This window comes from Delphinus delphis, chromosome X (assembly GCF_949987515.2).
Source record: "Delphinus delphis chromosome X, mDelDel1.2, whole genome shotgun sequence".
Classification (NCBI taxonomy): Eukaryota; Metazoa; Chordata; class Mammalia; order Artiodactyla; family Delphinidae; genus Delphinus; species Delphinus delphis.
Genome location: NC_082704.1, coordinates 78,828,296 through 79,116,653, shown reverse-complemented (window position 1 = coordinate 79,116,653; position 288,358 = coordinate 78,828,296). Strand labels below are relative to the sequence as shown.

The following is a 288,358-nucleotide window of genomic DNA, read 5'->3' as shown; positions in this document are numbered from 1 at the left end:
CCCATGTTGGGGGCGCCTCCGGGTTGGGCCAGCCACTTCTGGCTGCACTGTTGGGCCAGCCCGAGGTGGTGGCCTCAAGCCGAAGCTCCGGGCCTTGAAAGGGAAGCGGAGTCCTACAACAAAGTGACTTGCAAGCCAGCGAGGTTTTCGCCACCAGTAAGGTGGCTGCCACCTGGTCCAGGAGAAATCCTGTGATTTAGACACTCAGGCAATGTCACCCAGCCAGGTCGCTCGGTGTATCCTTTGCCTTTTACTTCTCCCAAGAGCAGGAGTCAAGAAAAAGGGGGTTGGAGGAAAGGAAGTGGAAAGGACTGCAGGGGGTCCAGCCTCGTGGCCAGTGGTCCTTTCGTCCTGTGCATTTGGTGGTCCGCGTGAGTGCCGGTGGGTGGTTGCTTTCTTTCCTTTTCTCTCCTCCTTCGTGGCACTGTCTGTGTTGGTTTGGTTTTGCTTTTGGTTTTACATTAGAAGGGGAGGAGAACCCAGGCCTGATGATGTAGTGGGGGCAGGGTTAGGCGCTTAGTTGGCCTTGATGGAGCTATACTGCCACCAAGCGGAGATGGTTTCGCTCAAAGCCAGTTACCAGGTCTCAAGGGATGGAGACAGCCACAGGGCTGGAAGCAACTGGCCCAGTGGGGACGGCGCGGCGTGGGGCTGGGGTGGGTGTGTTGTCCTGAGGGTGCACATGGGCAATGGGCTCCGGGCCGTGCCTTCATGTGTGCTCTCGGCGGGGGACTGGACCCTGGTTGTGCAGCTGGGCAAGGCCCTCAGAAACCCCAGGGGCAGCACGAGATGGCCGCCCCTGGGAGTGCCCGGTGCAAATGGCCCCGGCTCCAGGACCTCTAAGACCCTCAGCTTCCGGTGAGGAAGGGGGCCACGTGAGCCCAGTGCGGCCGCAGGCAGGGCACCCCGGCACTCCCCAGCAGGGACACCGGAGGAAAAGTTGCAGAGTTGCTCTGGGCCCACCCCCAAAATGGCTGACGGGGGAAGCTCCGCTCCCTGGGCTGGACAGTCCGGGAACTGCCTGCTGTGTCCGGGGCCCCGAGGGCTCATGATTTTCCACACAGGGTCGCTCTGGTGCGCACGGCGCCCTCACAGGCCTCTGAAACCCCGTGGAGGAGACCTCCCGCGCCTTGGGCAGAACCCATTCTGCCCAGCACAGCCTCGCGGTTCCCTGCGCAGGGCAGAAGACACAGCTCGGCTGCCTGGGCTTTTCACATAACGCATTCCGCTGGATGGCACTGTGGCTCCAGAAATGGCAGTCTCCCCTTTCCCTACCCCCACCGAGCCTTCCGCGCCTGCCTTTAACTTCCAAACAGTGGACGGTGTGTAGTGGTGGCTGTGAAACTGTTAGATCACCTTCCTCGTCCTCGTCCTCGTCCTCGTCCTGGTCCTCGTCCTGGTCCTCGTCCTCCTCCACCTCCTCTTCCTTCTCCCCATCATCATCATCATCATCATTATCATCATCATCGACAGCAGCAGCAGCAGCAGCCACAGAGGCACCAATATCCCATTATCCTCATCCCCATCCATAGTCCAGCTCACCGACCACCCATGTCACCTTCAGCTGGGCTCTTCACCAACTTGGCCACTTTCCACCAAACCCGCAAGTGTAGCTAGGCAGTTCTTGATTCCCTTGATGCCCTGGTTCACAGTGAACGCCGCTGTCGACGACACTGCAGAGATCCCACCAGTGAGCTTGCAGTTTCTTCTTTGTATGTTCTGACTCCTGTCCTGTGGCTTGTCTGCACCGCATCACTTCCTAGGGAGCAACCTCTGTTCTGCTCAAGTTGAGTGCTTCACTGGGACAAAGATCCTGTGGGTCAGTGGCAGACACATCCCGGGAAGGTTCCGAAGGTTGTGAACCCTTCTTTACTTGAGTCACAAGGGTCCGGAGGTGACCACCGCGCTGCATCCCTGCGTGGAAACCCCGAGCATCCTTTGTGCGCAGGGGTGGGACTTTTGGGGATGGCATGGGTCGCACCGGTGGGCCTACTTGGGGAAGGCCACTTGGCCTCGACTACATTTGTCCACAAGTTCGCTACCACCGGGGTCTTTCTTCCCGCAGGCCTCGCTAGCCAGGCTCTCAGGCTTCAGTTCTGCGCCAGAAGCCCGTCCACATGTCATGCTCAATTCTTTCCAGGTGCCCCTGTGAATTTTTATCCTTTGGGAGAAGTGGGATACAGGGCGGAGGGGGAGGGGAAGTGGGTCTTGGGGTTTGGAGGGTCATGTGGAAGAAGGGAGCTTTTTGGCTTGCTTTGGCATGGAGATCACTCTGTTTCTCAACCTAACCTCTGACACTGGCCTAGTGTTCTCACTGGAAGACCCGTGAGATCTTGCAGGGGAAATTATGGATCCCCGGGAAACACGCGCGCGCACACACACACACACACAGTCACACACATACACACACTCACACACGGACACGCGCATGCACACATCTCGGAAACCACTTCTGAAGAACCACTCAACACCTTACCCGAAGGCTTACCCTAACCCGTACCCTAATCCTAACCCGTACACTAACACTAACCCGTACCCTAACACTTACGCTAACCTTAAACCGTTGTCGTACCGTAACCTGTACCCTAAACCCCTTCCCTAACCCTAACACTAACCCTAACCCTAACCCTAACCCTTACCCGAAGCCTTACCCTAAACCGTACCCTCATCCTAACCCGTACACTAACACTAACCCGTACCCTAACACTTACGCTAACCCTAAACCGTTGTCGTACACTAACCTGTACCCTAAACCGTACCCGTTCCCTAACCCTAACTCTAATCCTAACCGTCACCCGTACGCGTTCCCTAACCCTAACCCGTACCCTAACAACTACCCTAACCGTACCCTAACACGTACGCTAACCCTAAACCGTTGTCATACCCTAACCTGTACCCTAAACCGTACCCGTTCCCTAACCCTAACCTTAAACGTAACCCTAAACCTTACCTGAAGCCTTACCCTAACCCGTACCCTAATTCTAACCCGTACACTAATACTAACCCGTACTCTAACACGTACGCTAACCCTAACCCGTTGTCGTACACTAACCTGCACCCTAAACCGTACCCGTTCCCTAACCCTAACCCTAACATTAACACTAACGCTTACCCTAATCCTTACCCTAACCCGTACCATAATCCTAATCCGTACAGTAACACTAACCCGTATCCTAACACGTACGCTAACCCTAAACCGTTGTCGTACCCTAACCTGTACCATAAACCGTACCCGTTCCCTAACGCTAACCCTAACCATAACCATAACCATAACCCTAACCCTAACACTAACCCTAACCCAAACCCTAACACTAACCCTAACCCTAACCCCTAACCACAACCACAACCCCAACCGTAACCCTAACCCTAACCCTAACTAAAACCCTAACCCTACCTCTAACCCTAACCCTAAACCTAACCCCTAACCACAACACCAACACCAACCCTAACCCTAACCCTAACCCTAACCCTAACCCTAACCCTAACCCTAACCCTATGATGCATTTCCAGGCAGAGCCTCAAAACGAGGGATCAGGGCCTTTATCCAGAGCCGACTGGGACGTGTAGAGAGCAGAAAAAGGTCCAACGTAAACGCTGAGAGGAACCTTTTATTCGGGGATCTTACTGAGGACTACAGACACGGCGACAGCCACTCACAAAGTGCTATGGAAAGGTTTTGAATTAGTACGGGAGGAAGGAGCCAGGCTATGTAGGAGTTTTCGTTGAATAAAAGAGGAAAAAATAGAAACATGTCGGGGAATACCAAAAGATTGCTGCTAATCACAAAGACAAAAAACAAAACAATGAAATAAACACAGCACCAGCACCACCACGAACAACAACAACAGCAACACCTCACCCAGAACATCTCAAGTCAGAGATTTGAGCGCTTTTCTAATCATGGGAAGACACAAGAGTCTTGGTCCATTGAAATCATTCCTAGGTGTGCATCTGAACTTTCCAGGACTACTATCCTGCTTTTCTCCATCTTGAATTGCCCTCGGGGGCCACCCTTGGGGGCAGAGGCAGTGTGTGAGTGCCGATGGCAGGGCCACAACCTTTGTTTACTGAAGAGGCTGGTGACATTTTGTGTCCGCAGATGCAAAGCAAAGCAGGCGGTCACCGTGGCGTGAGTGTTTAAGGATGTCATGCCCATATGCCACCCAGAGCCTGGCGCGAGACCAATGTGGAAGGTGATCGTGAGGCTCCTTACAGTTTCCTCAACGTTTCCTTTCTTTGCTCCTCTAAAGTCTTCCTAGGTGTGCAGAGCGAGCAGGAGGGAGCTCCAAGGGAAAGCACATCCACGTCCCAGGGATTTCGCACACGCTGAAGTATCTGAAGGACTCTTAGAATTGAGGAGTGGAGTGTCTGTTTGGGACATTCTTGTAGGCCAAGCTGTCCCAGGAAGTAGGCCCACCTTTGAAATTGGTGAGAAAAAACAAACACACGAAAACATCCCGCGACCACAAAAGTCACCACCTTCCTGTCGGGTAGGGCCTAAGGGGGATCTTTCCCAGGCATGAAACATCAGGGCACATCGGACACTGATTTGGGGGAAATGCAGGGAGGAAGGAGGGCAGGGATTGGGAGCAGCACGTGGTGGAACCCCTCCTCTCAGCATCGCTTCACACCCTTGCCTGTGTTCGCCAGGGCTTAATGTTACTGAAATCACTCGGGCTCGCGCACGCACGCCCCCACCACCCCGCACATGGTCACATTCAGGGCAGCACGCCTGCGCAGGCCCCCGCACTGGTACCCACTCTGCCCGTCTCCGTGGACCCGACGGTTGCCCTACCTTCCTTGTTCCCTGTTCTTCCTCCTTGCCCTTTTCTGTTGCTATTTCCACTTCCCAGTTGGGCACTACAGCATCGCCAAACAGGCCTCTCCCTGGACACGCTTCTGCCCCTTGCCTGAGTGGCTGAGACTTAGCCTTGGCTGACGGCTCTTCCCTCAGGAAGCCCCAGGAGGCTTCGGCCGGTTCCATCTGCCAACTTGGGACACAGTGTGCCCTGGGGATCGCCTTCATGCTTCACCTCCATTATGGTTCTTTCTTTTGATTTCTGTTTGCTCTCCGCTTTCGGCTCCTGCCTTCCACTCAATGCCTTACTTTCAGTTCTTCCCTCTGGACAAAAGGCACGGTTGGGAGCGTGCCTGGGAAGCTCAACGTGGCCAATACATGTACTTTCCCTGTGCAAGGGAAAATGCCCCCGTGGACTAGGAGAGTAAGGGGCATTCCCTCACAGCCATCCCTTAATTGCCATCGGGGATTACCTCACCCCTCTCGTGTCCCTTACCTCCCCTTAGTAACCTAGATTTCCCAGGGTTCTACCTAACCTTTCCTGAGTGCCCTGAGTGCATCCCGAGGCTCTTTGGCCCTTTGCAGTGTACCCATGACATACTCAGGGTGTCAGAGGTGGCTCTACCTCTCCTTTTGCCTTCTGTAGGCCCGGCGGGCCCACTGCTGAGTCGGAGCCCTTGATGGCACTCAGGAGGGACCCCCACGCCGCCCCCGCCGCCATGCCCAGGTCAAGGGGCTGCCTGGTGGCCTGTCCTTTCGTCTGCCGGCAGCTTGTGTCTCCCTGTCACTCCCTGTGCATGTTGCAAAAGATACACAGTGAAGCGCCCCTGCACTGGATCCACGGCAACGCTCGTGGTTGTCGTGGCGACGGTGGTGGAGGTGGTGGTGATGGTGACGGTGGTGGTGGTGGTGGTGGTCAGTTACTGCTTCCCTCTATTCCTTTCACTGTCTATTCTGAGCTGGCCTAGTGTCCTCAGCGTCCTCCTCGCACGTCTGCTCTTTGGTTAAGGGGGAGGCACGAGTGTAGGAGAAGGCAGTCGTGTGGTTCACTTCGGACTCTTCCCCTTCCTCCTCGACATCTTTTCCCTTCTCCAGCGGTGGAGGGCATTGTCACCCTCCGGGAAAACCCAGAAAACTAAACACCAACAAAACCAAACAAGATCTAGGAGTTACTTCGCAGTGAAACAGCATGACGGACTCGAGGCTTGCAAAATTATCTCTTGACTTTCCATTCGGTGCAGTTGTTCTCCTTATGGAAGCCCTTCAAGTCCAAACGTGAGCCAGCAGGGGCCCCCTCAAGTTGCACCCTGCTTGCCGTTGGTTCCCAATCCAATGGCGTGATCCGAACAGTGTACATTTCACTGTATTACTTACGAGCGGTCGCCTCCCTGTCCACAAGCCCAGGCAGGTTGGTGCTGGCCGCCGCTCAGAAGACCAGGCAATCAAGCACCCACAGCCGGATACCCACGGCAACACATGCCCACGGGCAGGCAAGCACCTTAGACAGGTGTGAGAGCATGGGCTCGAGTACACACACACACACAGACAAACACACACACACGCGCACACACACACACACACCCCCTATCTTCCTACCCCGCCACACACAGCACACCCTCACACAACCACAAACATACTGACACACGCTGTCACCTGTGCTTTCCTCTATACCCTCGCACCTGTCTCCCCCCACCCCACCCCCACCCCACCCCCTGACCGCAGCAAGTACTCTGAGAATGGCTGAAACACGCATTCCCAGAGGGGCTCTCAAAAAGGGACACGCAGCCACTCTGTGTTCCAGGTGATAGTCGTCGGTCAGCAGGTGGACCCAAGCTGCCAGTGTAAACCTGAAACGTCCCTTGTTTAGCCAGATGAATGGGGTCTCCAAGTGGGAGCAGAGTCTGTGCCCATCCTCAAGAGAAGCAAGGTCCTGTGTGGGGCTCTGTGACTGGCGATGTTTGTTAGCCTTGCAAGGTTCCTGTGTGAGGGCAAGGCCAGCCCGCCCAGAGCCAGTCCTTGGCGCCCCATGTTGGGGGCGCCTCCGGGTTGGGCCAGCCACTTCTGGCTGCACTGTTGGGCCAGCCCGAGGTGGTGGCCTCAAGCCGAAGCTCCGGGCCTTGAAAGGGAAGCGGAGTCCTGCAACAAAGTGACTTGCAAGCCAGCGAGGTTTTCGCCACCAGTAAGGTGGCTGCCACCTGGTCCAGGAGAAATCCTGTGATTTAGACACTCAGGCAATGTCACCCAGCCAGGTCGCTCGGTGTATCCTTTGCCTTTTACTTCTCCCAAGAGCAGGAGTCAAGAAAAAGGGGGTTGGAGGAAAGGAAGTGGAAAGGACTGCAGGGGGTCCAGCCTCGTGGCCAGTGGTCCTTTCGTCCTGTGCATTTGGTGGTCCGCGTGGGTGCCGGTGGGTGGTTGCTTTCTTTCCTTTTCTCTCCTCCTTCGTGGCACTGTCTGTGTTGGTTTGGTTTTGCTTTTGGTTTTACATTAGAAGGGGAGGAGAACCCAGGCCTGATGATGTAGTGGGGGCAGGGTTAGGCGCTTAGTTGGCCTTGATGGAGCTATACTGCCACCAAGCGGAGATGGTTTCGCTCAAAGCCAGTTACCAGGTCTCAAGGGATGGAGACAGCCACAGGGCTGGAAGCAACTGGCCCAGTGGGGACGGCGCGGCGTGGGGCTGGGGTGGGTGTGCTGTCCTGAGGGTGCACATGGGCAATGGGCTCCGGGCCGTGCCTTCATGTGTGCTCTCGGCGGGGGACTGGACCCTGGTTGTGCAGCTGGGCAAGGCCCTCAGAAACCCCAGGGGCAGCACGAGATGGCCGCCCCTGGGAGTGCCCGGTGCAAATGGCCCCGGCTCCAGGACCTCTAAGACCCTCAGCTTCCGGTGAGGAAGGGGGCCACGTGAGCCCAGTGCGGCCGCAGGCAGGGCACCCCGGCACTCCCCAGCAGGGACACCGGAGGAAAAGTTGCAGAGTTGCTCTGGGCCCACCCCCAAAATGGCTGACGGGGGAAGCTCCGCTCCCTGGGCTGGACAGTCCGGGAACTGCCTGCTGTGTCCGGGGCCCCGAGGGCTCATGATTTTCCACACAGGGTCGCACTGGCGCGCACGGCGCCCTCACAGGCCTCTGAAACCCCGTGGAGGAGACCTCCCGCGCCTTGGGCAGAACCCATTCTGCCCAGCACAGCCTCGCGGTTCCCTGCGCAGGGCAGAAGACACAGCTCGGCTGCCTGGGCTTTTCACATAACGCATTCCGCTGGATGGCACTGTGGCTCCAGAAATGGCAGTCTCCCCTTTCCCTACCCCCACCGAGCCTTCCGCGCCTGCCTTTAACTTCCAAACAGTGGACGGTGTGTAGTGGTGGCTGTGAAACTGTTAGATCACCTTCCTCGTCCTCGTCCTCGTCCTGGTCCTCGTCCTGGTCCTCGTCCTCCTCCACCTCCTCCTCCTTCTCCCCATCATCATCATCATCATCATTATCATCATCATCGACAGCAGCAGCAGCAGCAGCCACAGAGGCACCAATATCCCATTATCCTCATCCCCATCCATAGTCCAGCTCACCGACCACCCATGTCACCTTCAGCTGGGCTCTTCACCAACTTGGCCACTTTCCACCAAACCCGCAAGTGTAGCTAGGCAGTTCTTGATTCCCTTGATGCCCTGGTTCACAGTGAACGCCGCTGTCGACGACACTGCAGAGATCCCACCAGTGAGCTTGCAGTTTCTTCTTTGTATGTTCTGACTCCTGTCCTGTGGCTTGTCTGCACCGCATCACTTCCTAGGGAGCAACCTCTGTTCTGCTCAAGTTGAGTGCTTCACTGGGACAAAGATCCTGTGGGTCAGTGGCAGACACATCCCGGGAAGGTTCCGAAGGTTGTGAACCCTTCTTTACTTGAGTCACAAGGGTCCGGAGGTGACCACCGCGCTGCATCCCTGCGTGGAAACCCCGAGCATCCTTTGTGCGCAGGGGTGGGACTTTTGGGGATGGCATGGGTCGCACCGGTGGGCCTACTTGGGGAAGGCCACTTGGCCTCGACTACATTTGTCCACAAGTTCGCTACCACCGGGGTCTTTCTTCCCGCAGGCCTCGCTAGCCAGGCTCTCAGGCTTCAGTTCTGCGCCAGAAGCCCGTCCACATGTCATGCTCAATTCTTTCCAGGTGCCCCTGTGAATTTTTATCCTTTGGGAGAAGTGGGATACAGGGCGGAGGGGGAGGGGAAGTGGGTCTTGGGGTTTGGAGGGTCATGTGGAAGAAGGGAGCTTTTTGGCTTGCTTTGGCATGGAGATCACTCTGTTTCTCAACCTAACCTCTGACACTGGCCTAGTGTTCTCACTGGAAGACCCGTGAGATCTTGCAGGGGAAATTATGGATCCCCGGGAAACACGCGCGCGCACACACACACACACACAGTCACACACATACACACACTCACACACGGACACGCGCATGCACACATCTCGGAAACCACTTCTGAAGAACCACTCAACACCTTACCCGAAGGCTTACCCTAACCCGTACCCTAATCCTAACCCGTACACTAACACTAACCCGTACCCTAACACTTACGCTAACCTTAAACCCTTGTCGTACCGTAACCTGTACCCTAAACCCCTTGCCTAACCCTAACACTAACCCTAACCCTAACCCTAACCCTTACCCGAAGCCTTACCCTAAACCGTACCCTCATCCTAACCCGTACACTAACACTAACCCGTACCCTAACACTTACGCTAACCCTAAACCGTTGTCGTACACTAACCTGTACCCTAAACCGTACCCGTTCCCTAACCCTAACTCTAATCCTAACCGTCACCCGTACGCGTTCCCTAACCCTAACCCGTACCCGTACCCTAACAACTACCCTAACCGTACCCTAACACGTACGCTAACCCTAAACCGTTGTCATACCCTAACCTGTACCCTAAACCGTACCCGTTCCCTAACCCTAACCTTAAACGTAACCCTAAACCTTACCTGAAGCCTTACCCTAACCCGTACCCTAATTCTAACCCGTACACTAATACTAACCCGTACTCTAACACGTACGCTAACCCTAACCCGTTGTCGTACACTAACCTGCACCCTAAACCGTACCCGTTCCCTAACCCTAACCCTAACATTAACACTAACGCTTACCCTAATCCTTACCCTAACCCGTACCATAATCCTAATCCGTACAGTAACACTAACCCGTATCCTAACACGTACGCTAACCCTAAACCGTTGTCGTACCCTAACCTGTACCATAAACCGTACCCGTTCCCTAACGCTAACCCTAACCATAACCATAACCATAACCCTAACCCTAACACTAACCCTAACCCAAACCCTAACACTAACCCTAACCCTAACCCCTAACCACAACCACAACCCCAACCGTAACCCTAACCCTAACCCTAACTAAAACCCTAACCCTACCTCTAACCCTAACCCTAAACCTAACCCCTAACCACAACACCAACACCAACCCTAACCCTAACCCTAACCCTAACCCTAACCCTAACCCTAACCCTATGATGCATTTCCAGGCAGAGCCTCAAAACGAGGGATCAGGGCCTTTATCCAGAGCCGACTGGGATGTGTAGAGAGCAGAAAAAGGTCCAACGTAAACGCTGAGAGGAACCTTTTATTCGGGGATCTTACTGAGGACTACAGACACGGCGACAGCCACTCACAAAGTGCTATGGAAAGGTTTTGAATTAGTACGGGAGGAAGGAGCCAGGCTATGTAGGAGTTTTCGTTGAATAAAAGAGGAAAAAATAGAAACATGTCGGGGAATACCAAAAGATTGCTGCTAATCACAAAGACAAAAAACAAAACAATGAAATAAACACAGCACCAGCACCACCACGAACAACAACAACAGCAACAACAACAACAGCAACACCTCACCCAGAACATCTCAAGTCAGAGATTTGAGCGCTTTTCTAATCATGGGAAGACACAAGAGTCTTGGTCCATTGAAATCATTCCTAGGTGTGCATCTGAACTTTCCAGGACTACTATCCTGCTTTTCTCCATCTTGAATTGCCCTCGGGGGCCACCCTTGGGGGCAGAGGCAGTGTGTGAGTGCCGATGGCAGGGCCACAACCTTTGTTTACTGAAGAGGCTGGTGACATTTTGTGTCCGCAGATGCAAAGCAAAGCAGGCGGTCACCGTGGCGTGAGTGTTTAAGGATGTCATGCCCATATGCCACCCAGAGCCTGGCGCGAGACCAATGTGGAAGGTGATCGTGAGGCTCCTTACAGTTTCCTCAACGTTTCCTTTCTTTGCTCCTCTAAAGTCTTCCTAGGTGTGCAGAGCGAGCAGGAGGGAGCTCCAAGGGAAAGCACATCCACGTCCCAGGGATTTCGCACACGCTGAAGTATCTGAAGGACTCTTAGAATTGAGGAGTGGAGTGTCTGTTTGGGACATTCTTGTAGGCCAAGCTGTCCCAGGATGTAGGCCCACCTTTGAAATTGGTGAGAAAAAACAAACACACGAAAACATCCCGCGACCACAAAAGTCACCACCTTCCTGTCGGGTAGGGCCTAAGGGGGATCTTTCCCAGGCATGAAACATCAGGGCACATCGGACACTGATTTGGGGGAAATGCAGGGAGGAAGGAGGGCAGGGATTGGGAGCAGCACGTGGTGGAACCCCTCCTCTCAGCATCGCTTCACACCCTTGCCTGTGTTCGCCAGGGCTTAATGTTACTGAAATCACTCGGGCTCGCGCACGCACGCCCCCACCACCCCGCACATGGTCACATTCAGGGCAGCACGCCTGCGCAGGCCCCCGCACTGGTACCCACTCTGCCCGTCTCCGTGGACCCGACGGTTGCCCTACCTTCCTTGTTCCCTGTTCTTCCTCCTTGCCCTTTTCTGTTGCTATTTCCACTTCCCAGTTGGGCACTACAGCATCGCCAAACAGGCCTCTCCCTGGACACGCTTCTGCCCCTTGCCTGAGTGGCTGAGACTTAGCCTTGGCTGACGGCTCTTCCCTCAGGAAGCCCCAGGAGGCTTCGGCCGGTTCCATCTGCCAACTTGGGACACAGTGTGCCCTGGGGATCGCCTTCATGCTTCACCTCCATTATGGTTCTTTCTTTTGATTTCTGTTTGCTCTCCGCTTTCGGCTCCTGCCTTCCACTCAATGCCTTACTTTCAGTTCTTCCCTCTGGACAAAAGGCACGGTTGGGAGCGTGCCTGGGAAGCTCAACGTGGCCAATACATGTACTTTCCCTGTGCAAGGGAAAATGCCCCCGTGGACTAGGAGAGTAAGGGGCATTCCCTCACAGCCATCCCTTAATTGCCATCGGGGATTACCTCACCCCTCTCGTGTCCCTTACCTCCCCTTAGTAACCTAGATTTCCCAGGGTTCTACCTAACCTTTCCTGAGTGCCCTGAGTGCATCCCGAGGCTCTTTGGCCCTTTGCAGTGTACCCATGACATACTCAGGGTGTCAGAGGTGGCTCTACCTCTCCTTTTGCCTTCTGTAGGCCCGGCGGGCCCACTGCTGAGTCGGAGCCCTTGATGGCACTCAGGAGGGACCCCCACGCCGCCCCCGCCGCCATGCCCAGGTCAAGGGGCTGCCTGGTGGCCTGTCCTTTCGTCTGCCGGCAGCTTGTGTCTCCCTGTCACTCCCTGTGCATGTTGCAAAAGATACACAGTGAAGCGCCCCTGCACTGGATCCACGGCAACGCTCGTGGTTGTCGTGGCGACGGTGGTGGAGGTGGTGGTGATGGTGACGGTGGTGGTGGTGGTGGTGGTCAGTTACTGCTTCCCTCTATTCCTTTCACTGTCTATTCTGAGCTGGCCTAGTGTCCTCAGCGTCCTCCTCGCACGTCTGCTCTTTGGTTAAGGGGGAGGCACGAGTGTAGGAGAAGGCAGTCGTGTGGTTCACTTCGGACTCTTCCCCTTCCTCCTCGACATCTTTTCCCTTCTCCAGCGGTGGAGGGCATTGTCACCCTCCGGGAAAACCCAGAAAACTAAACACCAACAAAACCAAACAAGATCTAGGAGTTACTTCGCAGTGAAACAGCATGACGGACTCGAGGCTTGCAAAATTATCTCTTGACTTTCCATTCGGTGCAGTTGTTCTCCTTATGGAAGCCCTTCAAGTCCAAACGTGAGCCAGCAGGGGCCCCCTCAAGTTGCACCCTGCTTGCCGTTGGTTCCCAATCCAATGGCGTGATCCGAACAGTGTACATTTCACTGTATTACTTACGAGCGGTCGCCTCCCTGTCCACAAGCCCAGGCAGGTTGGTGCTGGCCGCCGCTCAGAAGACCAGGCAATCAAGCACCCACAGCCGGATACCCACGGCAACACATGCCCACGGGCAGGCAAGCACCTTAGACAGGTGTGAGAGCATGGGCTCGAGTACACACACACACACAGACAAACACACACACACGCGCACACACACACACACACCCCCTATCTTCCTACCCCGCCACACACAGCACACCCTCACACAACCACAAACATACTGACACACGCTGTCACCTGTGCTTTCCTCTATACCCTCGCACCTGTCTCCCCCCACCCCACCCCCACCCCACCCCCTGACCGCAGCAAGTACTCTGAGAATGGCTGAAACACGCATTCCCAGAGGGGCTCTCAAAAAGGGACACGCAGCCACTCTGTGTTCCAGGTGATAGTCGTCGGTCAGCAGGTGGACCCAAGCTGCCAGTGTAAACCTGAAACGTCCCTTGTTTAGCCAGATGAATGGGGTCTCCAAGTGGGAGCAGAGTCTGTGCCCATCCTCAAGAGAAGCAAGGTCCTGTGTGGGGCTCTGTGACTGGCGATGTTTGTTAGCCTTGCAAGGTTCCTGTGTGAGGGCAAGGCCAGCCCGCCCAGAGCCAGTCCTTGGCGCCCCATGTTGGGGGCGCCTCCGGGTTGGGCCAGCCACTTCTGGCTGCACTGTTGGGCCAGCCCGAGGTGGTGGCCTCAAGCCGAAGCTCCGGGCCTTGAAAGGGAAGCGGAGTCCTGCAACAAAGTGACTTGCAAGCCAGCGAGGTTTTCGCCACCAGTAAGGTGGCTGCCACCTGGTCCAGGAGAAATCCTGTGATTTAGACACTCAGGCAATGTCACCCAGCCAGGTCGCTCGGTGTATCCTTTGCCTTTTACTTCTCCCAAGAGCAGGAGTCAAGAAAAAGGGGGTTGGAGGAAAGGAAGTGGAAAGGACTGCAGGGGGTCCAGCCTCGTGGCCAGTGGTCCTTTCGTCCTGTGCATTTGGTGGTCCGCGTGGGTGCCGGTGGGTGGTTGCTTTCTTTCCTTTTCTCTCCTCCTTCGTGGCACTGTCTGTGTTGGTTTGGTTTTGCTTTTGGTTTTACATTAGAAGGGGAGGAGAACCCAGGCCTGATGATGTAGTGGGGGCAGGGTTAGGCGCTTAGTTGGCCTTGATGGAGCTATACTGCCACCAAGCGGAGATGGTTTCGCTCAAAGCCAGTTACCAGGTCTCAAGGGATGGAGACAGCCACAGGGCTGGAAGCAACTGGCCCAGTGGGGACGGCGCGGCGTGGGGCTGGGGTGGGTGTGCTGTCCTGAGGGTGCACATGGGCAATGGGCTCCGGGCCGTGCCTTCATGTGTGCTCTCGGCGGGGGACTGGACCCTGGTTGTGCAGCTGGGCAAGGCCCTCAGAAACCCCAGGGGCAGCACGAGATGGCCGCCCCTGGGAGTGCCCGGTGCAAATGGCCCCGGCTCCAGGACCTCTAAGACCCTCAGCTTCCGGTGAGGAAGGGGGCCACGTGAGCCCAGTGCGGCCGCAGGCAGGGCACCCCGGCACTCCCCAGCAGGGACACCGGAGGAAAAGTTGCAGAGTTGCTCTGGGCCCACCCCCAAAATGGCTGACGGGGGAAGCTCCGCTCCCTGGGCTGGACAGTCCGGGAACTGCCTGCTGTGTCCGGGGCCCCGAGGGCTCATGATTTTCCACACAGGGTCGCACTGGCGCGCACGGCGCCCTCACAGGCCTCTGAAACCCCGTGGAGGAGACCTCCCGCGCCTTGGGCAGAACCCATTCTGCCCAGCACAGCCTCGCGGTTCCCTGCGCAGGGCAGAAGACACAGCTCGGCTGCCTGGGCTTTTCACATAACGCATTCCGCTGGATGGCACTGTGGCTCCAGAAATGGCAGTCTCCCCTTTCCCTACCCCCACCGAGCCTTCCGCGCCTGCCTTTAACTTCCAAACAGTGGACGGTGTGTAGTGGTGGCTGTGAAACTGTTAGATCACCTTCCTCGTCCTCGTCCTCGTCCTGGTCCTCGTCCTGGTCCTCGTCCTCCTCCACCTCCTCCTCCTTCTCCCCATCATCATCATCATCATCATTATCATCATCATCGACAGCAGCAGCAGCAGCAGCCACAGAGGCACCAATATCCCATTATCCTCATCCCCATCCATAGTCCAGCTCACCGACCACCCATGTCACCTTCAGCTGGGCTCTTCACCAACTTGGCCACTTTCCACCAAACCCGCAAGTGTAGCTAGGCAGTTCTTGATTCCCTTGATGCCCTGGTTCACAGTGAACGCCGCTGTCGACGACACTGCAGAGATCCCACCAGTGAGCTTGCAGTTTCTTCTTTGTATGTTCTGACTCCTGTCCTGTGGCTTGTCTGCACCGCATCACTTCCTAGGGAGCAACCTCTGTTCTGCTCAAGTTGAGTGCTTCACTGGGACAAAGATCCTGTGGGTCAGTGGCAGACACATCCCGGGAAGGTTCCGAAGGTTGTGAACCCTTCTTTACTTGAGTCACAAGGGTCCGGAGGTGACCACCGCGCTGCATCCCTGCGTGGAAACCCCGAGCATCCTTTGTGCGCAGGGGTGGGACTTTTGGGGATGGCATGGGTCGCACCGGTGGGCCTACTTGGGGAAGGCCACTTGGCCTCGACTACATTTGTCCACAAGTTCGCTACCACCGGGGTCTTTCTTCCCGCAGGCCTCGCTAGCCAGGCTCTCAGGCTTCAGTTCTGCGCCAGAAGCCCGTCCACATGTCATGCTCAATTCTTTCCAGGTGCCCCTGTGAATTTTTATCCTTTGGGAGAAGTGGGATACAGGGCGGAGGGGGAGGGGAAGTGGGTCTTGGGGTTTGGAGGGTCATGTGGAAGAAGGGAGCTTTTTGGCTTGCTTTGGCATGGAGATCACTCTGTTTCTCAACCTAACCTCTGACACTGGCCTAGTGTTCTCACTGGAAGACCCGTGAGATCTTGCAGGGGAAATTATGGATCCCCGGGAAACACGCGCGCGCACACACACACACACACAGTCACACACATACACACACTCACACACGGACACGCGCATGCACACATCTCGGAAACCACTTCTGAAGAACCACTCAACACCTTACCCGAAGGCTTACCCTAACCCGTACCCTAATCCTAACCCGTACACTAACACTAACCCGTACCCTAACACTTACGCTAACCTTAAACCCTTGTCGTACCGTAACCTGTACCCTAAACCCCTTGCCTAACCCTAACACTAACCCTAACCCTAACCCTAACCCTTACCCGAAGCCTTACCCTAAACCGTACCCTCATCCTAACCCGTACACTAACACTAACCCGTACCCTAACACTTACGCTAACCCTAAACCGTTGTCGTACACTAACCTGTACCCTAAACCGTACCCGTTCCCTAACCCTAACTCTAATCCTAACCGTCACCCGTACGCGTTCCCTAACCCTAACCCGTACCCGTACCCTAACAACTACCCTAACCGTACCCTAACACGTACGCTAACCCTAAACCGTTGTCATACCCTAACCTGTACCCTAAACCGTACCCGTTCCCTAACCCTAACCTTAAACGTAACCCTAAACCTTACCTGAAGCCTTACCCTAACCCGTACCCTAATTCTAACCCGTACAATAATACTAACCCGTACTCTAACACGTACGCTAACCCTAACCCGTTGTCGTACACTAACCTGCACCCTAAACCGTACCCGTTCCCTAACCCTAACCCTAACATTAACACTAACGCTTACCCTAATCCTTACCCTAACCCGTACCATAATCCTAATCCGTACAGTAACACTAACCCGTATCCTAACACGTACGCTAACCCTAAACCGTTGTCGTACCCTAACCTGTACCATAAACCGTACCCGTTCCCTAACGCTAACCCTAACCATAACCATAACCATAACCCTAACCCTAACACTAACCCTAACCCAAACCCTAACACTAACCCTAACCCTAACCCCTAACCACAACCACAACCCCAACCGTAACCCTAACCCTAACCCTAACTAAAACCCTAACCCTACCTCTAACCCTAACCCTAAACCTAACCCCTAACCACAACACCAACACCAACCCTAACCCTAACCCTAACCCTAACCCTAACCCTAACCCTAACCCTATGATGCATTTCCAGGCAGAGCCTCAAAACGAGGGATCAGGGCCTTTATCCAGAGCCGACTGGGATGTGTAGAGAGCAGAAAAAGGTCCAACGTAAACGCTGAGAGGAACCTTTTATTCGGGGATCTTACTGAGGACTACAGACACGGCGACAGCCACTCACAAAGTGCTATGGAAAGGTTTTGAATTAGTACGGGAGGAAGGAGCCAGGCTATGTAGGAGTTTTCGTTGAATAAAAGAGGAAAAAATAGAAACATGTCGGGGAATACCAAAAGATTGCTGCTAATCACAAAGACAAAAAACAAAACAATGAAATAAACACAGCACCAGCACCACCACGAACAACAACAACAGCAACAACAACAACAGCAACACCTCACCCAGAACATCTCAAGTCAGAGATTTGAGCGCTTTTCTAATCATGGGAAGACACAAGAGTCTTGGTCCATTGAAATCATTCCTAGGTGTGCATCTGAACTTTCCAGGACTACTATCCTGCTTTTCTCCATCTTGAATTGCCCTCGGGGGCCACCCTTGGGGGCAGAGGCAGTGTGTGAGTGCCGATGGCAGGGCCACAACCTTTGTTTACTGAAGAGGCTGGTGACATTTTGTGTCCGCAGATGCAAAGCAAAGCAGGCGGTCACCGTGGCGTGAGTGTTTAAGGATGTCATGCCCATATGCCACCCAGAGCCTGGCGCGAGACCAATGTGGAAGGTGATCGTGAGGCTCCTTACAGTTTCCTCAACGTTTCCTTTCTTTGCTCCTCTAAAGTCTTCCTAGGTGTGCAGAGCGAGCAGGAGGGAGCTCCAAGGGAAAGCACATCCACGTCCCAGGGATTTCGCACACGCTGAAGTATCTGAAGGACTCTTAGAATTGAGGAGTGGAGTGTCTGTTTGGGACATTCTTGTAGGCCAAGCTGTCCCAGGATGTAGGCCCACCTTTGAAATTGGTGAGAAAAAACAAACACACGAAAACATCCCGCGACCACAAAAGTCACCACCTTCCTGTCGGGTAGGGCCTAAGGGGGATCTTTCCCAGGCATGAAACATCAGGGCACATCGGACACTGATTTGGGGGAAATGCAGGGAGGAAGGAGGGCAGGGATTGGGAGCAGCACGTGGTGGAACCCCTCCTCTCAGCATCGCTTCACACCCTTGCCTGTGTTCGCCAGGGCTTAATGTTACTGAAATCACTCGGGCTCGCGCACGCACGCCCCCACCACCCCGCACATGGTCACATTCAGGGCAGCACGCCTGCGCAGGCCCCCGCACTGGTACCCACTCTGCCCGTCTCCGTGGACCCGACGGTTGCCCTACCTTCCTTGTTCCCTGTTCTTCCTCCTTGCCCTTTTCTGTTGCTATTTCCACTTCCCAGTTGGGCACTACAGCATCGCCAAACAGGCCTCTCCCTGGACACGCTTCTGCCCCTTGCCTGAGTGGCTGAGACTTAGCCTTGGCTGACGGCTCTTCCCTCAGGAAGCCCCAGGAGGCTTCGGCCGGTTCCATCTGCCAACTTGGGACACAGTGTGCCCTGGGGATCGCCTTCATGCTTCACCTCCATTATGGTTCTTTCTTTTGATTTCTGTTTGCTCTCCGCTTTCGGCTCCTGCCTTCCACTCAATGCCTTACTTTCAGTTCTTCCCTCTGGACAAAAGGCACGGTTGGGAGCGTGCCTGGGAAGCTCAACGTGGCCAATACATGTACTTTCCCTGTGCAAGGGAAAATGCCCCCGTGGACTAGGAGAGTAAGGGGCATTCCCTCACAGCCATCCCTTAATTGCCATCGGGGATTACCTCACCCCTCTCGTGTCCCTTACCTCCCCTTAGTAACCTAGATTTCCCAGGGTTCTACCTAACCTTTCCTGAGTGCCCTGAGTGCATCCCGAGGCTCTTTGGCCCTTTGCAGTGTACCCATGACATACTCAGGGTGTCAGAGGTGGCTCTACCTCTCCTTTTGCCTTCTGTAGGCCCGGCGGGCCCACTGCTGAGTCGGAGCCCTTGATGGCACTCAGGAGGGACCCCCACGCCGCCCCCGCCGCCATGCCCAGGTCAAGGGGCTGCCTGGTGGCCTGTCCTTTGGTCTGCCGGCAGCTTGTGTCTCCCTGTCACTCCCTGTGCATGTTGCAAAAGATACACAGTGAAGCGCCCCTGCACTGGATCCACGGCAACGCTCGTGGTTGTCGTGGCGACGGTGGTGGAGGTGGTGGTGATGGTGACGGTGGTGGTGGTGGTGGTGGTCAGTTACTGCTTCCCTCTATTCCTTTCACTGTCTATTCTGAGCTGGCCTAGTGTCCTCAGCGTCCTCCTCGCACGTCTGCTCTTTGGTTAAGGGGGAGGCACGAGTGTAGGAGAAGGCAGTCGTGTGGTTCACTTCGGACTCTTCCCCTTCCTCCTCGACATCTTTTCCCTTCTCCAGCGGTGGAGGGCATTGTCACCCTCCGGGAAAACCCAGAAAACTAAACACCAACAAAACCAAACAAGATCTAGGAGTTACTTCGCAGTGAAACAGCATGACGAACTCAAGGCTTGCAAAATTATCTCTTGACTTTCCATTCGGTGCAGTTGTTCTCCTTATGGAAGCCCTTCAAGTCCAAACGTGAGCCAGCAGGGGCCCCCTCAAGTTGCACCCTGCTTGCCGTTGGTTCCCAATCCAATGGCGTGATCCGAACAGTGTACATTTCACTGTATTACTTACGAGCGGTCGCCTCCCTGTCCACAAGCCCAGGCAGGTTGGTGCTGGCCGCCGCTCAGAAGACCAGGCAATCAAGCACCCACAGCCGGATACCCACGGCAACACATGCCCACGGGCAGGCAAGCACCTTAGACAGGTGTGAGAGCATGGGCTCGAGTACACACACACACACAGACAAACACACACACACGCGCACACACACACACACACCCCCTATCTTCCTACCCCGCCACACACAGCACACCCTCACACAACCACAAACATACTGACACACGCTGTCACCTGTGCTTTCCTCTATACCCTCGCACCTGTCTCCCCCCACCCCACCCCCACCCCACCCCCTGACCGCAGCAAGTACTCTGAGAATGGCTGAAACACGCATTCCCAGAGGGGCTCTCAAAAAGGGACACGCAGCCACTCTGTGTTCCAGGTGATAGTCGTCGGTCAGCAGGTGGACCCAAGCTGCCAGTGTAAACCTGAAACGTCCCTTGTTTAGCCAGATGAATGGGGTCTCCAAGTGGGAGCAGAGTCTGTGCCCATCCTCAAGAGAAGCAAGGTCCTGTGTGGGGCTCTGTGACTGGCGATGTTTGTTAGCCTTGCAAGGTTCCTGTGTGAGGGCAAGGCCAGCCCGCCCAGAGCCAGTCCTTGGCGCCCCATGTTGGGGGCGCCTCCGGGTTGGGCCAGCCACTTCTGGCTGCACTGTTGGGCCAGCCCGAGGTGGTGGCCTCAAGCCGAAGCTCCGGGCCTTGAAAGGGAAGCGGAGTCCTGCAACAAAGTGACTTGCAAGCCAGCGAGGTTTTCGCCACCAGTAAGGTGGCTGCCACCTGGTCCAGGAGAAATCCTGTGATTTAGACACTCAGGCAATGTCACCCAGCCAGGTCGCTCGGTGTATCCTTTGCCTTTTACTTCTCCCAAGAGCAGGAGTCAAGAAAAAGGGGGTTGGAGGAAAGGAAGTGGAAAGGACTGCAGGGGGTCCAGCCTCGTGGCCAGTGGTCCTTTCGTCCTGTGCATTTGGTGGTCCGCGTGGGTGCCGGTGGGTGGTTGCTTTCTTTCCTTTTCTCTCCTCCTTCGTGGCACTGTCTGTGTTGGTTTGGTTTTGCTTTTGGTTTTACATTAGAAGGGGAGGAGAACCCAGGCCTGATGATGTAGTGGGGGCAGGGTTAGGCGCTTAGTTGGCCTTGATGGAGCTATACTGCCACCAAGCGGAGATGGTTTCGCTCAAAGCCAGTTACCAGGTCTCAAGGGATGGAGACAGCCACAGGGCTGGAAGCAACTGGCCCAGTGGGGACGGCGCGGCGTGGGGCTGGGGTGGGTGTGTTGTCCTGAGGGTGCACATGGGCAATGGGCTCCGGGCCGTGCCTTCATGTGTGCTCTCGGCGGGGGACTGGACCCTGGTTGTGCAGCTGGGCAAGGCCCTCAGAAACCCCAGGGGCAGCACGAGATGGCCGCCCCTGGGAGTGCCCGGTGCAAATGGCCCCGGCTCCAGGACCTCTAAGACCCTCAGCTTCCGGTGAGGAAGGGGGCCACGTGAGCCCACTGCGGCCGCAGGCAGGGCACCCCGGCACTCCCCAGCAGGGACACCGGAGGAAAAGTTGCAGAGTTGCTCTGGGCCCACCCCCAAAATGGCTGACGGGGGAAGCTCCGCTCCCTGGGCTGGACAGTCCGGGAACTGCCTGCTGTGTCCGGGGCCCCGAGGGCTCATGATTTTCCACACAGGGTCGCTCTGGTGCGCACGGCGCCCTCACAGGCCTCTGAAACCCCGTGGAGGAGACCTCCCGCGCCTTGGGCAGAACCCATTCTGCCCAGCACAGCCTCGCGGTTCCCTGCGCAGGGCAGAAGACACAGCTCGGCTGCCTGGGCTTTTCACATAACGCATTCCGCTGGATGGCACTGTGGCTCCAGAAATGGCAGTCTCCCCTTTCCCTACCCCCACCGAGCCTTCCGCGCCTGCCTTTAACTTCCAAACAGTGGACGGTGTGTAGTGGTGGCTGTGAAACTGTTAGATCACCTTCCTCGTCCTCGTCCTGGTCCTCGTCCTGGTCCTCGTCCTGGTCCTCGTCCTCCTCCACCTCCTCTTCCTTCTCCCCATCATCATCATCATCATCATTATCATCATCATCGACAGCAGCAGCAGCAGCAGCCACAGAGGCACCAATATCCCATTATCCTCATCCCCATCCATAGTCCAGCTCACCGACCACCCATGTCACCTTCAGCTGGGCTCTTCACCAACTTGGCCACTTTCCACCAAACCCGCAAGTGTAGCTAGGCAGTTCTTGATTCCCTTGATGCCCTGGTTCACAGTGAACGCCGCTGTCGACGACACTGCAGAGATCCCACCAGTGAGCTTGCAGTTTCTTCTTTGTATGTTCTGACTCCTGTCCTGTGGCTTGTCTGCACCGCATCACTTCCTAGGGAGCAACCTCTGTTCTGCTCAAGTTGAGTGCTTCACTGGGACAAAGATCCTGTGGGTCAGTGGCAGACACATCCCGGGAAGGTTCCGAAGGTTGTGAACCCTTCTTTACTTGAGTCACAAGGGTCCGGAGGTGACCACCGCGCTGCATCCCTGCGTGGAAACCCCGAGCATCCTTTGTGCGCAGGGGTGGGACTTTTGGGGATGGCATGGGTCGCACCGGTGGGCCTACTTGGGGAAGGCCACTTGGCCTCGACTACATTTGTCCACAAGTTCGCTACCACCGGGGTCTTTCTTCCCGCAGGCCTCGCTAGCCAGGCTCTCAGGCTTCAGTTCTGCGCCAGAAGCCCGTCCACATGTCATGCTCAATTCTTTCCAGGTGCCCCTGTGAATTTTTATCCTTTGGGAGAAGTGGGATACAGGGCGGAGGGGGAGGGGAAGTGGGTCTTGGGGTTTGGAGGGTCATGTGGAAGAAGGGAGCTTTTTGGCTTGCTTTGGCATGGAGATCACTCTGTTTCTCAACCTAACCTCTGACACTGGCCTAGTGTTCTCACTGGAAGACCCGTGAGATCTTGCAGGGGAAATTATGGATCCCCGGGAAACACGCGCGCGCACACACACACACACACAGTCACACACATACACACACTCACACACGGACACGCGCATGCACACATCTCGGAAACCACTTCTGAAGAACCACTCAACACCTTACCCGAAGGCTTACCCTAACCCGTACCCTAATCCTAACCCGTACACTAACACTAACCCGTACCCTAACACTTACGCTAACCTTAAACCCTTGTCGTACCGTAACCTGTACCCTAAACCCCTTGCCTAACCCTAACACTAACCCTAACCCTAACCCTAACCCTTACCCGAAGCCTTACCCTAAACCGTACCCTCATCCTAACCCGTACACTAACACTAACCCGTACCCTAACACTTACGCTAACCCTAAACCGTTGTCGTACACTAACCTGTACCCTAAACCGTACCCGTTCCCTAACCCTAACTCTAATCCTAACCGTCACCCGTACGCGTTCCCTAACCCTAACCCGTACCCGTACCCTAACAACTACCCTAACCGTACCCTAACACGTACGCTAACCCTAAACCGTTGTCATACCCTAACCTGTACCCTAAACCGTACCCGTTCCCTAACCCTAACCTTAAACGTAACCCTAAACCTTACCTGAAGCCTTACCCTAACCCGTACCCTAATTCTAACCCGTACAATAATACTAACCCGTACTCTAACACGTACGCTAACCCTAACCCGTTGTCGTACACTAACCTGCACCCTAAACCGTACCCGTTCCCTAACCCTAACCCTAACATTAACACTAACGCTTACCCTAATCCTTACCCTAACCCGTACCATAATCCTAATCCGTACAGTAACACTAACCCGTATCCTAACACGTACGCTAACCCTAAACCGTTGTCGTACCCTAACCTGTACCATAAACCGTACCCGTTCCCTAACGCTAACCCTAACCATAACCATAACCATAACCCTAACCCTAACACTAACCCTAACCCAAACCCTAACACTAACCCTAACCCTAACCCCTAACCACAACCACAACCCCAACCGTAACCCTAACCCTAACCCTAACTAAAACCCTAACCCTACCTCTAACCCTAACCCTAAACCTAACCCCTAACCACAACACCAACACCAACCCTAACCCTAACCCTAACCCTAACCCTAACCCTAACCCTAACCCTATGATGCATTTCCAGGCAGAGCCTCAAAACGAGGGATCAGGGCCTTTATCCAGAGCCGACTGGGATGTGTAGAGAGCAGAAAAAGGTCCAACGTAAACGCTGAGAGGAACCTTTTATTCGGGGATCTTACTGAGGACTACAGACACGGCGACAGCCACTCACAAAGTGCTATGGAAAGGTTTTGAATTAGTACGGGAGGAAGGAGCCAGGCTATGTAGGAGTTTTCGTTGAATAAAAGAGGAAAAAATAGAAACATGTCGGGGAATACCAAAAGATTGCTGCTAATCACAAAGACAAAAAACAAAACAATGAAATAAACACAGCACCAGCACCACCACGAACAACAACAACAGCAACAACAACAACAGCAACACCTCACCCAGAACATCTCAAGTCAGAGATTTGAGCGCTTTTCTAATCATGGGAAGACACAAGAGTCTTGGTCCATTGAAATCATTCCTAGGTGTGCATCTGAACTTTCCAGGACTACTATCCTGCTTTTCTCCATCTTGAATTGCCCTCGGGGGCCACCCTTGGGGGCAGAGGCAGTGTGTGAGTGCCGATGGCAGGGCCACAACCTTTGTTTACTGAAGAGGCTGGTGACATTTTGTGTCCGCAGATGCAAAGCAAAGCAGGCGGTCACCGTGGCGTGAGTGTTTAAGGATGTCATGCCCATATGCCACCCAGAGCCTGGCGCGAGACCAATGTGGAAGGTGATCGTGAGGCTCCTTACAGTTTCCTCAACGTTTCCTTTCTTTGCTCCTCTAAAGTCTTCCTAGGTGTGCAGAGCGAGCAGGAGGGAGCTCCAAGGGAAAGCACATCCACGTCCCAGGGATTTCGCACACGCTGAAGTATCTGAAGGACTCTTAGAATTGAGGAGTGGAGTGTCTGTTTGGGACATTCTTGTAGGCCAAGCTGTCCCAGGATGTAGGCCCACCTTTGAAATTGGTGAGAAAAAACAAACACACGAAAACATCCCGCGACCACAAAAGTCACCACCTTCCTGTCGGGTAGGGCCTAAGGGGGATCTTTCCCAGGCATGAAACATCAGGGCACATCGGACACTGATTTGGGGGAAATGCAGGGAGGAAGGAGGGCAGGGATTGGGAGCAGCACGTGGTGGAACCCCTCCTCTCAGCATCGCTTCACACCCTTGCCTGTGTTCGCCAGGGCTTAATGTTACTGAAATCACTCGGGCTCGCGCACGCACGCCCCCACCACCCCGCACATGGTCACATTCAGGGCAGCACGCCTGCGCAGGCCCCCGCACTGGTACCCACTCTGCCCGTCTCCGTGGACCCGACGGTTGCCCTACCTTCCTTGTTCCCTGTTCTTCCTCCTTGCCCTTTTCTGTTGCTATTTCCACTTCCCAGTTGGGCACTACAGCATCGCCAAACAGGCCTCTCCCTGGACACGCTTCTGCCCCTTGCCTGAGTGGCTGAGACTTAGCCTTGGCTGACGGCTCTTCCCTCAGGAAGCCCCAGGAGGCTTCGGCCGGTTCCATCTGCCAACTTGGGACACAGTGTGCCCTGGGGATCGCCTTCATGCTTCACCTCCATTATGGTTCTTTCTTTTGATTTCTGTTTGCTCTCCGCTTTCGGCTCCTGCCTTCCACTCAATGCCTTACTTTCAGTTCTTCCCTCTGGACAAAAGGCACGGTTGGGAGCGTGCCTGGGAAGCTCAACGTGGCCAATACATGTACTTTCCCTGTGCAAGGGAAAATGCCCCCGTGGACTAGGAGAGTAAGGGGCATTCCCTCACAGCCATCCCTTAATTGCCATCGGGGATTACCTCACCCCTCTCGTGTCCCTTACCTCCCCTTAGTAACCTAGATTTCCCAGGGTTCTACCTAACCTTTCCTGAGTGCCCTGAGTGCATCCCGAGGCTCTTTGGCCCTTTGCAGTGTACCCATGACATACTCAGGGTGTCAGAGGTGGCTCTACCTCTCCTTTTGCCTTCTGTAGGCCCGGCGGGCCCACTGCTGAGTCGGAGCCCTTGATGGCACTCAGGAGGGACCCCCACGCCGCCCCCGCCGCCATGCCCAGGTCAAGGGGCTGCCTGGTGGCCTGTCCTTTCGTCTGCCGGCAGCTTGTGTCTCCCTGTCACTCCCTGTGCATGTTGCAAAAGATACACAGTGAAGCGCCCCTGCACTGGATCCACGGCAACGCTCGTGGTTGTCGTGGCGACGGTGGTGGAGGTGGTGGTGATGGTGACGGTGGTGGTGGTGGTGGTGGTCAGTTACTGCTTCCCTCTATTCCTTTCACTGTCTATTCTGAGCTGGCCTAGTGTCCTCAGCGTCCTCCTCGCACGTCTGCTCTTTGGTTAAGGGGGAGGCACGAGTGTAGGAGAAGGCAGTCGTGTGGTTCACTTCGGACTCTTCCCCTTCCTCCTCGACATCTTTTCCCTTCTCCAGCGGTGGAGGGCATTGTCACCCTCCGGGAAAACCCAGAAAACTAAACACCAACAAAACCAAACAAGATCTAGGAGTTACTTCGCAGTGAAACAGCATGACGAACTCAAGGCTTGCAAAATTATCTCTTGACTTTCCATTCGGTGCAGTTGTTCTCCTTATGGAAGCCCTTCAAGTCCAAACGTGAGCCAGCAGGGGCCCCCTCAAGTTGCACCCTGCTTGCCGTTGGTTCCCAATCCAATGGCGTGATCCGAACAGTGTACATTTCACTGTATTACTTACGAGCGGTCGCCTCCCTGTCCACAAGCCCAGGCAGGTTGGTGCTGGCCGCCGCTCAGAAGACCAGGCAATCAAGCACCCACAGCCGGATACCCACGGCAACACATGCCCACGGGCAGGCAAGCACCTTAGACAGGTGTGAGAGCATGGGCTCGAGTACACACACACACACAGACAAACACACACACACGCGCACACACACACACACACCCCCTATCTTCCTACCCCGCCACACACAGCACACCCTCACACAACCACAAACATACTGACACACGCTGTCACCTGTGCTTTCCTCTATACCCTCGCACCTGTCTCCCCCCACCCCACCCCCACCCCACCCCCTGACCGCAGCAAGTACTCTGAGAATGGCTGAAACACGCATTCCCAGAGGGGCTCTCAAAAAGGGACACGCAGCCACTCTGTGTTCCAGGTGATAGTCGTCGGTCAGCAGGTGGACCCAAGCTGCCAGTGTAAACCTGAAACGTCCCTTGTTTAGCCAGATGAATGGGGTCTCCAAGTGGGAGCAGAGTCTGTGCCCATCCTCAAGAGAAGCAAGGTCCTGTGTGGGGCTCTGTGACTGGCGATGTTTGTTAGCCTTGCAAGGTTCCTGTGTGAGGGCAAGGCCAGCCCGCCCAGAGCCAGTCCTTGGCGCCCCATGTTGGGGGCGCCTCCGGGTTGGGCCAGCCACTTCTGGCTGCACTGTTGGGCCAGCCCGAGGTGGTGGCCTCAAGCCGAAGCTCCGGGCCTTGAAAGGGAAGCGGAGTCCTGCAACAAAGTGACTTGCAAGCCAGCGAGGTTTTCGCCACCAGTAAGGTGGCTGCCACCTGGTCCAGGAGAAATCCTGTGATTTAGACACTCAGGCAATGTCACCCAGCCAGGTCGCTCGGTGTATCCTTTGCCTTTTACTTCTCCCAAGAGCAGGAGTCAAGAAAAAGGGGGTTGGAGGAAAGGAAGTGGAAAGGACTGCAGGGGGTCCAGCCTCGTGGCCAGTGGTCCTTTCGTCCTGTGCATTTGGTGGTCCGCGTGGGTGCCGGTGGGTGGTTGCTTTCTTTCCTTTTCTCTCCTCCTTCGTGGCACTGTCTGTGTTGGTTTGGTTTTGCTTTTGGTTTTACATTAGAAGGGGAGGAGAACCCAGGCCTGATGATGTAGTGGGGGCAGGGTTAGGCGCTTAGTTGGCCTTGATGGAGCTATACTGCCACCAAGCGGAGATGGTTTCGCTCAAAGCCAGTTACCAGGTCTCAAGGGATGGAGACAGCCACAGGGCTGGAAGCAACTGGCCCAGTGGGGACGGCGCGGCGTGGGGCTGGGGTGGGTGTGTTGTCCTGAGGGTGCACATGGGCAATGGGCTCCGGGCCGTGCCTTCATGTGTGCTCTCGGCGGGGGACTGGACCCTGGTTGTGCAGCTGGGCAAGGCCCTCAGAAACCCCAGGGGCAGCACGAGATGGCCGCCCCTGGGAGTGCCCGGTGCAAATGGCCCCGGCTCCAGGACCTCTAAGACCCTCAGCTTCCGGTGAGGAAGGGGGCCACGTGAGCCCACTGCGGCCGCAGGCAGGGCACCCCGGCACTCCCCAGCAGGGACACCGGAGGAAAAGTTGCAGAGTTGCTCTGGGCCCACCCCCAAAATGGCTGACGGGGGAAGCTCCGCTCCCTGGGCTGGACAGTCCGGGAACTGCCTGCTGTGTCCGGGGCCCCGAGGGCTCATGATTTTCCACACAGGGTCGCTCTGGTGCGCACGGCGCCCTCACAGGCCTCTGAAACCCCGTGGAGGAGACCTCCCGCGCCTTGGGCAGAACCCATTCTGCCCAGCACAGCCTCGCGGTTCCCTGCGCAGGGCAGAAGACACAGCTCGGCTGCCTGGGCTTTTCACATAACGCATTCCGCTGGATGGCACTGTGGCTCCAGAAATGGCAGTCTCCCCTTTCCCTACCCCCACCGAGCCTTCCGCGCCTGCCTTTAACTTCCAAACAGTGGACGGTGTGTAGTGGTGGCTGTGAAACTGTTAGATCACCTTCCTCGTCCTCGTCCTGGTCCTCGTCCTGGTCCTCGTCCTGGTCCTCGTCCTCCTCCACCTCCTCTTCCTTCTCCCCATCATCATCATCATCATCATTATCATCATCATCGACAGCAGCAGCAGCAGCAGCCACAGAGGCACCAATATCCCATTATCCTCATCCCCATCCATAGTCCAGCTCACCGACCACCCATGTCACCTTCAGCTGGGCTCTTCACCAACTTGGCCACTTTCCACCAAACCCGCAAGTGTAGCTAGGCAGTTCTTGATTCCCTTGATGCCCTGGTTCACAGTGAACGCCGCTGTCGACGACACTGCAGAGATCCCACCAGTGAGCTTGCAGTTTCTTCTTTGTATGTTCTGACTCCTGTCCTGTGGCTTGTCTGCACCGCATCACTTCCTAGGGAGCAACCTCTGTTCTGCTCAAGTTGAGTGCTTCACTGGGACAAAGATCCTGTGGGTCAGTGGCAGACACATCCCGGGAAGGTTCCGAAGGTTGTGAACCCTTCTTTACTTGAGTCACAAGGGTCCGGAGGTGACCACCGCGCTGCATCCCTGCGTGGAAACCCCGAGCATCCTTTGTGCGCAGGGGTGGGACTTTTGGGGATGGCATGGGTCGCACCGGTGGGCCTACTTGGGGAAGGCCACTTGGCCTCGACTACATTTGTCCACAAGTTCGCTACCACCGGGGTCTTTCTTCCCGCAGGCCTCGCTAGCCAGGCTCTCAGGCTTCAGTTCTGCGCCAGAAGCCCGTCCACATGTCATGCTCAATTCTTTCCAGGTGCCCCTGTGAATTTTTATCCTTTGGGAGAAGTGGGATACAGGGCGGAGGGGGAGGGGAAGTGGGTCTTGGGGTTTGGAGGGTCATGTGGAAGAAGGGAGCTTTTTGGCTTGCTTTGGCATGGAGATCACTCTGTTTCTCAACCTAACCTCTGACACTGGCCTAGTGTTCTCACTGGAAGACCCGTGAGATCTTGCAGGGGAAATTATGGATCCCCGGGAAACACGCGCGCGCACACACACACACACACAGTCACACACATACACACACTCACACACGGACACGCGCATGCACACATCTCGGAAACCACTTCTGAAGAACCACTCAACACCTTACCCGAAGGCTTACCCTAACCCGTACCCTAATCCTAACCCGTACACTAACACTAACCCGTACCCTAACACTTACGCTAACCTTAAACCCTTGTCGTACCGTAACCTGTACCCTAAACCCCTTGCCTAACCCTAACACTAACCCTAACCCTAACCCTAACCCTTACCCGAAGCCTTACCCTAAACCGTACCCTCATCCTAACCCGTACACTAACACTAACCCGTACCCTAACACTTACGCTAACCCTAAACCGTTGTCGTACCCTAACCTGTACCATAAACCGTACCCGTTCCCTAACGCTAACCCTAACCATAACCATAACCATAACCCTAACCCTAACACTAACCCTAACCCAAACCCTAACACTAACCCTAACCCTAACCCCTAACCACAACCACAACCCCAACCGTAACCCTAACCCTAACCCTAACTAAAACCCTAACCCTACCTCTAACCCTAACCCTAAACCTAACCCCTAACCACAACACCAACACCAACCCTAACCCTAACCCTAACCCTAACCCTAACCCTAACCCTAACCCTATGATGCATTTCCAGGCAGAGCCTCAAAACGAGGGATCAGGGCCTTTATCCAGAGCCGACTGGGATGTGTAGAGAGCAGAAAAAGGTCCAACGTAAACGCTGAGAGGAACCTTTTATTCGGGGATCTTACTGAGGACTACAGACACGGCGACAGCCACTCACAAAGTGCTATGGAAAGGTTTTGAATTAGTACGGGAGGAAGGAGCCAGGCTATGTAGGAGTTTTCGTTGAATAAAAGAGGAAAAAATAGAAACATGTCGGGGAATACCAAAAGATTGCTGCTAATCACAAAGACAAAAAACAAAACAATGAAATAAACACAGCACCAGCACCACCACGAACAACAACAACAGCAACAACAACAACAGCAACACCTCACCCAGAACATCTCAAGTCAGAGATTTGAGCGCTTTTCTAATCATGGGAAGACACAAGAGTCTTGGTCCATTGAAATCATTCCTAGGTGTGCATCTGAACTTTCCAGGACTACTATCCTGCTTTTCTCCATCTTGAATTGCCCTCGGGGGCCACCCTTGGGGGCAGAGGCAGTGTGTGAGTGCCGATGGCAGGGCCACAACCTTTGTTTACTGAAGAGGCTGGTGACATTTTGTGTCCGCAGATGCAAAGCAAAGCAGGCGGTCACCGTGGCGTGAGTGTTTAAGGATGTCATGCCCATATGCCACCCAGAGCCTGGCGCGAGACCAATGTGGAAGGTGATCGTGAGGCTCCTTACAGTTTCCTCAACGTTTCCTTTCTTTGCTCCTCTAAAGTCTTCCTAGGTGTGCAGAGCGAGCAGGAGGGAGCTCCAAGGGAAAGCACATCCACGTCCCAGGGATTTCGCACACGCTGAAGTATCTGAAGGACTCTTAGAATTGAGGAGTGGAGTGTCTGTTTGGGACATTCTTGTAGGCCAAGCTGTCCCAGGAAGTAGGCCCACCTTTGAAATTGGTGAGAAAAAACAAACACACGAAAACATCCCGCGACCACAAAAGTCACCACCTTCCTGTCGGGTAGGGCCTAAGGGGGATCTTTCCCAGGCATGAAACATCAGGGCACATCGGACACTGATTTGGGGGAAATGCAGGGAGGAAGGAGGGCAGGGATTGGGAGCAGCACGTGGTGGAACCCCTCCTCTCAGCATCGCTTCACACCCTTGCCTGTGTTCGCCAGGGCTTAATGTTACTGAAATCACTCGGGCTCGCGCACGCACGCCCCCACCACCCCGCACATGGTCACATTCAGGGCAGCACGCCTGCGCAGGCCCCCGCACTGGTACCCACTCTGCCCGTCTCCGTGGACCCGACGGTTGCCCTACCTTCCTTGTTCCCTGTTCTTCCTCCTTGCCCTTTTCTGTTGCTATTTCCACTTCCCAGTTGGGCACTACAGCATCGCCAAACAGGCCTCTCCCTGGACACGCTTCTGCCCCTTGCCTGAGTGGCTGAGACTTAGCCTTGGCTGACGGCTCTTCCCTCAGGAAGCCCCAGGAGGCTTCGGCCGGTTCCATCTGCCAACTTGGGACACAGTGTGCCCTGGGGATCGCCTTCATGCTTCACCTCCATTATGGTTCTTTCTTTTGATTTCTGTTTGCTCTCCGCTTTCGGCTCCTGCCTTCCACTCAGTGCCTTACTTTCAGTTCTTCCCTCTGGACAAAAGGCACGGTTGGGAGCGTGCCTGGGAAGCTCAACGTGGCCAATACATGTACTTTCCCTGTGCAAGGGAAAATGCCCCCGTGGACTAGGAGAGTAAGGGGCATTCCCTCACAGCCATCCCTTAATTGCCATCGGGGATTACCTCACCCCTCTCGTGTCCCTTACCTCCCCTTAGTAACCTAGATTTCCCAGGGTTCTACCTAACCTTTCCTGAGTGCCCTGAGTGCATCCCGAGGCTCTTTGGCCCTTTGCAGTGTACCCATGACATACTCAGGGTGTCAGAGGTGGCTCTACCTCTCCTTTTGCCTTCTGTAGGCCCGGCGGGCCCACTGCTGAGTCGGAGCCCTTGATGGCACTCAGGAGGGACCCCCACGCCGCCCCCGCCGCCATGCCCAGGTCAAGGGGCTGCCTGGTGGCCTGTCCTTTCGTCTGCCGGCAGCTTGTGTCTCCCTGTCACTCCCTGTGCATGTTGCAAAAGATACACAGTGAAGCGCCCCTGCACTGGATCCACGGCAACGCTCGTGGTTGTCGTGGCGACGGTGGTGGAGGTGGTGGTGATGGTGACGGTGGTGGTGGTGGTGGTGGTCAGTTACTGCTTCCCTCTATTCCTTTCACTGTCTATTCTGAGCTGGCCTAGTGTCCTCAGCGTCCTCCTCGCACGTCTGCTCTTTGGTTAAGGGGGAGGCACGAGTGTAGGAGAAGGCAGTCGTGTGGTTCACTTCGGACTCTTCCCCTTCCTCCTCGACATCTTTTCCCTTCTCCAGCGGTGGAGGGCATTGTCACCCTCCGGGAAAACCCAGAAAACTAAACACCAACAAAACCAAACAAGATCTAGGAGTTACTTCGCAGTGAAACAGCATGACGGACTCGAGGCTTGCAAAATTATCTCTTGACTTTCCATTCGGTGCAGTTGTTCTCCTTATGGAAGCCCTTCAAGTCCAAACGTGAGCCAGCAGGGGCCCCCTCAAGTTGCACCCTGCTTGCCGTTGGTTCCCAATCCAATGGCGTGATCCGAACAGTGTACATTTCACTGTATTACTTACGAGCGGTCGCCTCCCTGTCCACAAGCCCAGGCAGGTTGGTGCTGGCCGCCGCTCAGAAGACCAGGCAATCAAGCACCCACAGCCGGATACCCACGGCAACACATGCCCACGGGCAGGCAAGCACCTTAGACAGGTGTGAGAGCATGGGCTCGAGTACACACACACACACAGACAAACACACACACACGCGCACACACACACACACACCCCCTATCTTCCTACCCCGCCACACACAGCACACCCTCACACAACCACAAACATACTGACACACGCTGTCACCTGTGCTTTCCTCTATACCCTCGCACCTGTCTCCCCCCACCCCACCCCCACCCCACCCCCTGACCGCAGCAAGTACTCTGAGAATGGCTGAAACACGCATTCCCAGAGGGGCTCTCAAAAAGGGACACGCAGCCACTCTGTGTTCCAGGTGATAGTCGTCGGTCAGCAGGTGGACCCAAGCTGCCAGTGTAAACCTGAAACGTCCCTTGTTTAGCCAGATAAATGGGGTCTCCAAGTGGGAGCAGAGTCTGTGCCCATCCTCAAGAGAAGCAAGGTCCTGTGTGGGGCTCTGTGACTGGCGATGTTTGTTAGCCTTGCAAGGTTCCTGTGTGAGGGCAAGGCCAGCCCGCCCAGAGCCAGTCCTTGGCGCCCCATGTTGGGGGCGCCTCCGGGTTGGGCCAGCCACTTCTGGCTGCACTGTTGGGCCAGCCCGAGGTGGTGGCCTCAAGCCGAAGCTCCGGGCCTTGAAAGGGAAGCGGAGTCCTGCAACAAAGTGACTTGCAAGCCAGCGAGGTTTTCGCCACCAGTAAGGTGGCTGCCACCTGGTCCAGGAGAAATCCTGTGATTTAGACACTCAGGCAATGTCACCCAGCCAGGTCGCTCGGTGTATCCTTTGCCTTTTACTTCTCCCAAGAGCAGGAGTCAAGAAAAAGGGGGTTGGAGGAAAGGAAGTGGAAAGGACTGCAGGGGGTCCAGCCTCGTGGCCAGTGGTCCTTTCGTCCTGTGCATTTGGTGGTCCGCGTGGGTGCCGGTGGGTGTTTGCTTTCTTTCCTTTTCTCTCCTCCTTCGTGGCACTGTCTGTGTTGGTTTGGTTTTGCTTTTGGTTTTACATTAGAAGGGGAGGAGAACCCAGGCCTGATGATGTAGTGGGGGCAGGGTTAGGCGCTTAGTTGGCCTTGATGGAGCTATACTGCCACCAAGCGGAGATGGTTTCGCTCAAAGCCAGTTACCAGGTCTCAAGGGATGGAGACAGCCACAGGGCTGGAAGCAACTGGCCCAGTGGGGACGGCGCGGCGTGGGGCTGGGGTGGGTGTGTTGTCCTGAGGGTGCACATGGGCAATGGGCTCCGGGCCGTGCCTTCATGTGTGCTCTCGGCGGGGGACTGGACCCTGGTTGTGCAGCTGGGCAAGGCCCTCAGAAACCCCAGGGGCAGCACGAGATGGCCGCCCCTGGGAGTGCCCGGTGCAAATGGCCCCGGCTCCAGGACCTCTAAGACCCTCAGCTTCCGGTGAGGAAGGGGGCCACGTGAGCCCAGTGCGGCCGCAGGCAGGGCACCCCGGCACTCCCCAGCAGGGACACCGGAGGAAAATTTGCAGAGTTGCTCTGGGCCCACCCCCAAAATGGCTGACGGGGGAAGCTCCGCTCCCTGGGCTGGACAGTCCGGGAACTGCCTGCTGTGTCCGGGGCCCCGAGGGCTCATGATTTTCCACACAGGGTCGCTCTGGTGCGCACGGCGCCCTCACAGGCCTCTGAAACCCCGTGGAGGAGACCTCCCGCGCCTTGGGCAGAACCCATTCTGCCCAGCACAGCCTCGCGGTTCCCTGCGCAGGGCAGAAGACACAGCTCGGCTGCCTGGGCTTTTCACATAACGCATTCCGCTGGATGGCACTGTGGCTCCAGAAATGGCAGTCTCCCCTTTCCCTACCCCCACCGAGCCTTCCGCGCCTGCCTTTAACTTCCAAACAGTGGACGGTGTGTAGTGGTGGCTGTGAAACTGTTAGATCACCTTCCTCGTCCTCGTCCTCGTCCTGGTCCTCGTCCTGGTCCTCGTCCTCCTCCACCTCCTCCTCCTTCTCCCCATCATCATCATCATCATCATTATCATCATCATCGACAGCAGCAGCAGCAGCAGCCACAGAGGCACCAATATCCCATTATCCTCATCCCCATCCATAGTCCAGCTCACCGACCACCCATGTCACCTTCAGCTGGGCTCTTCACCAACTTGGCCACTTTCCACCAAACCCGCAAGTGTAGCTAGGCAGTTCTTGATTCCCTTGATGCCCTGGTTCACAGTGAACGCCGCTGTCGACGACACTGCAGAGATCCCACCAGTGAGCTTGCAGTTTCTTCTTTGTATGTTCTGACTCCTGTCCTGTGGCTTGTCTGCACCGCATCACTTCCTAGGGAGCAACCTCTGTTCTGCTCAAGTTGAGTGCTTCACTGGGACAAAGATCCTGTGGGTCAGTGGCAGACACATCCCGGGAAGGTTCCGAAGGTTGTGAACCCTTCTTTACTTGAGTCACAAGGGTCCGGAGGTGACCACCGCGCTGCATCCCTGCGTGGAAACCCCGAGCATCCTTTGTGCGCAGGGGTGGGACTTTTGGGGATGGCATGGGTCGCACCGGTGGGCCTACTTGGGGAAGGCCACTTGGCCTCGACTACATTTGTCCACAAGTTCGCTACCACCGGGGTCTTTCTTCCCGCAGGCCTCGCTAGCCAGGCTCTCAGGCTTCAGTTCTGCGCCAGAAGCCCGTCCACATGTCATGCTCAATTCTTTCCAGGTGCCCCTGTGAATTTTTATCCTTTGGGAGAAGTGGGATACAGGGCGGAGGGGGAGGGGAAGTGGGTCTTGGGGTTTGGAGGGTCATGTGGAAGAAGGGAGCTTTTTGGCTTGCTTTGGCATGGAGATCACTCTGTTTCTCAACCTAACCTCTGACACTGGCCTAGTGTTCTCACTGGAAGACCCGTGAGATCTTGCAGGGGAAATTATGGATCCCCGGGAAACACGCGCGCGCACACACACACACACACAGTCACACACATACACACACTCACACACGGACACGCGCATGCACACATCTCGGAAACCACTTCTGAAGAACCACTCAACACCTTACCCGAAGGCTTACCCTAACCCGTACCCTAATCCTAACCCGTACACTAACACTAACCCGTACCCTAACACTTACGCTAACCTTAAACCCTTGTCGTACCGTAACCTGTACCCTAAACCCCTTGCCTAACCCTAACACTAACCCTAACCCTAACCCTAACCCTTACCCGAAGCCTTACCCTAAACCGTACCCTCATCCTAACCCGTACACTAACACTAACCCGTACCCTAACACTTACGCTAACCCTAAACCGTTGTCGTACACTAACCTGTACCCTAAACCGTACCCGTTCCCTAACCCTAACTCTAATCCTAACCGTCACCCGTACGCGTTCCCTAACCCTAACCCGTACCCGTACCCTAACAACTACCCTAACCGTACCCTAACACGTACGCTAACCCTAAACCGTTGTCATACCCTAACCTGTACCCTAAACCGTACCCGTTCCCTAACCCTAACCTTAAACGTAACCCTAAACCTTACCTGAAGCCTTACCCTAACCCGTACCCTAATTCTAACCCGTACAATAATACTAACCCGTACTCTAACACGTACGCTAACCCTAACCCGTTGTCGTACACTAACCTGCACCCTAAACCGTACCCGTTCCCTAACCCTAACCCTAACATTAACACTAACGCTTACCCTAATCCTTACCCTAACCCGTACCATAATCCTAATCCGTACAGTAACACTAACCCGTATCCTAACACGTACGCTAACCCTAAACCGTTGTCGTACCCTAACCTGTACCATAAACCGTACCCGTTCCCTAACGCTAACCCTAACCATAACCATAACCATAACCCTAACCCTAACACTAACCCTAACCCAAACCCTAACACTAACCCTAACCCTAACCCCTAACCACAACCACAACCCCAACCGTAACCCTAACCCTAACCCTAACTAAAACCCTAACCCTACCTCTAACCCTAACCCTAAACCTAACCCCTAACCACAACACCAACACCAACCCTAACCCTAACCCTAACCCTAACCCTAACCCTAACCCTAACCCTATGATGCATTTCCAGGCAGAGCCTCAAAACGAGGGATCAGGGCCTTTATCCAGAGCCGACTGGGATGTGTAGAGAGCAGAAAAAGGTCCAACGTAAACGCTGAGAGGAACCTTTTATTCGGGGATCTTACTGAGGACTACAGACACGGCGACAGCCACTCACAAAGTGCTATGGAAAGGTTTTGAATTAGTACGGGAGGAAGGAGCCAGGCTATGTAGGAGTTTTCGTTGAATAAAAGAGGAAAAAATAGAAACATGTCGGGGAATACCAAAAGATTGCTGCTAATCACAAAGACAAAAAACAAAACAATGAAATAAACACAGCACCAGCACCACCACGAACAACAACAACAGCAACAACAACAACAGCAACACCTCACCCAGAACATCTCAAGTCAGAGATTTGAGCGCTTTTCTAATCATGGGAAGACACAAGAGTCTTGGTCCATTGAAATCATTCCTAGGTGTGCATCTGAACTTTCCAGGACTACTATCCTGCTTTTCTCCATCTTGAATTGCCCTCGGGGGCCACCCTTGGGGGCAGAGGCAGTGTGTGAGTGCCGATGGCAGGGCCACAACCTTTGTTTACTGAAGAGGCTGGTGACATTTTGTGTCCGCAGATGCAAAGCAAAGCAGGCGGTCACCGTGGCGTGAGTGTTTAAGGATGTCATGCCCATATGCCACCCAGAGCCTGGCGCGAGACCAATGTGGAAGGTGATCGTGAGGCTCCTTACAGTTTCCTCAACGTTTCCTTTCTTTGCTCCTCTAAAGTCTTCCTAGGTGTGCAGAGCGAGCAGGAGGGAGCTCCAAGGGAAAGCACATCCACGTCCCAGGGATTTCGCACACGCTGAAGTATCTGAAGGACTCTTAGAATTGAGGAGTGGAGTGTCTGTTTGGGACATTCTTGTAGGCCAAGCTGTCCCAGGATGTAGGCCCACCTTTGAAATTGGTGAGAAAAAACAAACACACGAAAACATCCCGCGACCACAAAAGTCACCACCTTCCTGTCGGGTAGGGCCTAAGGGGGATCTTTCCCAGGCATGAAACATCAGGGCACATCGGACACTGATTTGGGGGAAATGCAGGGAGGAAGGAGGGCAGGGATTGGGAGCAGCACGTGGTGGAACCCCTCCTCTCAGCATCGCTTCACACCCTTGCCTGTGTTCGCCAGGGCTTAATGTTACTGAAATCACTCGGGCTCGCGCACGCACGCCCCCACCACCCCGCACATGGTCACATTCAGGGCAGCACGCCTGCGCAGGCCCCCGCACTGGTACCCACTCTGCCCGTCTCCGTGGACCCGACGGTTGCCCTACCTTCCTTGTTCCCTGTTCTTCCTCCTTGCCCTTTTCTGTTGCTATTTCCACTTCCCAGTTGGGCACTACAGCATCGCCAAACAGGCCTCTCCCTGGACACGCTTCTGCCCCTTGCCTGAGTGGCTGAGACTTAGCCTTGGCTGACGGCTCTTCCCTCAGGAAGCCCCAGGAGGCTTCGGCCGGTTCCATCTGCCAACTTGGGACACAGTGTGCCCTGGGGATCGCCTTCATGCTTCACCTCCATTATGGTTCTTTCTTTTGATTTCTGTTTGCTCTCCGCTTTCGGCTCCTGCCTTCCACTCAATGCCTTACTTTCAGTTCTTCCCTCTGGACAAAAGGCACGGTTGGGAGCGTGCCTGGGAAGCTCAACGTGGCCAATACATGTACTTTCCCTGTGCAAGGGAAAATGCCCCCGTGGACTAGGAGAGTAAGGGGCATTCCCTCACAGCCATCCCTTAATTGCCATCGGGGATTACCTCACCCCTCTCGTGTCCCTTACCTCCCCTTAGTAACCTAGATTTCCCAGGGTTCTACCTAACCTTTCCTGAGTGCCCTGAGTGCATCCCGAGGCTCTTTGGCCCTTTGCAGTGTACCCATGACATACTCAGGGTGTCAGAGGTGGCTCTACCTCTCCTTTTGCCTTCTGTAGGCCCGGCGGGCCCACTGCTGAGTCGGAGCCCTTGATGGCACTCAGGAGGGACCCCCACGCCGCCCCCGCCGCCATGCCCAGGTCAAGGGGCTGCCTGGTGGCCTGTCCTTTCGTCTGCCGGCAGCTTGTGTCTCCCTGTCACTCCCTGTGCATGTTGCAAAAGATACACAGTGAAGCGCCCCTGCACTGGATCCACGGCAACGCTCGTGGTTGTCGTGGCGACGGTGGTGGAGGTGGTGGTGATGGTGACGGTGGTGGTGGTGGTGGTGGTCAGTTACTGCTTCCCTCTATTCCTTTCACTGTCTATTCTGAGCTGGCCTAGTGTCCTCAGCGTCCTCCTCGCACGTCTGCTCTTTGGTTAAGGGGGAGGCACGAGTGTAGGAGAAGGCAGTCGTGTGGTTCACTTCGGACTCTTCCCCTTCCTCCTCGACATCTTTTCCCTTCTCCAGCGGTGGAGGGCATTGTCACCCTCCGGGAAAACCCAGAAAACTAAACACCAACAAAACCAAACAAGATCTAGGAGTTACTTCGCAGTGAAACAGCATGACGAACTCAAGGCTTGCAAAATTATCTCTTGACTTTCCATTCGGTGCAGTTGTTCTCCTTATGGAAGCCCTTCAAGTCCAAACGTGAGCCAGCAGGGGCCCCCTCAAGTTGCACCCTGCTTGCCGTTGGTTCCCAATCCAATGGCGTGATCCGAACAGTGTACATTTCACTGTATTACTTACGAGCGGTCGCCTCCCTGTCCACAAGCCCAGGCAGGTTGGTGCTGGCCGCCGCTCAGAAGACCAGGCAATCAAGCACCCACAGCCGGATACCCACGGCAACACATGCCCACGGGCAGGCAAGCACCTTAGACAGGTGTGAGAGCATGGGCTCGAGTACACACACACACACAGACAAACACACACACACGCGCACACACACACACACACCCCCTATCTTCCTACCCCGCCACACACAGCACACCCTCACACAACCACAAACATACTGACACACGCTGTCACCTGTGCTTTCCTCTATACCCTCGCACCTGTCTCCCCCCACCCCACCCCCACCCCACCCCCTGACCGCAGCAAGTACTCTGAGAATGGCTGAAACACGCATTCCCAGAGGGGCTCTCAAAAAGGGACACGCAGCCACTCTGTGTTCCAGGTGATAGTCGTCGGTCAGCAGGTGGACCCAAGCTGCCAGTGTAAACCTGAAACGTCCCTTGTTTAGCCAGATGAATGGGGTCTCCAAGTGGGAGCAGAGTCTGTGCCCATCCTCAAGAGAAGCAAGGTCCTGTGTGGGGCTCTGTGACTGGCGATGTTTGTTAGCCTTGCAAGGTTCCTGTGTGAGGGCAAGGCCAGCCCGCCCAGAGCCAGTCCTTGGCGCCCCATGTTGGGGGCGCCTCCGGGTTGGGCCAGCCACTTCTGGCTGCACTGTTGGGCCAGCCCGAGGTGGTGGCCTCAAGCCGAAGCTCCGGGCCTTGAAAGGGAAGCGGAGTCCTGCAACAAAGTGACTTGCAAGCCAGCGAGGTTTTCGCCACCAGTAAGGTGGCTGCCACCTGGTCCAGGAGAAATCCTGTGATTTAGACACTCAGGCAATGTCACCCAGCCAGGTCGCTCGGTGTATCCTTTGCCTTTTACTTCTCCCAAGAGCAGGAGTCAAGAAAAAGGGGGTTGGAGGAAAGGAAGTGGAAAGGACTGCAGGGGGTCCAGCCTCGTGGCCAGTGGTCCTTTCGTCCTGTGCATTTGGTGGTCCGCGTGGGTGCCGGTGGGTGGTTGCTTTCTTTCCTTTTCTCTCCTCCTTCGTGGCACTGTCTGTGTTGGTTTGGTTTTGCTTTTGGTTTTACATTAGAAGGGGAGGAGAACCCAGGCCTGATGATGTAGTGGGGGCAGGGTTAGGCGCTTAGTTGGCCTTGATGGAGCTATACTGCCACCAAGCGGAGATGGTTTCGCTCAAAGCCAGTTACCAGGTCTCAAGGGATGGAGACAGCCACAGGGCTGGAAGCAACTGGCCCAGTGGGGACGGCGCGGCGTGGGGCTGGGGTGGGTGTGTTGTCCTGAGGGTGCACATGGGCAATGGGCTCCGGGCCGTGCCTTCATGTGTGCTCTCGGCGGGGGACTGGACCCTGGTTGTGCAGCTGGGCAAGGCCCTCAGAAACCCCAGGGGCAGCACGAGATGGCCGCCCCTGGGAGTGCCCGGTGCAAATGGCCCCGGCTCCAGGACCTCTAAGACCCTCAGCTTCCGGTGAGGAAGGGGGCCACGTGAGCCCACTGCGGCCGCAGGCAGGGCACCCCGGCACTCCCCAGCAGGGACACCGGAGGAAAAGTTGCAGAGTTGCTCTGGGCCCACCCCCAAAATGGCTGACGGGGGAAGCTCCGCTCCCTGGGCTGGACAGTCCGGGAACTGCCTGCTGTGTCCGGGGCCCCGAGGGCTCATGATTTTCCACACAGGGTCGCTCTGGTGCGCACGGCGCCCTCACAGGCCTCTGAAACCCCGTGGAGGAGACCTCCCGCGCCTTGGGCAGAACCCATTCTGCCCAGCACAGCCTCGCGGTTCCCTGCGCAGGGCAGAAGACACAGCTCGGCTGCCTGGGCTTTTCACATAACGCATTCCGCTGGATGGCACTGTGGCTCCAGAAATGGCAGTCTCCCCTTTCCCTACCCCCACCGAGCCTTCCGCGCCTGCCTTTAACTTCCAAACAGTGGACGGTGTGTAGTGGTGGCTGTGAAACTGTTAGATCACCTTCCTCGTCCTCGTCCTGGTCCTCGTCCTGGTCCTCGTCCTGGTCCTCGTCCTCCTCCACCTCCTCTTCCTTCTCCCCATCATCATCATCATCATCATTATCATCATCATCGACAGCAGCAGCAGCAGCAGCCACAGAGGCACCAATATCCCATTATCCTCATCCCCATCCATAGTCCAGCTCACCGACCACCCATGTCACCTTCAGCTGGGCTCTTCACCAACTTGGCCACTTTCCACCAAACCCGCAAGTGTAGCTAGGCAGTTCTTGATTCCCTTGATGCCCTGGTTCACAGTGAACGCCGCTGTCGACGACACTGCAGAGATCCCACCAGTGAGCTTGCAGTTTCTTCTTTGTATGTTCTGACTCCTGTCCTGTGGCTTGTCTGCACCGCATCACTTCCTAGGGAGCAACCTCTGTTCTGCTCAAGTTGAGTGCTTCACTGGGACAAAGATCCTGTGGGTCAGTGGCAGACACATCCCGGGAAGGTTCCGAAGGTTGTGAACCCTTCTTTACTTGAGTCACAAGGGTCCGGAGGTGACCACCGCGCTGCATCCCTGCGTGGAAACCCCGAGCATCCTTTGTGCGCAGGGGTGGGACTTTTGGGGATGGCATGGGTCGCACCGGTGGGCCTACTTGGGGAAGGCCACTTGGCCTCGACTACATTTGTCCACAAGTTCGCTACCACCGGGGTCTTTCTTCCCGCAGGCCTCGCTAGCCAGGCTCTCAGGCTTCAGTTCTGCGCCAGAAGCCCGTCCACATGTCATGCTCAATTCTTTCCAGGTGCCCCTGTGAATTTTTATCCTTTGGGAGAAGTGGGATACAGGGCGGAGGGGGAGGGGAAGTGGGTCTTGGGGTTTGGAGGGTCATGTGGAAGAAGGGAGCTTTTTGGCTTGCTTTGGCATGGAGATCACTCTGTTTCTCAACCTAACCTCTGACACTGGCCTAGTGTTCTCACTGGAAGACCCGTGAGATCTTGCAGGGGAAATTATGGATCCCCGGGAAACACGCGCGCGCACACACACACACACACAGTCACACACATACACACACTCACACACGGACACGCGCATGCACACATCTCGGAAACCACTTCTGAAGAACCACTCAACACCTTACCCGAAGGCTTACCCTAACCCGTACCCTAATCCTAACCCGTACACTAACACTAACCCGTACCCTAACACTTACGCTAACCTTAAACCCTTGTCGTACCGTAACCTGTACCCTAAACCCCTTGCCTAACCCTAACACTAACCCTAACCCTAACCCTAACCCTTACCCGAAGCCTTACCCTAAACCGTACCCTCATCCTAACCCGTACACTAACACTAACCCGTACCCTAACACTTACGCTAACCCTAAACCGTTGTCGTACCCTAACCTGTACCATAAACCGTACCCGTTCCCTAACGCTAACCCTAACCATAACCATAACCATAACCCTAACCCTAACACTAACCCTAACCCAAACCCTAACACTAACCCTAACCCTAACCCCTAACCACAACCACAACCCCAACCGTAACCCTAACCCTAACCCTAACTAAAACCCTAACCCTACCTCTAACCCTAACCCTAAACCTAACCCCTAACCACAACACCAACACCAACCCTAACCCTAACCCTAACCCTAACCCTAACCCTAACCCTAACCCTATGATGCATTTCCAGGCAGAGCCTCAAAACGAGGGATCAGGGCCTTTATCCAGAGCCGACTGGGATGTGTAGAGAGCAGAAAAAGGTCCAACGTAAACGCTGAGAGGAACCTTTTATTCGGGGATCTTACTGAGGACTACAGACACGGCGACAGCCACTCACAAAGTGCTATGGAAAGGTTTTGAATTAGTACGGGAGGAAGGAGCCAGGCTATGTAGGAGTTTTCGTTGAATAAAAGAGGAAAAAATAGAAACATGTCGGGGAATACCAAAAGATTGCTGCTAATCACAAAGACAAAAAACAAAACAATGAAATAAACACAGCACCAGCACCACCACGAACAACAACAACAGCAACAACAACAACAGCAACACCTCACCCAGAACATCTCAAGTCAGAGATTTGAGCGCTTTTCTAATCATGGGAAGACACAAGAGTCTTGGTCCATTGAAATCATTCCTAGGTGTGCATCTGAACTTTCCAGGACTACTATCCTGCTTTTCTCCATCTTGAATTGCCCTCGGGGGCCACCCTTGGGGGCAGAGGCAGTGTGTGAGTGCCGATGGCAGGGCCACAACCTTTGTTTACTGAAGAGGCTGGTGACATTTTGTGTCCGCAGATGCAAAGCAAAGCAGGCGGTCACCGTGGCGTGAGTGTTTAAGGATGTCATGCCCATATGCCACCCAGAGCCTGGCGCGAGACCAATGTGGAAGGTGATCGTGAGGCTCCTTACAGTTTCCTCAACGTTTCCTTTCTTTGCTCCTCTAAAGTCTTCCTAGGTGTGCAGAGCGAGCAGGAGGGAGCTCCAAGGGAAAGCACATCCACGTCCCAGGGATTTCGCACACGCTGAAGTATCTGAAGGACTCTTAGAATTGAGGAGTGGAGTGTCTGTTTGGGACATTCTTGTAGGCCAAGCTGTCCCAGGATGTAGGCCCACCTTTGAAATTGGTGAGAAAAAACAAACACACGAAAACATCCCGCGACCACAAAAGTCACCACCTTCCTGTCGGGTAGGGCCTAAGGGGGATCTTTCCCAGGCATGAAACATCAGGGCACATCGGACACTGATTTGGGGGAAATGCAGGGAGGAAGGAGGGCAGGGATTGGGAGCAGCACGTGGTGGAACCCCTCCTCTCAGCATCGCTTCACACCCTTGCCTGTGTTCGCCAGGGCTTAATGTTACTGAAATCACTCGGGCTCGCGCACGCACGCCCCCACCACCCCGCACATGGTCACATTCAGGGCAGCACGCCTGCGCAGGCCCCCGCACTGGTACCCACTCTGCCCGTCTCCGTGGACCCGACGGTTGCCCTACCTTCCTTGTTCCCTGTTCTTCCTCCTTGCCCTTTTCTGTTGCTATTTCCACTTCCCAGTTGGGCACTACAGCATCGCCAAACAGGCCTCTCCCTGGACACGCTTCTGCCCCTTGCCTGAGTGGCTGAGACTTAGCCTTGGCTGACGGCTCTTCCCTCAGGAAGCCCCAGGAGGCTTCGGCCGGTTCCATCTGCCAACTTGGGACACAGTGTGCCCTGGGGATCGCCTTCATGCTTCACCTCCATTATGGTTCTTTCTTTTGATTTCTGTTTGCTCTCCGCTTTCGGCTCCTGCCTTCCACTCAATGCCTTACTTTCAGTTCTTCCCTCTGGACAAAAGGCACGGTTGGGAGCGTGCCTGGGAAGCTCAACGTGGCCAATACATGTACTTTCCCTGTGCAAGGGAAAATGCCCCCGTGGACTAGGAGAGTAAGGGGCATTCCCTCACAGCCATCCCTTAATTGCCATCGGGGATTACCTCACCCCTCTCGTGTCCCTTACCTCCCCTTAGTAACCTAGATTTCCCAGGGTTCTACCTAACCTTTCCTGAGTGCCCTGAGTGCATCCCGAGGCTCTTTGGCCCTTTGCAGTGTACCCATGACATACTCAGGGTGTCAGAGGTGGCTCTACCTCTCCTTTTGCCTTCTGTAGGCCCGGCGGGCCCACTGCTGAGTCGGAGCCCTTGATGGCACTCAGGAGGGACCCCCACGCCGCCCCCGCCGCCATGCCCAGGTCAAGGGGCTGCCTGGTGGCCTGTCCTTTGGTCTGCCGGCAGCTTGTGTCTCCCTGTCACTCCCTGTGCATGTTGCAAAAGATACACAGTGAAGCGCCCCTGCACTGGATCCACGGCAACGCTCGTGGTTGTCGTGGCGACGGTGGTGGAGGTGGTGGTGATGGTGACGGTGGTGGTGGTGGTGGTGGTCAGTTACTGCTTCCCTCTATTCCTTTCACTGTCTATTCTGAGCTGGCCTAGTGTCCTCAGCGTCCTCCTCGCACGTCTGCTCTTTGGTTAAGGGGGAGGCACGAGTGTAGGAGAAGGCAGTCGTGTGGTTCACTTCGGACTCTTCCCCTTCCTCCTCGACATCTTTTCCCTTCTCCAGCGGTGGAGGGCATTGTCACCCTCCGGGAAAACCCAGAAAACTAAACACCAACAAAACCAAACAAGATCTAGGAGTTACTTCGCAGTGAAACAGCATGACGGACTCGAGGCTTGCAAAATTATCTCTTGACTTTCCATTCGGTGCAGTTGTTCTCCTTATGGAAGCCCTTCAAGTCCAAACGTGAGCCAGCAGGGGCCCCCTCAAGTTGCACCCTGCTTGCCGTTGGTTCCCAATCCAATGGCGTGATCCGAACAGTGTACATTTCACTGTATTACTTACGAGCGGTCGCCTCCCTGTCCACAAGCCCAGGCAGGTTGGTGCTGGCCGCTGCTCAGAAGACCAGGCAATCAAGCACCCACAGCCGGATACCCACGGCAACACATGCCCACGGGCAGGCAAGCACCTTAGACAGGTGTGAGAGCATGGGCTCGAGTACACACACACACACAGACAAACACACACACACGCGCACACACACACACACACCCCCTATCTTCCTACCCCGCCACACACAGCACACCCTCACACAACCACAAACATACTGACACACGCTGTCACCTGTGCTTTCCTCTATACCCTCGCACCTGTCTCCCCCCACCCCACCCCCACCCCACCCCCTGACCGCAGCAAGTACTCTGAGAATGGCTGAAACACGCATTCCCAGAGGGGCTCTCAAAAAGGGACACGCAGCCACTCTGTGTTCCAGGTGATAGTCGTCGGTCAGCAGGTGGACCCAAGCTGCCAGTGTAAACCTGAAACGTCCCTTGTTTAGCCAGATAAATGGGGTCTCCAAGTGGGAGCAGAGTCTGTGCCCATCCTCAAGAGAAGCAAGGTCCTGTGTGGGGCTCTGTGACTGGCGATGTTTGTTAGCCTTGCAAGGTTCCTGTGTGAGGGCAAGGCCAGCCCGCCCAGAGCCAGTCCTTGGCGCCCCATGTTGGGGGCGCCTCCGGGTTGAGCCAGCCACTTCTGGCTGCACTGTTGGGCCAGCCCGAGGTGGTGGCCTCAAGCCGAAGCTCCGGGCCTTGAAAGGGAAGCGGAGTCCTGCAACAAAGTGACTTGCAAGCCAGCGAGGTTTTCGCCACCAGTAAGGTGGCTGCCACCTGGTCCAGGAGAAATCCTGTGATTTAGACACTCAGGCAATGTCACCCAGCCAGGTCGCTCGGTGTATCCTTTGCCTTTTACTTCTCCCAAGAGCAGGAGTCAAGAAAAAGGGGGTTGGAGGAAAGGAAGTGGAAAGGACTGCAGGGGGTCCAGCCTCGTGGCCAGTGGTCCTTTCGTCCTGTGCATTTGGTGGTCCGCGTGGGTGCCGGTGGGTGGTTGCTTTCTTTCCTTTTCTCTCCTCCTTCGTGGCACTGTCTGTGTTGGTTTGGTTTTGCTTTTGGTTTTACATTAGAAGGGGAGGAGAACCCAGGCCTGATGATGTAGTGGGGGCAGGGTTAGGCGCTTAGTTGGCCTTGATGGAGCTATACTGCCACCAAGCGGAGATGGTTTCGCTCAAAGCCAGTTACCAGGTCTCAAGGGATGGAGACAGCCACAGGGCTGGAAGCAACTGGCCCAGTGGGGACGGCGCGGCGTGGGGCTGGGGTGGGTGTGCTGTCCTGAGGGTGCACATGGGCAATGGGCTCCGGGCCGTGCCTTCATGTGTGCTCTCGGCGGGGGACTGGACCCTGGTTGTGCAGCTGGGCAAGGCCCTCAGAAACCCCAGGGGCAGCACGAGATGGCCGCCCCTGGGAGTGCCCGGTGCAAATGGCCCCGGCTCCAGGACCTCTAAGACCCTCAGCTTCCGGTGAGGAAGGGGGCCACGTGAGCCCAGTGCGGCCGCAGGCAGGGCACCCCGGCACTCCCCAGCAGGGACACCGGAGGAAAAGTTGCAGAGTTGCTCTGGGCCCACCCCCAAAATGGCTGACGGGGGAAGCTCCGCTCCCTGGGCTGGACAGTCCGGGAACTGCCTGCTGTGTCCGGGGCCCCGAGGGCTCATGATTTTCCACACAGGGTCGCTCTGGTGCGCACGGCGCCCTCACAGGCCTCTGAAACCCCGTGGAGGAGACCTCCCGCGCCTTGGGCAGAACCCATTCTGCCCAGCACAGCCTCGCGGTTCCCTGCGCGGGGCAGAAGACACAGCTCGGCTGCCTGGGCTTTTCACATAACGCATTCCGCTGGATGGCACTGTGGCTCCAGAAATGGCAGTCTCCCCTTTCCCTACCCCCACCGAGCCTTCCGCGCCTGCCTTTAACTTCCAAACAGTGGACGGTGTGTAGTGGTGGCTGTGAAACTGTTAGATCACCTTCCTCGTCCTCGTCCTCGTCCTGGTCCTCGTCCTGGTCCTCGTCCTCCTCCACCTCCTCCTCCTTCTCCCCATCATCATCATCATCATCATTATCATCATCATCGACAGCAGCAGCAGCAGCAGCCACAGAGGCACCAATATCCCATTATCCTCATCCCCATCCATAGTCCAGCTCACCGACCACCCATGTCACCTTCAGCTGGGCTCTTCACCAACTTGGCCACTTTCCACCAAACCCGCAAGTGTAGCTAGGCAGTTCTTGATTCCCTTGATGCCCTGGTTCACAGTGAACGCCGCTGTCGACGACACTGCAGAGATCCCACCAGTGAGCTTGCAGTTTCTTCTTTGTATGTTCTGACTCCTGTCCTGTGGCTTGTCTGCACCGCATCACTTCCTAGGGAGCAACCTCTGTTCTGCTCAAGTTGAGTGCTTCACTGGGACAAAGATCCTGTGGGTCAGTGGCAGACACATCCCGGGAAGGTTCCGAAGGTTGTGAACCCTTCTTTACTTGAGTCACAAGGGTCCGGAGGTGACCACCGCGCTGCATCCCTGCGTGGAAACCCCGAGCATCCTTTGTGCGCAGGGGTGGGACTTTTGGGGATGGCATGGGTCGCACCGGTGGGCCTACTTGGGGAAGGCCACTTGGCCTCGACTACATTTGTCCACAAGTTCGCTACCACCGGGGTCTTTCTTCCCGCAGGCCTCGCTAGCCAGGCTCTCAGGCTTCAGTTCTGCGCCAGAAGCCCGTCCACATGTCATGCTCAATTCTTTCCAGGTGCCCCTGTGAATTTTTATCCTTTGGGAGAAGTGGGATACAGGGCGGAGGGGGAGGGGAAGTGGGTCTTGGGGTTTGGAGGGTCATGTGGAAGAAGGGAGCTTTTTGGCTTGCTTTGGCATGGAGATCACTCTGTTTTTCAACCTAACCTCTGACACTGGCCTAGTGTTCTCACTGGAAGACCCGTGAGATCTTGCAGGGGAAATTATGGATCCCCGGGAAACACGCGCGCGCACACACACACACACAGTCACACACATACACACACTCACACACGGACACGCGCATGCACACATCTCGGAAACCACTTCTGAAGAACCACTCAACACCTTACCCGAAGGCTTACCCTAACCCGTACCCTAATCCTAACCCGTACACTAACACTAACCCTTACCCTAACACTTACGCTAACCTTAAACCCTTGTCGTACCGTAACCTGTACCCTAAACCCCTTGCCTAACCCTAACACTAACCCTAACCCTAACCCTAACCCTTACCCGAAGCCTTACCCTAAACCGTACCCTCATCCTAACCCGTACACTAACACTAACCCGTACCCTAACACTTACGCTAACCCTAAACCGTTGTCGTACACTAACCTGTACCCTAAACCGTACCCGTTCCCTAACCCTAACTCTAATCCTAACCGTCACCCGTACGCGTTCCCTAACCCTAACCCGTACCCGTACCCTAACAACTACCCTAACCGTACCCTAACACGTACGCTAACCCTAAACCGTTGTCATACCCTAACCTGTACCCTAAACCGTACCCGTTCCCTAACCCTAACCTTAAACGTAACCCTAAACCTTACCTGAAGCCTTACCCTAACCCGTACCCTAATTCTAACCCGTACACTAATACTAACCCGTACTCTAACACGTACGCTAACCCTAACCCGTTGTCGTACACTAACCTGCACCCTAAACCGTACCCGTTCCCTAACCCTAACCCTAACATTAACACTAACGCTTACCCTAATCCTTACCCTAACCCGTACCATAATCCTAATCCGTACAGTAACACTAACCCGTATCCTAACACGTACGCTAACCCTAAACCGTTGTCGTACCCTAACCTCTACCATAAACCGTACCCGTTCCCTAACGCTAACCCTAACCATAACCATAACCATAACCCTAACCCTAACACTAACCCTAACCCAAACCCTAACACTAACCCTAACCCTAACCCCTAACCACAACCACAACCCCAACCGTAACCCTAACCCTAACCCTAACTAAAACCCTAACCCTACCTCTAACCCTAACCCTAAACCTAACCCCTAACCACAACACCAACACCAACCCTAACCCTAACCCTAACCCTAACCCTAACCCTAACCCTAACCCTATGATGCATTTCCAGGCAGAGCCTCAAAACGAGGGATCAGGGCCTTTATCCAGAGCCGACTGGGATGTGTAGAGAGCAGAAAAAGGTCCAACGTAAACGCTGAGAGGAACCTTTTATTCGGGGATCTTACTGAGGACTACAGACACGGCGACAGCCACTCACAAAGTGCTATGGAAAGGTTTTGAATTAGTACGGGAGGAAGGAGCCAGGCTATGTAGGAGTTTTCGTTGAATAAAAGAGGAAAAAATAGAAACATGTCGGGGAATACCAAAAGATTGCTGCTAATCACAAAGACAAAAAACAAAACAATGAAATAAACACAGCACCAGCACCACCACGAACAACAACAACAGCAACAACAACAACAGCAACACCTCACCCAGAACATCTCAAGTCAGAGATTTGAGCGCTTTTCTAATCATGGGAAGACACAAGAGTCTTGGTCCATTGAAATCATTCCTAGGTGTGCATCTGAACTTTCCAGGACTACTATCCTGCTTTTCTCCATCTTGAATTGCCCTCGGGGGCCACCCTTGGGGGCAGAGGCAGTGTGTGAGTGCCGATGGCAGGGCCACAACCTTTGTTTACTGAAGAGGCTGGTGACATTTTGTGTCCGCAGATGCAAAGCAAAGCAGGCGGTCACCGTGGCGTGAGTGTTTAAGGATGTCATGCCCATATGCCACCCAGAGCCTGGCGCGAGACCAATGTGGAAGGTGATCGTGAGGCTCCTTACAGTTTCCTCAACGTTTCCTTTCTTTGCTCCTCTAAAGTCTTCCTAGGTGTGCAGAGCGAGCAGGAGGGAGCTCCAAGGGAAAGCACATCCACGTCCCAGGGATTTCGCACACGCTGAAGTATCTGAAGGACTCTTAGAATTGAGGAGTGGAGTGTCTGTTTGGGACATTCTTGTAGGCCAAGCTGTCCCAGGAAGTAGGCCCACCTTTGAAATTGGTGAGAAAAAACAAACACACGAAAACATCCCGCGACCACAAAAGTCACCACCTTCCTGTCGGGTAGGGCCTAAGGGGGATCTTTCCCAGGCATGAAACATCAGGACACATCGGACACTGATTTGGGGGAAATGCAGGGAGGAAGGAGGGCAGGGATTGGGAGCAGCACGTGGTGGAACCCCTACTCTCAGCATCGCTTCACACCCTTGCCTGTGTTCGCCAGGGCTTAACGTTACTGAAATCACTCGGGCTCGCGCACGCACGCCCCCACCACCCCGCACATGGTCACATTCAGGGCAGCACGCCTGCACAGGCCCCCGCACTGGTACCCACTCTGCCCGTCTCCGTGGACCCGACGGTTGCCCTACCTTCCTTGTTCCCTGTTCTTCCTCCTTGCCCTTTTCTGTTGCTATTTCCACTTCCCAGTTGGGCACTACAGCATCGCCAAACAGGCCTCTCCCTGGACACGCTTCTGCCCCTTGCCTGAGTGGCTGAGACTTAGCCTTGGCTGAAGGCTCTTCCCTCAGGAAGCCCCAGGAGGCTTCGGCCGGTTCCATCTGCCAACTTGGGACACAGTGTGCCCTGGGGATCGCCTTCATGCTTCACCTCCATTATGGTTCTTTCTTTTGATTTCTGTTTGCTCTCCGCTTTCGGCTCCTGCCTTCCACTCAATGCCTTACTTTCAGTTCTTCCCTCTGGACAAAAGGCACGGTTGGGAGCGTGCCTGGGAAGCTCAACGTGGCCAATACATGTACTTTCCCTGTGCAAGGGAAAATGCCCCCGTGGACTAGGAGAGTAAGGGGCATTCCCTCACAGCCATCCCTTAATTGCCATCGGGGATTACCTCACCCCTCTCGTGTCCCTTACCTCCCCTTAGTAACCTAGATTTCCCAGGGTTCTACCTAACCTTTCCTGAGTGCCCTGAGTGCATCCCGAGGCTCTTTGGCCCTTTGCAGTGTACCCATGACATACTCAGGGTGTCAGAGGTGGCTCTACCTCTCCTTTTGCCTTCTGTAGGCCCGGCGGGCCCACTGCTGAGTCGGAGCCCTTGATGGCACTCAGGAGGGACCCCCACGCCGCCCCCGCCGCCATGCCCAGGTCAAGGGGCTGCCTGGTGGCCTGTCCTTTCGTCTGCCGGCAGCTTGTGTCTCCCTGTCACTCCCTGTGCATGTTGCAAAAGATACACAGTGAAGCGCCCCTGCACTGGATCCACGGCAACGCTCGTGGTTGTCGTGGCGACGGTGGTGGAGGTGGTGGTGATGGTGACGGTGGTGGTGGTGGTGGTGGTCAGTTACTGCTTCCCTCTATTCCTTTCACTGTCTATTCTGAGCTGGCCTAGTGTCCTCAGCGTCCTCCTCGCACGTCTGCTCTTTGGTTAAGGGGGAGGCACGAGTGTAGGAGAAGGCAGTCGTGTGGTTCACTTCGGACTCTTCCCCTTCCTCCTCGACATCTTTTCCCTTCTCCAGCGGTGGAGGGCATTGTCACCCTCCGGGAAAACCCAGAAAACTAAACACCAACAAAACCAAACAAGATCTAGGAGTTACTTCGCAGTGAAACAGCATGACGGACTCGAGGCTTGCAAAATTATCTCTTGACTTTCCATTCGGTGCAGTTGTTCTCCTTATGGAAGCCCTTCAAGTCCAAACGTGAGCCAGCAGGGGCCCCCTCAAGTTGCACCCTGCTTGCCGTTGGTTCCCAATCCAATGGCGTGATCCGAACAGTGTACATTTCACTGTATTACTTACGAGCGGTCGCCTCCCTGTCCACAAGCCCAGGCAGGTTGGTGCTGGCCGCTGCTCAGAAGACCAGGCAATCAAGCACCCACAGCCGGATACCCACGGCAACACATGCCCACGGGCAGGCAAGCACCTTAGACAGGTGTGAGAGCATGGGCTCGAGTACACACACACACACAGACAAACACACACACACGCGCACACACACACACACACACCCTATCTTCCTACCCCGCCACACACAGCACACCCTCACACAACCACAAACATACTGACACACGCTGTCACCTGTGCTTTCCTCTATACCCTCGCACCTGTCTCCCCCCACCCCACCCCCACCCCACCCCCTGACCGCAGCAAGTACTCTGAGAATGGCTGAAACACGCATTCCCAGAGGGGCTCTCAAAAAGGGACACGCAGCCACTCTGTGTTCCAGGTGATAGTCGTCGGTCAGCAGGTGGACCCAAGCTGCCAGTGTAAACCTGAAACGTCCCTTGTTTAGCCAGATAAATGGGGTCTCCAAGTGGGAGCAGAGTCTGTGCCCATCCTCAAGAGAAGCAAGGTCCTGTGTGGGGCTCTGTGACTGGCGATGTTTGTTAGCCTTGCAAGGTTCCTGTGTGAGGGCAAGGCCAGCCCGCCCAGAGCCAGTCCTTGGCGCCCCATGTTGGGGGCGCCTCCGGGTTGAGCCAGCCACTTCTGGCTGCACTGTTGGGCCAGCCCGAGGTGGTGGCCTCAAGCCGAAGCTCCGGGCCTTGAAAGGGAAGCGGAGTCCTGCAACAAAGTGACTTGCAAGCCAGCGAGGTTTTCGCCACCAGTAAGGTGGCTGCCACCTGGTCCAGGAGAAATCCTGTGATTTAGACACTCAGGCAATGTCACCCAGCCAGGTCGCTCGGTGTATCCTTTGCCTTTTACTTCTCCCAAGAGCAGGAGTCAAGAAAAAGGGGGTTGGAGGAAAGGAAGTGGAAAGGACTGCAGGGGGTCCAGCCTCGTGGCCAGTGGTCCTTTCGTCCTGTGCATTTGGTGGTCCGCGTGGGTGCCGGTGGGTGGTTGCTTTCTTTCCTTTTCTCTCCTCCTTCGTGGCACTGTCTGTGTTGGTTTGGTTTTGCTTTTGGTTTTACATTAGAAGGGGAGGAGAACCCAGGCCTGATGATGTAGTGGGGGCAGGGTTAGGCGCTTAGTTGGCCTTGATGGAGCTATACTGCCACCAAGCGGAGATGGTTTCGCTCAAAGCCAGTTACCAGGTCTCAAGGGATGGAGACAGCCACAGGGCTGGAAGCAACTGGCCCAGTGGGGACGGCGCGGCGTGGGGCTGGGGTGGGTGTGCTGTCCTGAGGGTGCACATGGGCAATGGGCTCCGGGCCGTGCCTTCATGTGTGCTCTCGGCGGGGGACTGGACCCTGGTTGTGCAGCTGGGCAAGGCCCTCAGAAACCCCAGGGGCAGCACGAGATGGCCGCCCCTGGGAGTGCCCGGTGCAAATGGCCCCGGCTCCAGGACCTCTAAGACCCTCAGCTTCCGGTGAGGAAGGGGGCCACGTGAGCCCAGTGCGGCCGCAGGCAGGGCACCCCGGCACTCCCCAGCAGGGACACCGGAGGAAAAGTTGCAGAGTTGCTCTGGGCCCACCCCCAAAATGGCTGACGGGGGAAGCTCCGCTCCCTGGGCTGGACAGTCCGGGAACTGCCTGCTGTGTCCGGGGCCCCGAGGGCTCATGATTTTCCACACAGGGTCGCACTGGCGCGCACGGCGCCCTCACAGGCCTCTGAAACCCCGTGGAGGAGACCTCCCGCGCCTTGGGCAGAACCCATTCTGCCCAGCACAGCCTCGCGGTTCCCTGCGCGGGGCAGAAGACACAGCTCGGCTGCCTGGGCTTTTCACATAACGCATTCCGCTGGATGGCACTGTGGCTCCAGAAATGGCAGTCTCCCCTTTCCCTACCCCCACCGAGCCTTCCGCGCCTGCCTTTAACTTCCAAACAGTGGACGGTGTGTAGTGGTGGCTGTGAAACTGTTAGATCACCTTCCTCGTCCTCGTCCTCGTCCTGGTCCTCGTCCTGGTCCTCGTCCTCCTCCACCTCCTCCTCCTTCTCCCCATCATCATCATCATCATCATTATCATCATCATCGACAGCAGCAGCAGCAGCAGCCACAGAGGCACCAATATCCCATTATCCTCATCCCCATCCATAGTCCAGCTCACCGACCACCCATGTCACCTTCAGCTGGGCTCTTCACCAACTTGGCCACTTTCCACCAAACCCGCAAGTGTAGCTAGGCAGTTCTTGATTCCCTTGATGCCCTGGTTCACAGTGAACGCCGCTGTCGACGACACTGCAGAGATCCCACCAGTGAGCTTGCAGTTTCTTCTTTGTATGTTCTGACTCCTGTCCTGTGGCTTGTCTGCACCGCATCACTTCCTAGGGAGCAACCTCTGTTCTGCTCAAGTTGAGTGCTTCACTGGGACAAAGATCCTGTGGGTCAGTGGCAGACACATCCCGGGAAGGTTCCGAAGGTTGTGAACCCTTCTTTACTTGAGTCACAAGGGTCCGGAGGTGACCACCGCGCTGCATCCCTGCGTGGAAACCCCGAGCATCCTTTGTGCGCAGGGGTGGGACTTTTGGGGATGGCATGGGTCGCACCGGTGGGCCTACTTGGGGAAGGCCACTTGGCCTCGACTACATTTGTCCACAAGTTCGCTACCACCGGGGTCTTTCTTCCCGCAGGCCTCGCTAGCCAGGCTCTCAGGCTTCAGTTCTGCGCCAGAAGCCCGTCCACATGTCATGCTCAATTCTTTCCAGGTGCCCCTGTGAATTTTTATCCTTTGGGAGAAGTGGGATACAGGGCGGAGGGGGAGGGGAAGTGGGTCTTGGGGTTTGGAGGGTCATGTGGAAGAAGGGAGCTTTTTGGCTTGCTTTGGCATGGAGATCACTCTGTTTTTCAACCTAACCTCTGACACTGGCCTAGTGTTCTCACTGGAAGACCCGTGAGATCTTGCAGGGGAAATTATGGATCCCCGGGAAACACGCGCGCGCACACACACACACACAGTCACACACATACACACACTCACACACGGACACGCGCATGCACACATCTCGGAAACCACTTCTGAAGAACCACTCAACACCTTACCCGAAGGCTTACCCTAACCCGTACCCTAATCCTAACCCGTACACTAACACTAACCCGTACCCTAACACTTACGCTAACCTTAAACCCTTGTCGTACCGTAACCTGTACCCTAAACCCCTTGCCTAACCCTAACACTAACCCTAACCCTAACCCTAACCCTTACCCGAAGCCTTACCCTAAACCGTACCCTCATCCTAACCCGTACACTAACACTAACCCGTACCCTAACACTTACGCTAACCCTAAACCGTTGTCGTACACTAACCTGTACCCTAAACCGTACCCGTTCCCTAACCCTAACTCTAATCCTAACCGTCACCCGTACGCGTTCCCTAACCCTAACCCGTACCCGTACCCTAACAACTACCCTAACCGTACCCTAACACGTACGCTAACCCTAAACCGTTGTCATACCCTAACCTGTACCCTAAACCGTACCCGTTCCCTAACCCTAACCTTAAACGTAACCCTAAACCTTACCTGAAGCCTTACCCTAACCCGTACCCTAATTCTAACCCGTACACTAATACTAACCCGTACTCTAACACGTACGCTAACCCTAACCCGTTGTCGTACACTAACCTGCACCCTAAACCGTACCCGTTCCCTAACCCTAACCCTAACATTAACACTAACGCTTACCCTAATCCTTACCCTAACCCGTACCATAATCCTAATCCGTACAGTAACACTAACCCGTATCCTAACACGTACGCTAACCCTAAACCGTTGTCGTACCCTAACCTGTACCATAAACCGTACCCGTTCCCTAACGCTAACCCTAACCATAACCATAACCATAACCCTAACCCTAACACTAACCCTAACCCAAACCCTAACACTAACCCTAACCCTAACCCCTAACCACAACCACAACCCCAACCGTAACCCTAACCCTAACCCTAACTAAAACCCTAACCCTACCTCTAACCCTAACCCTAAACCTAACCCCTAACCACAACACCAACACCAACCCTAACCCTAACCCTAACCCTAACCCTAACCCTAACCCTAACCCTATGATGCATTTCCAGGCAGAGCCTCAAAACGAGGGATCAGGGCCTTTATCCAGAGCCGACTGGGATGTGTAGAGAGCAGAAAAAGGTCCAACGTAAACGCTGAGAGGAACCTTTTATTCGGGGATCTTACTGAGGACTACAGACACGGCGACAGCCACTCACAAAGTGCTATGGAAAGGTTTTGAATTAGTACGGGAGGAAGGAGCCAGGCTATGTAGGAGTTTTCGTTGAATAAAAGAGGAAAAAATAGAAACATGTCGGGGAATACCAAAAGATTGCTGCTAATCACAAAGACAAAAAACAAAACAATGAAATAAACACAGCACCAGCACCACCACGAACAACAACAACAGCAACAACAACAACAGCAACACCTCACCCAGAACATCTCAAGTCAGAGATTTGAGCGCTTTTCTAATCATGGGAAGACACAAGAGTCTTGGTCCATTGAAATCATTCCTAGGTGTGCATCTGAACTTTCCAGGACTACTATCCTGCTTTTCTCCATCTTGAATTGCCCTCGGGGGCCACCCTTGGGGGCAGAGGCAGTGTGTGAGTGCCGATGGCAGGGCCACAACCCTTGTTTACTGAAGAGGCTGGTGACATTTTGTGTCCGCAGATGCAAAGCAAAGCAGGCGGTCACCGTGGCGTGAGTGTTTAAGGATGTCATGCCCATATGCCACCCAGAGCCTGGCGCGAGACCAATGTGGAAGGTGATCGTGAGGCTCCTTACAGTTTCCTCAACGTTTCCTTTCTTTGCTCCTCTAAAGTCTTCCTAGGTGTGCAGAGCGAGCAGGAGGGAGCTCCAAGGGAAAGCACATCCACGTCCCAGGGATTTCGCACACGCTGAAGTATCTGAAGGACTCTTAGAATTGAGGAGTGGAGTGTCTGTTTGGGACATTCTTGTAGGCCAAGCTGTCCCAGGAAGTAGGCCCACCTTTGAAATTGGTGAGAAAAAACAAACACACGAAAACATCCCGCGACCACAAAAGTCACCACCTTCCTGTCGGGTAGGGCCTAAGGGGGATCTTTCCCAGGCATGAAACATCAGGGCACATCGGACACTGATTTGGGGGAAATGCAGGGAGGAAGGAGGGCAGGGATTGGGAGCAGCACGTGGTGGAACCCCTCCTCTCAGCATCGCTTCACACCCTTGCCTGTGTTCGCCAGGGCTTAATGTTACTGAAATCACTCGGGCTCGCGCACGCACGCCCCCACCACCCCGCACATGGTCACATTCAGGGCAGCACGCCTGCGCAGGCCCCCGCACTGGTACCCACTCTGCCCGTCTCCGTGGACCCGACGGTTGCCCTACCTTCCTTGTTCCCTGTTCTTCCTCCTTGTCCTTTTCTGTTGCTATTTCCACTTCCCAGTTGGGCACTACAGCATCGCCAAACAGGCCTCTCCCTGGACACGCTTCTGCCCCTTGCCTGAGTGGCTGAGACTTAGCCTTGGCTGACGGCTCTTCCCTCAGGAAGCCCCAGGAGGCTTCGGCCGGTTCCATCTGCCAACTTGGGACACAGTGTGCCCTGGGGATCGCCTTCATGCTTCACCTCCATTATGGTTCTTTCTTTTGATTTCTGTTTGCTCTCCGCTTTCGGCTCCTGCCTTCCACTCAATGCCTTACTTTCAGTTCTTCCCTCTGGACAAAAGGCACGGTTGGGAGCGTGCCTGGGAAGCTCAACGTGGCCAATACATGTACTTTCCCTGTGCAAGGGAAAATGCCCCCGTGGACTAGGAGAGTAAGGGGCATTCCCTCACAGACATACCTTAATTGCCATCGGGGATTACCTCACCCCTCTCGTGTCCCTTACCTCCCCTTAGTAACCTAGATTTCCCAGGGTTCTACCTAACCTTTCCTGAGTGCCCTGAGTGCATCCCGAGGCTCTTTGGCCCTTTGCAGTGTACCCATGACATACTCAGGGTGTCAGAGGTGGCTCTACCTCTCCTTTTGCCTTCTGTAGGCCCGGCGGGCCCACTGCTGAGTCGGAGCCCTTGATGGCACTCAGGAGGGACCCCCACGCCGCCCCCGCCGCCATGCCCAGGTCAAGGGGCTGCCTGGTGGCCTGTCCTTTCGTCTGCCGGCAGCTTGTGTCTCCCTGTCACTCCCTGTGCATGTTGCAAAAGATACACAGTGAAGCGCCCCTGCACTGGATCCACGGCAACGCTCGTGGTTGTCGTGGCGACGGTGGTGGAGGTGGTGGTGATGGTGACGGTGGTGGTGGTGGTGGTGGTCAGTTACTGCTTCCCTCTATTCCTTTCACTGTCTATTCTGAGCTGGCCTAGTGTCCTCAGCGTCCTCCTCGCACGTCTGCTCTTTGGTTAAGGGGGAGGCACGAGTGTAGGAGAAGGCAGTCGTGTGGTTCACTTCGGACTCTTCCCCTTCCTCCTCGACATCTTTTCCCTTCTCCAGCGGTGGAGGGCATTGTCACCCTCCGGGAAAACCCAGAAAACTAAACACCAACAAAACCAAACAAGATCTAGGAGTTACTTCGCAGTGAAACAGCATGACGGACTCGAGGCTTGCAAAATTATCTCTTGACTTTCCATTCGGTGCAGTTGTTCTCCTTATGGAAGCCCTTCAAGTCCAAACGTGAGCCAGCAGGGGCCCCCTCAAGTTGCACCCTGCTTGCCGTTGGTTCCCAATCCAATGGCGTGATCCGAACAGTGTACATTTCACTGTATTACTTACGAGCGGTCGCCTCCCTGTCCACAAGCCCAGGCAGGTTGGTGCTGGCCGCCGCTCAGAAGACCAGGCAATCAAGCACCCACAGCCGGATACCCACGGCAACACATGCCCACGGGCAGGCAAGCACCTTAGACAGGTGTGAGAGCATGGGCTCGAGTACACACACACACACAGACAAACACACACACACGCGCACACACACACACACACCCCCTATCTTCCTACCCCGCCACACACAGCACACCCTCACACAACCACAAACATACTGACACACGCTGTCACCTGTGCTTTCCTCTATACCCTCGCACCTGTCTCCCCCCACCCCACCCCCACCCCACCCCCTGACCGCAGCAAGTACTCTGAGAATGGCTGAAACACGCATTCCCAGAGGGGCTCTCAAAAAGGGACACGCAGCCACTCTGTGTTCCAGGTGATAGTCGTCGGTCAGCAGGTGGACCCAAGCTGCCAGTGTAAACCTGAAACGTCCCTTGTTTAGCCAGATAAATGGGGTCTCCAAGTGGGAGCAGAGTCTGTGCCCATCCTCAAGAGAAGCAAGGTCCTGTGTGGGGCTCTGTGACTGGCGATGTTTGTTAGCCTTGCAAGGTTCCTGTGTGAGGGCAAGGCCAGCCCGCCCAGAGCCAGTCCTTGGCGCCCCATGTTGGGGGCGCCTCCGGGTTGAGCCAGCCACTTCTGGCTGCACTGTTGGGCCAGCCCGAGGTGGTGGCCTCAAGCCGAAGCTCCGGGCCTTGAAAGGGAAGCGGAGTCCTGCAACAAAGTGACTTGCAAGCCAGCGAGGTTTTCGCCACCAGTAAGGTGGCTGCCACCTGGTCCAGGAGAAATCCTGTGATTTAGACACTCAGGCAATGTCACCCAGCCAGGTCGCTCGGTGTATCCTTTGCCTTTTACTTCTCTCAAGAGCAGGAGTCAAGAAAAAGGGGGTTGGAGGAAAGGAAGTGGAAAGGACTGCAGGGGGTCCAGCCTCGTGGCCAGTGGTCCTTTCGTCCTGTGCATTTGGTGGTCCGCGTGGGTGCCGGTGGGTGGTTGCTTTCTTTCCTTTTCTCTCCTCCTTCGTGGCACTGTCTGTGTTGGTTTGGTTTTGCTTTTGGTTTTACATTAGAAGGGGAGGAGAACCCAGGCCTGATGATGTAGTGGGGGCAGGGTTAGGCGCTTAGTTGGCCTTGATGGAGCTATACTGCCACCAAGCGGAGATGGTTTCGCTCAAAGCCAGTTACCAGGTCTCAAGGGATGGAGACAGCCACAGGGCTGGAAGCAACTGGCCCAGTGGGGACGGCGCGGCGTGGGGCTGGGGTGGGTGTGTTGTCCTGAGGGTGCACACGGGCAATGGGCTCCGGGCCGTGCCTTCATGTGTGCTCTCGGCGGGGGACTGGACCCTGGTTGTGCAGCTGGGCAAGGCCCTCAGAAACCCCAGGGGCAGCACGAGATGGCCGCCCCTGGGAGTGCCCGGTGCAAATGGCCCCGGCTCCAGGACCTCTAAGACCCTCAGCTTCCGGTGAGGAAGGGGGCCACGTGAGCCCAGTGCGGCCGCAGGCAGGGCACCCCGGCACTCCCCAGCAGGGACACCGGAGGAAAAGTTGCAGAGTTGCTCTGGGCCCACCCCCAAAATGGCTGACGGGGGAAGCTCCGCTCCCTGGGCTGGACAGTCCGGGAACTGCCTGCTGTGTCCGGGGCCCCGAGGGCTCATGATTTTCCACACAGGGTCGCACTGGCGCGCACGGCGCCCTCACAGGCCTCTGAAACCCCGTGGAGGAGACCTCCCGCGCCTTGGGCAGAACCCATTCTGCCCAGCACAGCCTCGCGGTTCCCTGCGCAGGGCAGAAGACACAGCTCGGCTGCCTGGGCTTTTCACATAACGCATTCCGCTGGATGGCACTGTGGCTCCAGAAATGGCAGTCTCCCCTTTCCCTACCCCCACCGAGCCTTCCGCGCCTGCCTTTAACTTCCAAACAGTGGACGGTGTGTAGTGGTGGCTGTGAAACTGTTAGATCACCTTCCTCGTCCTCGTCCTCGTCCTGGTCCTCGTCCTGGTCCTCGTCCTCCTCCACCTCCTCCTCCTTCTCCCCATCATCATCATCATCATCATTATCATCATCATCGACAGCAGCAGCAGCAGCAGCCACAGAGGCACCAATATCCCATTATCCTCATCCCCATCCATAGTCCAGCTCACCGACCACCCATGTCACCTTCAGCTGGGCTCTTCACCAACTTGGCCACTTTCCACCAAACCCGCAAGTGTAGCTAGGCAGTTCTTGATTCCCTTGATGCCCTGGTTCACAGTGAACGCCGCTGTCGACGACACTGCAGAGATCCCACCAGTGAGCTTGCAGTTTCTTCTTTGTATGTTCTGACTCCTGTCCTGTGGCTTGTCTGCACCGCATCACTTCCTAGGGAGCAACCTCTGTTCTGCTCAAGTTGAGTGCTTCACTGGGACAAAGATCCTGTGGGTCAGTGGCAGACACATCCCGGGAAGGTTCCGAAGGTTGTGAACCCTTCTTTACTTGAGTCACAAGGGTCCGGAGGTGACCACCGCGCTGCATCCCTGCGTGGAAACCCCGAGCATCCTTTGTGCGCAGGGGTGGGACTTTTGGGGATGGCATGGGTCGCACCGGTGGGCCTACTTGGGGAAGGCCACTTGGCCTCGACTACATTTGTCCACAAGTTCGCTACCACCGGGATCTTTCTTCCCGCAGGCCTCGCTAGCCAGGCTCTCAGGCTTCAGTTCTGCGCCAGAAGCCCGTCCACATGTCATGCTCAATTCTTTCCAGGTGCCCCTGTGAATTTTTATCCTTTGGGAGAAGTGGGATACAGGGCGGAGGGGGAGGGGAAGTGGGTCTTGGGGTTTGGAGGGTCATGTGGAAGAAGGGAGCTTTTTGGCTTGCTTTGGCATGGAGATCACTCTGTTTCTCAACCTAACCTCTGACACTGGCCTAGTGTTCTCACTGGAAGACCCGTGAGATCTTGCAGGGGAAATTATGGATCCCCGGGAAACACGCGCGCGCACACACACACACACAGTCACACACATACACACACTCACACACGGACACGCGCATGCACACATCTCGGAAACCACTTCTGAAGAACCACTCAACACCTTACCCGAAGGCTTACCCTAACCCGTACCCTAATCCTAACCCGTACACTAACACTAACCCGTACCCTAACACTTACGCTAACCTTAAACCCTTGTCGTACCGTAACCTGTACCCTAAACCCCTTGCCTAACCCTAACACTAACCCTAACCCTAACCCTAACCCTTACCCGAAGCCTTACCCTAAACCGTACCCTCATCCTAACCCGTACACTAACACTAACCCGTACCCTAACACTTACGCTAACCCTAAACCGTTGTCGTACACTAACCTGTACCCTAAACTGTACCCGTTCCCTAACCCTAACTCTAATCCTAACCGTCACCCGTACGCGTTCCCTAACCCTAACCCGTACCCGTACCCTAACAACTACCCTAACCGTACCCTAACACGTACGCTAACCCTAAACCGTTGTCATACCCTAACCTGTACCCTAAACCGTACCCGTTCCCTAACCCTAACCTTAAACGTAACCCTAAACCTTACCTGAAGCCTTACCCTAACCCGTACCCTAATTCTAACCCGTACACTAATACTAACCCGTACTCTAACACGTACGCTAACCCTAACCCGTTGTCGTACACTAACCTGCACCCTAAACCGTACCCGTTCCCTAACCCTAACCCTAACATTAACACTAACGCTTACCCTAATCCTTACCCTAACCCGTACCATAATCCTAATCCGTACAGTAACACTAACCCGTATCCTAACACGTACGCTAACCCTAAACCGTTGTCGTACCCTAACCTCTACCATAAACCGTACCCGTTCCCTAACGCTAACCCTAACCATAACCATAACCATAACCCTAACCCTAACACTAACCCTAACCCAAACCCTAACACTAACCCTAACCCTAACCCCTAACCACAACCACAACCCCAACCGTAACCCTAAGCCTAACCCTAACTAAAACCCTAACCCTACCTCTAACCCTAACCCTAAACCTAACCCCTAACCACAACACCAACACCAACCCTAACCCTAACCCTAACCCTAACCCTAACCCTAACCCTAACCCTATGATGCATTTCCAGGCAGAGCCTCAAAACGAGGGATCAGGGCCTTTATCCAGAGCCGACTGGGATGTGTAGAGAGCAGAAAAAGGTCCAACGTAAACGCTGAGAGGAACCTTTTATTCGGGGATCTTACTGAGGACTACAGACACGGCGACAGCCACTCACAAAGTGCTATGGAAAGGTTTTGAATTAGTACGGGAGGAAGGAGCCAGGCTATGTAGGAGTTTTCGTTGAATAAAAGAGGAAAAAATAGAAACATGTCGGGGAATACCAAAAGATTGCTGCTAATCACAAAGACAAAAAACAAAACAATGAAATAAACACAGCACCAGCACCACCACGAACAACAACAACAGCAACAACAACAACAGCAACACCTCACCCAGAACATCTCAAGTCAGAGATTTGAGCGCTTTTCTAATCATGGGAAGACACAAGAGTCTTGGTCCATTGAAATCATTCCTAGGTGTGCATCTGAACTTTCCAGGACTACTATCCTGCTTTTCTCCATCTTGAATTGCCCTCGGGGGCCACCCTTGGGGGCAGAGGCAGTGTGTGAGTGCCGATGGCAGGGCCACAACCTTTGTTTACTGAAGAGGCTGGTGACATTTTGTGTCCGCAGATGCAAAGCAAAGCAGGCGGTCACCGTGGCGTGAGTGTTTAAGGATGTCATGCCCATATGCCACCCAGAGCCTGGCGCGAGACCAATGTGGAAGGTGATCGTGAGGCTCCTTACAGTTTCCTCAACGTTTCCTTTCTTTGCTCCTCTAAAGTCTTCCTAGGTGTGCAGAGCGAGCAGGAGGGAGCTCCAAGGGAAAGCACATCCACGTCCCAGGGATTTCGCACACGCTGAAGTATCTGAAGGACTCTTAGAATTGAGGAGTGGAGTGTCTGTTTGGGACATTCTTGTAGGCCAAGCTGTCCCAGGATGTAGGCCCACCTTTGAAATTGGTGAGAAAAAACAAACACACGAAAACATCCCGCGACCACAAAAGTCACCACCTTCCTGTCGGGTAGGGCCTAAGGGGGATCTTTCCCAGGCATGAAACATCAGGGCACATCGGACACTGATTTGGGGGAAATGCAGGGAGGAAGGAGGGCAGGGATTGGGAGCAGCACGTGGTGGAACCCCTCCTCTCAGCATCGCTTCACACCCTTGCCTGTGTTCGCCAGGGCTTAATGTTACTGAAATCACTCGGGCTCGCGCACGCACGCCCCCACCACCCCGCACATGGTCACATTCAGGGCAGCACGCCTGCGCAGGCCCCCGCACTGGTACCCACTCTGCCCGTCTCCGTGGACCCGACGGTTGCCCTACCTTCCTTGCTCCCTGTTCTTCCTCCTTGTCCTTTTCTGTTGCTATTTCCACTTCCCAGTTGGGCACTACAGCATCGCCAAACAGGCCTCTCCCTGGACACGCTTCTGCCCCTTGCCTGAGTGGCTGAGACTTAGCCTTGGCTGACGGCTCTTCCCTCAGGAAGCCCCAGGAGGCTTCGGCCGGTTCCATCTGCCAACTTGGGACACAGTGTGCCCTGGGGATCGCCTTCATGCTTCACCTCCATTATGGTTCTTTCTTTTGATTTCTGTTTGCTCTCCGCTTTCGGCTCCTGCCTTCCACTCAATGCCTTACTTTCAGTTCTTCCCTCTGGACAAAAGGCACGGTTGGGAGCGTGCCTGGGAAGCTCAACGTGGCCAATACATGTACTTTCCCTGTGCAAGGGAAAATGCCCCCGTGGACTAGGAGAGTAAGGGGCATTCCCTCACAGCCATCCCTTAATTGCCATCGGGGATTACCTCACCCCTCTCGTGTCCCTTACCTCCCCTTAGTAACCTAGATTTCCCAGGGTTCTACCTAACCTTTCCTGAGTGCCCTGAGTGCATCCCGAGGCTCTTTGGCCCTTTGCAGTGTACCCATGACATACTCAGGGTGTCAGAGGTGGCTCTACCTCTCCTTTTGCCTTCTGTAGGCCCGGCGGGCCCACTGCTGAGTCGGAGCCCTTGATGGCACTCAGGAGGGACCCCCACGCCGCCCCCGCCGCCATGCCCAGGTCAAGGGGCTGCCTGGTGGCCTGTCCTTTCGTCTGCCGGCAGCTTGTGTCTCCCTGTCACTCCCTGTGCATGTTGCAAAAGATACACAGTGAAGCGCCCCTGCACTGGATCCACGGCAACGCTCGTGGTTGTCGTGGCGACGGTGGTGGAGGTGGTGGTGATGGTGACGGTGGTGGTGGTGGTGGTGGTCAGTTACTGCTTCCCTCTATTCCTTTCACTGTCTATTCTGAGCTGGCCTAGTGTCCTCAGCGTCCTCCTCGCACGTCTGCTCTTTGGTTAAGGGGGAGGCACGAGTGTAGGAGAAGGCAGTCGTGTGGTTCACTTCGGACTCTTCCCCTTCCTCCTCGACATCTTTTCCCTTCTCCAGCGGTGGAGGGCATTGTCACCCTCCGGGAAAACCCAGAAAACTAAACACCAACAAAACCAAACAAGATCTAGGAGTTACTTCGCAGTGAAACAGCATGACGGACTCGAGGCTTGCAAAATTATCTCTTGACTTTCCATTCGGTGCAGTTGTTCTCCTTATGGAAGCCCTTCAAGTCCAAACATGAGCCAGCAGGGGCCCCCTCAAGTTGCACCCTGCTTGCCGTTGGTTCCCAATCCAATGGCGTGATCCGAACAGTGTACATTTCACTGTATTACTTACGAGCGGTCGCCTCCCTGTCCACAAGCCCAGGCAGGTTGGTGCTGGCCGCCGCTCAGAAGACCAGGCAATCAAGCACCCACAGCCGGATACCCACGGCAACACATGCCCACGGGCAGGCAAGCACCTTAGACAGGTGTGAGAGCATGGGCTCGAGTACACACACACACACACAGACAAACACACACACACGCGCACACACACACACACCCCCCCTATCTTCCTACCCCGCCACACACAGCACACCCTCACACAACCACAAACATACTGACACACGCTGTCACCTGTGCTTTCCTCTATACCCTCGCACCTGTCTCCCCCCACCCCACCCCCACCCCACCCCCTGACCGCAGCAAGTACTCTGAGAATGGCTGAAACACGCATTCCCAGAGGGGCTCTCAAAAAGGGACACGCAGCCACTCTGTGTTCCAGGTGATAGTCGTCGGTCAGCAGGTGGACCCAAGCTGCCAGTGTAAACCTGAAACGTCCCTTGTTTAGCCAGATGAATGGGGTCTCCAAGTGGGAGCAGAGTCTGTGCCCATCCTCAAGAGAAGCAAGGTCCTGTGTGGGGCTCTGTGACTGGCGATGTTTGTTAGCCTTGCAAGGTTCCTGTGTGAGGGCAAGGCCAGCCCGCCCAGAGCCAGTCCTTGGCGCCCCATGTTGGGGGCGCCTCCGGGTTGGGCCAGCCACTTCTGGCTGCACTGTTGGGCCAGCCCGAGGCTGTTGGGCCAGCCCGAGGTGGTGGCCTCAAGCCGAAGCTCCGGGCCTTGAAAGGGAAGCGGAGTCCTGCAACAAAGTGACTTGCAAGCCAGCGAGGTTTTCGCCACCAGTAAGGTGGCTGCCACCTGGTCCAGGAGAAATCCTGTGATTTAGACACTCAGGCAATGTCACCCAGCCAGGTCGCTCGGTGTATCCTTTGCCTTTTACTTCTCCCAAGAGCAGGAGTCAAGAAAAAGGGGGTTGGAGGAAAGGAAGTGGAAAGGACTGCAGGGGGTCCAGCCTCGTGGCCAGTGGTCCTTTCGTCCTGTGCATTTGGTGGTCCGCGTGGGTGCCGGTGGGTGGTTGCTTTCTTTCCTTTTCTCTCCTCCTTCGTGGCACTGTCTGTGTTGGTTTGGTTTTGCTTTTGGTTTTACATTAGAAGGGGAGGAGAACCCAGGCCTGATGATGTAGTGGGGGCAGGGTTAGGCGCTTAGTTGGCCTTGATGGAGCTATACTGCCACCAAGCGGAGATGGTTTCGCTCAAAGCCAGTTACCAGGTCTCAAGGGATGGAGACAGCCACAGGGCTGGAAGCAACTGGCCCAGTGGGGACGGCGCGGCGTGGGGCTGGGGTGGGTGTGCTGTCCTGAGGGTGCACATGGGCAATGGGCTCCGGGCCGTGCCTTCATGTGTGCTCTCGGCGGGGGACTGGACCCTGGTTGTGCAGCTGGGCAAGGCCCTCAGAAACCCCAGGGGCAGCACGAGATGGCCGCCCCTGGGAGTGCCCGGTGCAAATGGCCCCGGCTCCAGGACCTCTAAGACCCTCAGCTTCCGGTGAGGAAGGGGGCCACGTGAGCCCAGTGCGGCCGCAGGCAGGGCACCCCGGCACTCCCCAGCAGGGACACCGGAGGAAAAGTTGCAGAGTTGCTCTGGGCCCACCCCCAAAATGGCTGACGGGGGAAGCTCCGCTCCCTGGGCTGGACAGTCCGGGAACTGCCTGCTGTGTCCGGGGCCCCGAGGGCTCATGATTTTCCACACAGGGTCGCACTGGCGCGCACGGCGCCCTCACAGGCCTCTGAAACCCCGTGGAGGAGACCTCCCGCGCCTTGGGCAGAACCCATTCTGCCCAGCACAGCCTCGCGGTTCCCTGCGCAGGGCAGAAGACACAGCTCGGCTGCCTGGGCTTTTCACATAACGCATTCCGCTGGATGGCACTGTGGCTCCAGAAATGGCAGTCTCCCCTTTCCCTACCCCCACCGAGCCTTCCGCGCCTGCCTTTAACTTCCAAACAGTGGACGGTGTGTAGTGGTGGCTGTGAAACTGTTAGATCACCTTCCTCGTCCTCGTCCTCGTCCTGGTCCTCGTCCTGGTCCTCGTCCTCCTCCACCTCCTCCTCCTTCTCCCCATCATCATCATCATCATCATTATCATCATCATCGACAGCAGCAGCAGCAGCAGCCACAGAGGCACCAATATCCCATTATCCTCATCCCCATCCATAGTCCAGCTCACCGACCACCCATGTCACCTTCAGCTGGGCTCTTCACCAACTTGGCCACTTTCCACCAAACCCGCAAGTGTAGCTAGGCAGTTCTTGATTCCCTTGATGCCCTGGTTCACAGTGAACGCCGCTGTCGACGACACTGCAGAGATCCCACCAGTGAGCTTGCAGTTTCTTCTTTGTATGTTCTGACTCCTGTCCTGTGGCTTGTCTGCACCGCATCACTTCCTAGGGAGCAACCTCTGTTCTGCTCAAGTTGAGTGCTTCACTGGGACAAAGATCCTGTGGGTCAGTGGCAGACACATCCCGGGAAGGTTCCGAAGGTTGTGAACCCTTCTTTACTTGAGTCACAAGGGTCCGGAGGTGACCACCGCGCTGCATCCCTGCGTGGAAACCCCGAGCATCCTTTGTGCGCAGGGGTGGGACTTTTGGGGATGGCATGGGTCGCACCGGTGGGCCTACTTGGGGAAGGCCACTTGGCCTCGACTACATTTGTCCACAAGTTCGCTACCACCGGGGTCTTTCTTCCCGCAGGCCTCGCTAGCCAGGCTCTCAGGCTTCAGTTCTGCGCCAGAAGCCCGTCCACATGTCATGCTCAATTCTTTCCAGGTGCCCCTGTGAATTTTTATCCTTTGGGAGAAGTGGGATACAGGGCGGAGGGGGAGGGGAAGTGGGTCTTGGGGTTTGGAGGGTCATGTGGAAGAAGGGAGCTTTTTGGCTTGCTTTGGCATGGAGATCACTCTGTTTCTCAACCTAACCTCTGACACTGGCCTAGTGTTCTCACTGGAAGACCCGTGAGATCTTGCAGGGGAAATTATGGATCCCCGGGAAACACGCGCGCGCACACACACACACACAGTCACACACATACACACACTCACACACGGACACGCGCATGCACACATCTCGGAAACCACTTCTGAAGAACCACTCAACACCTTACCCGAAGGCTTACCCTAACCCGTACCCTAATCCTAACCCGTACACTAACACTAACCCGTACCCTAACACTTACGCTAACCTTAAACCGTTGTCGTACCGTAACCTGTACCCTAAACCCCTTCCCTAACCCTAACACTAACCCTAACCCTAACCCTAACCCTTACCCGAAGCCTTACCCTAAACCGTACCCTCATCCTAACCCGTACACTAACACTAACCCGTACCCTAACACTTACGCTAACCCTAAACCGTTGTCGTACACTAACCTGTACCCTAAACCGTACCCGTTCCCTAACCCTAACTCTAATCCTAACCGTCACCCGTACGCGTTCCCTAACCCTAACCCGTACCCTAACAACTACCCTAACCGTACCCTAACACGTACGCTAACCCTAAACCGTTGTCATACCCTAACCTGTACCCTAAACCGTACCCGTTCCCTAACCCTAACCTTAAACGTAACCCTAAACCTTACCTGAAGCCTTACCCTAAACCGTACCCTAATTCTAACCCGTACACTAATACTAACCCGTACTCTAACACGTACGCTAACCCTAACCCGTTGTCGTACACTAACCTGCACCCTAAACCGTACCCGTTCCCTAACCCTAACCCTAACATTAACACTAACGCTTACCCTATCCTTACCCTAACCCGTACCATAATCCTAATCCGTACAGTAACACTAACCCGTATCCTAACACGTACGCTAACCCTAAACCGTTGTCGTACCCTAACCTGTACCATAAACCGTACCCGTTCCCTAACGCTAACCCTAACCATAACCATAACCATAACCCTAACCCTAACACTAACCCTAACCCAAACCCTAACACTAACCCTAACCCTAACCCCTAACCACAACCACAACCCCAACCGTAACCCTAACCCTAACCCTAACTAAAACCCTAACCCTACCTCTAACCCTAACCCTAAACCTAACCCCTAACCACAACACCAACACCAACCCTAACCCTAACCCTAACCCTAACCCTAACCCTAACCCTAACCCTATGATGCATTTCCAGGCAGAGCCTCAAAACGAGGGATCAGGGCCTTTATCCAGAGCCGACTGGGATGTGTAGAGAGCAGAAAAAGGTCCAACGTAAACGCTGAGAGGAACCTTTTATTCGGGGATCTTACTGAGGACTACAGACACGGCGACAGCCACTCACAAAGTGCTATGGAAAGGTTTTGAATTAGTACGGGAGGAAGGAGCCAGGCTATGTAGGAGTTTTCGTTGAATAAAAGAGGAAAAAATAGAAACATGTCGGGGAATACCAAAAGATTGCTGCTAATCACAAAGACAAAAAACAAAACAATGAAATAAACACAGCACCAGCACCACCACGAACAACAACAACAGCAACAACAACAACAGCAACACCTCACCCAGAACATCTCAAGTCAGAGATTTGAGCGCTTTTCTAATCATGGGAAGACACAAGAGTCTTGGTCCATTGAAATCATTCCTAGGTGTGCATCTGAACTTTCCAGGACTACTATCCTGCTTTTCTCCATCTTGAATTGCCCTCGGGGGCCACCCTTGGGGGCAGAGGCAGTGTGTGAGTGCCGATGGCAGGGCCACAACCTTTGTTTACTGAAGAGGCTGGTGACATTTTGTGTCCGCAGATGCAAAGCAAAGCAGGCGGTCACCGTGGCGTGAGTGTTTAAGGATGTCATGCCCATATGCCACCCAGAGCCTGGCGCGAGACCAATGTGGAAGGTGATCGTGAGGCTCCTTACAGTTTCCTCAACGTTTCCTTTCTTTGCTCCTCTAAAGTCTTCCTAGGTGTGCAGAGCGAGCAGGAGGGAGCTCCAAGGGAAAGCACATCCACGTCCCAGGGATTTCGCACACGCTGAAGTATCTGAAGGACTCTTAGAATTGAGGAGTGGAGTGTCTGTTTGGGACATTCTTGTAGGCCAAGCTGTCCCAGGATGTAGGCCCACCTTTGAAATTGGTGAGAAAAAACAAACACACGAAAACATCCCGCGACCACAAAAGTCACCACCTTCCTGTCGGGTAGGGCCTAAGGGGGATCTTTCCCAGGCATGAAACATCAGGGCACATCGGACACTGATTTGGGGGAAATGCAGGGAGGAAGGAGGGCAGGGATTGGGAGCAGCACGTGGTGGAACCCCTCCTCTCAGCATCGCTTCACACCCTTGCCTGTGTTCGCCAGGGCTTAATGTTACTGAAATCACTCGGGCTCGCGCACGCACGCCCCCACCACCCCGCACATGGTCACATTCAGGGCAGCACGCCTGCGCAGGCCCCCGCACTGGTACCCACTCTGCCCGTCTCCGTGGACCCGACGGTTGCCCTACCTTCCTTGTTCCCTGTTCTTCCTCCTTGCCCTTTTCTGTTGCTATTTCCACTTCCCAGTTGGGCACTACAGCATCGCCAAACAGGCCTCTCCCTGGACACGCTTCTGCCCCTTGCCTGAGTGGCTGAGACTTAGCCTTGGCTGACGGCTCTTCCCTCAGGAAGCCCCAGGAGGCTTCGGCCGGTTCCATCTGCCAACTTGGGACACAGTGTGCCCTGGGGATCGCCTTCATGCTTCACCTCCATTATGGTTCTTTCTTTTGATTTCTGTTTGCTCTCCGCTTTCGGCTCCTGCCTTCCACTCAATGCCTTACTTTCAGTTCTTCCCTCTGGACAAAAGGCACGGTTGGGAGCGTGCCTGGGAAGCTCAACGTGGCCAATACATGTACTTTCCCTGTGCAAGGGAAAATGCCCCCGTGGACTAGGAGAGTAAGGGGCATTCCCTCACAGCCATCCCTTAATTGCCATCGGGGATTACCTCACCCCTCTCGTGTCCCTTACCTCCCCTTAGTAACCTAGATTTCCCAGGGTTCTACCTGACCTTTCCTGAGTGCCCTGAGTGCATCCCGAGGCTCTTTGGCCCTTTGCAGTGTACCCATGACATACTCAGGGTGTCAGAGGTGGCTCTACCTCTCCTTTTGCCTTCTGTAGGCCCGGCGGGCCCACTGCTGAGTCGGAGCCCTTGATGGCACTCAGGAGGGACCCCCACGCCGCCCCCGCCGCCATGCCCAGGTCAAGGGGCTGCCTGGTGGCCTGTCCTTTCGTCTGCCGGCAGCTTGTGTCTCCCTGTCACTCCCTGTGCATGTTGCAAAAGATACACAGTGAAGCGCCCCTGCACTGGATCCACGGCAACGCTCGTGGTTGTCGTGGCGACGGTGGTGGAGGTGGTGGTGATGGTGATGGTGGTGGTGGTGGTGGTGGTCAGTTACTGCTTCCCTCTATTCCTTTCACTGTCTATTCTGAGCTGGCCTAGTGTCCTCAGCGTCCTCCTCGCACGTCTGCTCTTTGGTTAAGGGGGAGGCACGAGTGTAGGAGAAGGCAGTCGTGTGGTTCACTTCGGACTCTTCCCCTTCCTCCTCGACATCTTTTCCCTTCTCCAGCGGTGGAGGGCATTGTCACCCTCCGGGAAAACCCAGAAAACTAAACACCAACAAAACCAAACAAGATCTAGGAGTTACTTCGCAGTGAAACAGCATGACGGACTCGAGGCTTGCAAAATTATCTCTTGACTTTCCATTCGGTGCAGTTGTTCTCCTTATGGAAGCCCTTCAAGTCCAAACGTGAGCCAGCAGGGGCCCCCTCAAGTTGCACCCTGCTTGCCGTTGGTTCCCAATCCAATGGCGTGATCCGAACAGTGTACATTTCACTGTATTACTTACGAGCGGTCGCCTCCCTGTCCACAAGCCCAGGCAGGTTGGTGCTGGCCGCCGCTCAGAAGACCAGGCAATCAAGCACCCACAGCCGGATACCCACGGCAACACATGCCCACGGGCAGGCAAGCACCTTAGACAGGTGTGAGAGCATGGGCTCGAGTACACACACACACACAGACAAACACACACACACGCGCACACACACACACACACCCCCTATCTTCCTACCCCGCCACACACAGCACACCCTCACACAACCACAAACATACTGACACACGCTGTCACCTGTGCTTTCCTCTATACCCTCGCACCTGTCTCCCCCCACCCCACCCCCACCCCACCCCCTGACCGCAGCAAGTACTCTGAGAATGGCTGAAACACGCATTCCCAGAGGGGCTCTCAAAAAGGGACACGCAGCCACTCTGTGTTCCAGGTGATAGTCGTCGGTCAGCAGGTGGACCCAAGCTGCCAGTGTAAACCTGAAACGTCCCTTGTTTAGCCAGATGAATGGGGTCTCCAAGTGGGAGCAGAGTCTGTGCCCATCCTCAAGAGAAGCAAGGTCCTGTGTGGGGCTCTGTGACTGGCGATGTTTGTTAGCCTTGCAAGGTTCCTGTGTGAGGGCAAGGCCAGCCCGCCCAGAGCCAGTCCTTGGCGCCCCATGTTGGGGGCGCCTCCGGGTTGGGCCAGCCACTTCTGGCTGCACTGTTGGGCCAGCCCGAGGCTGTTGGGCCAGCCCGAGGTGGTGGCCTCAAGCCGAAGCTCCGGGCCTTGAAAGGGAAGCGGAGTCCTGCAACAAAGTGACTTGCAAGCCAGCGAGGTTTTCGCCACCAGTAAGGTGGCTGCCACCTGGTCCAGGAGAAATCCTGTGATTTAGACACTCAGGCAATGTCACCCAGCCAGGTCGCTCGGTGTATCCTTTGCCTTTTACTTCTCCCAAGAGCAGGAGTCAAGAAAAAGGGGGTTGGAGGAAAGGAAGTGGAAAGGACTGCAGGGGGTCCAGCCTCGTGGCCAGTGGTCCTTTCGTCCTGTGCATTTGGTGGTCCGCGTGGGTGCCGGTGGGTGGTTGCTTTCTTTCCTTTTCTCTCCTCCTTCGTGGCACTGTCTGTGTTGGTTTGGTTTTGCTTTTGGTTTTACATTAGAAGGGGAGGAGAACCCAGGCCTGATGATGTAGTGGGGGCAGGGTTAGGCGCTTAGTTGGCCTTGATGGAGCTATACTGCCACCAAGCGGAGATGGTTTCGCTCAAAGCCAGTTACCAGGTCTCAAGGGATGGAGACAGCCACAGGGCTGGAAGCAACTGGCCCAGTGGGGACGGCGCGGCGTGGGGCTGGGGTGGGTGTGCTGTCCTGAGGGTGCACATGGGCAATGGGCTCCGGGCCGTGCCTTCATGTGTGCTCTCGGCGGGGGACTGGACCCTGGTTGTGCAGCTGGGCAAGGCCCTCAGAAACCCCAGGGGCAGCACGAGATGGCCGCCCCTGGGAGTGCCCGGTGCAAATGGCCCCGGCTCCAGGACCTCTAAGACCCTCAGCTTCCGGTGAGGAAGGGGGCCACGTGAGCCCAGTGCGGCCGCAGGCAGGGCACCCCGGCACTCCCCAGCAGGGACACCGGAGGAAAAGTTGCAGAGTTGCTCTGGGCCCACCCCCAAAATGGCTGACGGGGGAAGCTCCGCTCCCTGGGCTGGACAGTCCGGGAACTGCCTGCTGTGTCCGGGGCCCCGAGGGCTCATGATTTTCCACACAGGGTCGCACTGGCGCGCACGGCGCCCTCACAGGCCTCTGAAACCCCGTGGAGGAGACCTCCCGCGCCTTGGGCAGAACCCATTCTGCCCAGCACAGCCTCGCGGTTCCCTGCGCAGGGCAGAAGACACAGCTCGGCTGCCTGGGCTTTTCACATAACGCATTCCGCTGGATGGCACTGTGGCTCCAGAAATGGCAGTCTCCCCTTTCCCTACCCCCACCGAGCCTTCCGCGCCTGCCTTTAACTTCCAAACAGTGGACGGTGTGTAGTGGTGGCTGTGAAACTGTTAGATCACCTTCCTCGTCCTCGTCCTCGTCCTGGTCCTCGTCCTGGTCCTCGTCCTCCTCCACCTCCTCCTCCTTCTCCCCATCATCATCATCATCATCATTATCATCATCATCGACAGCAGCAGCAGCAGCAGCCACAGAGGCACCAATATCCCATTATCCTCATCCCCATCCATAGTCCAGCTCACCGACCACCCATGTCACCTTCAGCTGGGCTCTTCACCAACTTGGCCACTTTCCACCAAACCCGCAAGTGTAGCTAGGCAGTTCTTGATTCCCTTGATGCCCTGGTTCACAGTGAACGCCGCTGTCGACGACACTGCAGAGATCCCACCAGTGAGCTTGCAGTTTCTTCTTTGTATGTTCTGACTCCTGTCCTGTGGCTTGTCTGCACCGCATCACTTCCTAGGGAGCAACCTCTGTTCTGCTCAAGTTGAGTGCTTCACTGGGACAAAGATCCTGTGGGTCAGTGGCAGACACATCCCGGGAAGGTTCCGAAGGTTGTGAACCCTTCTTTACTTGAGTCACAAGGGTCCGGAGGTGACCACCGCGCTGCATCCCTGCGTGGAAACCCCGAGCATCCTTTGTGCGCAGGGGTGGGACTTTTGGGGATGGCATGGGTCGCACCGGTGGGCCTACTTGGGGAAGGCCACTTGGCCTCGACTACATTTGTCCACAAGTTCGCTACCACCGGGGTCTTTCTTCCCGCAGGCCTCGCTAGCCAGGCTCTCAGGCTTCAGTTCTGCGCCAGAAGCCCGTCCACATGTCATGCTCAATTCTTTCCAGGTGCCCCTGTGAATTTTTATCCTTTGGGAGAAGTGGGATACAGGGCGGAGGGGGAGGGGAAGTGGGTCTTGGGGTTTGGAGGGTCATGTGGAAGAAGGGAGTTTTTTGGCTTGCTTTGGCATGGAGATCACTCTGTTTCTCAACCTAACCTCTGACACTGGCCTAGTGTTCTCACTGGAAGACCCGTGAGATCTTGCAGGGGAAATTATGGATCCCCGGGAAACACGCGCGCGCACACACACACACACAGTCACACACATACACACACTCACACACGGACACGCGCATGCACACATCTCGGAAACCACTTCTGAAGAACCACTCAACACCTTACCCGAAGGCTTACCCTAACCCGTACCCTAATCCTAACCCGTACACTAACACTAACCCGTACCCTAACACTTACGCTAACCTTAAACCCTTGTCGTACCGTAACCTGTACCCTAAACCCCTTGCCTAACCCTAACACTAACCCTAACCCTAACCCTAACCCTTACCCGAAGCCTTACCCTAAACCGTACCCTCATCCTAACCCGTACACTAACACTAACCCGTACCCTAACACTTACGCTAACCCTAAACCGTTGTCGTACACTAACCTGTACCCTAAACTGTACCCGTTCCCTAACCCTAACTCTAATCCTAACCGTCACCCGTACGCGTTCCCTAACCCTAACCCGTACCCGTACCCTAACAACTACCCTAACCGTACCCTAACACGTACGCTAACCCTAAACCGTTGTCATACCCTAACCTGTACCCTAAACCGTACCCGTTCCCTAACCCTAACCTTAAACGTAACCCTAAACCTTACCTGAAGCCTTACCCTAACCCGTACCCTAATTCTAACCCGTACACTAATACTAACCCGTACTCTAACACGTACGCTAACCCTAACCCGTTGTCGTACACTAACCTGCACCCTAAACCGTACCCGTTCCCTAACCCTAACCCTAACATTAACACTAACGCTTACCCTAATCCTTACCCTAACCCGTACCATAATCCTAATCCGTACAGTAACACTAACCCGTATCCTAACACGTACGCTAACCCTAAACCGTTGTCGTACCCTAACCTGTACCATAAACCGTACCCGTTCCCTAACGCTAACCCTAACCATAACCATAACCATAACCCTAACCCTAACACTAACCCTAACCCAAACCCTAACACTAACCCTAACCCTAACCCCTAACCACAACCACAACCCCAACCGTAACCCTAACCCTAACCCTAACTAAAACCCTAACCCTACCTCTAACCCTAACCCTAAACCTAACCCCTAACCACAACACCAACACCAACCCTAACCCTAACCCTAACCCTAACCCTAACCCTAACCCTAACCCTATGATGCATTTCCAGGCAGAGCCTCAAAACGAGGGATCAGGGCCTTTATCCAGAGCCGACTGGGATGTGTAGAGAGCAGAAAAAGGTCCAACGTAAACGCTGAGAGGAACCTTTTATTCGGGGATCTTACTGAGGACTACAGACACGGCGACAGCCACTCACAAAGTGCTATGGAAAGGTTTTGAATTAGTACGGGAGGAAGGAGCCAGGCTATGTAGGAGTTTTCGTTGAATAAAAGAGGAAAAAATAGAAACATGTCGGGGAATACCAAAAGATTGCTGCTAATCACAAAGACAAAAAACAAAACAATGAAATAAACACAGCACCAGCACCACCACGAACAACAACAACAGCAACAACAACAACAGCAACACCTCACCCAGAACATCTCAAGTCAGAGATTTGAGCGCTTTTCTAATCATGGGAAGACACAAGAGTCTTGGTCCATTGAAATCATTCCTAGGTGTGCATCTGAACTTTCCAGGACTACTATCCTGCTTTTCTCCATCTTGAATTGCCCTCGGGGGCCACCCTTGGGGGCAGAGGCAGTGTGTGAGTGCCGATGGCAGGGCCACAACCTTTGTTTACTGAAGAGGCTGGTGACATTTTGTGTCCGCAGATGCAAAGCAAAGCAGGCGGTCACCGTGGCGTGAGTGTTTAAGGATGTCATGCCCATATGCCACCCAGAGCCTGGCGCGAGACCAATGTGGAAGGTGATCGTGAGGCTCCTTACAGTTTCCTCAACGTTTCCTTTCTTTGCTCCTCTAAAGTCTTCCTAGGTGTGCAGAGCGAGCAGGAGGGAGCTCCAAGGGAAAGCACATCCACGTCCCAGGGATTTCGCACACGCTGAAGTATCTGAAGGACTCTTAGAATTGAGGAGTGGAGTGTCTGTTTGGGACATTCTTGTAGGCCAAGCTGTCCCAGGATGTAGGCCCACCTTTGAAATTGGTGAGAAAAAACAAACACACGAAAACATCCCGCGACCACAAAAGTCACCACCTTCCTGTCGGGTAGGGCCTAAGGGGGATCTTTCCCAGGCATGAAACATCAGGGCACATCGGACACTGATTTGGGGGAAATGCAGGGAGGAAGGAGGGCAGGGATTGGGAGCAGCACGTGGTGGAACCCCTCCTCTCAGCATCGCTTCACACCCTTGCCTGTGTTCGCCAGGGCTTAATGTTACTGAAATCACTCGGGCTCGCGCACGCATGCCCCCACCACCCCGCACATGGTCACATTCAGGGCAGCACGCCTGCGCAGGCCCCCGCACTGGTACCCACTCTGCCCGTCTCCGTGGACCCGACGGTTGCCCTACCTTCCTTGCTCCCTGTTCTTCCTCCTTGTCCTTTTCTGTTGCTATTTCCACTTCCCAGTTGGGCACTACAGCATCGCCAAACAGGCCTCTCCCTGGACACGCTTCTGCCCCTTGCCTGAGTGGCTGAGACTTAGCCTTGGCTGACGGCTCTTCCCTCAGGAAGCCCCAGGAGGCTTCGGCCGGTTCCATCTGCCAACTTGGGACACAGTGTGCCCTGGGGATCGCCTTCATGCTTCACCTCCATTATGGTTCTTTCTTTTGATTTCTGTTTGCTCTCCGCTTTCGGCTCCTGCCTTCCACTCAATGCCTTACTTTCAGTTCTTCCCTCTGGACAAAAGGCACGGTTGGGAGCGTGCCTGGGAAGCTCAACGTGGCCAATACATGTACTTTCCCTGTGCAAGGGAAAATGCCCCCGTGGACTAGGAGAGTAAGGGGCATTCCCTCACAGCCATCCCTTAATTGCCATCGGGGATTACCTCACCCCTCTCGTGTCCCTTACCTCCCCTTAGTAACCTAGATTTCCCAGGGTTCTACCTAACCTTTCCTGAGTGCCCTGAGTGCATCCCGAGGCTCTTTGGCCCTTTGCAGTGTACCCATGACATACTCAGGGTGTCAGAGGTGGCTCTACCTCTCCTTTTGCCTTCTGTAGGCCCGGCGGGCCCACTGCTGAGTCGGAGCCCTTGATGGCACTCAGGAGGGACCCCCACGCCGCCCCCGCCGCCATGCCCAGGTCAAGGGGCTGCCTGGTGGCCTGTCCTTTCGTCTGCCGGCAGCTTGTGTCTCCCTGTCACTCCCTGTGCATGTTGCAAAAGATACACAGTGAAGCGCCCCTGCACTGGATCCACGGCAACGCTCGTGGTTGTCGTGGCGACGGTGGTGGAGGTGGTGGTGATGGTGACGGTGGTGGTGGTGGTGGTGGTCAGTTACTGCTTCCCTCTATTCCTTTCACTGTCTATTCTGAGCTGGCCTAGTGTCCTCAGCGTCCTCCTCGCACGTCTGCTCTTTGGTTAAGGGGGAGGCACGAGTGTAGGAGAAGGCAGTCGTGTGGTTCACTTCGGACTCTTCCCCTTCCTCCTCGACATCTTTTCCCTTCTCCAGCGGTGGAGGGCATTGTCACCCTCCGGGAAAACCCAGAAAACTAAACACCAACAAAACCAAACAAGATCTAGGAGTTACTTCGCAGTGAAACAGCATGACGGACTCGAGGCTTGCAAAATTATCTCTTGACTTTCCATTCGGTGCAGTTGTTCTCCTTATGGAAGCCCTTCAAGTCCAAACATGAGCCAGCAGGGGCCCCCTCAAGTTGCACCCTGCTTGCCGTTGGTTCCCAATCCAATGGCGTGATCCGAACAGTGTACATTTCACTGTATTACTTACGAGCGGTCGCCTCCCTGTCCACAAGCCCAGGCAGGTTGGTGCTGGCCGCCGCTCAGAAGACCAGGCAATCAAGCACCCACAGCCGGATACCCACGGCAACACATGCCCACGGGCAGGCAAGCACCTTAGACAGGTGTGAGAGCATGGGCTCGAGTACACACACACACACACAGACAAACACACACACACGCGCACACACACACACACCCCCCCTATCTTCCTACCCCGCCACACACAGCACACCCTCACACAACCACAAACATACTGACACACGCTGTCACCTGTGCTTTCCTCTATACCCTCGCACCTGTCTCCCCCCACCCCACCCCCACCCCACCCCCTGACCGCAGCAAGTACTCTGAGAATGGCTGAAACACGCATTCCCAGAGGGGCTCTCAAAAAGGGACACGCAGCCACTCTGTGTTCCAGGTGATAGTCGTCGGTCAGCAGGTGGACCCAAGCTGCCAGTGTAAACCTGAAACGTCCCTTGTTTAGCCAGATGAATGGGGTCTCCAAGTGGGAGCAGAGTCTGTGCCCATCCTCAAGAGAAGCAAGGTCCTGTGTGGGGCTCTGTGACTGGCGATGTTTGTTAGCCTTGCAAGGTTCCTGTGTGAGGGCAAGGCCAGCCCGCCCAGAGCCAGTCCTTGGCGCCCCATGTTGGGGGCGCCTCCGGGTTGGGCCAGCCACTTCTGGCTGCACTGTTGGGCCAGCCCGAGGCTGTTGGGCCAGCCCGAGGTGGTGGCCTCAAGCCGAAGCTCCGGGCCTTGAAAGGGAAGCGGAGTCCTGCAACAAAGTGACTTGCAAGCCAGCGAGGTTTTCGCCACCAGTAAGGTGGCTGCCACCTGGTCCAGGAGAAATCCTGTGATTTAGACACTCAGGCAATGTCACCCAGCCAGGTCGCTCGGTGTATCCTTTGCCTTTTACTTCTCCCAAGAGCAGGAGTCAAGAAAAAGGGGGTTGGAGGAAAGGAAGTGGAAAGGACTGCAGGGGGTCCAGCCTCGTGGCCAGTGGTCCTTTCGTCCTGTGCATTTGGTGGTCCGCGTGGGTGCCGGTGGGTGGTTGCTTTCTTTCCTTTTCTCTCCTCCTTCGTGGCACTGTCTGTGTTGGTTTGGTTTTGCTTTTGGTTTTACATTAGAAGGGGAGGAGAACCCAGGCCTGATGATGTAGTGGGGGCAGGGTTAGGCGCTTAGTTGGCCTTGATGGAGCTATACTGCCACCAAGCGGAGATGGTTTCGCTCAAAGCCAGTTACCAGGTCTCAAGGGATGGAGACAGCCACAGGGCTGGAAGCAACTGGCCCAGTGGGGACGGCGCGGCGTGGGGCTGGGGTGGGTGTGCTGTCCTGAGGGTGCACATGGGCAATGGGCTCCGGGCCGTGCCTTCATGTGTGCTCTCGGCGGGGGACTGGACCCTGGTTGTGCAGCTGGGCAAGGCCCTCAGAAACCCCAGGGGCAGCACGAGATGGCCGCCCCTGGGAGTGCCCGGTGCAAATGGCCCCGGCTCCAGGACCTCTAAGACCCTCAGCTTCCGGTGAGGAAGGGGGCCACGTGAGCCCAGTGCGGCCGCAGGCAGGGCACCCCGGCACTCCCCAGCAGGGACACCGGAGGAAAAGTTGCAGAGTTGCTCTGGGCCCACCCCCAAAATGGCTGACGGGGGAAGCTCCGCTCCCTGGGCTGGACAGTCCGGGAACTGCCTGCTGTGTCCGGGGCCCCGAGGGCTCATGATTTTCCACACAGGGTCGCACTGGCGCGCACGGCGCCCTCACAGGCCTCTGAAACCCCGTGGAGGAGACCTCCCGCGCCTTGGGCAGAACCCATTCTGCCCAGCACAGCCTCGCGGTTCCCTGCGCAGGGCAGAAGACACAGCTCGGCTGCCTGGGCTTTTCACATAACGCATTCCGCTGGATGGCACTGTGGCTCCAGAAATGGCAGTCTCCCCTTTCCCTACCCCCACCGAGCCTTCCGCGCCTGCCTTTAACTTCCAAACAGTGGACGGTGTGTAGTGGTGGCTGTGAAACTGTTAGATCACCTTCCTCGTCCTCGTCCTCGTCCTGGTCCTCGTCCTGGTCCTCGTCCTCCTCCACCTCCTCCTCCTTCTCCCCATCATCATCATCATCATCATTATCATCATCATCGACAGCAGCAGCAGCAGCAGCCACAGAGGCACCAATATCCCATTATCCTCATCCCCATCCATAGTCCAGCTCACCGACCACCCATGTCACCTTCAGCTGGGCTCTTCACCAACTTGGCCACTTTCCACCAAACCCGCAAGTGTAGCTAGGCAGTTCTTGATTCCCTTGATGCCCTGGTTCACAGTGAACGCCGCTGTCGACGACACTGCAGAGATCCCACCAGTGAGCTTGCAGTTTCTTCTTTGTATGTTCTGACTCCTGTCCTGTGGCTTGTCTGCACCGCATCACTTCCTAGGGAGCAACCTCTGTTCTGCTCAAGTTGAGTGCTTCACTGGGACAAAGATCCTGTGGGTCAGTGGCAGACACATCCCGGGAAGGTTCCGAAGGTTGTGAACCCTTCTTTACTTGAGTCACAAGGGTCCGGAGGTGACCACCGCGCTGCATCCCTGCGTGGAAACCCCGAGCATCCTTTGTGCGCAGGGGTGGGACTTTTGGGGATGGCATGGGTCGCACCGGTGGGCCTACTTGGGGAAGGCCACTTGGCCTCGACTACATTTGTCCACAAGTTCGCTACCACCGGGGTCTTTCTTCCCGCAGGCCTCGCTAGCCAGGCTCTCAGGCTTCAGTTCTGCGCCAGAAGCCCGTCCACATGTCATGCTCAATTCTTTCCAGGTGCCCCTGTGAATTTTTATCCTTTGGGAGAAGTGGGATACAGGGCGGAGGGGGAGGGGAAGTGGGTCTTGGGGTTTGGAGGGTCATGTGGAAGAAGGGAGTTTTTTGGCTTGCTTTGGCATGGAGATCACTCTGTTTCTCAACCTAACCTCTGACACTGGCCTAGTGTTCTCACTGGAAGACCCGTGAGATCTTGCAGGGGAAATTATGGATCCCCGGGAAACACGCGCGCGCACACACACACACACAGTCACACACATACACACACTCACACACGGACACGCGCATGCACACATCTCGGAAACCACTTCTGAAGAACCACTCAACACCTTACCCGAAGGCTTACCCTAACCCGTACCCTAATCCTAACCCGTACACTAACACTAACCCGTACCCTAACACTTACGCTAACCTTAAACCCTTGTCGTACCGTAACCTGTACCCTAAACCCCTTGCCTAACCCTAACACTAACCCTAACCCTAACCCTAACCCTTACCCGAAGCCTTACCCTAAACCGTACCCTCATCCTAACCCGTACACTAACACTAACCCGTACCCTAACACTTACGCTAACCCTAAACCGTTGTCGTACACTAACCTGTACCCTAAACTGTACCCGTTCCCTAACCCTAACTCTAATCCTAACCGTCACCCGTACGCGTTCCCTAACCCTAACCCGTACCCGTACCCTAACAACTACCCTAACCGTACCCTAACACGTACGCTAACCCTAAACCGTTGTCATACCCTAACCTGTACCCTAAACCGTACCCGTTCCCTAACCCTAACCTTAAACGTAACCCTAAACCTTACCTGAAGCCTTACCCTAACCCGTACCCTAATTCTAACCCGTACACTAATACTAACCCGTACTCTAACACGTACGCTAACCCTAACCCGTTGTCGTACACTAACCTGCACCCTAAACCGTACCCGTTCCCTAACCCTAACCCTAACATTAACACTAACGCTTACCCTAATCCTTACCCTAACCCGTACCATAATCCTAATCCGTACAGTAACACTAACCCGTATCCTAACACGTACGCTAACCCTAAACCGTTGTCGTACCCTAACCTGTACCATAAACCGTACCCGTTCCCTAACGCTAACCCTAACCATAACCATAACCATAACCCTAACCCTAACACTAACCCTAACCCAAACCCTAACACTAACCCTAACCCTAACCCCTAACCACAACCACAACCCCAACCGTAACCCTAACCCTAACCCTAACTAAAACCCTAACCCTACCTCTAACCCTAACCCTAAACCTAACCCCTAACCACAACACCAACACCAACCCTAACCCTAACCCTAACCCTAACCCTAACCCTAACCCTAACCCTATGATGCATTTCCAGGCAGAGCCTCAAAACGAGGGATCAGGGCCTTTATCCAGAGCCGACTGGGATGTGTAGAGAGCAGAAAAAGGTCCAACGTAAACGCTGAGAGGAACCTTTTATTCGGGGATCTTACTGAGGACTACAGACACGGCGACAGCCACTCACAAAGTGCTATGGAAAGGTTTTGAATTAGTACGGGAGGAAGGAGCCAGGCTATGTAGGAGTTTTCGTTGAATAAAAGAGGAAAAAATAGAAACATGTCGGGGAATACCAAAAGATTGCTGCTAATCACAAAGACAAAAAACAAAACAATGAAATAAACACAGCACCAGCACCACCACGAACAACAACAACAGCAACAACAACAACAGCAACACCTCACCCAGAACATCTCAAGTCAGAGATTTGAGCGCTTTTCTAATCATGGGAAGACACAAGAGTCTTGGTCCATTGAAATCATTCCTAGGTGTGCATCTGAACTTTCCAGGACTACTATCCTGCTTTTCTCCATCTTGAATTGCCCTCGGGGGCCACCCTTGGGGGCAGAGGCAGTGTGTGAGTGCCGATGGCAGGGCCACAACCTTTGTTTACTGAAGAGGCTGGTGACATTTTGTGTCCGCAGATGCAAAGCAAAGCAGGCGGTCACCGTGGCGTGAGTGTTTAAGGATGTCATGCCCATATGCCACCCAGAGCCTGGCGCGAGACCAATGTGGAAGGTGATCGTGAGGCTCCTTACAGTTTCCTCAACGTTTCCTTTCTTTGCTCCTCTAAAGTCTTCCTAGGTGTGCAGAGCGAGCAGGAGGGAGCTCCAAGGGAAAGCACATCCACGTCCCAGGGATTTCGCACACGCTGAAGTATCTGAAGGACTCTTAGAATTGAGGAGTGGAGTGTCTGTTTGGGACATTCTTGTAGGCCAAGCTGTCCCAGGATGTAGGCCCACCTTTGAAATTGGTGAGAAAAAACAAACACACGAAAACATCCCGCGACCACAAAAGTCACCACCTTCCTGTCGGGTAGGGCCTAAGGGGGATCTTTCCCAGGCATGAAACATCAGGGCACATCGGACACTGATTTGGGGGAAATGCAGGGAGGAAGGAGGGCAGGGATTGGGAGCAGCACGTGGTGGAACCCCTCCTCTCAGCATCGCTTCACACCCTTGCCTGTGTTCGCCAGGGCTTAATGTTACTGAAATCACTCGGGCTCGCGCACGCACGCCCCCACCACCCCGCACATGGTCACATTCAGGGCAGCACGCCTGCGCAGGCCCCCGCACTGGTACCCACTCTGCCCGTCTCCGTGGACCCGACGGTTGCCCTACCTTCCTTGTTCCCTGTTCTTCCTCCTTGCCCTTTTCTGTTGCTATTTCCACTTCCCAGTTGGGCACTACAGCATCGCCAAACAGGCCTCTCCCTGGACACGCTTCTGCCCCTTGCCTGAGTGGCTGAGACTTAGCCTTGGCTGACGGCTCTTCCCTCAGGAAGCCCCAGGAGGCTTCGGCCGGTTCCATCTGCCAACTTGGGACACAGTGTGCCCTGGGGATCGCCTTCATGCTTCACCTCCATTATGGTTCTTTCTTTTGATTTCTGTTTGCTCTCCGCTTTCGGCTCCTGCCTTCCACTCAATGCCTTACTTTCAGTTCTTCCCTCTGGACAAAAGGCACGGTTGGGAGCGTGCCTGGGAAGCTCAACGTGGCCAATACATGTACTTTCCCTGTGCAAGGGAAAATGCCCCCGTGGACTAGGAGAGTAAGGGGCATTCCCTCACAGCCATCCCTTAATTGCCATCGGGGATTACCTCACCCCTCTCGTGTCCCTTACCTCCCCTTAGTAACCTAGATTTCCCAGGGTTCTACCTGACCTTTCCTGAGTGCCCTGAGTGCATCCCGAGGCTCTTTGGCCCTTTGCAGTGTACCCATGACATACTCAGGGTGTCAGAGGTGGCTCTACCTCTCCTTTTGCCTTCTGTAGGCCCGGCGGGCCCACTGCTGAGTCGGAGCCCTTGATGGCACTCAGGAGGGACCCCCACGCCGCCCCCGCCGCCATGCCCAGGTCAAGGGGCTGCCTGGTGGCCTGTCCTTTCGTCTGCCGGCAGCTTGTGTCTCCCTGTCACTCCCTGTGCATGTTGCAAAAGATACACAGTGAAGCGCCCCTGCACTGGATCCACGGCAACGCTCGTGGTTGTCGTGGCGACGGTGGTGGAGGTGGTGGTGATGGTGATGGTGGTGGTGGTGGTGGTGGTCAGTTACTGCTTCCCTCTATTCCTTTCACTGTCTATTCTGAGCTGGCCTAGTGTCCTCAGCGTCCTCCTCGCACGTCTGCTCTTTGGTTAAGGGGGAGGCACGAGTGTAGGAGAAGGCAGTCGTGTGGTTCACTTCGGACTCTTCCCCTTCCTCCTCGACATCTTTTCCCTTCTCCAGCGGTGGAGGGCATTGTCACCCTCCGGGAAAACCCAGAAAACTAAACACCAACAAAACCAAACAAGATCTAGGAGTTACTTCGCAGTGAAACAGCATGACGGACTCGAGGCTTGCAAAATTATCTCTTGACTTTCCATTCGGTGCAGTTGTTCTCCTTATGGAAGCCCTTCAAGTCCAAACGTGAGCCAGCAGGGGCCCCCTCAAGTTGCACCCTGCTTGCCGTTGGTTCCCAATCCAATGGCGTGATCCGAACAGTGTACATTTCACTGTATTACTTACGAGCGGTCGCCTCCCTGTCCACAAGCCCAGGCAGGTTGGTGCTGGCCGCCGCTCAGAAGACCAGGCAATCAAGCACCCACAGCCGGATACCCACGGCAACACATGCCCACGGGCAGGCAAGCACCTTAGACAGGTGTGAGAGCATGGGCTCGAGTACACACACACACACAGACAAACACACACACACGCGCACACACACACACACACCCCCTATCTTCCTACCCCGCCACACACAGCACACCCTCACACAACCACAAACATACTGACACACGCTGTCACCTGTGCTTTCCTCTATACCCTCGCACCTGTCTCCCCCCACCCCACCCCCACCCCACCCCCTGACCGCAGCAAGTACTCTGAGAATGGCTGAAACACGCATTCCCAGAGGGGCTCTCAAAAAGGGACACGCAGCCACTCTGTGTTCCAGGTGATAGTCGTCGGTCAGCAGGTGGACCCAAGCTGCCAGTGTAAACCTGAAACGTCCCTTGTTTAGCCAGATGAATGGGGTCTCCAAGTGGGAGCAGAGTCTGTGCCCATCCTCAAGAGAAGCAAGGTCCTGTGTGGGGCTCTGTGACTGGCGATGTTTGTTAGCCTTGCAAGGTTCCTGTGTGAGGGCAAGGCCAGCCCGCCCAGAGCCAGTCCTTGGCGCCCCATGTTGGGGGCGCCTCCGGGTTGGGCCAGCCACTTCTGGCTGCACTGTTGGGCCAGCCCGAGGCTGTTGGGCCAGCCCGAGGTGGTGGCCTCAAGCCGAAGCTCCGGGCCTTGAAAGGGAAGCGGAGTCCTGCAACAAAGTGACTTGCAAGCCAGCGAGGTTTTCGCCACCAGTAAGGTGGCTGCCACCTGGTCCAGGAGAAATCCTGTGATTTAGACACTCAGGCAATGTCACCCAGCCAGGTCGCTCGGTGTATCCTTTGCCTTTTACTTCTCCCAAGAGCAGGAGTCAAGAAAAAGGGGGTTGGAGGAAAGGAAGTGGAAAGGACTGCAGGGGGTCCAGCCTCGTGGCCAGTGGTCCTTTCGTCCTGTGCATTTGGTGGTCCGCGTGGGTGCCGGTGGGTGGTTGCTTTCTTTCCTTTTCTCTCCTCCTTCGTGGCACTGTCTGTGTTGGTTTGGTTTTGCTTTTGGTTTTACATTAGAAGGGGAGGAGAACCCAGGCCTGATGATGTAGTGGGGGCAGGGTTAGGCGCTTAGTTGGCCTTGATGGAGCTATACTGCCACCAAGCGGAGATGGTTTCGCTCAAAGCCAGTTACCAGGTCTCAAGGGATGGAGACAGCCACAGGGCTGGAAGCAACTGGCCCAGTGGGGACGGCGCGGCGTGGGGCTGGGGTGGGTGTGCTGTCCTGAGGGTGCACATGGGCAATGGGCTCCGGGCCGTGCCTTCATGTGTGCTCTCGGCGGGGGACTGGACCCTGGTTGTGCAGCTGGGCAAGGCCCTCAGAAACCCCAGGGGCAGCACGAGATGGCCGCCCCTGGGAGTGCCCGGTGCAAATGGCCCCGGCTCCAGGACCTCTAAGACCCTCAGCTTCCGGTGAGGAAGGGGGCCACGTGAGCCCAGTGCGGCCGCAGGCAGGGCACCCCGGCACTCCCCAGCAGGGACACCGGAGGAAAAGTTGCAGAGTTGCTCTGGGCCCACCCCCAAAATGGCTGACGGGGGAAGCTCCGCTCCCTGGGCTGGACAGTCCGGGAACTGCCTGCTGTGTCCGGGGCCCCGAGGGCTCATGATTTTCCACACAGGGTCGCACTGGCGCGCACGGCGCCCTCACAGGCCTCTGAAACCCCGTGGAGGAGACCTCCCGCGCCTTGGGCAGAACCCATTCTGCCCAGCACAGCCTCGCGGTTCCCTGCGCAGGGCAGAAGACACAGCTCGGCTGCCTGGGCTTTTCACATAACGCATTCCGCTGGATGGCACTGTGGCTCCAGAAATGGCAGTCTCCCCTTTCCCTACCCCCACCGAGCCTTCCGCGCCTGCCTTTAACTTCCAAACAGTGGACGGTGTGTAGTGGTGGCTGTGAAACTGTTAGATCACCTTCCTCGTCCTCGTCCTCGTCCTGGTCCTCGTCCTGGTCCTCGTCCTCCTCCACCTCCTCCTCCTTCTCCCCATCATCATCATCATCATCATTATCATCATCATCGACAGCAGCAGCAGCAGCAGCCACAGAGGCACCAATATCCCATTATCCTCATCCCCATCCATAGTCCAGCTCACCGACCACCCATGTCACCTTCAGCTGGGCTCTTCACCAACTTGGCCACTTTCCACCAAACCCGCAAGTGTAGCTAGGCAGTTCTTGATTCCCTTGATGCCCTGGTTCACAGTGAACGCCGCTGTCGACGACACTGCAGAGATCCCACCAGTGAGCTTGCAGTTTCTTCTTTGTATGTTCTGACTCCTGTCCTGTGGCTTGTCTGCACCGCATCACTTCCTAGGGAGCAACCTCTGTTCTGCTCAAGTTGAGTGCTTCACTGGGACAAAGATCCTGTGGGTCAGTGGCAGACACATCCCGGGAAGGTTCCGAAGGTTGTGAACCCTTCTTTACTTGAGTCACAAGGGTCCGGAGGTGACCACCGCGCTGCATCCCTGCGTGGAAACCCCGAGCATCCTTTGTGCGCAGGGGTGGGACTTTTGGGGATGGCATGGGTCGCACCGGTGGGCCTACTTGGGGAAGGCCACTTGGCCTCGACTACATTTGTCCACAAGTTCGCTACCACCGGGGTCTTTCTTCCCGCAGGCCTCGCTAGCCAGGCTCTCAGGCTTCAGTTCTGCGCCAGAAGCCCGTCCACATGTCATGCTCAATTCTTTCCAGGTGCCCCTGTGAATTTTTATCCTTTGGGAGAAGTGGGATACAGGGCGGAGGGGGAGGGGAAGTGGGTCTTGGGGTTTGGAGGGTCATGTGGAAGAAGGGAGTTTTTTGGCTTGCTTTGGCATGGAGATCACTCTGTTTCTCAACCTAACCTCTGACACTGGCCTAGTGTTCTCACTGGAAGACCCGTGAGATCTTGCAGGGGAAATTATGGATCCCCGGGAAACACGCGCGCGCACACACACACACACAGTCACACACATACACACACTCACACACGGACACGCGCATGCACACATCTCGGAAACCACTTCTGAAGAACCACTCAACACCTTACCCGAAGGCTTACCCTAACCCGTACCCTAATCCTAACCCGTACACTAACACTAACCCGTACCCTAACACTTACGCTAACCTTAAACCCTTGTCGTACCGTAACCTGTACCCTAAACCCCTTGCCTAACCCTAACACTAACCCTAACCCTAACCCTAACCCTTACCCGAAGCCTTACCCTAAACCGTACCCTCATCCTAACCCGTACACTAACACTAACCCGTACCCTAACACTTACGCTAACCCTAAACCGTTGTCGTACACTAACCTGTACCCTAAACTGTACCCGTTCCCTAACCCTAACTCTAATCCTAACCGTCACCCGTACGCGTTCCCTAACCCTAACCCGTACCCGTACCCTAACAACTACCCTAACCGTACCCTAACACGTACGCTAACCCTAAACCGTTGTCATACCCTAACCTGTACCCTAAACCGTACCCGTTCCCTAACCCTAACCTTAAACGTAACCCTAAACCTTACCTGAAGCCTTACCCTAACCCGTACCCTAATTCTAACCCGTACACTAATACTAACCCGTACTCTAACACGTACGCTAACCCTAACCCGTTGTCGTACACTAACCTGCACCCTAAACCGTACCCGTTCCCTAACCCTAACCCTAACATTAACACTAACGCTTACCCTAATCCTTACCCTAACCCGTACCATAATCCTAATCCGTACAGTAACACTAACCCGTATCCTAACACGTACGCTAACCCTAAACCGTTGTCGTACCCTAACCTGTACCATAAACCGTACCCGTTCCCTAACGCTAACCCTAACCATAACCATAACCCTAACCCTAACACTAACCCTAACCCAAACCCTAACACTAACCCTAACCCTAACCCCTAACCACAACCACAACCCCAACCGTAACCCTAACCCTAACCCTAACTAAAACCCTAACCCTACCTCTAACCCTAACCCTAAACCTAACCCCTAACCACAACACCAACACCAACCCTAACCCTAACCCTAACCCTAACCCTAACCCTAACCCTAACCCTATGATGCATTTCCAGGCAGAGCCTCAAAACGAGGGATCAGGGCCTTTATCCAGAGCCGACTGGGATGTGTAGAGAGCAGAAAAAGGTCCAACGTAAACGCTGAGAGGAACCTTTTATTCGGGGATCTTACTGAGGACTACAGACACGGCGACAGCCACTCACAAAGTGCTATGGAAAGGTTTTGAATTAGTACGGGAGGAAGGAGCCAGGCTATGTAGGAGTTTTCGTTGAATAAAAGAGGAAAAAATAGAAACATGTCGGGGAATACCAAAAGATTGCTGCTAATCACAAAGACAAAAAACAAAACAATGAAATAAACACAGCACCAGCACCACCACGAACAACAACAACAGCAACAACAACAACAGCAACACCTCACCCAGAACATCTCAAGTCAGAGATTTGAGCGCTTTTCTAATCATGGGAAGACACAAGAGTCTTGGTCCATTGAAATCATTCCTAGGTGTGCATCTGAACTTTCCAGGACTACTATCCTGCTTTTCTCCATCTTGAATTGCCCTCGGGGGCCACCCTTGGGGGCAGAGGCAGTGTGTGAGTGCCGATGGCAGGGCCACAACCTTTGTTTACTGAAGAGGCTGGTGACATTTTGTGTCCGCAGATGCAAAGCAAAGCAGGCGGTCACCGTGGCGTGAGTGTTTAAGGATGTCATGCCCATATGCCACCCAGAGCCTGGCGCGAGACCAATGTGGAAGGTGATCGTGAGGCTCCTTACAGTTTCCTCAACGTTTCCTTTCTTTGCTCCTCTAAAGTCTTCCTAGGTGTGCAGAGCGAGCAGGAGGGAGCTCCAAGGGAAAGCACATCCACGTCCCAGGGATTTCGCACACGCTGAAGTATCTGAAGGACTCTTAGAATTGAGGAGTGGAGTGTCTGTTTGGGACATTCTTGTAGGCCAAGCTGTCCCAGGATGTAGGCCCACCTTTGAAATTGGTGAGAAAAAACAAACACACGAAAACATCCCGCGACCACAAAAGTCACCACCTTCCTGTCGGGTAGGGCCTAAGGGGGATCTTTCCCAGGCATGAAACATCAGGGCACATCGGACACTGATTTGGGGGAAATGCAGGGAGGAAGGAGGGCAGGGATTGGGAGCAGCACGTGGTGGAACCCCTCCTCTCAGCATCGCTTCACACCCTTGCCTGTGTTCGCCAGGGCTTAATGTTACTGAAATCACTCGGGCTCGCGCACGCACGCCCCCACCACCCCGCACATGGTCACATTCAGGGCAGCACGCCTGCGCAGGCCCCCGCACTGGTACCCACTCTGCCCGTCTCCGTGGACCCGACGGTTGCCCTACCTTCCTTGTTCCCTGTTCTTCCTCCTTGCCCTTTTCTGTTGCTATTTCCACTTCCCAGTTGGGCACTACAGCATCGCCAAACAGGCCTCTCCCTGGACACGCTTCTGCCCCTTGCCTGAGTGGCTGAGACTTAGCCTTGGCTGACGGCTCTTCCCTCAGGAAGCCCCAGGAGGCTTCGGCCGGTTCCATCTGCCAACTTGGGACACAGTGTGCCCTGGGGATCGCCTTCATGCTTCACCTCCATTATGGTTCTTTCTTTTGATTTCTGTTTGCTCTCCGCTTTCGGCTCCTGCCTTCCACTCAATGCCTTACTTTCAGTTCTTCCCTCTGGACAAAAGGCACGGTTGGGAGCGTGCCTGGGAAGCTCAACGTGGCCAATACATGTACTTTCCCTGTGCAAGGGAAAATGCCCCCGTGGACTAGGAGAGTAAGGGGCATTCCCTCACAGCCATCCCTTAATTGCCATCGGGGATTACCTCACCCCTCTCGTGTCCCTTACCTCCCCTTAGTAACCTAGATTTCCCAGGGTTCTACCTAACCTTTCCTGAGTGCCCTGAGTGCATCCCGAGGCTCTTTGGCCCTTTGCAGTGTACCCATGACATACTCAGGGTGTCAGAGGTGGCTCTACCTCTCCTTTTGCCTTCTGTAGGCCCGGCGGGCCCACTGCTGAGTCGGAGCCCTTGATGGCACTCAGGAGGGACCCCCACGCCGCCCCCGCCGCCATGCCCAGGTCAAGGGGCTGCCTGGTGGCCTGTCCTTTCGTCTGCCGGCAGCTTGTGTCTCCCTGTCACTCCCTGTGCATGTTGCAAAAGATACACAGTGAAGCGCCCCTGCACTGGATCCACGGCAACGCTCGTGGTTGTCGTGGCGACGGTGGTGGAGGTGGTGGTGATGGTGACGGTGGTGGTGGTGGTGGTGGTCAGTTACTGCTTCCCTCTATTCCTTTCACTGTCTATTCTGAGCTGGCCTAGTGTCCTCAGCGTCCTCCTCGCACGTCTGCTCTTTGGTTAAGGGGGAGGCACGAGTGTAGGAGAAGGCAGTCGTGTGGTTCACTTCGGACTCTTCCCCTTCCTCCTCGACATCTTTTCCCTTCTCCAGCGGTGGAGGGCATTGTCACCCTCCGGGAAAACCCAGAAAACTAAACACCAACAAAACCAAACAAGATCTAGGAGTTACTTCGCAGTGAAACAGCATGACGGACTCGAGGCTTGCAAAATTCTCTCTTGACTTTCCATTCGGTGCAGTTGTTCTCCTTATGGAAGCCCTTCAAGTCCAAACGTGAGCCAGCAGGGGCCCCCTCAAGTTGCACCCTGCTTGCCGTTGGTTCCCAATCCAATGGCGTGATCCGAACAGTGTACATTTCACTGTATTACTTACGAGCGGTCGCCTCCCTGTCCACAAGCCCAGGCAGGTTGGTGCTGGCCGCCGCTCAGAAGACCAGGCAATCAAGCACCCACAGCCGGATACCCACGGCAACACATGCCCACGGGCAGGCAAGCACCTTAGACAGGTGTGAGAGCATGGGCTCGAGTACACACACACACACAGACAAACACACACACACGCGCACACACACACACACACCCCCTATCTTCCTACCCCGCCACACACAGCACACCCTCACACAACCACAAACATACTGACACACGCCGTCACCTGTGCTTTCCTCTATACCCTCGCACCTGTCTCCCCCCACCCCACCCCCACCCCACCCCCTGACCGCAGCAAGTACTCTGAGAATGGCTGAAACACGCATTCCCAGAGGGGCTCTCAAAAAGGGACACGCAGCCACTCTGTGTTCCAGGTGATAGTCGTCGGTCAGCAGGTGGACCCAAGCTGCCAGTGTAAACCTGAAACGTCCCTTGTTTAGCCAGATAAATGGGGTCTCCAAGTGGGAGCAGAGTCTGTGCCCATCCTCAAGAGAAGCAAGGTCCTGTGTGGGGCTCTGTGACTGGCGATGTTTGTTAGCCTTGCAAGGTTCCTGTGTGAGGGCAAGGCCAGCCCGCCCAGAGCCAGTCCTTGGCGCCCCATGTTGGGGGCGCCTCCGGGTTGAGCCAGCCACTTCTGGCTGCACTGTTGGGCCAGCCCGAGGTGGTGGCCTCAAGCCGAAGCTCCGGGCCTTGAAAGGGAAGCGGAGTCCTGCAACAAAGTGACTTGCAAGCCAGCGAGGTTTTCGCCACCAGTAAGGTGGCTGCCACCTGGTCCAGGAGAAATCCTGTGATTTAGACACTCAGGCAATGTCACCCAGCCAGGTCGCTCGGTGTATCCTTTGCCTTTTACTTCTCTCAAGAGCAGGAGTCAAGAAAAAGGGGGTTGGAGGAAAGGAAGTGGAAAGGACTGCAGGGGGTCCAGCCTCGTGGCCAGTGGTCCTTTCGTCCTGTGCATTTGGTGGTCCGCGTGGGTGCCGGTGGGTGGTTGCTTTCTTTCCTTTTCTCTCCTCCTTCGTGGCACTGTCTGTGTTGGTTTGGTTTTGCTTTTGGTTTTACATTAGAAGGGGAGGAGAACCCAGGCCTGATGATGTAGTGGGGGCAGGGTTAGGCGCTTAGTTGGCCTTGATGGAGCTATACTGCCACCAAGCGGAGATGGTTTCGCTCAAAGCCAGTTACCAGGTCTCAAGGGATGGAGACAGCCACAGGGCTGGAAGCAACTGGCCCAGTGGGGACGGCGCGGCGTGGGGCTGGGGTGGGTGTGTTGTCCTGAGGGTGCACACGGGCAATGGGCTCCGGGCCGTGCCTTCATGTGTGCTCTCGGCGGGGGACTGGACCCTGGTTGTGCAGCTGGGCAAGGCCCTCAGAAACCCCAGGGGCAGCACGAGATGGCCGCCCCTGGGAGTGCCCGGTGCAAATGGCCCCGGCTCCAGGACCTCTAAGACCCTCAGCTTCCGGTGAGGAAGGGGGCCACGTGAGCCCAGTGCGGCCGCAGGCAGGGCACCCCGGCACTCCCCAGCAGGGACACCGGAGGAAAAGTTGCAGAGTTGCTCTGGGCCCACCCCCAAAATGGCTGACGGGGGAAGCTCCGCTCCCTGGGCTGGACAGTCCGGGAACTGCCTGCTGTGTCCGGGGCCCCGAGGGCTCATGATTTTCCACACAGGGTCGCACTGGCGCGCACGGCGCCCTCACAGGCCTCTGAAACCCCGTGGAGGAGACCTCCCGCGCCTTGGGCAGAACCCATTCTGCCCAGCACAGCCTCGCGGTTCCCTGCGCAGGGCAGAAGACACAGCTCGGCTGCCTGGGCTTTTCACATAACGCATTCCGCTGGATGGCACTGTGGCTCCAGAAATGGCAGTCTCCCCTTTCCCTACCCCCACCGAGCCTTCCGCGCCTGCCTTTAACTTCCAAACAGTGGACGGTGTGTAGTGGTGGCTGTGAAACTGTTAGATCACCTTCCTCGTCCTCGTCCTCGTCCTGGTCCTCGTCCTGGTCCTCGTCCTCCTCCACCTCCTCCTCCTTCTCCCCATCATCATCATCATCATCATTATCATCATCATCGACAGCAGCAGCAGCAGCAGCCACAGAGGCACCAATATCCCATTATCCTCATCCCCATCCATAGTCCAGCTCACCGACCACCCATGTCACCTTCAGCTGGGCTCTTCACCAACTTGGCCACTTTCCACCAAACCCGCAAGTGTAGCTAGGCAGTTCTTGATTCCCTTGATGCCCTGGTTCACAGTGAACGCCGCTGTCGACGACACTGCAGAGATCCCACCAGTGAGCTTGCAGTTTCTTCTTTGTATCTTCTGACTCCTGTCCTGTGGCTTGTCTGCACCGCATCACTTCCTAGGGAGCAACCTCTGTTCTGCTCAAGTTGAGTGCTTCACTGGGACAAAGATCCTGTGGGTCAGTGGCAGACACATCCCGGGAAGGTTCCGAAGGTTGTGAACCCTTCTTTACTTGAGTCACAAGGGTCCGGAGGTGACCACCGCGCTGCATCCCTGCGTGGAAACCCCGAGCATCCTTTGTGCGCAGGGGTGGGACTTTTGGGGATGGCATGGGTCGCACCGGTGGGCCTACTTGGGGAAGGCCACTTGGCCTCGACTACATTTGTCCACAAGTTCGCTACCACCGGGGTCTTTCTTCCCGCAGGCCTCGCTAGCCAGGCTCTCAGGCTTCAGTTCTGCGCCAGAAGCCCGTCCACATGTCATGCTCAATTCTTTCCAGGTGCCCCTGTGAATTTTTATCCTTTGGGAGAAGTGGGATACAGGGCGGAGGGGGAGGGGAAGTGGGTCTTGGGGTTTGGAGGGTCATGTGGAAGAAGGGAGTTTTTTGGCTTGCTTTGGCATGGAGATCACTCTGTTTCTCAACCTAACCTCTGACACTGGCCTAGTGTTCTCACTGGAAGACCCGTGAGATCTTGCAGGGGAAATTATGGATCCCCGGGAAACACGCACGCGCACACACACACACACAGTCACACACATACACACACTCACACACGGACACGCGCATGCACACATCTCGGAAACCACTTCTGAAGAACCACTCAACACCTTACCCGAAGGCTTACCCTAACCCGTACCCTAATCCTAACCCGTACACTAACACTAACCCGTACCCTAACACTTACGCTAACCTTAAACCCTTGTCGTACCGTAACCTGTACCCTAAACCCCTTGCCTAACCCTAACACTAACCCTAACCCTAACCCTAACCCTTACCCGAAGCCTTACCCTAAACCGTACCCTCATCCTAACCCGTACACTAACACTAACCCGTACCCTAACACTTACGCTAACCCTAAACCGTTGTCGTACACTAACCTGTACCCTAAACTGTACCCGTTCCCTAACCCTAACTCTAATCCTAACCGTCACCCGTACGCGTTCCCTAACCCTAACCCGTACCCGTACCCTAACAACTACCCTAACCGTACCCTAACACGTACGCTAACCCTAAACCGTTGTCATACCCTAACCTGTACCCTAAACCGTACCCGTTCCCTAACCCTAACCTTAAACGTAACCCTAAACCTTACCTGAAGCCTTACCCTAACCCGTACCCTAATTCTAACCCGTACACTAATACTAACCCGTACTCTAACACGTACGCTAACCCTAACCCGTTGTCGTACACTAACCTGCACCCTAAACCGTACCCGTTCCCTAACCCTAACCCTAACATTAACACTAACGCTTACCCTAATCCTTACCCTAACCCGTACCATAATCCTAATCCGTACAGTAACACTAACCCGTATCCTAACACGTACGCTAACCCTAAACCGTTGTCGTACCCTAACCTGTACCATAAACCGTACCCGTTCCCTAACGCTAACCCTAACCATAACCATAACCATAACCCTAACCCTAACCCTAACCCTAACCCAAACCCTAACACTAACCCTAACCCTAACCCCTAACCACAACCACAACCCCAACCGTAACCCTAACCCTAACCCTAACTAAAACCCTAACCCTACCTCTAACCCTAACCCTAAACCTAACCCCTAACCACAACACCAACACCAACCCTAACCCTAACCCTAACCCTAACCCTAACCCTAACCCTAACCCTATGATGCATTTCCAGGCAGAGCCTCAAAACGAGGGATCAGGGCCTTTATCCAGAGCCGACTGGGATGTGTAGAGAGCAGAAAAAGGTCCAACGTAAACGCTGAGAGGAACCTTTTATTCGGGGATCTTACTGAGGACTACAGACACGGCGACAGCCACTCACAAAGTGCTATGGAAAGGTTTTGAATTAGTACGGGAGGAAGGAGCCAGGCTATGTAGGAGTTTTCGTTGAATAAAAGAGGAAAAAATAGAAACATGTCGGGGAATACCAAAAGATTGCTGCTAATCACAAAGACAAAAAACAAAACAATGAAATAAACACAGCACCAGCACCACCACGAACAACAACAACAGCAACAACAACAACAGCAACACCTCACCCAGAACATCTCAAGTCAGAGATTTGAGCGCTTTTCTAATCATGGGAAGACACAAGAGTCTTGGTCCATTGAAATCATTCCTAGGTGTGCATCTGAACTTTCCAGGACTACTATCCTGCTTTTCTCCATCTTGAATTGCCCTCGGGGTCCACCCTTGGGGGCAGAGGCAGTGTGTGAGTGCCGATGGCAGGGCCACAACCTTTGTTTACTGAAGAGGCTGGTGACATTTTGTGTCCGCAGATGCAAAGCAAAGCAGGCGGTCACCGTGGCGTGAGTGTTTAAGGATGTCATGCCCATATGCCACCCAGAGCCTGGCGCGAGACCAATGTGGAAGGTGATCGTGAGGCTCCTTACAGTTTCCTCAACGTTTCCTTTCTTTGCTCCTCTAAAGTCTTCCTAGGTGTGCAGAGCGAGCAGGAGGGAGCTCCAAGGGAAAGCACATCCACGTCCCAGGGATTTCGCACACGCTGAAGTATCTGAAGGACTCTTAGAATTGAGGAGTGGAGTGTCTGTTTGGGACATTCTTGTAGGCCAAGCTGTCCCAGGATGTAGGCCCACCTTTGAAATTGGTGAGAAAAAACAAACACACGAAAACATCCCGCGACCACAAAAGTCACCACCTTCCTGTCGGGTAGGGCCTAAGGGGGATCTTTCCCAGGCATGAAACATCAGGGCACATCGGACACTGATTTGGGGGAAATGCAGGGAGGAAGGAGGGCAGGGATTGGGAGCAGCACGTGGTGGAACCCCTCCTCTCAGCATCGCTTCACACCCTTGCCTGTGTTCGCCAGGGCTTAATGTTACTGAAATCACTCGGGCTCGCGCACGCACGCCCCCACCACCCCGCACATGGTCACATTCAGGGCAGCACGCCTGCGCAGGCCCCCGCACTGGTACCCACTCTGCCCGTCTCCGTGGACCCGACGGTTGCCCTACCTTCCTTGTTCCCTGTTCTTCCTCCTTGCCCTTTTCTGTTGCTATTTCCACTTCCCAGTTGGGCACTACAGCATCGCCAAACAGGCCTCTCCCTGGACACGCTTCTGCCCCTTGCCTGAGTGGCTGAGACTTAGCCTTGGCTGACGGCTCTTCCCTCAGGAAGCCCCAGGAGGCTTCGGCCGGTTCCATCTGCCAACTTGGGACACAGTGTGCCCTGGGGATCGCCTTCATGCTTCACCTCCATTATGGTTCTTTCTTTTGATTTCTGTTTGCTCTCCGCTTTCGGCTCCTGCCTTCCACTCAATGCCTTACTTTCAGTTCTTCCCTCTGGACAAAAGGCACGGTTGGGAGCGTGCCTGGGAAGCTCAACGTGGCCAATACATGTACTTTCCCTGTGCAAGGGAAAATGCCCCCGTGGACTAGGAGAGTAAGGGGCATTCCCTCACAGCCATCCCTTAATTGCCATCGGGGATTACCTCACCCCTCTCGTGTCCCTTACCTCCCCTTAGTAACCTAGATTTCCCAGGGTTCTACCTGACCTTTCCTGAGTGCCCTGAGTGCATCCCGAGGCTCTTTGGCCCTTTGCAGTGTACCCATGACATACTCAGGGTGTCAGAGGTGGCTCTACCTCTCCTTTTGCCTTCTGTAGGCCCGGCGGGCCCACTGCTGAGTCGGAGCCCTTGATGGCACTCAGGAGGGACCCCCACGCCGCCCCCGCCGCCATGCCCAGGTCAAGGGGCTGCCTGGTGGCCTGTCCTTTCGTCTGCCGGCAGCTTGTGTCTCCCTGTCACTCCCTGTGCATGTTGCAAAAGATACACAGTGAAGCGCCCCTGCACTGGATCCACGGCAACGCTCGTGGTTGTCGTGGCGACGGTGGTGGAGGTGGTGGTGATGGTGACGGTGGTGGTGGTGGTGGTGGTCAGTTACTGCTTCCCTCTATTCCTTTCACTGTCTATTCTGAGCTGGCCTAGTGTCCTCAGCGTCCTCCTCGCACGTCTGCTCTTTGGTTAAGGGGGAGGCACGAGTGTAGGAGAAGGCAGTCGTGTGGTTCACTTCGGACTCTTCCCCTTCCTCCTCGACATCTTTTCCCTTCTCCAGCGGTGGAGGGCATTGTCACCCTCCGGGAAAACCCAGAAAACTAAACACCAACAAAACGAAACAAGATCTAGGAGTTACTTCGCAGTGAAACAGCATGACGGACTCGAGGCTTGCAAAATTCTCTCTTGACTTTCCATTCGGTGCAGTTGTTCTCCTTATGGAAGCCCTTCAAGTCCAAACGTGAGCCAGCAGGGGCCCCCTCAAGTTGCACCCTGCTTGCCGTTGGTTCCCAATCCAATGGCGTGATCCGAACAGTGTACATTTCACTGTATTACTTACGAGCGGTCGCCTCCCTGTCCACAAGCCCAGGCAGGTTGGTGCTGGCCGCCGCTCAGAAGACCAGGCAATCAAGCACCCACAGCCGGATACCCACGGCAACACATGCCCACGGGCAGGCAAGCACCTTAGACAGGTGTGAGAGCATGGGCTCGAGTACACACACACACACAGACAAACACACACACACGCGCACACACACACACACACCCCCTATCTTCCTACCCCGCCACACACAGCACACCCTCACACAACCACAAACATACTGACACACGCTGTCACCTGTGCTTTCCTCTATACCCTCGCACCTGTCTCCCCCCACCCCACCCCCACCCCACCCCCTGACCGCAGCAAGTACTCTGAGAATGGCTGAAACACGCATTCCCAGAGGGGCTCTCAAAAAGGGACACGCAGCCACTCTGTGTTCCAGGTGATAGTCGTCGGTCAGCAGGTGGACCCAAGCTGCCAGTGTAAACCTGAAACGTCCCTTGTTTAGCCAGATAAATGGGGTCTCCAAGTGGGAGCAGAGTCTGTGCCCATCCTCAAGAGAAGCAAGGTCCTGTGTGGGGCTCTGTGACTGGCGATGTTTGTTAGCCTTGCAAGGTTCCTGTGTGAGGGCAAGGCCAGCCCGCCCAGAGCCAGTCCTTGGCGCCCCATGTTGGGGGCGCCTCCGGGTTGAGCCAGCCACTTCTGGCTGCACTGTTGGGCCAGCCCGAGGTGGTGGCCTCAAGCCGAAGCTCCGGGCCTTGAAAGGGAAGCGGAGTCCTGCAACAAAGTGACTTGCAAGCCAGCGAGGTTTTCGCCACCAGTAAGGTGGCTGCCACCTGGTCCAGGAGAAATCCTGTGATTTAGACACTCAGGCAATGTCACCCAGCCAGGTCGCTCGGTGTATCCTTTGCCTTTTACTTCTCCCAAGAGCAGGAGTCAAGAAAAAGGGGGTTGGAGGAAAGGAAGTGGAAAGGACTGCAGGGGGTCCAGCCTCGTGGCCAGTGGTCCTTTCGTCCTGTGCATTTGGTGGTCCGCGTGGGTGCCGGTGGGTGGTTGCTTTCTTTCCTTTTCTCTCCTCCTTCGTGGCACTGTCTGTGTTGGTTTGGTTTTGCTTTTGGTTTTACATTAGAAGGGGAGGAGAACCCAGGCCTGATGATGTAGTGGGGGCAGGGTTAGGCGCTTAGTTGGCCTTGATGGAGCTATACTGCCACCAAGCGGAGATGGTTTCGCTCAAAGCCAGTTACCAGGTCTCAAGGGATGGAGACAGCCACAGGGCTGGAAGCAACTGGCCCAGTGGGGACGGCGCGGCGTGGGGCTGGGGTGGGTGTGCTGTCCTGAGGGTGCACATGGGCAATGGGCTCCGGGCCGTGCCTTCATGTGTGCTCTCGGCGGGGGACTGGACCCTGGTTGTGCAGCTGGGCAAGGCCCTCAGAAACCCCAGGGGCAGCACGAGATGGCCGCCCCTGGGAGTGCCCGGTGCAAATGGCCCAGGCTCCAGGACCTCTAAGACCCTCAGCTTCCGGTGAGGAAGGGGGCCACGTGAGCCCAGTGCGGCCGCAGGCAGGGCACCCCGGCACTCCCCAGCAGGGACACCGGAGGAAAAGTTGCAGAGTTGCTCTGGGCCCACCCCCAAAATGGCTGACGGGGGAAGCTCCGCTCCCTGGGCTGGACAGTCCGGGAACTGCCTGCTGTGTCCGGGGCCCCGAGGGCTCATGATTTTCCACACAGGGTCGCACTGGCGCGCACGGCGCCCTCACAGGCCTCTGAAACCCCGTGGAGGAGACCTCCCGCGCCTTGGGCAGAACCCATTCTGCCCAGCACAGCCTCGCGGTTCCCTGCGCAGGGCAGAAGACACAGCTCGGCTGCCTGGGCTTTTCACATAACGCATTCCGCTGGATGGCACTGTGGCTCCAGAAATGGCAGTCTCCCCTTTCCCTACCCCCACCGAGCCTTCCGCGCCTGCCTTTAACTTCCAAACAGTGGACGGTGTGTAGTGGTGGCTGTGAAACTGTTAGATCACCTTCCTCGTCCTCGTCCTCGTCCTGGTCCTCGTCCTGGTCCTCGTCCTCCTCCACCTCCTCCTCCTTCTCCCCATCATCATCATCATCATCATTATCATCATCATCGACAGCAGCAGCAGCAGCAGCCACAGAGGCACCAATATCCCATTATCCTCATCCCCATCCATAGTCCAGCTCACCGACCACCCATGTCACCTTCAGCTGGGCTCTTCACCAACTTGGCCACTTTCCACCAAACCCGCAAGTGTAGCTAGGCAGTTCTTGATTCCCTTGATGCCCTGGTTCACAGTGAACGCCGCTGTCGACGACACTGCAGAGATCCCACCAGTGAGCTTGCAGTTTCTTCTTTGTATGTTCTGACTCCTGTCCTGTGGCTTGTCTGCACCGCATCACTTCCTAGGGAGCAACCTCTGTTCTGCTCAAGTTGAGTGCTTCACTGGGACAAAGATCCTGTGGGTCAGTGGCAGACACATCCCGGGAAGGTTCCGAAGGTTGTGAACCCTTCTTTACTTGAGTCACAAGGGTCCGGAGGTGACCACCGCGCTGCATCCCTGCGTGGAAACCCCGAGCATCCTTTGTGCGCAGGGGTGGGACTTTTGGGGATGGCATGGGTCGCACCGGTGGGCCTACTTGGGGAAGGCCACTTGGCCTCGACTACATTTGTCCACAAGTTCGCTACCACCGGGGTCTTTCTTCCCGCAGGCCTCGCTAGCCAGGCTCTCAGGCTTCAGTTCTGCGCCAGAAGCCCGTCCACATGTCATGCTCAATTCTTTCCAGGTGCCCCTGTGAATTTTTATCCTTTGGGAGAAGTGGGATACAGGGCGGAGGGGGAGGGGAAGTGGGTCTTGGGGTTTGGAGGGTCATGTGGAAGAAGGGAGCTTTTTGGCTTGCTTTGGCATGGAGATCACTCTGTTTCTCAACCTAACCTCTGACACTGGCCTAGTGTTCTCACTGGAAGACCCGTGAGATCTTGCAGGGGAAATTATGGATCCCCGGGAAACACGCGCGCGCACACACACACACACAGTCACACACATACACACACTCACACACGGACACGCGCATGCACACATCTCGGAAACCACTTCTGAAGAACCACTCAACACCTTACCCGAAGGCTTACCCTAACCCGTACCCTAATCCTAACCCGTACACTAACACTAACCCGTACCCTAACACTTACGCTAACCTTAAACCGTTGTCGTACCGTAACCTGTACCCTAAACCCCTTCCCTAACCCTAACACTAACCCTAACCCTAACCCTAACCCTTACCCGAAGCCTTACCCTAAACCGTACCCTCATCCTAACCCGTACACTAACACTAACCCGTACCCTAACACTTACGCTAACCCTAAACCGTTGTCGTACACTAACCTGTACCCTAAACCGTACCCGTTCCCTAACCCTAACTCTAATCCTAACCGTCACCCGTACGCGTTCCCTAACCCTAACCCGTACCCTAACAACTACCCTAACCGTACCCTAACACGTACGCTAACCCTAAACCGTTGTCATACCCTAACCTGTACCCTAAACCGTACCCGTTCCCTAACCCTAACCTTAAACGTAACCCTAAACCTTACCTGAAGCCTTACCCTAAACCGTACCCTAATTCTAACCCGTACACTAATACTAACCCGTACTCTAACACGTACGCTAACCCTAACCCGTTGTCGTACACTAACCTGCACCCTAAACCGTACCCGTTCCCTAACCCTAACCCTAACATTAACACTAACGCTTACCCTATCCTTACCCTAACCCGTACCATAATCCTAATCCGTACAGTAACACTAACCCGTATCCTAACACGTACGCTAACCCTAAACCGTTGTCGTACCCTAACCTGTACCATAAACCGTACCCGTTCCCTAACGCTAACCCTAACCATAACCATAACCATAACCCTAACCCTAACACTAACCCTAACCCAAACCCTAACACTAACCCTAACCCTAACCCCTAACCACAACCACAACCCCAACCGTAACCCTAACCCTAACCCTAACTAAAACCCTAACCCTACCTCTAACCCTAACCCTAAACCTAACCCCTAACCACAACACCAACACCAACCCTAACCCTAACCCTAACCCTAACCCTAACCCTAACCCTATGATGCATTTCCAGGCAGAGCCTCAAAACGAGGGATCAGGGCCTTTATCCAGAGCCGACTGGGATGTGTAGAGAGCAGAAAAAGGTCCAACGTAAACGCTGAGAGGAACCTTTTATTCGGGGATCTTACTGAGGACTACAGACACGGCGACAGCCACTCACAAAGTGCTATGGAAAGGTTTTGAATTAGTACGGGAGGAAGGAGCCAGGCTATGTAGGAGTTTTCGTTGAATAAAAGAGGAAAAAATAGAAACATGTCGGGGAATACCAAAAGATTGCTGCTAATCACAAAGACAAAAAACAAAACAATGAAATAAACACAGCACCAGCACCACCACGAACAACAACAACAGCAACAACAACAACAGCAACACCTCACCCAGAACATCTCAAGTCAGAGATTTGAGCGCTTTTCTAATCATGGGAAGACACAAGAGTCTTGGTCCATTGAAATCATTCCTAGGTGTGCATCTGAACTTTCCAGGACTACTATCCTGCTTTTCTCCATCTTGAATTGCCCTCGGGGGCCACCCTTGGGGGCAGAGGCAGTGTGTGAGTGCCGATGGCAGGGCCACAACCTTTGTTTACTGAAGAGGCTGGTGACATTTTGTGTCCGCAGATGCAAAGCAAAGCAGGCGGTCACCGTGGCGTGAGTGTTTAAGGATGTCATGCCCATATGCCACCCAGAGCCTGGCGCGAGACCAATGTGGAAGGTGATCGTGAGGCTCCTTACAGTTTCCTCAACGTTTCCTTTCTTTGCTCCTCTAAAGTCTTCCTAGGTGTGCAGAGCGAGCAGGAGGGAGCTCCAAGGGAAAGCACATCCACGTCCCAGGGATTTCGCACACGCTGAAGTATCTGAAGGACTCTTAGAATTGAGGAGTGGAGTGTCTGTTTGGGACATTCTTGTAGGCCAAGCTGTCCCAGGATGTAGGCCCACCTTTGAAATTGGTGAGAAAAAACAAACACACGAAAACATCCCGCGACCACAAAAGTCACCACCTTCCTGTCGGGTAGGGCCTAAGGGGGATCTTTCCCAGGCATGAAACATCAGGGCACATCGGACACTGATTTGGGGGAAATGCAGGGAGGAAGGAGGGCAGGGATTGGGAGCAGCACGTGGTGGAACCCCTCCTCTCAGCATCGCTTCACACCCTTGCCTGTGTTCGCCAGGGCTTAATGTTACTGAAATCACTCGGGCTCGCGCACGCACGCCCCCACCACCCCGCACATGGTCACATTCAGGGCAGCACGCCTGCGCAGGCCCCCGCACTGGTACCCACTCTGCCCGTCTCCGTGGACCCGACGGTTGCCCTACCTTCCTTGTTCCCTGTTCTTCCTCCTTGCCCTTTTCTGTTGCTATTTCCACTTCCCAGTTGGGCACTACAGCATCGCCAAACAGGCCTCTCCCTGGACACGCTTCTGCCCCTTGCCTGAGTGGCTGAGACTTAGCCTTGGCTGACGGCTCTTCCCTCAGGAAGCCCCAGGAGGCTTCGGCCGGTTCCATCTGCCAACTTGGGACACAGTGTGCCCTGGGGATCGCCTTCATGCTTCACCTCCATTATGGTTCTTTCTTTTGATTTCTGTTTGCTCTCCGCTTTCGGCTCCTGCCTTCCACTCAATGCCTTACTTTCAGTTCTTCCCTCTGGACAAAAGGCACGGTTGGGAGCGTGCCTGGGAAGCTCAACGTGGCCAATACATGTACTTTCCCTGTGCAAGGGAAAATGCCCCCGTGGACTAGGAGAGTAAGGGGCATTCCCTCACAGCCATCCCTTAATTGCCATCGGGGATTACCTCACCCCTCTCGTGTCCCTTACCTCCCCTTAGTAACCTAGATTTCCCAGGGTTCTACCTGACCTTTCCTGAGTGCCCTGAGTGCATCCCGAGGCTCTTTGGCCCTTTGCAGTGTACCCATGACATACTCAGGGTGTCAGAGGTGGCTCTACCTCTCCTTTTGCCTTCTGTAGGCCCGGCGGGCCCACTGCTGAGTCGGAGCCCTTGATGGCACTCAGGAGGGACCCCCACGCCGCCCCCGCCGCCATGCCCAGGTCAAGGGGCTGCCTGGTGGCCTGTCCTTTCGTCTGCCGGCAGCTTGTGTCTCCCTGTCACTCCCTGTGCATGTTGCAAAAGATACACAGTGAAGCGCCCCTGCACTGGATCCACGGCAACGCTCGTGGTTGTCGTGGCGACGGTGGTGGAGGTGGTGGTGATGGTGACGGTGGTGGTGGTGGTGGTGGTCAGTTACTGCTTCCCTCTATTCCTTTCACTGTCTATTCTGAGCTGGCCTAGTGTCCTCAGCGTCCTCCTCGCACGTCTGCTCTTTGGTTAAGGGGGAGGCACGAGTGTAGGAGAAGGCAGTCGTGTGGTTCACTTCGGACTCTTCCCCTTCCTCCTCGACATCTTTTCCCTTCTCCAGCGGTGGAGGGCATTGTCACCCTCCGGGAAAACCCAGAAAACTAAACACCAACAAAACGAAACAAGATCTAGGAGTTACTTCGCAGTGAAACAGCATGACGGACTCGAGGCTTGCAAAATTCTCTCTTGACTTTCCATTCGGTGCAGTTGTTCTCCTTATGGAAGCCCTTCAAGTCCAAACGTGAGCCAGCAGGGGCCCCCTCAAGTTGCACCCTGCTTGCCGTTGGTTCCCAATCCAATGGCGTGATCCGAACAGTGTACATTTCACTGTATTACTTACGAGCGGTCGCCTCCCTGTCCACAAGCCCAGGCAGGTTGGTGCTGGCCGCCGCTCAGAAGACCAGGCAATCAAGCACCCACAGCCGGATACCCACGGCAACACATGCCCACGGGCAGGCAAGCACCTTAGACAGGTGTGAGAGCATGGGCTCGAGTACACACACACACACAGACAAACACACACACACGCGCACACACACACACACACCCCCTATCTTCCTACCCCGCCACACACAGCACACCCTCACACAACCACAAACATACTGACACACGCTGTCACCTGTGCTTTCCTCTATACCCTCGCACCTGTCTCCCCCCACCCCACCCCCACCCCACCCCCTGACCGCAGCAAGTACTCTGAGAATGGCTGAAACACGCATTCCCAGAGGGGCTCTCAAAAAGGGACACGCAGCCACTCTGTGTTCCAGGTGATAGTCGTCGGTCAGCAGGTGGACCCAAGCTGCCAGTGTAAACCTGAAACGTCCCTTGTTTAGCCAGATAAATGGGGTCTCCAAGTGGGAGCAGAGTCTGTGCCCATCCTCAAGAGAAGCAAGGTCCTGTGTGGGGCTCTGTGACTGGCGATGTTTGTTAGCCTTGCAAGGTTCCTGTGTGAGGGCAAGGCCAGCCCGCCCAGAGCCAGTCCTTGGCGCCCCATGTTGGGGGCGCCTCCGGGTTGAGCCAGCCACTTCTGGCTGCACTGTTGGGCCAGCCCGAGGTGGTGGCCTCAAGCCGAAGCTCCGGGCCTTGAAAGGGAAGCGGAGTCCTGCAACAAAGTGACTTGCAAGCCAGCAAGGTTTTCGCCACCAGTAAGGTGGCTGCCACCTGGTCCAGGAGAAATCCTGTGATTTAGACACTCAGGCAATGTCACCCAGCCAGGTCGCTCGGTGTATCCTTTGCCTTTTACTTCTCCCAAGAGCAGGAGTCAAGAAAAAGGGGGTTGGAGGAAAGGAAGTGGAAAGGACTGCAGGGGGTCCAGCCTCGTGGCCAGTGGTCCTTTCGTCCTGTGCATTTGGTGGTCCGCGTGGGTGCCGGTGGGTGGTTGCTTTCTTTCCTTTTCTCTCCTCCTTCGTGGCACTGTCTGTGTTGGTTTGGTTTTGCTTTTGGTTTTACATTAGAAGGGGAGGAGAACCCAGGCCTGATGATGTAGTGGGGGCAGGGTTAGGCGCTTAGTTGGCCTTGATGGAGCTATACTGCCACCAAGCGGAGATGGTTTCGCTCAAAGCCAGTTACCAGGTCTCAAGGGATGGAGACAGCCACAGGGCTGGAAGCAACTGGCCCAGTGGGGACGGCGCGGCGTGGGGCTGGGGTGGGTGTGCTGTCCTGAGGGTGCACATGGGCAATGGGCTCCGGGCCGTGCCTTCATGTGTGCTCTCGGCGGGGGACTGGACCCTGGTTGTGCAGCTGGGCAAGGCCCTCAGAAACCCCAGGGGCAGCACGAGATGGCCGCCCCTGGGAGTGCCCGGTGCAAATGGCCCCGGCTCCAGGACCTCTAAGACCCTCAGCTTCCGGTGAGGAAGGGGGCCACGTGAGCCCAGTGCGGCCGCAGGCAGGGCACCCCGGCACTCCCCAGCAGGGACACCGGAGGAAAAGTTGCAGAGTTGCTCTGGGCCCACCCCCAAAATGGCTGACGGGGGAAGCTCCGCTCCCTGGGCTGGACAGTCCGGGAACTGCCTGCTGTGTCCGGGGCCCCGAGGGCTCATGATTTTCCACACAGGGTCGCACTGGCGCGCACGGCGCCCTCACAGGCCTCTGAAACCCCGTGGAGGAGACCTCCCGCGCCTTGGGCAGAACCCATTCTGCCCAGCACAGCCTCGCGGTTCCCTGCGCAGGGCAGAAGACACAGCTCGGCTGCCTGGGCTTTTCACATAACGCATTCCGCTGGATGGCACTGTGGCTCCAGAAATGGCAGTCTCCCCTTTCCCTACCCCCACCGAGCCTTCCGCGCCTGCCTTTAACTTCCAAACAGTGGACGGTGTGTAGTGGTGGCTGTGAAACTGTTAGATCACCTTCCTCGTCCTCGTCCTCGTCCTGGTCCTCGTCCTGGTCCTCGTCCTCCTCCACCTCCTCCTCCTTCTCCCCATCATCATCATCATCATCATTATCATCATCATCGACAGCAGCAGCAGCAGCAGCCACAGAGGCACCAATATCCCATTATCCTCATCCCCATCCATAGTCCAGCTCACCGACCACCCATGTCACCTTCAGCTGGGCTCTTCACCAACTTGGCCACTTTCCACCAAACCCGCAAGTGTAGCTAGGCAGTTCTTGATTCCCTTGATGCCCTGGTTCACAGTGAACGCCGCTGTCGACGACACTGCAGAGATCCCACCAGTGAGCTTGCAGTTTCTTCTTTGTATGTTCTGACTCCTGTCCTGTGGCTTGTCTGCACCGCATCACTTCCTAGGGAGCAACCTCTGTTCTGCTCAAGTTGAGTGCTTCACTGGGACAAAGATCCTGTGGGTCAGTGGCAGACACATCCCGGGAAGGTTCCGAAGGTTGTGAACCCTTCTTTACTTGAGTCACAAGGGTCCGGAGGTGACCACCGCGCTGCATCCCTGCGTGGAAACCCCGAGCATCCTTTGTGCGCAGGGGTGGGACTTTTGGGGATGGCATGGGTCGCACCGGTGGGCCTACTTGGGGAAGGCCACTTGGCCTCGACTACATTTGTCCACAAGTTCGCTACCACCGGGGTCTTTCTTCCCGCAGGCCTCGCTAGCCAGGCTCTCAGGCTTCAGTTCTGCGCCAGAAGCCCGTCCACATGTCATGCTCAATTCTTTCCAGGTGCCCCTGTGAATTTTTATCCTTTGGGAGAAGTGGGATACAGGGCGGAGGGGGAGGGGAAGTGGGTCTTGGGGTTTGGAGGGTCATGTGGAAGAAGGGAGCTTTTTGGCTTGCTTTGGCATGGAGATCACTCTGTTTCTCAACCTAACCTCTGACACTGGCCTAGTGTTCTCACTGGAAGACCCGTGAGATCTTGCAGGGGAAATTATGGATCCCCGGGAAACACGCGCGCGCACACACACACACACAGTCACACACATACACACACTCACACACGGACACGCGCATGCACACATCTCGGAAACCACTTCTGAAGAACCACTCAACACCTTACCCGAAGGCTTACCCTAACCCGTACCCTAATCCTAACCCGTACACTAACACTAACCCGTACCCTAACACTTACGCTAACCTTAAACCGTTGTCGTACCGTAACCTGTACCCTAAACCCCTTCCCTAACCCTAACACTAACCCTAACCCTAACCCTAACCCTTACCCGAAGCCTTACCCTAAACCGTACCCTCATCCTAACCCGTACACTAACACTAACCCGTACCCTAACACTTACGCTAACCCTAAACCGTTGTCGTACACTAACCTGTACCCTAAACCGTACCCGTTCCCTAACCCTAACTCTAATCCTAACCGTCACCCGTACGCGTTCCCTAACCCTAACCCGTACCCTAACAACTACCCTAACCGTACCCTAACACGTACGCTAACCCTAAACCGTTGTCATACCCTAACCTGTACCCTAAACCGTACCCGTTCCCTAACCCTAACCTTAAACGTAACCCTAAACCTTACCTGAAGCCTTACCCTAAACCGTACCCTAATTCTAACCCGTACACTAATACTAACCCGTACTCTAACACGTACGCTAACCCTAACCCGTTGTCGTACACTAACCTGCACCCTAAACCGTACCCGTTCCCTAACCCTAACCCTAACATTAACACTAACGCTTACCCTATCCTTACCCTAACCCGTACCATAATCCTAATCCGTACAGTAACACTAACCCGTATCCTAACACGTACGCTAACCCTAAACCGTTGTCGTACCCTAACCTGTACCATAAACCGTACCCGTTCCCTAACGCTAACCCTAACCATAACCATAACCATAACCCTAACCCTAACACTAACCCTAACCCAAACCCTAACACTAACCCTAACCCTAACCCCTAACCACAACCACAACCCCAACCGTAACCCTAACCCTAACCCTAACTAAAACCCTAACCCTACCTCTAACCCTAACCCTAAACCTAACCCCTAACCACAACACCAACACCAACCCTAACCCTAACCCTAACCCTAACCCTAACCCTAACCCTATGATGCATTTCCAGGCAGAGCCTCAAAACGAGGGATCAGGGCCTTTATCCAGAGCCGACTGGGATGTGTAGAGAGCAGAAAAAGGTCCAACGTAAACGCTGAGAGGAACCTTTTATTCGGGGATCTTACTGAGGACTACAGACACGGCGACAGCCACTCACAAAGTGCTATGGAAAGGTTTTGAATTAGTACGGGAGGAAGGAGCCAGGCTATGTAGGAGTTTTCGTTGAATAAAAGAGGAAAAAATAGAAACATGTCGGGGAATACCAAAAGATTGCTGCTAATCACAAAGACAAAAAACAAAACAATGAAATAAACACAGCACCAGCACCACCACGAACAACAACAACAGCAACAACAACAACAGCAACACCTCACCCAGAACATCTCAAGTCAGAGATTTGAGCGCTTTTCTAATCATGGGAAGACACAAGAGTCTTGGTCCATTGAAATCATTCCTAGGTGTGCATCTGAACTTTCCAGGACTACTATCCTGCTTTTCTCCATCTTGAATTGCCCTCGGGGGCCACCCTTGGGGGCAGAGGCAGTGTGTGAGTGCCGATGGCAGGGCCACAACCTTTGTTTACTGAAGAGGCTGGTGACATTTTGTGTCCGCAGATGCAAAGCAAAGCAGGCGGTCACCGTGGCGTGAGTGTTTAAGGATGTCATGCCCATATGCCACCCAGAGCCTGGCGCGAGACCAATGTGGAAGGTGATCGTGAGGCTCCTTACAGTTTCCTCAACGTTTCCTTTCTTTGCTCCTCTAAAGTCTTCCTAGGTGTGCAGAGCGAGCAGGAGGGAGCTCCAAGGGAAAGCACATCCACGTCCCAGGGATTTCGCACACGCTGAAGTATCTGAAGGACTCTTAGAATTGAGGAGTGGAGTGTCTGTTTGGGACATTCTTGTAGGCCAAGCTGTCCCAGGATGTAGGCCCACCTTTGAAATTGGTGAGAAAAAACAAACACACGAAAACATCCCGCGACCACAAAAGTCACCACCTTCCTGTCGGGTAGGGCCTAAGGGGGATCTTTCCCAGGCATGAAACATCAGGGCACATCGGACACTGATTTGGGGGAAATGCAGGGAGGAAGGAGGGCAGGGATTGGGAGCAGCACGTGGTGGAACCCCTCCTCTCAGCATCGCTTCACACCCTTGCCTGTGTTCGCCAGGGCTTAATGTTACTGAAATCACTCGGGCTCGCGCACGCACGCCCCCACCACCCCGCACATGGTCACATTCAGGGCAGCACGCCTGCGCAGGCCCCCGCACTGGTACCCACTCTGCCCGTCTCCGTGGACCCGACGGTTGCCCTACCTTCCTTGTTCCCTGTTCTTCCTCCTTGCCCTTTTCTGTTGCTATTTCCACTTCCCAGTTGGGCACTACAGCATCGCCAAACAGGCCTCTCCCTGGACACGCTTCTGCCCCTTGCCTGAGTGGCTGAGACTTAGCCTTGGCTGACGGCTCTTCCCTCAGGAAGCCCCAGGAGGCTTCGGCCGGTTCCATCTGCCAACTTGGGACACAGTGTGCCCTGGGGATCGCCTTCATGCTTCACCTCCATTATGGTTCTTTCTTTTGATTTCTGTTTGCTCTCCGCTTTCGGCTCCTGCCTTCCACTCAATGCCTTACTTTCAGTTCTTCCCTCTGGACAAAAGGCACGGTTGGGAGCGTGCCTGGGAAGCTCAACGTGGCCAATACATGTACTTTCCCTGTGCAAGGGAAAATGCCCCCGTGGACTAGGAGAGTAAGGGGCATTCCCTCACAGCCATCCCTTAATTGCCATCGGGGATTACCTCACCCCTCTCGTGTCCCTTACCTCCCCTTAGTAACCTAGATTTCCCAGGGTTCTACCTGACCTTTCCTGAGTGCCCTGAGTGCATCCCGAGGCTCTTTGGCCCTTTGCAGTGTACCCATGACATACTCAGGGTGTCAGAGGTGGCTCTACCTCTCCTTTTGCCTTCTGTAGGCCCGGCGGGCCCACTGCTGAGTCGGAGCCCTTGATGGCACTCAGGAGGGACCCCCACGCCGCCCCCGCCGCCATGCCCAGGTCAAGGGGCTGCCTGGTGGCCTGTCCTTTCGTCTGCCGGCAGCTTGTGTCTCCCTGTCACTCCCTGTGCATGTTGCAAAAGATACACAGTGAAGCGCCCCTGCACTGGATCCACGGCAACGCTCGTGGTTGTCGTGGCGACGGTGGTGGAGGTGGTGGTGATGGTGACGGTGGTGGTGGTGGTGGTGGTCAGTTACTGCTTCCCTCTATTCCTTTCACTGTCTATTCTGAGCTGGCCTAGTGTCCTCAGCGTCCTCCTCGCACGTCTGCTCTTTGGTTAAGGGGGAGGCACGAGTGTAGGAGAAGGCAGTCGTGTGGTTCACTTCGGACTCTTCCCCTTCCTCCTCGACATCTTTTCCCTTCTCCAGCGGTGGAGGGCATTGTCACCCTCCGGGAAAACCCAGAAAACTAAACACCAACAAAACCAAACAAGATCTAGGAGTTACTTCGCAGTGAAACAGCATGACGGACTCGAGGCTTGCAAAATTCTCTCTTGACTTTCCATTCGGTGCAGTTGTTCTCCTTATGGAAGCCCTTCAAGTCCAAACGTGAGCCAGCAGGGGCCCCCTCAAGTTGCACCCTGCTTGCCGTTGGTTCCCAATCCAATGGCGTGATCCGAACAGTGTACATTTCACTGTATTACTTACGAGCGGTCGCCTCCCTGTCCACAAGCCCAGGCAGGTTGGTGCTGGCCGCCGCTCAGAAGACCAGGCAATCAAGCACCCACAGCCGGATACCCACGGCAACACATGCCCACGGGCAGGCAAGCACCTTAGACAGGTGTGAGAGCATGGGCTCGAGTACACACACACACACAGACAAACACACACACACGCGCACACACACACACACACCCCCTATCTTCCTACCCCGCCACACACAGCACACCCTCACACAACCACAAACATACTGACACACGCTGTCACCTGTGCTTTCCTCTATACCCTCGCACCTGTCTCCCCCCACCCCACCCCCACCCCACCCCCTGACCGCAGCAAGTACTCTGAGAATGGCTGAAACACGCATTCCCAGAGGGGCTCTCAAAAAGGGACACGCAGCCACTCTGTGTTCCAGGTGATAGTCGTCGGTCAGCAGGTGGACCCAAGCTGCCAGTGTAAACCTGAAACGTCCCTTGTTTAGCCAGATAAATGGGGTCTCCAAGTGGGAGCAGAGTCTGTGCCCATCCTCAAGAGAAGCAAGGTCCTGTGTGGGGCTCTGTGACTGGCGATGTTTGTTAGCCTTGCAAGGTTCCTGTGTGAGGGCAAGGCCAGCCCGCCCAGAGCCAGTCCTTGGCGCCCCATGTTGGGGGCGCCTCCGGGTTGAGCCAGCCACTTCTGGCTGCACTGTTGGGCCAGCCCGAGGTGGTGGCCTCAAGCCGAAGCTCCGGGCCTTGAAAGGGAAGCGGAGTCCTGCAACAAAGTGACTTGCAAGCCAGCGAGGTTTTCGCCACCAGTAAGGTGGCTGCCACCTGGTCCAGGAGAAATCCTGTGATTTAGACACTCAGGCAATGTCACCCAGCCAGGTCGCTCGGTGTATCCTTTGCCTTTTACTTCTCCCAAGAGCAGGAGTCAAGAAAAAGGGGGTTGGAGGAAAGGAAGTGGAAAGGACTGCAGGGGGTCCAGCCTCGTGGCCAGTGGTCCTTTCGTCCTGTGCATTTGGTGGTCCGCGTGGGTGCCGGTGGGTGGTTGCTTTCTTTCCTTTTCTCTCCTCCTTCGTGGCACTGTCTGTGTTGGTTTGGTTTTGCTTTTGGTTTTACATTAGAAGGGGAGGAGAACCCAGGCCTGATGATGTAGTGGGGGCAGGGTTAGGCGCTTAGTTGGCCTTGATGGAGCTATACTGCCACCAAGCGGAGATGGTTTCGCTCAAAGCCAGTTACCAGGTCTCAAGGGATGGAGACAGCCACAGGGCTGGAAGCAACTGGCCCAGTGGGGACGGCGCGGCGTGGGGCTGGGGTGGGTGTGCTGTCCTGAGGGTGCACATGGGCAATGGGCTCCGGGCCGTGCCTTCATGTGTGCTCTCGGCGGGGGACTGGACCCTGGTTGTGCAGCTGGGCAAGGCCCTCAGAAACCCCAGGGGCAGCACGAGATGGCCGCCCCTGGGAGTGCCCGGTGCAAATGGCCCCGGCTCCAGGACCTCTAAGACCCTCAGCTTCCGGTGAGGAAGGGGGCCACGTGAGCCCAGTGCGGCCGCAGGCAGGGCACCCCGGCACTCCCCAGCAGGGACACCGGAGGAAAAGTTGCAGAGTTGCTCTGGGCCCACCCCCAAAATGGCTGACGGGGGAAGCTCCGCTCCCTGGGCTGGACAGTCCGGGAACTGCCTGCTGTGTCCGGGGCCCCGAGGGCTCATGATTTTCCACACAGGGTCGCACTGGCGCGCACGGCGCCCTCACAGGCCTCTGAAACCCCGTGGAGGAGACCTCCCGCGCCTTGGGCAGAACCCATTCTGCCCAGCACAGCCTCGCGGTTCCCTGCGCAGGGCAGAAGACACAGCTCGGCTGCCTGGGCTTTTCACATAACGCATTCCGCTGGATGGCACTGTGGCTCCAGAAATGGCAGTCTCCCCTTTCCCTACCCCCACCGAGCCTTCCGCGCCTGCCTTTAACTTCCAAACAGTGGACGGTGTGTAGTGGTGGCTGTGAAACTGTTAGATCACCTTCCTCGTCCTCGTCCTCGTCCTGGTCCTCGTCCTGGTCCTCGTCCTCCTCCACCTCCTCCTCCTTCTCCCCATCATCATCATCATCATCATTATCATCATCATCGACAGCAGCAGCAGCAGCAGCCACAGAGGCACCAATATCCCATTATCCTCATCCCCATCCATAGTCCAGCTCACCGACCACCCATGTCACCTTCAGCTGGGCTCTTCACCAACTTGGCCACTTTCCACCAAACCCGCAAGTGTAGCTAGGCAGTTCTTGATTCCCTTGATGCCCTGGTTCACAGTGAACGCCGCTGTCGACGACACTGCAGAGATCCCACCAGTGAGCTTGCAGTTTCTTCTTTGTATGTTCTGACTCCTGTCCTGTGGCTTGTCTGCACCGCATCACTTCCTAGGGAGCAACCTCTGTTCTGCTCAAGTTGAGTGCTTCACTGGGACAAAGATCCTGTGGGTCAGTGGCAGACACATCCCGGGAAGGTTCCGAAGGTTGTGAACCCTTCTTTACTTGAGTCACAAGGGTCCGGAGGTGACCACCGCGCTGCATCCCTGCGTGGAAACCCCGAGCATCCTTTGTGCGCAGGGGTGGGACTTTTGGGGATGGCATGGGTCGCACCGGTGGGCCTACTTGGGGAAGGCCACTTGGCCTCGACTACATTTGTCCACAAGTTCGCTACCACCGGGGTCTTTCTTCCCGCAGGCCTCGCTAGCCAGGCTCTCAGGCTTCAGTTCTGCGCCAGAAGCCCGTCCACATGTCATGCTCAATTCTTTCCAGGTGCCCCTGTGAATTTTTATCCTTTGGGAGAAGTGGGATACAGGGCGGAGGGGGAGGGGAAGTGGGTCTTGGGGTTTGGAGGGTCATGTGGAAGAAGGGAGCTTTTTGGCTTGCTTTGGCATGGAGATCACTCTGTTTCTCAACCTAACCTCTGACACTGGCCTAGTGTTCTCACTGGAAGACCCGTGAGATCTTGCAGGGGAAATTATGGATCCCCGGGAAACACGCGCGCGCACACACACACACACAGTCACACACATACACACACTCACACACGGACACGCGCATGCACACATCTCGGAAACCACTTCTGAAGAACCACTCAACACCTTACCCGAAGGCTTACCCTAACCCGTACCCTAATCCTAACCCGTACACTAACACTAACCCGTACCCTAACACTTACGCTAACCTTAAACCGTTGTCGTACCGTAACCTGTACCCTAAACCCCTTCCCTAACCCTAACACTAACCCTAACCCTAACCCTAACCCTTACCCGAAGCCTTACCCTAAACCGTACCCTCATCCTAACCCGTACACTAACACTAACCCGTACCCTAACACTTACGCTAACCCTAAACCGTTGTCGTACACTAACCTGTACCCTAAACCGTACCCGTTCCCTAACCCTAACTCTAATCCTAACCGTCACCCGTACGCGTTCCCTAACCCTAACCCGTACCCTAACAACTACCCTAACCGTACCCTAACACGTACGCTAACCCTAAACCGTTGTCATACCCTAACCTGTACCCTAAACCGTACCCGTTCCCTAACCCTAACCTTAAACGTAACCCTAAACCTTACCTGAAGCCTTACCCTAAACCGTACCCTAATTCTAACCCGTACACTAATACTAACCCGTACTCTAACACGTACGCTAACCCTAACCCGTTGTCGTACACTAACCTGCACCCTAAACCGTACCCGTTCCCTAACCCTAACCCTAACATTAACACTAACGCTTACCCTATCCTTACCCTAACCCGTACCATAATCCTAATCCGTACAGTAACACTAACCCGTATCCTAACACGTACGCTAACCCTAAACCGTTGTCGTACCCTAACCTGTACCATAAACCGTACCCGTTCCCTAACGCTAACCCTAACCATAACCATAACCATAACCCTAACCCTAACACTAACCCTAACCCAAACCCTAACACTAACCCTAACCCTAACCCCTAACCACAACCACAACCCCAACCGTAACCCTAACCCTAACCCTAACTAAAACCCTAACCCTACCTCTAACCCTAACCCTAAACCTAACCCCTAACCACAACACCAACACCAACCCTAACCCTAACCCTAACCCTAACCCTAACCCTAACCCTATGATGCATTTCCAGGCAGAGCCTCAAAACGAGGGATCAGGGCCTTTATCCAGAGCCGACTGGGATGTGTAGAGAGCAGAAAAAGGTCCAACGTAAACGCTGAGAGGAACCTTTTATTCGGGGATCTTACTGAGGACTACAGACACGGCGACAGCCACTCACAAAGTGCTATGGAAAGGTTTTGAATTAGTACGGGAGGAAGGAGCCAGGCTATGTAGGAGTTTTCGTTGAATAAAAGAGGAAAAAATAGAAACATGTCGGGGAATACCAAAAGATTGCTGCTAATCACAAAGACAAAAAACAAAACAATGAAATAAACACAGCACCAGCACCACCACGAACAACAACAACAGCAACAACAACAACAGCAACACCTCACCCAGAACATCTCAAGTCAGAGATTTGAGCGCTTTTCTAATCATGGGAAGACACAAGAGTCTTGGTCCATTGAAATCATTCCTAGGTGTGCATCTGAACTTTCCAGGACTACTATCCTGCTTTTCTCCATCTTGAATTGCCCTCGGGGGCCACCCTTGGGGGCAGAGGCAGTGTGTGAGTGCCGATGGCAGGGCCACAACCTTTGTTTACTGAAGAGGCTGGTGACATTTTGTGTCCGCAGATGCAAAGCAAAGCAGGCGGTCACCGTGGCGTGAGTGTTTAAGGATGTCATGCCCATATGCCACCCAGAGCCTGGCGCGAGACCAATGTGGAAGGTGATCGTGAGGCTCCTTACAGTTTCCTCAACGTTTCCTTTCTTTGCTCCTCTAAAGTCTTCCTAGGTGTGCAGAGCGAGCAGGAGGGAGCTCCAAGGGAAAGCACATCCACGTCCCAGGGATTTCGCACACGCTGAAGTATCTGAAGGACTCTTAGAATTGAGGAGTGGAGTGTCTGTTTGGGACATTCTTGTAGGCCAAGCTGTCCCAGGATGTAGGCCCACCTTTGAAATTGGTGAGAAAAAACAAACACACGAAAACATCCCGCGACCACAAAAGTCACCACCTTCCTGTCGGGTAGGGCCTAAGGGGGATCTTTCCCAGGCATGAAACATCAGGGCACATCGGACACTGATTTGGGGGAAATGCAGGGAGGAAGGAGGGCAGGGATTGGGAGCAGCACGTGGTGGAACCCCTCCTCTCAGCATCGCTTCACACCCTTGCCTGTGTTCGCCAGGGCTTAATGTTACTGAAATCACTCGGGCTCGCGCACGCACGCCCCCACCACCCCGCACATGGTCACATTCAGGGCAGCACGCCTGCGCAGGCCCCCGCACTGGTACCCACTCTGCCCGTCTCCGTGGACCCGACGGTTGCCCTACCTTCCTTGTTCCCTGTTCTTCCTCCTTGCCCTTTTCTGTTGCTATTTCCACTTCCCAGTTGGGCACTACAGCATCGCCAAACAGGCCTCTCCCTGGACACGCTTCTGCCCCTTGCCTGAGTGGCTGAGACTTAGCCTTGGCTGACGGCTCTTCCCTCAGGAAGCCCCAGGAGGCTTCGGCCGGTTCCATCTGCCAACTTGGGACACAGTGTGCCCTGGGGATCGCCTTCATGCTTCACCTCCATTATGGTTCTTTCTTTTGATTTCTGTTTGCTCTCCGCTTTCGGCTCCTGCCTTCCACTCAATGCCTTACTTTCAGTTCTTCCCTCTGGACAAAAGGCACGGTTGGGAGCGTGCCTGGGAAGCTCAACGTGGCCAATACATGTACTTTCCCTGTGCAAGGGAAAATGCCCCCGTGGACTAGGAGAGTAAGGGGCATTCCCTCACAGCCATCCCTTAATTGCCATCGGGGATTACCTCACCCCTCTCGTGTCCCTTACCTCCCCTTAGTAACCTAGATTTCCCAGGGTTCTACCTGACCTTTCCTGAGTGCCCTGAGTGCATCCCGAGGCTCTTTGGCCCTTTGCAGTGTACCCATGACATACTCAGGGTGTCAGAGGTGGCTCTACCTCTCCTTTTGCCTTCTGTAGGCCCGGCGGGCCCACTGCTGAGTCGGAGCCCTTGATGGCACTCAGGAGGGACCCCCACGCCGCCCCCGCCGCCATGCCCAGGTCAAGGGGCTGCCTGGTGGCCTGTCCTTTCGTCTGCCGGCAGCTTGTGTCTCCCTGTCACTCCCTGTGCATGTTGCAAAAGATACACAGTGAAGCGCCCCTGCACTGGATCCACGGCAACGCTCGTGGTTGTCGTGGCGACGGTGGTGGAGGTGGTGGTGATGGTGACGGTGGTGGTGGTGGTGGTGGTCAGTTACTGCTTCCCTCTATTCCTTTCACTGTCTATTCTGAGCTGGCCTAGTGTCCTCAGCGTCCTCGCACGTCTGCTCTTTGGTTAAGGGGGAGGCACGAGTGTAGGAGAAGGCAGTCGTGTGGTTCACTTCGGACTCTTCCCCTTCCTCCTCGACATCTTTTCCCTTCTCCAGCGGTGGAGGGCATTGTCACCCTCCGGGAAAACCCAGAAAACTAAACACCAACAAAACCAAACAAGATCTAGGAGTTACTTCGCAGTGAAACAGCATGACGGACTCGAGGCTTGCAAAATTATCTCTTGACTTTCCATTCGGTGCAGTTGTTCTCCTTATGGAAGCCCTTCAAGTCCAAACGTGAGCCAGCAGGGGCCCCCTCAAGTTGCACCCTGCTTGCCGTTGGTTCCCAATCCAATGGCGTGATCCGAACAGTGTACATTTCACTGTATTACTTACGAGCGGTCGCCTCCCTGTCCACAAGCCCAGGCAGGTTGGTGCTGGCCGCCGCTCAGAAGACCAGGCAATCAAGCACCCACAGCCGGATACCCACGGCAACACATGCCCACGGGCAGGCAAGCACCTTAGACAGGTGTGAGAGCATGGGCTCGAGTACACACACACACACAGACAAACACACACACACGCGCACACACACACACACACCCCCTATCTTCCTACCCCGCCACACACAGCACACCCTCACACAACCACAAACATACTGACACACGCTGTCACCTGTGCTTTCCTCTATACCCTCGCACCTGTCTCCCCCCACCCCACCCCCACCCCACCCCCTGACCGCAGCAAGTACTCTGAGAATGGCTGAAACACGCATTCCCAGAGGGGCTCTCAAAAAGGGACACGCAGCCACTCTGTGTTCCAGGTGATAGTCGTCGGTCAGCAGGTGGACCCAAGCTGCCAGTGTAAACCTGAAACGTCCCTTGTTTAGCCAGATAAATGGGGTCTCCAAGTGGGAGCAGAGTCTGTGCCCATCCTCAAGAGAAGCAAGGTCCTGTGTGGGGCTCTGTGACTGGCGATGTTTGTTAGCCTTGCAAGGTTCCTGTGTGAGGGCAAGGCCAGCCCGCCCAGAGCCAGTCCTTGGCGCCCCATGTTGGGGGCGCCTCCGGGTTGAGCCAGCCACTTCTGGCTGCACTGTTGGGCCAGCCCGAGGTGGTGGCCTCAAGCCGAAGCTCCGGGCCTTGAAAGGGAAGCGGAGTCCTGCAACAAAGTGACTTGCAAGCCAGCGAGGTTTTCGCCACCAGTAAGGTGGCTGCCACCTGGTCCAGGAGAAATCCTGTGATTTAGACACTCAGGCAATGTCACCCAGCCAGGTCGCTCGGTGTATCCTTTGCCTTTTACTTCTCCCAAGAGCAGGAGTCAAGAAAAAGGGGGTTGGAGGAAAGGAAGTGGAAAGGACTGCAGGGGGTCCAGCCTCGTGGCCAGTGGTCCTTTCGTCCTGTGCATTTGGTGGTCCGCGTGGGTGCCGGTGGGTGGTTGCTTTCTTTCCTTTTCTCTCCTCCTTCGTGGCACTGTCTGTGTTGGTTTGGTTTTGCTTTTGGTTTTACATTAGAAGGGGAGGAGAACCCAGGCCTGATGATGTAGTGGGGGCAGGGTTAGGCGCTTAGTTGGCCTTGATGGAGCTATACTGCCACCAAGCGGAGATGGTTTCGCTCAAAGCCAGTTACCAGGTCTCAAGGGATGGAGACAGCCACAGGGCTGGAAGCAACTGGCCCAGTGGGGACGGCGCGGCGTGGGGCTGGGGTGGGTGTGCTGTCCTGAGGGTGCACATGGGCAATGGGCTCCGGGCCGTGCCTTCATGTGTGCTCTCGGCGGGGGACTGGACCCTGGTTGTGCAGCTGGGCAAGGCCCTCAGAAACCCCAGGGGCAGCACGAGATGGCCGCCCCTGGGAGTGCCCGGTGCAAATGGCCCCGGCTCCAGGACCTCTAAGACCCTCAGCTTCCGGTGAGGAAGGGGGCCACGTGAGCCCAGTGCGGCCGCAGGCAGGGCACCCCGGCACTCCCCAGCAGGGACACCGGAGGAAAAGTTGCAGAGTTGCTCTGGGCCCACCCCCAAAATGGCTGACGGGGGAAGCTCCGCTCCCTGGGCTGGACAGTCCGGGAACTGCCTGCTGTGTCCGGGGCCCCGAGGGCTCATGATTTTCCACACAGGGTCGCACTGGCGCGCACGGCGCCCTCACAGGCCTCTGAAACCCCGTGGAGGAGACCTCCCGCGCCTTGGGCAGAACCCATTCTGCCCAGCACAGCCTCGCGGTTCCCTGCGCAGGGCAGAAGACACAGCTCGGCTGCCTGGGCTTTTCACATAACGCATTCCGCTGGATGGCACTGTGGCTCCAGAAATGGCAGTCTCCCCTTTCCCTACCCCCACCGAGCCTTCCGCGCCTGCCTTTAACTTCCAAACAGTGGACGGTGTGTAGTGGTGGCTGTGAAACTGTTAGATCACCTTCCTCGTCCTCGTCCTCGTCCTGGTCCTCGTCCTGGTCCTCGTCCTCCTCCACCTCCTCCTCCTTCTCCCCATCATCATCATCATCATCATTATCATCATCATCGACAGCAGCAGCAGCAGCAGCCACAGAGGCACCAATATCCCATTATCCTCATCCCCATCCATAGTCCAGCTCACCGACCACCCATGTCACCTTCAGCTGGGCTCTTCACCAACTTGGCCACTTTCCACCAAACCCGCAAGTGTAGCTAGGCAGTTCTTGATTCCCTTGATGCCCTGGTTCACAGTGAACGCCGCTGTCGACGACACTGCAGAGATCCCACCAGTGAGCTTGCAGTTTCTTCTTTGTATGTTCTGACTCCTGTCCTGTGGCTTGTCTGCACCGCATCACTTCCTAGGGAGCAACCTCTGTTCTGCTCAAGTTGAGTGCTTCACTGGGACAAAGATCCTGTGGGTCAGTGGCAGACACATCCCGGGAAGGTTCCGAAGGTTGTGAACCCTTCTTTACTTGAGTCACAAGGGTCCGGAGGTGACCACCGCGCTGCATCCCTGCGTGGAAACCCCGAGCATCCTTTGTGCGCAGGGGTGGGACTTTTGGGGATGGCATGGGTCGCACCGGTGGGCCTACTTGGGGAAGGCCACTTGGCCTCGACTACATTTGTCCACAAGTTCGCTACCACCGGGGTCTTTCTTCCCGCAGGCCTCGCTAGCCAGGCTCTCAGGCTTCAGTTCTGCGCCAGAAGCCCGTCCACATGTCATGCTCAATTCTTTCCAGGTGCCCCTGTGAATTTTTATCCTTTGGGAGAAGTGGGATACAGGGCGGAGGGGGAGGGGAAGTGGGTCTTGGGGTTTGGAGGGTCATGTGGAAGAAGGGAGCTTTTTGGCTTGCTTTGGCATGGAGATCACTCTGTTTCTCAACCTAACCTCTGACACTGGCCTAGTGTTCTCACTGGAAGACCCGTGAGATCTTGCAGGGGAAATTATGGATCCCCGGGAAACACGCGCGCGCACACACACACACACAGTCACACACATACACACACTCACACACGGACACGCGCATGCACACATCTCGGAAACCACTTCTGAAGAACCACTCAACACCTTACCCGAAGGCTTACCCTAACCCGTACCCTAATCCTAACCCGTACACTAACACTAACCCGTACCCTAACACTTACGCTAACCTTAAACCCTTGTCGTACCGTAACCTGTACCCTAAACCCCTTGCCTAACCCTAACACTAACCCTAACCCTAACCCTAACCCTTACCCGAAGCCTTACCCTAAACCGTACCCTCATCCTAACCCGTACACTAACACTAACCCGTACCCTAACACTTACGCTAACCCTAAACCGTTGTCGTACACTAACCTGTACCCTAAACCGTACCCGTTCCCTAACCCTAACTCTAATCCTAACCGTCACCCGTACGCGTTCCCTAACCCTAACCCGTACCCGTACCCTAACAACTACCCTAACCGTACCCTAACACGTACGCTAACCCTAAACCGTTGTCATACCCTAACCTGTACCCTAAACCGTACCCGTTCCCTAACCCTAACCTTAAACGTAACCCTAAACCTTACCTGAAGCCTTACCCTAACCCGTACCCTAATTCTAACCCGTACACTAATACTAACCCGTACTCTAACACGTACGCTAACCCTAACCCGTTGTCGTACACTAACCTGCACCCTAAACCGTACCCGTTCCCTAACCCTAACCCTAACATTAACACTAACGCTTACCCTCATCCTTACCCTAACCCGTACCATAATCCTAATCCGTACAGTAACACTAACCCGTATCCTAACACGTACGCTAACCCTAAACCGTTGTCGTACCCTAACCTGTACCATAAACCGTACCCGTTCCCTAACGCTAACCCTAACCATAACCATAACCATAACCCTAACCCTAACACTAACCCTAACCCAAACCCTAACACTAACCCTAACCCTAACCCCTAACCACAACCACAACCCCAACCGTAACCCTAACCCTAACCCTAACTAAAACCCTAACCCTACCTCTAACCCTAACCCTAAACCTAACCCCTAACCACAACACCAACACCAACCCTAACCCTAACCCTAACCCTAACCCTAACCCTAACCCTAACCCTATGATGCATTTCCAGGCAGAGCCTCAAAACGAGGGATCAGGGCCTTTATCCAGAGCCGACTGGGATGTGTAGAGAGCAGAAAAAGGTCCAACGTAAACGCTGAGAGGAACCTTTTATTCGGGGATCTTACTGAGGACTACAGACACGGCGACAGCCACTCACAAAGTGCTATGGAAAGGTTTTGAATTAGTACGGGAGGAAGGAGCCAGGCTATGTAGGAGTTTTCGTTGAATAAAAGAGGAAAAAATAGAAACATGTCGGGGAATACCAAAAGATTGCTGCTAATCACAAAGACAAAAAACAAAACAATGAAATAAACACAGCACCAGCACCACCACGAACAACAACAACAGCAACAACAACAACAGCAACACCTCACCCAGAACATCTCAAGTCAGAGATTTGAGCGCTTTTCTAATCATGGGAAGACACAAGAGTCTTGGTCCATTGAAATCATTCCTAGGTGTGCATCTGAACTTTCCAGGACTACTATCCTGCTTTTCTCCATCTTGAATTGCCCTCGGGGGCCACCCTTGGGGGCAGAGGCAGTGTGTGAGTGCCGATGGCAGGGCCACAACCTTTGTTTACTGAAGAGGCTGGTGACATTTTGTGTCCGCAGATGCAAAGCAAAGCAGGCGGTCACCGTGGCGTGAGTGTTTAAGGATGTCATGCCCATATGCCACCCAGAGCCTGGCGCGAGACCAATGTGGAAGGTGATCGTGAGGCTCCTTACAGTTTCCTCAACGTTTCCTTTCTTTGCTCCTCTAAAGTCTTCCTAGGTGTGCAGAGCGAGCAGGAGGGAGCTCCAAGGGAAAGCACATCCACGTCCCAGGGATTTCGCACACGCTGAAGTATCTGAAGGACTCTTAGAATTGAGGAGTGGAGTGTCTGTTTGGGACATTCTTGTAGGCCAAGCTGTCCCAGGATGTAGGCCCACCTTTGAAATTGGTGAGAAAAAACAAACACACGAAAACATCCCGCGACCACAAAAGTCACCACCTTCCTGTCGGGTAGGGCCTAAGGGGGATCTTTCCCAGGCATGAAACATCAGGGCACATCGGACACTGATTTGGGGGAAATGCAGGGAGGAAGGAGGGCAGGGATTGGGAGCAGCACGTGGTGGAACCCCTCCTCTCAGCATCGCTTCACACCCTTGCCTGTGTTCGCCAGGGCTTAATGTTACTGAAATCACTCGGGCTCGCGCACGCACGCCCCCACCACCCCGCACATGGTCACATTCAGGGCAGCACGCCTGCGCAGGCCCCCGCACTGGTACCCACTCTGCCCGTCTCCGTGGACCCGACGGTTGCCCTACCTTCCTTGTTCCCTGTTCTTCCTCCTTGCCCTTTTCTGTTGCTATTTCCACTTCCCAGTTGGGCACTACAGCATCGCCAAACAGGCCTCTCCCTGGACACGCTTCTGCCCCTTGCCTGAGTGGCTGAGACTTAGCCTTGGCTGACGGCTCTTCCCTCAGGAAGCCCCAGGAGGCTTCGGCCGGTTCCATCTGCCAACTTGGGACACAGTGTGCCCTGGGGATCGCCTTCATGCTTCACCTCCATTATGGTTCTTTCTTTTGATTTCTGTTTGCTCTCCGCTTTCGGCTCCTGCCTTCCACTCAATGCCTTACTTTCAGTTCTTCCCTCTGGACAAAAGGCACGGTTGGGAGCGTGCCTGGGAAGCTCAACGTGGCCAATACATGTACTTTCCCTGTGCAAGGGAAAATGCCCCCGTGGACTAGGAGAGTAAGGGGCATTCCCTCACAGCCATCCCTTAATTGCCATCGGGGATTACCTCACCCCTCTCGTGTCCCTTACCTCCCCTTAGTAACCTAGATTTCCCAGGGTTCTACCTGACCTTTCCTGAGTGCCCTGAGTGCATCCCGAGGCTCTTTGGCCCTTTGCAGTGTACCCATGACATACTCAGGGTGTCAGAGGTGGCTCTACCTCTCCTTTTGCCTTCTGTAGGCCCGGCGGGCCCACTGCTGAGTCGGAGCCCTTGATGGCACTCAGGAGGGACCCCCACGCCGCCCCCGCCGCCATGCCCAGGTCAAGGGGCTGCCTGGTGGCCTGTCCTTTGGTCTGCCGGCAGCTTGTGTCTCCCTGTCACTCCCTGTGCATGTTGCAAAAGATACACAGTGAAGCGCCCCTGCACTGGATCCACGGCAACGCTCGTGGTTGTCGTGGCGACGGTGGTGGAGGTGGTGGTGATGGTGACGGTGGTGGTGGTGGTGGTGGTCAGTTACTGCTTCCCTCTATTCCTTTCACTGTCTATTCTGAGCTGGCCTAGTGTCCTCAGCGTCCTCCTCGCACGTCTGCTCTTTGGTTAAGGGGGAGGCACGAGTGTAGGAGAAGGCAGTCGTGTGGTTCACTTCGGACTCTTCCCCTTCCTCCTCGACATCTTTTCCCTTCTCCAGCGGTGGAGGGCATTGTCACCCTCCGGGAAAACCCAGAAAACTAAACACCAACAAAACCAAACAAGATCTAGGAGTTACTTCGCAGTGAAACAGCATGACGGACTCGAGGCTTGCAAAATTCTCTCTTGACTTTCCATTCGGTGCAGTTGTTCTCCTTATGGAAGCCCTTCAAGTCCAAACGTGAGCCAGCAGGGGCCCCCTCAAGTTGCACCCTGCTTGCCGTTGGTTCCCAATCCAATGGCGTGATCCGAACAGTGTACATTTCACTGTATTACTTACGAGCGGTCGCCTCCCTGTCCACAAGCCCAGGCAGGTTGGTGCTGGCCGCCGCTCAGAAGACCAGGCAATCAAGCACCCACAGCCGGATACCCACGGCAACACATGCCCACGGGCAGGCAAGCACCTTAGACAGGTGTGAGAGCATGGGCTCGAGTACACACACACACACAGACAAACACACACACACGCGCACACACACACACACACCCCCTATCTTCCTACCCCGCCACACACAGCACACCCTCACACAACCACAAACATACTGACACACGCCGTCACCTGTGCTTTCCTCTATACCCTCGCACCTGTCTCCCCCCACCCCACCCCCACCCCACCCCCTGACCGCAGCAAGTACTCTGAGAATGGCTGAAACACGCATTCCCAGAGGGGCTCTCAAAAAGGGACACGCAGCCACTCTGTGTTCCAGGTGATAGTCGTCGGTCAGCAGGTGGACCCAAGCTGCCAGTGTAAACCTGAAACGTCCCTTGTTTAGCCAGATAAATGGGGTCTCCAAGTGGGAGCAGAGTCTGTGCCCATCCTCAAGAGAAGCAAGGTCCTGTGTGGGGCTCTGTGACTGGCGATGTTTGTTAGCCTTGCAAGGTTCCTGTGTGAGGGCAAGGCCAGCCCGCCCAGAGCCAGTCCTTGGCGCCCCATGTTGGGGGCGCCTCCGGGTTGAGCCAGCCACTTCTGGCTGCACTGTTGGGCCAGCCCGAGGTGGTGGCCTCAAGCCGAAGCTCCGGGCCTTGAAAGGGAAGCGGAGTCCTGCAACAAAGTGACTTGCAAGCCAGCGAGGTTTTCGCCACCAGTAAGGTGGCTGCCACCTGGTCCAGGAGAAATCCTGTGATTTAGACACTCAGGCAATGTCACCCAGCCAGGTCGCTCGGTGTATCCTTTGCCTTTTACTTCTCTCAAGAGCAGGAGTCAAGAAAAAGGGGGTTGGAGGAAAGGAAGTGGAAAGGACTGCAGGGGGTCCAGCCTCGTGGCCAGTGGTCCTTTCGTCCTGTGCATTTGGTGGTCCGCGTGGGTGCCGGTGGGTGGTTGCTTTCTTTCCTTTTCTCTCCTCCTTCGTGGCACTGTCTGTGTTGGTTTGGTTTTGCTTTTGGTTTTACATTAGAAGGGGAGGAGAACCCAGGCCTGATGATGTAGTGGGGGCAGGGTTAGGCGCTTAGTTGGCCTTGATGGAGCTATACTGCCACCAAGCGGAGATGGTTTCGCTCAAAGCCAGTTACCAGGTCTCAAGGGATGGAGACAGCCACAGGGCTGGAAGCAACTGGCCCAGTGGGGACGGCGCGGCGTGGGGCTGGGGTGGGTGTGTTGTCCTGAGGGTGCACACGGGCAATGGGCTCCGGGCCGTGCCTTCATGTGTGCTCTCGGCGGGGGACTGGACCCTGGTTGTGCAGCTGGGCAAGGCCCTCAGAAACCCCAGGGGCAGCACGAGATGGCCGCCCCTGGGAGTGCCCGGTGCAAATGGCCCCGGCTCCAGGACCTCTAAGACCCTCAGCTTCCGGTGAGGAAGGGGGCCACGTGAGCCCAGTGCGGCCGCAGGCAGGGCACCCCGGCACTCCCCAGCAGGGACACCGGAGGAAAAGTTGCAGAGTTGCTCTGGGCCCACCCCCAAAATGGCTGACGGGGGAAGCTCCGCTCCCTGGGCTGGACAGTCCGGGAACTGCCTGCTGTGTCCGGGGCCCCGAGGGCTCATGATTTTCCACACAGGGTCGCACTGGCGCGCACGGCGCCCTCACAGGCCTCTGAAACCCCGTGGAGGAGACCTCCCGCGCCTTGGGCAGAACCCATTCTGCCCAGCACAGCCTCGCGGTTCCCTGCGCAGGGCAGAAGACACAGCTCGGCTGCCTGGGCTTTTCACATAACGCATTCCGCTGGATGGCACTGTGGCTCCAGAAATGGCAGTCTCCCCTTTCCCTACCCCCACCGAGCCTTCCGCGCCTGCCTTTAACTTCCAAACAGTGGACGGTGTGTAGTGGTGGCTGTGAAACTGTTAGATCACCTTCCTCGTCCTCGTCCTCGTCCTGGTCCTCGTCCTGGTCCTCGTCCTCCTCCACCTCCTCCTCCTTCTCCCCATCATCATCATCATCATCATTATCATCATCATCGACAGCAGCAGCAGCAGCAGCCACAGAGGCACCAATATCCCATTATCCTCATCCCCATCCATAGTCCAGCTCACCGACCACCCATGTCACCTTCAGCTGGGCTCTTCACCAACTTGGCCACTTTCCACCAAACCCGCAAGTGTAGCTAGGCAGTTCTTGATTCCCTTGATGCCCTGGTTCACAGTGAACGCCGCTGTCGACGACACTGCAGAGATCCCACCAGTGAGCTTGCAGTTTCTTCTTTGTATGTTCTGACTCCTGTCCTGTGGCTTGTCTGCACCGCATCACTTCCTAGGGAGCAACCTCTGTTCTGCTCAAGTTGAGTGCTTCACTGGGACAAAGATCCTGTGGGTCAGTGGCAGACACATCCCGGGAAGGTTCCGAAGGTTGTGAACCCTTCTTTACTTGAGTCACAAGGGTCCGGAGGTGACCACCGCGCTGCATCCCTGCGTGGAAACCCCGAGCATCCTTTGTGCGCAGGGGTGGGACTTTTGGGGATGGCATGGGTCGCACCGGTGGGCCTACTTGGGGAAGGCCACTTGGCCTCGACTACATTTGTCCACAAGTTCGCTACCACCGGGGTCTTTCTTCCCGCAGGCCTCGCTAGCCAGGCTCTCAGGCTTCAGTTCTGCGCCAGAAGCCCGTCCACATGTCATGCTCAATTCTTTCCAGGTGCCCCTGTGAATTTTTATCCTTTGGGAGAAGTGGGATACAGGGCGGAGGGGGAGGGGAAGTGGGTCTTGGGGTTTGGAGGGTCATGTGGAAGAAGGGAGCTTTTTGGCTTGCTTTGGCATGGAGATCACTCTGTTTCTCAACCTAACCTCTGACACTGGCCTAGTGTTCTCACTGGAAGACCCGTGAGATCTTGCAGGGGAAATTATGGATCCCCGGGAAACACGCGCGCGCACACACACACACACACAGTCACACACATACACACACTCACACACGGACACGCGCATGCACACATCTCGGAAACCACTTCTGAAGAACCACTCAACACCTTACCCGAAGGCTTACCCTAACCCGTACCCTAATCCTAACCCGTACACTAACACTAACCCGTACCCTAACACTTACGCTAACCTTAAACCCTTGTCGTACCGTAACCTGTACCCTAAACCCCTTGCCTAACCCTAACACTAACCCTAACCCTAACCCTAACCCTTACCCGAAGCCTTACCCTAAACCGTACCCTCATCCTAACCCGTACACTAACACTAACCCGTACCCTAACACTTACGCTAACCCTAAACCGTTGTCGTACACTAACCTGTACCCTAAACCGTACCCGTTCCCTAACCCTAACTCTAATCCTAACCGTCACCCGTACGCGTTCCCTAACCCTAACCCGTACCCGTACCCTAACAACTACCCTAACCGTACCCTAACACGTACGCTAACCCTAAACCGTTGTCATACCCTAACCTGTACCCTAAACCGTACCCGTTCCCTAACCCTAACCTTAAACGTAACCCTAAACCTTACCTGAAGCCTTACCCTAACCCGTACCCTAATTCTAACCCGTACACTAATACTAACCCGTACTCTAACACGTACGCTAACCCTAACCCGTTGTCGTACACTAACCTGCACCCTAAACCGTACCCGTTCCCTAACCCTAACCCTAACATTAACACTAACGCTTACCCTCATCCTTACCCTAACCCGTACCATAATCCTAATCCGTACAGTAACACTAACCCGTATCCTAACACGTACGCTAACCCTAAACCGTTGTCGTACCCTAACCTGTACCATAAACCGTACCCGTTCCCTAACGCTAACCCTAACCATAACCATAACCATAACCCTAACCCTAACACTAACCCTAACCCAAACCCTAACACTAACCCTAACCCTAACCCCTAACCACAACCACAACCCCAACCGTAACCCTAAGCCTAACCCTAACTAAAACCCTAACCCTACCTCTAACCCTAACCCTAAACCTAACCCCTAACCACAACACCAACACCAACCCTAACCCTAACCCTAACCCTAACCCTAACCCTAACCCTAACCCTATGATGCATTTCCAGGCAGAGCCTCAAAACGAGGGATCAGGGCCTTTATCCAGAGCCGACTGGGATGTGTAGAGAGCAGAAAAAGGTCCAACGTAAACGCTGAGAGGAACCTTTTATTCGGGGATCTTACTGAGGACTACAGACACGGCGACAGCCACTCACAAAGTGCTATGGAAAGGTTTTGAATTAGTACGGGAGGAAGGAGCCAGGCTATGTAGGAGTTTTCGTTGAATAAAAGAGGAAAAAATAGAAACATGTCGGGGAATACCAAAAGATTGCTGCTAATCACAAAGACAAAAAACAAAACAATGAAATAAACACAGCACCAGCACCACCACGAACAACAACAACAGCAACAACAACAACAGCAACACCTCACCCAGAACATCTCAAGTCAGAGATTTGAGCGCTTTTCTAATCATGGGAAGACACAAGAGTCTTGGTCCATTGAAATCATTCCTAGGTGTGCATCTGAACTTTCCAGGACTACTATCCTGCTTTTCTCCATCTTGAATTGCCCTCGGGGGCCACCCTTGGGGGCAGAGGCAGTGTGTGAGTGCCGATGGCAGGGCCACAACCTTTGTTTACTGAAGAGGCTGGTGACATTTTGTGTCCGCAGATGCAAAGCAAAGCAGGCGGTCACCGTGGCGTGAGTGTTTAAGGATGTCATGCCCATATGCCACCCAGAGCCTGGCGCGAGACCAATGTGGAAGGTGATCGTGAGGCTCCTTACAGTTTCCTCAACGTTTCCTTTCTTTGCTCCTCTAAAGTCTTCCTAGGTGTGCAGAGCGAGCAGGAGGGAGCTCCAAGGGAAAGCACATCCACGTCCCAGGGATTTCGCACACGCTGAAGTATCTGAAGGACTCTTAGAATTGAGGAGTGGAGTGTCTGTTTGGGACATTCTTGTAGGCCAAGCTGTCCCAGGATGTAGGCCCACCTTTGAAATTGGTGAGAAAAAACAAACACACGAAAACATCCCGCGACCACAAAAGTCACCACCTTCCTGTCGGGTAGGGCCTAAGGGGGATCTTTCCCAGGCATGAAACATCAGGGCACATCGGACACTGATTTGGGGGAAATGCAGGGAGGAAGGAGGGCAGGGATTGGGAGCAGCACGTGGTGGAACCCCTCCTCTCAGCATCGCTTCACACCCTTGCCTGTGTTCGCCAGGGCTTAATGTTACTGAAATCACTCGGGCTCGCGCACGCACGCCCCCACCACCCCGCACATGGTCACATTCAGGGCAGCACGCCTGCGCAGGCCCCCGCACTGGTACCCACTCTGCCCGTCTCCGTGGACCCGACGGTTGCCCTACCTTCCTTGTTCCCTGTTCTTCCTCCTTGCCCTTTTCTGTTGCTATTTCCACTTCCCAGTTGGGCACTACAGCATCGCCAAACAGGCCTCTCCCTGGACACGCTTCTGCCCCTTGCCTGAGTGGCTGAGACTTAGCCTTGGCTGACGGCTCTTCCCTCAGGAAGCCCCAGGAGGCTTCGGCCGGTTCCATCTGCCAACTTGGGACACAGTGTGCCCTGGGGATCGCCTTCATGCTTCACCTCCATTATGGTTCTTTCTTTTGATTTCTGTTTGCTCTCCGCTTTCGGCTCCTGCCATCCACTCAATGCCTTACTTTCAGTTCTTCCCTCTGGACAAAAGGCACGGTTGGGAGCGTGCCTGGGAAGCTCAACGTGGCCAATACATGTACTTTCCCTGTGCAAGGGAAAATGCCCCCGTGGACTAGGAGAGTAAGGGGCATTCCCTCACAGCCATCCCTTAATTGCCATCGGGGATTACCTCACCCCTCTCGTGTCCCTTACCTCCCCTTAGTAACCTAGATTTCCCAGGGTTCTACCTGACCTTTCCTGAGTGCCCTGAGTGCATCCCGAGGCTCTTTGGCCCTTTGCAGTGTACCCATGACATACTCAGGGTGTCAGAGGTGGCTCTACCTCTCCTTTTGCCTTCTGTAGGCCCGGCGGGCCCACTGCTGAGTCGGAGCCCTTGATGGCACTCAGGAGGGACCCCCACGCCGCCCCCGCCGCCATGCCCAGGTCAAGGGGCTGCCTGGTGGCCTGTCCTTTCGTCTGCCGGCAGCTTGTGTCTCCCTGTCACTCCCTGTGCATGTTGCAAAAGATACACAGTGAAGCGCCCCTGCACTGGATCCACGGCAACGCTCGTGGTTGTCGTGGCGACGGTGGTGGAGGTGGTGGTGATGGTGACGGTGGTGGTGGTGGTGGTGGTCAGTTACTGCTTCCCTCTATTCCTTTCACTGTCTATTCTGAGCTGGCCTAGTGTCCTCAGCGTCCTCCTCGCACGTCTGCTCTTTGGTTAAGGGGGAGGCACGAGTGTAGGAGAAGGCAGTCGTGTGGTTCACTTCGGACTCTTCCCCTTCCTCCTCGACATCTTTTCCCTTCTCCAGCGGTGGAGGGCATTGTCACCCTCCGGGAAAACCCAGAAAACTAAACACCAACAAAACCAAACAAGATCTAGGAGTTACTTCGCAGTGAAACAGCATGACGGACTCGAGGCTTGCAAAATTCTCTCTTGACTTTCCATTCGGTGCAGTTGTTCTCCTTATGGAAGCCCTTCAAGTCCAAACGTGAGCCAGCAGGGGCCCCCTCAAGTTGCACCCTGCTTGCCGTTGGTTCCCAATCCAATGGCGTGATCCGAACAGTGTACATTTCACTGTATTACTTACGAGCGGTCGCCTCCCTGTCCACAAGCCCAGGCAGGTTGGTGCTGGCCGCCGCTCAGAAGACCAGGCAATCAAGCACCCACAGCCGGATACCCACGGCAACACATGCCCACGGGCAGGCAAGCACCTTAGACAGGTGTGAGAGCATGGGCTCGAGTACACACACACACACAGACAAACACACACACACGCGCACACACACACACACACCCCCTATCTTCCTACCCCGCCACACACAGCACACCCTCACACAACCACAAACATACTGACACACGCCGTCACCTGTGCTTTCCTCTATACCCTCGCACCTGTCTCCCCCCACCCCACCCCCACCCCACCCCCTGACCGCAGCAAGTACTCTGAGAATGGCTGAAACACGCATTCCCAGAGGGGCTCTCAAAAAGGGACACGCAGCCACTCTGTGTTCCAGGTGATAGTCGTCGGTCAGCAGGTGGACCCAAGCTGCCAGTGTAAACCTGAAACGTCCCTTGTTTAGCCAGATAAATGGGGTCTCCAAGTGGGAGCAGAGTCTGTGCCCATCCTCAAGAGAAGCAAGGTCCTGTGTGGGGCTCTGTGACTGGCGATGTTTGTTAGCCTTGCAAGGTTCCTGTGTGAGGGCAAGGCCAGCCCGCCCAGAGCCAGTCCTTGGCGCCCCATGTTGGGGGCGCCTCCGGGTTGAGCCAGCCACTTCTGGCTGCACTGTTGGGCCAGCCCGAGGTGGTGGCCTCAAGCCGAAGCTCCGGGCCTTGAAAGGGAAGCGGAGTCCTGCAACAAAGTGACTTGCAAGCCAGCGAGGTTTTCGCCACCAGTAAGGTGGCTGCCACCTGGTCCAGGAGAAATCCTGTGATTTAGACACTCAGGCAATGTCACCCAGCCAGGTCGCTCGGTGTATCCTTTGCCTTTTACTTCTCCCAAGAGCAGGAGTCAAGAAAAAGGGGGTTGGAGGAAAGGAAGTGGAAAGGACTGCAGGGGGTCCAGCCTCGTGGCCAGTGGTCCTTTCGTCCTGTGCATTTGGTGGTCCGCGTGGGTGCCGGTGGGTGGTTGCTTTCTTTCCTTTTCTCTCCTCCTTCGTGGCACTGTCTGTGTTGGTTTGGTTTTGCTTTTGGTTTTACATTAGAAGGGGAGGAGAACCCAGGCCTGATGATGTAGTGGGGGCAGGGTTAGGCGCTTAGTTGGCCTTGATGGAGCTATACTGCCACCAAGCGGAGATGGTTTCGCTCAAAGCCAGTTACCAGGTCTCAAGGGATGGAGACAGCCACAGGGCTGGAAGCAACTGGCCCAGTGGGGACGGCGCGGCGTGGGGCTGGGGTGGGTGTGTTGTCCTGAGGGTGCACACGGGCAATGGGCTCCGGGCCGTGCCTTCATGTGTGCTCTCGGCGGGGGACTGGACCCTGGTTGTGCAGCTGGGCAAGGCCCTCAGAAACCCCAGGGGCAGCACGAGATGGCCGCCCCTGGGAGTGCCCGGTGCAAATGGCCCCGGCTCCAGGACCTCTAAGACCCTCAGCTTCCGGTGAGGAAGGGGGCCACGTGAGCCCAGTGCGGCCGCAGGCAGGGCACCCCGGCACTCCCCAGCAGGGACACCGGAGGAAAAGTTGCAGAGTTGCTCTGGGCCCACCCCCAAAATGGCTGACGGGGGAAGCTCCGCTCCCTGGGCTGGACAGTCCGGGAACTGCCTGCTGTGTCCGGGGCCCCGAGGGCTCATGATTTTCCACACAGGGTCGCACTGGAGCGCACGGCGCCCTCACAGGCCTCTGAAACCCCGTGGAGGAGACCTCCCGCGCCTTGGGCAGAACCCATTCTGCCCAGCACAGCCTCGCGGTTCCCTGCGCAGGGCAGAAGACACAGCTCGGCTGCCTGGGCTTTTCACATAACGCATTCCGCTGGATGGCACTGTGGCTCCAGAAATGGCAGTCTCCCCTTTCCCTACCCCCACCGAGCCTTCCGCGCCTGCCTTTAACTTCCAAACAGTGGACGGTGTGTAGTGGTGGCTGTGAAACTGTTAGATCACCTTCCTCGTCCTCGTCCTCGTCCTGGTCCTCGTCCTGGTCCTCGTCCTCCTCCACCTCCTCCTCCTTCTCCCCATCATCATCATCATCATCATTATCATCATCATCGACAGCAGCAGCAGCAGCAGCCACAGAGGCACCAATATCCCATTATCCTCATCCCCATCCATAGTCCAGCTCACCGACCACCCATGTCACCTTCAGCTGGGCTCTTCACCAACTTGGCCACTTTCCACCAAACCCGCAAGTGTAGCTAGGCAGTTCTTGATTCCCTTGATGCCCTGGTTCACAGTGAACGCCGCTGTCGACGACACTGCAGAGATCCCACCAGTGAGCTTGCAGTTTCTTCTTTGTATGTTCTGACTCCTGTCCTGTGGCTTGTCTGCACCGCATCACTTCCTAGGGAGCAACCTCTGTTCTGCTCAAGTTGAGTGCTTCACTGGGACAAAGATCCTGTGGGTCAGTGGCAGACACATCCCGGGAAGGTTCCGAAGGTTGTGAACCCTTCTTTACTTGAGTCACAAGGGTCCGGAGGTGACCACCGCGCTGCATCCCTGCGTGGAAACCCCGAGCATCCTTTGTGCGCAGGGGTGGGACTTTTGGGGATGGCATGGGTCGCACCGGTGGGCCTACTTGGGGAAGGCCACTTGGCCTCGACTACATTTGTCCACAAGTTCGCTACCACCGGGGTCTTTCTTCCCGCAGGCCTCGCTAGCCAGGCTCTCAGGCTTCAGTTCTGCGCCAGAAGCCCGTCCACATGTCATGCTCAATTCTTTCCAGGTGCCCCTGTGAATTTTTATCCTTTGGGAGAAGTGGGATACAGGGCGGAGGGGGAGGGGAAGTGGGTCTTGGGGTTTGGAGGGTCATGTGGAAGAAGGGAGCTTTTTGGCTTGCTTTGGCATGGAGATCACTCTGTTTCTCAACCTAACCTCTGACACTGGCCTAGTGTTCTCACTGGAAGACCCGTGAGATCTTGCAGGGGAAATTATGGATCCCCGGGAAACACGCGCGCGCACACACACACACACACAGTCACACACATACACACACTCACACACGGACACGCGCATGCACACATCTCGGAAACCACTTCTGAAGAACCACTCAACACCTTACCCGAAGGCTTACCCTAACCCGTACCCTAATCCTAACCCGTACACTAACACTAACCCGTACCCTAACACTTACGCTAACCTTAAACCCTTGTCGTACCGTAACCTGTACCCTAAACCCCTTGCCTAACCCTAACACTAACCCTAACCCTAACCCTAACCCTTACCCGAAGCCTTACCCTAAACCGTACCCTCATCCTAACCCGTACACTAACACTAACCCGTACCCTAACACTTACGCTAACCCTAAACCGTTGTCGTACACTAACCTGTACCCTAAACCGTACCCGTTCCCTAACCCTAACTCTAATCCTAACCGTCACCCGTACGCGTTCCCTAACCCTAACCCGTACCCGTACCCTAACAACTACCCTAACCGTACCCTAACACGTACGCTAACCCTAAACCGTTGTCATACCCTAACCTGTACCCTAAACCGTACCCGTTCCCTAACCCTAACCTTAAACGTAACCCTAAACCTTACCTGAAGCCTTACCCTAACCCGTACCCTAATTCTAACCCGTACACTAATACTAACCCGTACTCTAACACGTACGCTAACCCTAACCCGTTGTCGTACACTAACCTGCACCCTAAACCGTACCCGTTCCCTAACCCTAACCCTAACATTAACACTAACGCTTACCCTAATCCTTACCCTAACCCGTACCATAATCCTAATCCGTACAGTAACACTAACCCGTATCCTAACACGTACGCTAACCCTAAACCGTTGTCGTACCCTAACCTGTACCATAAACCGTACCCGTTCCCTAACGCTAACCCTAACCATAACCATAACCATAACCCTAACCCTAACACTAACCCTAACCCAAACCCTAACACTAACCCTAACCCTAACCCCTAACCACAACCACAACCCCAACCGTAACCCTAAGCCTAACCCTAACTAAAACCCTAACCCTACCTCTAACCCTAACCCTAAACCTAACCCCTAACCACAACACCAACACCAACCCTAACCCTAACCCTAACCCTAACCCTAACCCTAACCCTAACCCTATGATGCATTTCCAGGCAGAGCCTCAAAACGAGGGATCAGGGCCTTTATCCAGAGCCGACTGGGATGTGTAGAGAGCAGAAAAAGGTCCAACGTAAACGCTGAGAGGAACCTTTTATTCGGGGATCTTACTGAGGACTACAGACACGGCGACAGCCACTCACAAAGTGCTATGGAAAGGTTTTGAATTAGTACGGGAGGAAGGAGCCAGGCTATGTAGGAGTTTTCGTTGAATAAAAGAGGAAAAAATAGAAACATGTCGGGGAATACCAAAAGATTGCTGCTAATCACAAAGACAAAAAACAAAACAATGAAATAAACACAGCACCAGCACCACCACGAACAACAACAACAGCAACAACAACAACAGCAACACCTCACCCAGAACATCTCAAGTCAGAGATTTGAGCGCTTTTCTAATCATGGGAAGACACAAGAGTCTTGGTCCATTGAAATCATTCCTAGGTGTGCATCTGAACTTTCCAGGACTACTATCCTGCTTTTCTCCATCTTGAATTGCCCTCGGGGGCCACCCTTGGGGGCAGAGGCAGTGTGTGAGTGCCGATGGCAGGGCCACAACCTTTGTTTACTGAAGAGGCTGGTGACATTTTGTGTCCGCAGATGCAAAGCAAAGCAGGCGGTCACCGTGGCGTGAGTGTTTAAGGATGTCATGCCCATATGCCACCCAGAGCCTGGCGCGAGACCAATGTGGAAGGTGATCGTGAGGCTCCTTACAGTTTCCTCAACGTTTCCTTTCTTTGCTCCTCTAAAGTCTTCCTAGGTGTGCAGAGCGAGCAGGAGGGAGCTCCAAGGGAAAGCACATCCACGTCCCAGGGATTTCGCACACGCTGAAGTATCTGAAGGACTCTTAGAATTGAGGAGTGGAGTGTCTGTTTGGGACATTCTTGTAGGCCAAGCTGTCCCAGGAAGTAGGCCCACCTTTGAAATTGGTGAGAAAAAACAAACACACGAAAACATCCCGCGACCACAAAAGTCACCACCTTCCTGTCGGGTAGGGCCTAAGGGGGATCTTTCCCAGGCATGAAACATCAGGGCACATCGGACACTGATTTGGGGGAAATGCAGGGAGGAAGGAGGGCAGGGATTGGGAGCAGCACGTGGTGGAACCCCTCCTCTCAGCATCGCTTCACACCCTTGCCTGTGTTCGCCAGGGCTTAATGTTACTGAAATCACTCGGGCTCGCGCACGCACGCCCCCACCACCCCGCACATGGTCACATTCAGGGCAGCACGCCTGCGCAGGCCCCCGCACTGGTACCCACTCTGCCCGTCTCCGTGGACCCGACGGTTGCCCTACCTTCCTTGTTCCCTGTTCTTCCTCCTTGCCCTTTTCTGTTGCTATTTCCACTTCCCAGTTGGGCACTACAGCATCGCCAAACAGGCCTCTCCCTGGACACGCTTCTGCCCCTTGCCTGAGTGGCTGAGACTTAGCCTTGGCTGACGGCTCTTCCCTCAGGAAGCCCCAGGAGGCTTCGGCCGGTTCCATCTGCCAACTTGGGACACAGTGTGCCCTGGGGATCGCCTTCATGCTTCACCTCCATTATGGTTCTTTCTTTTGATTTCTGTTTGCTCTCCGCTTTCGGCTCCTGCCTTCCACTCAATGCCTTACTTTCAGTTCTTCCCTCTGGACAAAAGGCACGGTTGGGAGCGTGCCTGGGAAGCTCAACGTGGCCAATACATGTACTTTCCCTGTGCAAGGGAAAATGCCCCCGTGGACTAGGAGAGTAAGGGGCATTCCCTCACAGCCATCCCTTAATTGCCATCGGGGATTACCTCACCCCTCTCGTGTCCCTTACCTCCCCTTAGTAACCTAGATTTCCCAGGGTTCTACCTAACCTTTCCTGAGTGCCCTGAGTGCATCCCGAGGCTCTTTGGCCCTTTGCAGTGTACCCATGACATACTCAGGGTGTCAGAGGTGGCTCTACCTCTCCTTTTGCCTTCTGTAGGCCCGGCGGGCCCACTGCTGAGTCGAAGCCCTTGATGGCACTCAGGAGGGACCCCCACGCCGCCCCCGCCGCCATGCCCAGGTCAAGGGGCTGCCTGGTGGCCTGTCCTTTGGTCTGCCGGCAGCTTGTGTCTCCCTGTCACTCCCTGTGCATGTTGCAAAAGATACACAGTGAAGCGCCCCTGCACTGGATCCACGGCAACGCTCGTGGTTGTCGTGGCGACGGTGGTGGAGGTGGTGGTGATGGTGACGGTGGTGGTGGTGGTGGTGGTCAGTTACTGCTTCCCTCTATTCCTTTCACTGTCTATTCTGAGCTGGCCTAGTGTCCTCAGCGTCCTCGCACGTCTGCTCTTTGGTTAAGGGGGAGGCACGAGTGTAGGAGAAGGCAGTCGTGTGGTTCACTTCGGACTCTTCCCCTTCCTCCTCGACATCTTTTCCCTTCTCCAGCGGTGGAGGGCATTGTCACCCTCCGGGAAAACCCAGAAAACTAAACACCAACAAAACCAAACAAGATCTAGGAGTTACTTCGCAGTGAAACAGCATGACGGACTCGAGGCTTGCAAAATTATCTCTTGACTTTCCATTCGGTGCAGTTGTTCTCCTTATGGAAGCCCTTCAAGTCCAAACGTGAGCCAGCAGGGGCCCCCTCAAGTTGCACCCTGCTTGCCGTTGGTTCCCAATCCAATGGCGTGATCCGAACAGTGTACATTTCACTGTATTACTTACGAGCGGTCGCCTCCCTGTCCACAAGCCCAGGCAGGTTGGTGCTGGCCGCCGCTCAGAAGACCAGGCAATCAAGCACCCACAGCCGGATACCCACGGCAACACATGCCCACGGGCAGGCAAGCACCTTAGACAGGTGTGAGAGCATGGGCTCGAGTACACACACACACACAGACAAACACACACACACGCGCACACACACACACACACCCCCTATCTTCCTACCCCGCCACACACAGCACACCCTCACACAACCACAAACATACTGACACACGCTGTCACCTGTGCTTTCCTCTATACCCTCGCACCTGTCTCCCCCCACCCCACCCCCACCCCACCCCCTGACCGCAGCAAGTACTCTGAGAATGGCTGAAACACGCATTCCCAGAGGGGCTCTCAAAAAGGGACACGCAGCCACTCTGTGTTCCAGGTGATAGTCGTCGGTCAGCAGGTGGACCCAAGCTGCCAGTGTAAACCTGAAACGTCCCTTGTTTAGCCAGATAAATGGGGTCTCCAAGTGGGAGCAGAGTCTGTGCCCATCCTCAAGAGAAGCAAGGTCCTGTGTGGGGCTCTGTGACTGGCGATGTTTGTTAGCCTTGCAAGGTTCCTGTGTGAGGGCAAGGCCAGCCCGCCCAGAGCCAGTCCTTGGCGCCCCATGTTGGGGGCGCCTCCGGGTTGAGCCAGCCACTTCTGGCTGCACTGTTGGGCCAGCCCGAGGTGGTGGCCTCAAGCCGAAGCTCCGGGCCTTGAAAGGGAAGCGGAGTCCTGCAACAAAGTGACTTGCAAGCCAGCGAGGTTTTCGCCACCAGTAAGGTGGCTGCCACCTGGTCCAGGAGAAATCCTGTGATTTAGACACTCAGGCAATGTCACCCAGCCAGGTCGCTCGGTGTATCCTTTGCCTTTTACTTCTCCCAAGAGCAGGAGTCAAGAAAAAGGGGGTTGGAGGAAAGGAAGTGGAAAGGACTGCAGGGGGTCCAGCCTCGTGGCCAGTGGTCCTTTCGTCCTGTGCATTTGGTGGTCCGCGTGGGTGCCGGTGGGTGGTTGCTTTCTTTCCTTTTCTCTCCTCCTTCGTGGCACTGTCTGTGTTGGTTTGGTTTTGCTTTTGGTTTTACATTAGAAGGGGAGGAGAACCCAGGCCTGATGATGTAGTGGGGGCAGGGTTAGGCGCTTAGTTGGCCTTGATGGAGCTATACTGCCACCAAGCGGAGATGGTTTCGCTCAAAGCCAGTTACCAGGTCTCAAGGGATGGAGACAGCCACAGGGCTGGAAGCAACTGGCCCAGTGGGGACGGCGCGGCGTGGGGCTGGGGTGGGTGTGCTGTCCTGAGGGTGCACATGGGCAATGGGCTCCGGGCCGTGCCTTCATGTGTGCTCTCGGCGGGGGACTGGACCCTGGTTGTGCAGCTGGGCAAGGCCCTCAGAAACCCCAGGGGCAGCACGAGATGGCCGCCCCTGGGAGTGCCCGGTGCAAATGGCCCCGGCTCCAGGACCTCTAAGACCCTCAGCTTCCGGTGAGGAAGGGGGCCACGTGAGCCCAGTGCGGCCGCAGGCAGGGCACCCCGGCACTCCCCAGCAGGGACACCGGAGGAAAAGTTGCAGAGTTGCTCTGGGCCCACCCCCAAAATGGCTGACGGGGGAAGCTCCGCTCCCTGGGCTGGACAGTCCGGGAACTGCCTGCTGTGTCCGGGGCCCCGAGGGCTCATGATTTTCCACACAGGGTCGCACTGGCGCGCACGGCGCCCTCACAGGCCTCTGAAACCCCGTGGAGGAGACCTCCCGCGCCTTGGGCAGAACCCATTCTGCCCAGCACAGCCTCGCGGTTCCCTGCGCAGGGCAGAAGACACAGCTCGGCTGCCTGGGCTTTTCACATAACGCATTCCGCTGGATGGCACTGTGGCTCCAGAAATGGCAGTCTCCCCTTTCCCTACCCCCACCGAGCCTTCCGCGCCTGCCTTTAACTTCCAAACAGTGGACGGTGTGTAGTGGTGGCTGTGAAACTGTTAGATCACCTTCCTCGTCCTCGTCCTCGTCCTGGTCCTCGTCCTGGTCCTCGTCCTCCTCCACCTCCTCTTCCTTCTCCCCATCATCATCATCATCATCATTATCATCATCATCGACAGCAGCAGCAGCAGCAGCCACAGAGGCACCAATATCCCATTATCCTCATCCCCATCCATAGTCCAGCTCACCGACCACCCATGTCACCTTCAGCTGGGCTCTTCACCAACTTGGCCACTTTCCACCAAACCCGCAAGTGTAGCTAGGCAGTTCTTGATTCCCTTGATGCCCTGGTTCACAGTGAACGCCGCTGTCGACGACACTGCAGAGATCCCACCAGTGAGCTTGCAGTTTCTTCTTTGTATGTTCTGACTCCTGTCCTGTGGCTTGTCTGCACCGCATCACTTCCTAGGGAGCAACCTCTGTTCTGCTCAAGTTGAGTGCTTCACTGGGACAAAGATCCTGTGGGTCAGTGGCAGACACATCCCGGGAAGGTTCCGAAGGTTGTGAACCCTTCTTTACTTGAGTCACAAGGGTCCGGAGGTGACCACCGCGCTGCATCCCTGCGTGGAAACCCCGAGCATCCTTTGTGCGCAGGGGTGGGACTTTTGGGGATGGCATGGGTCGCACCGGTGGGCCTACTTGGGGAAGGCCACTTGGCCTCGACTACATTTGTCCACAAGTTCGCTACCACCGGGGTCTTTCTTCCCGCAGGCCTCGCTAGCCAGGCTCTCAGGCTTCAGTTCTGCGCCAGAAGCCCGTCCACATGTCATGCTCAATTCTTTCCAGGTGCCCCTGTGAATTTTTATCCTTTGGGAGAAGTGGGATACAGGGCGGAGGGGGAGGGGAAGTGGGTCTTGGGGTTTGGAGGGTCATGTGGAAGAAGGGAGCTTTTTGGCTTGCTTTGGCATGGAGATCACTCTGTTTCTCAACCTAACCTCTGACACTGGCCTAGTGTTCTCACTGGAAGACCCGTGAGATCTTGCAGGGGAAATTATGGATCCCCGGGAAACACGCGCGCGCACACACACACACACACAGTCACACACATACACACACTCACACACGGACACGCGCATGCACACATCTCGGAAACCACTTCTGAAGAACCACTCAACACCTTACCCGAAGGCTTACCCTAACCCGTACCCTAATCCTAACCCGTACACTAACACTAACCCGTACCCTAACACTTACGCTAACCTTAAACCCTTGTCGTACCGTAACCTGTACCCTAAACCCCTTGCCTAACCCTAACACTAACCCTAACCCTAACCCTAACCCTTACCCGAAGCCTTACCCTAAACCGTACCCTCATCCTAACCCGTACACTAACACTAACCCGTACCCTAACACTTACGCTAACCCTAAACCGTTGTCGTACACTAACCTGTACCCTAAACCGTACCCGTTCCCTAACCCTAACTCTAATCCTAACCGTCACCCGTACGCGTTCCCTAACCCTAACCCGTACCCGTACCCTAACAACTACCCTAACCGTACCCTAACACGTACGCTAACCCTAAACCGTTGTCATACCCTAACCTGTACCCTAAACCGTACCCGTTCCCTAACCCTAACCTTAAACGTAACCCTAAACCTTACCTGAAGCCTTACCCTAACCCGTACCCTAATTCTAACCCGTACACTAATACTAACCCGTACTCTAACACGTACGCTAACCCTAACCCGTTGTCGTACACTAACCTGCACCCTAAACCGTACCCGTTCCCTAACCCTAACCCTAACATTAACACTAACGCTTACCCTAATCCTTACCCTAACCCGTACCATAATCCTAATCCGTACAGTAACACTAACCCGTATCCTAACACGTACGCTAACCCTAAACCGTTGTCGTACCCTAACCTGTACCATAAACCGTACCCGTTCCCTAACGCTAACCCTAACCATAACCATAACCATAACCCTAACCCTAACACTAACCCTAACCCAAACCCTAACACTAACCCTAACCCTAACCCCTAACCACAACCACAACCCCAACCGTAACCCTAAGCCTAACCCTAACTAAAACCCTAACCCTACCTCTAACCCTAACCCTAAACCTAACCCCTAACCACAACACCAACACCAACCCTAACCCTAACCCTAACCCTAACCCTAACCCTAACCCTAACCCTATGATGCATTTCCAGGCAGAGCCTCAAAACGAGGGATCAGGGCCTTTATCCAGAGCCGACTGGGATGTGTAGAGAGCAGAAAAAGGTCCAACGTAAACGCTGAGAGGAACCTTTTATTCGGGGATCTTACTGAGGACTACAGACACGGCGACAGCCACTCACAAAGTGCTATGGAAAGGTTTTGAATTAGTACGGGAGGAAGGAGCCAGGCTATGTAGGAGTTTTCGTTGAATAAAAGAGGAAAAAATAGAAACATGTCGGGGAATACCAAAAGATTGCTGCTAATCACAAAGACAAAAAACAAAACAATGAAATAAACACAGCACCAGCACCACCACGAACAACAACAACAGCAACAACAACAACAGCAACACCTCACCCAGAACATCTCAAGTCAGAGATTTGAGCGCTTTTCTAATCATGGGAAGACACAAGAGTCTTGGTCCATTGAAATCATTCCTAGGTGTGCATCTGAACTTTCCAGGACTACTATCCTGCTTTTCTCCATCTTGAATTGCCCTCGGGGGCCACCCTTGGGGGCAGAGGCAGTGTGTGAGTGCCGATGGCAGGGCCACAACCCTTGTTTACTGAAGAGGCTGGTGACATTTTGTGTCCGCAGATGCAAAGCAAAGCAGGCGGTCACCGTGGCGTGAGTGTTTAAGGATGTCATGCCCATATGCCACCCAGAGCCTGGCGCGAGACCAATGTGGAAGGTGATCGTGAGGCTCCTTACAGTTTCCTCAACGTTTCCTTTCTTTGCTCCTCTAAAGTCTTCCTAGGTGTGCAGAGCGAGCAGGAGGGAGCTCCAAGGGAAAGCACATCCACGTCCCAGGGATTTCGCACACGCTGAAGTATCTGAAGGACTCTTAGAATTGAGGAGTGGAGTGTCTGTTTGGGACATTCTTGTAGGCCAAGCTGTCCCAGGAAGTAGGCCCACCTTTGAAATTGGTGAGAAAAAACAAACACACGAAAACATCCCGCGACCACAAAAGTCACCACCTTCCTGTCGGGTAGGGCCTAAGGGGGATCTTTCCCAGGCATGAAACATCAGGGCACATCGGACACTGATTTGGGGGAAATGCAGGGAGGAAGGAGGGCAGGGATTGGGAGCAGCACGTGGTGGAACCCCTCCTCTCAGCATCGCTTCACACCCTTGCCTGTGTTCGCCAGGGCTTAATGTTACTGAAATCACTCGGGCTCGCGCACGCACGCCCCCACCACCCCGCACATGGTCACATTCAGGGCAGCACGCCTGCGCAGGCCCCCGCACTGGTACCCACTCTGCCCGTCTCCGTGGACCCGACGGTTGCCCTACCTTCCTTGTTCCCTGTTCTTCCTCCTTGCCCTTTTCTGTTGCTATTTCCACTTCCCAGTTGGGCACTACAGCATCGCCAAACAGGCCTCTCCCTGGACACGCTTCTGCCCCTTGCCTGAGTGGCTGAGACTTAGCCTTGGCTGACGGCTCTTCCCTCAGGAAGCCCCAGGAGGCTTCGGCCGGTTCCATCTGCCAACTTGGGACACAGTGTGCCCTGGGGATCGCCTTCATGCTTCACCTCCATTATGGTTCTTTCTTTTGATTTCTGTTTGCTCTCCGCTTTCGGCTCCTGCCTTCCACTCAATGCCTTACTTTCAGTTCTTCCCTCTGGACAAAAGGCACGGTTGGGAGCGTGCCTGGGAAGCTCAACGTGGCCAATACATGTACTTTCCCTGTGCAAGGGAAAATGCCCCCGTGGACTAGGAGAGTAAGGGGCATTCCCTCACAGCCATCCCTTAATTGCCATCGGGGATTACCTCACCCCTCTCGTGTCCCTTACCTCCCCTTAGTAACCTAGATTTCCCAGGGTTCTACCTAACCTTTCCTGAGTGCCCTGAGTGCATCCCGAGGCTCTTTGGCCCTTTGCAGTGTACCCATGACATACTCAGGGTGTCAGAGGTGGCTCTACCTCTCCTTTTGCCTTCTGTAGGCCCGGCGGGCCCACTGCTGAGTCGGAGCCCTTGATGGCACTCAGGAGGGACCCCCACGCCGCCCCCGCCGCCATGCCCAGGTCAAGGGGCTGCCTGGTGGCCTGTCCTTTGGTCTGCCGGCAGCTTGTGTCTCCCTGTCACTCCCTGTGCATGTTGCAAAAGATACACAGTGAAGCGCCCCTGCACTGGATCCACGGCAACGCTCGTGGTTGTCGTGGCGACGGTGGTGGAGGTGGTGGTGATGGTGACGGTGGTGGTGGTGGTGGTGGTCAGTTACTGCTTCCCTCTATTCCTTTCACTGTCTATTCTGAGCTGGCCTAGTGTCCTCAGCGTCCTCGCACGTCTGCTCTTTGGTTAAGGGGGAGGCACGAGTGTAGGAGAAGGCAGTCGTGTGGTTCACTTCGGACTCTTCCCCTTCCTCCTCGACATCTTTTCCCTTCTCCAGCGGTGGAGGGCATTGTCACCCTCCGGGAAAACCCAGAAAACTAAACACCAACAAAACGAAACAAGATCTAGGAGTTACTTCGCAGTGAAACAGCATGACGGACTCGAGGCTTGCAAAATTCTCTCTTGACTTTCCATTCGGTGCAGTTGTTCTCCTTATGGAAGCCCTTCAAGTCCAAACGTGAGCCAGCAGGGGCCCCCTCAAGTTGCACCCTGCTTGCCGTTGGTTCCCAATCCAATGGCGTGATCCGAACAGTGGACATTTCACTGTATTACTTACGAGCGGTCGCCTCCCTGTCCACAAGCCCAGGCAGGTTGGTGCTGGCCGCCGCTCAGAAGACCAGGCAATCAAGCACCCACAGCCGGATACCCACGGCAACACATGCCCACGGGCAGGCAAGCACCTTAGACAGGTGTGAGAGCATGGGCTCGAGTACACACACACACACAGACAAACACACACACACGCACACACACACACACACACCCCCTATCTTCCTACCCCGCCACACACAGCACACCCTCACACAACCACAAACATACTGACACACGCTGTCACCTGTGCTTTCCTCTATACCCTCGCACCTGTCTCCCCCCACCCCACCCCCACCCCACCCCCTGACCGCAGCAAGTACTCTGAGAATGGCTGAAACACGCATTCCCAGAGGGGCTCTCAAAAAGGGACACGCAGCCACTCTGTGTTCCAGGTGATAGTCGTCGGTCAGCAGGTGGACCCAAGCTGCCAGTGTAAACCTGAAACGTCCGTTGCTTAGCCAGATAAATGGGGTCTCCAAGTGGGAGCAGAGTCTGTGCCCATCCTCAAGAGAAGCAAGGCCCTGTGTGGGGCTCTGTGACTGGCGATGTTTGTTAGCCTTGCAAGGTTCCTGTGTGAGGGCAAGGCCAGCCCGCCCAGAGCCAGTCCTTGGCGCCCCATGTTGGGGGCGCCTCCGGGTTGGGCCAGCCACTTCTGGCTGCACTGTTGGGCCAGCCCGAGGTGGTGGCCTCAAGCCGAAGCTCCGGGCCTTGAAAGGGAAGCGGAGTCCTGCAACAAAGTGACTTGCAAGCCAGCGAGGTTTTCGCCACCAGTAAGGTGGCTGCCACCTGGTCCAGGAGAAATCCTGTGATTTAGACACTCAGGCAATGTCACCCAGCCAGGTCGCTCGGTGTATCCTTTGCCTTTTACTTCTCCCAAGAGCAGGAGTCAAGAAAAAGGGGGTTGGAGGAAAGGAAGTGGAAAGGACTGCAGGGGGTCCAGCCTCGTGGCCAGTGGTCCTTTCGTCCTGTGCATTTGGTGGTCCGCGTGGGTGCCGGTGGGTGGTTGCTTTCTTTCCTTTTCTCTCCTCCTTCGTGGCACTGTCTGTGTTGGTTTGGTTTTGCTTTTGGTTTTACATTAGAAGGGGAGGAGAACCCAGGCCTGATGATGTAGTGGGGGCAGGGTTAGGCGCTTAGTTGGCCTTGATGGAGCTATACTGCCACCAAGCGGAGATGGTTTCGCTCAAAGCCAGTTACCAGGTCTCAAGGGATGGAGACAGCCACAGGGCTGGAAGCAACTGGCCCAGTGGGGACGGCGCGGCGTGGGGCTGGGGTGGGTGTGCTGTCCTGAGGGTGCACATGGGCAATGGGCTCCGGGCCGTGCCTTCATGTGTGCTCTCGGCGGGGGACTGGACCCTGGTTGTGCAGCTGGGCAAGGCCCTCAGAAACCCCAGGGGCAGCACGAGATGGCCGCCCCTGGGAGTGCCCGGTGCAAATGGCCCCGGCTCCAGGACCTCTAAGACCCTCAGCTTCCGGTGAGGAAGGGGGCCACGTGAGCCCAGTGCGGCCGCAGGCAGGGCACCCCGGCACTCCCCAGCAGGGACACCGGAGGAAAAGTTGCAGAGTTGCTCTGGGCCCACCCCCAAAATGGCTGACGGGGGAAGCTCCGCTCCCTGGGCTGGACAGTCCGGGAACTGCCTGCTGTGTCCGGGGCCCCGAGGGCTCATGATTTTCCACACAGGGTCGCTCTGGTGCGCACGGCGCCCTCACAGGCCTCTGAAACCCCGTGGAGGAGACCTCCCGCGCCTTGGGCAGAACCCATTCTGCCCAGCACAGCCTCGCGGTTCCCTGCGCAGGGCAGAAGACACAGCTCGGCTGCCTGGGCTTTTCACATAACGCATTCCGCTGGATGGCACTGTGGCTCCAGAAATGGCAGTCTCCCCTTTCCCTACCCCCACCGAGCCTTCCGCGCCTGCCTTTAACTTCCAAACAGTGGACGGTGTGTAGTGGTGGCTGTGAAACTGTTAGATCACCTTCCTCGTCCTCGTCCTCGTCCTGGTCCTCGTCCTGGTCCTCGTCCTCCTCCACCTCCTCCTCCTTCTCCCCATCATCATCATCATCATCATTATCATCATCATCGACAGCAGCAGCAGCAGCAGCCACAGAGGCACCAATATCCCATTATCCTCATCCCCATCCATAGTCCAGCTCACCGACCACCCATGTCACCTTCAGCTGGGCTCTTCACCAACTTGGCCACTTTCCACCAAACCCGCAAGTGTAGCTAGGCAGTTCTTGATTCCCTTGATGCCCTGGTTCACAGTGAACGCCGCTGTCGACGACACTGCAGAGATCCCACCAGTGAGCCTGCAGTTTCTTCTTTGTATCTTCTGACTCCTGTCCTGTGGCTTGTCTGCACCGCATCACTTCCTAGGGAGCAACCTCTGTTCTGCTCAAGTTGAGTGCTTCACTGGGACAAAGATCCTGTGGGTCAGTGGCAGACACATCCCGGGAAGGTTCCGAAGGTTGTGAACCCTTCTTCACTTGAGTCACAAGGGTCCGGAGGTGACCACCGCGCTGCATCCCTGCGTGGAAACCCCGAGCATCCTTTGTGCGCAGGGGTGGGACTTTTGGGGATGGCATGGGTCGCACCGGTGGGCCTACTTGGGGAAGGCCACTTGGCCTCGACTACATTTGTCCACAAGTTCGCTACCACCGGGGTCTTTCTTCCCGCAGGCCTCGCTAGCCAGGCTCTCAGGCTTCAGTTCTGCGCCAGAAGCCCGTCCACATGTCATGCTCAATTCTTTCCAGGTGCCCCTGTGAATTTTTATCCTTTGGGAGAAGTGGGATACAGGGCGGAGGGGGAGGGGAAGTGGGTCTTGGGGTTTGGAGGGTCATGTGGAAGAAGGGAGCTTTTTGGCTTGCTTTGGCATGGAGATCACTCTGTTTCTCAACCTAACCTCTGACACTGGCCTAGTGTTCTCACTGGAAGACCCGTGAGATCTTGCAGGGGAAATTATGGATCCCCGGGAAACACGCGCGCGCACACACACACACACAGTCACACACATACACACACTCACACACGGACACGCGCATGCACACATCTCGGAAACCACTTCTGAAGAACCACTCAACACCTTACCCGAAGGCTTACCCTAACCCGTACCCTAATCCTAACCCGTACACTAACACTAACCCGTACCCTAACACTTACGCTAACCTTAAACCCTTGTCGTACCGTAACCTGTACCCTAAACCCCTTGCCTAACCCTAACACTAACCCTAACCCTAACCCTAACCCTTACCCGAAGCCTTACCCTAAACCGTACCCTCATCCTAACCCGTACACTAACACTAACCCGTACCCTAACACTTACGCTAACCCTAAACCGTTGTCGTACACTAACCTGTACCCTAAACCGTACCCGTTCCCTAACCCTAACTCTAATCCTAACCGTCACCCGTACGCGTTCCCTAACCCTAACCCGTACCCGTACCCTAACAACTACCCTAACCGTACCCTAACACGTACGCTAACCCTAAACCGTTGTCATACCCTAACCTGTACCCTAAACCGTACCCGTTCCCTAACCCTAACCTTAAACGTAACCCTAAACCTTACCTGAAGCCTTACCCTAACCCGTACCCTAATTCTAACCCGTACACTAATACTAACCCGTACTCTAACACGTACGCTAACCCTAACCCGTTGTCGTACACTAACCTGCACCCTAAACCGTACCCGTTCCCTAACCCTAACCCTAACATTAACACTAACGCTTACCCTAATCCTTACCCTAACCCGTACCATAATCCTAATCCGTACAGTAACACTAACCCGTATCCTAACACGTACGCTAACCCTAAACCGTTGTCGTACCCTAACCTGTACCATAAACCGTACCCGTTCCCTAACGCTAACCCTAACCATAACCATAACCATAACCCTAACCCTAACACTAACCCTAACCCAAACCCTAACACTAACCCTAACCCTAACCCCTAACCACAACACCAACACCAACCCTAACCCTAACCCTAACCCTAACCCTAACCCTAACCCTAACCCTATGATGCATTTCCAGGCAGAGCCTCAAAACGAGGGATCAGGGCCTTTATCCAGAGCCAACTGGGATGTGTAGAGAGCAGAAAAAGGTCCAACGTAAACGCTGAGAGGAACCTTTTATTCGGGGATCTTACTGAGGACTACAGACACGGCGACAGCCACTCACAAAGTGCTATGGAAAGGTTTTGAATTAGTACGGGAGGAAGGAGCCAGGCTATGTAGGAGTTTTCGTTGAATAAAAGAGGAAAAAATAGAAACATGTCGGGGAATACCAAAAGATTGCTGCTAATCACAAAGACAAAAAACAAAACAATGAAATAAACACAGCACCAGCACCACCACGAACAACAACAACAGCAACAACAACAACAGCAACACCTCACCCAGAACATCTCAAGTCAGAGATTTGAGCGCTTTTCTAATCATGGGAAGACACAAGAGTCTTGGTCCATTGAAATCATTCCTAGGTGTGCATCTGAACTTTCCAGGACTACTATCCTGCTTTTCTCCATCTTGAATTGCCCTCGGGGGCCACCCTTGGGGGCAGAGGCAGTGTGTGAGTGCCGATGGCAGGGCCACAACCTTTGTTTACTGAAGAGGCTGGTGACATTTTGTGTCCGCAGATGCAAAGCAAAGCAGGCGGTCACCGTGGCGTGAGTGTTTAAGGATGTCATGCCCATATGCCACCCAGAGCCTGGCGCGAGACCAATGTGGAAGGTGATCGTGAGGCTCCTTACAGTTTCCTCAACGTTTCCTTTCTTTGCTCCTCTAAAGTCTTCCTAGGTGTGCAGAGCGAGCAGGAGGGAGCTCCAAGGGAAAGCACATCCACGTCCCAGGGATTTCGCACACGCTGAAGTATCTGAAGGACTCTTAGAATTGAGGAGTGGAGTGTCTGTTTGGGACATTCTTGTAGGCCAAGCTGTCCCAGGAAGTAGGCCCACCTTTGAAATTGGTGAGAAAAAACAAACACACGAAAACATCCCGCGACCACAAAAGTCACCACCTTCCTGTCGGGTAGGGCCTAAGGGGGATCTTTCCCAGGCATGAAACATCAGGGCACATCGGACACTGATTTGGGGGAAATGCAGGGAGGAAGGAGGGCAGGGATTGGGAGCAGCACGTGGTGGAACCCCTCCTCTCAGCATCGCTTCACACCCTTGCCTGTGTTCGCCAGGGCTTAATGTTACTGAAATCACTCGGGCTCGCGCACGCACGCCCCCACCACCCCGCACATGGTCACATTCAGGGCAGCACGCCTGCGCAGGCCCCCGCACTGGTACCCACTCTGCCCGTCTCCGTGGACCCGACGGTTGCCCTACCTTCCTTGTTCCCTGTTCTTCCTCCTTGCCCTTTTCTGTTGCTATTTCCACTTCCCAGTTGGGCACTACAGCATCGCCAAACAGGCCTCTCCCTGGACACGCTTCTGCCCCTTGCCTGAGTGGCTGAGACTTAGCCTTGGCTGACGGCTCTTCCCTCAGGAAGCCCCAGGAGGCTTCGGCCGGTTCCATCTGCCAACTTGGGACACAGTGTGCCCTGGGGATCGCCTTCATGCTTCACCTCCATTATGGTTCTTTCTTTTGATTTCTGTTTGCTCTCCGCTTTCGGCTCCTGCCTTCCACTCAATGCCTTACTTTCAGTTCTTCCCTCTGGACAAAAGGCACGGTTGGGAGCGTGCCTGGGAAGCTCAACGTGGCCAATACATGTACTTTCCCTGTGCAAGGGAAAATGCCCCCGTGGACTAGGAGAGTAAGGGGCATTCCCTCACAGCCATCCCTTAATTGCCATCGGGGATTACCTCACCCCTCTCGTGTCCCTTACCTCCCCTTAGTAACCTAGATTTCCCAGGGTTCTACCTAACCTTTCCTGAGTGCCCTGAGTGCATCCCGAGGCTCTTTGGCCCTTTGCAGTGTACCCATGACATACTCAGGGTGTCAGAGGTGGCTCTACCTCTCCTTTTGCCTTCTGTAGGCCCGGCGGGCCCACTGCTGAGTCGGAGCCCTTGATGGCACTCAGGAGGGACCCCCACGCCGCCCCCGCCGCCATGCCCAGGTCAAGGGGCTGCCTGGTGGCCTGTCCTTTCGTCTGCCGGCAGCTTGTGTCTCCCTGTCACTCCCTGTGCATGTTGCAAAAGATACACAGTGAAGCGCCCCTGCACTGGATCCACGGCAACGCTCGTGGTTGTCGTGGCGACGGTGGTGGAGGTGGTGGTGATGGTGACGGTGGTGGTGGTGGTGGTGGTCAGTTACTGCTTCCCTCTATTCCTTTCACTGTCTATTCTGAGCTGGCCTAGTGTCCTCAGCGTCCTCGCACGTCTGCTCTTTGGTTAAGGGGGAGGCACGAGTGTAGGAGAAGGCAGTCGTGTGGTTCACTTCGGACTCTTCCCCTTCCTCCTCGACATCTTTTCCCTTCTCCAGCGGTGGAGGGCATTGTCACCCTCCGGGAAAACCCAGAAAACTAAACACCAACAAAACCAAACAAGATCTAGGAGTTACTTCGCAGTGAAACAGCATGACGGACTCGAGGCTTGCAAAATTCTCTCTTGACTTTCCATTCGGTGCAGTTGTTCTCCTTATGGAAGCCCTTCAAGTCCAAACGTGAGCCAGCAGGGGCCCCCTCAAGTTGCACCCTGCTTGCCGTTGGTTCCCAATCCAATGGCGTGATCCGAACAGTGTACATTTCACTGTATTACTTACGAGCGGTCGCCTCCCTGTCCACAAGCCCAGGCAGGTTGGTGCTGGCCGCCGCTCAGAAGACCAGGCAATCAAGCACCCACAGCCGGATACCCACGGCAACACATGCCCACGGGCAGGCAAGCACCTTAGACAGGTGTGAGAGCATGGGCTCGAGTACACACACACACACAGACAAACACACACACACACGCACACACACACACACACCCCCTATCTTCCTACCCCGCCACACACAGCACACCCTCACACAACCACAAACATACTGACACACGCTGTCACCTGTGCTTTCCTCTATACCCTCGCACCTGTCTCCCCCCACCCCACCCCCACCCCACCCCCTGACCGCAGCAAGTACTCTGAGAATGGCTGAAACACGCATTCCCAGAGGGGCTCTCAAAAAGGGACACGCAGCCACTCTGTGTTCCAGGTGATAGTCGTCGGTCAGCAGGTGGACCCAAGCTGCCAGTGTAAACCTGAAACGTCCCTTGTTTAGCCAGATGAATGGGGTCTCCAAGTGGGAGTAGAGTCTGTGCCCATCCTCAAGAGAAGCAAGGTCCTGTGTGGGGCTCTGTGACTGGCGATGTTTGTTAGCCTTGCAAGGTTCCTGTGTGAGGGCAAGGCCAGCCCGCCCAGAGCCAGTCCTTGGCGCCCCATGTTGGGGGCGCCTCCGGGTTGGGCCAGCCACTTCTGGCTGCACTGTTGGGCCAGCCCGAGGTGGTGGCCTCAAGCCGAAGCTCCGGGCCTTGAAAGGGAAGCGGAGTCCTGCAACAAAGTGACTTGCAAGCCAGCGAGGTTTTCGCCACCAGTAAGGTGGCTGCCACCTGGTCCAGGAGAAATCCTGTGATTTAGACACTCAGGCAATGTCACCCAGCCAGGTCGCTCGGTGTATCCTTTGCCTTTTACTTCTCCCAAGAGCAGGAGTCAAGAAAAAGGGGGTTGGAGGAAAGGAAGTGGAAAGGACTGCAGGGGGTCCAGCCTCGTGGCCAGTGGTCCTTTCGTCCTGTGCATTTGGTGGTCCGCGTGGGTGCCGGTGGGTGGTTGCTTTCTTTCCTTTTCTCTCCTCCTTCGTGGCACTGTCTGTGTTGGTTTGGTTTTGCTTTTGGTTTTACATTAGAAGGGGAGGAGAACCCAGGCCTGATGATGTAGTGGGGGCAGGGTTAGGCGCTTAGTTGGCCTTGATGGAGCTATACTGCCACCAAGCGGAGATGGTTTCGCTCAAAGCCAGTTACCAGGTCTCAAGGGATGGAGACAGCCACAGGGCTGGAAGCAACTGGCCCAGTGGGGACGGCGCGGCGTGGGGCTGGGGTGGGTGTGCTGTCCTGAGGGTGCACATGGGCAATGGGCTCCGGGCCGTGCCTTCATGTGTGCTCTCGGCGGGGGACTGGACCCTGGTTGTGCAGCTGGGCAAGGCCCTCAGAAACCCCAGGGGCAGCACGAGATGGCCGCCCCTGGGAGTGCCCGGTGCAAATGGCCCCGGCTCCAGGACCTCTAAGACCCTCAGCTTCCGGTGAGGAAGGGGGCCACGTGAGCCCAGTGCGGCCGCAGGCAGGGCACCCCGGCACTCCCCAGCAGGGACACCGGAGGAAAAGTTGCAGAGTTGCTCTGGGCCCACCCCCAAAATGGCTGACGGGGGAAGCTCCGCTCCCTGGGCTGGACAGTCCGGGAACTGCCTGCTGTGTCCGGGGCCCCGAGGGCTCATGATTTTCCACACAGGGTCGCTCTGGTGCGCACGGCGCCCTCACAGGCCTCTGAAACCCCGTGGAGGAGACCTCCCGCGCCTTGGGCAGAACCCATTCTGCCCAGCACAGCCTCGCGGTTCCCTGCGCAGGGCAGAAGACACAGCTCGGCTGCCTGGGCTTTTCACATAACGCATTCCGCTGGATGGCACTGTGGCTCCAGAAATGGCAGTCTCCCCTTTCCCTACCCCCACCGAGCCTTCCGCGCCTGCCTTTAACTTCCAAACAGTGGACGGTGTGTAGTGGTGGCTGTGAAACTGTTAGATCACCTTCCTCGTCCTCGTCCTCGTCCTGGTCCTCGTCCTGGTCCTCGTCCTCCTCCACCTCCTCCTCCTTCTCCCCATCATCATCATCATCATCATTATCATCATCATCGACAGCAGCAGCAGCAGCAGCCACAGAGGCACCAATATCCCATTATCCTCATCCCCATCCATAGTCCAGCTCACCGACCACCCATGTCACCTTCAGCTGGGCTCTTCACCAACTTGGCCACTTTCCACCAAACCCGCAAGTGTAGCTAGGCAGTTCTTGATTCCCTTGATGCCCTGGTTCACAGTGAACGCCGCTGTCGACGACACTGCAGAGATCCCACCAGTGAGCCTGCAGTTTCTTCTTTGTATCTTCTGACTCCTGTCCTGTGGCTTGTCTGCACCGCATCACTTCCTAGGGAGCAACCTCTGTTCTGCTCAAGTTGAGTGCTTCACTGGGACAAAGATCCTGTGGGTCAGTGGCAGACACATCCCGGGAAGGTTCCGAAGGTTGTGAACCCTTCTTCACTTGAGTCACAAGGGTCCGGAGGTGACCACCGCGCTGCATCCCTGCGTGGAAACCCCGAGCATCCTTTGTGCGCAGGGGTGGGACTTTTGGGGATGGCATGGGTCGCACCGGTGGGCCTACTTGGGGAAGGCCACTTGGCCTCGACTACATTTGTCCACAAGTTCGCTACCACCGGGGTCTTTCTTCCCGCAGGCCTCGCTAGCCAGGCTCTCAGGCTTCAGTTCTGCGCCAGAAGCCCGTCCACATGTCATGCTCAATTCTTTCCAGGTGCCCCTGTGAATTTTTATCCTTTGGGAGAAGTGGGATACAGGGCGGAGGGGGAGGGGAAGTGGGTCTTGGGGTTTGGAGGGTCATGTGGAAGAAGGGAGCTTTTTGGCTTGCTTTGGCATGGAGATCACTCTGTTTCTCAACCTAACCTCTGACACTGGCCTAGTGTTCTCACTGGAAGACCCGTGAGATCTTGCAGGGGAAATTATGGATCCCCGGGAAACACGCGCGCGCACACACACACACACAGTCACACACATACACACACTCACACACGGACACGCGCATGCACACATCTCGGAAACCACTTCTGAAGAACCACTCAACACCTTACCCGAAGGCTTACCCTAACCCGTACCCTAATCCTAACCCGTACACTAACACTAACCCGTACCCTAACACTTACGCTAACCTTAAACCCTTGTCGTACCGTAACCTGTACCCTAAACCCCTTGCCTAACCCTAACACTAACCCTAACCCTAACCCTAACCCTTACCCGAAGCCTTACCCTAAACCGTACCCTCATCCTAACCCGTACACTAACACTAACCCGTACCCTAACACTTACGCTAACCCTAAACCGTTGTCGTACACTAACCTGTACCCTAAACCGTACCCGTTCCCTAACCCTAACTCTAATCCTAACCGTCACCCGTACGCGTTCCCTAACCCTAACCCGTACCCGTACCCTAACAACTACCCTAACCGTACCCTAACACGTACGCTAACCCTAAACCGTTGTCATACCCTAACCTGTACCCTAAACCGTACCCGTTCCCTAACCCTAACCTTAAACGTAACCCTAAACCTTACCTGAAGCCTTACCCTAACCCGTACCCTAATTCTAACCCGTACACTAATACTAACCCGTACTCTAACACGTACGCTAACCCTAACCCGTTGTCGTACACTAACCTGCACCCTAAACCGTACCCGTTCCCTAACCCTAACCCTAACATTAACACTAACGCTTACCCTAATCCTTACCCTAACCCGTACCATAATCCTAATCCGTACAGTAACACTAACCCGTATCCTAACACGTACGCTAACCCTAAACCGTTGTCGTACCCTAACCTGTACCATAAACCGTACCCGTTCCCTAACGCTAACCCTAACCATAACCATAACCATAACCCTAACCCTAACACTAACCCTAACCCAAACCCTAACACTAACCCTAACCCTAACCCCTAACCACAACACCAACACCAACCCTAACCCTAACCCTAACCCTAACCCTAACCCTAACCCTAACCCTATGATGCATTTCCAGGCAGAGCCTCAAAACGAGGGATCAGGGCCTTTATCCAGAGCCAACTGGGATGTGTAGAGAGCAGAAAAAGGTCCAACGTAAACGCTGAGAGGAACCTTTTATTCGGGGATCTTACTGAGGACTACAGACACGGCGACAGCCACTCACAAAGTGCTATGGAAAGGTTTTGAATTAGTACGGGAGGAAGGAGCCAGGCTATGTAGGAGTTTTCGTTGAATAAAAGAGGAAAAAATAGAAACATGTCGGGGAATACCAAAAGATTGCTGCTAATCACAAAGACAAAAAACAAAACAATGAAATAAACACAGCACCAGCACCACCACGAACAACAACAACAGCAACAACAACAACAGCAACACCTCACCCAGAACATCTCAAGTCAGAGATTTGAGCGCTTTTCTAATCATGGGAAGACACAAGAGTCTTGGTCCATTGAAATCATTCCTAGGTGTGCATCTGAACTTTCCAGGACTACTATCCTGCTTTTCTCCATCTTGAATTGCCCTCGGGGGCCACCCTTGGGGGCAGAGGCAGTGTGTGAGTGCCGATGGCAGGGCCACAACCTTTGTTTACTGAAGAGGCTGGTGACATTTTGTGTCCGCAGATGCAAAGCAAAGCAGGCGGTCACCGTGGCGTGAGTGTTTAAGGATGTCATGCCCATATGCCACCCAGAGCCTGGCGCGAGACCAATGTGGAAGGTGATCGTGAGGCTCCTTACAGTTTCCTCAACGTTTCCTTTCTTTGCTCCTCTAAAGTCTTCCTAGGTGTGCAGAGCGAGCAGGAGGGAGCTCCAAGGGAAAGCACATCCACGTCCCAGGGATTTCGCACACGCTGAAGTATCTGAAGGACTCTTAGAATTGAGGAGTGGAGTGTCTGTTTGGGACATTCTTGTAGGCCAAGCTGTCCCAGGAAGTAGGCCCACCTTTGAAATTGGTGAGAAAAAACAAACACACGAAAACATCCCGCGACCACAAAAGTCACCACCTTCCTGTCGGGTAGGGCCTAAGGGGGATCTTTCCCAGGCATGAAACATCAGGGCACATCGGACACTGATTTGGGGGAAATGCAGGGAGGAAGGAGGGCAGGGATTGGGAGCAGCACGTGGTGGAACCCCTCCTCTCAGCATCGCTTCACACCCTTGCCTGTGTTCGCCAGGGCTTAATGTTACTGAAATCACTCGGGCTCGCGCACGCACGCCCCCACCACCCCGCACATGGTCACATTCAGGGCAGCACGCCTGCGCAGGCCCCCGCACTGGTACCCACTCTGCCCGTCTCCGTGGACCCGACGGTTGCCCTACCTTCCTTGTTCCCTGTTCTTCCTCCTTGCCCTTTTCTGTTGCTATTTCCACTTCCCAGTTGGGCACTACAGCATCGCCAAACAGGCCTCTCCCTGGACACGCTTCTGCCCCTTGCCTGAGTGGCTGAGACTTAGCCTTGGCTGACGGCTCTTCCCTCAGGAAGCCCCAGGAGGCTTCGGCCGGTTCCATCTGCCAACTTGGGACACAGTGTGCCCTGGGGATCGCCTTCATGCTTCACCTCCATTATGGTTCTTTCTTTTGATTTCTGTTTGCTCTCCGCTTTCGGCTCCTGCCTTCCACTCAATGCCTTACTTTCAGTTCTTCCCTCTGGACAAAAGGCACGGTTGGGAGCGTGCCTGGGAAGCTCAACGTGGCCAATACATGTACTTTCCCTGTGCAAGGGAAAATGCCCCCGTGGACTAGGAGAGTAAGGGGCATTCCCTCACAGCCATCCCTTAATTGCCATCGGGGATTACCTCACCCCTCTCGTGTCCCTTACCTCCCCTTAGTAACCTAGATTTCCCAGGGTTCTACCTAACCTTTCCTGAGTGCCCTGAGTGCATCCCGAGGCTCTTTGGCCCTTTGCAGTGTACCCATGACATACTCAGGGTGTCAGAGGTGGCTCTACCTCTCCTTTTGCCTTCTGTAGGCCCGGCGGGCCCACTGCTGAGTCGGAGCCCTTGATGGCACTCAGGAGGGACCCCCACGCCGCCCCCGCCGCCATGCCCAGGTCAAGGGGCTGCCTGGTGGCCTGTCCTTTCGTCTGCCGGCAGCTTGTGTCTCCCTGTCACTCCCTGTGCATGTTGCAAAAGATACACAGTGAAGCGCCCCTGCACTGGATCCACGGCAACGCTCGTGGTTGTCGTGGCGACGGTGGTGGAGGTGGTGGTGATGGTGACGGTGGTGGTGGTGGTGGTGGTCAGTTACTGCTTCCCTCTATTCCTTTCACTGTCTATTCTGAGCTGGCCTAGTGTCCTCAGCGTCCTCGCACGTCTGCTCTTTGGTTAAGGGGGAGGCACGAGTGTAGGAGAAGGCAGTCGTGTGGTTCACTTCGGACTCTTCCCCTTCCTCCTCGACATCTTTTCCCTTCTCCAGCGGTGGAGGGCATTGTCACCCTCCGGGAAAACCCAGAAAACTAAACACCAACAAAACCAAACAAGATCTAGGAGTTACTTCGCAGTGAAACAGCATGACGGACTCGAGGCTTGCAAAATTCTCTCTTGACTTTCCATTCGGTGCAGTTGTTCTCCTTATGGAAGCCCTTCAAGTCCAAACGTGAGCCAGCAGGGGCCCCCTCAAGTTGCACCCTGCTTGCCGTTGGTTCCCAATCCAATGGCGTGATCCGAACAGTGTACATTTCACTGTATTACTTACGAGCGGTCGCCTCCCTGTCCACAAGCCCAGGCAGGTTGGTGCTGGCCGCCGCTCAGAAGACCAGGCAATCAAGCACCCACAGCCGGATACCCACGGCAACACATGCCCACGGGCAGGCAAGCACCTTAGACAGGTGTGAGAGCATGGGCTCGAGTACACACACACACACAGACAAACACACACACACACGCACACACACACACACACCCCCTATCTTCCTACCCCGCCACACACAGCACACCCTCACACAACCACAAACATACTGACACACGCTGTCACCTGTGCTTTCCTCTATACCCTCGCACCTGTCTCCCCCCACCCCACCCCCACCCCACCCCCTGACCGCAGCAAGTACTCTGAGAATGGCTGAAACACGCATTCCCAGAGGGGCTCTCAAAAAGGGACACGCAGCCACTCTGTGTTCCAGGTGATAGTCGTCGGTCAGCAGGTGGACCCAAGCTGCCAGTGTAAACCTGAAACGTCCCTTGTTTAGCCAGATGAATGGGGTCTCCAAGTGGGAGTAGAGTCTGTGCCCATCCTCAAGAGAAGCAAGGTCCTGTGTGGGGCTCTGTGACTGGCGATGTTTGTTAGCCTTGCAAGGTTCCTGTGTGAGGGCAAGGCCAGCCCGCCCAGAGCCAGTCCTTGGCGCCCCATGTTGGGGGCGCCTCCGGGTTGGGCCAGCCACTTCTGGCTGCACTGTTGGGCCAGCCCGAGGTGGTGGCCTCAAGCCGAAGCTCCGGGCCTTGAAAGGGAAGCGGAGTCCTGCAACAAAGTGACTTGCAAGCCAGCGAGGTTTTCGCCACCAGTAAGGTGGCTGCCACCTGGTCCAGGAGAAATCCTGTGATTTAGACACTCAGGCAATGTCACCCAGCCAGGTCGCTCGGTGTATCCTTTGCCTTTTACTTCTCCCAAGAGCAGGAGTCAAGAAAAAGGGGGTTGGAGGAAAGGAAGTGGAAAGGACTGCAGGGGGTCCAGCCTCGTGGCCAGTGGTCCTTTCGTCCTGTGCATTTGGTGGTCCGCGTGGGTGCCGGTGGGTGGTTGCTTTCTTTCCTTTTCTCTCCTCCTTCGTGGCACTGTCTGTGTTGGTTTGGTTTTGCTTTTGGTTTTACATTAGAAGGGGAGGAGAACCCAGGCCTGATGATGTAGTGGGGGCAGGGTTAGGCGCTTAGTTGGCCTTGATGGAGCTATACTGCCACCAAGCGGAGATGGTTTCGCTCAAAGCCAGTTACCAGGTCTCAAGGGATGGAGACAGCCACAGGGCTGGAAGCAACTGGCCCAGTGGGGACGGCGCGGCGTGGGGCTGGGGTGGGTGTGCTGTCCTGAGGGTGCACATGGGCAATGGGCTCCGGGCCGTGCCTTCATGTGTGCTCTCGGCGGGGGACTGGACCCTGGTTGTGCAGCTGGGCAAGGCCCTCAGAAACCCCAGGGGCAGCACGAGATGGCCGCCCCTGGGAGTGCCCGGTGCAAATGGCCCCGGCTCCAGGACCTCTAAGACCCTCAGCTTCCGGTGAGGAAGGGGGCCACGTGAGCCCAGTGCGGCCGCAGGCAGGGCACCCCGGCACTCCCCAGCAGGGACACCGGAGGAAAAGTTGCAGAGTTGCTCTGGGCCCACCCCCAAAATGGCTGACGGGGGAAGCTCCGCTCCCTGGGCTGGACAGTCCGGGAACTGCCTGCTGTGTCCGGGGCCCCGAGGGCTCATGATTTTCCACACAGGGTCGCACTGGCGCGCACGGCGCCCTCACAGGCCTCTGAAACCCCGTGGAGGAGACCTCCCGCGCCTTGGGCAGAACCCATTCTGCCCAGCACAGCCTCGCGGTTCCCTGCGCAGGGCAGAAGACACAGCTCGGCTGCCTGGGCTTTTCACATAACGCATTCCGCTGGATGGCACTGTGGCTCCAGAAATGGCAGTCTCCCCTTTCCCTACCCCCACCGAGCCTTCCGCGCCTGCCTTTAACTTCCAAACAGTGGACGGTGTGTAGTGGTGGCTGTGAAACTGTTAGATCACCTTCCTCGTCCTCGTCCTCGTCCTGGTCCTCGTCCTGGTCCTCGTCCTCCTCCACCTCCTCCTCCTTCTCCCCATCATCATCATCATCATCATTATCATCATCATCGACAGCAGCAGCAGCAGCAGCCACAGAGGCACCAATATCCCATTATCCTCATCCCCATCCATAGTCCAGCTCACCGACCACCCATGTCACCTTCAGCTGGGCTCTTCACCAACTTGGCCACTTTCCACCAAACCCGCAAGTGTAGCTAGGCAGTTCTTGATTCCCTTGATGCCCTGGTTCACAGTGAACGCCGCTGTCGACGACACTGCAGAGATCCCACCAGTGAGCTTGCAGTTTCTTCTTTGTATGTTCTGACTCCTGTCCTGTGGCTTGTCTGCACCGCATCACTTCCTAGGGAGCAACCTCTGTTCTGCTCAAGTTGAGTGCTTCACTGGGACAAAGATCCTGTGGGTCAGTGGCAGACACATCCCGGGAAGGTTCCGAAGGTTGTGAACCCTTCTTTACTTGAGTCACAAGGGTCCGGAGGTGACCACCGCGCTGCATCCCTGCGTGGAAACCCCGAGCATCCTTTGTGCGCAGGGGTGGGACTTTTGGGGATGGCATGGGTCGCACCGGTGGGCCTACTTGGGGAAGGCCACTTGGCCTCGACTACATTTGTCCACAAGTTCGCTACCACCGGGGTCTTTCTTCCCGCAGGCCTCGCTAGCCAGGCTCTCAGGCTTCAGTTCTGCGCCAGAAGCCCGTCCACATGTCATGCTCAATTCTTTCCAGGTGCCCCTGTGAATTTTTATCCTTTGGGAGAAGTGGGATACAGGGCGGAGGGGGAGGGGAAGTGGGTCTTGGGGTTTGGAGGGTCATGTGGAAGAAGGGAGCTTTTTGGCTTGCTTTGGCATGGAGATCACTCTGTTTCTCAACCTAACCTCTGACACTGGCCTAGTGTTCTCACTGGAAGACCCGTGAGATCTTGCAGGGGAAATTATGGATCCCCGGGAAACACGCGCGCGCACACACACACACACACAGTCACACACATACACACACTCACACACGGACACGCGCATGCACACATCTCGGAAACCACTTCTGAAGAACCACTCAACACCTTACCCGAAGGCTTACCCTAACCCGTACCCTAATCCTAACCCGTACACTAACACTAACCCGTACCCTAACACTTACGCTAACCTTAAACCGTTGTCGTACCGTAACCTGTACCCTAAACCCCTTGCCTAACCCTAACACTAACCCTAACCCTAACCCTAACCCTTACCCGAAGCCTTACCCTAAACCGTACCCTCATCCTAAACCGTACACTAACACTAACCCGTACCCTAACACTTACGCTAACCCTAAACCGTTGTCGTACACTAACCTGTACCCTAAACCGTACCCGTTCCCTAACCCTAACTCTAATCCTAACCGTCACCCGTACGCGTTCCCTAACCCTAACCCGTACCCGTAGCCTAACAACTACCCTAACCGTACCCTAACACGTACGCTAACCCTAAACCGTTGTCATACCCTAACCTGTACCCTAAACCGTACCCGTTCCCTAACCCTAACCTTAAACGTAACCCTAAACCTTACCTGAAGCCTTACCCTAACCCGTACCCTAATTCTAACCCGTACACTAATACTAACCCGTACTCTAACACGTACGCTAACCCTAACCCGTTGTCGTACACTAACCTGCACCCTAAACCGTACCCGTTCCCTAACCCTAACCCTAACATTAACACTAACGCTTACCCTAATCCTTACCCTAACCCGTACCATAATCCTAATCCGTACAGTAACACTAACCCGTATCCTAACACGTACGCTAACCCTAAACCGTTGTCGTACCCTAACCTCTACCATAAACCGTACCCGTTCCCTAACGCTAACCCTAACCATAACCATAACCATAACCCTAACCCTAACACTAACCCTAACCCAAACCCTAACACTAACCCTAACCCTAACCCCTAACCACAACCACAACCCCAACCGTAACCCTAAGCCTAACCCTAACTAAAACCCTAACCCTACCTCTAACCCTAACCCTAAACCTAACCCCTAACCACAACACCAACACCAACCCTAACCCTAACCCTAACCCTAACCCTAACCCTAACCCTAACCCTATGATGCATTTCCAGGCAGAGCCTCAAAACGAGGGATCAGGGCCTTTATCCAGAGCCGACTGGGATGTGTAGAGAGCAGAAAAAGGTCCAACGTAAACGCTGAGAGGAACCTTTTATTCGGGGATCTTACTGAGGACTACAGACACGGTGACAGCCACTCACAAAGTGCTATGGAAAGGTTTTGAATTAGTACGGGAGGAAGGAGCCAGGCTATGTAGGAGTTTTCGTTGAATAAAAGAGGAAAAAATAGAAACATGTCGGGGAATACCAAAAGATTGCTGCTAATCACAAAGACAAAAAACAAAACAATGAAATAAACACAGCACCAGCACCACCACGAACAACAACAACAGCAACAACAACAACAGCAACACCTCACCCAGAACATCTCAAGTCAGAGATTTGAGCGCTTTTCTAATCATGGGAAGACACAAGAGTCTTGGTCCATTGAAATCATTCCTAGGTGTGCATCTGAACTTTCCAGGACTACTATCCTGCTTTTCTCCATCTTGAATTGCCCTCGGGGGCCACCCTTGGGGGCAGAGGCAGTGTGTGAGTGCCGATGGCAGGGCCACAACCTTTGTTTACTGAAGAGGCTGGTGACATTTTGTGTCCGCAGATGCAAAGCAAAGCAGGCGGTCACCGTGGCGTGAGTGTTTAAGGATGTCATGCCCATATGCCACCCAGAGCCTGGCGCGAGACCAATGTGGAAGGTGATCGTGAGGCTCCTTACAGTTTCCTCAACGTTTCCTTTCTTTGCTCCTCTAAAGTCTTCCTAGGTGTGCAGAGCGAGCAGGAGGGAGCTCCAAGGGAAAGCACATCCACGTCCCAGGGATTTCGCACACGCTGAAGTATCTGAAGGACTCTTAGAATTGAGGAGTGGAGTGTCTGTTTGGGACATTCTTGTAGGCCAAGCTGTCCCAGGAAGTAGGCCCACCTTTGAAATTGGTGAGAAAAAACAAACACACGAAAACATCCCGCGACCACAAAAGTCACCACCTTCCTGTCGGGTAGGGCCTAAGGGGGATCTTTCCCAGGCATGAAACATCAGGGCACATCGGACACTGATTTGGGGGAAATGCAGGGAGGAAGGAGGGCAGGGATTGGGAGCAGCACGTGGTGGAACCCCTCCTCTCAGCATCGCTTCACACCCTTGCCTGTGTTCGCCAGGGCTTAATGTTACTGAAATCACTCGGGCTCGCGCACGCACGCCCCCACCACCCCGCACATGGTCACATTCAGGGCAGCACGCCTGCGCAGGCCCCCGCACTGGTACCCACTCTGCCCGTCTCCGTGGACCCGACGGTTGCCCTACCTTCCTTGTTCCCTGTTCTTCCTCCTTGCCCTTTTCTGTTGCTATTTCCACTTCCCAGTTGGGCACTACAGCATCGCCAAACAGGCCTCTCCCTGGACACGCTTCTGCCCCTTGCCTGAGTGGCTGAGACTTAGCCTTGGCTGACGGCTCTTCCCTCAGGAAGCCCCAGGAGGCTTCGGCCGGTTCCATCTGCCAACTTGGGACACAGTGTGCCCTGGGGATCGCCTTCATGCTTCACCTCCATTATGGTTCTTTCTTTTGATTTCTGTTTGCTCTCCGCTTTCGGCTCCTGCCTTCCACTCAATGCCTTACTTTCAGTTCTTCCCTCTGGACAAAAGGCACGGTTGGGAGCGTGCCTGGGAAGCTCAACGTGGCCAATACATGTACTTTCCCTGTGCAAGGGAAAATGCCCCCGTGGACTAGGAGAGTAAGGGGCATTCCCTCACAGCCATCCCTTAATTGCCATCGGGGATTACCTCACCCCTCTCGTGTCCCTTACCTCCCCTTAGTAACCTAGATTTCCCAGGGTTCTACCTGACCTTTCCTGAGTGCCCTGAGTGCATCCCGAGGCTCTTTGGCCCTTTGCAGTGTACCCATGACATACTCAGGGTGTCAGAGGTGGCTCTACCTCTCCTTTTGCCTTCTGTAGGCCCGGCGGGCCCACTGCTGAGTCGGAGCCCTTGATAGCACTCAGGAGGGACCCCCACGCCGCCCCCGCCGCCATGCCCAGGTCAAGGGGCTGCCTGGTGGCCTGTCCTTTGGTCTGCCGGCAGCTTGTGTCTCCCTGTCACTCCCTGTGCATGTTGCAAAAGATACACAGTGAAGCGCCCCTGCACTGGATCCACGGCAACGCTCGTGGTTGTCGTGGCGACGGTGGTGGAGGTGGTGGTGATGGTGACGGTGGTGGTGGTGGTGGTGGTCAGTTACTGCTTCCCTCTATTCCTTTCACTGTCTATTCTGAGCTGGCCTAGTGTCCTCAGCGTCCTCCTCGCACGTCTGCTCTTTGGTTAAGGGGGAGGCACGAGTGTAGGAGACGGCAGTCGTGTGGTTCACTTCGGACTCTTCCCCTTCCTCCTCGACATCTTTTCCCTTCTCCAGCGGTGGAGGGCATTGTCACCCTCCGGGAAAACCCAGAAAACTAAACACCAACAAAACCAAACAAGATCTAGGAGTTACTTCGCAGTGAAACAGCATGACGGACTCGAGGCTTGCAAAATTCTCTCTTGACTTTCCATTCGGTGCAGTTGTTCTCCTTATGGAAGCCCTTCAAGTCCAAACGTGAGCCAGCAGGGGCCCCCTCAAGTTGCACCCTGCTTGCCGTTGGTTCCCAATCCAATGGCGTGATCCGAACAGTGTACATTTCACTGTATTACTTACGAGCGGTCGCCTCCCTGTCCACAAGCCCAGGCAGGTTGGTGCTGGCCGCCGCTCAGAAGACCAGGCAATCAAGCACCCACAGCCGGATACCCACGGCAACACATGCCCACGGGCAGGCAAGCACCTTAGACAGGTGTGAGAGCATGGGCTCGAGTACACACACACACACAGACAAACACACACACACGCGCACACACACACACACACCCCCTATCTTCCTACCCCGCCACACACAGCACACCCTCACACAACCACAAACATACTGACACACGCTGTCACCTGTGCTTTCCTCTATACCCTCGCACCTGTCTCCCCCCACCCCACCCCCACCCCACCCCCTGACCGCAGCAAGTACTCTGAGAATGGCTGAAACACGCATTCCCAGAGGGGCTCTCAAAAAGGGACACGCAGCCACTCTGTGTTCCAGGTGATAGTCGTCGGTCAGCAGGTGGACCCAAGCTGCCAGTGTAAACCTGAAACGTCCCTTGTTTAGCCAGATGAATGGGGTCTCCAAGTGGGAGTAGAGTCTGTGCCCATCCTCAAGAGAAGCAAGGTCCTGTGTGGGGCTCTGTGACTGGCGATGTTTGTTAGCCTTGCAAGGTTCCTGTGTGAGGGCAAGGCCAGCCCGCCCAGAGCCAGTCCTTGGCGCCCCATGTTGGGGGCGCCTCCGGGTTGGGCCAGCCACTTCTGGCTGCACTGTTGGGCCAGCCCGAGGTGGTGGCCTCAAGCCGAAGCTCCGGGCCTTGAAAGGGAAGCGGAGTCCTGCAACAAAGTGACTTGCAAGCCAGCGAGGTTTTCGCCACCAGTAAGGTGGCTGCCACCTGGTCCAGGAGAAATCCTGTGATTTAGACACTCAGGCAATGTCACCCAGCCAGGTCGCTCGGTGTATCCTTTGCCTTTTACTTCTCCCAAGAGCAGGAGTCAAGAAAAAGGGGGTTGGAGGAAAGGAAGTGGAAAGGACTGCAGGGGGTCCAGCCTCGTGGCCAGTGGTCCTTTCGTCCTGTGCATTTGGTGGTCCGCGTGGGTGCCGGTGGGTGGTTGCTTTCTTTCCTTTTCTCTCCTCCTTCGTGGCACTGTCTGTGTTGGTTTGGTTTTGCTTTTGGTTTTACATTAGAAGGGGAGGAGAACCCAGGCCTGATGATGTAGTGGGGGCAGGGTTAGGCGCTTAGTTGGCCTTGATGGAGCTATACTGCCACCAAGCGGAGATGGTTTCGCTCAAAGCCAGTTACCAGGTCTCAAGGGATGGAGACAGCCACAGGGCTGGAAGCAACTGGCCCAGTGGGGACGGCGCGGCGTGGGGCTGGGGTGGGTGTGTTGTCCTGAGGGTGCACATGGGCAATGGGCTCCGGGCCGTGCCTTCATGTGTGCTCTCGGCGGGGGACTGGACCCTGGTTGTGCAGCTGGGCAAGGCCCTCAGAAACCCCAGGGGCAGCACGAGATGGCCGCCCCTGGGAGTGCCCGGTGCAAATGGCCCCGGCTCCAGGACCTCTAAGACCCTCAGCTTCCGGTGAGGAAGGGGGCCACGTGAGCCCAGTGCGGCCGCAGGCAGGGCACCCCGGCACTCCCCAGCAGGGACACCGGAGGAAAAGTTGCAGAGTTGCTCTGGGCCCACCCCCAAAATGGCTGACGGGGGAAGCTCCGCTCCCTGGGCTGGACAGTCCGGGAACTGCCTGCTGTGTCCGGGGCCCCGAGGGCTCATGATTTTCCACACAGGGTCGCTCTGGTGCGCACGGCGCCCTCACAGGCCTCTGAAACCCCGTGGAGGAGACCTCCCGCGCCTTGGGCAGAACCCATTCTGCCCAGCACAGCCTCGCGGTTCCCTGCGCAGGGCAGAAGACACAGCTCGGCTGCCTGGGCTTTTCACATAACGCATTCCGCTGGATGGCACTGTGGCTCCAGAAATGGCAGTCTCCCCTTTCCCTACCCCCACCGAGCCTTCCGCGCCTGCCTTTAACTTCCAAACAGTGGACGGTGTGTAGTGGTGGCTGTGAAACTGTTAGATCACCTTCCTCGTCCTCGTCCTCGTCCTGGTCCTCGTCCTGGTCCTCGTCCTCCTCCACCTCCTCCTCCTTCTCCCCATCATCATCATCATCATCATTATCATCATCATCGACAGCAGCAGCAGCAGCAGCCACAGAGGCACCAATATCCCATTATCCTCATCCCCATCCATAGTCCAGCTCACCGACCACCCATGTCACCTTCAGCTGGGCTCTTCACTAACTTGGCCACTTTCCACCAAACCCGCAAGTGTAGCTAGGCAGTTCTTGATTCCCTTGATGCCCTGGTTCACAGTGAACGCCGCTGTCGACGACACTGCAGAGATCCCACCAGTGAGCTTGCAGTTTCTTCTTTGTATGTTCTGACTCCTGTCCTGTGGCTTGTCTGCACCGCATCACTTCCTAGGGAGCAACCTCTGTTCTGCTCAAGTTGAGTGCTTCACTGGGACAAAGATCCTGTGGGTCAGTGGCAGACACATCCCGGGAAGGTTCCGAAGGTTGTGAACCCTTCTTTACTTGAGTCACAAGGGTCCGGAGGTGACCACCGCGTTGCATCCCTGCGTGGAAACCCCGAGCATCCTTTGTGCGCAGGGGTGGGACTTTTGGGGATGGCATGGGTCGCACCAGTGGGCCTACTTGGGGCAGGCCACTTGGCGTTGACTACTTTTGTCCACAAGTTCCCTACCACCGTGGTCTTTCTTCTCGCAGGCCTTGCTAGTCAGGGTCTCAGTCTTCAGTTCTGCACCAAAAGCCCGTCCACACGTCATGCTCAATAATTTCCAGATGTCCCTGTGAACTTTTATCCTTTGGGAGAAGGTGGAATACAGGGCGGAGGGGGAGGGGAAGTGGGTCTTGGGGTTTGGAGGGTCATGTGGAAGAAGTGCTCTTTTTGGGTTTGTTTGGCATGGAGATCTCTCTGCTTCTCAGACTAACCCCTGACACTAGCCTAGTGTTCTCCCCGGATGACCCGTGAGATCATGCAGGGGAAATTATGGATCTCGGTAAACACACACACACACACAGTCACCCACACACTCACACAGGGACATGCACACATCTCAGAAACCACTTCTGAAGAACCACTCAACACCTTACCCGAAGGCTTACCCTCACCCGTACCCTATTCCTACCCCGTACACTAACACTAACCCGTACTCTAACACTTACGTTAACCGTAAACCGTTGTCGTACCCTAACCTGTACAGTAAACGGTACCCGTACCCTAACTCTAACCCTATCCCCTATCCTACCCGTACCCATTCACCTATGCTAAACCTAAACCATTGTCGTTCCCTAACTCGTACCCTAAACCATACCCATTCCCGAACGCTAACTCTAACCGTAACCCTAACCGTAACCCTTACCTGAAGCCTTACCCTAACCGGTACCCTAATCCTAACCCGTACACTAACACTAACCGGTACGCTAACATGTACGCTAACCCTAAACCGTTGTCGTACACTAACCTGTACCCTAAACCTTTACTGCTCCCTAAACCTACCCCTAACCCTAACCCTTACCTGAAGCCTTACCCTAATCGGTACCCTTACCCTAACCCTAACCCTAAACCTTACTCGAAGCCTTACCCTAACTCGTACCCTAATCCTAACCCGTACACTAACACTAACCCTTACCCTAACACGTTCGCTAACCATAAACTGTTGTCATACTCTAACCTGTACCCTAAACCTACCCATTCGTTAACCATAACCCTAACCCTAACCGTAACCCTAACCCTAAACCTTACCCGAAGCCTTACAGTAACCCGTACCATAATCCTAACTCGTACACTAATACTAACCCTTACCGTAACATGTACGCTAACCCTAAACCGTTGTTGTACCCTAACCTGTATCCTAAACTGTACCTGTTCCCTAACCCTAACCCTAACCGTTTGATGCATTTCCAGGCAGAGCCTCAAAACGAGGGATCAGGGCCATTATGCAGAGCCGCCTGGGATGTGTAGAGAGAAGAAAATGGTACAACGTAAAAGTTGAGAGGAACCTTTTATTTGGGGATCTTACTGAGGACTACAGACACGGTGACAGCCACTCACAGACTAGTATGGAAAGCTTCTGAATTAGTACGGGAGGAAGGAGTCAGGCTATGTAGGAGTTTTCGTTGAATAAAAGAGGAAAAAATAGAAACATGTTGGGTAATACCAAAAGACTGCTGCTAATCACAAAGAGAAAACGCAAAACGATGAAATCAGCAGAGCACGAGCACCACCAGCACCAGCGCCACCACCACCACCACCACCAACAACAACAAAACCTCACCCAGACATCTCAAGTCAGAGATTTGAGCGCTTTTCTAATTATGGGAAGATTCAAGAGTCTTGGTCCATTGAAAACATTTCTAGGTATGCATGTGAACTTTCTAGCGCTCGTATCCTGCTTTTCTCCATGCTGAATTGCCCTCGAGGGCCACACTTGGGGACAGCTGCAGTGTCTGAGGGCTGATGGCAGGGCCACAACCTTTGTTTACTGAAGAGGCTGGTGACGTTTTTTGTCCGCAGATGCAAAGCAAAGCAGGCGGTCACCGTGGCCTGAGTGTTTAAGGATGTCATGCCCATGCCACCCAGAGCCTGGCGCGAGACCAATGTGGAAGGTGATCGTGAGGCTCCTTACAGCTTCCCCAATGTTTCCTTTCTTTGCTCCTCTAAAGTCTTCCCAGGTGTGTAGAGCGAGCATGAGGGAGCTCCAAGGGAAAGCACATCCACGTCCCAGGGATTTCGCACACGCTGAAGTATCTGAAGGACTCTTAGAATTGAGGAGTGGAGTGTCTGTTTGGGACATTCTTGTAGGCCAAGCTGTCCCAGGAAGTAGGCCCACCTTTGAAACTGCTGAGAAAAACAAACACACGGAAAACATCCCGCGACCACAAAAGTCACCACCGTCCTGTCGGGTAGGGCCTAAGGGGGATCTTTCCCAGGCATGAAACATCAGGGCACATCAGACACTGATTTGGGGAAAATGCAGGGAGGAAGGAGGGCAGGATTGGGAGCAGTAAGTGGTGGAATCCCTACTCTCAGCATCGCTGCACACCTTTGTCTGTGTTTGCCAGGGCTTAATGTTACTGATATCACTCGGGCTCGCACACACACGCCCCCACCATCGCGCACATGGTCACATTCAGGGCAGCACGCCTGCGCAGGCCCCCGCACTGGTACCCACTCTGCCCGTCTCCGTGGACCCGACGGTTGCCCTACCTTCCTTGTTCCCTGTTCTTCCTCCTTGCCCTTTTCTGTTGCTATTTCCACTTCCCAGTTGGGCACTACAGCATCGCCAAACAGGCCTCTCCCTGGACATGCTTCTGCCCCTTGCCTGAGTGGCTGAGACTTAGCCTTGGCTGACGGCTCTTCCCTCAGGAAGCCCCAGGAGGCTTTGGTCGGTTCCATCTGCCAACTTGGGACACAGTGCCCTGGGGATTGCCTTCATGCTTCACCTCCATTATGGTTCTTTCTTTTGATTTCAGTATGCTCTCCACTTTTGGCTCGTGCCTTCCAGTCAATGCCTTACTTTCAGTTCTTCTCTCTGGACAAAAGGCACAGTTGGGTGCGTGCCTGGGAAGCTCAAGGTGTCCAATACATATATTTTCCCTGTGGAACGGAAAATGACCCCGTGGACTCGGTGGGCAAGGTGCATTCCCTCACAGCCATCCTTTATTTGCCATCGGAGATTACCACACCCCTCTCGTGTCCCTTACCTCCCCCTATTAACCTAGAGTTCCCAGTGTTCTACCTAATCTTTCCGTGTCGTGAGTGCATCCCGGGGCTCTTTGGCCCTTTGCAGTGTACCCATGACATACTCAGGGCGTCAGAAGGTGGCTCTGCCTCTCCTTTTGCCTTCTGTATGCCTTGCATGCCTACTTCTGAGTCGGAGCCTTTGATGGCACTCAGGAGGGACCAGCCCCCTCCACCCTGCCCAGGTCAAGGTGTTGCCTGGTGTTGTGTCCTTTGGTCTCCCGGTATCTTGTGTTTCCCTCTCCCTCCCTGTTCATGTTGCGAAAGATACACAGTGAATTGCCCCTTCACTGGTTCCACGGCAACGATGGTGGTGTTCGTGGCGATGGTGCTGGAGGTGGTGGTGATGGTGATGGTAGTGGTGGTGGTGGTCAGTTTCTGCTCCCCTCTATTCCTTTCACTGTCTATTCTGTGCTGGCCTAGTGTTCTCAGTGTCCTCCTCACACGTCTGCTGTTTGTTTAAGGGGGAGGCACAAGTGTAGGAGAAGGCAGTTGGGTGGTTCAGTTTGGACTCCCCTTCCTCCTCTACATCTTTTCCCTTATCCAGTGGTAGAGGTCATTGTCATCCTGCAGACAAACCCAGAAAACTGAACATCAACAAAACCAAAGAAGATCCAGGAGTTATTTTACAATGATACAGCATGATGAACTCAAGTCTTGTAAAATTATCTCTTGACTTTCCATTCCGTGCAGTTGTTCTCCTTATGGAAGCCCTTTAAGTTCAAACGTGAGCCAGCAGGGGCCTCCTGAAGTTGCTCCTGCTTGCAGTTGTTTCCCAATCCAATGGCGTGATCCGAACAGTGTACATTTCACTGTATTACTTACGGGCGGTCGCCTCCCTGTCCACAAGCCCAGGCAGGTTGGTGCTGGCCGCCGCTCAGAAGACCAGGCAATCAGGCTCCCACAGCCGGATACACACAGGAACGCATGCCCACGGGCAGGCAATCACCTTTGACAGGTGTGAGAGCATGTGCTCGAGCTCTCACGCAGACAGACACACACACACACACACACACACACAGAGTCACACACACACACACCCTCTCTTCCTACGCCAGCTCACAGAGCACAACCTCACACAACGACAAACATACTGACACATGCTGTCACCTGTGCTTTCCTATATACCCTCGCACCAGTCTCCCCGACCCCACCCCCACCCTTTGCCTGCAGCAAGTACTCTGAGAATGGCTGAAACATGCATTCCCTTAGGGCTCTCAAAAAGGGACACGCAGCCATTCTGTGTTCCACGAAATAGTCGTCTGTCAGCTGGTGGGCCCAATCTGCCAGTGTAAACCTGAATCTTCCCTTGTTTAGCCAGATAAATGGGTTCTGCAAGTGGGTGCATGGTCTGTGCCCATCCTCCAGAGCATCACGGCCTTGTGTGGGGCCCTGTGACTAGGCGATGTTTGTTGGCCTTCCAAGTTTCCTGTGTTAGGGCAAGTCTAGCCTGCCCAGCGTCAGTCTTTGCCACTGCCTTTTGGGGGAACGTCCAGGATGGACATCCACTTCTGCCTGCTGTGTTGGGCGAGACCAAGTTGGTGGCCTCAAGCTGAAGCTCCAGGCCTTGAAAGGGAAGCGGAGTTCTGCAACAAAGTGACTTGCAAGACAGTGTGGTTTTTGCCACAAGCATGGTGGCCGCCACCTGTTCTAGGAGAAATCCTGTGATTTAAACCCTTAGGCAAAGTCAGCCAGCCAGGTCGCTTGGTATAACGTTCGCCTTTAGTTCTCCCAAGAGCAGGAGTAAAAAAAGGGGGGTTGGAGGAAAGGAAGTGGAAAGGACTGCATGGTATCCAGCCTCGTGGCCAGTGGTCCTTTCGTCCTGTGCATTTGGTGCTCCATGTGGGTGCCGGTGGGTGGCTGCTTTCTTTCCTTTTCTCTCCTCCTTCAAGGGACTGTCTGTGTTGGTTTGCTTTTGCTTTTGATTTTACCTATGAAGGGGAGGATGTCGAAGTCCTGATGGTGTTGTGGTGGCAGGGTTAGGCGCTTAGTTGGCATTGATGATTCCATACTGCCACCAAGGGGAGATGGTTTTAGTCACAGTCAGTTACCAAGTCTCAGGGGATGGAGACAGCCACAGAGCTGGAAGGAACTTGCCCAGTGGGGACGTCGGGGGATGGTGGTTCTGTCGTGTGCTGTCCTATGGTGCACGTGGCCAGTGGTTTCCTGGCCTTTCCTTCTTCTGTGTTCTCTGCGGGAGACCTGACCCTGGATCCACAGCTTGGGAAGCCGCTCAGAAATCCCAGGGCCAGCCCGAGATATCTGACCCTGGCAGTGCCAAGTGCAACTGGACCCGACCTCAGAACCTCTAAGCCCCTCAGCTCCCTGTGAGGAAAGGGACCACTTGATACCTGTGCAGCTGCAGACAGGGCACCCCGGCACTCTCCAGCAGTAACGGCGGAGGAAAATTTGCAGAATTCCTCTGGACCCACCCCCAAAATTGGTGACAGGGTAAGCTGTGCTCCCTGGGCAGATCTCTCCGTTAGCTGCCTGCTGTGTCTGGGGCTCCCAGAGCTTCTTCTTTTCCTCCAGGGTCCCACTGGCAGGCACTGGGCCTTCTAAGCCCTCTGCAATCCCATGGTGGTGACTTCCTACACATTGGACATAGCACAGGAGATGCAGCACAGCCCCGCTGATCCCTACAGAGGGCAGAAGATAGGTCTCTGCTGCCTGGGCTTTTCACATAACACATTCCGCGGGATGGTACTGTGGCTCCAGAAATGGCAGTCACCCCTTTCCCTGCCCCTAACAATCCTTCCTGGGCTACCTTTAGCTTCCAGACAGTGGACGGCGTGGAGTGGAGGTGGGGAAACAATCAAATCACTTTCCTCCTCCTACTTCTTCTCCCCATCATAATCATCATCAACATCATCATCAACAGCTGCAGGACCAGCAGTAGCAACAGCAACAGCAGCAGCCACAGACGAACCAGTATCCCAATATCCTCATCACCAACAATAATCCAGCTCACAGAACACCCATCTCAACTTCAGCTGCGCCCCTCACCAACTTTAACTCTTTGGGCCAAACCCGCAAGTGTAGCTAGGCAGTTCTTGACTCTCTAGTTGCTTTGGTTCACTGTGAATTCTTACAACGACCCTGCAGAAATCCAAGGAGTGGGCTTGCAATTTCTTCTTTGCATCTTCAGACTCCTCCTGGCTTGTTGCTTGTCTGCACCGCATCTCTTCCTACAGAGCAACGTCTGTTCTTTTGAAATTGAATGCTTCACTGGGACAAAGATCCAGTGGTTCAGTGTCAGGCATATCTCGGGGAGGTCCCGAAGGTTGTGAACCATTCTGTACAGGAGTCACAAGTGTTCGGAACAGGCCACCAGGCTGCCTCCCTCCGTGGAACTCCTGATTACTCCTTTGTGCCCTGGGGTGGGACTTTTGGGGATGGGATGTGTCGCACCGGTGGGCCTACTTCGGGAAGGCCACTTGGCCTCCCATACATTTGTCCGCCGGTTCGCCACCACCGGTTTATTTTTGCCCGAAAGCCTCACTAGCCATGCTCTCAGTCTTCAATTATGCACCAGGAGCCCGTCCACATGTCGTGCTCAATTTTTCCAGGTGCTCCCGTGAATTTTTGTCCTTGGGGAGAGGGTGGAGTTTAGGGAGGAGGGGTAAGGGTGCTGAGGCTTGGGGTTTGTAGGGTCATGTGTCAGACGGGAGCTTGGTCGGTTGGTTTGGCATGGCGATCTCTCTGCTTCTCACCCTAACCCTTGACAGTAGCCTAGTGTTCACCCTGGAAGACCCGTGAGATCTTGCAGGAGAAATTATGGATCCCCCTTAAACACACACACACACACACTCACGCAGTCACACGGACACGCACACACACACATGCACATATCTCACAAACCACTTCTGCAGAACGACTGAACACCTTAAGGGAATGATGCCTTTCCAGGCAGATGCTCGAAACGAGGGATCAGGGCCTTTATCCAGAGAAGCCTGGGATACGTGGAGGGAAGAAAAAGGCACATTGTAAAAGCTGAGAGGTACCTTTTACTCGGGGCCTTAGTGAGGACTACAGCCAGGGCCACAGCCACTCAGATAGCTCAGAAGTAAGGTTCTGAAGAAGTAAGAGTAGAAGGAGCCAGGCCATTTAGGAGCTTTTGTTGAAAAATGGAGGAAAAAATAGAAACATGTCGGGGAATATCAAAAGATTGCTGCTAGTCACAAAAACAAAACAATGAAACAAACACACCACTACCACCACCACCAACTACAACAACAAAACCACACCCAGACATCTCAAGTCAGAGATTTGATCACTTTTCTAAGTATGGAAGATGGACTAATCTGGGCCCATTGAAATCATTCCTAGATATGCATCTGAACTGTCCAGTGCCAGTATCCTGCTTTTCTCCTTCTTTATGGCCCTTGGGGGCCACCTTTGGGGCAGCTGCAGTGTCTGAGGGTTGATGTCAGGGCGACAACCTTTGTTTACTGAAAAGGCCGGTGACATTTTTTGTCCGAAGATGCAAAGGAATGCAGGTGGTCACCGTGGCGGAGTGTTTAAGGATGTCATGCCCTTGCCACTCAGAGCCTGGAGCAAAACCAATGTGGAAGGTGATCTTGAGGCTCTTTACAGTTTCCTCAACATTTCCTTTCTTTGCTCCTCTAAAGTCTTCCTAGGTGTGTAGACCGAACATCAGGGAACTCCAAAGGAAAGCACATCCACGTCCCTGGGATTTTCCACACTCTGAAGTATCTTAAGGACTCTTAGAATTGAGGCGTGGAGTGACTGTTTCAGACATTCTTGTAGGCCAAACTGTCCCAGGAAATAGGCCAACCCTTGAAATTTGTGAGAAAAACCAAACACATGGAAAACATCCCGGGAAAACAAAAGTCACCACCTTCCTGTCAGATAGGGCCTAAGGGGATCTTTCCCAGGCATTAAACATCAGAGAACATCAGGCACTTACTTGGGGAAAATGCAGGGAGAAAACAGGCAGGGATTGGGGCTAGCAAATGGTGGATTCCCTACTCTCAGCATTGCTTCACACCTTTCCCTGTGTTCACCAAGTCGTAACGTTACTGAACTCACTCGGGCACGCACACACCCCCCCCGCACCCTTCCACCCAGTGTTACATTCAGGAAAGCACACCTGCGCAGGGCCCCACACTTGCACCCACTGTGCCATTCTCAGTGGACCAGATGGTTGCCCTTCCTTCCTTTTTCCCTCTTCTTCCTCCTTGCCCCCTACTGCCTTTCCACTTCCCAGTTGGGTACTTCAGCATCGCAAAACAGGCCTCTCTCTGTACAGGGTTCAGCCCCTTGCCTGAATGGCTGAGACTTTACCTTGGCTGATGTTTCTTCTTTTAAGAGGCCACAAGAGGCCATATCTCTTTCCTTCCTTGTTCCTTTTTGTTCCCTCTTCCAGCTATTAAGCCACTATTGTAGCCCTTTTGGGATCTTTGTGGAATATCAGAAGGTAAAGATATGGGATTGCTGTTGCAGTCATCAGGTACAGTTGTTACCCACTATGGTATGACCTGATATTTCAGGATGAGGAAAAATAGGATACTAGCCCTAGATATGTAAGATCTGTGTCAAGTGTAAGATTTCAAAGAGCCCAGACTCTCGCATCTTCCCCACATGGAAAATCCCTAAATTCCTTAACTTGTGATATCTGCTTTTCTTTACTTCAGAATAATGTTTTGATTTTTTTGCTACCTCATCTTTTTTGGAAAAAACTTCTGTATATTTTTTCTCCATCCTTATCCCTAGGAGTAGCTCCTCAGAGCTATGTGAAAAGCTGTCTCCAAGCTTCAGTCCTCAGAAAATTTGCCATATAAAGCATCCTCAACTTTTATGTGTGCATTGTTTTCAGTTTGTACAATTAGAGCTGATTCTGGAAATATTGATCTTTTTGTTAATTTTAATTTATTATTTTCTGTTGGAGTATATTTGATTTACAATGCTCTATTAGTTTCAGGCTCACTGGAAAGTGGTTTAGTTATACGTATACATGTATCAATTCTTTTCAGATTATTTTCTCATATAGTTTCTTACAGAATATTGAATAGAGTTCTCTATGATATGCAGTAGGTCCTTATTATCTATTTTATATAGTAGTGTTTATATATCAATCCGAAACTCATAATTTATCCCTTTCTCCCATGTCTCCTCTTTGGTAACCATAAGTCTGTTTTCAGCGTCTGTGAGTCTGTTTCTGCTTTGTAAATAAGTTCATTTGTATCATTTTTTTTAAGAATCCACATTATAAGTCATATCATATGATATTTGTCTTCCTCTGTCTGACTTCATCTCGTATGATAATCTCTTGTTCCATCCAAGTTCCTGCAAGTGGCATTATTTCATTCTTTGTATGGCTGAGTAATATTCCATTGCATATATGTACCACATCTTCTTTATCCATTCCTCTGTCAATGGACATTTAGGTTGCTTCCATGACTTGACTATTGTAAATGGTGCTGCAGTGAACATGGGGTACATGTATCATTTTAAAGTATGGTTTTCTCCAGATATATGCCCAGGATTGGGATTGCTGGATCACATGGTAGCTCTATTTTTAAGTTTTTAAGGAACCCCCATAATGTTCTCCATAGTGGTTGTATCAAGTTACAGTGTAGGAGGTTTCCCTTCCATACCCTCTCCTGCATTTATCGTTTTTAGAAGTTTGATGATGGTCATTTTGCCCAGTGTGAAGTGATACCTTATTGTAGTTTTGATTTGTATTTCTCTAGTATTTAGCAATGTTGTGCATCTTTTCATGTGCTTTTTGGACATCTGTATGTCTTTTTTGGAGAAATGTCTATTTAGATCTTCTGCTCATTTTGTGATTGAGTTTTTTTTTTTATGGTATTGAGCTACATGAGCTTTTTGTATATTTTGTGGATTAATCCCTTTTTGGTCACTTCGTTTGCAGATATTTTGTCCAATTTTGTGGGTTGTCTTTTTAGTTTGTTTATGATTTCCTTTGCTGTGCAAAAGCTTTTGAGTTTAGTTAAATCCCATTTGTTTCCTTTTATTTTTATTTCCATTACTCTAGGAGGTCGATCAGAGAGGGTCTTGCTTCGATTTATGTCTAAGTGTGTTTTGCCTATGTTTGCTTCCTAGAGTTTACAGTATCTGGCTTTACCTTTAGGTCTTTAAACCATTTTGAGTTTATTTTTCTGAATCCTGTTAAAGAATGTTCTACTTTCATTCCTTTACTTGTAACCCTCCAGTTTTCCCAGCACCATTTATTGAAGAGATTGTCTTTTACCCATTGTATAGTTTTGCTCCTTTGTCATAGCTTAATTGACCATAGGTGTGTGGGTTTATTTCTGGGCTTTCTATCCTGTTCCATTGACCTATATTGTTGTTTTTCTGCCAGTACCATACTGTTTAGATGACTGTAGCTTTCTAGTATAGTCTGAAGTCAGTGTGCCTGATTCCTCATGCTCTGTTTCTCTTTCTCAATATTGCTTTGGCTATCAGAGGTCTTTCGTGTCTTTATACAAATTTTAAGATTTTTTGTTCTAGTTCTTGAAAAATGCCATTCGTAATTTGATAGGGATTGCATTGAATCTGCAGATTGCATTGTGTAGTATAGTCATTTTGACTATATTGATTCTTCTAATCAAAGAACATGGTATATGTTTCCATCTGTTTATGTCATCTTCAATTTCTTTCATCAGCATTTTATTGTTTTTGGAGTACAGTTCTTTTGTGTCTTTAGGTAAGTTTTTTCCTACATATTTTATTCTTTTTGATGCAGTGGTAAATGGGATTGTTTCTTTAATTTCTCTTTCTGATCTTTTGTTGTTAGTGTATAGAAATGCAAGAGATTTCTGTGTATTAACTCTGTATCCTATAATATCACCAAATTCATTGATGAACTCTGGTAGTTTTCTGGTAGCATCTTTAGGATTTTCTATGTATAGTATGTGATCTGCAAACAGTGACAGTTGTACTTCTTTTCTAATTTGGATTCCTTTTATTTATTTTTCTTCTCTGATTGCTGTGGCTATGACTTCCAATGTTATGTTGAATAAAAGTATTGAGAGTGGACATTTTTATCTTCATCCTGATCTTAGAGGAAATGCTTTCAGCCTTTCACCTTTGAGAATCTATTAGCTGTGGGTTTGGCCTTTATTATGTTGAGGTAGGTTCCCTCTACGCTCACTTCTGGAGAGTTTTTAATCATAAATGGGTGTTGAATTTTGTCAAAAGCTGTTTTTTGCATCTATTGAGATGATCACATGGTTTTTATTCTTCACCTTGTTGATGTGATGTATCACACTGATTGATTTGTGGATAGATTTGTGGATATATATTGATTTGTGGATATACTGAAAAATCCTTGCATCCCTGGGAAAAATCCCACTTGATCTTCATGTATGATCCTTTTAATGTGTTTCTGGATTTGGTTTGCTAGTGTTTTATTGAGGGTTTTTGCATCTATGTTCATTAGTGATATTGACCTGTAATTTTTTTTTTCTGTGGTACCTTTGGTTTTGGTATCAGGGTGATGGTGACCTCATAGAATGTGTTTGGGTGTGTATTTTTCTCTGCAGAATTTTGGAATAGTTTCAGAAGGATAGGTGTTACCTCCTTTCTAAATGTTTGATAGAATTTGCCTGTGAAGCCATCTGGTCCTGGACTTTTGTTTGTTGGAAGTTTTAAAATCACAGTTTCAATTTCAGTACTTGTGATTGGTCTATTCATATTTTGTAATTTTTCCTGGTTCAGTCTTGGAAGGTTGTACCTTTCTAAGAATTTGTCAATTTCTTCTGGGTTGTCTATTTGTTGGCATAGAGTTGCTTGTAGTAGTCTCTTAATGATCCTTTTTATTTCTGTGGTGTCCATTGTAACTTTTTCTTTTCTTTTTCTAATTTTATTGATTTGAGCCTTCTCCCTTTTTTTCTTGATGAGTGTGACTAGAGGTTTATCAATTTTGTTTATGTTTTCAGAGAACCAGGTTTTAGTTTCTTGCTCTTTTCTATAGTTCTCTTCATCTCTATTTCATTTATATCTGCTCTGATCTTTATGATTTACTTCCTTCTACTAACTTTGTGTTCTGTTTGTTCTTCTTTTTCTTTATGTGTAATGTTAGGTTATTTATTTGGGATTTTTTGTGTGGAAACACTGATCATTTGTCACCATTTAATCAGTTATCACTTTCCTTATTGGCAAAATATCCAACCGATTTTCACAAAAATCACAGAGAAACTTACTTTAAAATTCAATTAGAATCCTCGATCATCTCTTCCCAGAATTAATCTATAAGTAAAGCAACCCTTCTTTATAAAGCAATAAAAGAAGTTTACAAGGTTGAAATTCTCATTATTCCTTGCACTTGCTCCTGTAACTCTTTTAATTTACAGGTGAGATAACCTAAGAGCTGAGGTTTGAAGTTTGTTTAGGACCTGTAAGCTGTTAACAACATTGTTATTCCTATAATTTGTAATCTTCATACATTACTATAAACTTTAGTTCATTCTTACTGGAAGTAAGTGCTTTACCATAATGGATTTATGCAGTATATTCTTTACTATTCTAGCTGATGAAGGTACCCAATAGCTTTTTGCCTTAACTTCAGAGGAAAAACAATTCTCCTGGACAGTAATACCTCAGAGTTATACTGAGAGTCCTTATTTCGCACACATCTTGTTGGCTGTTCTGGAAGACATATAGTTCCTTAGAGGCTATACTTTGTTTTAATATGTAGATGATTTGCTTCTTTGCTTTCTTTCTCAAGCCTCCTCACAGAAAGACAGCATCCACTTGCTAAAGCTTTTAACCTTAAAGTGTCATAATGCTGCCAAAGAAAAGTTGTGGTGTTCCCAAACCCAGGTTTGGGAAAGCTATCTGAAAGCCTGCCTCTGGGGATTGAAGTCCTCAGAAAGGGCTTCTGATGTCAGAAGAAGGGCTCCAGCTAGATCCAGATAGACTTTATGGTGTCCTAATTTTTCCAAAACCCCAAACTAAGCACCACCACCTAGGTTTTCTCTGGTTAGTTATTGCTGATATTGGATTACAATTTCTCTTATGGCCAAACCACCATAAATTTTACTCAAAAATAACAACCTCGACCCAATTTTATAGGAGAACTAGATCATGAAGCTTTCAAGGCCTAAAAGTAGAATTTGATGAACCCACCTAAACTTGGGCATCGTAATTTTCATATTCCATTTTCCTTTTTGTATATGAAAAGGTAGTGAATTCCCTTGGGGTACTCACCTATGAACAGAGGATCCACTGTAGATGCATAGAGTATTATAGCCAGCATCTGGATCTTGTGGCACAGGGATACCCCTTTTGTATTAGAGTCATTACAGTCACTGCTTTTTTGGCTAAGGTCAATGAGGAAACTGTTAAAGAGGAAACTCTTTAACCTTTTTTGTACCTCTTGCAGCAGAAGTTCTCCTGAAATCTAATCAGACTCAATATTTCTCAGGTAGCTGCTTCACCTCCTTTGAAGTCCTTTTGTTACCTGCCCTTCACATAACTCTTTTACATTGTAGGAACCTTAATCCAGTTATTCTTCTCCCGTACATCACCAATGTATTCCTTCACAACTATTTAACACTGATGGTCCACTTCCTGACTCCTCATAATGTTTGACAGGAAATTCCATTGGGTAAAAATAACTTCCTATTGTTCACCAATAGTTCTTATTTAAAAGGTGACAATGGCAAATACTGTGCTGGGTACGCCATTAAAACTCCTTTTGTTGTTCTTGAGGCAGCATCTTTACCTATGATTACTTCATGCCAATAAGCTAAATTATACCCTCTTACTTGGACTTGTACTTTAGCCAAGGATAAAACTGCCAAAATTTATACTGATAATAGATATGCTTTCAGAGTAGCTTATGATTTTGAAATGTTATGTAAACGATGCGGCTTTCTTGCTTCTTGTGAATATATCATTAAAAATGGCCCTTATGTTCAGGTATCGTTGAATGCAATTCTTTAACCTGCTGCTTTAGCTATTACTAAGATTCAGGGTCATTCTAAACCTGACACTCTGGACCTAAGGGAAATCACCTTGCTGATATTGTCACTGAATTGGTCGACAAGACCTACGCCAGGGTCCTAGGCTGGGATGAGACTCCCTGTCTTGGCCAGGAAGGTTCTTGTTCTGATAAGATTCGCCCAGCCAATAATGAAACTAATGCTGAGAATGGAACATCACAAGCTTTATTCAATGGACAAAGAATGGAGAAACAGGAACCTAGTTCACAAATCAACTTCTCAAACCAATTTGGGCTGAGACCAAAATATATAGAAGGGTGGGGGTAAAAGGGAGGGAACTGGAAAGAGTGGGAGGAATATTTATGAGTTATCCGAGAACAGGGGTGTAGTTTGGACCGGGAGCTGATGCAGCTCTCCTTTTCAGTCCTTCTATGGGCTTTTCCAGTTGTTGTCATGGTAATAGTCAACTGTCATGGAGCTGGTGGGTGTGTCATTTAGCATGCTAATGCACTGAATAAGCATAAGATGAGGCTCAAGTTCTACTGGAAGTTAAATCCTCCATCATCTTGGGCCTAGTTTGTTCTACCAGTTCTTGTTTTTTTCTCTTTGCATCTTCCTCCTGAAACTTCGATAAGAGTAATTTGTTTCTATTTGAGAGAGGGACAGTGGTATGATTCTGGAGCAATAGCCTTGGTAACAATATTTCTGCATGGAATACTGCCCTTAAAGGGAACAACAGCAGCCAAACCTCCAAAGGGGTATTACCTCAAATGATAATTTAGAAAAACTCACTAGAGAGGCCCAAAAATTATCCTCAGAAAAGGAAAAACAAGATTGGAAATGCAAAAACTGTTGGCTTGATAAAAAGCAAAAGCTCTAGTTTGGACCAAATAGCAACCCAGTCCTACTAGAGACTAAAATTCCCACTGCTCACCACTGTACCTGCATTAAACCATTGATCAACTGACAAAATTATAGCCTTCATGAACCCTGGCTGTCCCTGCAGATACTCTGGTGACCTGAAAGTAAAGGTTTCCCAGAACTGAAGCAAATGACATTTGATGAGACAGCTTTCCCAAGAAAGCTGTAATTTGTAATCCTCATACATTACTATTAACTTCAGTTCATTCTTACTAGAAGTAAATTATTTACCATAATAGATTTATGCAGTATATTCTTTACTATTCCAGCTGAGGAAGGTACCCAATAGCTTTTTGCCTTCACTTCATAGGAAAAACAATTCTCCTGGACAGTAATGCCTCAGGGTTATACTGAGAGTCCTTATTTCTCACACATCTTGTTGGCTGTTCTGGAAGACATAAAGTTCTAAATACCAGGCCAAGCTGATTCACTTTGTTATACAGCAGAAACTAACACACTGTTGTAGAACAATTATACTCCAATAAAGATGTTAAAAAAATAAATAAACACCAGGCCTGTTGGAAACATGTCACCAATTCTTTGATGATGCCATAATGTTTCAGGTGATCTCCAATGTCTAGGATTTTGCTAAATATGGACTTTAGATAAAAATGTCTGGTGTTCTCTCTCCTACCCCTCCTTGTCACTCAAATGTGACCTTAATAGGTTTCCAGTCAGCACTTTCCCTCTGATGTGAGACACTACACCCAGGAAAGGTCTTTTCTGACATTAAGGGACAAAAAGCTGCTGAAACTAGAAAACTCAACTCTTGATCAGTGATGCTTTCAGAGAAAGATCTTGATCAAAAGGGGAAATGTAAAAAATTAGTAAACAGAAACCCCAATTAAATAGAGTTGGGTGACCATAAGGGGGACCTCTCACACCCTACGATGATAGCAGAGCCCAACAGGAAAAAGAAAGACCCCCCCTTTGCTCCTGGCAAGGTCTCAGCCGATGAAAATTCAAGGGCTCTTTGTTTACTGTAGCCATCCCAACTTCCATTTCCTCTCTATAAAAGCATTTTCCTTCCCTTGCCATGCAGGAAAGTGCATGTGGATCATCATGGTTTCAGTCTCTGAACTGCTATTCTCTGGTGGTCCTGAATAAATCTATCTTTGTTAGAGAGATATTGGCAGTCTGTTTCAGGTCAACTGCATCAATATATGAATGAACAAAGAAGGTATAATACATATACAATAGAATACTATTCAGCCATAAATAAAAATGAAATCTTGCCACTTGAGATAATACAGATGGACCTTGAGGACATTATGCTAAGTGAAATAATTCAGAAAGGGAAAGAAAAATATCATACAATCTTACCTATATGTGGAATGTAAGAAAAAACAACAAAAAAGAAGAAGCTCATAGAGAACAGATTGGTGGTTGCCAGAGGTGGAGGGTGGGTTATGTGGGTGAAGGGAGTACAAAGGTACAAACATTCAAATATAAAACAAGTCATGGGGATGTAAAGTACATCATTATGACTACAGTTAATAGTACTTGATTGCATATTTGAAAGTTGTTAACAGGGTAGATCTTAAAAGTCCTCATCACAAGACAAAAAATGTAGCTATGCATTCTGATTGATGTTAATTAGACTTCTTGTCATGAGCATTTCAAAATATTTACAAATATTGAATCATTCTTTTGTAAATCTGAAACTAATGTAATGTTATATGTCAATTATATCATAATTAAAAGTAAAGGGAAGGAAAAAATTTTTTAATATATAAATTGTGACATCAACAACATAAAATGTGGTGTTAAGGTGAGAAGATGTGGAAACCTCTTATATGGAATTGTTGTTAAGTTCTTATCAGTTTAAAATAGACTATTATAGCTGTAAGACATATTATGAAAGCTACAAGGTAACCAGAAAGCTAAAACTTATAGTATAGTATAGTATAGTATAAAACCTATAAACCAATAGATACACAAAAGACAAAGAGAAAAGAATCAAACCATACTCTTACAAAAATTATCAATTCACAAAGGAGATGGCAAGAGAGGAACAAAGGAACTACAAAAGAATCAGAAAACAATTTAAAAATTACAAAGTAATTCCTTAGCTACCAGTAATTACTTTCAATGTAAATAGTTTAAATTCTTCAATCAAAATCTTAGAATGGCTGAGTGGGTAAAAATGTGAGACTTAAGTATTTGCTGCTACAGAACTCTCTTAAGGTTTAAGGAAATGCAAAGACTAAAAGTGAAGGTATGAGGAAGATATTCCATGCAAATGAACACCAATAGAGATAAGGATCGATTTACTTATATCAGATAAAATACAGTTTAAGTAAAAGCTGTGAAAAGAGACAAATGCTACCATATAATAATAAAAAATATTAATTCATCAAGAGGGTATAATAACTGTAAACATATATTCATTCAACTTTGGAGTACCTAAATATATTAAATATCTATTAACAGAGCAGAAGGCAAAATTAGACAGCAATGCAATAATAGTAAGGTGCTTCAATACTCCACTTTCAATAATGGATGGATAATCCAGACAGAAAGTTAACATGAAAATAAGGGATCTGAAGTATACATTAGACTAAATGGACCTAGAAGACACATAGGAACATTCCATCCCATAGCAGCAGAACACACAAGGAACATTCTCAAGGATGGATCATATATTATTCACAAAGTAAGTTTTAAAAAATTTATAAAGACTGAAGTCATATCAGGTATGTTTTCCAACCACAATATTATGAAATTATAAATCAATAACAGGAGGAAAGCAAGAGTATTCATCAATATGTCAAAAGTAAACAATAGACTCCTAAAAAATCAATGGATAAAAGAAAAAATAAAAAGAGAGATGAAAAATATTGAGAAGAAAATAGAAACGCAACATACTAAAACTTATGGGATTCAGCAATAGCAGTTCTATGAGGAAAGTTATAGTGATAAACAATTACATTAAGAAAAAGAAAGATCTCAAGAGAACTAACCTTACATCTCAAGGAACAAGCAAAAGAACAGACTAAGACCAAGGTTAGCAGAAGAAAAGAAATAATAAACATTTGAGCTGTAATAGCAGCTACCTTATAACAATAAAATAGAAAGGTAACAGAAAAGATTAATGAATATAACAACTTATTTTTTAAAAGAAAAAGAAATTAACAAAATTTTAGCTAAACTGACTGAGACAAAAAGAATAATCAAATAAAATAAATGAAACTGGAGATATTACAACTGATATAGTAGAAATACATAAGAAACTAGTATGAAAAATTATATGCCAAGACTTTAGATAACATAGAAAAATGGATATATTACCAGGAACATGCAACATACCAAGACTGAATCATAAAGAAATATAAAATATGAACAAACAAATAATGGGTAAGAAGATTGAATCGATAATAAAAAAGCTTCCAGCAAGGAAAGCCCCAGGATCTGATAACTCAATAGTGTTTTTTTTCTTAATTTTTTTAAAAATTAAATTAATTTATTTATTTGTTTTTATTTTTGGCTGTGTTGAGTCTTTGTTGTTGCATGTGGGCCTTCTCTAGTTGTGGAGAGCAGGGGCTTATCTTGTTGCGGCACATGGGCTGTAGGCACATGGTCTTCAGTAGTTGTGGCATGCGGGCTTAGTTGCTCCGTGGCATACGGGATCTTTCCAGGCCAGGGATCGAACCCATGTCCCCTGCATTGATAGGCAGATTCTTTTTTTTTTTGTGGTACACGGGCCTCTCACTGTTGTGGCCTCTCCCGTTGCAGAGCACAGGCTCCAGATGCACAGGCTCAGCGGCCATGGCTCACGGGCCTAGCTGCTCCATGGCATGTGGGATCTTCCCGGACCGGGGCACAAACCCGTGTCCCCTGCATCAGCAGGCGGACTCTCAACCACTGCATCACCAGGGAAGCCTGACAGGTGGATTCTTAACCACTGCACCACCAGGGAAGCCCCTCAATAGTGATTTTTATCAAACTTTTAGAAAGTTGGTAATGTCAATTCTTATCAAACTCATCCAAAAAATTAAAGAGGAGTGAACACTTACAAACTCATTTTTGGAGGCCACAATTATTTTAATACCAAAGCCATTTTAAGTAACTACAAGAAATGAAAATTTCAGGTCAAAATCCCTGAAGAACATAGATGGAAATATCCTCAAGGTAATACTAGCAAAATGAATTCAACATCACATAAAATGGATTACACACTATTATCTAGTGGGATTTATCCCTGGGACGCAAAGATATTTTATTATATGAAAATGAGTCAATATAATATATCACATTAGTAGAATGAAGGTTAAAAATCACGATCATCTCAATAGATGCGGGAAAAGCATTTAACAAAATTCAACATCTTTTGTGATAAAAATTCTCAACAAATTACATATAGAAGGGGGGTTACCTCAACCTAATAAAAACCATGTATGACAACCCCACAGCTAACATCATACTCAATGGTGAAAATTAAATGTTTTCAATGAGCAACAAGACAAGGGTGCTCATTCCCACCACTTCTATTCAACATACTACTGGAAATCTTAGTCACCACAGTTAGGAAAGAGAAAGAAATCAAAGACAACCAAATAAGAAATGAAGAAGTAAAATTATCTTTGTTTGCAGATGACATAGTCTTATATGTAAGAAGTCCTAAAATTTCCACCAGAAAACTATTAGGTCTAATAAACAAATTCAGTAAGGTTGCAGGATATAAAGTCAAATACTAAAATCAGTTGCATTTATATACCTTTACATTGAACTTCCTGAAAGAGAAGTTAAGAAAACAATTCAGTTTATAATAATATCAAAAGCTCTAAAATACTTAGGAATAAATTTTACCAAGTATGTGGAACTTGTACACTGAAAATTATGACACTGGTAAAAGAAATTGAAGATGACACAAATAAGTAGAACAATATCCAATTTTCTTCTATTGGAAAAATGCATATTGTTTAAATGTCCACAGTATTCAAAGCAATGTACTGTTTCAATGTAATTCCTATAAAAATCCCAATAGCATTATTACAGAAATAGAAAGTACTACCCTAAAACTTATGTGGAATCACAAAAGAACCTCAATAGTCAAAATAAGGTTGAGAAAGAAGAATAAGGCTAGTGGGATCACAGTTCCTGAGTTTAAATTATATTATACAGCTATAGTCATCAAAACAGTATGGCAGTGACAAAAAATAGGCACCTACACCAGTGGAACGGAATAAAGAACCCAGAAATAAGCCCATGTATATACAGTCAATTGAGCTTTGACAAGGATGCCAAGAACACACACAGAGAAAGCATAATCTCTTCAATAAATGATGTTGTTAAAACTGGATATCCACATTCAAAAGAATGAAACTGGACTCCTATCTTAAAGCACTCACAAATATTAACTCAAAATGGATTTAAGATGTAAATGTAAGACCTTAAACTGTAAAACTTCTGAAAGAAAATACAGGTAAAAATTTCTTGACATTAGTCTTGACAGAGATTGTTTTTTTGGATAAGACACCAAAAGCAAAGGCAAAACATTAAAATAAACAAATGGGAGTACATCAAACTAAAAATTTTCTGCATGGCAAAGGAAACCATCAATAAATTGAAAAGGCAATTTATGGAATAGAAGAAAATATTTGCAAACCATAAGTCTGATAAGTTAATATCCAAAAAATATAAGGAACTCATAAAAGTCAATATCAAAGAAACAAAAAAAAATCTGCTGTAAATTTGGCAAGGGACATGAATAGACATTTTTCTAAAGAAGACATACATATGGCTAATATGTACATGAAAAGATGCTCAACATCACTAATAGTCAGGGAAATGCAAATCAAAACCAAAATGACATATTACACCACACCTGTTAGATGGCTATTATCAAAAAAGATGAGAGATAATGAATGTTGGTGAGGATATGGAGAAAAGGGAACACTTCTGCACTGTTGGTGAGAGTGTAAATTGACATTCTCCTTTATATGTTTGGTAGAATTCACTAGTGAAACCATACTATCCAAGGCTTTTCTTTTTGGTAATTTTGTGATTACTGATTCAACCTCCTTACCTATTATTGGTCTATTCATATATTCTATTTCTTCATGATTCAGGCTAGATAATTTGTATGTTTCTAGTAATTAATTATTTCCTCTAGGTTCTTCTATTTGTTGGCACATGAATATTTATAGTTGTCTCTTACGATCCTTTGTATTTCTGTGACATCTGTTGTAATGTCTCCTCTTTTCTGACTTTACTGATTTAGATCTCTCTTTTTCTCTTAGGCTATCTACTGGTGTATCAATTTGTTTATTTTTTCAAAAGCCAGCTCTTAGTTTCATTAATCTTTTCTATTGCTTTCTGGTCTTCATTTTATTTGTTTCTACTCTGATATTTGTTTTGTCCTACCTCCTGCTAACTTTGTGCTCAGTTTGTTATTCTTTTCCTCCTTCCATGAGGTGTAAATTTAGGTTGGTTTCTGAGATCTTTATTCTTTCCTTTTTAAATTGAGATATAATTGATGTATAAAATATTAATTTTAGGTGTAAAACCTAATGATTTGATATGGGTAGATATTGTAAAATGATTGCCACAATAAATTTAGTTAAAATCCATCACCACATATCATTACAATTTTTTTCCTGTGAACTTTTAATATCTAGTCTCTTAGTAACTTTCAAATATACCATACAGTATTGTCACCTATAGCCATTGTGTGTACATTATATTACTAAGACTTATTTATGGTAAAACTGGAAGTTTGCATGTTTTGACCACTTTAACCACTTTTGCTGCCCCCCAACCTCTACCTCTGGCAATCACCAAACTCTTTTCTGTGTCTATGAGTTTGATTTTTTGTGGATTTCATGTATAAGTGAAATCAAACAATTCATGTTTTTGTAAGTCTGAATTATGTCATTTAGCATAATGAATGCCCTCCAATTTCATCCATGTTGTTGAAAATGGTAAAATTTCCTTCTTTTTGTTGGGTGAAAACATATTCCATTGTATATAAATAAAACATTTTCTTTATCCATTCATCTGTCAGTGGGCACTTTGTTTCCACATCTTCACTATTATAAATAGTGTTGCAGTTAACATGGGGGTGCAGATACCTTTTGGTATTAGTGTTTTTCTTTTCATCAGATAACTATCCAGGAGAAGAATAGCTGGATTGTATGGTAGTTCTATTTTTAATTTTTTTTAAAGAACAGCTATATTGTTCTCAATGATTTCTTCATTGTCCCATTGGTTTTTAGTAGTATGTTGTTTAGTCTCCACGTGTTTGTGCTTTTCCCATTTTTCTTCCTGTAATTGATTTCTAGTTTCATACCAGTGTGATCAGAAAAAATCCTTGATATAATTTCTGTCTTCTTACATTTGTTGAGACTTGTATTGTGGCCTAGCATATGATCTATCCTGGAGAATGTTCCATGTGCATTTGAAAAGAATGTGTATTGTGGTGTTTTTGAGTGGAATGTCTTGTAGATATCTGTTAAGTCAAACTGGTTTACTGTGTCATTTAAGACCACTGTGGCCTTATTGACATTTTTATCTGGATCACCTCTCCATTTATGTAAGTGGGTGTTAAAGTTCCCTATTATTATTCCATTTTTGTCATTTTCTCCTTTTATTTCTGTTAATATTTGCTTTATATATTTAGGTGCTCCTGTATTGGGTGCATATATGTTAACAAGTGTAATATCCTCTTCCTCTACTGACCCCTTTATCATTATATAGTGTCCTTCTTTGTCTTTTGTTATAGACTTTGTTTCAAAGTCTATTTTGTCTGATATGAGTATTGCTACCCTTGTCATTTCCATTTGTATGAAATATCTTTTTCCATCCCCTCACTTTCAGTCTGTGTATGTCTTTAGTTCTGAAGTGAGTCTTTTGTAAGCAGCATATAGATGTCTTGTTTTTATATCTAATCAGCCACGTGTGTATCTTGACTGGAGCATTTAGTCCATTAACAATTAAAATAACTATTGATAGTTATGTACTTATTGCCATTTTGTTATATATTTTCCAGTTGTTTCCGTAGTTCTCCCCTGTTTTTTCTTCTTTTAGTTTCTTACCCTGTAGTTTGATGATTTTCTTTAGTGTTATGCTTGTGTTCCTTTCTCACTTGTTTTTTTGTATCTATCATAGGTTTTTGATTTGTGGTTACCATAGGGTTCATATGTGTTGACCTATAACTATATCTACTTATTTTACATGACAAAAATAGTATTTATTGGAAACCAGCAGCAAATACCATATGCAGTGTTAAATGCAATTCTACGAAAAACAGAAATAAGACAAGGAAACATATTACAAGCATCCTGGAGATTTTAGGCAATGTAATAAGGCAAGAAATTATAAGAAATTCAATGAGTAACAACAACACCAACATTTACATAGTGCCACACACTGTACTAAATTCATTATGTGAGATGAGAAAACAGGCATGGAGTTTAAGTAACTTGTTCAAAGTTACAAAGCTTCTAAGTGGCAAAGCTAGGATTTGAATCTCAGTGATCTGGTGCCAGGACATGTGCTTTTATACATTATCAGATACTGTTGCTCAGGTGTTAGAAGAGAAAGGTTATTATTTGCAAAAAATATACTTACATAACTTTTAAAAATCCAAAAGAATGAAATTAAACAAAAAGCCTATTAGAAGGGACAAGTGTCAGTAAGATGCTTGTATAAGACAAACATGCAAACAACACCAGCTTCCCTTTTTTTTTTTACAACTTTATTGGAGTATAATTGCTTTACAATAGTGTGCTAGTTTCTGCTTTATCACAAAGTGAATAAGTTATACATATACATATGTTCCCATATGTCTTCCCTCTTGCATTTACCTCCCGTCCACACTCCCTATCCCACCGCTATAGGTGGTCACAAAGCACTGAGCTGATCTCCCTGTGCTATACGGCTGCTTCCCACTAGCTATCTATTTTACGTTTGGTAGTGTGTATATGTCCGTGCCACTCTCTCGCTTTGTAACAGCTTACAATTCCCACTCCCAATATCCTCAAGTCCATTCTCTAGTAGATCTGTGCCGTTATTCCTGTCTTACCCCTAGGTTCTTCATGATATTATTTTTCTTATATTCCATTTATATGTGTTAGTATATGGTATTTGTCTTTCTCTTTCTGACTTACTTCACTCCGTATGACAAACTCTAGGTCTATCCACCTCATTACAAATAGCTCAATTTCGTTTCTTTTTATGGCTCAGTAATATTCCATTGTATATATGTGCCACATCTTCTTTATCCATTCATCTGATAATGGACACTTAGGTTGTTTCCATCTCCGGGCTATTGTAAATAGAGCTGCAATGAACATTTTGGTACATGACACTTTTTGAATTTTGGTTTTCTCAGGGTATATGCCCAATAGCAGGATTGCTGGGTCATATGGTAATTCTATTTGTAGTTTCTTAAGGAACCTCCATACTGTTCTCCATACTGGCTGTACCAATTCACGTTCCAACCAGCAGTGCAAGAGTGTACCCTTTTCTCCACACCCTCTGCAGCATTTATTGTTTCTAGATGTATTGATGATGGCCATTCTGACTGGTGTGAGATGATATCTCATTGTAGTTTAGATTTGCATTTCTCTAATGATTAATGATGTTGAGCATTCTTTCATGTGTTTGTTGGCAGTCTGTATATCTTCTTTGGAAAAATGTCTATTTGGGTCTTCTGCCCATTTTTGGATTGGGTTGTTTGTTTTTTTGATATTGAGCTGCCTGAGCTGCTTATAAATTTTGGAGATTAATCCTTTGTCAGTTGCTTCATTTGCAAATATTTTCTACCATTCTGAGGGTTGTCTTTTGGTCTGGTTTATGGTTTCCTTTGCTGTGCAAAAGCATTTAAGTTTCATTAGGTCCCATTTGTTTATTTTTGTTTTTATTTCCATTTCTCTAGAAGGGGTGTCAGAAAGGATCTTGCTGTGATTTATGTCATAGAGTGTTCTGCCTATATTTTCCTCTAAGAGTTTGATAGTTTCTCTCCTTACATTTAGGTCGTTAATCCATTTTGAGCTTATTTTTGTGTATGGTGTTAGGGAGTGATCTAATCTCATACTTTTACATGTACCAGTCCAGCTTTCCCAGCACCATTTATGGAAGAGGCTGTCCTTTCTCCACTGTACATTCCTGCCTCCTTTATCAAAGATAAGGTGACCATATGTGCATGGGTTTATCTCTGGGCTTTCTATCCTGTTCCATTGATCTATCTTTCTGTTTTTGTGCCAGTACCATACTGTCTTGATTATTGTAGATTTGTAGCATAATCTGAAGTCTGGGAGCCTGATTCCTCCAGCTCCATTTATCGTTCTCAAGATTGCTTTGGCTATTCAGGGTCTTTTGTGTTTCCATACAAATTGTGAAATTTTTTGTTCTAGTTCTGTGAAAAATGCCAGTGGTAGTTTGATATGGATTGCATTGAATCTGTAGATTGCTTTGGGTAGTAGAGTTATTTTCCGAATGTTGATTCTTCCTATCAAACAACAGGGTATATCTCTCCATCTATTTGTTTCATCTTTAATTTCTTTCATCAGTGTCTTATAATTTTCTGCATACAGGTCTTTTGTCTCCTTAGGTAGGTTTATTCCTAGATTTTTTATTCTTTTTGTTGCAATGGTAAATGGGAGTGTTTTCTGATTTCACTTTCAGATTTTTCATCATTAGTGTATAGGAATGCCAGAGATTTCTGTGCCTTAATTTTGTATCCTGCTACTTTACCAAATTCACTGATTAGCTCTAGAAGTTTTTTGATAACATCTTTAGGATTCTCTATGTATAGTATCATGTCACCTGCAAACAGCGAGAGCTTTACTTCTTCTTTTCCAATTTGGATTCCTTTTATTTCCTTTTCTTCTCTGATGGCTGTGGCTAAAACTTCCAATACTATGTTCAATAAGAGTGGTGAGAGTTTGCAACCTTGTCTTATTCCTGATCTTATGGAAATGCGTTCAGTTTTCCACCATTGAGGATGATGTTGGCTGTTGTTTTGTCATATATGGCCTTTATTATGTTGAGGAAAATTCCTTCTATACCTACTTTCCGCAGGGTTTCTATCATAAATCGGTGTTGAATTTTGTCGAAAGCTTTCTCTGCATTGATTTGAGTATGTTGAAGAATCCTTGAATTCCTGGAATAAACCCCACTTGGTCATGGTGTATTATCCTTTTAATATGCTGTTGGATTCTGTTTGGTAGTATTGTGTTGAGGATTTTTTTTTCTTACATCTTTATTGGAGGATAATTGCTTTACAATGGTGTGTTAGTTTCTGCTTTATAACAAAGTAAATCAGTTATACATATACATATGTTCCCATATCTCTTCCCTCTTGCATCTCTCTCCCTCCCACCCTCCATATCCCACCCCTCCAGGCGGTCACAAAGAACAAGCTAATCTCCCTGTGCTATGCGGCTACTTCCCACTAGCTGTCTACCTTACGTTTGTTAGTGTATATATGTCCATGCCTCTCTCTTGCTTTGTCACAGCTTACACTTCACCCTCCCCATATCCTCACATCCTTTCTCTAGTAGGTCTGTGTCTTTATTTCTGTCTCACCCCTAGTTTCTTCATGACATTTTTTTCTTAAATTCCATATATATGTGTTAGCGTACAGTATTTATCTTTCTCTTTCTGACTTACTTCACTCTGTATGACAGACTCTAGGTCTATCCACCTCATTACAAATAGCTCAATTTCGTTTCTTTTTATGGCTGATTAATAATCCATTGTATATATGTACCACATCTTCTTTATCCATTCTTCCGATGATAGACATTTAGGTTTTTTCCATGTCTGGGCTGTTGTAAATAGAGCAGGTGTCAACATTTTGGTACATGACTCTTTTTGAATTATGGTTTTCTCAGGGTATACGCCCAGTAGTGGGATTGCTGGGTCATATGGTAGGTCTATTTGTAGTTTTTTAAGGAACAGCCATACTGTTCTCCACAGTGTCTCTACCAATTCACATTCCCACCAGCAGTGCAAGAATGAACCTTTTCTCCACACCCTCTCCAGCATTTATTTTTTCTAAACTTTTTGATGATGGCCATTTTGACTGGTGTGAGATGACATCTTATTGTAGTTTGGATTTGCATTTCTCTAATGATTAATGATTTTGAGCATTCTTTCATGTCTTTGTTGGCAGTCTGTATATCTTCTTTGGAGAAATGTCTATTTAGGTCTTCTGCCCGTTTTTGGATTTTGTTGTTTGTTTTTTTTTGTTATTGAGCTGAATGTGCTGCTTATGAATTTTGGAGATTAATCCTTTGTCAGTTGCTTCATTTGCAAATATTTTCTCATTTTCTGATGGTTGCCTTTGGTCTTATTCATGGTTTCCTTGGCTGTGCAAAAGCTTTGAAGTTTCGTTAGGTCCCATTTGTTCAATTTAATTTTTTTTCCCATTTCTCTAGGAGGTGGGTCAAAAAGGATCTTGCTGTGATTTATGTAATAGAGCATTCTGCCTATGTTTTTGTCTAAGAGTTTGATAGTTTCTGGCCTTATGTTTAGGTCTTTAATCCACTTTGACATTATTTTTCTGTATGGTGTTATGGAGTGATCTAATCTCATACTTTTACATGTCCCTGTCCACTTTTCCCAACACCACTTATTGAAGAGTCTGTCCTTTGTCCACTGTACCTACCTGACTCCTTATCAAAGATAAGGTGACCATATGTGTGTAGGTTTATCTCTGGGCTTTCTATCCTGTTCCTTTGATCTATCTTTCTGTTTTTGTGCCAGTACCATACTCTCTTGATTACTGTAGCTTTGTAGTATAGTCTGAAGTCAGTGAGCCTGATTCCTCCAGCTCCGTTTCTCGTTCTCAAGATTGCTTTGGCTATTCAGGGTCTTTTGTGTTTCCATATCAAGTGTGAAATTTTTTGTTCTATTTCTGTGAAAAATGTCAGTGGTTGTTTGATAGGGATTGCATTGAATCTGTAGATTGCTTTGGGTAGTAGAGTCATTTTCACAATGTTGATTCTTCCAATCCAAGAACATGGTATATCTCTGCATCTCTTTGTATCATCTTTAATTTCTTTCATCAGTGTCTTATAATTTTCTGCATACAGGTCTTTTGTCTCCTTAGGTAGGTTTATTCCTAGATATTTTATTCTTTTTGTTGTAATGGCAAATGGGAGTGTTTTCTTGATTTTACTTTCAGATTTCTCATCATTTATGTACAGGTATGACAAAGATTTCTGCGCTTTAATTTTGTATTCTGCTACATTACCAAATTCATTGATTAGTTTTCTGGTAGCATCTTTAGGATTCTCTATGTATAGTATCATGTCATCTGCAAACAGTGACAGCTTTACTTCTTCTTTTCCAATTTGGATTCATTTTATTTTATTTTCTTCTCTGATTGCTGCGGCTAAAGCTTCCAAAACTATGTAGACTTAGAGTGGTGAGAGTGTGCTACCTTGTCTTTTTCCTGATCTTAGTGGAAATGCTTTCAGGTTTTCACCATTGAGGATGATGTTGGCTGTGGGTATGTCATATATGGCCTTTATTATGTTGAGGAAAGTTCCCTCTATGCCTACTTTCTGCAGGGTGTTTATCATAAATGGGTGTTGAATTTTGTCCAAAGCTTTCTCTGCATCTATTGAGATGATCATATGGTTTTCCTCCTTCAATATGTTAATATGGTGTATCACATTGTTTGATTTGTGTAAATTGAAGAGGCCTTGCATTCCTGGAAGAAACCCCACTTGATCAGGGTGTAGGATCCTTTTAATGTGCTGTTGGATTCTGTTTACTAATATTTTGTTGAGGATTTTTGCATCTATGTTCATCAGTGACATTGGCCTGTAGTATTCCTTCCATGTGACATCATTGTCTGGTTTTGTTATCAAGTTGATGGTGGTCTTGCTATATTTTGGCGGAGTTTGAGAAGGTAGCTGTTTTCCAAATGTTTGATAGAATTAGCCAGTGAAGCCTTCTGGTCCTGGGCTTTTGTTTGTTGGAAGATTTTTAATCAGAGTTTCAAATTCAGTGCTTGTGATTGGTCTGTTCATATTTTCTATTTCTTCCTGATTAAGTCTTGGCATGTTGTGCTTTTCTCAGAATTTGTCCATTTCTTCTAGGTTGTGCACTTTACTCACATAGAGTTGCTTGTAGTAATCTCTCATGATCTTTTGTGCTTCTGCAGTGTCAGTTGTTACTTCTTTTTCATTTCTAATTCTATTGATTTGAGTCTTCTCCCTTTTTTCCTTGATGAATCTGGCTAATGGTTTATCAATTTTGTTTATCCTCTCAAAGAACCAGCTTTTAGTTTTATTGATCTTTGCTGTCGTTTCCTTCATTTCTTTATCATTCATTTATGATCTGATGTTTATGATTTCTTTCCTTCTGCTAGCTTTGTGGTTTTTTTGTTCTTCTTTCTCTATTTACTTTAGGTGCAAGGCTAGGTTGTTTCTTCCAGATATTTCCTGTTTCTTAAGGTAGGATTGTATTGCTATAAACTTCCCTCTTAGAACTGCTTTTGCTGCATCCTATAGGTTTGGGTCATCGTGTCTCCATTGTCATTTGTTTCTAGGTGTTTTTTAAATTTCCTGTTTGATTTGTTCAGTGATCACTTCGTTATTAAGTAGTGTATTGTTTAGCCTCCATGTGTTTGTATTTTTTACAAATCTTTTCCTGTAATTGATATCTAGTCTCATAGCATTTTGGTCAGAAAAGATACTTGATACAATTTCAATTTTCTTAAATTTACCAAGGCTTGATTTGTGACCCACGATATGATCTGTCCTGGAGAATGTCCCATGAGCAGTTGAGAAAAATGATATTTCTGTTGTCTTTGGATGGAATGTCGTATAAATATCAACTAAGTCCATCTTGTTTACTGGATCATTTAAAGCTTGTGTTTCCTTATTTATTTTCATTTTGGATGATCTGTCCATTGGTGAAAGTGGGATGTTAAAATTCCCTACTATGTATGGGTTACTGTCGATTGCCCCTTTTATGGCTGTTAGTATTTGCCTTATGTATTGAGGTGCTCTTATGTTGGGTTCATAAATATTTACAATTGTTATGCCTTTTTCTTGGATCAATCCCTTGATCATTATGTAGTGTCTTTCTTTGTCTCTTCTAATAGTCTTTATTTTAAAGTCTATTTTTTCTCATATGAGAATTCCTACTCCAGCTTTCTTTTGGTTTCCATTTGCATGGAATATGTTTTCACATCCCCTTACTTGAATTTCCTATGTGTCTCTACGTCTGAAGAGGGCCTCTTGTAGACAGCATATATATGGGTCTGCTTTTTGTATCCATTCAGCCAATCTGTTGCTTTTGGTGGGAACATTTAGTCCATTTACATTTAAGGTAATTATTGATATGTATGTTCCTATTCCCATTTTCTTAATTGTTTTTGGTTCGTTATTGTAGGTCTTCTCCTTCTCTTGTGTTTCTTGCCTAGAGAAGTTCATATGGCATTTGTTGAAAAGGTGGTTTGATAGTGCTGAAGTCTCTCAGCTTTTGCTTGTCTGTAAAGTTTTTAATTTCTCCATCAAATCTGAATGAGATCTTTGCTGGGTAGAGTAATCCTTGTTGCAGGTTTTTCTCCTTCATCACTTTAAATATGTCCTGCCACTCCCTTCTGCCTTGCAGGGTTTCTGCTGAAGGATCCGCTGTTAATCTTATGGGGATTCCCTTTTGTGTTTATTTGCTGTTTTTCCCCTGCTGCTTTTAATATGTTTTCTTTGTATTTAATTTTCAACAGCTAGGGGGCTTCCGGGAAGATGGCAGAAGAGTAAGACGTGGAGATCACTTTTCTCCCCATAGATACACCAAAAATACATCTACACGTGGAACAACTCCTACAGAACACCTACTGAACGCTGGCAGAAGATCTCAGACCTCCCAAAAGGCAAGAACCCCCCACATACCTGGGTAGGGCAAAAGAAAAAAGAATAAACAGAGACAAAAGGATAGGGACGGGACCTGCACCAGTGGGAGGGAGCTGTGAAGGAGCAAAGGTTTCCACACACTAGGAAGCCCCTTCATGGGCAGAGACTGCGGGTGGTGGAGGGGGAATGCTTTGGAGCCGCGGAGGAGAGCACAGCAACAGGGGTGTGGAGGGCAAAGTGGAGAGATTCCCACAGAGAGGATCAGGGCCGACCGGCATCACCAGCTCGAGAGGCTTGTCTGCTCACCCGACGGGGTGGGCGGGCCTGGGAGTTGAGGCTTGGGCTTAGTGCGGGAGAAGATTGGGGTTGGCGGGATGAACACAGCCTGCAGGGGGTTAGTGCACCATGGCTAGCCAGGAGCGAGTCCGGGAAAAGGTCTGCAGCTGCAGAAGAGGCAAAAGACTTTTGCTTCCCTCTTTGTTTCCTGGTGAGAGAGGAGAGGGGATTAAGAGCACTGCTTAAAGAAGCTCCAGAGACGGGCACAAGGCGCGACTAAAAGCACAGACACCAGAGACCAGCATGACACGCTAAGGCTGCTGCTGTCACCACCAAGAAGCCTGTGTGTGAACACAGGTTACTGTACACCCCCCTTCCGGGTAGTCTGTCCAGCCCACCACTGCCAGGGTCCCAGGATCCAGGGATAATTTCTCCTGGAGAATGCACGTCACGCCTCAGGCTGGTGCAACGTCTTGCCGTCCTCTGCCATCACAGGCTCGCCCAGCACTCCGTGCCCCTCCCTCCCACAGCCTGAGTGAGCCAGAGGCCCCGAATCAGCGTCTCCTTTAACTCTGTCCAGTCTGAGCGAAGAAGAGACGCCCTCCGGTGCCCTACATGCAGAGGCGGGGCCAAATCCGTAGCTGAGCCCCTGGGGCATGTGAGAACAAAGAAGAGATAGGGAAATCTCCCCCAGCAGCCTCAGAAGCAGTGGATTAAAGTGCCACAATCAACTTGATGTCTGTGGAATACATGAATAGAAAACGAATCATCACAAATTGATGAGGTGGACTTTGAGAGCAAGATTTATGCTGTATAGCCTTGCCTCCACCATTTGCCCTAGGGTTGTAACCATCCGTTTTTTTTCTAAATTTTTCTTAATAATTTTTTTATTTTAATAACTTTATTATATTTTATCTTACTTTATGTTATTTTACTTTATCTTCTTTCTTTCTTTCCTTTTTCCTTCCTTCCTTCCCTGCTTCCTTCTTTCCTTCCTTCCTCCATCCCTCCCTCCATCCTTTCATTCTTTCTTTTTTCTTTCTTTCTCTCTCTCTTCCTTCCTTCCTTCCTTTCTTTCTTCCTTCCTTTCTTTCTTTTTCTACTTTTTCTCCCTTTTCTTCTGAGCCATGTGGATGAAAGTCTCTTGGTGCTGCAGCTAGGAGTCAGTGCTGTGCCTCTGAGATGGGAGACCCATCTTCAGGACACTGGTCCACAAAAGACCTCCCAGTGCAACATAATATCAGATGGCAAAAATCTCCCAGAGATCTCCATCACAACACCAGCACCCAGCTTCACTCAACGATGAGCAACCTACAGTGCTGGACATCCTATGCCAAACAACTACCAAGAGAGGAACACAACCCCAACCATTAGCAGAGAGGCTGCCTAAAATCTTAATAAGTCCACACACACCCCAAAACATAACAGAAGATGTGGACCTGCCCACCAGAAAGACAAGAGCCAGCATCATCCACAAGAACACAGGCACTAGTATCCTCCCCATGAAGCCTACACAACCCACTGAACCAACACTAGCCACTGGGGACAGACAACAAAATCAATGGGAACTATGAGCCTGCAGTCTGCAAAAAGGAGACCCCAAACACAGTAAGATAAGTGAAATGAGAAGACAAAAAAAAAAAAAACCACAGCAGATGAAGAAGCAAGATAAAAACCCACCAGACCTAACAAATGAAGAGGAAATAGGCAGTCTACCTGAAAAAGAATTCAGAATAATGATAGTAAAGATGATACAAAATCTTGGAAATAGAATGGACAAAATGCAAGAAACATTTAACAAGGACCTAGAAGAACTAAAGATGAAACAAACAACGATGAACAACACAATAAATGAAATTAAAAATACTCTAGATGGGATCAATAGCAAAATAACTGAGGCAGAAGAATGGATAAGTGACCCGGAATATAAAATAGTGGTAATAACTACTGCAGAGCAGAATAAAGAAAAAAGAATGAAAAGAACTGAGGACAGTCTCAGAGACTTCTGGGACAACATTAAACGCACCAACATTCTAATTATAGGGGTTCCAGAAGAAGAAGAGGAAAACAAAGGGACTGAGAAGATACTGGAATAGATTACAGTTGAAAACTTCCCTCATATGGGAAAGGAAGTAGTTAATCAAGTCAAGGAAGCACAGAGAGTCCCATACAGGATAAATACAAGGAGAAATACGCCAAGACACATATTAATCAAACTGTCAAAATTTAAATACAAAGAAAACATATTAAAAGCAGCAAGGGAAAACAAAAATAACACACAAGGGAATCCCCATAATGTTAACAGCTGATCCTTCAGCAGAAACTCTGCAAGCCAGAAGGGACTGGCAGGACATATTTAGAGTGATGAAGGAGAAAAACCTGCAACCAAGATTACTCTACCCAGCAAGGATCTCATTTAGATTTGATGGAGAAATTAAAACCTTTACAGACAAGCAAAAGCTGAGACAGTTCATCACCACCAAACCAGCTTTACAACAACTGCTAAAGGAACTTCTCTAGGCAAGAAGCACAAAAGAAGGAAAAGACTTACAATAACGAACCCAAAACAATTAGGAAAATGGGAATAGGAGCATACATATTTACCTTAAATGTAAATGGACTAAATGCTCCCACCAAAAGACACAGATTGGCTGAATGGATATAAGAGCAAGACCCATATATTTGCTGTCTACAAGAGATGGATTTCAGAACTAGAGACACATACAGACTGAAAGTAAGGGGATGTGAAAACATATTCCATGCAAATGGAAACCAAAAGAAAGCTGGAGTAGGAATTCTCTATCAGACAAAACAGCCTTTAAAATAAAGACTATTAGAAGAGACAAAGAAGGACACTACATAATGATCAAGGGATCGATCCAAGAAGAAGATATAACAATTGTAAATATTTATGCACCCAACATAGGAGCACCTCAATACATAAGGCAAATACTAACAGCCATAAAAGGGGCAATTGACAGTAACCCATACATAGTAGGGGACTTTAACACCCCACTTTCACCAATGGACAGATCATCCAAAACGAAAATAAATAAGGAAACACAAGCTTTAAGTGATACATTAAACAAGATGGACTTAATTGATATTTATAGGACATTCCATCCAGAAACAACAGAATACACATTTTTCTCAACTGCTCATGGAAAATTCTCCAGGATTGATATCTTGGGTCACAAGTCAAGCCTTGGTAAATTTAAGAAAATTGAAATTGTTTGAAGTATCTTTTCCAACCACAACGCAATGAGACTAGATATCAATTATAGGAGAAGATCTGTAAAAAATACAAACACATGGGAGGTTAAACTGTACACTACTTAATAACGAGCTGATCACTGAAGAAATAAAAGAGGAAATCAAAAAGTACCTAGAAAAAATGACAATGGAGACAAGACGACCCAAAATCTATGGGATGCACCAAAAGCAATTTTAAGAGGGAAGTTTATAGCAATACAATCCTACCTTAAGAAACAGGAAATATCTGGAAGAAACAACCTAAGCTTGCACCTAAAGCAATTAGAGAATGAAGAATGAAAAAAAACTAAGGTTAGCAGAAGGAAAGAAATCATAAAAATCAGATCAGAAATAAATGAAAAAGAAATGAAGGAAAGGATAGCAAAGATAAATAAAACTAAAAGCTGCTTCCTTGAGAGGAGAAAGAAAATTGATATACCATTAGGCGGACTCATCAAGAAAAAAGGGAGAAGACTCAAATCAATAGAATTAGAAATGCAAAAGGAGAAGTAACAAGTGACACTGCAGAAATACAAAAGATCATGAGAGATTACTACAAGCAACTCTATGTGAATAAAATGCACAACCTGGAAGAAATGGACAAATTCTTAAAAAAGCACAACCTGCAAAGACTTAATCAGGAAGAAATAGAAAATATGAACAGACCAATCAAATGCACTGAAATTGAAACTGTGATTAAAACTCTTCCAACAGAGAAAAGCCCAGGACCAGAAGGCTTCACAGGCAAATTCTATCAAACATTTAGAGAAGAGCTAACACCTATCCTTCTCAAATTCTTCCAAAATATAGCAGACGGAGGAACACTCCCAAACTCATTCTACGAGGCCAACATTACCTTGATACCAAAAACAGACAAGGATGTCACAAAGAAAGAAAACTATAGGCCAATATCACTGATGAACATAGATGTAAAAATCCTCAACAAAATACTAACAAACAGATTCGAACAGCACATTAAAAGGATCATACACCATGAGCAAGTCCGGTTTATTCTAGGAATGCAAGGATTCCTCAATATACGCAAAACAATCAGTGTGATAAACCATATTAGCAAATTGAAGGAGAAGAAACATATGATCATCTCAATAGATGCAGAGAAAGATTTCAACAAAATTCAACACCTATTAATGATAAAAACCCTGCAGAAAATAGACATAGAGGGAACTTTCCTCAACATAATAAAGGCCATATATGACAAACGCACAGCCAACATTGTACCCAATGGTGAAAACCTGAAAGCATTTCCACTAAGATCAGGAACAAGACAAGTTTGCCCACTCTCACCACTCTTATTCAATATAGTTTTGGAAGTTTTAGCCACAGCAATCAGAAAAGCAATGGAAATGAAATGAATCCAAATCAGAAAAGAAGAAGCTGTCACTGTTGGCAGATGACATGATATTATACATAGAGAATCCTAAAGATGCTACCAGAAAACTACTAGAGCTAATCAATGAATTTGATAAACAAGCAGGATACAAAATTAATGCACAGAAATCTATGGCATTCCTATACACTAATGATGAAAAATCTGGAAGTGAAATCAAGAAAACATTCCCATTTCCCATTGCAACAAAAAGAATACAATATCTAGGAATAAACCTACCTAAGGGGACAAAAGACCTGTATGCAGAAAATTATAAGAGACTGATGAAAGAAATTAAAGATGGTAGAAATAGATGGAGAGATATACCATGTTCTTGGATTGGAAGAATCAACAATGTGAAAATAACTCTATTACCCAAAGCAATCTACAAATTCAATGTAATCCCTAGCAAATTACCACTGGTATTTTTCACAGAAGTAGAACAAAAATTTGACAATATGCATGGAAACACAAAAGACCCCGAATAGCCAAAGCAATCTTGAGAATGAAAAACGGATCTGGAGGAATCAGGCTCCCTGACTTCAGACTATACTACAAAGCTACAGTAATCAAGACAGTATGGTACTGGCACACAAACAGAAAGATAGATCAATGGAACAGGAGAGAAGGCCCAGAGATAAATCCAGGCACATAAGGTCACCTTATCTTTGATAAAGTAGACAGGAATGTACAGTCGAGAAAGGACAGCCTCTTCAATAAATGGTTCTGGGCAAACTGGACAGGTACATGTAGGAGTATGAGATTAGAACACTCCCTAACACCATACACAAAATAAGCTCACAGTGGATTAAAGACCTAAATATAAGGCCGGAAACTATCAAATTCTTAGAGGAAATCATAGGCAGAACACTGTATGACATAAATCACAGCAAGGTTCTTTTTGACCCACATCCTAGAGAAATGGAAATAAAAACAAAAATAAAGAAGTGGGACTTAATGAAACTTCAAAGCTTTTGCACAGCAAAGGAAACCATAAGCAAGGCCAAAAGACAACCCTCAGAATGGGAGAAAATATTTGCAAATGAAGCAACTGACAAAGGATTAATCACCAAAATTTATAATCAGCTCATGCAGCTCAATATCAAAAATCAAACAACCCAATCCAAAAATGGGCAGAAGACCTAAATACACATTCCTCCAAAGAAGATATCCAGACTGCCAACAGGCACATGAAAGAATGCTCGACTCTATTAATCATTAAAGAAATGCAAATCAAAACTACAATGAGATATCATCTCACACCAGTCAGAATGGCCATCATCAAAAACTCTAGAAACAATAAATGCTGCCGAGGCTGTGGAGAAAAATTGCACTGTCGGTGGGAATGTAAATTGATACAGCCACTGTGGAGATTACTTAAAAAACTACAAATAGAACTACAAATGACCCAGCAATCCCACTACTGGGCATATACCCTGAGAAAAACATAATTGAAAAAGAATCATGTACCAAAATGTTCATTGCAGCTCTATTTACAATAGCCCAGAGATGGAAACAACCTAAGTGTCCATCATCGGATGAATGGATAAAGAAGGTGTGGCACATATATACAATGGAATATTACTCAGCCATAAAAAGAAACGAAATTGAGCTATTTGTAATGAGGTGGATAGACCTAGAGTCTGTCATACAGAGTGACGTACGTAAGAAAGAGAAAGATAAATACCGTATGCTAACACATATATATGGAATTTAAGAAAAAAAAAAGGTCATGAAGAACCTAGGGGTAAAGCAGGAATAAAGATGCAGACCTACTAGAGAACGGACTTGAGGTTATGGGGAGGGGGAAGGGTGAGCTGTGACAGGGCGAGAGAGAGTCATGGGCATATACACACTAACAAACGTAGTAAGGTAGATAGCTAGTGGGAAGCAGCCGCATGGCACAGGGATATTGGCTCGGTGCTTTGTGACAGCCTGGAGGGGTGGGATAGGGAGGGTGGGAGGGAGGGAGACGCAAGAGGGAAGACATATGGGAACATATGTTTATGTATGACTGATTCACTTTGTTATAAAGCAGAAACTAACACACCATTGTAAAGCAATTATACCCCAATAAAGATGTTAAAAAAAAACATATATATGGAATTTAAGAAAAAAATGTCATGAAGAACCTAAGGGTAAGACAGGAATAAAGACACAGACCTACTAGAGAATGGACTTTTGGATATGGGGAGGGGGAAGGGTAAGCTGTGACAAAGCGAGAGAGAGGCATGGACGTATATACACTACCAAACGTAAGGTAGATAGCTAGTGGGAAGCAGCCGTATATCACAGGGAGATCAGCTCCGTGCTTTGTGACTGCCTGGAGGGGTGGGATAGGGAGGGTGGGAGGGAGGGAGATGCAACAGGGAGAGATATGGGAACATATGTATATGTATAACTGATTGACTTTGTTATAAAACAGAAACTAACACACCATTGTAAAGTAATTATACTCCAATAGAGATGTTAAATGTTTTTTTTTTGTGACAGTGTGATTAATATGTGTCATGGTATATTTGTCCTTGGATTTATCCTGTATGTGATTCTCTGTGCTTCCTGGACTTGAATAACTATTTCCTTTCCCATGTTAGGGAAGTTTTCAACTATAATCTCTTCAAATATTTGCTCAGTCCCTTTTTTTTTCCCCTTCTTCTTCTGGAACCTCAATAATTCGAATGTTGTTGCATTTAAATGTGGTCCCAGAGGTCTCTGAGACTGTCTTCAGTTCTTTTCATTCTTTTTTCTTTATTCTGCTCTTCAGTAGTTATTTCCACTATTTTATCTTCCAGGTCACTTATCCGTTCTTCTGCTTCAGTTATTCTGCTACTGATCCCATCTAGAGTATTTTTAATTTCATTTATTGTGTTGTTCATCGTTGCTTGTTTCATGTTTAGTTCTTCTAGGTCCTTGTTAAATGTTTCTTGCATTTTGTCTATTCTCTTTCGAAGATTTTGTATCATCTTTACTATCATTATTCTGAATTCTTTTTCAGGTAGACTGCCTATTTCCTCTTCATTTATTAGGTCTGCTGAGTTTTTATCTTGCTCCTTCATGTGCTGTGTGTTTTTTTGTCTTCTCATTTTGCTTATCTTACTGTGTTTGGGGTCTCCCTTTTTCAGGCTGCAGATTCATAGCTCCCCTTGTTTTTGGTGTCTGTCTCCGGTGGCTGAAGTTGGTTCAGTGAGTTGTGTAGGTTTCCTTGTGGAGTGGACTAGTGCCTGTGTTCTTGTGGATGAGGCTGGATCTTGTGTTTCTCGTGGGCAGGTCCACGTCTGATGGTGTGTTTTGGGTTGTCTGTGGACTTATTATGATTTTAGGCAGCCTCTCTGTTAATGGGTGAGGTTGTGTTCCTGTCTTTCTAGGTGTTTGGCATATGGTGTCCAGCACTGCAGCTTGCTGGTCATTGAGTGAAGCTGGGTGCTGGTGTTGAGATGGAGAATTCTGGGAGAGTTTCGCTGTTTGATATTATGTGGAGCTGGGAGGGCTCTTGTGGACCCTGAACTTCAGTGTCCTGAAGTTGGCTCTCCCACCTCAGAGGCAAAGCACTGACTGCTGGCTGCAGTACCAAGAGCCTTTCATCCATACGGCTCAGAGTAAAAGGGAAAATAAGTAGAAAGAAAGAATGAACGAAAGGAAGAAATAAAGAAAGAAAGGAGGAAGGGAGGAAGAGAGGGAGGAAGGATGGAAGGAAGGAAGGAGTTAACGAAGGAAAGAAAGAAGATAAAGTAAAATAAATATAAAGTAAAATAAAATAATTAAAATAAAAAATAATTATTAAGAAAATTTTTTTTTCTCAAAGAAAAAAAAAAAACAAAAGAAAAAAATGTCCACCTCCTCAATTTGTTGTCTATTCATGTATTGTACAGATGCAGGAAACATCAAGTTGATTGTGGAGCTTTAATCCGCTGCTTCTGATGCTGCTGCGAGTGATTTCCCTTTCTCTTCTTTGTTCTCACAGCTGCTGGGGCTCAGCTTTGGATTTGGCCCTGCCTCTGCATGTAAGTCTCTGGAGGGCGTCTGTTCTTTGCTCAGACAGGACGGGGTAAAGGAGCAGCTGCTTCGCGGACTCTTGCTCACTCAGGTCGGGGGTAGGGAAGGTATGGAGTGCAGGGCGAGCCATCGGCGGCAGAGGCCGGCGTGACGTTGCACAAGCCTGAGGCACACCGTGCGTTCTCTCGGGGAGGTTGTCCCTGGATCCCGGGACCCTGGCAGTGGCGGGCTGCACAGGCTTCCCGGAAGGGGGGTGTGGATAGTGACCTGTGTTCACACACAGGCTTCTTGGTGGCAGCAGCAGCAGCCCTAGCGTCTCATGCCCCTTTCTGGGGTCCGCACGTTTAGCTGCTGCTCGCGCCTGTCTCTGGAGCTCCTTTTAGCAGCGATCTTAATCCCCTATCCTCGTGCACCAGGAAACAAAGAGGGAAGAAGAAGCCTCTTGCCTCTTCGGCAGGGCCAGACTTTTTCTCAGACTCCCTCCCGGCTAGCTGTGGTGCACTAACCCCCTTCAGACTGTGTTCACGCTGCCCACCCCAGTCCTCTCCCTGTGCTCCGACCGAAGCCCAAGCCTCAAGTCCCAGTCCTGCCCACCCCGGCAGGTGAGCAGACAGGCCTCTCTGCCTGGTGAGTGCCGGTCGGCCCTGATCCTCTGTGAGGGAATCTCTCCTCTTTGCCATCCGCACCCCTGTTGCTGTGCTCTCCTCCATGGCTCCAAAACTTTTCCTCTCTGCCACCCGCAGTCTCCGTCTGTGAAGGGGCTTCCTAGTGTGTGGAAACCTTTCCTCTTTCACAGCTCCCTCCCACTGGTGCAGGTCCCATCCCTATCCTTTTGTCTCTGTTTATTCCTTTTTCTTTTGCCCTATCCAGGTACATGGGGACTTTCTTGCCTTTTGGGAGGTCTGAGGTCTTCTGCCAGCATTCACTATGTGGTCTGTAGGAGTTGCTTCACGTGTAGATGTATTTCTGGTGTATCCGTGGGGAGGAGGGTGATCCCCGAGTCATACTCTTCTGCCATCTTCCCCTCGTTCCCATTTACAGTATTTTTAATTTCATTTATTGTGTTGTTTATTGTTGCTTGTTTCATCTTTAGTTCTTCTCGGACCTTGTTAAATGTTTCTTGCATTTTGTCTATTCTATTTCCAAGATTTTGAATCATCTTTACTATCATTATTCTGAATTATTTTTCAGGTAGACTGTGTATTTCCTTTTCATTTGTTAGGACTGGTAGGTTTTTTTCTTGCTCCTTCATTTGTTTTGTGTGTTTCTGTCTTCTCATTTTACTTATCTTACTGTGTTTGGGGTCTCCTTGTAGCAGGCTGCAGGTTCATAGTTCCCGTTGTTTTCGGTGTATGTCCCCAGTGGCTAAAGTTGGGTCAGTGGGTTGTGTCGGTTTCCTGGTGGAGGGGACTAGTGGCTGTGTTCTGGTGGATGAGGCTAGAACTTGGCTTTCTGGTGAGCATGTCCACGTCTGGTGGTGTGTTTTGGGGTGTCTGTGGCCTTATTATGATTTTGGGTAGACTCTCTGCTAATGGGTGGGGTTGTGTTACTGTCTTGCTAGTTGTTTGGCATAGGGTGTCCAGCACTGTAGCTTGCTGGTCGTTGAGTGAAGCTGGGTCTTGATGTTGACATGGAGATCTCTGGGAGAGTTTCACCATTTAATATTACGTGGAGCTGGGAGGTCGATTGTGGACCAATGTCGTGAAGTTGGCTCTCCCACGTCAGAGGGATGGCACTGACTCCTGGCTGCAGCACCAACAGCCTTTCATCCACAAGGCTCAGAATAAAAGGGAGAAAAAGTAGAGTGAAAGAAAGAAAGAAAGAGGATAAAATATAATAAAGTAAAATAAAATAACGTTATCAAAATAAAAATTAAAAAATACTAAAAAAATTTTTTTAAAAACAAGAAAAAAAATGTATGGACAGAACCATAGGAGAAATGGTGAAAGAAAAGCTATACAGACAAAATCTCATACAGAAGCATACACACTCACCAAAAGAGGAAAAAGAGAAAAAATAATAAATGTAGCTCTCAAAGTACACCACCTCAATTTGGGATGATTCGTTGTCTATTCAGGTATTCCACAGATGCAGGGCACATCAAGTTGATTGTGGAGATTTAATCTGCTGCTCCTGAGGCTGCTGGGAGAGATTTCCCTTACACTTCTTTTTTCCCATGCTCCTTGGTTTCAGCTTTGGATTTGGCTCTGCCTCTGCGTGTAGGTTGCCTGAGGGCGTCTGTTCTTTGCTCAGAGAGGACGGGGTTAAAGGAGCAGCTGATTTGGAGCTCTGGCTCACTCAGTTAGGGGGAGGGTGGGGGACGGATGCAGGGCAAGCCTGCGGCTGCAGATGCCGGCAGGTTGTTGCTGCTGCCTGAGGCACGCCTTGTGGTCTCCCGGGGAAGTTGTGCCTGCATCTCGGGAACCTGGCAGTGGTGGGCTGCACAGGTGCCACGGAAGGGAGATGTGGATAGTGACCTGTGCTCGCACACAGGTTTCTTGTTGGTGGAAGCAGCAGCCTTAGCGTGTCATGCCCATGTCTCTGGTCCACACTGATAGCCGCGGCTCGTGCCCATCTTAAAGCAGTGCTCTTAATCCTCTCTCCTTGCGCACCAGGAAACAAAGAGGGTAGTAAAAGTCTCTTGCATCTTTGGCAGCTCCAGACCTTTTCCCAGGCTCCCTCCTGGCTAGCCATGGCGCACTAACCCCTTCAGGCTGTGCTCATGCCACCAACTCCAGTCCTCTACCTGCGATCCGACCAAAGCCCGAGTCTCAGCTCCCAGCCCTTGCCCGCCCTGGCTGGTGAGCAGACAAGCCTCTCGGGCTGGTGAGTGCTGGTTGGCACCAATCCTATGTGTGGGAATCTCTCCACTTTGCCATCCACACCTGTGTTGCTGTGCTCTCCTACACGGCTCCGAAGCGTCCCCTCCCCGCCACTTGCAGTCTCCACTGCGAAGGGGCTTCATAGTATGCTGTGCTCTCCTTCACGGCTCCCTCCTACCGGTGCAGGTTCCATCCCTATTCTTTTGTCTCTGTTTATTCTTTTTTCTTTTGCGCTATCCAGGTACGTGGGGAGTTTCTTGCCTTATGGGAAGTCGGAGGTCTTCTGCCAGCATTCAGTGGGTGTTCTATAGGAGTTGTTCCACGTGTAGATGTATTTCTGATGTATGTGTGTGGAGCAAGGTGATCTCCGCGTCTCACTTTTCTGCCATATTCCCCCTCTCTCGCTCAAGTGGGGTTTACTCCAGGAATGCAAGGATTCTTCAATATATGCAAATCAATCAACATGATATACCATATTAACAAATTGAAGGAGAAAAAGCATATGATCATCCCAATAGATGCAGAGAGAGCTATTGACAAAATTCAACACCCTTTAATGATAAAAACGCTGCAGAAAGTAGGCATAAAGGGAACTTTCCTCAACATAATAAAGGCCATATATCACAAACCCACAGCCAATGTCATCCTCAATGGTAAAAACTGAAAGCATTTCCATTAAGATCAGGAACAAGACAAGGTTGCCCACTCTCACCACTCTTATTCAACATAGTTTTGGAAGTTTTAGCCACAGCAATCAGAGGAGAAAAAGAAATAAAAGGAATCCAAATCTGTAAAAGAAGAAGTAAATCTGTCACTGCTGGCAGATGGCATGATACTATACTTAGAAAATCCTAAAGATGCTACCAGAAAACTACTAGAGCTAATCAATGAATTAGGTAAAGAAGCAGGACACACAATTACTGTGCAGAAATCTCCGGCATTCCTATACCCTAATGATGAAAAATCTGAAAGTGAAATTAAGAAAACACTCCCATTTACCACTGCAACAAAAAGAATAAAATATCTAGGTATAAACCTACCTAAGGAGACAAAAGACGTGTATGCAGAAAATTATAAGACATTGGTGAAAGAAACTAAAGATGATACAAATAGATGGAGAGATATACCATGTTCCTGGATTGGAAGAATCAACATTGTGAAAATGACTCTATTACCCAAAGCAATCTACAGATTCAATGCAATCCATATCAAACTACCACTGGCATTTTTCACAGAACTGGAACAAAAAATTTCACAATTTGTATGGAAACACAAAAGACCCCGAATAGCCAAAGCAATCTTGAGAACGAAAATGGGAGCTGGAGGAATCAGGCTCACTGACTTCAGACTATACTACAAAGCTACAGTAATCAAGACAGTATGGTACTGGCACAAAAACAGGAATATAGATCAATGGAACAGGATAGAAAGTCCAGAGATAAACCCACACACATGTGGTGACCTTATCTTTGATAAAGGAGGCAGGAATATACAGTGGAGAAAAGACAGCCTCTTCAATAACTGGTGCTGGGAAAATTGGATAGGTACATGTGAAAGTATGAGATTAGAACACTCCCTAACACCATACACAAAAAAACCTCAAAATGGATTAAAGACCTAAATCTAAGGCCAGACAGTATCAAACTCTTAGAGGAAAACATAGGCAGAACACACTATGACATAAATCACAGCAAGATCCTTTTTGACCCACCTCCTAGAGAAATGGAAATAAAAACAAACATAAACAAATCAGACCTAATGAAACTTCAAAGCTTTTGCACAGCAAAGGAAACCATAAACAAGACCAAAAGACAACCCTCAGAATGGGAGAAAATATTTGCAAATGAAGCAACTGACAAAGGATTAATCTCCAATATTTATAAGCAGCTCATGCAGCTCAATAAGAAAAAAACAAACAACCCAATCCAAAAATGGGCAGAAGACCTAAATAGACATTTCTCCAAAGAAGATATACAGATTGACAATAAACACATGAAAGAATGCTCGACTCTATTAATCATTAGAGAAATGCAAATCAAAACTACAATGAAATATCATCTCACACCGGTCAGAATGGCCATCATCAAAAAATCTAGAAACAATAAATGCTGGAGAGGGTGTGGAGAAAAGGGAACACTCTTGCACTGTTGGTGGGAATGTAAATTGATACAGACACTATGGAGAACAGTATGGAGGTTCCTTAAAAAACTACAAATAGAACTACCGTATGACCCAGCAATCCCATTACTGGGCGTATACCCTGAGAAAACCATAATTCAAAAAGAGTCATGTACCAAAATATTCATTGCAGCTCTGTTTACAATAGCCTGGAGATGGAAACAACCTAATGGTCCATCTTCGGATGAATGGATAAAGAATATGTGGCACATATATACAATGGAATATTACTGAGCCATAAAAAGAAACGAAATTGAGCTGTTTGTAATGAGGTGGATGGACCTAGACTCTGTCATACAGGCTGAAGTAAGTCAGTAAGAGAAAGGCAAATACTGTATTCTAACACATATAATGGAATTTAAGAAAAAAAATGTCATGAAGTACCTAGGGGTAAGACAGGAATAACGACACTGACCTAGTAGAGAATGGACTTGAGGATATGGGGAGGGAGAGGGGTAAGCTGTGACTAAGCGAGGGAAAGGCATGGACATATATACACTACCAAACATAAAATAGATAGCTAGTTGGAAGCAGCCGCATAGCACATGGAGATCAGCTTAGTGCAATGTGACTACCTAGAGCGGTGGGATAGGGAGGGTGGGAGGGAGGGAGACGCAAGAGGGAAGAGATACGGGAACATATGTATATGTATAACTGATTCACTTTGTTATAAAGCAGCAACTAACAGACCACTGTAAAGCAATTATACTCCAATAAAGATGTAAAAAGAAAAAAAGAGTCATGTACCAAAATGTTCATGGCATCTCTATTTAAAAAGCCAGGACATGGAAGCAACCTAAGTGTCCATGAACGGATGAATGGGTATAGAAGATGTGGCACATATATACAATGGAATATTACTCAGTCATTAAAAGACACGAAATTGAGTTTTTTGTAGTGAGGTGGATAGACCTAGAGTCTGTCATACAGAGTGAAGTAAGTCAGAAGGAGAAAAAGAAATACCGTATGCTAACACATATATATGGAATCTAAGGAGAAAAAAAAGATCATGAAGTACCAGGGGTAAGACGGGAATAAAGACACAGACCTACTAGAGCATAGACTTGAGGATATGGGGAGAGGGAAGGGTAAGCTGTGACAAAGTGAGAGAGTGTCATGGACATATATACACTACCAAACGTAAAACAGATAGCTAGTGGGAAGCAGTCGCATAGCACAGGGAGATCAGCTAGGTGGTTTGTGACCACCTCGAGGGGTGGGATAGGGAGGGTGGGAGGGAGCGAGACACAAGAGGGAAGAGATATGGGAACATATGTATATGTATAACTTATTCACTTTGTTATAAAGCAGAAACTAACACACCATTGTTGCAATTATACTCCAATAAAGATGTTAGAATAAACAAAAACCCAGAGTTAGTAGAGGGAAAGAAATCATAAAGATCAGAGCATAAATAAGTGAAATAGAATTGAAGAAAATAATTAAAAAGATCAATAAACCTAAGAGCTGGTTCTTTGATAAAATAATTGAAGATGACAAAGCTTTATCCATACTCACCATGAAAAAAAGGGAGAGGACTAAAATTAGACATGAAAAAGGAGGTGTTACAACTGATACTGCAGAAATAGAAAAGATCATAAGAGATTACTGTAAGCAACTCTATGCCAATGAAATGGACAACCTGGAAGAAAGGACAAATTCTTAGAAAGGTACAACGTTCCATGACTGAACCAGGAAGAAATAGAAAATATGAACAGATGAATCACAAGTAATAAAATTGAAACTGGGATTAAATATATTCCAACCAACAAAAGTCCAGGCTTCACAGGTGAATTCTATGAAACATTTAGAGAAATGCTAACACCTATCTTTCTCAATCTCTTCCAATTAATTGCAGAGGGAGGAACACTCCTGAACTCATTCTCGGAGGCCACATTTACCCTGATACCAAACCCAAACAAAGATATCACAAAAAAGGGAAATTACAGTCCAATATCACTGATGAAGTTAGATGCAAAAATCCTTAACAAAATGCTAGCAAACAGAATCCAACAACAAATTAAAAGCATCATACAGCATGATCAAGTAGGATTTATCCCAGGAATGCAAGGATTCTTCTATATATGCAATTGAGTCAGTGTGATACACCATATTAACAAATTGAAGAATAAAACCCATTTTATCATCTCAATAGATGCAGAAAAAGCTTTTGACAAAATTCAACACTGATTTATGATTTTAAAAATTCTCTGAAAAGTGGGCATAGAGGGAACATAACTCTACATAATAAAGTCCATACATGACAAACCCACAGCAAACATTGTCAATGGTGAAAAACTGAAAGCATTTCCTCTAAAATCAGGAAAAATACAAGGGTGTCCACTCTCACCACTCTTATTCAACATAGTTTTTGAAATCCTAGCCACAACAGCCAGTGAAGAAAAAGAAATAAAAGGAATCTAAATAGGAAAAGAAGAAGTAAAATTGTCATTGTTTGTAGATGTCATGATACAATACATAGAAAATCCTACAGATGCTACCAGAAAACTACTAGAGCTCATCAGTGAATCTGGTAAAGTTAAAGGGTGCAAAGTTAATACACAGAAATCTCTTGCATTCCTATACGCTAACAACAAAGTATCTGAAATAGAAATCATGGGACCATTGGGCTTCCAAGATGGCAGAGGAGTAGGAGGACGTGCAATTCATCTGTCTCCATGCATGCATCAAGAATACACCTTCAGATGCAACGATTCTCACAGAACACTTGTGAAACACTAGCGTAAGACCTTGGACACTCGAAAGGACTATAAAGATCCCTGCATAACTGGGTAGGACAAAAGAAAGAAGGGAGGAGGAGGAGAGCAAGGAGGACAGGACCTGCACCCCGGTCGTGGGGAGCTGAAGCAGGGGAGAGATTCCCACATCTGGGGAATCTCCCTCACTGATGGGGAAATCAGTTGTGACAGCAGAGATGCATTTGAGGCTGTTGGAGGAGGGTAAAGCGACCAATCGTTGTATACAGGAGAGAGTGAAAACTATACAGATGATCTGTAATCATCCTGGACGGGGACATGTATCCACCAGTGCACACAGGGGCTGGGAGCTGGAGCATGGGTATCAGAGAGCAAATCCAGGGTGATGACTGCTGTTGGCTGTGGGAAGAGGGGCTGCGGGGAGAGGAGGGAGGAAATCCACATCAGGGAATGCCTATGTAAGAAAACTTGACTGCCATGGAAGCAGGGCACTACTGCTGAGTCACAATCAGGGTGTGGAGCTATCATTGTAACCTCTCTTTCCACACACACTGGTGCCTGCTGCCAGGAAATAGAAAAAGCCCTGCCAGGGCTGACCCTCATGAGCCTGCTACTGGGCACTAGAAAAGGTTCCCACTAGGGCCATATCTCTTGCGCCCATGGTTGCAGGCTTTTCTGTGCACCTGGCACCACTGGAGCCTCCTGTGATCCAAGCAGCCTTGCCACATCCTCACCATGTTCTCACTTCAGAAGACCCAAGAGCTCCAGGACAGCCTCAGGAGCAGACTCCTGTGGGTGGATCACATGCAGAGGTGGGGGATAAAACCGCAGCTGAGCCCTAGGGACAGGGCAAAAAAGGAAAAGAATAAAAAATTTTTCTATCAGTTGCACAAGCTCCAAATTAAATCCCCACAATCAGCTAGGTAGCCCATGCATCTGTGGAATATCTGTATGGACAATGAGTGTTCCCACAAATGAAAATGGTCTAGCTCTGGCAGCTGGGGAAAACACACTCAGGAGTGGGGCCAGATCAGAGTGTGAGCTGTCCCCACAGGGCCTACAGTATGTCCAGAGACCAGCCTAAATGCACTGGAGGGGCTTCTGTGGAGGCAGAGGTGGGCTGTGGCTAATGGTGGAGGCAAGGACACTGACAGTTGAGACCCAATGAAAACATTATTACTATTATTTTCATTAGGTTTTGATTCCTTCTATTGTTGGTTCTGCTTTTTGTTTTGTTTTGGTTCTTTCTTGTTGCTGTTGTTTATTTTTATATTTATTTTCACTTAGCCTTTGGGGTTATTTTAACATACTTTATATTTTTGTATATTTCTATTTTACTTTGCTTTTCTGTTGTTCTGTGTTCTTTCTTCTAATATATTTTTAAATTTCTATTTTTATTTTACTCTTCTTTTGTTCTGTGTTTTTTCCTTTTTATCTCTTTTAATCATTCTGGTCTGTTTTCTTTGCTTTACTGTTTTTTTTTAAACATTTTTATTGGAGTATAATTGATTTACAATTGTGTGTTAGATTCTGCTTTATAACAAACTGAATCAGTTATACATATACATATGTTCCCATATCTCTTCCCTCTTCTGTTTCCCTCCCTCTCACCCTCCCTACCCCACCCCTCTAGGTGGTCACAAAGCACCAGAGCTGATCTCCCTGTGCTATGTGGCTGCTTCCCACTAGCTATCTATTTTACGTTTGGTAGTGTATATATATCCAATGCCACTCTCTCACTTTGTAACATTTTACCCTTCCCCCATCCATATTCTCAAGTCCATGCTCTAGTAGGTTTTTGTCTTTATTCCTGTCTTACCCCTAGGTTCTTCATGACATTCTTTTTTCTTAGATTCCATATATATGTGTTAGCATATGGTATTTGTTGTTCTCCTTCTGACTTACTTCACTCTGTATGACAGACTCTAGGTCTATCCACCTCACTACAAATAACTCAATTTCGTTTCTTTTTATGGCTCAGTAATATTCCATTGTATATATGTGCCACATCTTCTTTATCCATTCATCTGTTGATGGACACTTAGGTTGCTTCCATGTCCTGGCTATTGTAAATAGAGCTGCAATGAACATTTTGGTACATGACTCTTTTTGAATTATGGTTTTCTCAGGGTATATGCCCTGTAGTAGGATTGCTGGGTTGTACAGTTGTTCTATGTGTAGTTTTTTAAGGAACCTCCATACTGTTCTCCATAGTGGCTGTATCAATTTACATTCCCAACAATAGTGCAAGAGTGTTCCCTTTTCTCCACACCCTCTCCAGCATTTATTTTTTCTAGATTTTTTTGATGATGGACAGTCTGACTGGTGTGAGAGGATATCTCATTGTAGATTTGATTTGAAATTCTCTAATGATCAATGATGTTGAGCATTCTTTCATGTGTTTGATCGCAATCCATATATCTTCTTTGGAGCAATGTCTATTTAGGTCTTCTGCCCATTTTTGGATTGGGTTTTTTGTTATTCCATATTGAGCTGCATGAGGTGCTTGTAAATTTTAGAGATTAATCCTTTGTCAGTTGCTTCATTTCCCAATATTTTCTCTCACTCTGAGAGTTGTCTTCTTCTCTTCTTTATGGTTCTTTTTGCTGTGCAAAAGTTTTTAAGTTTCATTAGGTTCCATTTGTTTATTTTTGTTTTTATCTCCACCTCTAGGAGGTGGGTCAAAAAGGGACTTACTGTGGTTTATGTCATAGAGTGTTCTGCCTAGGTTTTCCTCAAACAGTTTCATAGTGTCTGGCCTTATATTTATGTCTTTAATCCATTTTGAGTTTATTTGTGTGTATGGTGTTAGAGAGTGTTCTAATTCCATTATTTTACATGTAGCTGTCCAGTTTTCTCAGCACCACTTATTGAAGAGGCTGTATTTTCTCTACTGTATATTCTTGCCTCCTTTATCAAAATAAGGGGACCATATGTGCATGGGTTTATCTCTGGGCTCCTGTTCCATTGATCTATATTCCTGTTTTTGTGCCAGTTCCATACTGTCTTTTTTTTTAACATCTTTATTGGAGTATAATTGTTTTACAATGGTGTGTTAGTTTCTGCTTTATAACAAAGTGAATCATTTATACATATACATATGTTCCCATATCTCTTCCCTCTTGCATCTCCCTTCCTACCATATGACCCAGCAATCCCACTACTGGGCATATACCCTGAGAAAACCAAAATTCAAAAAGAGTCATGTATCAAAATGTTCACTGCAGCTCTAATTCCAATAGCTAGGACATGGAAGCAACCTAAGTGGCCATCAACAGATGAATGGATAAAGAAGATGTGGCACATATATACAATGGGGTATTACTCAGTCATAAAAAGAAACAAAATTGAGTTATTTGTAGTGAGGTGGATGGGCCTAGAGTTTGTCATACAGAAAGAAGTAAGTCAGAAAGAGAAAAAAAATACCATATGCTATCACATATATATGGAATCTAAGAAAAAAAAAAGGTCATGAAGGACCTAGGGGTAAGATGGGAATAAAGACAGAGACCTACTAGAGCATGAACTTGAGGACATGGGGAGAGGTAAGGGTAAACTGTTACAAAGTGAGAGAGTGGCATGTATATATATACACTACCAAACGTAAAATAGATAGCTAGTGGGAAGTAGCTGCATAGCACAGGGAGATCAGCTAGGTGGTTTGTGACCACCTAGATGGGTGGGATAGGGAGGGTGGGAGGGAGAGAGACGCAAGAGGGAAGAGATATGGGAACATATGTATATGTATAACTGATTCACTTTGTTATAAAGCAGACACTACCACACCATTGTAAAGTTATTATACTCCAATAAAGATGTTAAAAAAAACTTACGAAAAACCCTCAAAATTGAGGAGTAAAAAATAAAAGATTTTAAAACAATCCAGTCCCACAAAAGGGGAAAAAACATATACATTTCACGGAACAGGACAGAGATGGGAAATAAGGGCATGAAAACTGTTCAACACCATTAATCATTAAGGAAATGGAAATTAAAACCACAATGAAATATCACAACATACCTATCAGAGAATGGCTAAAATAAAAAATAACGACACGGGGCTTCCCTGGAGGCGCAGTGGTTGAGAGTCCGCCTACCGAGGCAGGGGACACGGGTTCGTGCCCCGGACCGGGAAGATCCCACATGCCACGGAGCGGCTGGGCCCGTGAGCCATGGCCGCTGAGCCTGCGCATCTGGAGCCTGTGCTCCACAATGGGAGAGGCCACAACAGTGAGAGGCCCGCGTACAGCAAAAAAAAAAAAAAAACGACAGGACTTCCCTGGTGGCGCAGTGATTAAGAATCTGCCTGCCAATGCAGGGGACACTGGTTCCAGCCCTGTCTGGGAAGATCCCACATCCCATGGAGCAGCTATGCCCGTGCACCACATCTACTGAGCCTGTGCTCTAGAGACCATGAGCCTAGAGCCTGCGCTCTGCAACAAGAAAAGCCAACACAATTAGAATCCCATGCACCACAATGAAGAGTAGCCCTTGCTCACTGCAGCTAGAGAAAGCCCGGGGAGCAATGAAGACCCAACACAACCAAAACATAAATAATAAAAATAAAATAAATAAATTTAAAAAATAACAACATCAAATGCTGGTGTGGCTGTGGAGTAATGAGATCACTCACACATTACTGGTGGGAATGTAAAATGGTACAAACGTCAAATAGTACAAATGGTGTGGAAGTTTCTCAAAAATTTAAAACATAAATTACCATATGACCCAGCAATAGTAATAAAGACCTATGTTCGTCAAAAACCTGTAGAGGAATGTTTATAGCAGCTTTATCTGTAATAGCGAACAACTAGAAAACTACCAAGTTGTCATTCAACAGGTACATGTTTAAACAAATTGTAGTACATCCATACCATGGAATAATACATATCAATAAAAATGAACAGACTGTTGATATTGAATATTCTGCAGAGAATTATGCTGAGTGAAAAAAAGCCAATACTAAATGACTGCACACTGTATGATTTCACTTATACGAGTCTTAAAATGACAAAATTATAGAGATAGAAACTAGATTAATGGTTGCTAGTGGTTAAGAAATGAATGGGAATAAGAGAAAAGTGTATGTAGGTATTACAGGGCAACATAAGGGACCCTTGCGGTGGTGTAAACATTAATTAGCCTGACTGTATCAATGTCATTATCCTGGTTGTGATATATTGATACAGATTCACAAGATATCATCATTGTTGGAAACTAGGTAAAGGGGAAAAGCAATCTTTCTATATTATTTCTCACTACTTTATGAGAATCTACAATTACTTCAAAGTAAAATGTTTAAATTTTTAAAAAGCCAACAAACTAATTAATCACCACTGGACCAAAAAAATTGGCAGAAGACCTAAAGAGACATTTCTCCAAAGAAGTTATACACATTGCCAAAAAACACATGGAATGATGCTCACCGTCACTAATTAGAGAAATGCAAATCAAAACTACAATTAGGTATCACCTCACACCAGGCCGAATGGCCATCATCAAAAAGCCTACAAACAATAAATGCTCAAGAGGGTGTGGAGAAAAGGGATCCCTCTTGCACTGTTGGTGGGAATGTAAATTGATACTGCCACTATGGAGAACAGTATGGAGGTTCCTTAGAAAGCTAAAAATAAAACTACCATACGACTCAGTAATCCCACTAGTGGGTATATTCCCCGAGAAACCCATAATTCAAAAAGAGTCATGTACCACATGTTCATTGCAACTCTATTTCCAATAGCTAGGACATGGAAGCAACATAAGCTACCACCGACAGATCAATGGATAAAGAATATGTGGAACATATATACAATGGAATATTACTCAGCCATAAAAAGAAATGAAATTGAGTTATTTGAAGTGAGGTGGGTGGACTTAGAGTCTTTCATACAGAGTGAAGTAAGTCAGAAAGGGAAAAACAAATACTGTATGCTAACACATATATATGAAATCTAAAAAAAAAAAAATTGGTTCTGAATAACCTAGGGGAAGGAAAGGAATAAAGATGTTGATGTAGAGAATGGACTTCAGGACACCGGAAAGGGGAAGTGTAAGCTGGGATGAAGTGAGAGAGTGGCATGTACTCATATATACTCCCAAATGTAAAACAGATAGCTAGTTAGAAGCAGCTGCATAGCACAGGGAGATCAGCTCGGTGCTTTGTGACCACCTAGAGGGGTGGGATAGGGAGGGTGGGAGGGAGATGCAAATGGGAGGAGATATATGGATATATGTATAGGTAATTCACTCTGTTATAAAGCAGAAACTGACACACCATTGTAAAGCAATTATACTCCAGTAAAGATGTTAAAAAAATCTACAATAATAAATGTTGGAGAGGGTGTGGAGAAAAGGGAACTCTCTTGCATTGTTGTTCGGTATGTAAGTTGATACAGCCACTATGGAGAACAGTATGCAAGTTCCTTAAAAACTAAAAATAGAACTACCATATGAACCAGCAATCCCACTACTGGGCAGAAACCGTAATTCAAAAAGAGTCATGTACCACAATGTTCATTGCAGCACTATTTACAATAGCCAGGACATGGAAGCAACCTAAGTGTCCATCGACAGATGAATTGATAAGGAAGATGTTGCTCGTATATACAATGCAATATTACTCAGCCATAAAAGGAAACGAAATTGAGTTATTTGTAGTGAGGTGGATGAACCTAGAGTCTGTCATACAGAGTGAAGTAAGTCAGAAAGAGAAAAACAAATACCATATGCTAACACATATATATGGACTCTAAAAAAATAATGGTTCTGAAGAACCTAGGGGCAGGACTGGAATAAAGATGGAGACGTAGATTATGGACTTGAGGACACGGGGAAGGGGAAGGGTAAGCTGGGACAAAGTGAGAGAGTGTCATTGACCTATATACACTACAAAATGTAAAATAGATAGCTAGTGGGAAGCAGCTGCATAACAGGGAGATCAGCTCTGGTGCTTTGTGACCAACTAGAGAGGTGGGATAGGACGGGTGGGAGGGAGGCACAAGAGAGAGAGGATATGGGGATATATGTATACATATAGCTGATTCACTTTCTTATACAGCAGAAACTAACACAACATTGTAAAACAATTATCCTCCAATAAAGATGTTAAAAAAAAGAAGAAAAAACAAATATCGTATGCTAAAAAAAATCATACGGAATCTTAAAAAAAATGGTGGTGATGAAGCTTGGTGCAGGATAGGAATAAAGACACAGAGGTATAAAATGCCTGGAGGACACCGGGAGGGGGAAGGGAAAGCTGGGACGAAGCAAAAGAGTAGAATTGACATATATACACTACCAAATGTAAAATAGAAAGCTAGTGGGAATCAGCTGCAAAGCACAGGGAGATCAGCCGGTGCTTTATTACCACCTAGAGGGGTGGGATAGGGAGGGTTGGAGGGAGGCACAAAAGAGAAGGTATATGTGGATATATGTATACATATAGCTGATTCACTTTGTTATACAGCAGAAACTAACACAACATTGTTATGCAATTATAGTCCAATAAACATGTAAAAAAAAAGATATTCCCATGTAAGTGGAAACCAAAAGAAAGCAGAAATAGCTATACTTATATCAGACAAAATAGTGTTTAAGCCAAAAATGGTAACAAGAGACAAAGCATATTATTATATAATGATAAAGGGTTCATTTATTAAGAAGATATAAAAATCATCAATATATATACACACAACTTTAGAGCACTTGAATATATTAAGTAGATACTAATTTAATGTGAAGGGAGAAATAGACATCTACATAATAATAGTAAGGGACTTCAATACCCTACTTTCATCAATGGCTAGATGATCCAGATTGAAAACCAACAAGGAAACAATTTACTTGAATCATGCATTAGACCAAATGGACCTGAAAGACATTTATAGAACATTCTATCTAATACAAGAATACACATTCTCTAGTGCACATGGAACATTTTCCAGGGTAGGCTATTTGATTGGATACAAAACAAGTCTTAGCAAATGTAATAAGATGAAGTCATACCAACTATCTTTTCTGACCACAATGATGTGAAACTAGAAATCAACACAAGAGAAAAGCTGGAAAATATACGAATATGTGGAAATTAAGCAACTCGTTGAACAACCAATGGGTCAATGAGAAAATCAACAGTTAAATTTTAAAAGAATCTTGATACAAATAAAATGAAATCACAAAACACCTGTTGTAAGAAATGCTGAAAAAGCAGTTTTTAGAGGAAGGTTTATAGTGATAAATTCATATATTAAGGAAATAAATCTCAAATAAACAATTTTAAATAATAAGGAACTAGCGGGGCTTCCCTGGTGGTGCAGTGGTTGAGAGTCCGCCTGCCGATGCAGGGGACACGGTTTCGTGCCCCGGTCCGGGAAGATCCCACATGCCGCGGAGCTGCTGGGCCCGTGAGCCATGGCCACTGAGCCTGCGCGTCTGGAGCCTGTGCTCCGCAATGGGAGAGGCCACAACAGTGAGAGGCCCGTGTACCGCAAAAAAAAATAAAAAATAAAAAAAAATAATAAGGAACTAGGAAAAGAAGAACAAGATACGACCAAAGTTAGCAGAAGGAAGGAAATTAATGAAGATCAGGGAAGATATAAATGAAATAGAGACCAGAAAAACAAGGTAAAAGATCAAGGAAACTAAGCTGGTTTTTCAAAAAGATAAGCAAAACTGATAAACCTTTAGGGAGACTGGAGCAAGAGGTTTAGGGGGATGTCAAGAGCCCAGAGTCTGAGTTCCAACTCCATAGCCGATTGGCTGTGGGATCTAGGAGCCTTGCTACTTCCCTTCTAAATTTATTCTCATAGGAAAAGGGAGGCAAACTTCTGGTTTCACAGAGGTGCTGGCAGTATCATCTGAAACAATGGTCATAAGATCATTATTGTCCCCTCAGCTCTCTCCCTCTCCAGTGCTTCTGTAGACCATCAGGGCAATTTTCTTTCTTCTTGTTTTCAGAGGAAAAGACTCAGAGCCAGTACCACCTTCCTTAGCTAACCAGTTAGTCCAAAAACATGTCCTGATGTTCCAGAAGGAACTTTGGCTGTGCTGGTCAATGTCTATGATATGAAGAGGAATCAGACCACAGAGCTATTGCTCCTGCAAAGCTCACAGAGAAGATATCATTCTGGGGTGACAAGAGGTTATGGTAAATACTGTAACAGAAGGATGGAGGTTATGTGAGTATAAAGGAGGGAGCAATGTACTATGCTGGGGCATTAAGGAAAGACTTCAGGTGTTTAAGTAAGTCCTGAATAATTGAGCATATTTTCACCCAGTAGAGGAGGTGCATTCCAGGCAGGAGGAACAGCAAGTCAAGTCAAGAGACTTGAAACAACTTGGAATGTTGAGGGAAATGATCTGCAGCATAAGGAGCAGGAAATAGTATTCAATAATGCAGGAGTAGTAAATAGTCAAGTTGGAAAGGGATAAAGGAGTCAGGTCATGAAGGGACTTGGATGCCAAGCTGAAATTCTTCATTCCAGGTGAATTATGTAATATTGTCATGTAATTCAGTGGCCTCATTTGTCATGAAAATTATAAATTGCATTTCTTTCATTCTGTGAAGCCATTTACATTGAGGCATTATAAATTTCAGATGGAATACTGATCCAGTAAAATTCATTCCAATACCTGCCTTTCCTTGTCCAGGGTGATAATTTTCAAAATAGTTAACCTTGGGATACCTGTTCTTTTCTCACCCCACAGCTGATGGTACTCATGTGTGCAGCACATTCACATTTTAGTGAATAAAGGGAAGAACGAGGGCAAGAGAAAAGAGATATGAGGACTGGAAGATTGTGAGGCTCTCAATTCTTCCTTCAGCTATCCTGCAATTCCTCAATTCCTCCTTCTCTTCATATGTAGAATGAAATCTCATCAGAAGTAGTCACAATCTCACTCAGGGGAACTGATGCAATCCCAAGTATATGAGGTTTTAGAAAGGAGTGGGCCAAGAATGATATGAATTATTATATGAGTGAATGAGTATGACAGTGTGTGCACAATGATTTGTCTTCTTCAGTGTTTAAGCAAGGGAGATCTTATAGTCAAGGATTATATCCACGAGAATCAACAAATATCCATGGAAATCAGTAGCTTGAGTAGACCTGGGTGGGTGGGATGGGTGAGGGCTCTGCAAGGGCATTACTATGCCAGTGCGTGGCGTGACTACTGAGAACCATGCTGAGGTCATGTTCATCAGAAATATTCTGTGTTCCATACTAAATACTGGTAGATACACCCAAATCACTGAATTATAGCATCTGGGTTTGGCTGTGTGTATATAACATAATAGAATCTCAGATGAACAAGGGCTTTCTTTCCGTGGCCCTAACTTCTTTCTTTGTGCTTAGTTAACGCTGCCTACCTCCTTGATCTCCCTTTGACTAAAACACTCTCTTCTGTGACACTTACCCCATCTACTCCATTTGCTTTCTGCTGTATTGTAGGATAAAAAGAGATTTTAAAAATAAACCTTTTTCCTTCTAGATGTTTGCTGTTAGTCTGCTGGTCTCATTCATAACATTGGTGTGGGTGTCAGGAAACCACATCGTCCCTCAAAACCTTTCTAGCTTTAGAGGTATCTTAGAAAGGAAGGAGTTGAGGATGCTCAAACTGGTGGACACATTACTTTGATACAATGAAAAGAATGTCATGGTGGTGTGCAGTTTTATTCAAAGGAGCTGAGAAGCAAAAAAAAAAAATCATCTTGGAGATGACATTTGAGATGGAATGTGAATAATTTGTCAGAAAGAGATTTAGTGTGTAGGTAGGTGGCTAAGAAGGAAGGACTTCCATGATACCACACTTTTCATTTAACTCCTACCTCGTAGTCTCTTTTAGTTGTGTCTCCTCATCTCCCAAACCTCTTTGTGGCCCAGGGCTCTGCCCATGATCATATGCTCTTCTCTATGCACACTCATTGCCTACGGTGATCTTGTATACTCCCATGTCTTTAAATACCATTTATACACAGAACCTCCCAAATTTATGTATTCAGCTCAGTGAGACCTCTCTTCTGAACTGCAGACTCATATATTCAATAACTGCTCAACATCTCCATTTAGATATCCTAAAAACACCTCAAACTCAATTTTTCCGAAACTGAATTTCTAATGTTCCCTCTACATCCATCCAAACCATAGCCTTCTTCATCTCTGTTGATGGCTACTCCATTCTTCCAGTTGTTTAGTCCAAGAATATTGGAGCCATCCATGACTCCTCTATTTCTCTCACCTTCCACTTCCAATTGGTGAGAAAATCCTGGGGCTTTTCCTTCAAAATATATCCAAGATTCAAATTCTTACCACCTCCATTACCTTTCAGATATTGTCAGCTCACATCTGCATTCCCACAATACCTTAACTAGTTTCACTGATTCCATACTTTTCCCTCTGTAGTCTGCACTCAAAACATCAGAGAGATACTTTAAAAAAGCATGACAGGTCAACTATCTGCTCAAAATCTGCAATGGCTCTGTGGACATGGAGATGCAACACCCAGGTTCCTTTTCATTGACACACTTATTACCCCAGCTTCAGCTGTCATCCCTGTTTAAGGACTGCATTAGCTGCAGAGAGCAGCCTTGTCCAAGGTCATGTCCTTTCCCAGGGTAGCCTATATTCAGTGCTTTATCAGTGTATGCGTTTGTGGCTGACACTGTCATTGAGTATCAGAGCTTGACTTCTCCCTTGTTGCTTCTTCCTCTTCCCCATTTCCTCCATAGATATTGACCCCAAAGGCATTGCTTAATAAATTTTCTGAAGTATTAACTTTGTTTTACATCTGCTTCCTGGGGAACTCAACCTGTGACAGGCTCCTCACTTCATACAGAGTTCCTACAATGCATTACAGGGCCTTATATGAGTTAGTCCCTTATTACCTCTCTGACTTCACCTATGTCGCTCACCCTCACTTTTGTAGCTATAGACAAAGTAGCCTCCTTGGTCTCTGAACATGCCAATAACACACCTACCTTAGGGCCTTTCCTCTAGCAGTTCCTTTTACCATGAATGCTCTCTCTAGCTACATGCTTGGCTAACTCCTTCACATCAAAACTTTGCTCAAATATCACCTTCCCCATGAAATCTATCCTAATCTCCCTATTTAATATTGCATCCCACCACTCCTCTCACCTCTTACCCTTTTCTAATTTTCTTTTTGTTCAAACAGAACAAATTTTTCAAAATGTCACTTTCTGACATCCCATATAATTTATTTACTTATTATTTTTATTGTTTATTGCCAGCTTCCTCTTGTCTGCATGTAAGCTCCATGAGAACAGAGATCATTGACTGTTTTATTTACTGAAATATTCCAAGTTCCTAGTTACAGTGCTTGGAAAAAAATAGATACTAAATAAATTTGTTGAATGAATGTAGTAGATTTAAGAGTAGGAACAAAGTATGTGTTGAGAGAAGGTGGTAGAGATGAAAGAATAGGAAGACCACAGCTGTAAATCACTTTGATTTCTCCCTTGGTGCTCTTGCTTTTTTCCCATTTCTTTAGGCAAATGTTAGTAAAAATAATAATTATTGATAGAACAGCACTTGGCATCAGGAGACCTAGGTTCATGTCCAGTATTGTTACTAGTTGTGTGACCCTTGCATCTATATTTATTTATTTATTTATTTACTTATTTATTTATTTATTTTTAACATCTTTATTGTAGTATAATTGCTTTACAATTTTGTGTTAGTTTTTTCTGTATAACAAAGTGAATCAGCTATATGTATACATATATCCCCATAACCTCTCCCTCTCGCGCCTCCCTCTCACCCTCCCTATCCCAACCCTCTAGGTGGTCACAAAGCAGCGAGCTGATCTCCCTGTGCTATGCAGCTGCTTCCCACTAGTTATCTATTTTACATCTATGACCCTTGTATCCTTTTTCTCTCTAAGCTTGATTTCCTAATCTGTAAAATGGAAATAGTAACACTTAGTTCCCAGTATGCTGTGAAGATTAAGATATGCCTGGCACATACTAGGTGTTCAATAAATGTTTTTTGCCATTCCACCACCCTCCAAAGATGAATGATATAAACTAAATGGCTGAAATTTAGTGTGTATTTGAAACTGTAACCACAAAAATAGGTGTACACATTCACTACATTATGTATGGGCTTCAACTTTAACTCTGTGCTGTGGATCTGCATCATAAATTTGGGGTTGGGGAAGAAATCTGCCCCATTTCCATTTATTCATTGACTTTTTAGCCCCTTTACTTCATCTCCAGGATCAGGGTAACAATTGAAATAATGCACAGACATGATGTCTGTAATGTTCTTTGACCTCCACAAAGAGACAAAAATACCAGAAAACAACAGTAACATAGTTAGTCGGCTGTATAGAACAGTAGAGAAAAATCATGAACCATAGGTCTCAGTATTAAACATATGACTGCATTAATAACCATGAATAAATGATTTCAGCTATCCTAGCCTTTCAACTTGTTTTTATTTCTAGATCATTCCTCCTTCAAACTGTTGCATGGGCTAGCTTCTCATCATTCAGTTATCTGTTCAAATATCCACTCAGACCTTTTTCTGACAAGCTCTAGCTGAAATAGCTCCCTTATTTCAGTTACTTTCTATCCCATTGCTTTATCGTCATACAAGTTATCACTCCCAGAAATTATATAGGTTATTTGTCTACATCTTTATTGTCTTTCTCCCACTATGAGAATCTAAGCTTGCTGAAAGTATGGACCTTATCTATTTCCTTCTTTACTGTTAGCCAAGTCCAACAAAAAGCATTTGAATAAATGAGTGATTGAATCTACAAAATAGAATAAATCCCTGCCCTCCTAACCATCCAGGAATGCTATGAAGATTTATCAGCTCTCTGGGAAAGTTCTTAGTAGGAAAGGAAGGAGCTATACACATCTAAAGAATTATTTAAAGTCACATTTCAGTAATAGAATTTCTGGACTATATTCACTAGTTAAATGTCACTGGACATTGCTAAATATAAATGTTTACTAAAAGAATGTGGGCTGTAGCCTCTTGGAAACTAGATGGAATTCATTTTTATTAAGTACCTGCACTGCACTATTATATGCTAAGAATATAGCTTCTCATTTAGTTCTCAATAGCACCGAGTAAGGTAAGGATTATTACCTGCAATAGTAGGCTTAAAAAGATTAAGTCACTAGAGCCGAATCACAGAGCTAGTGGAGCCTGGAATTATGCCCATTCTATTGATCTCATTGTTTCTCCTACTCTATACTCTTTTGGATCCCTCAGATCTAGGCTTCTTAGGCAAAGTTCAAGCATACTATATCCATAGTGGAAACTGGCCTATCTGAAAACAGCGAGGAAAGAAAATGGAGGTTTCTTACCTTAGTTATTGGTTGTCTGAAATCCTAGTTGAAAGAGACCTGAGAATCTGGAAACTTGTAGGATTAGAAAAGCCAAATTCCTTATCTCAAACTAAGCTTTGTGAGAGCAATGGCAAGGAGACAGACTTACAAGGAAATAAGATTGGGGTCAAGAAAATCCTAATTTCCTAGACCAATGTTTCCTAATCAGTATTGATGATAATAATAAGAATCACTTGGAATGTCTGGTCGAGGTTTTCCAGGTCCCCCTATTCCCCTGCCAAGAGATTTTGATTTATTAAAACTAAGGCAAGGTTCAGGAGCTTATATTTTAGCAAGCAGCTGATGTAAATTTATTATCAGGTAATTTAAGGAAATAACGATTCTGGCCTCACTCGATTGACACCTACAAGTTAGTGATTCTCTTTATGGGATCCCAGGACCAGAAGTATCAGTCTCCTGTGTGAACTTGTTAGAATACATAAATCCTTGGACCCCACACTAGACTTACTGAATCAGAATTTCTGTTGGTGGGCCCCAACAATCTGTAGTTTAACAACCTCTTCAGGTGATTCTAACATGTGCTAAAGTTTGAGAACTACTATATTAAAGGGACTCCAATCCTGGCCAACAACAGCAAATACTCATTATTTAAACCCAGAACAACTCCTAGACACAAGAAATGGCATAAGATGAAGCAGAGAGTTAAAGCTGTTCATCCCCAAGAAAGTGCATCCACCCAAGATATGTCTCCAAGGGAGACCCTCTTAGAGAACAAAAAAGAGGCTGGCTGACCAGAGGACTCATTCTACTGCTAGGGCAGAGTCCTTGTCTAACAGATTATGAAATATGCTTTGAACCAGAAACTACTGTGTATTGCTTCCTGTTTCCTCCCTTCTTTCAAATGGTAGTTTTTATTATATTTCTCTGGTTATTTCTTCACAATTGTATATGGGGTATGTTGGAGTGAAGGTTAGTTTGTAATTTAACTACAGGTGACAAGACTGCTAGGATGATGGATCTGAAGATGTCTGCAGATCAACTAGAGATCCTAAACTTAATGTTAAATGTAGTAACTGGATAAGACTTTAGGTTTTTCCCCTTTGAAGACATAAATTTACTACATGTAGGTGTGAACATTTTTGAAAGTGGATATGTGGGAAGAAAGGTGTTCATGGATGCTCACTACCCAAAGGAAGAAGCTATACTAGACATTTGTGATTGGTTCATGGCATTCACTCCTCATGCTCTTGATTTCACTAGGAATCCATTTGGTTCTAGGGAGATATATTTTAGGGTTTAGGGATGGAACACATGCCCTGGCTAAGCCAATCAGTGCATTTCATCCATGAGACTTCAGTGGTCTAGGTATGTGACCTAAGCCAGTTCAGAATGCATCACAGGACATAGGTTATTTAACTTTCTCTAGACTGGAACTGCTGTGGCCTGGACCTGCTGGTCTAATTTTGCTCCCATGAGGAAAGGCAGCCTGAGAATGTAACTGAAATACTGAAGAGGGAAACTCATAACAAATCACAGACACTGAGCCTGAGCCCCAATCAAACTGTGCCTGAAGCCCATCTAACTTTTGGATTATTTTAGTTACATGAGTCAATAATGCTTGGTAACTGTTTAAACATGTTTAACAGGGGTTTCTTGTTATATGCAGAAAAGCATTCTGTCATAAAGGCAAACAAATTTGCATATGGCAGTAGATGTCAGTGTAAGTTGGAATAAAAAAATGATTGTTCATTTCAATTTTGAATAACTGATTATAGTACCTTAACTTTTTCCACAGCTTCAATTTATAGTTGATTCCCCCTTTAAATTCCCTCAACAAAAATATACTGGCCTCAAGGAATTCCTTCCACAAAATCGATCATGTTTACATACATTTCACATTCTACTAGTCAGAAAAATTTACCTGGCAGAAATTGTTGGTTTTCAGGGACATGTAAGTTTTCATTAAACTAGGTTGGGGTATGGAAGTCCGAATTAATCATACCTCCTTCCCTTACAGATTCTGAACCAACTAAAAAATATACACAGTAATCAAAGAGGGATTAAAATACCAGCTTTAATATATTGTTAAATGAAAAAGAAAAATTCATAACAGCATGTATAGTATGCCACAATTTGTATAAAAATCTGATACACACATATATAATATACTTGTAAATACATGGATTATCTCCGGAAAAATACATAGTAACTGGTAAGAGTGGTTATCTTTGGAAATTGGCGCTGAGGTCAGGGGTGGGAAAAAAGGAAGGAGACTTACTTTATACTGTATATCCTTTTGTACTGTTTGATTTTTACCAGAGGTGTGTGTTTTTGTCCAAAAATGATTTATAAGTTAAAAATTTTTAAAGAATAAAAATAGATACCAGCTTTATTGCTGATAGGTCTGGACTGGAGAACACGTTTTGGACCTAAGCCTGAAATGAACTTTTACCCCAAGTGTAAAGACAATGGATCCCCCCACCCCAGAGGGTGAGAGACGTCTACAGATTAGATGTTTACCCAGCCATGTAGTGAAGGACTGTAGTTTTTTCCATATCTTTCTGTGAGCAATGAGCTCAAGAGCCAAGAGGGCCCTAAGTTGCATATCCATAATAACCTTTTCTCAAGTTCACCAAGTTATTTCTCCTCCCATTTGGGAGATGGGTAGAAATTTTCTTCCAAATATTTTTGAGAGGCACAAGTCCTTTTGTTTCTTGGCCAGGAACATGGAGAGAGGCAGAGGATAGATCCTATCATACCATTGGACATTTCTGTCCACATTGTCAATACCCAAGACAAACAGGGCTTGGCTGTCCTTTCGGGGAAGACCAGCAGTATCTTAGGAATGTCCTGCTCCCTCTTGTGTAAGACTGGTAAGCAGTTCTGCTTTTGCCCCAGAAGGCTCTGAAATAAGTCAAACTAAAACAGTAATTAAATTAACTCTAAGGCTACATTACACCCCAGGTTGAAAATTCACTCACTATTTTATCCCCAATTTATAATTATGTCCAGCCACATTATCTGACATAGCTTAAAAGATTATACAATAAGCCCTAAAGGTAGCATTAAAATACTACAAATAATACAATATCAACAACATAATGAAAATGCCTTAATTTGAACTGTATGAAAATCACACCAACTATTAAACTCCAAGGGAAAAATGAATGCCCCCAATTAAATTTCTATTTTAAAGTCCAAAGGAATTAAAGTCCAAAATTCTGCCTTCCCCAATTTCTTGGTTTTTCTGATGTCAGCCATACAGATCTCACAAAGATGTCTGGACAGATATGGGGTTCCTTCATCAGCTGTAGCCTGGGCTGTCTTCCTCTTGATTTGGTGTAGTTCCTTCAGAACTTCAGGAGTTGAATTAATCTAACCCCACAATTGCATGTCATACATATATGTCATACATTAAGAGTCCACAGGGTCAACAGGACATAAGATTATCACAGTGTCAGCCTCACATCCAAAAACTTAGCAAGCACACTAATCCTCAGCCTCTAAAACAGATATCTCAAGCAAATTTATGTCCCCAGGACTTAGTAAATAGGGTAATACAGACCCACATTGCTGTTGTCAATCAAATATCTGAGCAGAGACTTAGTGGCATCAAAAGGAAGAAACATAGACAGAGAAAACATGGGAGAAGAGAACACTTTCTTGGTTTCATCCTCAGCAGGATGCCAGTCTGTCTGTGCCAGTAGTCTGGACTCCATGACCTGTGAACTTAAACTAATTTGGAAGATATTTCCCAAGTGGTTGATTGTACTGGCATGAGTCCCAGCCCCAAATATGCAGAAGTCCATGGCCTGTCTGTTATTGCTAATGGAGCTTCTATCAGAAACCCAATGAGAATGCATTGACTTTGGCCGGGTGCTTCTCTCCAAAACCCTGCTTATTTTTCAACATTTTCTTTCCTAGTTAACTTTCCAAAGTTAACCTTCACTAATGCCTTCAATAATGGAAGGTACAAGGCCCACTCCATTACTTATTTTTCTGCTGAAGTAGGGCTCATCCTTATCTGCACATGAGTTTCTTAGGTCCAGCCAAGAAACAGGATAAAGTTGAAAAACAAAACACTAACAAATATCTATTAGATTTCTATCTACAAATGACAGCATTAAAAACATCATTAAGCACTTAGAAAATCATTAAGTCTATTGATCATCTAGCACTGATTCTAATCTCTGTGTTCCTCAGTCCTATTAGGACACCAGAATAAATGAGCTCACCAGTTCCTACAAGGAAGCAAAGCCTATTTTCAGCTTTTCTTAGTTCTAGCAAGTGCATTGCCCACCTCATATGCTGGGACTCAGAAGTCTTCTAAGAATCAAATGAAAACCTAATTTAAAATTTTTCAAAGCGTCCTTCTTGGTATAGGAAAGAAATCTGTATCTCAGCCTGATTCCAGATTTTTGCTCCTTTATATTGAGGTCCTAGACAGATCTGCCAACCCTTGCCAAACCTGGCCTTTATCCTGTGACTGAGGACTAGAGCTACAGCCCGGCCTAATGCTCTATTGGGCTGGCAAAGCCCAATTGTGCTAAAGTCTGCCTGCACAGCCTTTGTCTGTAAAAACCCACTCCTTGTCTGCAGGTACCAGCCAGAGCTATTGTAGACAACAGAAATCCTAATGCCATTAATGACCAACCGCGATTTCTCCACTTGCGGTTTGGTTCCCAAATGCTTGCCCTCTTAACAATTTTGTAAGGTTTCTCAGCCTATGCTTATGTACTAAAGTGCAAAATAATTACCCTCTTGATTTCCAAACCAAGTTTAGTAATAGGTACAAGAATCAGAAATGGAACAAAATATTAGCCTTACTTTCATTATAGTTAGAATTTAAAATGCAACTTAGACAGAAGACCAAAATAAGCTTCCCATTCCTCCCCATATTAGACTTTTGAAGGGGAGGGGTTGAATTGCAAAGACACTAACCCAGCCAGCCCTAAGGGGAGGGTTGAATTGCAAAGAAATTTATCCAGCCAACCACATTGCATATCTCAGGAAGCTTCACACTTCAGTGAGTGCAGATTGTCCAAATGCCCAAAAGAATGAGGCAAGAGGTGTTCAGCTACCTTTAGCCTATTAACACCACCCAAGATAAAAATATGGGCCGATGGATGTCAGACTTTACCCCTCTCACTAATTAGCTAAGTCAATCATTCTTCTGTGGGGAGGAACCGGTAAAACGGTTGGAGATAAAGGCAAAAGGTTTCTTCAAAAAATGTCTGAGAGGGTGGAAGTTCCAATTTTTTGCCAGGCAAAAGTGTGAAAAAGGGGGAGAATATGGTTCTTACAAACTGTAAAGCAATCCAGACTTCTTGTGTGTTCAGATTTTACAAACAGTCTCACATATTTGGCAAATTTCAAAATGACCTCTAAGATGTTTTTACCAAATCATAGACATAGATATGGAAATCATCATCAAATTTGATGAAGTACACAGAGGGTTTTGCTTCCACCTGATGAATGACCATGCCAGTTCTCTTGGAGCCATCCTCCTTGGCATATTCCACCTGTTTGCCTACTAGGCTGTCTATGACTTCTCCTGGCTCCCTCTCTGCAAGAGGAGAATCATTGGAATCTGGAAGGATGTGTAGGTCACCATCTTTATAATCATCTAAGAGCTGGTACATATATAATACAGGATCTTTCTCATAGGTAATGTAAAACCATGTGTTCATGACAGGTGCCTGAGCTAAGACCATCCCCCTCCATTCATTTTTGGAACCTTCCTCTGTCTCAAAAATATGTTCCACTGCTTTGCCAATCATAATTTCTATCAAGTGTGTATCACTGATTCTAGATGATGCAACTCTATTAGGAAGGATTTCAAGTGATGACACTCTTTCATCTCTATGAAGTTCCAATCCATAAACACAGTCAAATCCATCATATTTGATAAGATACAGAGAGGGATTTACAGGTACCTGATCCAGAACGGTTCCCTTCCACTGTGTTAGAGGTTCATCTCCATCTTTCCATCCGTGCCGAATTCTGCAGCCTACGATGTTCCTCCGATGCTGGGAGGTGGGTCTGCTCCTATGCTTCTTGTGTGCAGCCTTTCTCTTCATCACGGTCACAGACACACTGGCATGTCCTGCGCCTGTCCTGGACCGCTGCCCTGCAGCTGCTTTTCCGAGCGGGGTCTTCATGCCTGCGCGGAGCACAGTAGCAAGGAGGACCAAGAAAGGAAATCAAGAAAAAATAAATTCAATGCATGACACGATGAACTTTTTCTCCTAATTAGTGCATTCTGTGCACCCATGCCTAAGTTTTTCCCGAAAGCTATGCGGAAAGGCTGGAAATCAAGGCATTCTGGCTGCGTGCCTGCAGTAACCTTCCTCCCCAGCTAGTTCAGGCTATGGTAGCGTGAAGGAGTTGCGGTTACAGTCAAAGAAATAGGGGGCACCCCCCCTATTCCTCCCGCCCTGCGTCCAACACTGTCCAGGCCAGGGGACACAGATTCCCCCAGGCCGGGGATAGCGGGCCTCGCGTGCCCAAATCGGGCACCTCGCTGCTGCCTCCGCGGTGAGCCTGTGTCAAAGGAGGACCAGCAGACGACGAGCCAGGTGCTTGCAAGAGCTGAAAGGAAGGATCCTTAGGAGAAGAGCGTGTCAAGTGGGCTGCTGGACAGGCAAACAGGATGGCGGCAGTGTCTCCAGCACTCGGCTCGCGGGCCCTCCGCTCCCTGTTGGCAGCAGCAGCCCCTCTGCCACATCAGGTTCCCACCAGCCGCTGCAGTCGCCGCAGTCTCCTCCCTCTTTTCCGTATAGCACAGCTTCCGGCCAGGAGAGAGGCCTCCCCTTCCTGCCCAGCAAATCACCCGCCCACCGGCCCCCCCTCCCCGCACCTCGCCCGCCAACTCTCTTGTCCGCCCCTGTCCTGGGCCTGGGAGGCGCTCTTTGGTTCCTTGCCCCGCCCCTTTCCCAAAATCTGGAGCCGCCTGGCCAACAAATCCCCTCCCCAATCGCCTTGCGCCCCCTCTTCAGTTCTGGGCCCCCAGTCTCCCCACCCCCACCCTTATCCTTACCTCAGTACCCCTGATCCATCTGCTTTTCATCCTCCAGGAATTTGCCCTTTCCTTTCCCCTTGTAATTCTGGAGTTATTCTTTATATACAGAAAACTGTCTTTTCTGTCATTTAAGGGAATTTGAGGTAGGAGAGAAATGCACTAGTGCTCAGTCTGCCATCTTGACCCAATCTCTCGGTAATTTTTACTGACTTGTACTCCCGGACTTGTTGAGGATAATTTTTTTTTTTCTTTTTCACTGATTGCACAGGAATTGTATGGGCAATGTGGGCACGGTGTACAGTTTAGCAAATTGACATGAAGAAGAAAATAATCAACTATAAACCCACCTCCCATTCCACAAGGCTCATAGTCAAATATTAACACTTTCCATTGCCTTGCTAATACGCTCTTACAAAGCTGGGATAATTTTGCATATGCATTTTCATGGCATGCCCTTTTCCATATAGAATAAGTGTTTAATCAGGTTATGAGATAGTGTCTGAAACATGATTTATAGTGGCTTCACTAAAATCAGCACAAGGATATTTTCACAGTTTAACCATTCCTTCCCACCTTCACATGTTTAGTTTTTTTTTATTTATTTTATTAAAAAAATTTTTTTAACATGTTTAGTTTTTTAAAAAAATACTTATAAAATGATGCTTGCATATGAATGATTAATCTGTTCTTTTGAACAGAATAATCTAGACGCAAACTTATAATGAAAACAATTATTACAGTTATAACAAGAAATTAGTGTCTCAACACTGTGAGATCATAAATCTATGGAGAAAGACTTATATTAGAAGAGATTCAAACATTTTTGTTTTCATTACAGCCATGGTAGTGGGTGTGACGTAATATCTCATTATGGTGTTATTTTTTTTTTACATCATTTTTTTCCTTAACATCTTTATTGGGGTATAATTGCTTTACAATGGTGTGTTAGTTTCTGCTTTATAACAAAGTGAATCAGTTACACATATACATATGTTCCCATATCTCTTCCCTCTTGTGTCTCCCTCCCTCCCACCCTCCCTATCCCAACCCTCTCGGTGGTCACAAAGCACCGAGCTGAACTCCCGGTGCTATAGGGCTGTTTCCAACTACCTATCTATTTTAAGTATGGCAGTGTATATATGTCCATGCCACTCTCTCACTTTGTCAAAGCTTACCCTTCCCACTCCCCATTTCCTCTAGTCCATTCTGTAGTAGATCCGTGTCTTTATTCCCATCTTACCCCTAGGTTCTTCATGACTTTATTTTTTTACATCTTTATTGGAGTATAATTGCTTTACAATGGTGTGCTAGTTTCTGCTTTATAACAAAGTGAATCAGTTATACATATACAAATGTTCCCATATCTCTGCCATCTTGCATCTCCCTCCCTCCGACCCTCCCTATCCCACCCCTCTAGGTGGTCACAAAGCACCAAGCCGATCTCCCTGTGCTATATGGCTGCTTCCCACTAGCTATCTATTTTACGTTTGATAGTGTGTATATGTCAATGCCACTCTCTCGCGTTGTCACAGCTTACCCTTCCCCCTCCCCATATCCACAAGTCCATTTTCTAGTAGTCTGTGTCTTTATTCCTGTCTTACTGCTAGGTTCTTCATGACATTTTTTTCTTAAATTCCATATACATGTGTTAGCATACGGTATTTGTCTTTCTCTTCTCACTTACTTCACTCTGTATGACAGACTCTAGGTCCATCCACCTCACGACAAATAGATCAATTTTGTTTCTTTGTATGGCTAATATTCCATTGTATACATGTGCCACATTTTCTTTTTTTTTTACATATTTATTGCGGTATAAATGTTTCACAATGGTGTGTTAGTTTCTGCTTTATAACAAAGTGAATCAGTTATACATACACATATGTTCCCATATCTCTTCCTTCTTGCGTCTCCCTCCCTCCCACCCTCCTTAACCCACCCCACCAGGCGGTCGCAAAGCACCGAGCTGATCTCCCTGTGCTATGCGGTTGCTTCCCACTAGCTATCTACCTTATGTTTGGTAGTGTATATATGTCCATGCCTCTCTCCCGCTTTGTCACAGCTCACCCTTCCCCCTCCCTATATCCTCAAGTCCGTTTTCTAGTAGGTCTGTTTCCTTATTCCTTTCTTACCCCTAGGTTATTCATGACATTTTTTTCCTTAAATTCCATATATATGTGTTAGCATACGGTATTTGTCTTTCTCTTTCTGACTTACTTCACTGTGTATGGCAGACTCTGGGTCTATCCACCTCAATACAAATAGCTCAATTTCATTTCTTTTTATGGCTGTGTAATATTCCATTGTAAATATGTGCCACATCTTCTTTATCCATTCATCCGATGATGGACACTTAGGTTGCTTCCATTTCCTGGCTATTGTAAATAGAGCTGCAATGAACATTTTGGTACATTACTCTTTTAGAATTATGGTTTTCTCAGGGTATATGCCCAGTAGTGGGATTGCTGGGTCATACGGTAGTTCTATTTGTAGTTTTTTAAGGAACCTCCATACTGTTCTCCATAGTGGCTGTACCAATTCATATTCCCACCAGCAGTGCAAGACTGTCCCCTTTTCTCCACGCCCTCTCAGGCATTTATTGTTTCTAGATTTTTTTGATGATGGCCATTCTGACCAGTGTGAGATGATATCTTGTTCTAGTTTTGATTGGCATTTCTCTAATTCCTAAGGATATTGAGCATTCTTACATGTGTTTGTTGGCAGCCTGTATATCTTCTTTAGAAAAATTTCTATTTAGGTCTTGTGCCCTTTTTGGAGTGGATTATTTGTTTTTTGCTAATGAGCTGCATGAGCTGCTTGTAAATTTTGGAGATTAATCCTTTGTCAGGTGCTTCATTTGCAAATATTTTCTACCATTCTGAGGGTTGTCTTTTGGTCTTGTATTTTTTTTTTCAGTACGCGACCCTCTCACTGTTGTGGCCTCTCTCGTTGCAGAGCACAGCCTCTGGATGCACAGGCTCAGCGGCCATGGCTCACGGGCCCAGCCGCTCCACGATATGTGGGATCTTCATGGACTGGGGCACAAACCCGTGTCCCCTGCATAGGAAGGCGGACTCTCAACAACTGTGCCACCAGGGAAGCCCTTTTGGTCTTGTTTATGATTTCCTTTGCTGTGAAAAAGCTTTGAAGTTTCATTAGGTCTCATTGCTTTATTTTTGTTTTTATTGCCATTTGTCTAGGATGTGGGTCAAGAAGGATCTTGCTATGAATTATGTCATAGAGTGTTCTGCCTATGTTTTCCTCTAAGAGTTTGATAGTTTCTGGCCTTACATTTAGGTCTTTGATCCATTTTGAGCTTATTTTTGTGTATGGTGTTAGAGAGTAATCTAATTTCATACTTTTATATGTACCTGTCCAGTTCTTCCAGCACCACTCACTGAAGAGGCTGTCCTTTCTCCACTGTGCATTCCTGCCTCCTTTATCAAAGATAAGATGACCATATGTGCATGGGTTTATCTCTGAGCTTTCTGTCCTGTTCCATTGATCTATATTCCTGTTTTTGTGCGAGTACCATACTGTCTTGATTACTGTAGCTTTGTAGTATAGTCTGAAGCCAGGGAGCCTGATTCCTCCAGCTGCATTTTTCATTCTCATGATTGCTTTGGCTATTCGGGGTGTTTTGTGTTTCCATACAAATTGTGAAATTTTTTTGTTCCAGTTCTGTGAAAAATGCCAGTGGTAGTTTGATAGAGATTGCATTGAATCTGTAGATTGCTTTGGGTAGTAGAGTCATTTACACAATGTTGATCGTTCCAATCCAAGAACATGGTATATTTCTCCATCTATTTGTATCATCTTTAATTTCTTTCATCAGTGTCTTATAATTTTCTGCATACACGTCTTTTGTCTCCTTAGGTAGGTTTACTCCTAGGTATTTTATTCTTTTTGTTGCAATGGTAAATGAGAGTGTTTTCTTGAATTCACTTTCAGATTTTTCATCATTAGGGTATAGGAATGCCGGAGATTTCTGTGCATTAATTTTGTATCCTGCTACTTTACCAAATTCATTGATTAGCTCTAGTAGTTTTCTGGTAGCATCTTTAGGATTCTCTATGTAGAGTACCATGTCATCTGCAAACAGTGACAGCTTTACTTCTTCTTTTCCGATTTGGATTCCTTTTATTTCCTTTTCTTCTCTGATTGCTATGGCTAAAACTTCCAGAACTATGTTGAATAAGAATGGTGAGAGTGGGCAACCTTGTCTTGTTCCTGATCTTAGTGGAAATGCTTTCAGTTTTTCACCATTGAGGATGATGTTGGCTGTGGGTTTCTCATATATGGCCTTTATTATGTTGTGGAATTTTCCCTCTATGCCTACTTTCTGCAGGGTCTTTATCATAAATGGGTGTTGAATTTTGTTGAAAGCTTTCTCAGCATCTATTGAGATGATCATATGGTTTTCATCCTTAGGTTTTTTAATATGGTGTATCACGTTGATTGATTTGTGTATATTGAAGAATCCTTGCATTCCTGGAATAAACCCCACTTGATCATGGTGTAGGATCCTTTTAATGTGCTGTTGGATTCTGTTTGCTAGTATTTTGTTGAGGATTTTTGCATCTATGTTCATCAGTGAGATTGGCCTGTAGTTTTCTTTCTTTGTGACATCCTTGTCTGTTTTTGGTATCAGGGTGATGGTGGCCTCATAGAATGATAGGGAGTGTTCCTCCGTCTGCTATATTTTGGAAGACTTTGAGAAGGATAGGTGTTAGATCTTCTCTAAATATTTGATAGAATTCACCTGTGAAGCCATCTGGTCCTGGGCTTTTGTTTGCTGGAAGATTTTAAATCACAGTTTCAATTTCAGTGCTTGTGATTGATCTGTTCATATTTTCTATTTCTTCCTGATTCAGTCTTGGCAGGTTGTTCATTTCTAAGAATTTGTCCATTTCTTCCAGATTGTCCTTTTTATTGGCATAAGGTTGCTTGTAGTAATCTCTCATGATCTTTTTTATTTCTGCAGTGTCATTTGTTACTTCTCCTTTTTCATTTCTAATTCTATTGTTTTGAGTCTTCTCCATTTTTTTCTTGATGAGTCTGATTAATGGTTTATCTATTTCGTTTATCTTCTCAAAGAACCAGCTTTTTAAATTGCTCTTTGCTATCATTTCCTTCATTTATTTTTCATTTATTTCCGATCTGATTTTTATGATTTCTTTCCTTCTGCTAATGTGTGGGTTATTTTATTCTTATTTCTCTAATTGCTGTAGGTGCAAGGTTAGGTTGTTTATTCAAGATGTTTCCTGTTTCTTAAGGTAGGATTGCATTGCTATAAATTTCCCTCTTAGAACTGCTATTGCTGCATCCCATAGGTTCCGGGTCGTCGTGTCTGCATTGTCATTTATTTCTAGGTATTTTTTGTTTTCCTCTGTGATCACCTCATTATTAAATAGTGTATTGTTTAGCCTCCATGTGTTTGTATTTTTTACAGATCTTTTCCTGTACTTGATATCTAGTCTCATAGCATTGTGGTTGGAAAAGAGACTGGATACAATTTCAATTTTCTTAAATTTACCAAGGCTTGATTTGTGACCCGAGATATGATCTATCCTGGAGAATCTTCCATGAGCACTTGAGAAAAATGTGTATTCTGTAGTTTTTGGATTGAATGTCCTATAAATATCAATTAAGTACATCTTTTTTAATGTACCATTTAAAGCTTGTGTTTCCTTATTTATTTTCATTTTGGATGATCTGTCCATTCGTGAAAGTGGGGTGTTAAATTCCCCTACTATGAATGTGTTACTGTTGACTTCCCCTTTTATGGCTGTTAGTTTTTACCTTATGTTTTGAGGTACTTCTGTGTTGGGTGCATAAATATTTACAATTTTTATATCTTCTTCTTGGATTGATCTCTTGATCACTATGTAGTGTCCTTATTTGTCTCTTCTAATAATCTTTATTTTAAAGTCTATTTTGTCCAATATGAGAATTGCTACCCCAGGTCTCTTTTGGTTTACATTTGCATGGAATATCTTTTTCAATCCCCTCACTTTGAGTCTGTATGTGTCTCTAGGTCTGAAGTGGGTCTCTTGTAGACAGCATATATATGGGTCTTGTTTTTGTATCCATTCAGCCAGTCTGTATCTTTTGGTGGGAGCATTTAATCCATTTACATTTAAGGTAATTTTCAACATGTATGTTCCTATTCCCATTTTCTTATTTGTCTTGGCTTTGTTATTGTAGGTCTTTTCCTTCTCTTGTGTTTCTTGCCTAGAGAAGATCCTTTAGCATTTGTCATAAAGCTGGTTTGGTGGTGCTGAACTCTCTCAACTTTTGTTTGTCCGTAAAGGCTTTAATTTCTCCATCAAATCTGAATCAGATCCTTGCTGGGTAGAATAATCTTAGTTGTAGGTTTTTCTCCTTCATCACTTTAAATATATCTTGCCAGTCCTGTCTGACTTGAAGAGTTTGTGCTGAAACATCAGTTGTTAAACTTATGAGGATTCCCTTGTGTGTTATTTGTTGTTTATCCCTTGCTGCTTTTTCAAAATTAATTTATTTTTTTACATCTTTATTGAAGTATAAATGCTTTACAATGGTGTGTTAGTTTGGCTTTATAACAAAGTGAATCAATTATACATATACATATGTTCCCATATTTCCTCCCTCCTGCATCTCCCTCCCTCGCACCCTCCCTATCACACCCCTCCAGGTAGTCACAAAGCACTGAGCTGATCTCCCTATGCTATGCGGCTGCTTCCAAGTAAATATCTACCTTATGTTTGGTAGTGTATATATGTCCATGCGTCCCTCTTGCTTTGTCGAACCTTCCCCTTCCCCCTCCCCATATCCTCAAGTCCATTCTCTAGTAGGTCTGTTTCTTTATTCTTGTCTCACCCTTAGGTTCTTCATGACATTTTATCCCCTAAATTCCATATATATGTTTTGGCATATGGTATTTGTTTTTCTCTTTCTGATTTACTTCACTGTGTATGACAGACTCTAGGTCAATACCCCTCATTACAAATAGCTCAATTTCGTTTTATTTTAAGGCTGAGTAATATTCCATTGTATATATGTCCCACATCTTCTTTATCCATTCATCCAATGATAGATGCTTAGGTTGTCTCTAGGCTATTGTAAACAGAGCTACAATGAACATTTTCATACATGACTCTTTTTGCATTATGGTTTTCTCAGGGTATTAGCCCAGTAGTGGGATTGCTGGGTCATATGGTAGTTCTCTTTGTAGTTTTTTAAGGAACCTCCTTACTGTTCTTCTTAGTGGCCATACCAATTCACATCCACACCAGCAGTGCAAGAGTGTTCCCTCTTCTCCACTCCCTCTCCAGAATTTATTGTTTCTAGATTTTTTGATGATGGCCTTTCTGACTGGTGTGAGATGATATCTCATTGTAGTTTTGATTTGCATTTATCTAATGATAAATGATGTTGAGCACTCTTTCGTGCGTTTGTTGGCAGTTTGTGTATCTTCTTTGGAGAAATGTCTATTTAGGTCTTCTGCCCATTTTTGGATTGGGTTGTTTGTTTTTTTGTTATAGAGCTTCTTATAAATTTTCAAGATTAGTCCTTTTTCCATTGTTTCATTTGCAAATATTTTCTCCCATTCTGAAGTTGTATTTTCATCTTTTTCATGGTTTCCCTTGCTGTGCAAAAGCTTTGCTGTTTCATTAGGTCCCTTTCGTTTATTTTTGTTTTTATTTCCATTTGTCTAGGAAGTGGGTCAAAAAGGATCTTGCTGTGATTTATGTCATAGTGAGTTTTGCCTATGTTTTCCTCTAAGAGTTTGAAAGTTTCTTGCCTTAAATTTAGGGCTTTTATTCAGTTTGAGCTTATTTTTGTGTCTGGTGTTAGGGAGTGATCTAATCTCATACTTTTACATTTACCTGTCCAGTTTTCTGAGCACCACTTATTGAAGAGGCTGTCCTTTCTCCTGTGTACCTTCCTGCCTCCTTAATCAAAGATAAGGTGACCATATGTGCGTGGGTTTATCTCTGGGCTTTCTATCCTCTTCCATTAATCTATCTTTCTGTTTTTGTGCCATACTGTCTTGATTACTGTAGCTTTGTAGTGTAGTCTGAAGACAGTGAGCCTGATTTTTCCAGCTCCGTTTGTTGTTCTCAAGACTGCTTTGGCTATCCGGGGTCTTTTGTGTTTCCATACAAATTGTGAAATTTTTTGTTCCAGTTTTGTGAAAAATGCCAGTGGTATTTTGATAGGGATTGCATTGAATCTGTAGATTGCTTTGGGTAGTAGATTCATTTTCAAAATATTGATTCTTCCAATCCAAGAATATGGTATATCTCTCCATCTATTTGTATCCTCTTTAATTTCATTCATCAGTGTCTTATCATTTTCTGCATACAGGTCTTTTCTCTCCTTAGGTAAGTTTATTAAAGATATTTTATTCTTTTTGTTGAAATGGTAAATGGGAGTTTTTTCTTGAATTCACTTCCAGATTTTTCATCATTAGTGTATAGCAGTGTCAGAGATTTCTGTGCATTAATTTTGTATCCTGCTCCATTACCAAATTCACTGATTAGCTCTAGAAGGTTTCTAGTAGTATCTTTAGGATTCTCGATGTATAGTATCATGTCATCTGCAAAGAGTTACAGCTTTACTTTTTCTTTTCCGATTTGTATTCCTTTTATTTCACTTTCTTCTCTGATTGCTGTGGCTAAAACTTCCAAAACTCTATTGAATAAGAGTTGTGAGAGTGGGCAACCTTGTCTTATTCCTGATCTTAGTGAAAATGCTTTCAATTTTTCACCATTGAGGACAATGTTGGCTGTGGGTTTGTCATATATTGCCTTTATTATGTTGTGGAAAGTTCCCTCTATGCTTATTTTCTGCAGGGTTTTTATCATAAATGGGTGTTGAATTTTTCCAAAGCTTTCTCTGCATCTATTGAGATGATCGTATGGTTTTCCTCCTTCAATTAGTTAATATGTTGTATCACGTTGTTTGATTTGGGTAAATTGAAGAGGCCTTGCATTCCTGGAAGAAACCCCACTTGATCAGGGTGTAGGATCCTTTTAATGTGCTGTTGGATTCTGTTTGCTAGTATTTTGTGGAGGATTTTTCCATCCATGTTCATCAGTGATATTGGCCTGTAGTTTTCTTTCTTTGTGACATCCTTGTCTGGTTTTGGTATCAAGGTGATGGTGGCCTCATAGAATGAGTTTTGGAGTGTTCCTTCCTTTGCTATATTTTGGAAGAGCTTGAGAAAGATAGCTGTTAGCTCTTCTCTAAATGTTTGATACAGTTTGCCTGGGAAGCCATCTGGTCCTGGGATTTTGTTTGTTGGAAGATCTTTAATCACAGTTTCAATTTCAGTGCTTGTGTTTGGTCTGCTCATATTTTCTCTTTCTTCCTGATTCAGTCTTGTCTGGTTGTGCATTTCTAAGAATTTGGCCATTTCTTCCCGGTTGTCCATTTTATTGGCATAGGGTTGCTTGTAGTAATCTCTCATGATCTTTTGTATTTCTGCAGTGTCAGTTGTTACTTCTCCTTTTACATTTCTAATTCTATTGATTTGAGTCTTCTCCATTTTTTTCTTGATGAATCTGGCTAATGGTTTATCAATTTTGTTTATCTTCTCAATGAACTAGTTTTTAGTTTTATTGATCTTAGCTATCGTTTCCTTCATTTCTTTTTCATTTATTTCTGATCTGATTTTTATGATTTCTTTCCTTCTGCTAACTTTGGGTTTTTTGTTCTTCTTTCTCTAATTGCTTTAGGTGCAAGGTTAGGTTGTTTATATGAGATGTTTCCTGTTTCTTAAGGGAGCATTGTATTGCTACCAACGTCCCTCTTAGAACTGCATTTGCTGCATCCCATACGTTTTGGGTCGTTGTGTGTACATTGTCATTTGTTTCTAGGTATTTTTAAATTTCCTCTTTGATTTCTTCAGTGATCACTTCGTTATTAAGTAGTATATTGTTTAGCCTCAATGTGTTTGCATTTTTTACAAATTTTTTCCTGTAATTGTTATCTAGTCTCATAGCGTTGTGGTCGGAAATGATACTTGACACTGTTTCAGTTTTCTTAAATTTACCAAGGCTTGATTTGTGGCCCATGATATCATCTCTCCCGGAGAATGTTCCATGACCACTTGAGAAAAATGTGTATTCTCTGGTTTTTGGATGGAATGTCCTATAAATATCAATTAAGTCCATCTTGTTTTATGTATCATGTAAAGCTTGTGTTTCCTTATTTATTTTCATTTTGGATCATCTGTCCATTCGTGAAAGTGGGTTGTTAAAGTCCCCGACTATGGATGTGTTACTGTCGATTTCCACTTTCATGGCTGTTAGTATTTGCCTTATATATTGAGGTGCTTCTATGTTGAGTGCATAAATATTTACAATTGTTATATCTTCTTCTTGGATGGATCCCTTGATCATTATGTAGTGTCCTTCTTTGTCTCTTCTAATAGTCTTTATTTAAAGTCTATTTTGTCTGATATGAGAATTGCTACTCCAGCTTTCTTTTGGTTTCCATTTGCATGGAGTATGTTTTTCTATCCCCTTACTTTCAGTCTGTATGTGTCTCTAGGTCTGAAGTGGGTCTCTTGTAGACAGCATATATGTGGGTCTTGTTTTTGTATCCAATCAGCTAGTCTGTGTCTTTTGCTGGGAGCATTTAGTCCACTTACATTTAAGGTAATTATCATTATGTATGTTCCTTTTCCCATTTTCTGAATTGTTTTGGGTTCGTTATTGTAGCTGTTTTCCTTCTGTTGTGTTTCTTGCCTAGAGAAGTTCCTTTAGCAGTTGTTGTAAAGCTGGTTTGGTGGTGATGAACTCTCTCAGCTTTTGCTTGTCTGTAAAGGTTGTAATTTCTCCATCAATTCTGAATGAGGTCCTTGCTGGGTAGAGTTATCTTGGTAGGTTTTTCTCCTTCATTGCTTTAAATATGTCCTGCCAGTCCCTTCTGGCTTGCAGAGTTTCTGCTGAAAGATTAGCTATTAACCTTATGGGGATTCCCTTGTGTGTTATTTGTTGTTTTTCCCTTGCTGCTTTTAATATGTTTTCTTTGTATTTAATTTTTGACAGTTTGATTAATATGTGTCTTGGTGTGTTTCTCCATGGGTTTAACTTGTATGGGACTCTGTGCTTCCTGTACTTGATTAACTATTTCCTTTCCCATATTAGGGAAGTTTTCAACTATAATCTCTTCAAATATTTTCTCAGTCACTTTCTTTTTCTCTTCTTCTGGAATCCTATAATTTGAATGTTGGTGCGATTAATGTTGTCCCAGAAGTCTCTGAGACTGTCCTCAGTTCTTTTCAATCTTTTATCTTTATTCTGCTCTGTAGTAGTTATTCCCATTATTTTATCTTCCAGGTCACTTATCCTTTCTTCTGCTTCATTTATTCTGCTATTGATCCCTTCTAGAGTATTTTTAATTTCATTTATTGTGTTGTTCTTCGTTGCTTGTTTCATCTTTCGTTCTTCTTGGTCCTTATTAAATGTTTCTTGCATTTTCTCTATTTTATTTCCAAGATTTTGGATCATCTTTGCTATCATTATTCTGTATTCTTTTTCAGGTAGACTGCCTATTTCCTCTCCATTTGTTAGGTCTGGTGGGTTTTTATCTTGCTCCTTCCTCTGCTGTGTGTTTTTCTGTCTTCTCATTTTGCTTACCTTACTGTGTTTGGGTCTCCTTCTTGACGGCTGCAGGTTTGTAGTTCCCATTGTTTTTGGTTTCTGTCCCCAGTGGCTAAAGTTGGTTCAGTGTGTTGTGTAGGTTTCCTGGTGGAGGGGACTATTGCCTGTGTTCTGGTGGATGGTGCTGGATTTTGTGTTTCTGGTGGGCAGGTCCACGTCTGGTGGTGTGTTTTGGTGTGTCTGTGGACTTTTTTATCATTTTAGGCAGCTTCTCTGCTAATGGGTGGGGTTGTGTTCCTGTCTTGCTAGCTGTTTGGCGTAGGGTCTCCAGCACTGTAGCTTGCTGGTCGTTGAGTGAAGGTGGGTGTTGGTGTTGAGATAGAGGTCTTTGGGAGATTTTCACCATTTGATATCATGTGGAGCTGGGATGTCTATTGTGGACCAGTATCCTGATGTTGGCTCTCCCACCTCAGAAGCACAGCCCTGACTGCTGGCTGCAGCACCAAGAGCCTTTCATCCACATGGGTCAGAATGAAAGGGAGAAAATGTAGAAAGAAAGAAAGAAGGAGGATAAAATAAAATATAATAAGTTTATTAAAATAAAAAAATAATTATTACGAATAATATTTTTTTGAAAAATAAAAAAAAATCGGAGAGATCGAACTCTAGGACAAACGGTGAAAGCAAAGCTATACAGACAAAATCTCACACAGAAGCATACAGATACACACTCACAAAAAGAGGAAAAGGAGAAAAAATAATACATCTTGCTCTCAAAGTCCGCCTCCTCAATTTGGGATGATTCGTTGTCTATTCAGGTATTCCACAGATGCAGGGTACATCAAGTGGATTGTGGATATTTAATCCGCTGTTCCTGAGGCTGCTGGGAGAGATTTCCCTTTCTCTTCTTTGTTCTCACAGCTCCCGTGTTTCAGCTTTGGATTTGCCCCCACCTCTGCGTGTAGGTCGCCGGAGGGTGTCTGTTCTTCACTCAGACAGGACGGTGTTAAAGGAGCTGCTGATTCGGGGGCTCCAGCTCACTGAGGCTGGGGGGAGGGAGGGGTACGGAGTGCAGGGCGAGCCTGCCGTGGCAGAGGCCAGCATGAGGTTGCATCAGCCTGAGGCGCCTCCTGTGTTCTCTGGGGAAATTGTCCCTCGATCCTGAGACCCTGGCAGTGGCGGGATGCACAGCTTTCCCAGAAGGGCCTTGTGGAGAGTGACCTGTGCTCACACACAGGCTTCTTGGTGGTGGCAGCAGCTGCCTGTGCGTCTCATGCTCAACTCCGTGGTCCCCACTATTATCCGCGGCTCGCGTCCGTCTTTGGTGGTCCTTTAAGCAGCACTCCCCCCTCCTCTTGCACCAGGAAACAAAGAGGGAAGAAAAAGTCTCTTGCCTCTTCGGTAGGTCCAGACTTTTCCCCAGACTCCTTCCCGGCTAGCCGTGGTGCACTAACCCCTTCAGGCTGTGTTCTCGCCACCAGTCCTCTCCCTACGCTCCGACCGAAGCCCAATCCTCAGCTCCCAGCCCACCCCTGCCCCGGCGGGTGAACAGACAAGCCTCTTGGCTTGGCGAGAGCTGGTCGGCACCGATCCTCTGTGCGGGAATCTCTCCCCTTTGCCCTCCGCACCCCTGTTGCTGTGCTCTCTTCCACGGCTCCAAAGCTCCCCTGCTCAGCCACCTGCAGTCTCTGCCCATGAAGGGGATTCCTAGTGTGTGGAAACATTTCCTCCTTCACTTCTCCTTCCCAGTGGTGCAGGTCCCATCCCTATTCTTTTGTCTCTGTTTATTCTTTTTTCTTTTGCCCTACCCAGGTACGTGGGGAGTTTCTTGCCTTTTGGTCTGAGGTCTTCTGCCAGCGTTCAGTAGGTGTTCTGTAGGAGTTGTTCCACGTGTAGATGTATTTCTGATGTATCTGTGGGGAGGAGGGTGATCTCCGTGTCTTTGTCTTCCGCCATCATCCCCCTCTCTCCTAAGTATTCTTTATAAATTCTGTATGAGTAACCCCTATCAGATATATTATTTGAAAATATTTTCTCCCGTTCACTGGATTGTCTTTTCAGTTTTTCTTCAAAAATTGAAGTTTAATTGATTTACAATATTTTACAATATTTACAATATTATATTAGTTTCAGGTGTACAACATAATGAATCAATATAAATATATATTTTTTTGCAGTATGCGGGCCTCTCACTGTTGTGGCCTCTCCCGTTGTGGAGCACAGGCTCCGGACATGCAGGCTCAGCAGCCATGCCTCACGGATCCCGCTGCTCTGCGACATGTGGGATCTTCTCGGTCTGGGGCACGAACATGTGTCCCCTGCATTGGCAGGTGGACTCTCAACCACTGCGCCACCAGGGAAGCCCTGAATTAATATTTTTATACATTGTATTGCATTAGAGTTATCACAAGGTAATGGCTGTATATCCCTGTGTTGTACAATATATCTCATTGCTTATTTATTTTATACATAGTAGTTAGTATCTCAACTCCCTACCCTTATCTTGCCACTCCCATTTTCCTTCTCCCCTTTGGTAGCCACAACTTTGTTCTCTGTATCTGTACGTCTGTTTCTGTTTTGTTATATTCGTTCATTTTTTTTATGTTTTAGATTCCATATACAAGTGATAACATAGAGTATTTGTGTTTGACTTATTTCACAAAGCATAATAACCTCTAGATCCATACAAGTTGCTGCAAATGGCACAAATAACAGAATTTTATTCTTTTTTAATGGCTGAGTAATGTTCCCTTGTGTGTGTGTGTGTATACACACCACACACACACACACACACACACACACACATATATATATACACACACACCACATCTTTTTTTATGGTTAGGTGTAGTTACTGTTGTTTTTCTTTGTTTTTTTTTTTTTTTTGTGATATGCGGGCCTCTCACTTCTGTGGCCTCTCCCGTTGCCAAGCACAGGCTCCAGACGCACAGGCTCAGTGGCCATGGCTCACTGGCCCAGTCGCTCCGCGGCATGTGGGATCTTCCCGGACCGGGACAAGCACCCATGTCCCCTGCATCAGCAGGCGGGCTCTCAACCACTGTGCCACCAGGGAAGCCCATGTGTGGTTACTTTTAATTTTTAACAATTTTTTATTGAAATACAGTTAATTCACAATAGGGTGCTATTTTCAAGTCACATCAAGGTGACCCAGTCAAACACACAGGTGCATAAATATGTACACTCTTTTTTCACATTCTCCTCCATTACAGGTTACCATAAGACCTTGAGTATAGTTCCCTATGCTATACAGTAGGTCCTTGTTGGTTATCTGTTTTATATACAGTATTGCATGTATTTTAATCCCAAACTCCTAATTTATCCCTTCCCCCTCTCCTTTGGTAACCATAAGTTCGTTTTCCATGTCTGTGGGTCTATTTCTGTTTTGCAAATAAGCTCATTTGCATAATTATTTTAAATTCCACATATAAAGGATATCATATGATATCTTTGTCTGGTTTACTTCACTTAGTGTGATAATCTCTAGGTCCATGCATGTTGCTGCAAATGGCATTATTTCATTTTTTAATGTCTGAGTAACTTTCCATTGTATATATGTACCACAACTTCTTTACTCATTCATCTGTCGGTGGACATTAGTTTGCTTCCATGTCTTGGCTATTGGAAACAGTGCTGCAATGAATATTGGGGTGCATGTGTCTTTTCGAACCATGTTTTTCTCTGTATATATGCCCAGGAGTAGGATTACTGGATCATATGTTAGCTCTATTTTTAGTTTCTTAAGGAAACTCCTACTGTTCTCCATAGAGGCTGTACCAATTTACATTCCAACCAATGGTGCAGAAGGGTTCCCTTTTCTCCACACCCTCTCCAATATTTATCATTTGTAGACTTTTTCATGATGGCCATTCTGATTGGTGTAAGGGGATATATCATTGTAGTTTTGATTTGCATTTCTCTAATAATAAGTGATGTAGAGCATCTTTTCATGTGCCTCTTGGCCATCTGTATGTCTTCTTTGGAGAAATGCCCATTTAGGTATTCTGCCCATTTTTTGATTGGGGTATTTGGTTTTTGGATATTAGGCTGCATATGCTGTTTGTAAATTTTGGAGATTAATCCCTTGTGGGTTGCATCATTTTCAAATACTCTCTCCCATTCTGTGGATTGTCTTTTCATTTTTTTATGGTTTTCTTTGCTGTACAAAAGCTTTTAAGGTTAATTAAGTCCCATTTGTTTATTTTGTTTTTATTTCCATTACTCTAGGAGTTGGATCAAAAAAGATATTGCTGTGGTTTATGTCAAAGAGTGTTCTGCCTATATTTTCCTCTAATCGTTTTATAGTATCTTGCCTTACATTTAGGTCTTTAATCCATTTGAGTTAGTTTTGTGTATGGCATTAAATAATGTTTTAATTTCACTTTTTTACATGTAGCTGTAAAGTTTTTCCAGAACCACTTATTGAAGAGACTTTTTTTCCTGCATTGCATATACTTGCCTCCTTTGTCAAAGATAAGTTGACCATAAGTGTGACCATAGGTGTGTGCATATATCTCTGGGTTTTCTATCCTGTTCCATTGATCTATATTTCTGTTTTTGTGCCAGTACCATATTGTCTTGATTACTGTAGATTTGTAGTATAGTCTGATTCCTCTAGGTCCATTTTTGTTTCCTTTTTTTTTTCCATTTTTGTTTCTTAAGATTGCTTTGGCTATTTGGGGTGTTTTGTATCTGCATACAAATTTTAAGATTTTTTTTAGTTCTGTGAAAAATGCCATTGATAATTTGATAAGATTTGCATTGAATCTGTAGATTGCTTTTGGTAGTATTGTCATTTTGAAAATATTGATTCTTCCAATCCAAGAACATGGCATATCTTTCTGTTTGTGTCATCTTCAATTTCTTTCATCAGTATTTTATAGTTTTTGGAGAACAGGTCTTTTGCCTCCTTAGGTAGGTTTATTTCTAGGTATTTTATTCTTTTTGATCCAGTGGTAAACGGAAGGGTTTCTTTAATTTCTCTTTCTGATCTTTTGTTGTTAGTGTATAGAAATGCATAGTTTTCTGTATATTAATTTTGTATCCTGAAACTTTACCAAATTCATTGATGAGCTCTAGTATTTTTCTGGTAGCATCTTTAGGATTTTCTATGTATAGTATCATGTCATCTGCAAACAGTGAGAGCTTTACTTCTTTTCCAATTTGGATTGCCTTTATTTCTTTTTCTTCTCTGATTCCTGTGGCTAGGGTTTCCAAAACTATGTTGAATAAAACTGGCGAGAGTGGACATCCTTGTCTTTTTCCTGATCTTAGAGGAAATGCTTCCAGCTTTTCATTATTGAGTATAATGCTAGCTGTAGGTTTGTCATATATGGCCTTTATTCTGTTGAGTTATGTTCTCTGTATGCCCACTTTCTGGAGAGTTGTTATCATAAAAGGGTTGTTGAAATCTGTCAAAAGTTTTTCTCTGCATCTATTGAGATGATCATATGCTTTTTATTCTTCAATTTGTTGATGCAGTGTATCACACGGATTGAGTTGCAGATATTGAAAAATCCTTGTACCACTGGGATAAATCCCACTTGATCATGGTGTATGATGCTTTGATTGTAATGATAGATTCGGTTTGCTAGTATTCTGTTGAAGATCCTGCATCTATGGTCACCTGTTATATTGGCATGTAATTTTCTTTTTTTGTGATATCTTTTTCTGGTTTTGGTATCAGGGTGATTGTGGCCACATAGAATAAGATTGGGAGTGTTCCTTCCTCTGCAATATGTTTGGAATAGTTTCAGAAGGATAGTTGTTAACTCATCTCTCAATGTTTGATAGAATTCACCTGTGAAGCCAACAGGTCCTGGACTTTTGTTTTTTGGAAGTTTTTATTTCTTAATTTTATTTATTTATTGCACTCATAGTTCTTTATTTGTTTATTCATTTATTGTTCCCCTCCATTAGAAGGTAACCTCAGTGAAGGCAGGACCTTTTCTGTCTTGCTGACTGTATTTTCGAAGCCTATGACAGTGCCTGTAGTAGGGGTGTATAGGCGTTTAATGAGTGAACAATAAGTGGGGTCTCTCCATCAGTGTGAGTAATTTAGATGATTATGTTGGTATCATTAGTCATGATTATGTATACACCCAAGATACATTTTTACTATTTACTTTGCAACTTCTGGTAACTCTTTCCATCAATCTAATTTATATTCCTCCCAATCATCTCCCTCCCTTGCACAAATTTACTGACTCTACAGTGTGTGCTTCAAAAAACAATATTGCTTTATTACTACCAGCAGGAGTGACCTGCATGGGGTGGTGGGTGCACTGGGCTCAGGGTATGTGTGGTCTATGAGGGGTAGATGATAATTGGGAGGCTGAAGAAAAGGGAATGGAGCTGGAGGCCAGGCCCAAAGGCTCCCCCCATTTACTTCTGGGAAGAGCTAGACTTAATAAAGGAGTCATGGCAAGCTAGAGCGAGGCCGCCAATAAGATTAAGAAATTCTTGGAAATCTAGCTGTACATCAGAGTCGAGGTCCAGCTTCTTCATCATGCGGTCAAGGACACCAGGGTCCTTCTTGTTCTTTGTGAAGACACCCAGCTCTGTATTCATGAAGATAAGTAACTCGGCCTTGGAGAATTTGCTGTTGTTACCGTCCCTTCCAGCATGCTTTTGGAAAAGAGCAATCAGAGACTCGATGCACCGTTCAGTCTCTGTAGGGCTGGATATTTTTGCCATGTTTGGAGAGGAGCAAAGCACAGGGCTGCAAGCGAGGAGCAGCGAGGTGAGCACTCTTGGAAGATTTTCAATCCCAGTTTCAATTTTAGTGCTTGTGATTGGTCTGTTTTTATTTTTTTCCTGGTTCAGTCTTGGGAGATTGTACATTTCTAAGAATTTGTCTGTTTATCTAGGTTGTCCATTTTATTGGCCTATATTTGCTTGTAGCAGTCTCTAACAATCCTTTGGATTTTTGTGGTGTCCCTTGTAAGTTCTCCTTTTTCATTTCTAATTTTATTGATTTGAGCCCTCTCCCTTTTTTTCTTGATGAGTCTGACTAAAGCTTTGTCAGTTTTATTTATCTTTTCAAAGAACCATCTTTTGGTTTCATTATCTTTGCTATTGTTTTCTTCATCTCTATTTTGTTTATTTCTGCTCTAATCTTTATGATTTCTTTCCTTCTACTAACTTTGTGAGGATTTTTTGTTTTTCTTTCTCTAATTGCTTTAGGTGTAAGGTTAGGCTGTTCATTTGAGATTTTGGATGTAGGGTATCTTTTTTGGTAGGGTCTAGCATTTTTCTGTAGGTGGTAGTTCAGTAGTTAGTTGTGATTGTGGTGTTTCTTTAAGGGTTGAGCCCATGTCCTTCTACTCTGCCATCCTCTCTCCACCAGTGATCTCATGTCATTTTGATTATTGTAGCTTTGTAGTATAGTCTGAAGTCAGCAAGGGTGAATATTTCTTGCTTTGTTCTTTTTTCTCAAGATTGCTTTGATAATTCAGGTCTATTGTGATTCCATATAAATTTTAGAATTATTTGCTCTACTTCTTTAAAAAGTGACATAGGTATTTTGAAAGGGATTGCATTAAATCTGCAGATTGCCCTATGTATTATGGACATTTTAACAATAAAATTTCCTCATATCCATGACTAAGGGATATCTTTACATTTCTTTGTGTCAGCTTTAATTTCCTTCATCAATATTTTAAACTTTTTCACAGTATAAGTCTTTCACTCTCTTGGGTGTGCTTAATCCTAAGTTTATCAATGTTATTTTAAAAGGGACTTTTTTCTTGCTTTCTTTCTCTTTGTGATAGTTCACTATTACTGTATAGAAAAACAACAGATATATGTATATCAATCCTGTAACTTTAGGGAATTCATTTATTAGTTTTGTTTGTATGTGGAGGCTTTATCCATATATAGTATCATGTGATATGCAAATAGTGAGTTTTACTTTTTCCCTTACAATTTGGATGCTTTCTTTTCTTTTACTTCTCTGATTGCTGTGGCTAGGCCTTCCACTGTAATGTTAAATATAAATGGTGAGAGAGGGCATCCTTCTCTTATTGCTGATTTTATAGGAAAGTCTTCCATCTCTTCACTCTTGAGTATGATGTTAGCTGTGGGTTAGTCATAAATGACCTTTATTATGTTGAGGTATGTTCCCTGTACAACAAATTTCATGAGCATTTTTATGATGAATAGATGTTCAATTTTGTCAAATGCCTTTTTTGCATTGATTGAGTTTATCATGTTATTTTTATCCTTCTTTTTTTAATATGTTGTTTCTCACTGATTGATGTGTGGCTATTGAACCATCTTACATCCCTGGAATAAATCCCACTTGATCATGGTGCATGACCCGTTTTTCATATTGTTGAATTCGGTTTGCTAATATTTCGTCAAGGAGTTTTGCATCTCTATCCATCAGAGATATTGCACTGTAAGTTTATTTTTTTGTAGTACCTTTTTATCTGGTTTTGGTATGAGGGTAATGTTGGCCTCATAGAATGAAGTTGGGAGTGTTTAATCCTCTTCAACTTTTTGGAATATTTTGAGAAGGATACATATTAGGTTTTCTGTATATATTTTCTAGACCTCCCCTGTGAAATGGACTGGTCCTGGGTTTTGTTTGTTGGGAGTTTTTTAAAATTACAAATTCAATTTCACTACTAGTGATTTGTCTCTTTAGATTATCTATTTCTTCCTGATTCAGTCTTAGAAGGTTGTATCTTTCTGGGCATTTACCCATTTCTTCTAGATTGTCCTGTTCGTTGGTATATAACTGTACAATTCTCCTATGATTTTCTGTATCTCTGTAATATCTGTTCTTATTTCTCCTCTTTTATTTCTATTCTGTTTATATAGGCTCTCTCTTTTTTTCCTAAAGAGCTTGGCTAATAATTTAAAAAGATACAGGCATCCCAATATTCATTGCAACACTATTTACAATAGCCAAGGCATGGAAACAACCTAAATGTCCATCAACAGACGAATGGATAAAAAAGGTGTGGTATATAAAAATATACGATGGATATTACTCAGCCACAAAAAAATCAAAATAATGACATTTTCAGTAACATGGATGTGCCTATAGATTTTCATACTTAAGTGAAGTAAGCCAGACAGAGAAAGACAAATATCATAATGATATCACTTATATGTGGAAACTAAAAAAATTAAAAGCAGAAATACATAAAGCAGAAATAGACACAGAGACATACAAAACAAACTTATGGTTACCAAATGGAAAGGGGCGAGGGAAAAATTAGGAGCTAGTGATTAACGTATACACACTACTATATATAAAATATATAACCAACAAGGACCTACCCTACAGCACAGGTAACTATTTTATGTTTTGTAATAACCTACAAGGGAAAGAATCTGAAAAAAATATATATACATAACAGAATCACTTTGCTTTATCATAAAACAATATTGTAAATCAACTATACTTCAATTAAAAAAAACAGCTCTTGGTTTCACTGATTTTCTATTGTTTTTTGATTTCTATATTGTTTAATTCCTCTCTGATTTTTATACCTATTTATAATTTTATTTACATAGCAACCTGTTCATCATAATAACTGATGTAAAAATGCAATATTTAAAATGAAATGGGCCATAATCTCACTACCTACATATAACTACTTTTATTTTTTTAATTTTTTAATTATTATTTTTTAACATCTTTATTGCAGTATAATTGCTTTACAATGGTGTGTTAGTTTCTGCTTTATAACAAAGTGAATCAGTTATACATAAACATATGTCCCCATATCTCTTCCCTCTTGCATCTCCCTCCCTCCCACCCTCCCTATCCCACCCATCTAGGTGATCACAAAGCACGGAGATGATCTCCTTGTGCTATGCAGCAGCTTCCCACTAGTTATCTATTTTAAGTTTGGTAGTGTATATATGTCCATACCACTGTCTTACTTTGTCCCAGTTTACACTTCCCCCTACCCGTATCCTCAAGTCCATTCCCTAGTAGGTCTGCAGCTTTATTCCTGTGTTGTCCCTAGGTTCTTCATGACCATTTTTTTCCTTAGATTCCATATATATGTGTTAGCATATGGTATTTATTTTTCTCCTTCTGAATTACTTCACTGTGTATGACAGTCTCTAGGTCCATCCACCTCACTACAAATAACTCAGTTTAATTCTTTTTTATGGCTGAGTAATATTCCATTGTATATATGTGCCACATCTTCTTTATCCAGTCATCTGTTGATGGACACTTAAGTTGCGTCCATGTTCTGGCTATTGTAAATAGAGCTGCAATGAACATTTTGGTACATGACTCTTTTTGAATTATGGTTTTCTCAGGTTATATGCCCAGTAGTGGGATTGCTGGGTCGTATGGTAGTTCTATTTTTAGTTTTCTAAGGAACCTCCACACTGTTCTCCATAGTGGCTGTATCAATTTACATTCCCACCAACAGTGCAAGAGGGTTCTCTTTTCTCCACACCCTCTCCAGCATTTATTATTTCTAGATTTTTGGATGATGGCCTTTCTGACCGGTGTGAGATAATATCTCATTGTAGTATTGATTTGCATTTCTCTAATGATTAATGATGCTGAGCATTCTTTCATGTGTTTCTTGGCAATCTGTATATCTTCTTTAGAGAAATGTCTAGTTAGTTCTTCTGCCAATTTTTGGATTAGGGTTTTTTTTTTTTAAGTATTGATCTGCATGAGTTGCTTGTATGTTTTGGAGATTAATCCTTTGTCAGTTGCTTCATTGGCAAATATTTCTCTGATTCTGAGTGTTGTCTTTTCATCTTGTTTATGGTTTACTTTGCTGTGCAAAAGCTTTTAAGTTTCATTAGGTCCCATTTGTATATTTTTGTTTTAATTTGCATTTCACTAGGAGGTGGGTAAAAAAGTATCTTTTTGTGATTTATGTCAGAGTGTTCTGCTTATTTTTTTTTTTTTTTTTTTTTTTTTTTGCGGTATGCGGATCTCTCACTGTTGTGGCATCTCCCGTTGCGGAGCACAGGCTCCGGATGCGCAGGCCCAGCGGCCATGGCTCACGGGACCAGTCGCTCCACGGCATGCGGGATCTTCCTGGACCGGGGCACGAACCCGTGTCCCCTGCATCGGCAGGCAGACTCCCAACCACTGTGCCACCAGGGAAGCCCTGCTTATGTTTTCCTTTAACAGTTTGATGGTGTCCGGCCTTACATTTAGGTCTTTAATTGACTTTCAGTTTATTTTTGTGTACGATGTTAGGGAGTGTGCTAATTTCATTTGTTTACATGTAGCTGTCCAGTTTTCCAAGCACAACTTATTGAAGAGGCTGTCTTTTCTCCACTGTATATTATTGCCTACATTATCAAAGATAAGGTGACCATATGTGTGTGGTTTTACCTCTGGGCTTTCTATCCTGTTCCATTGATCTATCTTTCTGTTTTTGTGCCAGTACCATACTGCCTTGATTAATGTAACTTTGTAGTATAGTCTGAAGTCAGGGAGCCTGATTCATCCAGCTCCGTTTTTGTTTCTCAAGATTTCTTTGGCTATTTGTGGTCTTTTGTGTTTCCATACAAATTGTGAAATTATTTGATCTAGTTCTGTGAAAAATACCAGTGGTAGATTGATAGGGATTGCTTTGAATCTGTAGATTGCTCTGGGTAGCAGAGTCATTTTCACAATGTTGATTCTTCCAATCCAGGAACATGGTATATCTCTCCATCTGTTTGTATCACCTTCAATTTCTTTCATCAGTGTATCACAATTTTCTGCATACAGGTCTCTTGTCTCCTTAGGTAGGTTTATTCCTAGATATTTTATTCTTTTTGTTGCAATGGTAAATGGGAGTGTTTCCTTGATTTCAATTTCAGATTTTTCATCATTAGTGTATAGGAATGCAAGAGATTTCTGTGCATTAATTTTTTTATCCTTCTACTTTACCAAATTCATTGATTAGCTCTAGTAGTTTTCTGGTAGCATCTTTAGGATTCTCGACGTATAGTATCATGTCATCTGCAAACAGTGACAGCTTTACTTCTTCTTTTCTGATTTGGATTCCTTTTATTTCCTTTTCTTCTCTGATTTCTGTGGCTAAAACTTCCAAAACTATGTTGAATGAGTGGTGAGAGTGTGCAACCTTGTCCAGTTCCTGATCTGAGTGGAAATGTTTTCAGTTTTTCATCACTGAGGATTATGTTGACTTTGGGTTTGTCATATATGGTCTTTGTTATGTTGAGGAAAATTCCCTCTATGGTTACTTTCTGGAGGGTTGTTATCATAAATCGGTGTTGAATTTTGTTGAAAGCTTTCTGTGTATCTATTGAGATGATCATGTGGTTTTTCTCCTTCAATTTTTTAGTATGGTGTATCACGTTGATTGATTTGTGTAAATTGAAGAATCCTTGCATTCCTGGAATAAACCCCACTTGATCATAGTGTATGATCCTTTAAATGTGCTGTCGGACTCTGTTTGCTAGTATTTTGTTGACGATTTTTGCATCTATTTTCATCAGTGATATTGGCCTGTAGTTTTCTTTCTTTGTGACATCATTGTCTGGTTTTGGTATCAGAGTGATGGTGGCATTGTAGAATGAGTTTGGGAGTGTTCCTCCCTCTTCTATATTTGGAAGAGTTTGAGAAGAATAGGTGTCAGCTCTTCTCTAAATGTTTGAACGAATTCACCTGTGAAGCCATCTGGTCCTGGGCTTTTGTTTGTTGGAAGATTTTTAATCACAGTTTCAATTTCAGTGCTTGCGATTGGTCTGTTCATATTTTCTATTTCTTCCTGATTCAGTCTTTGCAGGTTGTGCATTTCTAAGAATTTGTCCATTTCTCCCAGGTTGTACATTTGACTGGCATATAGTTGCTTGTAGTAATCTCTCATGATCCTTTGTATATCTGCAGTGTCAGTTGTTACTTCTCCTTTTTCATTTCTAATTTTACAGATTTGAGTCTTCTCCCTTTTTTTCTTGATAAGTCTGGCTAATGGTTTATCAATTTTGTGTATCTTCTCAAAGAAGCAGCTTTTAGTTTTATTGATGTTTGCTATCATTTCCTTCATATCTTTTTCATATGATCTTTATGATTATTTTCCTTCTGCTAACTTTGGTGTTCTTTTGTTCTTCTTTCTCTAATTGCTTTAGGTGTAAGGTTAGGTTTTTTATTTGAGATGATTCTTGTTCTTAAGGTAGGCTTGTAAAGTTATAAACTTCCCTCTTAGAAAAGCTTTTGCTGCATCGAATAGGTTTTGGGTTGTTGTGTTTTCATTGTCATTTGTTTCTAGGTACTTTTTGATTTCCTCTTTGATTTCTTCAGTGGTCTCTTGGTTATTAAGTACGGTGTTGTTTAACCTCCATGTGTTTGTATTTCTTAACGACATTTTCCAGTAAATGATATCTTGTCTCATAGCATTCTTCTCAGAAAAGATACTTGATATGATTTCAATTTTTTAAAATTTACCAAGGCTTGATTTGTGACCCAAGATATGATCTATCCTGGAGAATGTTCCATGAGCACTTGAGAAGAATGTTTATTATGTTGGTTTTGGATGGAATGTCCTATAAATATCAGTTAATTCCATCTTATTTAATGTATCATTTAAAGCTTGTGTTTCCTTATTTATTTTCATTTTGGATGATTTGTTCATTGGTGAAAGTGGGTTGTTAAAGTCCCCTACTATGAATGTGTTACTGTCAATTTCCCTTTTTATGGCTGTTAGTATTTGCCTTATGTATTGAAGTGTTCCTATGTTGGGTGCATAAATATTTACAATTGTTATGTCTTCTTGGATTGATCCTTTGATCATTATGTAGTGTCCTTCTTTGTCTCTTGTAATAGTCTTTGTTTTACAGTCTATTTTTTCTGATATGAGAATTGCTACTCCAGCGTTCTTTTGTTTTCCATTTGCATGGATATCTTTTTCCATCCCCTCACTTTCAGTCTGTATGTGTCCCTAGGTCTGAAGTCGGTCTCTTGTAGACAACATATATACGGATCTTGTTTTTACATCCATTCAGCCAGTCTATGTCTTTTGGTTGGAGCACTTAATCCATTTACTTTTAAGGTAATTATTGATATGTATGTTCCTACTACCATTTTCTTAATTATTTTGGGTTTATTATTGTCAGTCTTTCCCTTCTCTTGTGTTTCCTGCCTAGAGAAGTTCCTTTAGTATTTGCTCTAAAGATGGTTTGGTGGTGCTATATTCTCTTATCTTTTGCTTCTCTGTAAATCTTTTAATTTCTCCATCAAATCTGAATGAGATCCTTGCTGGGCAGAATAATCTTGGTTGTAGATTTTTCTCCTTCATCACTTTAAATATGTCCTGCCACTCCCCTCTGACTTGCAGAGTTTCTTCTGAATGTTCAGCTGTTAACCTTATGGGGATTCCCTTATGTGTTACTTCTCATTTTCCCTTTCTGCTTTTAATATTTTTTCTTGTATTTAATTTTTGATAGTTTGATTAATATGTGTCTTGGTGTGTTTCTCGGATTTATCCTGTATGGAACTCTGTGTTTCCTGGACTTGATTAACTGTTTCCCTTCTCATATTAGGGAAGTTTTCAACTCTAATCTCTCCAAATATTTTCTCAGTTCCTTTCTTTCTTTCTTCTTCTTCTGGGACCCCTACAATTCGAATGTTGGTGCGTTTAATGTTGTCCCAGAGGTCCCTGAGCCTGTCCTCAATTCTTTTCATTTTTTTTCTTTGTTCTGCTTTGCAGTAGTTATTTCCACTATTTTGTCTTCCAGGTCACTTATCCATTCTTCTGCCTCAGTATCTGCTAGTGATCTCTTGTACAGAATTTTTTTTTTTTTGCAGTCCCAGTGTTCTTGTTTTATTAACATATTTTTTCTTTTTTTTTTACACACACACACTGTATTTTATTTTTACAAGAAATAAATAAACTGTAAGGAAGCATTGTAATGGATGATCACAACGAAGGCAACAATGATTGCAATTACCAAACATGAAACACACTCATACTATGTCACAATATTGACATTCAGTCCAGTAATCCTCCACTGTAACAGCTCCTTTACTTTGCAGTTAAAACTGATTTGTATACTTTTTGCCTCTGAGTCCTTGTGGAATTTTTTTTTTTTGAAACAGAAAGTCATAAAAATTATAGTTATCCTCATCAGGTCACTGAGTCCCATGTAATTAATTTTTTTATTTTGATCTTTGTAACACTTTTATGAATTCATCAGTTTTCCATTAGAGTTCTGAAAATGCTTATTCAAGCAGTTCAGCTGTATAGTCAGTTACCAGAAACCTGTACTTGTCAGAGCATTTTCCATGATTTCCTTGAAGATGAAACCCTTTTATAGGAACATTTTTGCAAAAGCATCCGAGTACACCCAGAACTGTCTGTAAATGACAAAAGGCTTAAAAATGAGCACGGGTAAAGATTCGATGAAAGTTCGTAATAATGCAATTGACAAGGATATTTAGTTATTTCTGAGATATACATTTTAAAGTAATAACTAGAATTATGCCTTATAACATTATACCAGAACATATAAGATTTCTAGAAATTTCATGTAATGTCTGAAACATTTATATTAACATATTACCCTACAAATAACCCAAAAAAGTTTACTAGTAGTTGTTTTTTTTGTTTGTATTCCTATACTGCAGGTCCTTATTAGTGATCAGTTTCATACACATCAGTGTATACATGTCAATCCCAATTGCCCAACTCAGCACACCACCATCCCCACCTCACCGCAGTTTCCCTGCTTGGTGTCCACATGTTTGTTCTCTACATCTGTGTCTCAACTTCTCCCCTGCAAACTGGTTCGTCTGTACCATTTTTATAGGTTCCACATACACACGCTAATATACGATATTTGTTTTTCTCTTTCTGTCTTACTTCACTCCATATGACAGTCTTTAGATCCATCCACGTCTCAACAAATTACTCAGTTTCGTTCCTTCTCATGGCTGAGTAATACTCCAATATATATATGTACCACAACTTCTTTATCCATTCATCTGTCAGTGGGGGTTTAGGTTGCTTCCATGACCTGGCTATTGTGAATAGTGTTGCGGTGAACATTGGGGTGCATGTGTCTTTTTGAATTATGGTTTTCTCTGGGTATATGCCCAGTAGTGGGATTGCTGGATGATATGATAAATCTATTATTAGTTTTTTAAGGAACCTCCATACTGTTCTCCATAGTGGCTGTATCAATTTACTTTCCTGCCAACAGTTCAAGAGGGTTCCCTTTTCTCCACACCCTCTCCAGTATTTGTTGTTTGTAGATTTTCTGATGATGCCCATTCTAACTCGTGTGAGGTGATACCTCATTGTAGTTTTGATCTGCATTTCTCTAATAATTAGTGATGTTGAGCAGCTTTTCATGCGCTTCTTGGGCATCTGTATGTCTTCTGTGGAGAAATGCCTATTTAGGTCTTCTGCCCATTTTTGGATTGGGTTGTTTGTTTCTTTAATATTGAGCTGCATGAGCTTTTTATATATTTTGGCAATTAATCCTTTGTCCATTGATTCATTTGCAAATATTTTCTCCCATTCTGAGGGTTGTCTTTTCGTCTTGTTTATGGTTTCCTTTGCTGTGCAAAAGCTTTTAAGTTTCATTATGTCCCATATGTTTATTTTTTTTATTCTCATTACTCTAGGAGGTGGATCAAAAAAGATCTTGCTGTGATTTATGTGAAAGAGTGTTCTTTCTATGTCTTCCTTGAAGAGATTTATAGTGTAGCGTCTTACATTTAGGTGTCAAATCCATTTGAGTTTATTTTTGTGTATCATGTTAGTGAGTGTTCTAATTTCGTTCTTTTACATGTAGCTTTCCAGTTTTCCCAGCACCACTTATTGAAGAGACTGTCTTTTCTCCAATGAATATCTTTGCCTCCTTTGTCATACATTAGTTGACCATACATGCGTCGGTTTATCTGTGGGCTTTCTATCTTGTTCCATTGATCTATGTTTCTGTTTTTGCTCCAGTACCATATTGTCTTGATTGCTGTAGTGCTGTACTATAGTCTGAAATCAGGGAGTCTGATTCCTCCAGCTCCGTTTTTTTCTTCAAGACTGCTTTGGCTATTCGGGGTCTTTTCTGCCTCCATCCAAATTTTAAGATGATTAGTTCTAGTTCCGTAAAAAATGCCATTGGTAATTTGATAGGGATTACATTGAATCTGTAAATTGCTTTGGATAGTAGAATCTTTTCCACAATATTGATTCTTCCAATCCAAGAACATGGTATATCTCTCCATCTGTTGGTATCATCTTTAATTTGTTTCATCAGTGTCTTATAGTTTTCTGCATACAGGTCTTTTGTCTCCCTAGGTGGGTTTATTCCTATGTATTTTATTCTTTTTGTTGCAGTGGTAAATGGGAATGTTTCCATAATTTCTCCTTCAGATTTTTCATCATTAGTGTATAGGAATGCAAGAGATTTCTGTGCATTAATTTTGTATCCTGCAAGTTTATGAAAATCATTGATTACCTCTATTAGTTTTCTGGTGACATTTTTAGGATTCCCTATGTATAGCATCATGCCACCTGCAAACAGTGAAACTTTTACGGCTTCTTTTCTAATTTGTATTCCTTTTATTTCTTTTTCTTCTCTGATTGCCATGGCTTGGACTTCCAAAACTATGTCGAATGATAGTGGTGAGTGTGGACATCCTTGTGTCATTCCTGATATTAGAGGAAATGCTTTCAATTTTTCTCCATTGAGAATGATGTTTGCTGTGGGTTTGTCATATATGGCCTTTTCCATGTTGAGGTAGGTTCACTCTATGCCCACTTTCTGGAGAGTTTTTTATCAAAAATGAGTGCTGAATTTTGTCAAAAGCTTTTTCTGCATCTATTGAGACGATCTTATAGTTTTTCTTCTTCAATTTGTTAATATGGTGTATATCATTGATTGATTTGCATATATTGAAGAATCCTTGCATCCCTGGGATAAATCCCACTTGATCATGGTGTTTGATCCTTTTAATGTGTTGTTGGATTCTGTTTGCTAGTATTTTGTTGAGAATTTTTGCATCTACATTCATCAGTGATATTGGTCTGTAATTTTCTTTTTTGGTAGTATTTTTTCTGGTTTTGGTATCAGGGTGATGGGGCCTCATAGAATGAGTTTGGGAGTGCTACTTCCTCTGAAACTTTTTGGAAGAGTTTGAGAAGGATATGTGTTAGCTGTTCTCTAAATGTTTGATAGAATTCACCTGTGAATCCATCTGGCCCTAGACTTTTGTTTGTTGGAAGATTTTTAATCACAGTTTCAATTTTATTTCTTGTTATTGGTCTGGTCATATTTTCTGTTTCTTCCTGATTCAGTCTTGGAAGGTTATACCTTTCTAAGAATTTGTCCATTTTGTCCAGGTTGTCCATTTTACTGGCATAGAGTTGCTTGTTGTAGTCTCTTAGGTTGCTTTGTATTTCTGTGGTGTCTGTTGTAACTTCTCATTTTTCATTTCTAATTTTATTGATTTGAGTCCTCTCCCTCGTTTTCTTGGTGAGTCTGGCTAATGGTTTATCAATTTTGTTTATCTTCTCAAAGAACCAGCTTTCAGTTTTATTGATCTTTGCTATTGTTTTCTTTGTTTCTATTTCATTTATTTCCGCTCTGATCTTTATGATTTCTTTCCTTCTCCTAACTTTGGGTTTTGTCTTTTCTTCTTTCTCTAGTTCCTTTAGGTGTAAGGTTTGATTGTTTATTTAAGATATTTTTTGTTTCTTGAGGTAGGCTTGTATAGACTATAAACTTGTTGGGTGCATATGTATTTATCATTGTTATGTATTCTTCTTGGATAGATCCCTTGATCATTATTTAGTGTCCTTCCTTGTCTCTTGTAACATTCTTAATGTTAAAGTCTATTTTATCTGATATGAGTATAGCTATTCCAGCTTTCTTTTGATTTCCATTTGCATGGAATATCTTTTTCCATCCCCTCACTTTCAGTGTGTATGTGTCTCTATGTCTGAAGTGGGTCTCTTGTAGACAGCATATATATGGGTCTTGTTTTTGTATCTATTCAGCAAGACTGTGCCTTTTGATTGGAGCACTTAATCCATTCACGTTTAAGTTAGTTATCTATATGTATGTTCCTGTGACTATTTTCTTAATTGTTTTGGGTTGTGTTTGTAGGTCCTTTTCTTCTTTTGTGTTTCCCACTTAGAGAAGTTCCTTTAGCATTTGTTTTACAGCTGGTTTGGTGGTGCTGAATTCTCTTAGCTTTTGCTTGTCCATAAAGCTTTTGATTTCTCCATTGAATCTGAATGAGATCCTTGCTGGGTAGAGTAATCTTGATTGTAGGTTCTTCCCTTTCATCACTTTAAGTATATCATGCCACTCCCTTCTGGCTTGTAGAGTTTCTGCTGAGAAATCAGCTGTTAACCTTATGGGAGTTGCCTTGTATATTATTTGTCATTTTCCCTTGCTGCTTTCAATAATTTTTCTTTGTCTTTAATTTTTGCTAATTTGATTACTATGTGTCTCAGTGTGTTTCTTCTTGGGTTTATCTGGTATGGGACTCGCTGGGCTTCCTGGACTTTGGTGGCTATTTCCTTTCCCAGGTTAGGGAATTTTTTTACTATAATCTCTTCAAATATTTTCTCAGGTCCTTTCTCTCTCTCTTCTCCTTCTGGGACCCGTATAATGCGAATGTTGTTCTGTTTAATGTTGTCCCAGAGGTCCCTTAGGCTGTCTTCATTTCTTTTCATTCTTTTTTCTTTATTCTGTTCTGCAGCAGTGAATTCCACCATTCTGTCTTCCAGGTCACTTCTCCGTTCTTCTGCTCAGTTATTCTGCTATTGATTCCTTCTAGTGTAGTTTTCATTTCAGTTATTGTATTGTTCATCTCTGTTTGTTCGTTTTTAATTCTTCTAGGTCCTTGTTACACATTTCTTGCATCTTCTTGATCTTTGCCTGCATTCTTTTTCCTAGGTCCTAGATCATATTCACTATCATTATTCTGAATTCTTTTCCTGGAAGTTTGCCTATCTCTACTTAATTTAGGTGTTTTTCTGAGGTTTTATCTTGTTCCTTCATGTGGTACATAGCCCTCTGCCTTTTTGTCTTGTCTATCTTTCTGTGAATGTGGTTTTTGTTCCACAGACTGCAGGATTGTAGTTCTTCTTGTTTCTGTCTGCCCTCTGGTGGATGAGGCTATCTAAGAGGTTGATGGGAGGGACTGGTGGTGGGTAGAGCTGACTGTTGCTCTGGTGGGCAGAGGTTAGTAAAACTTTAATCCACTTGACTGTTGATAGGTGGGGCTAGGTTCCCTCCCTGTTGGTTCTTTGGCCTGAGGCAACCCAACACTGGAGCCTACCTGGGCTCTTTGGTGGGGCTAATGACAGACTCTGGGAGGGCTCACGCCAAGGTGTACTTCCCAGAACTTCTGCTGCCAGTGTCCTTGTCCCCATGGTGAACCACAGCTCCCACCCCCCACCTCTGCATGAGACCCTCCAACACTAGCAGGTAGGTCTGGTGCAGCCTCCCCTGAGATCACTGCTCCTTCCCCTGGGTCTCAATGCACACACTGCTTAGTGTGTGCCCTCCAAGAGTGGAGTCTCGGTTTCCTCCAGTCCTGTCAAAGTCCTGCAATCAATTCCCACTAGGCTTCAAAGTCTGATTCTCTAGAAATTCCTCCTCCCGTTGCCGGACCCCCAGGCTGAGAAGCCTGACGTGGGGCTCAGGACCTTCACTCCAGTGGGGACACTTCTGTTGTATAAGTGATCTCTAGTCTGTGAGTCACCCACCCAGCAGTTATGGGATTTGATTTTATTGTGATTACGCCCCTCCTACCATCTCATTTTGGCTTCTCCTTTGTCTTTGGATGTGGGGTATCTTTCTTGGTGAGTTCCAGTGTCCTCCTGTCAATGATTGTCCAGCAGCTAGTTGTGATTCTGGTGTTCTCACAGGAGGGAGTGAGAGCATGTCTTTCTACTCCGCATCTTGGTTCCTCTCTCTTCACTAGAGAATTTTAAATTTCATTTATTGTATTGTTTATCTCTGTTTCTTTGCTCTTTAGTTCTTCTATGTCCTTGTTAAACGTTTTTAAAATGTTCTCCATTCTATTTCCAAGATTTTGGATCATCTTTGCTATCATTATTCTGAATTATTTTCCAAGTAGACTGCCTATTTCCTCTTCATTTGTTAGGTCTGGTGGGTATTTGCCTTGCTACTTCATCTGCTGCGTGCTTCTCCGTCTTCTCATTTTGCTTAACTCTACTGTGTTTGGGGTCTGCATTTTGCAGGCTGCACGTTCGTAGTTTCTGTTGTTTTTGGTGTCTGTCCCCAGTGGCTAAGGTTGGTTCAGTGGGATGTGTAGGTTTCCTGGTGGAGGGGACTAGTGCCTCTTTTCTGGTGGATGAGGTTAGATATTGTCTTTCTGCTGGGCAGGACCACGTCTGGTGGTGTGTTTTGGGGCATCTGTGGCCTTATTATTATTTTAGGCAGCCTCTGTGCTAATAGATGGGTTGTGTTCCTGTATTGCTAGTTGTTTGGCATAGGGTGTCCTGCAGTGTAGCTTGCTGGTCATTGAGTGGAGATGGTCTGGACGTTGAGATGGAGATCTCGGAGATTATCAGTGATTGATATTATGTGGAGCTGGGAGGTCTCTTGTGGACCAGTGTCCTGAACTTGGCTCTCCCACCTCAGTGGCACCACCCTGACGCAGGGCTGGAGCACTAAGTATCTGTCCTCCACACAGCTTTTGCACCGACCTAGTCTTGAAGCTCTCGCCACTGCTCCTCAAGCCGGTGCCCATCCTCTCTGATTTTTCTTATTTCCTTTCTTCTGCTGACTTTAGGCTTTGATTGTTCTTGGTATTTTTTAACATCTTTATTGGAGTATAATTGCTTTACAATGGTGTGTTAGTTTCAGCTTTATAACAAAGTGAATCAGTTATACATATACATATATCCCCATATCTCTTCCCTCTTGCTTCTCCCTCCCTCCCACTCTCCCTATCCAAACCCTTTATGTGTTCACATACCACAGAGCTGATCTCCCTCTGCTATACAGCTGCTTCTCACTAGCTATCTATTTTAAATTTGGTAATGTATATATATCCAAGCCACTCTCTCACTTTGTCCCAGCTTAACATTCCCCCTTCCAGTATCCTCAACTCAATTCTCCAGTAGGTCTGTATTTTTTTAACATCTTTATTGGAGTATAATTGCTTTACAATGGTGTGTTAGTTTCAGCTTTATAACAAAGTGAATCAGTTATTCGTATATATATGTTCCCATATCTCTTCCCTCTTGTGTCTCCCTCTCTCCCACACTCCTTATCCCACCCCTCTAGGTGGTCACAAACCACTGAGCTGATCTCCCTCTGCTATGCGGCTGCTTCCCACTAGCTATCTATTTTACGTTTGGTAGTGTATATATGTCCATGCCACTCTCTCACTTTGTCACAACTTACCGTTCCCCCTCCCCATATCCTCAAGTCCATTCTCCAGCAGGTCTGTGTCTTTATTCCCGTCTTACCACTAGGTTATTCATGACCTTTTTTTTCTTCTTAGGTTCCATATATATGTGTTAGCATACAGTGTTTGTTTTTCTCTTTCTTACTTACTTCACTCTGTATGATAGACTCTAGTTCCATCCACCTCAATACAAATAACTCAATTTCATTTTATTTTTTTAAGATGTTGGGGGTAGGAATTAATTAATTTATTTATTTTTGCTGTGTTGGGTCTTTGTATCTGGATGAGGACTTTCTCTAGTTGTGGGAAACAGGGGCCACTCTTCATCGCAGTTTGCGGGTCTCTCACTATCACAGCCTCTCTTGTTGTGGAGCACAGGCTCCAGATTCTCAGGCTCACTAGTTGTGGCTCACAGGCCTAGTTACCCCGCAGAATGTGGGATCTTCCCAGACCAGGGCTCAAACCCATGACGCCTGCATTAACAGGCAGATTATCAACTACTGGGCGACAAGGGAAGCCCTCGTTTCTTTTTATGGCTAGTAATATTCTATTGTATATATGTGCAATATCTTCTTTATCCATTCATCTGTTGATGGACAGTTAGGTTGCTTCCACGTCCTGGCTAAGGTAAATAAGGCTGCAATGAATATATTGGAACATGACTCTTTTTGAATTATGGCTTTCTCATGATATATGCCCAGTAGTGGGGTTGCTGGGTCATATGGTAGTTCTATGTGTATTTTTTTAAGGAACCTCCATACTGTTCTCCATAGTGGCTGTATCAATTTACATTCCCACCAACAGTGCAAGAGTTATCCCTTTTCTCCACACCCTCTCCAGCATTTATTGTTTCTAGATTTTTTGATGACCGCCATTCTGACAGGTGTGAGATGATATCTCATTGTAGATTTGGTTAGTTTTTCTCTAATGATTAATGATGCTGAGCATTGTTTCATGTGTTTGCTAGCAATCTGTACACCTTCTTGGGAGAAATGTCTATTTAGGTCTTCTGCCCATTTTTAGATTGGGTTGTTTGGTTTTTTGATATGAACTGCATGTGTTGCTTTTAAATTTTGGAAATTAATCCTTTGTCAGTTGCTTCATTTGTAAATATTTTCTCCCATTCTGAGAGTTGTCTTTTGGTCTTCCTTATGGTTTCCTTTGCTGTGCAAGCTTTAAGTCTCATTAGGTCCTATTTGTTAATATTTGTTTTTATTTCCATTTCTCTAGGAGGAGGGTCAAAAAAGATATTGCTGTGATTTATGCCATAGAGTGTTCTGCCTATGTTTTCTCCTAAGAGTTTAATTGTTTCTGGACTTACATTTAGGTCTTCAATCCATTTTGAGTTTATTCTTGTGTATGGTGTTAGGGAGTGTTGTAATTTCAGTCTTTTACAGCTAGCTGTCCATTTCCCAGCACCACTTATTGAAGAGGCTGTCTTTTCTGCACTGCATGTTCTTACCTCCTCTATCAAAGGTAAGGTGACCATATGTGCATGAGTTTAAGTTTGGGATTTCTATCCTGTTCCATTGATCTATATTTCTGTTTTTGTGCCAGTACCATACTGTCTTGATTACTGTAGCTTTGTAGTATAGTCTGAAGTCAGGGAGCCTGATTCCTCCAGCTTCGTTTTTCTTTCTCAACAATGGTTGGCTATTCGCCGTCTTTTGAGTTTCCATGCAAATTGTGAAAAAAGTTTTTCTAGTTCTGTGAAAAATTCCAGTGGTAATATGATAGGGATTGCATTGAATCTTCAAATTGCTTTGGATTGTATACTCATTTTCACAATGTTGATACTTCCAATCCAAGAACATGGTATATCTCTCCATCTATTTGTATCATCTTTAATTTCTTTCATCAGTGTCATAATTTTCTGCATACAGGTCTTTTGTCTCCTTAGGTAGGTTTATTCCTAGATATTTTATTCTTTTTGTTGTAATGGCAAATGGGAGTGTTTTCTTGATTTTACTTTCAGATTTTTCATCATTAGTGTATAGGAATGCAAGAAATTTCTGTACATTAATATTGTATCCTACTACTTTACCAAATTCGTTGATTATCGCTAGTAGTATTCTGCTAGAATCTTTACAATTCTCTATGCACAGTATCATGTCATCTGCAAACAATGACAGGTTACTTCTTTTCTGACTTGAATTCTTTTTATTTCTTTTCCTTCTCTGATTGCTGTGGCGAAAACTTCCAAAACTATGTTGAATGATAGTGGTGAGACTGGGCAACCTTGTCTTGTTTATGATCTTAGTGGAAATGGTTTCAGTTTTTCACCATTGAGGAGGATGTTGGCTGTGGGTTTGTCATATATGGCCTTTATTATGTTGAGGTAAGTTCCCTCTTTGCCTGCTTTCTTTTTCTTTTCACAAAAAAATTTCTTAGAACAAAAAATCTATTAGAATAAACCAACTTAGCAAAGTTTGTTTGCAGAATATGAACTCAAAATACACGCATCACTCTCATATCTGTACATCAACAATGAAGAATCTGAAAAAGTTTGCCTTCTTTCTTGAGTGTTTTTATCATAAATGTGTGTTGATTCACAGAATTAATATTGTCAAAAGGTTTCTCTGCATCTATTGAGATGACCATATGGTTTTTCTCTTTCAATTTGTTAATATGGTGTATCACATTGATTGATTTGCGTATATTGAAGAACCCTAGCATTCCTGGGATAAACCCCACTTGATCATTGTGTATGATCCCTTTCATGTGCTGTTGGATTCTGTTTGCTACTATTTTATTGGGAAATTTTGCATCTATGCTCATCAGTGATATTGGCCTGTAGTTTTCTTTCTTTGTGACATCTTTGTCTGGCTTTGATATCAGATGGATAGTGGCCTCGTAGAATGCGTTTGGGCGTGTTCCTCCCTCTACTATATTTTGGAAAAGTTTGAGAAGGATAGGTGTCAGCTCTTCTCTAAATGTTTGATAGAATTAGCATGTGAAGCCATCTGGTCCTGGGAATGTGTGTGTTTGAAGATTCTTAATCACAGTTTCAATTTCAGTGCTTGTGATTGCTGTGTTCATATATTCTATTTCTTCCTGGTTCTGTCTCAGAGGGCTGTTCATTTATACGAATTTGTCTTTTTCTTCCAGGTTGTCCATTTTACTCGCATATAGTTGCTTGTAGTAATCTGTCATAATCCTAGGTATTTTTGCAGTGTCACATCTTACTTCTCCTTTTTCATTTCTAGTTCCATGGATTTGAATAATCTCCCTTTATTTCTTGATGAGTCTGGCTAATGGTTTATCATTTTGTTTATCTTCTCAAGGAATTATCTTTCAGTTTTATTGATCTTTGTTATCATTTCCTTCATTTCTTTTTCATTTATTTCTGATCTGATCATTATGATTTCCTTCCTTGTGCTAACTCTGGGTTTCGTTTTTCTTCCTTCTGTAATTGCTTTAGGTGTAAGGTTAGGTTGCTTATTTGAGATATCTCTTTTTTTTTTTTTTTACATCTTTATTGAAGTATAATTGCCTTACAATGGTGTGTTAGTTTCTGCTTTACAACAAAGTGAATCAGTTATACATATACATATGTTCCCATAACTCTTCCCTCTTGCGTTTCCCCCCCTCCCACACTCCCTATCCCACCCCTGTAGTTGGTCACAACGCACCGAGCTGACCTCCCTGTGCTATGCGGCTGCTTCCCAGTAGCTATCTATTTTACATTTGGTAGTGTATATATGTCCATGCCACTCTCTCGTTTGGTCACAGCTTACCCTCTCCCCTCCCCTTATCCTCAAGTCCATTCTCAAGTAGGTCGGTGTCTTTATTCCTGTCTCACCCCTAGGTTTTTCATGACATTTTTTAAAATCCCATATATATGTTTTAGCATACGGTATTTGTCTTTCTCTTTCTGACTTACTTCACTCTGTATGACAGACTTTAGGTCCATTCACCTCATTACAAATAGCTCAATTTCGTTTCTTTTTATGGCTGAGTAATATTCCATTGTATATATGTGCCACATCTTCTTTGCCCATTCATCCGATGATGGACACTTAGGTTGTTTCATTTCCGGGCTATTGTAAGTAGAGCTGCAATGAATATTTTGGTACATGACTCTTTTTGAATTATGGTTTTCTCAGGGTATATGCCCAGTAGTGGGACTGCTGGGTCATATGGTAGAGGTACTTGAAGTTATTTGGTTTTTTTTTACGTCTTTCTGGAGTAAAATTGCTTTAAAATGGTGTGCAAGTTCCTCTCTGTAACAAAGTTAATCAGCTATACATATACATATGTCCCCATATCTCCTCCCTCTTGCGTCTCCCTCCCACGCACCCTCACTATGCCACACCTCCAGGCAGACACAAAGGACGGAGCTGATCTCCCTGTGCTATGTGGCTGCTTCCCACTAGCTATCTACCTTATATTTGGTAGTGTATATATGTCCATGGCTCTATCTCACTTTACCACAGCTTAACCATCCCCCTCCCCATATCCTCAAGTCCATTCTCTGGTAGGTTTGTGTCTTTATTCCTGTCTTACCCCTAGGCTCTTTATAACAATTTTTTCTTAAAATCCATGTATATGTGTTAGCATATGGTATTTGTCTTTCTCTTTCTGACTTACTTCACTCTGTATGACAGACCCTTGGTCCATCGACCTCATTAAAAAGACCTCAATTTCGTTTCTTTTTATGGCTGAGTAATATTCCATTGTATACATCTGCTATATCTTCTTTAGGCATTCATCCAATGACACACACTTAGGTTGTTTCCATCTCAAGGGTATTGTAAATAGAGCTGCAATGAACATTTTGTTACATGACTCTTTTGGAATTACGGTTTTCTCAGGGTATATGCCCAGTAGTGGGATTGCTGGGTTATATGGTAGTTTTATTTGTAGTTTTTTAAGGAATCTCCATATGGTTCTACATAGTGGCTGTACCAATTCACATTCCCACCAGCAGTGCAAGAGTGTTCCCTTTTCTCCACAGCCTCTCCAGAATTTATGGTTTCTAGATTTTTTTCCTTTCTTTTTTTTTTTAACATCTTTATTGGGGTATAATTACTTTACAATGGTGTGTTAGTTTCTGCTTTCTAACAAAGTGAATCAGTTATACATATACATATGTTCCCATATCTCTTCCCTCTTGCATCTCCCTCCCTCCCACCCTCCCTATCCCACCCCTCCAGGCGGCCAAAAAGCACTGAGCCGATATCCCTGTGCCATGTGGCTGCTTCCCACTAGCTATCTACCTTACGTTTATTAGTGTGTATATGTCCATGACTCTCTCTCGCCCTGTCACAGCTCGCCCTTCCCCCTCCCCATATCCTCAAGTCCGTTCTCCAGTAGGTCTGTGTCTTTATTCCTGTCTTACCCCTAGGTTCTTCATGACATTTTTTTCTTCTTAAATTCCATATATATGTGTTAGCATACGGTATTTGTCTTTTTCTTTCTGACTTACTTCACTCTGTATGACAGACTCTAGGTCTATCCATCTCATTACAAATAGCTCAATTTCGTTTCTTTTTATAGCTGAGTAATATTCCATTGTATATATGTGTCACATCTTCTTTATCCATTCATCCGATGATGGACACTTAGGTTGCTTCCATCTCCGGGCTATTGTAAATAGAGCTGAAATGAACATTTTGGTACATGACTCTTTTTGAATTTTGGTTTTCTCAGGGTATATGCCCAGTAGTGGGATTGCTGGGTCATATGGTAGTTTTATTTGTAGTTTTTTAAGGAACCTCCATACTGTTCTCCATAGTGGCTGAACCAATTCACATTCCCACCAGCAGTGCAAGAGTGTTCCCTTTTCTCTACACCCTCTCCAGCATTTATTGTCTGTAGATTTTTAATGATGGCCATTCTGACTGGTGTGAGATGATACCTCATTGTAGTTTTGATTTGCATTTCTCTAATGATTAATGATGTTGAGCATTCTTTCATGTGTTTGTTGGCAGTCTGTATATCTTCTTTGGACAAATGTCTATTTAGGTCTTGTGCCCATTTTTGGATTGGATTACTTGTTTTTTGCTAATGAACTGCATGAGCTCCTTGTAAATTTTGGAGATTAATCCTTTGTCAGTTGCTTCATTTGGAAATATTTTCTACCATTCTGAGGGGTGTCTTTTGGTCTTGTTTATGGTTTCTTTTGCTGTGCAAAAGCTTTTAAGTTTCATTAGGTCCCATTTGTTTATTTTTGTTTTTATTTCCATTACTCTAGGAGGTGGGTCAGAAAGGATCTTGCTGTGATTTATGTCATAGAGTGTTCTGCCTATGTTTTCCTCTAAGAGTTTGATAGTTTCTGGTCTTACATTTAGGTCTTTAATCCATTGTGAACTTATTTTTTGTATGGTGTTAGGGAGTGATCTAATCTCATACTTTTACATGTATCTGTCCAGTTTTCCCAACACCACTTATTGAAGAGGCTGTCCTTTCTCCACTGTACATTCCTGCCACCTTTGTAAAAGATAAGGTGTCCATATGTGCGTGGTTTATCTCTGCGTTTTCTATCCTGTTCCATTGATCTGTATTTCTGTTTTTGTGCCAGTACCATACTGTCTTGATTACTGTAGCTTTGTAGTATAGTCTGAAGTCAGGGAGACTGATTCCTCCAGCTCCTTTTTCGTTCTCAAGATTGCTTTGGCTATTCAGGGTCTTTTGTGTTTCCGTACAAATTGTGAAAATTTTCTTGTAGTTCTGTGAAAAATGCCAGTGATAGTTTGATAGGGATTGCATTGAATCTATAGATTGCTTTGGGTAGTAGAGTCATTTTCACAATGTTGATTCTTCCAATCGAAGAACATGGTATATCTCTCCATCTATTTGTATCATCTTTAATTTCTTTCATCAGTGTCTTATAATTTTCTGCATAGAGGTCTTTTGTCTCCTTAGGTAGGTTTATTCCTAGATATTTTATTCTTTTTGTTTCAATGGTAAATGGGAGTGTTTTCTTGATTTCAATTTCAGATTTTTCATCATTAGTATATAGGAATGTCAGAGATTTCTGTGAATTAATTTTGTATCCTGCTAGTTGACCAAATTCATTGATTAGCTCTAGTAGTTTTCTGGTAGCATCTTTAGGATTATCTATGTATAGTATAATGTCATGTGCAAACACTGACAGCTTTACTTCTTCTTTTCCGATTTGGATTCCTTTTATTTCCTTTTCTTCTCTGATTTCTGTGGCTGAAACTTCCAAAACTCTGTAGAATAAGAGTGGTGAGAGTGGGCAACCTTGTCCTGTTCCTGATCTTAGTGGAAATACTTTTAGTTTTTCACCTTTGAAGATGATGTTGGCTGTGGGCTTGTCATATATGGCCTTTATTATACTGAGGAGAGTTCGGTGTTTGCCTACTTTCCGCAGGGTTTTTATCATAAATGGATGTTGAAATTTGTCAAAAGCTTTCTCTGCATCTATTGAGATGATCATATGTTTTTTCCTTCAGTTTGTTAATATGGTTTATCACATTGATAGATTTGCGTTTATTGACGAATCCTTACATTTCTGGAATACACTCCACTTGATCACAGTGTATGATCCTTTTAATGTGCTGTTGGATTCTGTTTGCTAGTATTTTGTTGAGGATTTTTACATCTATATTCATCAGTGATATTGGCCTATAGTTTTCTTTCTTTGTGACATCATTGTCTGGTTTCGGTATCAAGGTGATGGTGGCCTCGTAGAAGGAATTTGGGAGTGTTCCTCCCTCTGCTATATTTTGGAAGAGTTTGAGAAGGATAGGTGTGAGCTCTTCTCTAAATGTTTGATAGAATTCGCCTGTGAAGCCATCTGGTCCTGGTCTTTTGTTTGTTGGGGATTTTTAATCACAATTTCAATTTCAGTGCTTGTGATTGGTCTGTTCATATTTTCTATTTCTTCCTGATTCAGTGTTGGCAGGTTGTGCATTTCTATGAATTTTTCCATTTCTTCCAGATTGTCCATTTTATTGACATAGAGTTGCTTGTAGTAATCTCTCATGATCTTCTTTATTTCTGCAGTGTCAGTTGTTACGTCTCCTTTTTCATTTCTAATTCTATTGATTTGAGTCTTCTCCCTTTTTTTCTTGATGAGTCTGGCTAGTGGTTTATCTATTTTGTTTATCTTCTCAAAGAACCAGCTTTTAGTTTTATTGATCTTTGTTATTGTTTCCTTCATTTCTTTTTCATTTATTTCCAATCTGATTTTTATGATTTCTTTCCTTCTGCTAGCTTTGGGGTTTTTTGGTTCTTCTTTCTCTAATTGCTTGAGGTGCAAGGTTAGGTTGTTTATTCGAGATGTTTCCTGCTGCTTAAGGTGGGCTTGTATTGCTATAAACTTCGCCCTTAGAACTGCTTTTGCTGCATCCCATAGGTTTTGGGTCATTGTGTCTCCATTGTCATTTGTTTCTAGGTATTTTTTGATTTCGTCTTTGATTTCTTCAGTGGTCACTTCATTATTAAGTAGTGTATTGTTTAGCCTCCATGTGTTTGTATTTTTTACAGATCTTTTCCTGTAATTGATATCTAGTCTCATGGCATTGTGATCAGAAAAGGTACTTGATACAATTTCAATTCTCTTAAATTTTCCAAGGCTTGATTTGTGATCCAAGATATGATCTATCCTAGAGAATGTTCCATGAGCACTTGAGAAAAATGTGTATTGTGTTGTTTTTGGATGGAGTGTCCTATAAATATCAATTAAGTCCATCTTGTTTAATGTATCATTTAAAGCTTGTGTTTCCTTATTTATTTTCATTTTGGATGATCTGTCTATGAGTGAAAGTAAGGTGTTAAAGTTCCCTACTCTGATTGTGTTACTGTCGATTTCCCCTTTCATGGCTGTTAATATTTGCCTTATGTATTGAGGTGCTCCTATGTTGGGTGCATAAATATTTACAATTGTTATATTTTCTTCTTGGATCGATCCCTTGATCATTATGTAGTGTCCTTCATTGTCTCTTCTAATAGTCTTTCTTTTAAAGTCTATTTTGTCTGATATGAGAATTGCTATTCCAGCTTTCTTTTGGTTTCCATTTGCATGGAATATCTTTTTCCATCCCCTTACTTTCAGTCTGTATGTGTCTCTAGATCTGAAGTGCGTCTCTTGTAGACAGCATATATAAGAATCTTGTTTTTGTATCCATTCAGGCAATCTGTGTCTTTTGGTGGGAACATTTAGTCCATTTACATTTAAGGCAATTATCGATATGTATGTTCCTATTCCCATTTTCTAAATTGTTTTGGGTTTGTTATTGTAGGTATTTTCCTCCTCTTGTGTTTCTTGTCTAGAGAAGTTCCTTTAGCATTTGTTGTAAAGCTGGTTTGGTGGTGCTGAACTCTCTCAGCTTTTGCTTGTCTGTAAAGGTTTTAATTTCTCCATCAAATCTGAATGAGATCCTTGCTGGGTAGTGTAGTCTTGGTTGCAGGTTCTTCTCCTTCATCACTTTCAGTATGTCCTGCCATTCCCTTCTGACTTGCAGGGTTTCTGCTGAGAGATCAGCTGTTAACCTTATGGGGATTCCCTTGTGTGTTATTTGTTGTTTTTCCCTTGCTGCTTTCTTTGTATTTATTTATTTTTTTTCATGGTACACGGGCCTCTCACTGTTGTGGCCTCTCCCGTTGTGGAGCACAGGCTCCGGATGCACAGGCTCAGCGGCCATGGCTCACAGGCCCAGCTGCTCTGCACCATGTGGGATCTTCCCAGACCAGGGTACGAACCCATGTCCCCTGCATTGGCAGGCGGACTCTCAACCACTGCACCACCAGGGAAGCCCTGTATTTAATTTTTGACAGTTTGATTAATATGTGTGTTGGCATATTTCTCCTTGGATTTATCCTGTATGGGACTCTCTGTGCTTCCTGGACTTGATTAACTATTTCCTTCCCATATTAGGGAAGTTTTCAACTATAATCTCTTCAAATATTTTCTCAGTCCCTTTCTTTTACTCTTTTTCTTCTGGAACCACTATAATTCGAATGTTGGTGCATTTAATGTTGTCCCAGAGGTGTCTGAGACTGTCCTCAGTTTTTTTCATTCTTTTTTCTTTATTCTGCTCTGCAGTAGTAATTTCCACTATTTTATCTTCCAGGTCACTTATCCATTCTTCTGCCTCAGTTATTCTGTTATTGATCCCATCTAGAGTATTTTTAATTTCATTTATTGTGTTGTTCATCGTTGTTTGTTTCATCTTTAGTTCTTCTAGGTCCTTTTTATATGTTTCTTGCATATTGTCTATTCTATTTCCAAGATATTAGATCACCTTTACTATCATTATTCTGAATTCTTTTTCAAGCAGACTGCCTATTTCCTCTTCATTTGTTAGATCTTTTCGGTTTTTATCTTGCTTCTTCATCTGCTGTGTGTTTTTCTGTCTTCTCATTTTGCTTATCTTACTGTGCTTCAGGTCTCCTTTTTTCAGGCTGCATGTTTGTATTTCCTGTTGTTTTTGGTGTCTCTCCCCAGCGACTAAGGTTGGTTCAGTGGTTTGTGTAGGCTTCCTGGTGGAGAGACTAGTGCCTGTGTTCTGGTGGATGAGGCTGGATCTTTTCTTTCTGGTGGGCAGCTCCACGTCTGGTGGTGTGTTTTGGGGTGTCTGTGGACTTATTATGATTTTAGGCAGCCTCTCTGATAATCGGTGGTGTTGTGTTCCTGTCTTGCTAGTTGTTTGGCATAGGGTGTCTAACACTGTATCTTGCTGGTCATTGAGTGGACCTGGGTGCTGGTGTTGAGATGGAGATCTCTGGGAGTTCTTCACCATTTGATATTATGTGTACCTGAGAGGTCTTTTGTGGACCAGTGTCCTGAATATGGCTCTCCCACCTCAGGGGCACAGCACTGACTACCAGCTGCAGGACCAAGAGCATTTCATCCACGTGGCTCAGAATAAAAGGGAGAAAAAGTAGAAAGAAAGAATTAGTAGAAGTAGAAAGAAGGAAAGAAAGAAGAAAGAAAGGAGGGAGGTAGGGATGGAGGGAGGAAGGAAAGAAGGAAGGAGGGAAGGAAGAAAAGAAAGAAAGAAGATAAAGTAAAATAAAATAAAGTAAGATAAAATATAATAAATTTATTAAAATAAAAATAATTATTAAGAAAGAAAATTTTTAAAAAAACGGATGGATAGAACCCTAGGACTAATGGTGGCAGCAAAGCTATACAGAAAAAATCTCACACAGAAGGATACACATACACACTCACAGAAAGAGGAAAAAATCATAAATCTGGCTCTCAAAGTCCACCTCCTCAATTTGGGATAATTCGTTGTCTATTCATGTATTCCACAGATGCAGGGTACATCAAGTTAATTGTGGAGCTTTAATCCGCTGCTTCTGAGGCTGCTGGGAGAGATTTCCCTTTCTCTTCTTTTTTCTCACAGCTCCCAGGGGCTCAGCTTTGGATTTGGCCCCGCCTCTGCATGTAGGTCGCCGCTGGACGTCTGTGTGCTCAGACAGGACGGGGTTCAAGGAGCAGCTGCTTCGGGGACTCTGGCTCACTCAGGCCGCGGGGAAGGAGGGGCAAGGAGTGCGGGGCAAGCCTGCGGCGGCAGAGGCCAGCGTGACGTTTCACCAACCTGAGGCATGCCGTGCATTCTCCCGGGGAAGTTGGCCCTGGATCCCGGGACCGTGGCAGTGGCGGGCTGAACAGGCTCCCCGGAAGGGGGGTGTGGATAGTGACCTGTGCGAGCACACAGGCTTCTTGGTGGCGGCAGCAGCAGCCTTAGCGTCTCATGCACGTCTCTGGGGTCCGTGCTGATAGCCTCGGCTCACGTCCATCTCTGGAGCTCCTTTAAGCAATGCTCTTAATCCCCTGTCCTCTCTCACGAGGATACAAAGAAGGAAGAAAAAGTCTCTTGCCTCTTCAGCAGGTCCAGACTTTCCCCAGCACTCACTCCTGGCTAGCCGTAGTGCACTAACCCCCTTCAGGCTTTGTTCAGGCCGCCAACCCCAGTCCTCTCCCTGCGCTCTTACTGAAGCCCGAGCCTCAGCTCACAGCCCCGCCCGCCCAGGCGGGTGAGCAGACAAGCCTCTCGGGCTGGTGAGTGCTGGTCGGCACCGATCCGCTGTGGGCGAACCTCTCCGCTTTGCTCTCCACAACCCTGTCACTGCACTCTCATCCACGGCTCCGAAGCTTACCCCCTCCACCACCCGCAGTCTCCGCCCATGAAGGGGCTTCCTAGTGTGTGGAAACATTTCCTCCTTCACAGCACCCTCCCGCTGGTGCAGGTCCCTTCTCTTTTCTTTTGTCTCTGTTTATTCTTTTTTCTTTTGTCCTACCCAGGTACGTGGGGGAGTTTCTTGCTTTTTGGGAGGTCTGGGGTCTTCTGCCAGCGTTCAGTAGGCGTTCTGTAGGAGTTGTTCGACGTGTAGATGTTTTTCTGGTGTATCAGTGGGTAGGAAATTGATCTCCACGTCTTATTCTTCCGCCATCTTCCCCTTCTCCCCCAATGGGTGTGTTTTCTTAATTTCACTTTCAGAGTTTTCATCATTAGTGTATAGGAATGCAAGAGATTTCTGTGCATTAATTTTGTATTCTGCTACTTTACCAAGCTCTAGTAGTTTTCTGGTAGCATCTTTAGGATTCGGTATGTATACTATTATGTAATCTGCAAACAGTAACAGCTTTACTTCTTCTTTTCCGATTTGAATTCCTTTTATTTCCTTTTCTTTTCTGATTACTGTGTCTAAAAATTCCAAAACTATATTGAATAAGAGTGGTGAGAGTGGGCAACCTTGTCTTGTTCCTGATCTTAGTGGGAATGGTTTCCATTTTTTACCATGGAGGATGATGATGGCTGTGGGTTTGTCATATATGGCCCTTATTCTGTTGAGGAACGTTCCCTCTATGTCTACTTTCTGGACGGTTTTTATCATAAATGGGTGTTGAATTTTGTCAAAACTTTCTCTGCATCGATTGAGATGATCATATGGTATTTATCCTTCAATTTGTTAGCATAGTGTATCACTTTGATTGATTTGGGTATATTGAAGAATCCTTGCATTCCTGGAATAAACCCCATTTGGTCATGGTGTATGATCCTTTTAATGTGCTGTTGGATTCTGTTTGGTGGTATATTGTTGAGGATTTTTGCATCTATGTTCATCAGTGATATTGGTCTGTAGTTTTCTTTCTTTGTGACATCCTTGTCTGGTTTTGGTATCAGGGTGATGGTGGCCTTGTAGAATGAGTTTGTGAGTGTTCCTCCCTCTGCTATATTTTGGAAGAGTTTGAGGAGGATAGGTGTTAGCTCTTCTCTAAATGTTTGATAGAATTCGCCTGTGAAGCCATCTGGTCCTGGGCTTTTGTTTGTTTTAATATTTTAATCACAATTTGAATTTCAGTGCTTGTGATTGGTCTGTTCATATTTTCTATTTCTTCCTGATTCAGTCTTGGCAGGTTGTGCATTTCTAAGAATTTGTCCATTTCTTCCAGGTTGTCCATTTTATTGGCATAGATTTGCTTGTAGTAATCTCCCATGATCTTTTGTATTTGTGCAGTGTCACTTGTTACTTCTTTTTCATTTCTAATTCTATTGATTTGAGTCTTCTCCCTTTTTTTCTTGATGAGTCTGGCTAATGATGTATTAATTTTGTTTATGTTCTCAAAGAACTAGCTTTTAATTTTATTGAATTTTGCTATCATTTCCTCATTATTTTTCATTTATTTCTGATCTGATCTTTATGATTTCTTTCCTTGTAGTAACTTGCGGTTTTTTTGTTCTTCTTTCTCTAATTTATTTAGGTGCACGTGTAGGTTGTTTATTCGAGATATTTCCTGTTTTTTAAGGTAGGATTGTATTGCTATAAACTTCCTTCTTAGAACTGCTTTGGCTGCATCCCATAGGTTTGGGGTTGTCATGTCTCCATTGTCATTTGTTTCTAGGTATTTTTTTTATTTTCTCTTGGATTGCTTCAGTGATCACATCGTTATTAAGTAATGTATTGTTTAGCCTCCATATGTTTGTGTTTTTTACAGATCTTTTCTTGTAATTGATATCTAGTCTCATAGCATTGTGGTTGGAAAAGGCACTTGATTCAACTTCAATTTTCTTAAATTAACCAAGGCTAGATTTGTGACCCAATATAGGATGTAACCTGGAAAATGTTCCATCAG

The 288,358-nt window shown here is 48.8% G+C and overlaps 1 protein-coding gene and 1 pseudogene across 1 annotated transcript; both read right to left on the bottom strand.

Annotated features, from left to right (window-relative positions):
• Nucleotides 1–236,550: 236,550 nt before the first annotated feature.
• Nucleotides 236,551–240,050, bottom strand: SPIN3 (spindlin family member 3). Its single transcript, XM_060001937.2, has 2 exons — nucleotides 239,838–240,050; nucleotides 236,551–239,481 (listed from the first exon to the last, which is right to left on the bottom strand). The coding sequence occupies exon 2, from the start codon at nucleotides 239,477–239,479 to the stop codon at nucleotides 238,703–238,705; it is 777 nt and encodes a 258-aa protein (XP_059857920.1). The 5' UTR covers nucleotides 239,480–239,481; nucleotides 239,838–240,050; the 3' UTR covers nucleotides 236,551–238,702.
• Nucleotides 240,051–258,338: 18,288 nt separating this feature from the next.
• LOC132418468 (protein S100-A11 pseudogene) lies at nucleotides 258,339–258,650 on the bottom strand (annotated as a pseudogene).
• Between the last annotated feature and the right edge of the window lie 29,708 nt (nucleotides 258,651–288,358).

Coding starts and splice junctions, on each gene's coding strand:
- SPIN3 (XM_060001937.2), bottom strand. CDS start 239,479: ATGAAGACCCCGCTCGGAAAAGCAGCTGCAGGGCAGCGGTCCAGGACA.